General features: G+C 52.2%; 17 protein-coding genes across 25 annotated transcripts; 8 read left to right on the forward strand and 9 right to left on the reverse strand.

The window, feature by feature from the left end:
• Positions 1–24,769: 24,769 nt before the first annotated feature.
• On the forward strand, positions 24,770–56,689 carry CDON (cell adhesion associated, oncogene regulated; the record flags this gene model as incomplete). Its single annotated transcript, XM_080631559.1, has 18 exons — positions 24,770–24,845; positions 27,520–27,792; positions 29,128–29,274; positions 29,428–29,571; positions 29,958–30,245; positions 31,059–31,328; positions 35,155–35,438; positions 37,128–37,302; positions 38,472–38,600; positions 40,189–40,395; positions 41,095–41,276; positions 43,477–43,582; positions 46,134–46,256; positions 47,648–47,872; positions 49,278–49,552; positions 51,774–51,853; positions 55,715–55,971; positions 56,523–56,689. The coding sequence occupies 18 exons, from the start codon at positions 24,770–24,772 to the stop codon at positions 56,687–56,689; spliced, it is 3,408 nt and encodes a 1,135-aa protein (XP_080487685.1).
• Positions 56,690–59,365: 2,676 nt separating this feature from the next.
• On the reverse strand, positions 59,366–63,636 carry VSIG10L2 (V-set and immunoglobulin domain containing 10 like 2; the record flags this gene model as incomplete). The annotated part of the gene is given in 12 exon segments (XM_080631640.1): positions 59,366–59,445; positions 59,533–59,630; positions 59,711–59,735; positions 59,804–59,926; positions 60,127–60,429; positions 60,504–60,873; positions 60,875–61,146; positions 61,370–61,648; positions 61,777–62,052; positions 62,391–62,675; positions 63,132–63,485; positions 63,570–63,636. Coding segments are annotated over 12 exon segments (2,532 nt in total).
• Positions 63,637–65,439: 1,803 nt separating this feature from the next.
• Positions 65,440–70,193, reverse strand: DDX25 (DEAD-box helicase 25; the record flags this gene model as incomplete). The annotated part of the gene is made up of 11 exons (XM_080631619.1): positions 65,440–65,636; positions 66,669–66,857; positions 66,946–67,108; positions 67,374–67,611; positions 67,937–68,114; positions 68,219–68,333; positions 68,995–69,097; positions 69,183–69,275; positions 69,372–69,507; positions 69,897–69,941; positions 70,019–70,193. The coding sequence occupies 11 exons, from the start codon at positions 70,191–70,193 to the stop codon at positions 65,575–65,577; spliced, it is 1,497 nt and encodes a 498-aa protein (XP_080487745.1). The 3' UTR covers positions 65,440–65,574.
• PUS3 (pseudouridine synthase 3) lies at positions 70,007–76,921 on the forward strand. Of its 2 annotated transcripts, none has more exons than XM_080631617.1 (5): positions 70,007–70,311; positions 73,179–73,606; positions 74,602–75,161; positions 75,518–75,708; positions 76,567–76,921. In XM_080631617.1, exons 2-5 carry the CDS (start codon positions 73,220–73,222, stop codon positions 76,863–76,865), a joined length of 1,437 nt encoding a protein of 478 aa, XP_080487743.1. In that variant the 5' UTR covers positions 70,007–70,311; positions 73,179–73,219; the 3' UTR covers positions 76,866–76,921. The 2 variants fall into 2 exon arrangements, with proteins under 2 accessions (XP_080487743.1, XP_080487742.1); XM_080631616.1 differs by lacking the exon at positions 70,007–70,311 and adding an exon at positions 72,367–72,617.
• Positions 71,222–77,686, reverse strand: HYLS1 (HYLS1 centriolar and ciliogenesis associated). Its single transcript, XM_080631618.1, has 2 exons — positions 77,574–77,686; positions 71,222–72,406 (listed from the first exon to the last, which is right to left on the reverse strand). The coding sequence occupies exon 2, from the start codon at positions 72,380–72,382 to the stop codon at positions 71,585–71,587; it is 798 nt and encodes a 265-aa protein (XP_080487744.1). The 5' UTR covers positions 72,383–72,406; positions 77,574–77,686; the 3' UTR covers positions 71,222–71,584.
• Positions 77,687–77,825: 139 nt separating this feature from the next.
• PANX3 (pannexin 3) lies at positions 77,826–84,754 on the forward strand. Of its 3 annotated transcripts, XR_013958203.1 has the most exons (8): positions 77,826–78,005; positions 78,142–78,307; positions 78,954–79,155; positions 79,351–79,444; positions 79,534–79,684; positions 80,149–80,246; positions 80,397–80,750; positions 81,637–81,851. XR_013958203.1 is itself a non-coding variant. In XM_080631680.1 (6 exons), the coding sequence occupies exons 1-6, from the start codon at positions 80,606–80,608 to the stop codon at positions 84,673–84,675; spliced, it is 1,353 nt and encodes a 450-aa protein (XP_080487806.1). In that variant the 5' UTR covers positions 80,334–80,605; the 3' UTR covers positions 84,676–84,754. The 3 variants fall into 3 exon arrangements, 2 of the variants coding, with proteins under 2 accessions (XP_080487806.1, XP_080487807.1); XM_080631680.1 differs by lacking the exons at positions 77,826–78,005; positions 78,142–78,307; positions 78,954–79,155; ... (2 more) ...; positions 80,149–80,246; positions 81,637–81,851 and adding exons at positions 81,904–82,029; positions 82,782–82,924; positions 83,017–83,231; positions 83,366–84,027; positions 84,614–84,754 and having other exon boundaries at positions 80,334–80,750; XM_080631681.1 differs by lacking the exons at positions 77,826–78,005; positions 78,142–78,307; positions 78,954–79,155; ... (1 more) ...; positions 79,534–79,684; positions 80,149–80,246 and adding exons at positions 82,782–82,924; positions 83,017–83,231; positions 83,366–84,027; positions 84,614–84,754 and having other exon boundaries at positions 80,613–80,750; positions 81,637–82,029.
• A 773-nt stretch (positions 84,755–85,527) lies between these two features.
• SIAE (sialic acid acetylesterase) lies at positions 85,528–89,273 on the reverse strand (the record flags this gene model as incomplete). The annotated part of the gene is made up of 9 exons (XM_080631641.1): positions 89,109–89,273; positions 88,250–88,413; positions 88,025–88,163; positions 87,756–87,939; positions 87,125–87,252; positions 86,906–87,039; positions 86,571–86,725; positions 85,892–86,087; positions 85,528–85,815 (listed from the first exon to the last, which is right to left on the reverse strand). Exons 1-9 carry the CDS (start codon positions 89,233–89,235, stop codon positions 85,528–85,530), a joined length of 1,515 nt encoding a protein of 504 aa, XP_080487767.1. The 5' UTR covers positions 89,236–89,273.
• Positions 89,274–91,316: 2,043 nt separating this feature from the next.
• Positions 91,317–94,182, forward strand: SPA17 (sperm autoantigenic protein 17; the record flags this gene model as incomplete). The annotated part of the gene is made up of 4 exons (XM_080631643.1): positions 91,317–91,470; positions 91,730–91,797; positions 91,886–91,948; positions 94,162–94,182. 4 exons carry the CDS (start codon positions 91,317–91,319, stop codon positions 94,180–94,182), a joined length of 306 nt encoding a protein of 101 aa, XP_080487769.1.
• A 298-nt stretch (positions 94,183–94,480) lies between these two features.
• On the forward strand, positions 94,481–97,704 carry NRGN (neurogranin; the record flags this gene model as incomplete). Its single annotated transcript, XM_080631644.1, is given in 4 exon segments — positions 94,481–94,580; positions 94,978–95,063; positions 95,065–95,091; positions 97,498–97,704. Coding segments are annotated over 4 exon segments (420 nt in total).
• A 2,592-nt stretch (positions 97,705–100,296) lies between these two features.
• On the reverse strand, positions 100,297–107,650 carry LOC308228424 (endothelial cell-selective adhesion molecule-like; the record flags this gene model as incomplete). Its single annotated transcript, XM_080631740.1, has 7 exons — positions 100,297–100,651; positions 101,137–101,275; positions 101,376–101,498; positions 101,785–101,940; positions 102,020–102,233; positions 102,585–102,742; positions 107,605–107,650. 7 exons carry the CDS (start codon positions 107,648–107,650, stop codon positions 100,297–100,299), a joined length of 1,191 nt encoding a protein of 396 aa, XP_080487866.1.
• Positions 107,651–108,418: 768 nt separating this feature from the next.
• On the reverse strand, positions 108,419–123,879 carry MSANTD2 (Myb/SANT DNA binding domain containing 2; the record flags this gene model as incomplete). 6 transcript variants are annotated; one of them, XR_013958209.1, is made up of 5 exons in its annotated part: positions 110,324–110,450; positions 112,148–112,429; positions 114,751–114,811; positions 116,258–116,516; positions 123,418–123,879. XR_013958209.1 is itself a non-coding variant. In XM_080631782.1 (4 exons), the coding sequence occupies 4 exons, from the start codon at positions 123,877–123,879 to the stop codon at positions 108,453–108,455; spliced, it is 843 nt and encodes a 280-aa protein (XP_080487908.1). In that variant the 3' UTR covers positions 108,419–108,452. The 6 variants fall into 6 exon arrangements, 4 of the variants coding, with proteins under 4 accessions (XP_080487908.1, XP_080487907.1, XP_080487910.1 ...); XR_013958210.1 differs by having other exon boundaries at positions 112,148–112,432; XM_080631782.1 differs by lacking the exons at positions 110,324–110,450; positions 112,148–112,429 and adding an exon at positions 108,419–108,513.
• A 6,919-nt stretch (positions 123,880–130,798) lies between these two features.
• On the forward strand, positions 130,799–141,327 carry ROBO3 (roundabout guidance receptor 3; the record flags this gene model as incomplete). The annotated part of the gene is made up of 26 exons (XM_080631645.1): positions 130,799–130,946; positions 132,858–133,184; positions 134,230–134,387; positions 134,486–134,606; positions 134,686–134,824; positions 134,982–135,109; positions 135,189–135,313; positions 135,402–135,573; positions 135,672–135,868; positions 136,349–136,430; positions 136,510–136,678; positions 136,762–136,928; positions 137,375–137,496; positions 137,575–137,794; positions 137,871–137,983; positions 138,135–138,306; positions 138,391–138,576; positions 138,656–138,764; positions 138,835–138,926; positions 139,128–139,310; positions 139,401–139,554; positions 139,626–139,784; positions 140,628–140,734; positions 140,812–140,889; positions 140,966–141,061; positions 141,143–141,327. The coding sequence occupies 26 exons, from the start codon at positions 130,799–130,801 to the stop codon at positions 141,325–141,327; spliced, it is 3,909 nt and encodes a 1,302-aa protein (XP_080487771.1).
• Positions 141,328–142,522: 1,195 nt separating this feature from the next.
• ROBO4 (roundabout guidance receptor 4) lies at positions 142,523–148,261 on the reverse strand (the record flags this gene model as incomplete). Its single annotated transcript, XM_080631646.1, is given in 19 exon segments — positions 142,523–142,653; positions 142,749–142,886; positions 142,971–143,290; positions 143,467–143,680; positions 143,683–144,029; positions 144,119–144,343; positions 144,428–144,704; positions 144,787–144,963; positions 145,308–145,450; positions 145,529–145,679; positions 145,781–145,952; positions 146,273–146,394; positions 146,469–146,688; positions 146,769–146,881; positions 147,290–147,417; positions 147,492–147,630; positions 147,711–147,989; positions 148,074–148,118; positions 148,198–148,261. Coding segments are annotated over 19 exon segments (3,405 nt in total).
• A 1,779-nt stretch (positions 148,262–150,040) lies between these two features.
• Positions 150,041–154,436, reverse strand: HEPACAM (hepatic and glial cell adhesion molecule; the record flags this gene model as incomplete). The annotated part of the gene is made up of 7 exons (XM_080631560.1): positions 154,099–154,436; positions 152,081–152,422; positions 151,332–151,613; positions 151,148–151,241; positions 150,565–150,638; positions 150,407–150,477; positions 150,041–150,328 (listed from the first exon to the last, which is right to left on the reverse strand). The coding sequence occupies exons 1-7, from the start codon at positions 154,169–154,171 to the stop codon at positions 150,041–150,043; spliced, it is 1,224 nt and encodes a 407-aa protein (XP_080487686.1). The 5' UTR covers positions 154,172–154,436.
• Positions 154,437–155,145: 709 nt separating this feature from the next.
• CCDC15 (coiled-coil domain containing 15) lies at positions 155,146–169,159 on the forward strand. Its single transcript, XM_080631647.1, has 11 exons — positions 155,146–155,159; positions 155,412–155,554; positions 157,127–157,276; positions 158,256–158,420; positions 159,301–159,405; positions 162,663–162,818; positions 163,945–164,064; positions 165,661–165,764; positions 167,677–167,856; positions 167,929–168,077; positions 168,906–169,159. Exons 2-11 carry the CDS (start codon positions 155,432–155,434, stop codon positions 169,025–169,027), a joined length of 1,374 nt encoding a protein of 457 aa, XP_080487773.1. The 5' UTR covers positions 155,146–155,159; positions 155,412–155,431; the 3' UTR covers positions 169,028–169,159.
• A 1,427-nt stretch (positions 169,160–170,586) lies between these two features.
• Positions 170,587–178,449, forward strand: SLC37A2 (solute carrier family 37 member 2; the record flags this gene model as incomplete). The annotated part of the gene is made up of 18 exons (XM_080631604.1): positions 170,587–170,645; positions 171,648–171,729; positions 171,816–171,903; positions 172,186–172,264; positions 172,449–172,584; positions 172,984–173,060; positions 173,154–173,320; positions 173,905–173,942; positions 174,172–174,354; positions 174,486–174,576; positions 174,654–174,716; positions 175,184–175,269; positions 176,051–176,099; positions 176,310–176,383; positions 176,857–176,935; positions 177,012–177,109; positions 178,104–178,168; positions 178,407–178,449. The coding sequence occupies 18 exons, from the start codon at positions 170,587–170,589 to the stop codon at positions 178,447–178,449; spliced, it is 1,557 nt and encodes a 518-aa protein (XP_080487730.1).
• Positions 178,450–183,949: 5,500 nt separating this feature from the next.
• On the reverse strand, positions 183,950–185,767 carry TMEM218 (transmembrane protein 218; the record flags this gene model as incomplete). The annotated part of the gene is made up of 3 exons (XM_080631600.1): positions 183,950–184,084; positions 185,483–185,585; positions 185,658–185,767. 3 exons carry the CDS (start codon positions 185,765–185,767, stop codon positions 183,950–183,952), a joined length of 348 nt encoding a protein of 115 aa, XP_080487726.1.
• Between the last annotated feature and the right edge of the window lie 52,164 nt (positions 185,768–237,931).

Below are 237,931 nucleotides of genomic sequence, written 5' to 3' on the forward strand. Positions count from 1 at the left end.
CTGATTTAGCGTCGTCTCACAGGGCTCAGCATCCACCAACACAACACTCCCCCTTGGGCAAAGGGACTAGGGTGCAAGGACCATAGAAAATAGATTGAAAAGGAGGGGAAAGCTAAATGGATTTTATCTGCTGTGCTCTGCTTGGAGGGATGAGCAGCTCAGGGGACTTTTGGTGCCTGGGTGCAAGCCCTCGGCTTCCCAGTGAAGTTGTTCCAGCTTTTCCAGCCTTTTAGCACATGAGGAGGGCTCTGGTTTGGCCGTGTTTATTTTGCTTAAACCTCACAAACCCATAACAGAGCTTAGGGGGAGGAGAGATGCACTGAGAGGTTATTAGAAATGGAAAAGCAGGGAAAAGGAATAACAACACAGCAGCTGAAGAGGGAAAATGAGTTTGGGACTGAAGCAGGGGCTGCAGCTGCAGAGCAGCTGTGGGCAGGGATGCAGCGGGTACCAGAGCTGCTGTGGGTAGCAGAGGTGCAGCGGGTAACAGGGCTGCTGTGGGTACCAGGGATGCAGTGGGAAGCAGGGATGCAGCAGGTACCAGGGCTGCTGTGGGTAGCAGGGATGCAGCATGAAGCAGTGATGCTGCACGTAGTAGAGATGCAGTGAGTACCAGGGATGCTGTGGAAAGCAGGGATGCTGCACTTTGTTGTGGATGTGCACCCCACTGAAATAAAGGTGGAAGAAGATACCACAGGAAGATTGGAGGATATAAAGAAGCCTCTGGATGGGTTCTGATACCCTACTGTGAGGGAGGCAGTGAGGAGATGCTCTGCCTGGGGTAGGGGGTTTCTCCTCTGCGTTTGCACATCCCTCCCATCAGCATATTTACATGACGGTATCAGGAGAATTACCAGAAATCCCAGGTGAACTGGGCCACCTCCCACCAGTTATTACCCTGGTACCATGGGCTTCATCCTTGTTTTTCCTCCCTGATCCCCTCATTTGGGTCCTATCCACACTCTACAGTTGTTGCTATTGGGCAAGTCCAGAGGAGGCCACAGAGATGCTCTAAGGGCTGGAGCAGCTCTGCTCTGGAGCCAGGCTGAGAGAGCTGGGCTGGGTCAGCCTGGAGAAGAGAAGGCTCCTGAAGGGGAGACCTTGGAGCAGCTCCAATGCCTAAAGGGGCTGCAGGAAACCTGGAGAGGGGCTTTGGACAAGGGCCTGCAGGGACAGGCCAAGGGGAATGGCTTTAACCTGCCCGAGGGGAGACTGAGATGAGCTCTTAGGCAGAAGCTCTTCCCTGTGAGGGTGCTGAGGCGCTGGCACAGGGTGCCCAGAGAAGCTGTGGCTGCCCCATCCCTGGCAGTGTTCAAGGCCAGGTTGGACACAGGGGCTTGGAGCAAGCTGCTCCAGTGGAAGGTGTCCCTGCCCGTGGCATGGGTTGGAGCTGGGTGAGCTTTAAGGTCCCTTCCAACCCAAACCAGACTGTGATGATTCTCTGAATCTTTCCCATGAACAAGTCCTGCTCAGGATCCTCCAGCCCAGCTCTCTCAGCCTGGCTCCAGAGCAGAGCTGCTCCAGCCCTCGCAGCATCTCCGTGTCCTCCTCTGGACTCACTCCAGCAGCTCCACGTCCCTGCAGAGCACGAGATCCCATCATTTGCTGGGGGAACCTGGCTGCTCCACAGCAGCTTGGCCGGTGTCTGCATTCAGTGCTTGGAAGGTGGCCAGGGGAGGCTGGGGCCGCTGCTCGCCAGATGTGATAAGGAAAAGGTTCGGCTGAGGCTGGAGAAAGAAAGGGAAAAGACAAGGGAGGGGGAAGAAAAGCCAAAGCAAAGCAAATTCCTTGGCAAATCAAAGTGAAATGTGCTTGGCCTTGGAGCCATCCATCTTGATAAAGGATCCGGGGAGGAGGAGAGATGATGTCCAGGACCTGCCAGTGATTGTGCTTCACTGCAGCAATTCCCCTAGAGGAGACGTGGAGCTGCTGTGCCTCAGTTTCCCCACCCTTTGCACACACTGGGGCAGGGAAAGGGGTTGAACTGCCCTGGAGGGGTTAAAGGAGGCGATTTTCTGCCAGGTTTTATCCAAAACACATGTTTTCACCACTATTCCAGTTATCTGGAATATTTCCTGCATGTTTGCTCCTATGGCAACCCACCTAGCATGAAAGACCCATTTACTGGGCCCAGGGATAAGAAGCAACCATATGGTGTCAATTTTGAAGGTGTTCCATCCCCTCTGCCCGGCTCTGGTTTTCCCTCCACCTTGAGGTCTTGGCCTCTTGAGGGGCGTCCACCGTGCTCCAGGTACAGCCAGGGTTGTGATGGGCACTGTTGGCAAGGTTATGTGGTGGGTTGGGGAGCTCAGAGAAGGTGGTGATGGGCTGTAGCAGTGGACTGAGGTCCTTCAGGAGGATGGGGATGGAGAGAAGGTACCTGCAGCATCAGTCTGAGATCCTTCAGAGAGGTAGGGTTGAAGAAAAGATATGGACAACATTGATCTGAAGTCTATCAGGGATGTAAGGATGTAGAGAAGGTACCTGCAGCATCAGCCTGAGGTCCATTAGGGAGCTAGGGATGGAGACAAGGTGCCTTCAGCATTGGCCTGAGGTCCTTCAGGGAGATAAAGATGGAGACAAGGAACCTACAACGTGGGCTTGAGGTCTAGCCAAGACACTGAGCAGGAGATGGGGCTGGGGACAGGTCTGGGGTGCAACCAGGAGATAAGGCTGGAAGCAGGGCTGGAGACAACCTGAAATACAGGTTGAGGGTCCATCCAGAAGACAGGGCTATAGACAGGGCTGGAGACGAGCAACCTGTAGTGTTGACCTGAGGTCCACACAGGAGATGGGACTGGAAACAGCAGGGAGAAGCTATCTGCGGTGGTGAATCTCATGTCCACCCTCAAGATAAGGCTTGGAATAGGAATAGATACAAGCTATGTGCAACACCCATCAGAGGTTCATCCAGATTAAGAAACTGGAGACATGACCCATAGGGACAAGCTATCTACAGCATCACCCTGCAGTCCATCCCTTCATCCAGGAGACACGGCTGGAGACAAGCTACCTGCAACATCAACCCAAGGTCCACCCAGGAGACAGGGTTGGAGACAACCTACAGTGAGGCTCAGATGAGGGTCCAGGGGGATAAATGACCAAAACAGAGGAAAATCAGGCAAAAAGGTAAAAGACTTAAGGAATGAGTGTTTTCTACTAGTTCTGGTTTTGTTGTGGTCGTCACTGGGTGTTTGCTGCAGGGAGGGGTGATAAAGCCAGGCAGGACCAGGCACGGAGCGGGACAGGGGATTTTGGGAATGATTCACTCCCAAAGCTGCCCTCAGAGGTATTTCGCATGTCAAAAAGCCAAAATAGCTTATTTGTAAGGGAAAACAGAGGTCTGCAGAAATGCCCCTTCCCCCAGCCCTGGGACTTGGCTTCTGAAGGGAAGAAAAAGGCTCTGGGCCAAAGGAACCCTTTGCTCTGAAAAACGTGTGTTTGGGTCAAAAAGCCACTTTTCACCCGGGGGAAACAAACTCACAAAAACCCATCCAAGGCCTGAAGTGGTGGCTTGGCAGAGCTCACCAGAGATGTGTCTTCCCTGGAGCCAGCTCTCCTCCTCCTCTCCTCCTCCTTCTCCTCCTTCTTCTCCTTCTCCTTCTACTCCTCTCCTCCCACTCTGCTTCTCCCTCTCCTTCTTCTCCTCCTCCACTCCTTGATCTTCTTTTTCTTGTCCTCTTTCTCCTTGTCTTCCCCCTCCTTCTTCTCTTCCTCTCCTTATCCTCCTCTTTTCCTCTCCTCCATTGTCTCATTTTTTCTCTCCATCTTCTCTCTTTTCATCATCTTCACCTTCTTATCTTGCCTCTTTCCATCTCTTCACCTTCTCTTCATCTTCTCAGGTGATGTTCAAGTCTCCAACCTATCACCCCTCTAACCTCTGCACCCACGCCATTTGCCACCTTTTCTCCGTGTGTTCCTGTTCTATGATGGGGTTGGGTTGGGATGATGGAGATGAAGACAATATACCTGCTGGGGATAGAGTGATGGAGATTGTGATGAAGAATCTTCTGGGGATGGGATGAGAGGATCCAGGGCAACATAATTGCTGGGGATGGGGAGATGGGAACTGGGGCAAGGTATCTTCTTGGTACAGAGCAATGGAATGAGAACAGGGATCCCACCAGAGCCCAGTGTGGGGTGACATAGTGATAGAGAACATCTCCCATCCTCAGCCACCCCACAGCAGAGGAGAACAGGGCCGGGCTCCCTGTCTCGCTCATCCCCAAGGACAGTGCCGGACGGCTCCCGCGGTGTTGGGAATGCCGAGGGCCGGAGAGCCGGGAGGGACCGGGGCCTCGCTCCCACGAGCGGATGAAAGGCTCCCTGTCCAAGCGGCATTAGACGCGCTGCGAAGGCTCATTCCCGATCGGTCACGCTCCGAGGCGCAGCTGCAAACCCCCCTCTGGGAGCCCGGGATGCTCCAGGAGCTTTGTTCGGAGCAGCCCTGCTTCCAGGGGAACCGTGACAGGACGATGGGATTACGGGGAAGGAGAAATGAATTAAATATATATATATATATATATATATATATATATATATATATATATATAAAAATCACCCTCACTGTGGCTGGGTGGGAAAACAAAAGGGGATGCTGGAATCCCAGTGTTCCCACTTGGAGAATGATGGCTTTGTTTGCTGCAGAGATGCACCGGCCTGGAGGTGTCCGGGGAGGTGTTTGGGAAGGAGGAAAGAGAAGTGATGTTTGCCCTCCTATTTCTGCTTCCAAATTCAGGAGGGAAAACCTTAAAGGAGGAAAACTGTGACAGAAGAAAACCTGGAAGGAAAAAAATCCTTGAAGGAGGAAAAACCTGGAAAGAGGCAAATCCTGGAAGGAGGAAAAACCTTGGAAGGAAGGAAACCTCACAAGGAGGAAACCCCACCATCACTGTGCCCAAATGTAAGAGGTGGATGCGACAAGGCCTGTCATTGAGCACACCGAAGTGAGCAGCTGGAAGTGAGCGTGTTCCATGCCTGCCCTTTGGGAGCAGACGGGATTCCTCCCGGCAGGAAGCCCGGAGCTATCCCAAAAATCCCACGTGGTGGTTTTGCTTGGCAGAGGTTAATGGGGTTAGCGCCCGGGTAAAGGGCGTCTCTTGTCTGGGCGCCTGCTCCCTAATGAGCATCTCATTTGAATCTATGCAAAATAGCAGACATGCTAATTAAAGGGATTGCTGTTCTCTAATTAAGCAGCAATTCCCCTCCCCAAGAGGGGATTCTCATGCAAATAGGGCCTGAGGAAGGGGAAAAAACACCCGGAATGTTGTAGGCAGCATCACACAGTGAAGGACTGTTGAATCCTGATCTGGATTGTTTTGATCCCAAAATTCCAGGCCTGGCATCTCATTGAGGGCAACCCTCAAGTCCTCAGCTCTTCTGGCAGCTCCCACAAATCCCATGATTGAAGTCATCTGTTTAGTTTTGGGGTGTTTTCTTTGGATTATGGGATTTTTAATCCGCTGAGGATTTTGCTACTCTTCCTTTTCTATTTGTGTTTTTCCCTTTTTACTTGTGGAAATAATGACATCCTGCAGGAAACTCCTGAGGGATAAAATTAGGGCTGGTAAACACAGGGTTGGTCCTGCAGGTTTGCCCCAAAACCAAGAAACTTTGTTCCAAGTTATGTTTTTATATCAAAAAGCTGATTTCTCTTTAATTTTAAACATAGAGGACGTGCTTCTTGCTGTCTGAAGCTTTTCCATGCAAAACCTTCCTGGGGATAAATCCCTTTCCAGCTCAGCCCCCATCCACTGCACGCAATGAGACCAAGAGTTAGAGTATTCCCACCAAAAGAAGAGGCATTTTGGGTGTGTTTTGGAAAAGACCATGGGATTGGGTGCAGGAGGAGGCCCGGTTCTTCAAGTGTAATCCTGTGGATCAGGTCTAATGCAAGCTGTTAATATTAAATTACGCTGCAAATGATGGGAGCTTCCCGGGCGCTTACCGGGATCTCGCTGCGGTTGTGGCTGGATTCAAGCCAAGCCTCCATGAACCCAGGGTTTGGTGGTTCCCAGCCCGGTTTTGCTGGTGTTGAGGTGACACAGGGGAATGTTTCCAGTCACTCCCAACTGCACAACCGGCTGCAGGAGGGCCGGGAGCCCCTCGGAGTGAGTGAACAGGGTTTACAACAGGTGACCTTTGCACAGGTGTGTGAGAAGCGCATGGAGCATGATGCATGGTCCTCGGGAGCGTGTGCCCCACTGCAAGCAAGCAGCATGCACATGGGTACATGTTTGCATGCAACACGGTCGCAACGGTGCACAGCTCCACGTGTGCATTGGTGAAAGAGTGCACAGGTACGTGGACACATGGGTACATGTGTGCATGGATGCATGGGTACATCGCTTTCAGTTACACACGTACATGGGTACATGCGTAAAGGGTTGCATGGCTGCACGTGTGCGTGGGTGAAAGAGTGCACAGTTACACATGTGCATGAGTACACGGTTGCACGTTAACACGGATACACATTACACGGGCACATGTTGCGCGGACACACAGGTACACGGTTACATGGGTACACATTACAGGCATACACGTTACACGGTTACGTTGCCCGGTGGGTGCCAGCGCCATCCCTTGCGGTGCGGAGCCCGCCCGCTCCCCTCCAGCCCCGGGGTGATGCCGAGCCTGGCCGCGTTCCCTTTCCCCTCCCTCCGCCGCCGCTGCCCCGGTGCCGTCCCCGGTGCTCCCCTCCGCCCTCCGTTGGTACGTTCCGCGGAGGCGGGACTGCGAGGGGAGAGGCGTGGAGGAGGCGCGGCCGCTACCACCGCCCGCTGCGGCGCGGGGAGCCGGCGGGAGCGGGGCGGGGGGGGGGATAGAGATAAGCGGCGCGGCCGGGCGGCGCTGGATGGAGGTTCCCGTCCGCCGGGTCGCCTGCTCCAGCCTGGAATGTCCTGGGGAGCCGCCGCCGAGAGGGACCGGCACCGAGACCCGCATCGGGGAGGGGGCGCGGCGGCTGCACGGAGGTAACGCGACTGCTTCCCGCCCGGCGGGCGCCGTAAGGGGGCTCGGTGGGAACGCTGCGGGGGGATCGGCGGCTCCTTTCAGCCCTGGAGCTGGCTGCCCCGGGCGGGATGGAGCGGTAGAACCGGCACCTGAGGGGTCTCTACCCCTTGTGTCCCTTGCCCGGGGAGCCGAAGGGGTTTATCTGGCTGCGTTTGAAGCCGGGGCTCAGGCGCGGGGTTTATTCAAACCATCTGACGTTATTATTCTTATTTTATTGTGTGTGTGCTCGGTCTGTGGGGCTGAGCGGAGGAAAGACTTAAAGCGAGCTGATGTGTAGAGAGCGCTTTGGTGAGCTGGGTTAAAATCACGCTCAGAGCGCAATTTCGCCGCTCTGCCTCAGCCTGTTACTGATTTACGGTCTTACTTCGCAGTGAAAGTTGCTGAGGGGCTGGATTTGCCATTAAAACGCTGTTCTGAAGTGGTCGCAGCAGGGGATGGACGCGGGGTTGGTCTCGCTTCTTGCCCGTCTTAAAATCCATAATCCCAGCTCTTGTTTTTAATCCATAAAGTCACTTCTGCAGTGATTTGAGCAGTCGAAAGTCAGCCCCTAAAGCTGAGGTTGTGTGATGCCCGGGGACTGCGGCTGCACAGCGCGGTGACACCTTATCTCTATTATTACCACTTTATTCCTATTAATCATCTCCATCCTTAAAGCCATCCGATTCCCAAACTTGAAATGCCTTTTGCTTGCGTTGTCTCTCTGCCAGAAAACCAGCAATAATTACACAGTCACCGACTTTATAATGAAAGAACTTTCCAGTCGGCTGTTGCCTGTTTTCAGTGTTGGCGTTTTTAAGCCAAAAGGTGCCACACAGCTCAAGGGGTGATGTTTATTTTGCCCCTGCCTCGTAACTTTTTAAAGGACTGGTAAATGGGATGGCTTTATGTAGCTGCTTATGTTTAATTATTTAGTATGGTTTACTGCTTTTCCCCACATGATTTGCTGCCTCTCTGCACAGGGAGGTTTCGGGGCAGGAGTAGCTGCGCCAAGCCTGCGGCTGTAAAGCTGTCAGCTCTGAAGGGGTGTTTACTCAGTGAGTTGTATCTTTCACACATGCCCCAGAAATACAATTTACTAACCCAAACACCCGGGTTGTCACTCCGCAGCCGCTGGTCACTGGGGTTACCGGCTGCACATAAACTCTTATTCTCTGGGGGGGTTTTGTCGCTCCTGGCCCGGTTTTCTTTGACCAAAGCAGGTAAATCCTCTTGTGCCAGTGCTTAAATCCAAGCTGCGTGGAGCCCCTTGGCTTTTCTGCTCATCTCCCACCACCCTGGTGTTTTGACAGTTGCGATTTATGGGATGTACTGCCCGCCCGTACTTCTTGAAGGGGAAAAAGTGCTTTTGTACGAGCGGTTGCCGAGGGCAACGGCTGCTCCTTCGTGTCGCTCTATCCCAAAAATTCCCGGCTCGGGGAGCAGGGAACGTGATTTCTCAACGCTGTGCTGTTAAACTTGATGTTACAACCAGTGTGCTTTTGTTCCCTCAAACTGAACCAGGAGGGGAGCGCGATTCAAACGCCTCAAAACCAAACCCTACTTTTAAAGCAGTTACAAGCCCATCCTATGGGGAGGGCTTGATAATGGAGCGCTGCTCTGGTAAAAAGGAATAAACATTCATTTTCCCCCCTGTAATCCCTTCTCCAAGCCAAGAGGCAAGCCTCTGACTGGCTCTGCATCCCAGAAAATTCCACAGGCTTGTGAAGCACCCTTAGGAACCCATCACTGTTGCTCAAAACTGTTTGGTTATTGAACGCTGGGCTCGCAGATAGAAATACCGAGACGGGATCCACTGGGTTACCTGCCAGCTCTGTGCTAAAAGGTAGGGTTTTTACTTCCCCTGAGTTAAGATGGGAGCAGCTCGAGTGGCGAGGGATTAGTAATTCACCCAAGGAGGAGCTCAGCAGCTTTGTCACTTGGATTAATGCGATTTACACCCTTAAGCTGCCCCAAGCACTTGTAAACAGCCGTGTCCCAGCAAGGTGAAGTGCACAGGAGCCCCAATACCCCGTGGAAAACAGCTCGAGGGGATTTTTTTTGCCATCCCTTATGGAATTTTGGTGATTTTCCCTCCTTTTGCAGGCACTTGGTGGGACACCAGCTCTGCCTGGTGCTCTTGGTTCTCTGCCTACCAGTCCTTTGGGGTATTTGGGCTGGGTCCCCTGTGCGCTCTCTCTGCTGGGCAGCCTGGCTGGGCTCCGCTGGTGCTAAACTTTGTGTTTCTTACCCCAAAATCAAGGAGGAAAAAGAAAAACCACACATAAGGAGAGGCTGGCGGGGGGCAGATCCCACCATCGCTTTCATTATCTCAAGGTGTGCCGCAAGCCCATAAACCGAGGCTTGTGCTTACTTTGGCTGGCTGGCGTGGCAAAGGAATAAGGCAGCTGTGCTCTGACTTCAGGTGATGTCACTGGAGGATTTTAACTGTCAGGGCTTAAAAATACACTGGCTCTGTTTAAAGGCTGCTTCTGCAGATGTGGAAATTGTGAGGCAGCGCCATCGACTCACTTGTGCGGCCGTGCTGGAGCTCAGCATCTCGTAAATCCTCCTCGGCTGTCCCCCAGCAGCTCCTTTTTGCCGTGGTCAGACCAAGAACACACAATTAATCTGGTGGTTGCTTCAGATGAGACCAAGTGCCAAAAAAGATGGGCAGGGAAGCATGGGCTGGTGAAATGATTTGGGGGATGAAGGTGGCTTCTGAAGTGGTGCTTGGTGCAAATGTGGATTGCAGGGTGCAGCTGAGCATCACCTTCTGCTGCTCCTCCTCACATGAAAGAACCTTCTACTCCACATCTTCCCTCCTGCACTGGGCACTGGTGAGGCTGCACCTCAAATCCTGAGCTCAGTTCTGGGCCCCTCACTACAAGAGAGACATTGAGGAGCTGGAGCGGGGCCAGAGAAGGGCAAAGGAGCTGGTGCAGGGCCTGGAGCCCAAGGGTGATGGGGAACGGCTGAGGGACCTGGGGGGTTCAGTCTGGAGAAGAGAAGGCTCAGGGGGGACCTGATCGCTCCTTACAACTGCCTGACAGGAGGATGGAGCCAGGAGGGGCTGGGCTCTGCTCCCAAGGAACAAGGGATGGGACAAGAGGAAACGGATTAAAACCATTTGTAAATGTAAAACCCCATGCAAAGGTGGTGAATCTGGTGGGGAACGTGGCTCCAGTGAGGCTCGGAAACCTTTGGTTTGGTACCAGAAGCCCTGAGACCCACAGACCTATTGAGATGTGGTATTCCAGGTAATGTTTGATATGGAATCGCTCTACTGGGCTGCTAGGAAACCTGCCCAACACCTTCTGTTAGGCAGTGCCTCGTTTGTGTGAATTAACTGATACTGTAAACCTGACCTCTGTGTGTAGAGTCAGGGTTTCTCTGCTGCCTTGCTTACGCTCTGTGGCTCCCTCAGCTGAGTCACGCTGCTTTCCACGTCTGCAGTGGCTTTCCCCTCTGTTTTCTGGTTTTCCTCAGTGTTTCAGGGGGCTGGGAAGCTGCTGAGCTGATTCCTGCCTGGAATGGGGGTGAGACTGATCCAAAACACTGGCCTATGGAGCTTAAAGTCTTGTTAAGGGCTTTAAATGTTATATCAAATGGAATTGGTCAAACTTCCCCTGCAAAAGGGAATTTCCAGCTTGTCTCGCAATCCTGATTCCTAAAGCTGGCACATGGAGACCAAATTGTGTGCTCTGTCCATGTTTTTTGCTGGCTTTATGCAGTTTATTAGCAGATGAGCTGATGCTAGGCCTGTTCCCCAAGCATATTCCCTTTCCTACCAGCGTAACCACTCTCCTGGTGGCGAGCCCTGGTGTTGTGTGTCCCTTTTTCCCACGTCATTAGCCCTGGGACAGTGTTTGTCCTTGGCAAATACAGCATAAACCTCTTTGCTCTGTTCCTTTAGCTGCCCTGTCCCAGGAATTTTGAGACTGGATCATTTCCTCTATGTGCATGCATGTATCTCCTTTGCAGTTAACTATTCATCCAGTAAGTGCCTTGGTACATTGGCTCAATACAACTTCCAGGGCTGAGCGCGTTGTAGTTTTCCACTTCTTGCTTCTCCCTCCCCGCTGTGGATGAGGATTCTCCAGTGACAGTTATCACTGTAGGGTAAACCACTGGTTCAGCCCTACTCGGGATTGAGCCCTGTGCATCCAGACCACCTGCCTTTCCCATTAAGGCCCTGCTCGAAGCGAGAAATACCGTCTGCCTTTCAACAGGAGGGAAAATAATCACACAAGGTGGGTTGTTCTCCCGTTTCCCATGCCTAGGAGATGTCTCGGAGCTCTTCCAGCCAGGTGGGACTCGATGTTTCCCCTCCTCTCCCCCCTCCGCAGCTCCTTGGGCACAGTTTCACGTTACAGCTCCGTTGGAGGACTCGCTGCTGCAGGAGGTGGCAGGTACATTCCTGCCTCTTCCCCGCTCTGGGAATCCAGCGAGCCCCACACTTTGGGCTGGATCTTGCCCTGCAGTCCCAGAGCTGCTAAATCTTCCATTCTGACGAGTGGGGAGGCCTCGGGGGGCTGGAGGGGTGCAGGGGGGATGTGGGGCCAGCCCCTTTGGGCAGCAGCCAGCTCTTAAATTGGCTTTGCAGCCTCCTAAAGCCGCGCTCTGGATGCTGCCGCTGAGCCAAGAGCTGCTTGCCTTGGGGAGACGGGGGGCTGGCTGGGCCCCCTTCATCCCCAAAATGCCCGATGCAACCAGTGCAGCTCACTCGAGCAGTGCGGGGGGGTGGGAATAATCCCATGACGGAGGGGCCGGCTGGGTTTGGGATACTTTTGGAGCTGGGGGAAGGAGCCCATCGCTCTGTGGCTTTGCTGTAAGGTGAAACCGCGCCCTCGGCCTCACCTGTCTGCCTGATCCTGCCTTTGATTTATACCCTGCCTTTTGCTGTTTAGTTTTCCCCGCAGACTTTCAACCATTGTATCTGATAATGAACCGAGTGGTTGAGCCTTATTTGTTTAATTCAAAGCCGGGTTTACTATTTCCGACCTCGCAGTCGTGCGGAGCCTGCTGCCTGGCAGCCCACGGTATTCCTTGCAGTGAACCTGTATAACACCAAAGAACACAAGGCAGGGGGGGAAAGGGTTGTGCCACGAGCAGCCCCTCGTTGGGAAAGGAGCTGGGCACCCCTGGTGTGTGTTTCGGGGGTGTTTTGCTGTGGGTTGCGTAGAGACCTCGTGTGTGCTCCAGCAAAGGGAATGTACCACAGGGCTCCTTTCCTGGTCCTCCCTGAGTAAAACAAACCATTTATCTGAGGCTATAAGGCCTCACTCTAAAGAAGCTTAAGAGAAATTCTGTTGTTTTCACATGGCAGACCCCCCCAGTGCCTGTTCCTCTCCTGCCTGGAAGAATGGAGGATGGGTAACGTGGCCCCCTCTGGAGCAAACCAAGGATGATTCTTCCTGGTTGACACCCCCCGCTTGTTTCCAGGTTGATCCAGTCTCAGCGTTCCCAAGCCAAATCACTGCACCCAGGGGGTATTTTTCCAGTTTTTGATTTCCCTTTTTTTGCCCCTTGTTTGTGAATTGCTGATAGATCAGCCCAAATAAGGGTATGAGAGAGGCCGGAGATTTCCAGGAGGATCCGCGGAGAGTCGGTGCACAACTTGCTGCCTTTATCTCTGAGATCAGGAGATTCCTTTGCAGTGATGGATTAATCCACTCTTGAGTGAATAATATAACCAAGAACAAGTAGGAGCCAGGGCTCCAAGCGGATGATTTGTTTAATACGTGGATGCCTCTCCTGAAAGCGTCTGTCTTCACCGTTTCATTCAGCCCGCATCCGCGCCAGCCCCCCTTACCGCAGCAGGGATGCGGATGGGGCTGTGCCAGAGGCTCTGCTCCCAGGATGAGCAGATGAACCGCAGCCCCCGCAACCCGGGGGGAGGTTTGGCTTGGAGAGAACGTGTCTATGGGCTCTGGACATGACATCACTGTCTGCATGTACTCCTTACCCTAGCTATAGAAGTGTTGGCCCTGCCGAGGGGGTGAGATTGCGCTGCTCTGGTCCTTAGTGGTGATGACTGTCCCCCAACACAAGGCAGCGTGCTCTGGGTCCAGGGAAAAAGTCTGTGGAAGCTTGGAAATGGAAGATGCGGGAATGAAGTTGTTTGGGACAAGGAGATGGCAGTGGGCAGTTCAGGAGTAGAAACAGGGTGTTTAAGGAGATGGTTCTTCAGTTGCGCTGGGGCAGATCTGCCCATTTGCCTGTCCAGTACCCATCCTTGGCACTGTTCACGGCCAAGGTGGACGGGGTTTGAAGCAACCTGCTCTAGTAGGTGTCCCTGCCTGTGGCACGGGGTTGGGACTGGCTGAGCTTTAAGGTCCCTTCCAACCCGAACTGTTCTATGGATGGATCCACAACCTTTTGAGCTGGTTGGGGCTGTTCTGGATCCACACAGCAAAGATCTTTCCCACCAACATGTAGGTAGTCCTCGATAGTGCACATCCAACAGGGTGTGAGGCTGGGGAGGGAGTTGCGCAACTTTAGCAATGGAATTCAAGGAGCTAAATCTATTATCATCCCTATGGATATGCTGGAATAACTCTTTGGCAGCTCTTAAGCATTTCGCATAGCTTTAGCATCTTGGAACCCGTCAAGGGTAGGTCCTGTTGACAGGCTCAAGGAGGCTGTGAGCTGCGATGGCGTTGGCTGTCTGGGTGGCTCTTCCCTCTGCTTAGGACCCTGATCCTGTTGCAGCCTCACTGGGAAAAGCTCTGATAGCTCAAGGTCAAGTTGCTGAAGCCAATCAGCTTTGGCTTTCCTTGTTTTGTGAGAACTGGTGTCCTCACCCTGATCCGATGCTCTTGGGATGGGGTTTGGAAGTGCGAGGGACAGCTTTCAGCTGCGTTGGAGAACTCCCGTGCGGTGTGGGGCAACGATAGGGCATTCCTAACAGCGTTTCCCTCTTTAGGAATGGGTTTTACTGGTACTGCCTGTGTGTAACTTCCGGTAGCTGAAGAGTTTTGCTGCGTAATGTTCCAGCTCCATGTAGATGAAGCGTATTGTGGAGTCAAACTCAACAATAGCATGTGGTTTTCCTTTGTTCCCCCATTCCCCACGGTAAGAGTTCACAGCCGTTCCCGAATTACGGCTCCGCTCCAGCGTAGGCTTGGATTTTCATAAAGCTTGCTGAGGGCTGTGACTTCTGAGGAGCTGTTTCACGTCCACAATAGCTTCAGGAAGTATCTTTGTTTCTCAAGAGCCCTTTCAGAAGGTGCCTTTTGGTGTTGCCTAAACACTCTGCAGTGACAGTGTATCAGAGCTTGATGGGGAGCTGAGTCTCCCCTAATAAAACACAAGCTAAGGAGGAAAACCCCGAGGGGGTTTGGAACAGGAGATGTTTTCTGTTCCTGCCACTAATCTTGGTTGCAGAATGAAATAGGAATGTACACTTTAAATCTTTGTCAGGGTGTAGAAGGAAGCTGGCAACGGATGTAATCAAAAATGTTGTTATCAAAACTCCCTAAAATATGTTGAAATATCAAGTTTAATTGAGAGTGTTTTAATCCAGCTATCCAGAGTGAGGCGTTCCATGGGTGCAGATTGCTGTGTGAAGTCGGGATCAACCAGAGGGGAGGCTCAGCCGGGTCGTGGATCCTGAAGTTAGTGCAGTTTGTGTGGCTTGAGTCTCTTAAGCCCTGTGAATCGTTGTCGGAGCAGATCCCAGACGGGGTGCCGCATTAAATCAAGGGCTTAAAAATGGGTCTGGTTTTCAAGTCAGTGCATTTGCCATTGGTGATGTGTATCCCGATGTGTTATGGCCACATATATCCAAGCCAGCTCTTATTGGTTATGGTAAAACACACTGTGGCAACACCAGATCCAGTGGGCTTTAGTGAAGATCTTAATCCACCTACCCAGTGTGATGGGAGCCTGGAAGTTTCCAGCTTTAGCCTTTAGGTTGGAATAAGGGAACTGCAAGTAACCTTCACCCTCCCGACCCCTCTTCCTCGAGCCGAGAGGCTGCAGTATGAGGATTAAGAGAAGCTGAGGTCCTTCTCCGAGCCAAAGGTGTGAAGCTGTTTATTTTCCCCTTGGAAGTGTGCATGTTGTGGGAGGCAGATGCTGGCCTGCTCAGCCCCAGCATTCCCAACTTATCTGGAGCCTGGCAAGCGGACAAGTGTTGTCCCTTCTGATCCCCTGATATTAAAAAGTCCAGGCACCTTTCTCTGGCTAAGTCTGGGATTGCTTTAAAAAACACAAAGAGAAGCCAGCAAAGAAAAGAAACATGTGCTTTCTTTGCCAAGTTTAAATGAAGACTAATGCCGTGGTGCTGCTTCATCTTGTTTTTCTTCCTATCTGATGGATGCTAACGTGGGATGGAATCAATCCCGGTTATCTTTGCAGGGCCCCTGCATGTTGCTGAGCTCGGCATTAACGTCTTGCAGGGGAGCTGATGTGAGTGCAAGGAGTCTCGAAGCTTCTTCCTGCAGCCTGAAGCCACAGCAGCGGTGTCCCTGTTCCCTTTGGGAAGGGGATTCCTGGCATCACCAGTCTGCTGTTGGCCGTCGGAGCAGCGATCCCATTCAGCAGAGCGGGATGTGTCTGTGCGAGTGAGAGCAGGTCGCGGGCAGGTTATCCTGGTGGAAAAGCCTCCCCGGTGCCCGTAATGAAACTTGACTGCTTTCCTATCAGTCACTCGTGTTTGAACTGGTTCTGCTGGTAGCAGCTGCCATTCCCCCCATTCCCAGCAGGAGATTTAGGGCTCTGACTCACAAACTCCTGCTGTTTGACATTGCCGGTCCTGGTACAGCCCATCCGCTCCGGGCTGGGGTCCCTGCAGCAGGCAGAGCTGGAGAACACAAACCCTCCGGCGACAGCTCCACCATCACTGCTGCCTCCTTCCCCTGGATCCATGCTCCGCTGGCACGAGGAAGGAGGTGGGATAGGGCTTGACTGTGCAGCACCACTGAGCAAACCCAACCCAAGCTCCTTTCTCCTCGCATGGGAGCCGGGTCGGGTTGTTGGAGCAAACCTGGCCTGACCAACACATTATTTGTTGATAAAAGCTGCATTGCGGCAGCTTTATCTGGGCCTGAGGCTAAGGCCGGGGGGGGTCCTGGAGGAATATTCCCCTCTGTGTCAGGATTCCTTTCCTCAAGGTCTACCCTGGAGACCGGGTTCAGCAGCAGTGTGTTGGCATTGTGTGTTGCAGCTCACAGGCTGCTGTAAAAGGAAGGGGGAGCAGCAATCCCAAGTGGAGGACAGCACTTTTATTTAGGATCCAGAGTCAAAATGGAGCTGTTGCTCGGTTTTGTGCAGGTTTCAGCCTTCCACAGGCACGGAGAATTCCAAAGGGTGACTAACAACGGTGCTGTAACACACAGGCTCTGCTCTCCCGTTCCAGCGCGCCTCCCATATCCTGCAGCCATGAGTTCACAGGCTCCTAATTGCCCATGATGTAAGACAGCAGTAGATGAGGTTGCTATAAATTCTGGCTGCAGGTGTGGATTTAATAGTTGTGCTTCCCTTTAAGGAATCGCAGGCAGCATGGATCCTGCAAGTTGCAACAGACTGAGTTGGACTCGGGGGGGAGGCAGCTCGGAGAACCCATTTCCCTGCATTTTTTAGGGCTGTTGCTTGCTGGAGGCTCCCAAGGGACGAGGTGTCAGTGTTCATCTGGAATCACCTCGGGGATGAGCCCGCTGTCCTCTCGCAGAGCCCAGCCATGCTTTCTGTTCTTGTCATCAACCGTCTCTCACCTCAAAACCTAGCAGGCATGCTAGGCTGGCTCCAGCCCTTGCAGCATCTCCATGGCCTCCTCTGGACCCGCTCCAACAGCTCCACATCCTTCCTAATGGTCCTTTCTATACTCGTGCTCAATTCAGGCTGTAGGACCCATAGGAGGGTTGCACTCACAGGTTATAATCACAGGAGATCATCCTTGACGTGCAGAATGCAAACTTGTTGGAGGGGAAAAGACACCCCTGAGGCATTCCTGAAGCTTGCCATGGCCTGTGCACCTGCAGCACCATTAGTGAGCACAGCGTGTCCCCCTCTCCCTGGAGACAGGAGCACGTCTCACCTGAGCCTGGGCTTTGCCTGGTTTTAACTCATTTCTGCCCTTGCTCTTGCAATCCAGGGTTTATTCACAACACTGGGGTGATGCTCCATAGGTTGACCTGATGCCTCGTGCCGTTAGGGCGCAGTGTTCCTTTGCATGGATGTCCATTCCTCGCTCCTCCTTTGGGCTTGCTCTCCGAGACTGCGCTGCTCCCTCATCCAGGTGAAAACTCAACCTCATTTTTCCTTGGCTGTGCTTCCAGTGGGATCTGCCAGCAGATCTGACTCACTCGGTGGCTGCAGGATCTTCGGTGCAGATAGGAGGATGCAAGCCAGGTCCTGAAGGAAGGTGTTGCTGCCCTCGTTGGCAGCAGCCTGTCTTCAAATTGCCTTGAACTGGTTGTGAAACCTCAGTTCTTGGTAGGAATCACTCGGTTGGAAAGCAGAACCCAACGGCCCCACGCTGAGGATCAGCCAGCCCTGCAGGAAGGAGCTGAAAGGGGGTGTTTGCACCCTTGGAGACGTGGTTGAAGGTGAGCAGAGCTGTCACTGGTGCGTGTGTTGAGCTCAAGATGAGGGCAAGAATGGGAATATTAAGGCAAAGTAGGGACTTGCAGGAGGGGGTGAGGGCTTGGGGGGAGGCTGGAAGAGCCCAGGCTGGTGATTTCTGCTGTATTTGGTCTGTAGTTGCTGTGATGGAACTGATGGGCTAATGATACCTTCAGCTCCCTTGGGGTCTAAAAGCCCTCATTTTGGTATTTAAGCATAATTGCAGCCCAGCAGAAGTGTGTCTTAGGCGAAATGCTCTGTTCTTGTTCTTCCCCCGAGGCTAGAGGAGTCAGAAAGCAAACCCTCTTCATTAGCCTGGCAGCAGGGGGACTGTCTCAGCTTTTTTTTTCCCCAAGTTAATAATAAAATTAACCTAATTGTGCTGCCTGTTTGTGGGTGAGAAAGTGGCTTCTGGGATGATTTATTTTCTCCCTGGTGCCTGTCTCTGGTAGAGCAGGATGGAAACCCCAGGTCTCTGGGACTTGGGAATGTTTTCAGCTGCGTGCTGCAGAGGCGCAGTGCACAAACTGTTAAATCCCCTTCCCTCAGCTCACAAATCCAGTTTTCCTTGCCAAAGCATACGCTCCTCTATCAAGACCATATGTACGCCAGGACCGAGGTTTTAAAGTCAAGGTATTTGTGAAATATTGGAGTGCAAATGAAGTATCTGAGTAATCTTAACTGTCTCCTGAAAAAAAGAATTCCCTGTCAGCCTCACTTATAACTCAAAGGATTAATGGAAAGCTAAACTTTGATCAGAGGCCAACAGCTGATACCAGCCATGAGGCTTTCCAGGCCTGACAGCAAGGGAGAAAGATCCAGGGACCGGCTCAGCACCAGATCTGCTGCTCCATCCTGAGGCAGGCCAACTTCTGCTCATGTCTTTAGGCCAGTACTTCTCTTTTTCCCCTCAGTTGCTTAATGTTGTCTTGTGTCACCTTACTTCTGTGAGCCTGGGCCTTACCTGTGAGGGAGTTGGAATAAATACTGATGTTATTTAGGATGCTTCATGGCTTTGGAAAAAGATGTGTGATATTTTTACAGAAGGCATCAGGACTTAAGGTCCCTCATCCTTGGAGGGACTCGGTCAATGTCTCATTTGGTTTTCCTGCCATCTGCCATCCCAACTAAGTAGTCTGTGTTTTGGCAGCAATACTGTGCCATTCCAAACCACTGTGCCATTCCAAACCACTGTGCCATTCCAAACCACTGTGCCATCAATAAGGTGGTTTAGCCTCCCAAAATCACTCTTGGGATTCATCACTGATTCATGGGCTGGAGGAAGCAGAGAGCTTGATGGATGCTTGTGCAAGGCTGCTTCTAAAAATGCATGTTACCTAAAAAGGGTAAAAATACCCATTGAATCAAGTGGGAATATCCATAGGAAACACTTGGATGCTGGCTTGGCACTGAGGGATTTGGGGGACAGGCGTGGGACTGGCAGGGGCTTGGAGGTGTTAATGAAATTCCAGTTACGCAGCTGATTTCTGTCCTTCCAGTTGTTAGGATAAGGATCTAGAGAGTGTCCTTTCATTTGCAATGCAATAAATAAATAGGAACATAACATCAAAGGTGCCTTTTCTTGGAAAGGCATTTAACAACTACATTTGGGGTGTTTCTGTGGATGCCTTTAAGAAGGTTTCACTGCACCCTAACCTGTTTATGTCTTTCACACTTGGTTTATAGGGTCACTGTCAGCACACTGGGTTTTGTGGGGTTTTCCCTTTTGGATTATTTTAGGATAGAGAAAATAAGTCTTGCAGGCCTGTTCTCCAAAAGCACCCACAAAATCCCTTTGAAGTACATAACTTTATTACTTGCACTCACACAACCCTGCCTTTTGTGATGCCATAACTCCAATCCAAGTGCTTCATGATGGTATTTAATAGAAAGAAAAGGCAACAAGCCCAAAACTCCTTATCTCCATCGCTGGCTTCCTGTCATTTAGTAACACAGTGACTGCAGTCCCGGAGCTCGGGAAGAGTAAACCAGGAGCACTTGAATGCTTTTCCCCTTTCCTTTGCCCAAGCTGTGGTTGCAGCCGGGCTTTTCTCGTGCTCCAGCCCTCTCTTGGCAGCGTAATTAGGAACACATTGATTCTTATTGCAGCTGGCAGCTGCTCGCTATTGCCTTTTCCAGCTTCTGACCCCCATAGTCCCGCTGACCTTTCCTGGGGTTAGTCGTAGGCCCTTTTCATTGTGATGGGCTAGAAGTGGCTCATGTGGAGTTGATTATTTCCTTGCTTGTCTGGCCTTTTTGGTGCCATAACTCCAAGTCACTTCCATTTTCTTCCCCTGCTTTTGGCTGACCACAGTGAAAGGAAATGCTTTTGCTGGCGACAGGATCGGTTTGCATGCTTGACTGGCTCGATTGAGCCCCTGAAAAGAGGGGAGGGGGAGGGTAATGAACACTGTAGGTGCTGCATTTGCTTCTTAAAGCTTGATGTTAATGATTGAGTGGTCATTAGGCATTCATAAAAATGAGCCTTCGGCAGCCCCGTTGCCTTTTGCCATCTCAGACCTGCTGCTGGCACTCAGGCTCCATCCTTGGTGTATTTCAGCACATCTTGAGGAGCGGTAGGTACAAGTTCGGTGTGGTTCTGTTTGGTTTTCATTGCTCAGGATGGCTTCAGGGCTTTCCCAGCTCCCAGAAAAGCCAGGAATAACCCTGGGAGGCTGTCGGCGCAGCAAGCTAATGAAGTCTATATGCCAGCTGTTACACTCATTTTGCCAGACCCCAGGAGGACAGCATGAAGACAGTCAGTGATCAAAGGCTTCGGAGATCACTGAGGAGCCGAGCTGCAGGAATGTCTGATTGCTTTCTCTTGGAATGCCACAGGCTTCAATACCTTTTTTTTTCTGAAGGTGTCTCGGTGTGAGATTTAATGATCTAACTCTGCTTGCTCCCACTGAGGGGGTTCGTTAATTCTGGGGGGGTTTGCTCCGGGTTTGGAAATCAGGGATTTTTGTTGTCCTGACAGAAACGCTCGTGGGGAGCAAGTTAAAATGAGATTTTTCTTGGGGATTCTGTAATAAATGACCCAACTTGTTGTGCTTTGGGTGTTAAATCACATACAGGGTTATAAAACGAGGTTGGATTCATTGATTCGGAGTTGCTGCCATTGAGGGAAACTGATACCTTCAGTGTCCAGAGTGGTTTTACTCCAAGGGAGAACTGCAGCTGGTGAGCAGTGCTACCGCCCCTGAAGCCACAGCGCTCTCCCTCTTTCCTAGGGCTTCTTGGAGAAGGCTGTCAGCTCCTGGAGGTGGAGTGGGCAACCTGAATAACTCCCTCTGTTCCCAAGCAGGCCGTTTCCTTCCTCCTCCTCCTCCTCCACTTGCTCCGGCATTTATAGGACCTGGTGCATTTGAAACCCTTCCCTCCTTTAGCTGCAGCTTGCTGGAGGGCAGATGCGGTTTGGAGAGGGGTGATGGAGCAGGGGTTAGGTTGAGATGGGGTAGTGGTTGAATAGCTCTGGTGGTTGCTCTCACATTGTCCTGCTGCTGGTCTGAGATGGCAGGAGGATGATTCATGGAGCTAAAGCAGAGGGAACAGAAAGTACCAGGAAAAGGAGGAAAACCAACCAAAACCCAGGGTATGAGATAATGTTCTTTTTAGTTCTGACTCTGCCCTCAAGGGTGGAGATGAGAAGTTCATGGTCTGGTAAATAAGCAGGGCAGGGACTAACTAAACCGTACCCTTCCCGTGTGGAGTTAGCGCTGTGGTTTATTTGGGATGGCATCCCAAAGGTTACAGAGCTGAAATTGTGACCTAATGGCCATGTCCTTATGGCTGTTTGGGACCCTTTTAAAAAGGGCCTGTGACAAATGAGGTGCACAACCAGAATCGTGTCATCCTCAGAAGTACTCCATCTTCCCAGTGATCTCCAGAAGTACCAGGTACATGTTTCTGGAGTGCTTCCAAGGGGTGGACATCCATTGGAATGGTTGGGATGACTCTGGACACAAGTCAGTTATCTTCCTCATTTCCCTTGATCCATGAGCAGCAAGTGGCTTTAGAGCTGACAATGAGGTCAAATACTGGGTAAAATGAATGGAAAATGACTTTAGGTGAAGATGTCCTGGTGGAAATAGGAGAAATACGGCCTCTGCTGTGCCTGTGGCACTGTGGTCTGAAGACTCTTTCCTTGAACCATAAAACCTGTGTCAACCTCTGTTCAACCTTGAATATTATTCATATGTATATGAATAACTCCTGGTACTACTGGTTTGTTTTAAAAGGCTCAGAAATAGCCCCTTTCTTCAGTGACACCTCAAAACAGCTTTGCCTATTTGACCCACCAGTGATGGAGATCCATGCTCTCAAGAGAGGAAGAGTGGGCAGAGCTCTTCCTGGGCGAGCTCATCTTGGAGACTGAGACACTTCACGGAGCCACAACTAGTCAAAGTGCTCCTCTTTCCATTCCCAGTAGGTCCCCAGTGGCTGGGACTTGGTGTCAACATGGGGGATTTCATAGAATCTCAGACTTGCTTGAGTTGGAAGGGACTTTAAAGCTCATCTAGTTCTAATCCCCTGCCATGGGGTTATTGAGATGATGGGCAAGGGGAAAGTCTTGGTTTTCCATCTTTGAGACCTTTTAACACTTGGATGTGTGTTAACATACTATTAAAGAGGCAAAGTTTCTCCACTGGGTTTCTGAAGACCCCAAAACCTTGAGCTCGTGTTATCTATCAAGGGGGTTGTAATGACACCATCTGCAGAAGACGGCGACAGCATCAAATACCTTTGGCTTGTGTCACGTGTTGGATCTCATCTTCCCCTGTGTTCCTGTGTCTACCAGTGATGATACAGTGATTCTGTGGTCCTTTCGCAAGCGGGTGTTGGAGCAACTTTCTTTGGCTGCCTGATTGGTGTCGCTGAACAGTGTGACTCCAATCCAGGGGAATATCTTCCCTTCCTTTCCCTCCAGTCAAAGAACTTTGCTCTCTGGGGCTTGCTTTGTGTGCTCGCTGCTCTCCAGCTGATCTTCCCGCCTCACAGGCCGGCAAAAGCCAAGCTGGTAGGTCAAAAGAGGAGTAGCTGTTGACACTGGCAGCCAGGAACATGTAAAGAGAAGGATAAACAGGGGGAAATCAGAGACTGGATAAAGGAGATCTCCAAAGATAAAGTTTAGTTAAAGATAATGAGCTGGCCTTGTTTAAAAGACAGCTGCAAAGGAACCCAGTAGCTCCATGTGCCGGGGTTAAAGTTGACCCCGAATATACGTTTCATTGCTTTTCATAAATAAATAGTGGAGGGAAGATTTGGCAAAAAGCAACATTGCCCCCGCCCCTCTTGAGCAAAGTGTTTGATGTTAACAGCTTCTCCTGGTGTTTACTCTGTCCCCCGCGCTCGCCGGTGGAGCGGCTCCGCTGGCCTTGAACCGAGCGAGAACTCAAATAAACCAAAGCCTGTTCTGCACAGCTGAGCCCTTCTGCCATCTGCCTCTGACCACAAGACAGCTCGGCAGTGGCTCCTGCAGCCTCCTCGAGCTGTCCTTGTGAGCAGGGAGAAGCAGCAGAGAGCAAATAACCCTCTGAAAGCTGGAGTGATGGGGATGTGGCTGCCCCATCCCTGGCAGTGTTCAAGGCCAGGTTGGATGGGACTTGGAGCAAGCTGCTCCAGTGGAAGGTGTCCCTGCCCGTGGCAGGGGTTGGAACTGGATGAGCTTTCAGGTCCCTTCCGACTGAAACCATCCCTTCATTCCTTGATTCTTACTGGAGTCTTTTCCCAATGCTTATATTGTGTATTTTACAGTGATGTCCTGATGATAAAGTACTGTGATTTTTAAATAAACCTTAGGAATAACTTTGCTGTTGGCATCCTCTGGATCCAGCTTCTTGGAAAGCAAATGGCTCTGCCATTCCCATAAACCAGGAACTGTTTCTCTCAAGCATGTGTGCTGTTGCACTTGTTTCTGCACGCTGCCAGTGAACTCCATAGGTCTTGTATGTGCGTTGGATCCGTGTTTATGTACGTGTCTGATAGATGAGATGTTTAGAATACATGTTGAGTGTTATCAGCAGTGGAATTGCGTGGCTGGAATGATAAATGAAGTAACTGTGCTAAATGGACCCAAATCTTATCCATCACCGCGTTGCGCAAGGAAATAGAAAATCTCAGTGAACAACAGGCCCAGATTAATTGTTTTTCTTGGAGGAGAGAGCGTTTGATGGAGACTCTGAGTGTCAGAGACACGCTTTGAGACTCACTCTGCGCAAGTTAGGGGGCTGGTTTCAGGATTTACTTTGTATTTTCATGACTCATAGAATCATAGAATCATTGAATCAAACTCATTGAATGGTTTGTGTTGGAAAGGACCTTAAAGCTCATCCAGTCCCAACACCCTGCCCATGGGCAGGGGCACTTTCCACTAGAACAGATTGCTTCAAGCCCCTGTGTCCAACCTGGCCTTGAACGCTGCCAGGGATGGGGCAGCCACAGCTTCTTGGGTTTCATGATTTAGTTTGTCCTTTTTAATGATGAAAGTGAGATCTTATGTTTGGAGTGTGCTATGGCCAAGGGAAAGACTGTCCGCTTGTCTGGGCAGCCATGGAGATGCCCAGCAGGACTGCTTGGGGATGTAACTGTGGATGGCAGGGGATTGGAACTGGATGATCTGGTCCTTTCCTACCCTAATCATTCTGTGATTCTATGGTTGCTGATCTTTGTGGCTGATGTTGGCCACAGTGTGACTGTCAAGCACCCTGGCAGCAGCAGGCAGGTGACCTGTCTCAGGAGGCAGGTTTAGAGCTGTTAGGAGTCAATTCATAAGCCCTTGCAAACCAGACCCAAACTGGTGATAGATGACCCCAGGGGTATTGTTTGCAAACAATATTATCTGCAATAGATAAGCTGTTTACTTTGGGCTTCAGCTCCTCTGCGTGGAAAGTAGTGTTAATTTATCAAGGCACTATGCTTGGAGTGGATGCCTCATACCCAGCTGTAGAAAAACCCCTTTATATTAAGAATAGCACTTGGAAACCTCGTGAAGTTCAACTCCTGGCTCATTTTTACAGATGGTTTCTATATTGCAAAGAATATTGGCTGTTTCCTGGTTGGGCTTTTTTTTGAAACCCCAAACACTTTGTTGTAAGAAAGTTAAAAGACTCAACTCCTGCAACTTACAGTAGACATCTGTTTGTTTTGTAGCTGTTTCAGTGCCTCGTCTTAGTCTGGAGCTTCCTGCTTTCAACTCCTGTAATCTGGCGCTATGCATCCGGATCCTGGGCTCTTCCTGGCACTGCTCTTCGTCACTGCCATGGGCATCGTCTCTGCAGCGAGCTCAGGTAAGGCCTCCTCACCCCAGCTTGGGGGTTTTGGAGGTTGAGCCCGTACTTTTGGATGAGCAACAACTTGGATTGTGATTCAATGTGGCCAACTTCCATGTGTGTTATTGATAATCTGCTTTTAAGAAGCATAGAATGGGTTAGAAGGGACCTTAAAGCTCATCCAGGGACACCTTCCACTAGAGCAGGTTGCTCCAAGCCCCATTCAGCCTGGCCTTGAGCACTGCCGGGGATGGGGCAGTCACAGTGTCTTTGGGCAACCAAAGAAGTTTAAGCACTTAAACACAGTGTGAGGCTCAATGTATGAGCTTGCTTTTGAAAACTTGGCTCCAGACAAGTGTGGGAGACTCCCAGTTACGTAGGTTTGTTCTTTGGGATCTCCACGGACTTAGCTGGACACCGATTCTGCTGCGTACAGCACATCTCGTGGTCCCGTGGGGCTGGGAGAGGCTGGAAATGTGCAGGGGGAAAGGGGGAATGAGATCTCTGAAACGGGAACGCTGATGCGTGGCTGCAGTTGGAACAGCTCGTGGGTTAAAAAAAGAAGAGGAATGGTTTTAATTGACACATCTGCTCTGTGTAGTCAGCTTGTCTTAACCTAACCACACAAAAAAGAAGCTTTTACTACTTTTAGCACTTCATAGCCAATCGTTAGGAGCAAATGGGATAAATTTGAGTTTTCAAGCGGTCGGGGCAGACAACTTCCAGCTGCAGGGTCACTGCTACCAGCTTTGACACTGAGCACAAAGTGTTGCTGTCACAAGTAAGGACAGGGCCGGAGGTGAAGGTAGCACTGAAGTTTCATAGCAGTTGCACACTGCAAAGGTCACTGCCTTCCTCATCCCTGGAAATTCCAACTGAACTGAGAGGAAAGCCAGTTTTCTAATTACAAGCTAAAAATGGACATCTGGAGGCCCGTGAATGGCTTGGATGCCATTTGCGTGGATTTCATCTTTTCTGTTAAGTGAAGCCACACTTCCATTTCCAGTTTTACTTCATGGCTATGCAGATAGTTTATGGCTCTGTTAAAAATGCAGTTTCTCATCTGAAACTCATAACCAGAGCTGGGGTGGACTGACTTGAGAGGAAAAGCATGAGCTGAGGGCCCCACCTAGGAGAGGACTGTTTCTTCCTTGGATGTCAGTTAATATCCTCTTGACCTGTACTACCTGAAATTCCACAGCTCCTTTACAAACCAGGAATCCTTTTCCTCCTGTGTTTCTACCCAACTAGGAGTTACTGGTGTTAATCCCCTTTAGCTCCCTTCATACCAAATCTGTAGCTGAGAATTCCATTGAAAACAAATGGAAATGATTCCCAGTGTGTCGCTGGCCAGGAGAGGGAAAAAATTTCCTCCAACAAGCAGGAATTTTCTTCTGGCAAATGAATGGGTTCTCAGAACCAAGTTTTGTGGGACTGAACCTTTTATTTATTAGCAACTTTTTCCTGTTTCTGTTCATCTTTACTCGGTAAAGATAATGCTGCCCAATTCATCATTGTCCTGCTGATGAAGTCCATGTATCTGGAATTAACAAGAGCCTTTGCTGCTCATCCAGCTTTTTTTTTTTGCATCCTGCTATTTTTAATTGGTTCTGCAGACCGGGAGACGGGGCTGCAGAAATACCTGGCAGGCTGCTGCCATTCCTGGGATCAGACGAGTCACGTCCAGGCCCGCTTCATATGGGACCAATCAGCTCCAGCTGTGTGTCCCTGTGCATCGCTTCAGGTGTTGGGTGCTGTGTCACTCCATATAAATCCCATGGGATTGTGGGTTGTGCCCTAGCAAGAGTGATGCCTTTGCCTTGTGCGTACCTGGGGGGTGTATCACCCTTCTTGTACACCAAACCTATCTTCTTTTAATCAAATGGGTGCATTCCCAGCAGCTCAGGGAGGGGATCCTGCCCCTCTGCTGCGCTCTAGGGAGACCCCCCCTGCAGCCCTGATCCAGCTCTGGAGCAGCAGCACAAGAGGGACGTGGAGCTGCTGGAGCGAGGCCAGAGGAGGCCACGGAGATGCTGCGAGGGCTGGAGCAGCTCTGCTCCGGAGCCAGGCTGAGAGAGCTGGGCTGGGGCAGCCTGGAGAAGAGAAGGCTCCTGAAGGGGAGACCTGAGAGCAGCTCCAGTGCCTAAAGGGGCTGCAGGAAACCTGGAGAGGGGCTTGGGACAAGGGCCTGTAGGGACAGGCCAAGGGGAATGGCTTGAACCTGCCCGAGGGGAGACTGAGATGAGCTCTTAGGCAGAAGCTCTTCCCTGTGAGGGTGCTGAGGCGCTGGCCCAGGGTGCCCAGAGAAGCTGTGGCTGCCCCATCCCTGGCAGTGTTCAAGGCCAGGTTGGACACAGGGGCTTGGAGCAAGCTGCTCTAGTGGAAGGAGTGCCTGCCTGTGGCAGGGGTTGGAGCTGGATGAGCTTTAAGGTCCCTTCCAACCCAAACCATTCCATGGTTCTGTTTCTGAGTGTTATCCTTTCATGGGGTTTAACTCTTGAAGCTTTCCCTGGTGTTTGAGGGAGAGCAGGAATCTGTTATGAGTTCCTTTTGAAGCGGAAAAGGCGACACTTGGCGTTGCTGTAATGCGCATCATGGTCTTTCCTACCAGTAAACACATCACTAATGTTATGTCCATGCAAAATGCTCTTCACTAGCTGAATTTTTCTATATGTATTTTGTTCCCATTTAGATTTAACTCCACGTTTCATTTCTGAGCCCTCATCCACTGTCCAGAAGTTCGGTGTCCAAGTCCAGCTCCGCTGCTCTGCCGAGCCCTCCTCGGCTCTCCTTTCTTGGCTCTTCAATGGGGAGCCTCTGGACAGCGAGGGGGGAGAAGTGGAAATCCAGTCGGGATCTTTGACAATCATCTCCCTCAGCCTGGCAACGTCTGGTCTCTATCAGTGCGTTGCCAGCAGCAGCGTGGGTGCTGTTGTGAGCCGCCCTGCCACGGTATCCATGGCCAGTAAGTTCATTTTCCTTTGCATTCCTCACTCCTTGTTGATTAGACAGACCTCAGCTGGTTTCTATGGTTTGATTTTCCAATGGAGGCTTCCAAATGGAGTACAAGGTTCCCAAAAGCACCTTGAAAGAGCAGCTGAGCTCCCAGGCAGTGTGTGAGAGGTTGGGAGAGAGGAGTGGGAATTGTTGCTTGGGAAATAGGTGGGAGCTGCAAGTTGTCCTGTTCCCTTGTAGCATTTTATTTGGTCAAAACTCTCTGGATGTCCCTCAGGAGAGGACAGCCTTGTGTCCTTCTAGGGACAGCTTCCCTTCCCTCCGTTCCACTGGTTCTTCTAACCAGTCTTTGGTGCTTGATCTGTAAATGACTTGATCTTAAAGGACTTCAGAAGAGGAAGGGCACAGTTCTCCACATGGAAAAGAGGATGTGGTGCTGAGAATGGGGATGTAATGATCTCTTTGCTCGGGATAACGGGGCTGCTGAATCAGGCCTTTGTCGAGCAGGATTTGAGTGATTTCTCTGTGGGGGTACCTCATCTATGGAGCATGTCCAGAATCCCCTGGGGAGGAAGATTTCTTATAAGTGAGAGAAGAGAGTGTTTTGGTAAAGTGCTGACCCATAGCAAGACGCTCTCGAGAGAGCTGTAAGGGTGGCTAGCATAGAATAACTTCACAACCTGGAAGATGCTTTGAACTTGAAGGGAGTGGAAGAGCAGCTTTCACGCTGTTCTCCTCCTTTAGAGGTGTTGGCAGCAAATGAGAAGGTGCTGTTAGGTGCTGAGGCTTCCTGCTGGCCTCACGGCTCATGGCCGTGAGCAGGAGGCACTGCTGGACTCAGGGTTGTGTTAATTATAAGCACAGAAAGACAACTCCATGCTTCTTACATGCTTCCTCCTCTTAACCTGTGCGCTTGGAGCCCAGGAGTAACGCTGCAGGCTTTCCGATATCCCTGCTTGCTTTTCCTGGAGCAGTTGAGGGACCTTAGGAACTATCTTTTCCCCTCACTATTCCCATGCAAGAGCTGGCCCTCTCTGTAGTAAGCAAGCCTGTTTCCAGCCCCTGCTGCACTCCCGGATTGGGTTTACCCAGGAGGACGTCCTTCCACTTGTCCTTGTTGAATTCCATAGGGTCCTTCTCAGCCCACTCTTCCAGCTTATCCAGGTCTTCCTGCAGGGTGGCTCTCCCTTCCAAAGTGTCCGCTGCTCCTCTCCATGTGGGATCATTGGCTCCATCAGAGATGATCAGCTTGAAACCAACTGTATTTTACACGCGAACCCCAGCTCACTGCCCTTCCCCTTCCCAAGCCATGGCTGCTCTCAACCTTCTACCAATTCCCTCCTAGGTTTAGGTGACTTTGATGGGTCGGTGAAGCCCGTTGTGGTGGCAGAGGAAGGAGGCACAGCTTTCATCGGGTGCAAGCTCCCAGAAAGCCACCCTAAAGCCCAGGTTCGCTTTCAAGTGCGAGGGAAATGGCTGGAGCAATCCAGAGGTGAGATGCTTTGTGCCAAGAGAATCGTGCCTGGATTTCTGTGTGATCCTACATTTGATGTATCTGTCAAGTCATTTAAAAGATAAAGAAATAAAAGGCTTTTGGGGCACTAATTTAAATGTAATCTTCTTCTTCCCCTCCCCGCTTGTTTAGACAACTACCTAATCCTTCCGTCTGGAAACCTGCAGATTCTGAATGTATCTTTAGAAGACAAAGGATCCTATAAATGTGCAGTGTACAACCCAGTTACTCATGAGCTCAGAACAGAACTCACTGGACGTAAGCTCATAGTCACCCGTGAGTATTCAGTTCAGCTTTCAGGGTTGATGCATCTCCAACTGGATAAATCCCATCCCTAAGGTTTTTGGTGTGGATCTGTCAGCCTAAATACCCACTGGTCTCAGCCACCATGCCATGTAAAATCTGTGCTGTGTTATTTGCGTGTTCAGTTCTTACTGTGAGGGAATGGCAGGACTGCTTTTCCAATCCCAAGGAGCACTTAGCCCTTGTAAAGGGGATGTTGCTACTGCTTCAGTTACCAAATTGATTTTGGAGCAAGACGTTGGAAGAGAGCGTTATGGCATCGTGCTGAGCCACAAGGAGAAGCAGCCACGTGGGAAGAATGTGGCAAAGTGGAGGATGGGGTAGAGAGTGGGTGCTAAGCCTCATCTCCTTTCTTCCAGGCTCTTCCTCAGGTGGCTTCCACATACTTCACCCCCTGGTACCCCAGAGCCTGGCAGTGCCCCAGCACAGCGCTCTGACTCTGGAATGTGTCGTCAGTGGATCCCCTCCAGCCTCCATCCGCTGGGTTAAAGAGGGCCGGGATGTGCTGGGAAAAGGCACGTGGAAGCTGCTGCACTCACATCTGGTGACAGACAGGCTGGAGGCATCCGACTCTGGAAATTACTCCTGCGTGGTGGGAAATGAATTTGGAGCAGTGAAATACGTGAACTACTCGCTTACTATACTTGGTAAGAACTAAAGTACCATTCGTGTCCAGGCAGTGGACGTTTTGTCTCCTTGCTGGCTTTGGCACCTGGTTGCAAACAGCCCAAAGTCCTTTGTCAACCTAAGCACATCAAAATAAAGAGTAAGGAGAGGTTCACAATGACCAGATCTCACCATGTCTCCCAAGCTAAGATCCGTAACTATTTATCTCTTGGAATCCTTCACAGTCTGAAATACTTAACAGCGAGGGATAACAAACTCTGCTGCTTGATTTATTTTCCTGCAGAGTGCCAAGTGTAGATGGGATTCATTGTCCATAACGTGCCAGAGATCAGCTGTTTCTCTTTTGAGCTGGTGTGTAAGCAAGAAGCTGGCGAGGTGATAGGTTTGGATGAGGACAAAAACAAAAAGGAAAGAAATCCATTTGGCTGCAAGTCATTTGTGATCTCCCCTCTCCTTTGTACCAAGTTTTCCTGTTGTTTTAGGGCTTTGCATCCATGACTGTAAATACTCATTTTTGAAGTGTATAAACTCAACAAACAGGTTGTTGACACACAAAAAGCCTTTTGTTAGGGGGATGTCATGAAAGAATTGCTTTGAAGATACAGGTGGTTTATTTGCAGTATTAAGCCAAACATGACTGCTTGGGACAGAAGGGAGAGACCATTAAAGGAAGCAAGTATATGGGGAAAACCAGCTTTAGGCTGGGTACAACTAGAAGCACATGGGGCTTGCTTGGCCTTTGTGTGTGCTTTGTACAAAAGCAGGACTCTTTTGTCAGGACTTAGGCTAAGATCAACATGTGGTGGTTTATGTGAAACTATTTCCCTTTCTAGAACCTGCTTCCATCTCCAAGGGACTGCAAGAGGAAACGGTGGCTGCTGGAGCCACTGTGCACTTCTGGTGTGATGTTGACGGGAGCCCTGCTCCAACCCTCACCTGGTTCCACAATGCAGCTCCCATCCATCCCTCTCCACGACATCTGCCGATGGGAAGCAGCCTGCGGATCCGTGGTGTCACCCAGGAGGACTCTGGCTTGTACCAGTGTGTAGCAGACAACGAGGTTGGATTTGCACAGTCCACCGGCAGGCTCCATGTCCAGCCAGGTAGGAGCACTTGCAGCTTTTGAGAACTCACACTGAGCATTTGTGCTTCAAGATTTGTTCTCTTTTATTCCCGTTCCCCTGCTAGATTCTGTATTGATTTGTTCCTGACCACTGTTAATAGCAGATCTTACAAAGAAAGTGCTTTCGGTTGGGTTTTAAGAGATGTGGGTATTCCTGGGGTGAAGCTCCTCCAGCTCCAACCCCTGCCACGGGCAGGGACACCTTCCACTGGAGCAGCTTGCTCCAAGCCCCTGTGTCCAACCTGGCCTTGAACACTGCCAGGGATGGGGCAGCCACAGCTTCTCAGACATGGAGAGGTTTAGTGAAGAACTGGTGCCAGGTAACGCTTCTGAAGCACCTGAGTGACCTAAGCAGTGCAGTTCTTTTAGTGGTAGGATCAAGTGGAGCAGCTCAGCCTCACAGCTTGTTCCCTGCTGCAAGCACAGAGTCAGAGAGTTTATTTGGCTGAAAAGATGTCTCTTTTTTTCCCCTTTCCTGCTGGATCTATTCCACAACATGATTCACTGCACACTCCTCAAAGCGGGCAGGGCAACTTCAGCTGCCATCATAGTGAGAAACCACCAAAATGCAAGATGATAGCCTAAGGATCCTCTACCCACAGCCCTTATTTTAAGTCTTTTTTAGACAGCTGGGGTGGCTGCATCCATGGCGATAGCTGCGTTCGGAGAACCAAGGAAAGCAGCTCCTGGGAATGGGATCTGTTTGCACAATGCAGACGAAAGACAACATGAACCTGGGGCGTGCCGGTGGGTTGAAAGCTGCTGGTGTGTTTGCACCCAGTGTCAAGAAGCGTGTAGAAGAACAGGCAGAGGGGCTGTAAAATTGGCAGATGGGGTTATAGGGCTGGAAGTAGTTTCTGCAGGAGGAGAGTCTGGAAAGGTGAGGGCTCAAAATGAGGGAAAGACACGATAGTGAGCTGTGAAATATTGCGTGTTACAGAGAAGGCGAGGAAGAGTGACGTGGGGGTAGGACAAGGGGTTTTAACCTGCCAGAGGGGAGACTGAGATGAGCTCTTAGGCAGAAGCTCTTCCCTGTGAGGGTGCTGAGGCGCTGGCACAGGGTGCCCAGAGAAGCTGTGGCTGCCCCATCCCTGGCAGTGTTCAAGGCCAGGTTGGACACAGGGGCTTGGAGCAAGCTGCTCCAGTGGAAGGGGTCCCTGCCCGTGGCAGGGGTTGGAACTGGATGAGCTTTAAGGTCCCTTCCAACCCAAACCAGGCTGGGACTCTGTGAAAAGCTATGAATGCTATCAATACATTCTTTTAATATCTAAATTTGGGGCATTCAGTCCTCTTGTTGCAGCTGGAGGCAGGACTTTGGGTGCCTTTGGCCTGAGCCAACATGGTACTGCTCATGTTCCACAGTGGGGCTGAGAAGGAAGAGTCCCAGTGGCGAAGGGGAAAGGGACGACACAAAAAGCCACTAAAGGCCAAAAAAAGTTGCATAATGACAAAGCAGCAAGAGGAGCCTCATGTGCTGGCTTCTGTGGGCAGCAATTATGCCAGAGCTCAGCATCCGCGTTGCTCCATGGCAATTGTTACCCAGGGCTTGTTTTCTAAAGCAAAGCGAGGAGACTCCCCCCCTGGCAGCAATAAACACAGCCCTGACTGCAGGTCTCCTGTCACCAGCTGAAACCACAACTCATTCTCCACGCTCAAGAGCCCGTTTCCCCCGCGCTGGCGGGTGTCAAACCACACTGTGCCCACCCTCAAACCCTCCGGGTCCACCACAGCCCTTCTGCCTCCGGGACTGGCTTCGGCATTTGGTTCCAATATTAACGCCCTTTCCCACTGCTTCGCTGACAGTCGTGGATACCCTTTCCCTGAGAGCTGGTGCTGGGGGTGTCTGATGGTCTTAAGCAAACTCCGCCTGGCTTTAGGGATGTCCTCCCTGCCGTTGCTCCCTCCTTCCTGGCTCTGCCTTTGGTGGCGTTGCTGGATAAATGGGAAGGAACAAACAAGGAATGCTCGCTGCGAGCGTGGCTTCAATTTGAAAAGAGAGTTTTCCTCCCCAGCTTTCTTCTAAAGTGGCCAAAAATAGCAGCCACACTTGCTGCTGGTATTTTAATGGAGGCCGGGAGGAATCCGAGTCAGGCAGGCGAACGCTGCCGCCGAGGCTTTACATTACCAAGGAATCTGTTTGTTTTGTAAACCAAGTTCCCTTCATTCCCTTCCCCTTCCAGACCCCGGCACGTAACATAAACCTACACAAATCTGAAAGGCCGGGAAGGGAGCAGAACATCTGGCAGGCCCGGAGCTGCACCACTTCCCAGCCCCTTCTGCTTTAAACACTGACATTTACTCGTCCTGGATAATCTCAGATGTCCAACCTGCCACCCCTTTCCTGCCTGGAATGCTGACAAGCCATGCATTGGCGCAATGGTGCTTTTGGACTCACAAACCCATCGTGTTTTTTATATATATATATATATAAAAAAGTATTTTTTCATACCAGGAAAAGTAAATAGGATGGAGGAGGCAGGAGCAGGATTTCTAGGAATGCCATGGTATTAAATTCCAGGTTAGATCTGCCTGTAAACTGAGTTTAGTCCCAAACGAAGCAGGCGAGTCGTGCAGCTTTCAAAGCTGATGGAAATTACAGCTGAAACCTCAGAAACGGAGGCAGGAGAATGTCCTCTTGTGTGCACGCCAGCTCAGGCCATGAAGAGTTCCTTGTACAACTGCAGGCATTTAAAATTACTCCGTTTGTGTCACGAGTTTAGGTGTATATTTATTATTTCTTGGCTCTTAACATGCATTGCCCCTCATTGCTCAGAGATAGGAGTCAGGCCAGGCCTGCGGAGGTTGTGTTTCAGGATTTGTCTCTCTGGTCCTCTGAAAACCAAACCCAAACCAAAAAGTGAACTGAAAACCACTGTTCTGCCCTGAAAACACAGCCTGGTGGGGTCAGGGCTGCGCAGGCACCTCCTGGAGTGGCTCTTTGCAGCAGCACTTGTTTGGAAATGACACACTTGGAATCATATAATCATAGAACAGTCAGGGTTGGAAAGGACCTTAAGATCATCCAGTTCCAACCCCCCTGCCATGGGCAGGGACACCCCACACTAAACCATGGCACCCAAGGCCTCATCCAAACTGGCCTTGAACACCGCCAGGGATGGAGCATTCACAACCTCCCTGGGCAACCCATTCCAGTGCCTCACCACCCTCTCAGTAAAGAATTTCTTCCTTAGATCCAATCTAAACTTCCCCTGTTTCAGTTTGAACCCGTTACCCCTTGTCCTGTCACTACAGTCCCTGATGAAGAGTCCATGCCCAGCATCCTTGTAGCCCCCTTCAGATACTGGAAGGCTGCTCTGAGGTCTCCACGCAGCCTTCTCTTCTCCAGGCTGAACAGCCCCAACTTTCTCAGCCTGTCTTCATACAGGAGCTGCTCCAGCCCCTGATCATCCTCGTGGCCTCCTCTGGACTTGTTCCAACAGTTCCATGTCCTTTCTATGTTGAGGACACCAGAACTGCACACAATACTGCAAGTGAATTGCTTTGTGTTGGAAGGGACCTTAAAGCTCCTCCAGCTCCAACCCCTGCCACGGGCAGGGACCCCTTCCACTGGAGCAGCTTGCTCCAAGCCCCTGTGTCCAACCTGGCCTTGAACACTGTCAGGGATGGGGCAGCCACAGCTTCTCTGGGCACCCTGTGCCAGCGCCTCAGCACCCTCACAGGGAAGAGCTTCTTCCTTATATCTAACCTAAATCCCCCCTGTTTAAGTGTGAAATGATTTAGCGTCCCCTCGCTGTGGGCTGAACATACAGCACCATGAGGATGTAACCGGGCTCCTCCCCTTGCAGCTCCTTCAGAAGCTGCCACGGAAGCAGAAGAACCATCTCCTGTGGACATTGCCTGGCGCGATGGTGACCTTGGTGCAGCAACGGCATTCCCGAGCTCGCCTCCAACCAGACTCCCTTTGGATGCAGCTGCCACGGACAAAGGCTGGAGCGGGGCCGCTGCCCCCGAGGCCCCCATCATCCTCAGCCCCCCGCAGACACCGAAGCCGGACACCTACACCCTGGTGTGGCGTGCAGGGCGCGATGGGGGCCTGCCCATCAATGCCTACTTTGTCAAGTACCGCAAGGTAACACCTCCCCACCGTGGTGTCCTCATGGGTGTAGGGTGCTCAAGAGCCAGTTGTTGCTGCAGTGTTGGAGTTAAGAGTGTAAGGGACACGGGGTATGGTTGAAGCACATAGATGGCCGCCCAGGCAGCTCCTGTTGGGGTGACTGAAGCCACAGGGACACTGTTCTAACGGTTGTAAGTGAGGTTTATACAGCAGAGCCCTGGGTTTCAGCCTCTTTACGTATGATTATGGTCTATAGGGAATGGGGCTGTGGGGTGAGGTTCAAAATGCATTTGTGTGAGGGAGCAAGCTTGAATCTTTCCAGGGAGGTTGAGGTGGGAAGGGAAGCTGTTAGTCTGACGTGTCACAGAGTTTGCAGTTCTACCTCCTGAACTCTATTAGAACTTACATATCTGAAGGTGAACTAACACCTCAGAAGCAGGTACCCATCATGTCCTTATATTGCCAGTAGCATCAGTAGCAAGCAATGCCTGTGCCCCTTCTCCCAGGCAAACAGCTCCCTGCGTGGCAAAGCTGTTTGGTTTATTTTTCATAAGCTTTTTAATCCTCCACATCCTGATCTTGCCTTAGCCTGGAGGGAACGCTCAGCTTTTTGTCCTGTTAGTTCCTGAAACCCCAGTGCCAAAGGGTGTTGCTACAATTTCTCATTCAGAAGTGCTTGGTGCACATGAGCACTGAAAGCTTAGAATGCTTCTTTGACCTTTTTGATGCTTACCCTTCACTCATACCGATCCTTTCCACACTAAATGTGCTCACTCATGCGATGCTCAGTAGGGAGTTTGCTGTGGGCTCTCTAGGGTGGTGTTTTCTTTGTGCCATCAAATTGTTTTATGGATTTCCCTCTTTTATATAGCAAAAATAAGGGAAAAAAAGCCTTAAGAGTTGTTGCTTCAGAAGAAAATGCTTGAACAAAGACCTCTGCCATAACCTTTGATAATCCCCAGCGTTCAGATCTGCCTTCGATGTTTTATTAAGGTCTTATATTGTTTAGGAGTTTATTTTTGGTAGAATCTTTGCCTTTTCCATTGGGATTTGGGGTAATGTTCTCCTGCAAAGGTCAAGCATTAAGAGACTACCCCGAATCTCTCGTCTTTCTTCAGTGGAGCTGGTGATTTCACTGGTAAATGAAAAAGTGGGGGTTTACTGAAAAGAAAAGGGAAACATGCATTAATAGAACCCAAATCTTGGTCTCCTGGGTGGCTTCCTCTTTTCCGGCCTCCAGAACTAACAGAGACACACTTTTCATTGCCCATTTTAGCCAATAAATGCCTCAGTGCAGGAAAAGCTGGGATAATTCAGGGAACATCTCCTTCTCATTAGAGTGCTGGGTCCGGCCCTTGGATATCACACACACAGCTGAAGGCTCTTGGAGTCTTTAAACATCACTTGGTCTCTTGCTGGCTTTTAGCCGGGAGTGAAAATGATCATTTTTTCCCCTCAAAACAAGTGCGTGAGTATGTGCCGAGAGGGAAAATCAATGGAGTTTAGTGAAGGCACATGAGGAAAGTGGTTGCAAAAGCGCAGATTTGTGGCAAGAAACACTTGGAGACCAACTCAGTAGAGGAAAACGTGAGCAGTTTTGCCAAGGGGCTCCGGGTGTGTGAAAGCTTTGAGGGATTGGAGCATTCCATTGGGATCCGCGCCCTTCCCGGCTGATGCTGAGCTTTCTCTCCCTGTCCCATGCAGCTGGATGACAGCGCTGGCGTGGTGGGCAGCTGGCACACGGTGCGGGTCCCGGGCAGCGAGAACGAGCTGCGGCTCACGGAGCTGGAGCCCTCCAGCCTCTACGAGGTGCTGATGGTGGCGAGGAGCGCGGCGGGTGAGGGCCAGCCGGCCATGCTGACCTTTCGCACCAGCAAAGGTGGGTGCAGCACCGCGTCCCTGGGTCCTGGGCCTCCCAGGAGCCATTCATTCCGATTACATCAGCTGTGTGTTGTCTGCTGAGCCATGGGCAAACTGTTCTGCGGTTTAACTGCTAAAGAACAGCTAATGTAGCTGTATGGCAAGCTTACAGCACGACCAGTGCTGTTGGTAAATAGAAGGTATTAAAAGCTCGATAATACTATTTTGGGGATGGTTATTGAGATTTCTCCACCTCTTGCTTCAAGGAGCTCGGTCAGGGAGCAGCCAGCCCTTGTTCTGCTTTATTCAGAGTATCACAAAAGACACTCTGGGCAGCATCCAGTTTTCACAGTGCAACAAACCTCTTCTGGTCTGCTTTGCAGACACTGCAGTGAAATCTCTCTGCAGAGCAGGGCCCAGCTGGTTTGATAGTTGCGTGCAGACAGCATCAAGTAGAAGAGCCTTTCTAATCAAAGCAGCCTTTTTCCTTTCCAGCGTGGATGCTGGTGGCTGTACTCTGAAGCATGCAGACAGAATTATTGGATACCAGTGTACAAGAACAGGATAGCTTAACATTTTTATTAAGAATGTTATGTATCGGGGAATTCATGACACTGCTACGGGCCAAAAGTCCATCTGCCCAGTGTCCTGGGCAAAGCTGTGGCCAAACGCAGCCTCCATCATGTTTTATTGAGCCTCTTTCTCTAGATGTGGGTTGCAGTTTGCAGTTTTGGAATCATGGAATGGTTTGTGCTGGAAGGGACCTTAAAGCTCCTCCAGTCCCAACCCCCTGCCACAATCAGAGACACCTTCCACTAGAGCAGGTTGCTCCAAGCCCATCCTTCTTTTCTCCAAGCTGAATAATCCCAGCTCTCAGCCTGCCTGGTTTCACCCTGCTGTGGATTCCTGATGAGAATGGGCTTTGAAACCTGGGCAGGAGCTGGTGGCATCACCACAAAGTGCAGTATTGCAGATGAGCGGTCACTTACCCACAGCACAAGAGGCCCTGGACTGATAGAGAAAGTCTCCTTTTGCTCCCTTGACTGTTTAGCTTGCGATTTGGATCCAGGGCTTTAGTCCTGCGAGTGGTGTCATGGAATGAGCATATTGTGAGAGGCCGCGTTTTCTGATGCAGTCCCTAAGCTGGCACACTCTATACCACATCTTTCTATATCAAATCTTCCTTAGAAAGAACATCGTCCTCAAAAAACACCCAGGCTCCATCCCCTCCTGTGGGCATTCCCAAACATCCCCTTGTTCCTGAGGGCACAAACACTTTTGGTGTCATCCTGCCAGACCTCTCTCGACACAGTGGAGGTAAGTGAATGGATGGTTTGCAATCCGTGTGCTAGAAGGTGTGTTAATTACAGCTCTAGGTGCTCGTATGTCCTCTTCTAGCTCCTGTTTATTCCATAAGGCTCCTTTGTTACAGGTATGTTTCCTGTCTGGCCTTCTAGGAGAGAGGTCACATACCTGCTAGGTTTTGTGGTGGTCTGTGTGTCTCCAGAGTAAAATGGGACTAAGTAAAAGTTGCCTGGTTCCAGGCAGCATTCCAAGTACCTGCCTTGATACCTCAGGTTTCCACAGCAACATGAAGGCACCAAGAAGTAGCACATTTCTTGCAGCCTCCAGTGTCTGTGGTGGGGTATTTGAAGCTGTGAGTTCAGCAAATGCATGCCCTTACCTAGAAAGCATCCTTGGAAATATTATATGTTGTTACCCATGTGTTTGGCTCTCAAAAACCAAGAGTTTCATGGATAACCCATGTTCTTGCTGCTCACGGACATTGCTTTCTGCTAAATACCCTGGTTTCCTCTTCCACTGTGAAAGAAGGAGGGAGAGGGGAAATGGAGAATGGCTGTGTCAGGCTTTTAAGTTCTCAGAGTGATTATATCTGCTCTGAATGTTTTTCTGGAGCTTCCCAGGGATGGGCTTGTTTCTGATGGCAGGAAGATAGAACTGCTTGTGATCTTTAGCCTGGTTTCCAGTAAAAACAGCATGTTTATCGTCCTTTTTCTCACACCCCAGCCTTTGAACTCACTGAGCTGATTCAGGCAGATCTACTCAGGAGCTGAGATCTCAGAGGTGACTTAGTACCTAAGGGTAAACCCAAAGGTGAATGGAGAGGTTCAAGGAGCTGAGCATCACGTGCTTGGGACAGTGCTGAACAGCAGCGGAGCCACACAAGGGGACACCTTTCATGTGCCTGGCTGCCAGTGCTCAGCCTGTTCCCAAAGCTCTGCTTGCTGTTCCTTGCTCCTTTCCTCCTCTCATCAGTGACCTGCTCCCTAGTGATGAATACAAGCTGCTTTAGTAAAGCCTGATGGCTTTCATCGATCGTCAGAGGGGTTGTAAGCAGATGTACTAACACCACCTCTCTCCCTTCTCTCTGTTTCACTGCTGTCTGTAACTTCAAGTGAGTTCAGTAAGTATATGGCTCATCGCATGCTTTCTTTGCTTTCCCGTCTCATTTCCCCCCCATACAGCTCTTCTTAGTGTGGATGGGTCGAAGCCACGTTGGGGCTGGGGGAGTTCTGGTGTTTTGATAGGGATAACCATGTTTTTCATCTTCACTTAGTCTTACGTTTCCACTTCCATGTAGAGATGGGTTGGGCGAGCACAACACCGTAGAATGGTTTGGGTTGGAAGGGACTTTAAAGATGTCTAGTTCTAACCATCTCTTTTTTGATGATTATATGGATAAGCTGGTGCATGCTTTCTGCTCTTCAGCCATCTCTTCCAGAAAGAGCAAGGGCAGTAGTTGCTACAGGAGGATTTATATATTATACATATTATTATTTGTTATATTATACCTTAACCATTAGCAATGAGCTTAAATGGTGGCTACAGATAATGAAGGTGGAGGTGACTCCGATCCTCTGGTAACTTGAGTTTCTCCTTTCAGTTCCAGAAGCTCCTGACAGACCCACGATCTCCACAGCATCAGAGTCATCCGTCTATGTGACCTGGATCCCGCGAGCAAACGGGGGCTCCCCCATTACTGCCTTCAAGGTGGAGTACAAGCGCCTGGGCCGGAGCAGCGACTGGCTCGTGGCAGCTGACAACATTTCTCCTTCCAAGCTCTCTGTGGAAGTTCGGAACTTGGAGCCAGGTCTTGCAAATGATCCTTCCTTCACCTCAGCTGATGTTGCTGTTGTCTTTGTTCGGGTGGCTGCAACTGTTTGGTCGCTTCCTTTTAACTTCTGCTCGGATTATCCTGTCTCTGGTAGTTAGCTGTGGGGTTTTTAATGTGGAATAGGACCTCATTGCATGAATTCAAGTTGATTTCTGGCTTTTCAAGTGGAAAAAACCCACCAGGATAATTTAATACTTGTTCATGTGGAGAAGAGGGTTGTGTATTTTTGCTATTTTTAGCTTAATTGTCCTTCTAGTAAATACTCAGAATGCAGAGAGAGAAATGCACTAGTGGAAAAACATCTGTCCTGACTTCTGGTGTCCAGCCCCGAGAGAGAGCCTAGGAAGAGGATGCAGGAATAGAGGGAATAGATGATGATGATGGGTATCCTTTGAAGCCTCTGCTTGGTGCCCACCAATTTTTCAGTTTAAGGCTGATGGATGCATCATTATCCAAAAAGCCTTTGGATTTTTCTGGAGTGACTTTCCCTCATTGCTTTTAGAGGCTGTTTATCTTTCTGATGACCACATTAGTGTGTGGCAACAAGTCCAATGTTCTTTTGTAACTGGCCGTTGTGCAGAAAGACTTCCTAATCTGTTTAGTCTCTCCTTGAAGCCTCTTTCTAGTGCTTGTTTTGCTACTACATCATCTTTCTTCCACTTTTGCCCTTAAAAGGAGAGATGTACAGGTTCCGTGTGATTGCAGTGAACAACTATGGGGAGAGCCCACGCAGCGCAGCATCCCGCCCCTACCAAGTAGCTGGGTTTACCAGCCGCTTCTCCAACCGGCCCATCACGGGACCTCACATTGCTTATACCGAAGCCATCAGTGACACTCAGATCATGCTGAAGTGGACGGTAGGTATCACTGCCTCCTGTTCTTCTCACAGTTGTAGGCCAGTTTTTACTGCTGTGGATCTTAAGATTCAAGGACTGGAGCTGATTGCAGAGCAGCAAGGGGTGGTTTTCCTCCCTGAGACTCCTAGAAGGGGCTAAGGCACTTTATCCTTGTGTGGTGGGATTGAATTACAGAATCCCAGACTGCTTTGTGTTAAAGGGACCTTAAAGCTCATCAGCTCCAATGCCGTGCCACAGGCAGGGACCCCTTCCACTAGAGCAGGTTGCTCCAAGCCCCTGTGTCCAACCTGGCCTTGAACACTGCCAGGGATGGGGCAGCCACAGCTTCTCTGGGCACCCTGTGCCAGCGCCTCAGCACCCTCACAGGGAAGAGCTTCTGCCTAAGAGCTCATCTCAGTCTCCCCTCGGGCAGGTTAAAGCCATTCCCCTTGGCCTGTCCCTGCAGGCCCTTGTCCCAAGCCCCTCTCCAGGTTTCCTGCAGCCCCTTTAGGCACTGGAGCTGCTCTGAGGTCTCCCCTTCAGGAGCCTTCTCTTCTCCAGGCTGCCCCAGCCCACCGCAGCAGAGGGGCAGGATCCCCTCCCTGAGCTGCTGCTCACGCTCTGGGGGTGCAGCCCAGCACACAGGGGGGTTCTGGCTCAAGCAAACACTGAAGCTGGGTCATGGAGAGCTGCTCCTCTCCCAGCACCCCCAAGTCCCTCTCCTCATGGCTGCTCTCAATGAATTGGATAACCAAATGGGCAATATCCCTCCGCAGCTCCTTGGCCCCGTTTATGACCCTTTAGAGCCAGCCTGTTGGTTGATCACTGCCCTTTGTGCTGTCTCCCAGCTTTCCCCCTCGCCTTCCCCTTCCAGCTCCCCAGGGATGCTGCAGGCACCTCCTCCAGTTACACCAGATGTGAGCCCAACTGCAGCTCCAGTGAGAGCCTGCAGCCGCCTCAGTCCACCTGCTTTGGCACAGACATACCAAGAGGCACCAGTGGGCTTAACTCTGTCCAAAGCCCTGCTCATGCCAGAGTTGTTCACAAAGTGGCTTCGTTTCCTGCCGTTCCTGCTGCTTTTGTCAATCCAGGCGGTGGTGGAAGCGGGAGTTGAGCTGAAAGCCTGCACCCAATAGAGGTTTCGTGTGAGAGAAGCGTTTGCCTTTCCCTTCTTACCTCGTCTTCTGTAAACAAGTACTTTAAAGTCCTTATTGAAACCCACAGAAATCCTTTGCTCTTGTTTTGAAATCTAACCCCCAGTATACTTTGGAGGATTTAATGTGTCGAGTTCCCAGTGTTAGTTTGCTCTGCTCGCTCAGCCTGAAGAGATGTTAAGGATAATAAACTTCAAATAACCTCTCGTTCCTCAGGAGGCTGCAGGGCTTGAAGTGAAATATTCTCAAGCTGAATTGGAGAGTGACCTTCACTCTTGCTGAAGTAAAAACAGTCTTAACTTTTCCATTCCCATTAATCACACAGATTTGCAGGCCCTTCATGGTCAAACCCTAATGGAGGGTTTGGACAGGGCTGTGGGAGGAAAGTGTCAGCCCCAGTTCAGCCTCTTGTCCCCTCCTTTTTCAGCTGATTCAAGGAGCTCGGTGGCAGAGCACCCTCTGGCAGCCCAATGCCATTGGGCCCAGCTGATCTGTGCAGTGGATATTCCTCTTTCCCATTGTAGCATCTGCACAAACCTCCCCCTGCACAACCCTGCTCAAAACCCCACATATTTCAAGGTGATGAGATACTCAGAGATGACAACTCAACAGGACTTGATTGTTTCCTATGGAGCCAGGCAGTGAGAGCTGGGCTGGGTCAGCCTGGAGAAGAGAAGGCTCCTGAAAGGGAGACCTTGGAGCAGCTCCAGTGCCTAAAGGGGCTGCAGGAAACCTGGAGAGGGGCTTGGGACAAGGGCCTGTAGGGACAGGCCAAGGGGAATGGCTTGAACCTGCCAGAGGGGAGACTGAGATGAGCTCTTAGGCAGAAGCTCTTCCCTGTGAGGGTGCTGAGGCGCTGGCCCAGGGTGCCCAGAGAAGCTGTGGTTGCCCCATCCCTGGCAGTGCTCAAGGCCAGGTTGGACACAGGGGCTTGGAGCAAGCTGCTCCAGTGGAAGGGGTCCCTGCCCATGGCAGGGGTTGGAACTGGGTGAGCTTTAAGGTCCCTTCCAAACTATTCTGTACGTCTGTTTCTCTTCTCTAACCCAGTCTCTATAACTCTCTTCCAGTACATAACGTCAAGCAACAACAACACACCCATCCAAGGCTTTTATATCTACTATCGCCCTACGGACAGCGACAACGACAGTGACTACAAGAGGGATGTTGTGGAAGGTACTGTGCGATGCACGCATGCTGCAGAACACCACTCCATGGGGAAGAGCATCCTGTAGCCATGTTGGCTGTGTTTATATGAAATCTAAACTGCTTTTCCCAAATGAAATCGTTACAGTATATTTCACCCAAGTAGCTGTTTCAACTCCATCACATTGAGTTCTGCCCACACATGAGCTTGTTTCTTCCTTCTGAAGCCTCTTCTGCATGGAAGCTTGAGCCCTAAATACTGAGCTTCGGTTTATCTTGCCATGCTGCGGCAAATCCTCACTGCAGGTCTACTTAAACTGGTTTAGCGTCAGGTAGTTGAGTAGAGAGAAAGCAGCATGCATGAGATTTAACCCAGGATAAGACTGTCCTAATAACTGCCTGGCTCTTAAAATGATTTACCCCAGCACAGATTTCCTACACTGGGTAGTAGCATTGTGTGTAATTGCCCGCTCCTTACCTTGCTTAATTGCTTATCCTGCTATCAGGGAGTTGCTTTTCACCTCCAGTGCAGTAGTAGCTGCAAGCACAGGTATGTTTGTGCTTCATTTTGCCTTTTAATCAGGTTATTTTTTCCCCTTGTGCACATGAGATCATCATTTTCCTGGAAGAACTTATTAGATAATGTCTCTGTTAGCCCAGAAATGGAAAACCCTGTTAAAAATACTTTACTTCACGTCCTTACTGCCTGGGCTGAGTAAACTCAGTGATCTCATTCTGTCCCTGTGACGTTCATTATTTTCCCCCCTCATTTATTTCAGTTACAAGAGGAATGAGCCTCGATTTTGCCCATTTCCCCCTGCTAGACAATGCCCCGCATAGTCCTTTGATGCATGACAGAACTTTTTGCACACTATAAAGCCATTCAAGAGCCGGAGTCTCAGCGTTAAAGCAGCTCCTGCAGCCTGCACCTTCATCTGCAAATGTATTTGAGCCCGTGCTCCACAGAGCTTGTGTGTTTATAAATGTGCTGCGCTGAGCAGTGAGTTGTTTAAGTGGGCTCCGCTGTGCTGTGAAATGAGCTTGTTTCTGCTGGCTTTTTTTCTTTCTCCAAGAGCATGTGCCTGTATTGAACTCTTTGTGGCAGTCTGAAACCATTAGCAGCTGCCAGAGCCTGCAACAGAAACTCAGCCGTGGAAATATTTCAACTCATTTCGTTACTCTGCTCCCCTAAATTAACTGTTCGGGGAGGGGGGAAAAAAAGAGCTATTTTCAATTAAAGCGTGTTTGGAAGCATTTGATGTTGAAATATGTGGAGAAACACATGACTGCAGGTATTTTTGCCATAAATCACTTGTTCTGAGTATTCCCCCCCCCTTCCCCTGTTACCTTTGAATCAATCTGGCTGGTTTTTGACAGGGAATTTTATCTTGAAATGACTGTGTGAGTTGTGGAAAAAGTGTTGTGATGCCTGTATGAGCTAAGTGCTTGCCTCAGGCTTTCCTCACTGTTTCCTGTTAAGTCTTGTCTTTCGAGACATTCAAAACTCCGCACAAACCCTTTTCTCTCCCCCTTATAAATGCTGCTACAGGCAAAAAGCATCTTGGGCTTAAAGAAAAACCCGAGCAAAAAGCTCGACTCGGATGCCTCTTTAGGTGGCTTTAGGCAGGATCAGCCCCGTCCTGCACTGATGGCCTGAATTCGGAGGGTGCTGGATATTGAATTTTGAATGGAAATGCAGTCTGATGTCAGTTGTTGAAATGTTTTTCCTTGCTAATGGTGCACGGAGAGGACAGTTAAAGTGCCTGTCCTGATTCCAGCTCCACTAATGGCTTCAAGCGGAAACCTAAAACCTGGTGCAGTAATTACCGAAAGGAATGCTTGGGGGTGGGGGCGACGGGAAAACCAGGAGGAACCTTGGGAAAACGGGGGATTTAGGGAAAGGCCGGTTCCAGCTTCAGCCAGGGCTTGTCCATCTGCACTTGGGGCGCCTGGCACGGAGCTTGGACCCTCCTCAAACCCCCAGACTGAGTTGGGGTCCTCCCGGGCACCCTTTTTGTCTGTGGCTGGGCTCATAGAATCATGGAATGGTTTGGGTTGGAAGGATCGTCCAAGCTACTGATAGTTCTTAATATTAAAGCCCTAAAGCCAGGTTGAGAGTCGGGCTTGTCAGGCTGGGGAGGCGCAGCCTGCAGAGGAGAAGGATCCAGGGGGACCTTAGAGTAGCTCCAGTGCCTGAAGGGGCTCCAGGAAACCTGGAGAGGGGCTTGGGACAAGGGGAATGGCTTTAACCTGCCTGAGGGGAGACTGAGATGAGCTCTTAGGCAGAAGCTCTTCCCTGTGAGGGTGCTGAGGCGCTGGCACAGGGTGCCCAGAGAAGCTGTGGCTGCCCCATCCCTGGCAGTGTTCAAGGCCAGGTTGGACACAGGGGCTTGGAGCAAGCTGCTCCAGTGGAAGGGGTCCCTGCCCATGGCAAAGGGTTGGGACTGGATGAGCTTTAAGGTCCCTTCCAACCCAAACCATTCCATGATGCTGTGCCCCGTTTTCCAGAGAAGGACGCTGCCTTGTTCTGGCTCCTGCCTGTGAATAAATGCAGTTGCATTATTTTTCTCTCCCCGCCTAGGTACAAAGCAATGGCACTTGATAAATCACCTGCAGCCAGAAACATCCTACGACATCAAGATGCAGTGCTACAACGAGGGCGGCGAGAGCGAGTACAGCAACGTGATGATCTGTGAAACCAAAGGTGAGCACCCAGGTAGCAGCAGTGGCTGTTTGTGGCATGCTGTGCTCGGGGGGGGGGGGGGGTTTATTGCAGTGCAGAAGTCAGCTGCGAGGAGGACTGGAATGTTTTGGAGGATTGTTTTGTCTTCCTAGGCTGGGATTGTTTGGAGCATATGGAAACTGATACGCTGTGCTCCCAAGAGAGGCTCTCAGCGGAGCTCTGCAGCTTTCCCTGGCCTCAGAGATAGCCTTGTTGTTCTGGGCCGTGGGTTTTTCCCTTCTGCTGTGCTGATAGCCTCTTCTTAGGAGACAACCATGCTCTTGAAGATGACAGAATTGATTTGTATGTCTGCTTTATGTCTTGGGGGCTCTGTGACACGTTGTATAAGTGCGGACCGCAGCAGTTGATGGCTCTGTTGGCTGCCTCCATCGCTAATCCTGCGTGCCTCTGGCACAGAGTGTGTACTGTTCTCTGGAAGTGTCAGATATGGCAGTCACATTTATTTTGCAAAGAATTCCTGTCTCCTTTAATCTCTAACCCCAAGTAAGGCTGTAAAGGGAAAATGCAGACAGTAAACTTCAAATGCAGGGCTATGAAAAAGGGTTTGAAAAAGGCAGCAAAAAGCCCTCCAGGAGCGGAAGCATCAACACCGAGTGAAGCTTGCAGGGAAGCCTTTGAAAGGAGGGCTGGAGCTGCAGGGCTGAGGCTGTGTGCACCGTCGGTCTTCCTTCTGCAAGGAGCAGCACTTTCTCCCTTCATTTTAAAACCAAGAAGGTGAAATCTGTTGGTTTTACTGAGTCTTCCTTAAAATGCATCTCCCGCAGGCTTGTGGGGGTGATCCAGCTTGTCTGCATGGGGCTGCCTTTGACCAGCTTCACTCCCAAGCCAGGCACCTCCTTTAGGAGTCCGGTGTCAGTTGAACTGAATCAGAGCTGCGGTGTGCTGAGAATGAACCTACATTTAATTCCTGGGTTAAACTCGGGTCTTGGGTTGGTGCTTTTCTGCTCAGCTCTTGGTCCCTTCCATGGGACAGGGTTGAAAATGGGGCTGGCAGGGTTCAGCTCAGATAAAGGCAGGTCGCCTGGCAGCAGTTAGGTGATAGAAATGCATGTTGTGGTTTTTCCTGACCTCAGAAATGGAAAGATTTGCTCTCCTTCGAGCTGGGAGCAGCTCTAGCCCTGCGCAGGTCGAGTTGCTCATTAAAGTTCCGAGTGACCTCAATGCGAGCTGGATAACAACCGTATTCCAAAGCAAATAGTTATTACCCAATAGTAGTTGGCCTTCTCCTCACGGGTTTTAATATTGACTTGGAAGCTTGCTTTTGCAGCGTTAGGATTCAAACTCTGCAGTAATGAATTTCATGCTTAAAAACCACATTCAGTGAACGTACCCGTGTCTCTTCCTTCACCCAGTGAAACGCACCCCGGGAGCATCCGAATATCCCATGAAAGACCTGAGCACGCCACCAAATCCCCCTGACAGGGTTGGAAGTGGGGCAGGACCTTCCAACGGCCCTGTTCGGAGCAGTGACATGCTCTACTTGATCGTGGGCTGTGTCCTGGGGGTGATGGTCCTTATCCTCATCGTTTTCATTGCCATGTGCCTGTGGAAGAACCGCCAGCAGAACGCCATGCAGAGTGAGTGCTTCTTGCTTTCCTTTCATGAGGAACGTATTATCAGTGTTAAATGAGTAACTTCCATGTTTTATGAATGGAAAGCATTTTCCTGTTAGAAGCCAACTGGCATTTCTTTAGAGACTTGTACTTTCTAGGTGTGCCTTAGGTGAAGATGTGGGTTTTAAGAGCAGCAGTGTCTCTGTTTCTTTGCCCTGCAGCATCGCTGTATGATTGTGCTGCAGCTTCACCCAGAGAGCGGTGTGTGAAATGCCTGGGCAAAGTTTCTTCAGCTTATCATAAAATCCCAGCATGGTTTATGTTGAAGGGACCTTAAAGCTCATCCAGTCCCACCCCTGCCAGGGGCAGGGACCCCTTCCACTGGAGCAGCTTGCTCCAAGCCCCTGTGTCCAACCTGGCCTTGAACACTGCCAGGGATGGGGCAGCCACAGCTTCTCTGGGCACCCTGGGCCAGCGCCTCAGCACCCTCACAGGGAAGAGCTTCTGCCTGAGAGCTCATCTCAGTCTCCCCTCTGGCAGGTTCAAGCCATTCCCCTTGGCCTGTCCCTACAGGCCCTTGTCCCAAGCCCCTCTCCAGGTTTCCTGTAGCCCCTTCAGGCACTGGAGCTGCTCCAAGGTCTCCCCAGAGCCTTCTCTTCAATCAGCCTATCCCCATAGCAGAGGTGCTCCAGTCCTTCAAGCACCTGCATGGGTCCCTGCTGACTGCAGTGGCAGAACTTGTGTTTAATCATAAAATGTGGAGTTTAAAACTCCAGATCTCTCCCTCTCTCCTGTATATCTGGAAAGAAAAGAACTTGCAGCACTTGGAGGATGAGTCCCTTGTTACCTCTTAGTCCCTTGGCAGTAAAATGGAGTTCAATGTCCGGGTCTTTTGGAGAGGTGTTAATAAGGAAAACCTGTCTGTTGGCAAGTGGAAGCCTGGAGCAGATGTGCTGGAGCTTTGTGAGGTGCTCAGTACCCTCCAAGCCATCCCGTGCTAGCACAACCTCTTCACCAGTCTTCTCTGTAGCATGTAACTCAGCCCCACTCTGTCCACAGCCTGTGGTTATTTTCACTCTCTGACCGACCAAGCGAAGTGAAACAAAGCTGCTTGCACGATAAGACAGTGTCTTCAGTGGGCCCAGAGGTATTTTCTGCAAGTCAAAAGGTACCAGAGACTCGGTTATATAGATCTGTCTGAGGATGCTCCTCATAGCGACTGACATCAGCCGAGTCCTTTCAGACCAGCATTCCCGGTCTGTTCTCCGGGATGTGGCTGTTTTCCATTTCCACATTTGGATGCTAAGCACTTGGCTATTAGAGCTAATTTGCAAAAGCTGTAGAAAATCAGTTTCTTTTGTTTCTTAGAAGCACTTGTCTAAGCTCTCATTTGACAATCAACATGCTTTGGTGATGATGTCTCCTGCAGAGTATGACCCTCCTGGCTATCTCTATCAAGGGGCAGATATCAACGGGCAGATGATTGAGTACACAACTTTACCTGGGACAAGCAGAGTCAACGGCAGCATCCATGGAAACTTCATCAGCAATGGTAGCCTCAGTAATGGCTGCCCTCATGTCCACCATAAAGTCACTAATGGAGTTAATGGGATCATGAATGGAGGAGCTGGACTGTACCCAGGGCACAGCAACTCCCTGTCCAGGACGCACATGGACTATGAGCATCCCCACCAGCTCGTGAACGTAAGCTCTTACACCAGGTGGAAAGCTTGGCATTTACTCAGAGCTTGTAGGAGCAGGCTTAATTCGGGTGGGGGAAGTACTCATCCATTGACAACAGCCAGTTCCACTAAATGACTTATCCCAGAGGAAGCAACTGGGCTGATATTCCTGATACAAACATCATGGTTTTCATTTGAGAATATCAGATGACAGCAAGAATTCCACTTACTCTGGGAAATCTGCCTCTGCCCTCCTCCTAACAGCATGTAAGCTCTGAGAATGCCTCGGTCCTGGGCTGGGCTGAGATACTTTGCTTGTACATATGGTATTTCTCAAGCTTCAAGTTAAATAGATTTAATTAGAGCTGCTCATTCTGCAGCTTTATGGCTCACCCGTGCTTTTCCCCCACCTGTTTCAGATCTGTAACTCTCAGCCATGCTATTAATTATGGCAAAGCACGAATGGAGCAGGAGGCTTCAGCAAATCAAATGCCCCATCCATCTTGAAATGCCTTTAATTCCCCCCCTTTCAGTCCCTTGTTTGTGCCTGGGACAGGCTCAGTTTTGGGGTTTGAAATTCAAACTAAAATTCAAACCTAATTTAAGCCTCTGATCCAGCCCTTTGTATGCTGTGGAAAAATACTTCATTTGCTGAAATGCGTCCCGTTTCCAAGAGAGAATAATGATTTCATTATTGTCTATGGAAACAGATGGCTTGCATTCAAGCTTACTAAACTGACTCAAAACTGTGAACATTGCCCAGGAAAACTGAAAGAAAAAGTTCAAAAGTCTGAATAACCCATGCTGTTTCTGGAGGGGAAAAGAAATGGGGCTATTGTTTGTGTTAGTAATTGAACACAAGCACTTCATTTTATTGAACAACAAATTAGCACTTGCACAGTAGTTGCCACTTCAGTTAACTCCAGCTTCCAGTCCAGACCAGTTGGTTCTTCACCTGATCCTGGCTTTGCTCTGCTGGTGCAGCAAAAAGGGCTGCTTTTTGGTTGCTTTCAACACCAAACTAGAGCTTTTTGGACCTGTCCAAGAAGACTCCCGAAGTCCGCAACGCCCCGAGCCCTCAGGAAGGGAGGAAAGCTCTCCCGTGAGAACGCTCCGGGGCTTGCGCTGCTGTTTTGTCCCTCCTATTCTGTGTTTTGTGGAGGGGAAGGAAGGAAACAGGCATGTGGTAACACAGGTCTCGGTGCCACGAGATGGGACACGCAAGGTCTCGTTGATGATTTCTTTCCCCTCCTCCACGTTGTACGGAGTCGGAGTCACGCAGTCTCTTCCCACGTAGAAGGACCCGGCCTGGCACACGGGGTGAGGCAGCACAGGAACAGGATGTTCTCATCCTCATTAGGACTCTCTTTATTGTTCCATTGATTGGGCTAAATGAGGAAGAGAGAATCGGGCCAGGATGGCAATCAAGGCTGATTAGCCATTTCCTCAGTGCTCCCTATTGCCCTCAGCGGCCCCAAACCTGAAGGAATAGCCCTGGTTTTGCAGGAATAGGGATTCTTAGGAGTTACCTTCCACTTGAAGCCTCCAAAGCCAGGTGAGCTCTCCCAGCCCAGCTCCTCTCCCAAAACACAGCCAGTATCCCGGCTCCGCAGCGTCCTTAACAATGAGGTATGTGTTAATCTGGGCATTTCGACTCGCTTGTAATGGCCCCTTCAGCCAAAACCAACACCACAAAATCCCTCTCACCCCGAGTCATTGCTGGCGAAGGCATTACCCCATCTGTGCAAATATTCCGTGTTTCAAGAAACTCCGTGTCGCGGAGGCAACTGATCTAATTGGAGTAATTGCAGGCAAGTGGGATGGGTTCGGGGTGTGACATCAGCCCTGCACATTTCATCCCCTGTCTCCCCACATGAGCCCGGCTTGCTAACGAACAGCAAGTTGCTTTCATGTCTGTCATCAGTGGTAAAAATGAACATATTTACAGTGGGTTGATTCAATCAAACCTGAGTGCATTAAGCTGAAAACAGACCAGGGAAATTACCACATACTTGTCCAAGCTGCAGTTATTTACTTTCCCCTGACACACAGGCTGGCAAACCCCCTTCCACTTGGCTTGGCACAATAGCTCAGTGTTGCTGTGCCACCGTTACCAGCCCCACATCAGAAGATTGATAAGGTGATAAGGGTTTGGAACCCCAAGCTCGCTCGAGCTGAACTGCCTCGTGTGCGAGCACGCAGAGATTGATTTCTGGTTCTTCTTCCTCGCTGCCTCCCTGCAGGGTGGTGGGATGTACACAGCAGTGCCGCAGGCCGACCCCTCCGAGTGCATCAGCTGCAGAAACTGTCGGAACAATAACAGGTAACGTAAAACTGCCCCCAAAAGCAGGCTCTCCGCAGACAGAAGTCCTTGTGTTAAAGCCAGGGCAGAGAGCTCCGGTCCTGGCTAAGGGGATGGAGGAGCTCAGTGTCACCGTGTCACTTGGAGAGCTGCTGGTGACTGTGGAATGGACTAAAGCAGGTTATTAAACCCGCAGAGCTCATTTTGCTGGCTGGGATGCAAGGCAGGTTGGGCTGAGACCCTATTTCCTGTGTCGTCTTCAGTTTTGAGATAACAAAATCATTCCATATGGAGTTTGTCAGACAGGATTTAATTGGGCTTTGGTATTTTACGTTTCCTGCTGTTCTCTTCAACACCAACCAACAAAACAGAGTTGCAGCTTCGCTTTCACAAGGCTCATCTTGGTAAAACATGGGATCTGAGGTCCTTCATGCCTTGAGGAGCGGTTTGTCCGGGTGGGATACACTTCTTGCGTGAGGAGAAACGGATTCTTGTAGAGAATAAAGGAAAATCCCGTTTTACGTTGAGGCTGGAGCCTGGGGTTTTATTGGGTTTTTCACTCTTGAAAGTTTTACAGAATATCCTTCCAGGCTTCTGACTAAACCTCTGGTTCTTTTAATGGCTAAAAATAGGCCTGAAATCAGATGTGCTGGGCTGCTCTGGTTGGTAAAGCATGGCTCGGTTTTCAATCCTACTTGGAATTTTCTGTCTCACTCAAGTCATCAGCTGCCTCTAGGTGTCCGTCGGGAGAAGCTGACTTGAAGCTGTTGCTGAAGGCGGAAACCACGGTTGCTTTATTTTTATGGGTCTCTTTTAAACAGAACTTACAATAGGCTTTAAATTCTTCCTCCTTCCATAAGTATAGGAGTGATGGTGAGATGGAGACGGGCTGCTCCTTGCAGGTAGAGCTGGGCGAAGCAAGCTGCTATTCCTTTACAAGCCAACTGTTTTCAAGGCAGGCTATGGACCAGAAGTCAGCAAGATACATCATGGCCATCATTTGGAACGCGCTGTGTGTGTTAAGAGCTTACTTTCCACTTTGAAACCTATTTAAACCTTTAATTGCCCTTTCTTTCCCTTCAGAAAGCAGGGATGGTGCGTTCCATCCCCTGCAAACCGCGCTGCTCCTCCCAGGCGGGTCATCAGCAGGGGCTGAACTTTGAGTTTTCACTTCCCTGTTCTATATTTGACTGCTGGATAGGGAAACAAGTTGTCCTTTACAGCTGTCTTGCCCCAGAGGGGACCATTAACCTCCCTTTGGCAGCCAGGACCGCTCCGTTCCCTTCCCCGTGCTGGGGGAATGGAAGGAGGACATGGGAGAGGGGAATGGGGAGGACCAGAAACGTGCCTCAGCTTTACACCAGGGAGCGGGATGCACGGCCAGGAGGAGGAGGAGAAAGGCCTAGTGGGTTAGTGCAGTCAAGTCAGTCAGTGGGAATTTGGGGCTGGAATCTTTCCCCTGTCTTTGTTCGGGTAAGGGCTGTCCCCTCTATCCAGCTGCTGTGCAGAGAGGACAGTCCCCCTTGGTGCTGCTCCTTCCTCAATGGGCCTGTTTCCACTGAAGTCATGGCTGGTTTGGGTTGAATTTAGCAGGCGTTTGAATAGTGACCACGTGCAAATGAATCCTGAAGGCTTGGAGTATTTGATACCTGCCTGTTTTCAGCGGTAGCCATCTCCCAGCAGCAGGTTTTGTTATTGCAGTGGTGAAATCCCTCGGTCTTCGCTTTGAGTTAGCACTTTATGCTCTTGGAACTGCTGGTGGAGGCTTGCCAGGGGGAGAAGTTGCTGAAATGTGGATACCTGCTTTGATGTTGTGGACCGAGCTAGTGAGAAGGGGTGCGAGTGTGGTTTTCACTTGTTGCATTCAGATTGAGAACTGATTCTTTCATTTCTCTGGTGCTTTTGTGCTCACACTTCCTGGATACCCGATGGCTGCAGAGGGATTTGTGCTTTTGCAGGTGTCTCCATGGACATTTGCTGTGTTTGAGCAGAGAGCTGAAATGCACGTTGCAAATGTAGCAGAATCAGCCTGGTTTAAACCCGAAGTACACTGGGGTGGGGGTTTAAGCTCTACTTTGGTAGGATTTCAGCACTGAGAATTGGTAGAAAGCGTGTTTTCTGCAGCAGGGATTTTTATCACTGCTCATGTGTGCTCTGCTCTGCATATATAGTGATGGCTGGTTTCCATCCAGATGTGGTTCTTGTCGCTTCAAAAGCCAAACTGCTGTCTCGAAACATCATTCCAGCCTGTGCAGTCGTACAAAGAGCTGCCCCAACCTCTGTGTCTTTAAAAAGAAACCCCCATAAACACACAAACCCAAACACTGAAAGTGGGGGTTTTTCCCTTTAAATAATAAGTGAGCGCAGTCAAAACCTCTGCGGAAAGAAATGCAAACTAATAAATGGATTTGTTTGAAGACCAGATGTGTTTCATGTGGATTCGGCAGTGGCTTCTGTGGTATTTTGGTACTTGGAATAATGATTTTGGAGGGGGATATGGGAGTGGAAGGACAAAATAGGAGAGTGAAGGTTGAAAACGAAGCTTTGGTGCTGCAGCATTTAGGAGGGAAGCAGCTGCCGGTGGCTCTCCCCCTTGTCTCGTGTTTTGGCTTTGCCTCTACCAGAGGGGAAACTCGCTCCGGTTCCTCCTCTAGGAAGCTGGTTTGTGGATGTTTTGTTGCTCTTTCGGCTCTGGCAATGCTGGTTATGGTTTTCAGGTGAAAGGATAAACTGAGGCTTGTAGGACAGTCCCTCGAGCGTGATGGTTTTATGGATTGCTGTGGCTCTAATGGGATAAAAGTGGTTTCTGGAGCTGGGGCAGGACCTTACTGTGATTGCCAAGTTTAATATCTCCTGGTTTTAAATCCATCTGGGCTCAGTGCTTGGTGCTGAGTTGTATCCATAGCAGCATATCAAGCACTCGAATCCCATTTGGCCTTTGCAGGAGCATTTCAGAGGAGCAGTGGGTTTGAGCACTCTCCCTCTGCGTTTATCCATGAATCCATCTCTGTTCTGCAGAGCATTCTGGGGGTGGATTCCCAAAGCTCATGGTCAAATGAACCTTTTGCTTCTGTGATGATGATGGGTCAGTATAAAACCACACTGATGTGTGATTCTGGGGGTCTCTCTCATGTGGGAATTGCTGATACAAATGTTTGCTGAGGCCACATTGCTCACGAGGCTCTGAGCACTGGAGGCAGAGGAAAGCCCTGCTTGGCACAGTGGAATGTGTGTGTCTCAAGGTCCACCTCCTTTTTGTTTAAAGGTTAAATAGTTTGGCTCTAACAATTGATTTAACAGTTCAACTCCAATTTCACAGCTTTATGCACCTATTACAGGGCCAAAAGCTCAGTTACATGCCGGGGGGGTTATATTTATAATACCACATCTATTTTTCTAACGTGCATTCACTCTGATAACACTTGGTATTTATTTTCCAAGGTACTTCAGTTTGCTGGTTGGGTTTCAACCTGAGCTCTTTTTCTTGGCAGTGAAACCCTGTTTTATGGGGCTGCCTAAAGGGGCTGCAGGAAACCTGGAGAGGGGCTTTGGACAAGGGCCTGTAGGGACAGGCCAAGGGGAATGGCTTGAACCTGCCAGAGGGGAGACTGAGATGAGCTCTTAGGCAGAAGCTCTTCCCTGTGAGGGTGCTGAGGCGCTGGCACAGGGTGCCCAGAGAAGCTGTGGCTGCCCCATCCCTGGCAGTGTTCAAGGCCAGGTTGGACACAGGGGCTTGGAGCAAGCTGCTCCAGTGGAAGGGGTCCCTGCCCGTGGCAGGGGTTGGAGCTGGAGGAGCTTTAAGGTCCCTTCCAACCCAAACCATTATGATTCTATGCAAGCAGCAGCACTGATAACCCTGGTTTTCTTCTGCCCCATCTGCAGGTGCTTCACCAAAGCCAACGGCACTTTCAGCACCAGCGCGCTCCCCGTCGTACCCATCGTAGCACCTTACCAGCAGGACGGTTTGGAGATGAAACCTTTCAATCACCACGTCATGGTGGCCATGTGCTTGGCCTCTACCCTCCCCGAGTGCAGTGCCCGGCTGGAGGAGGACAGCAAGGAGAGGGCAGAGCAGCTCTCCCCTCAGCATCCCTGCTGCAGAGACAGCAGCAGCTGCCGCTCCGTGGATTGCACGGATGGTGAGGCATTCCCAGGGGGATAGCGCCAGGCTTTGAAGTGGGAATTTGCTGTAGGACAGCTATAGGGAGCCTAATTTAGGGCAGAGGAGCTGGCAATTAAGCTCTTTTGGAGAAAGATTAAGTGTTCCACCTTTCCCATCACGGAAAATGGGAGCGGTGATGCTCAGGTGCCTGTGGCTGGGGTTGATGCCTCTAAATGGAGCTGACATGCTCTGGATAATGAGGCTGTGACTGATTGATGGGAGGATTGAGATGAGCTCTTAGGCAGAAGCTCTTCCCTGTGAGGGTGCTGAGGCGCTGGCACAGGGTGCCCAGAGAAGCTGTGGCTGCCCCATCCCTGGCAGTGTTCAAGGCCAGGTTGGACACAGGGGCTTGGAGCAACCTGCTCTAGCGGAAGGTGTCCTTGCCCGTGGCAGGGGTTGGAGCTGGATGAGCTTTAAGGTCCCTTCCAACCCAAACCATTCCGTGCTTTTATAATGGAGTTTTCCCCAGTGAGCAGACATCTGTGACAGCCCAGAGCCACCCCAACCCGCCCTCCTCTTGCTTTGCAGGTGACAACTGCGTGCACTCGGAAACATCGAACCACGTTCTGAGCTGGAGTCCCCTTATCCTGCAGCCTCTTTCCAAGGACTGTAAGGAAAAGCCAGGATGGAGTTCATCTGGAGTCACCTTGAACGGTTCTGGGGACCTCCGGCAGCTCCAGCTGCAGGAAACCTGAGGAAGTGACCACCGCTGTCCCCATTAAGGCCAGGAACTGCAGAGCAGCGTCGCTGAAAGGGAGTGATGGGGGATGCTAATTATAACAGAGAGAGTCACTATTTATTTTTTGTAGTAGTGCCATATGAATGTATCTTGGTTTTACAAAATGGGTGCCTTTTGATCTTATTTATGGCTTGAAATCCCAGTTTCCAGGGGGATTTTTGACACTAGCCTGGGTCTGTGTATAAAGAAAGGAATTGTAATAATATAAGGAACAACGATGGGAAATCCAGAGTGTGGCTTCCAGGGGGTGTTCCCAGCATGAGAAGTGATCCCAAGGAGGCTGACACAGGGATGTAGCCAAGTGGGTCTAAGGCTTCCTCCCTGTACTCAAACCCTCCTTTCCATGAACTCCTCATGTGCTTGTTTGGGAAGAATCCAGTGGATCAGGAAGAAGATAAATAGGAAAAGTGACCCTTGGCTGCGTCCGTGGAGGCAGAGCTCACTCTGGTGACTGCTTGTGCCTTTTGGAGCTCGGTAACCCTGCTGTTTGCAGGCGTGTGGATGAAACCCAGCCCGTCTCACCTTCCCGCTTGCAGAAGACAAAATCCAGCTCGGCTGCACCTTTTAACTCCTTGGATTGAGGGAACAGCGACGGCTTGAACAGGCTCTGCCCATGAACGGAGTCGTGTCGGAGCAGCTCCCACCGCACTGCGAGAGCCCTGCCCGCCCCTCGGATCCAGCATGAGGTAGGTGTTGACACGTTAACTGCAGGGCTTGGGCTGGGTTCTCTTTCCCTTCCCCAATTGAATCAGGGTAAATAAACCAAAGCGCAGAGCCCTGGGATGAGGGGCATAAATCACGGTTACAGCCGCCCCGAGGCGACGCGTGCAGCCGCCTGTTCCCCACGAGTATTCCCAGCCCGGGCTGGGAAGGGAGGAAGTGATGCTGGGCTGGCCGGAGCTGCAGAGCCCTCAGGGAGCCGAGGTACAGGTGCAGAGAGTGGGGTTTGAGGAGCAATTCCTGCTCCAGGAGGACACCTCTCCGGTCTCTCTGTGGGATTTGGGAGTGTTGACCTGGGGGTTGTTTTCCTGTTGTTGTAGTATTGTTCTAATTAGTGGGATAATGTGGAATGTGATGGCACCGGAGCTGGTGCAGGGCCTGGAGCACAGTGTGATGGGGAAGGGCTGAGGGACCTGGGGGGTTCAGTGTGGAGAAGAGAAGGCTCAGGGGGGACCTTATCCCTCCCTACAACTGCCTGAGAGGAGGATGGAGCCAGGTCTGCTCCCAAGGAACAAGGGATGGGACAAGAGGAACCGGCCTCAAGCTGCACCGGGGGAGGTTTAGATGGAGCTGAGGAACAATTCCTGCCCCAGAGGGTGCTCAGGCATTGGAACAGGCTGCCCAGGGCAGGGCTGGAGGCGTTTAGAGGATGCGTAGATGCAGCACTCGTGGACATGCTTTAGTGGTGGCCTTGGCAGAGCTGGGCTAACGTTGGACTTGATCTTGAACGTCGTTCCCAACCTAAACAGTTCCATGACTCTATTTATAAGTGTATTAATCTTCTTGCCTTTAGGGTTGTGCATCCATCCTGATTCCTGCAGGGATGTGGTCCTGTGCCAGCATCCTCAACCTCACACCACAAACCCACAGCCTTTGACTGCCACCTACGCCGGAGCCACCGCGAATCCCTGCTTCTCCCACCTCGTTCATCATCTCCTCTCCTCATCCCAGCCTTCTCCATGTGCTCCTCGCTGGATTTCTCCCTTCACAAGATGCTGCTGCGAGGCTTTTCCCTGGCTCCCGACAGAGACTGGCAGGCGAATGGTTGGGATTTAACTCGGGCCACTTTGTTGTCCCCAAACAGTGAGATTTAACCACATTTAAACGACCTCTCTTCAGTCAGACCCTGCACGTGCTCCCCTTTATCACGGTTACGTCGCATAAAGACACTATATTTTCCCAAGAAGCTGTAATTTGAACTGGAAATGAGATGTGTTTTGGAATGATGTCGGTTTTGCAGGAGTTTGGGGTAGGATTTTAAGGTTTTTTGGGGTGGTTTGATAAAGGAAGTGGTGCTGCTTTATGGCCAGAGTGGGGATTGATACCCCACAGGCACTGAAGCGAGGTTGGTTCCCATCACTTGATACTTCCCAGTGGGTTATTAACCAAATACAGGAGAAATGGCTGGAGATGCTCTGGTTCCTCACACCCACCACAGGAAGAAGGGCAAGGAAAGCTGGGGACCACTCAACCCTTTCCTTGGACCCTGCACCAACACGAGGCACAACCATCATCACTCGCCATCACTCTGTGGTTTGGCCTGAAAAGGGGGAATTTGGGATGAAACAAGGACCCTTCCCCACCCCACCAAAGCTTTGTGGGTGTCTTTGCACCCCATGACTTCAGCCTGGTCCCAAACCAAGCCCTTGGGGTTTTTCCTCTCCAATGGGTAAGAAAGGATTTATTTTAGCTCCAGAAGGATGGAGACTGAGTGGAGGGGCTTGTGCCCCGTTCTCCCACTTCCAGTCCCACTGCATCCAGGGAACCATCATCCATGTCCCCGAGCACCTTTTAAATACTCTAAAGCAGCAAAGCCCCTTTGCCAACACCCCCAAATGTTTGGCAGTGTCACAGGAGCTGAGGCTTGGGACGCGCGTCCACCCTTCCGGGGATGGAACAGGGCAGGGAATGCTCATGGAGTCGCCGTGACGGTGACGTTAACCGGGGCATCATCGCTGGCATCCGCTGGTGTTGAGACTGGCTCTCGAGGTGCTGGGAGAGCCCCCAGTGCCACCAAGTGGGTGCTGGGTCACCAGAGCGGGTGGCTCAGCCCTTGGCTCACCCCATGGGTGCTGTTACCTGCTGCTGCACCCGGGGCTGCCGGTGCTGCTCCGTCCTCCGTGGCTGTTTCAGCATCCTCCGGTGTGCCCGCGGGCTCCTGGTCACTGGGCCCGGCCCTGGAGCAGAGGACAAGTGGAGGTCTCACAGCGCTGGGTGCAGGAGCAATGGGGCAGCGCCATGGGGTTTGGGCACTCACGTGCGGAAGAGCAGGTTGTGCAGCCCTGGGGACAGACAGACATGAGGTGTGTGCGCCATGGTCCCCATGATCCCCCCAGCACCCAGCACTCACATGGGAGGGTGTCCCGGTGGCGGGCGATGCAGCGCACGGCCAGGAGCGATGCTGCAGTGGCCACCAGCATCCCCACCACTGCTGCCCCTGTCACTGCTGGGTAGGCCTCAAAGGGGGGCTCAGCTGGAAGAGAGCAGAGGGAGGGGGGGGGGAGTGTGGCAGGAGCAGCCCGGGAAGGCCGAGGGATGCGGTCGCCTGAGCCTGTTCACTCTGAAACCTACTGCCGGCCGCTTGCGCTTTGCTCCTCAGCTCCACCAGGCTGCAACCATCGCCCATCTCCAACCCTGCTCTGCCCCACGGAGCAGCGCCCCAGCCCCCTTCACCTGGCGTCTGCACCTCGGAGGGGTGCCCGGCCGTGCGGTGGTTGACGGCCAGGATGCGGAAGGCATAGACCACGGCCGGGTCCAGCCCCCCGAGGCGCCGGTCGCGCGAGTGGGGCTCGATGTCACCAGCGGCCGTTTCCCAGGGCCCGGCCGCCCGCCGGGGGGGTCTCTTGGTTTGACGCCGCTGCACCACGAAGCCGGTGAGGTTCCCGCTGCCCTGCGTCCGCCACTCCAGCCGCACCTCCGTGCGCGCCCGCGTGTACCGCAGCCTGCTGATGGTGACGTTGGGGGGGGCCGGGTACCCTGCGGGGACACAGCACCCCATAGAACGGGGTTGACCCCCCTGCCGAACCCACCCGCTGTGTCCCAGGGCTCACGTTCCACACGGAGGTGCACGGGGAGGCTGGCGGTGCCCACGGCGTTGGCTGCGGTGCAGTGGTAGATCCCATTGTCCCCCGGCCACTCCACATCATGGATGGTGAGGTTGAGCCACGCTTCTCCCTGCTCCAAGTGGTACTTGGCCAACCCCGCTGTCACCTCCTGCTCCTTCGGGTCGTACCAAGCCGTGCTGGCACCCAGGTTGGTGCTGGTGCCGCCTTGCCGGCATGCCAACCGTGCCGCACCGCCCTCCAGCACCACCACCTCGCTCCTCGCCACCTCCAGCTCAGGGACCTCTGCTCGGTGATAAGATGGGATGGCACCAGCAGGGATGCAGCACCCAGGCATGGACGGGGCCACCCAGGGATGGCTCTGGCTTACCCAGGCGCAGGCGGCACTCGGTGCCAGTGGCCTGGAGCGGGTGTGTGGCCACGCAGATGTAATCCTGCCCCCCCAGCCGGCTGCCGGTGCTCAGCACCACGACGGTGGTGGAGGGTGAAGGGTCACCCAGCGCCTGTCCCGCGCCATCCCACCAGCGCAGGCTGACAGGGGGTGTCCCCCCCTCCCACCGGCACCGCAGCATCACGAACTCGTCCCCCTTGGTGGCTGCTGCCGCGCAGGAGGGGCCGCCAGCCGGGATCCCTGCAAGAGGAAGAGGTGTTGGGATGGGGACTGTGATCTGTGCCCCCCAAAAGAGACACACCCCACCCCCCCCCCCAAAGCATGGGGAGCTGTGGGCTGTGGGACCCCCATTGTGGAGCAGGAGGTCCCAGCATAGCCTTGGGGTGCCACGTCCCATCATCGCAGGGCTCACCATGGCTTTGTGACGCCCGAGGGGACAGGAAGGGTCTGTGGGGGCACTCACACAGGGTGGTCCCGCAGGCAGCCCCCTGCGGCAGCGCGGGGTGCGAGGCCAGGCAGGAGAAGGCGCTGCCGTTCCTGGTGGCCGACCCCGGTTGGATGCTGGTGGCCATGGAAAAACTGCTCCCCATCACCCCCTGCTCTTCCTCCTCCTCCTCCTCCTCGGGGCCCACCCAGCGCAGCCGTGCCGGGGGGAACCCCCCGAGCCAGCGGCACCGCAGCGCCACGTCCTGCACGTCCCCGGTGGCCACTGCAGAGCAGCTTGGGCTCCCGGCTGGGGGATCTGCGGGAGACCACCAGTGCTGGGGGGGGGGCCGCATCATGGCCCCCCTGCCCTAAATCACCCCTTGCACCCACATCCTCACCAGGGAAGCCGCGTTGGTCCGTCTCGCCCCTCCGGGGGTTACTTACAGTAGACGGTGAGGACGATGGTGGCCTGGGTGCGGGTTTGGAGATGGGTGTTCTCAGCCAGGCAGGTGTAGGTGCCGGCCTGGGTGCGGGTGATGGCAGCGAGGACGTAGGTCTGGCCAACGTGGACCTGGGAGCCATTGTGGAGCCAGACGTAGCGGCTGGGCGGGTTGGACGGAGCCAGGCAGCTCAGCACCACGTCCTCGCGCTCGCCTGCGGAGAAGCCGCCCTGCTCCGGGCTGAAGGGCTCCACGCTGATGGCCGGCTCGTCGGGGCCGTCTGCGGGGACACGGGTGCTTGAGCCACCGGGATGTCCCACACAGGGTCACAGCCCGCCCCGGGGCACCAGTGGGACATCCTGAGAGAGGGTGAGCACACCGCAGTGTGTGGTGGCCGTGGGGCACTCTGCGGGCATAGGACGCTGCTGGTGTGGTGGCCAGGGAGGTACCATGGTAGCAAGGTGCATGGTGGCCATGGATGCATCATGGTGGCAACATGTTTGTTGGCCATGGCCGTATCGCAGTGGCCACAGAGGCATCCCAGTGGCAGGGTGCTTATGGCCATGGACATGGCGTGGGTGCGCCATGGTCGTGCCCATGCCGCACCGCACCACTCACAGACGATGTCCAGGTAGACAGGCTCGCTGGTGCGGTTGTTGACCTCGTTGCGTGCGGTGCAGACGTACCACCCGGCATGGCTGCGGTTGGCGGGCACCAGGCTCAGCTCCGCCCCGGAGCCCCCCAGCCCCACAGGGGACACAGGGGGCCCCCCCCGTGGCTGCCGGTGCTGCCAGGAGAAGCTGAGCGGCTCCGTCCCCTCCCGCACGGCGCACGTCAGGGCCACCGGCGTCCCCTCTGCCGCCGCCGCCGCCGTCGGCCGTACGAAGGGCTTGGACACAGGCACTGCGGGCACCGAGCGGTGAGCGGCCCCCCTGCACCCCCGCATCCCCCCTGTCCCACCCAGAGGTGAAGCCTCGCAGGCGGTGAGTTGGCTGGTGAGGTGCGGTAGTGGCTAATGGGGCGGCTGGTGACAGCATCCATGGGCTACTGAGATGCGGTGAGCATGGGCATGGCCAGGTGTCCATGTGTGCGCTAATGAGGGCACTTATGGGTTGGACCAATGATGGGTTGGCCAGGGCAAGGAGACGGGGGTGGCTAGTGGGGTGCTACATTGGCTAGTTGGGTACTTAGTTGGCTAGTGGGATGCTGTGCTGGCTAGTGGGACTCTAGATTGGCTAGTGGGGCTCTATGCTGGCAGTGGCAGACCCCACTAACCCATGTGCTCCATCACCCCGAGCACCGTGCTCGTGCTCCATCACCCCAGCCATGCCCCGCGGTGCCCGCAGCCCCGTGCCTTACCCAGGACGCGCAGCAGGACGGCGCCGTAGCCCACGCGGAGCCGGCCGCGCTCCGGGAACAGCCCCTGGCACAGGAAGCGGCCGCGGGCGCCCGCTCGCAGCTCCCGCAGCTCTAGGGTCCCATTGCGCAGCGACACCCGGCCCAGCGCGCCCGTGCCAGGGGCCAGCACCACGTCCTGGCCCGAGCCCACGGCCACGGCCCGCGGCGGCCCCGTGCCCCCCGCCACGAAGCTCCAGAAGACCACGGCCGGTGGGGCCCGTGCTGGGGGCCCGCAGCTCAGCTCCACCGCCCGGCCCCGCACCCCCGTCACCATCTGCTCCTCGTAGGCCGCCTCGCCCGCAGACAGCGGCTGCCCTGGGGTGCACTCAGTTAGAGTCAGCCTGGCTCTGCCCCGCATGGATTTGGGGTGGGATTGGGGGGGGTCTTTTGGCTACTCACCCCCTGCCAGCGCCGGCAGCAGGCACAGGATCCAGGGGCTCATCCGTGGTGCATGGTGGCGCTCCATGGCGCCATGTCCGATGCCGAAGCAGGGCTGCGCTCTACACCCCGACCTCCTCTCCGGTTACTCGAGGGTAATTAGGCCCAGCCCTGATTAACTCTTAATTATTGATAACCAGCTTGGGCTCGGGGTGGGACCCACCGCTGCAATCTCAGGCTGAGGACGGGAGTGCTTGCTGCAGGAATGGCAGCAAAGCCCCCTTTCCCTGCAGGGAAAACTTATCCCTACCCCACCTCCCTAATGTGTTATTGGATAAAGGAGGAGGAAACCCGCTTTTCCCCCCTTCTTGATCAAAACCACGGGGTTTGGAGCCGAGGAAAGCCGGCGCCAGGCAGTGAGCACGGTTTGATATTACATCTCCTGCTGTCCAGCGCGCCCCAGCCCATCAAACATTCATCGCTGTAACGCAATGCCCGGGGGCTGGAGCATCCCACGGGAGGATTTTGGGGGACACAGGAGCCCGCTACGCCCCATCCCTAACGCTGGTATCCATGTATATATATTCTGGTGGTGGTGTGGGATGAGGCCTGGGAATTAGATTTAATGGGGATGGTGGCGGCAGATTCCTGCTGCCATCTAGGGGCAAGTGATGGGTTTTAAGGAATTTCTTCTAGGCTGGTTCACAGCATCATCAAATCGTTCAGGTTGGAACTGGCCCCAGCTGAGCCCTGGAGACCACCATCAGTGACTGGTCACCAACTAAAATGAACTCCGTTCATCACCATGCTTTGGGGCCGGCCATTCAGCAAAGAGAATCATGGAATGGTTTGTGCTGGAAGGGACCTTAAAGCTCATCCAGTTCTAAGCCCCTGACAAAGGCAGGGACACCTTCTAGTAGAACAGATTGCTTCAAGCTCCTGTGTCCAACCTGGCCTTGAACACTGCCAGGGATGGGGCAGCCACAGCTTCTCTGGGCACCCTGTGCCAGCGCCTCAGCACCCTCACAGGGAAGAGCTTCTGCCTAAGAGCTCAGCTCAGTCTCCCCTCTGGCAGGTTAAAGCCATTCCCCTTGGCCTGTCCCTACAGGCCCTTGTCCCAAGCCCCTCTCCAGGTTTCCTGCAGCCCCTTTAGGCACTGGAGCTGCTCTCAGGTCTCCCCTTCAGGAGCCTTCTCTTGTCCAGGCTGACCCAGCCCAGCTCTCTCAGCCTGGCTCCAGAGCAGAGCTGCTCCAGCCCTCGCAGCATCTCCATGGCCTCCTCTGCACTCGCTCCAACAGCTCCACGTCCCTCTTGTGCTGCTGCCCCAGAGCTGGATCAGGGCTGCAGTGGGTATCTCCCCAGAGTGCAACAGAGGGGCAGGATCCCCTCCCTGAGCTGCTGCTCACGCTCTGGGGGTGCACCCAGCACATGGGGGGGTTCTGGGCTCAAGCAAACACTGAAGCTGGGTCATGGGGAGCTTCTCCTCACCCAACACTCCGAAGTCCTTCTCCTCAGGCTGCTCAATCCAGTCTCCTTTCACCTGTGTGTGTGCTGGGGATTACCCTGTCACAGGGACAGGACCTTGCACTTGGCCTTGCTGAACATCATCAGGTTCACACCTTCCCACCCCTCTAGCCTGTCCAGGTCCCTCTGGATCCCATCCCTTCCCTCCAGTGTGTCAACCGCACCACCCACCTTGGTGGAACCGCCCTGCTCCAATGCAGAACGCAGCTTCCAGTGGAAAACTGGAGTTTGCCACTTCCCTGCCCTCTAGACCCGGTTTTGAGGAGCATCATCCAGTGCTGAGCCCCTCAGGGGATCAAATCCACCAAGTCCCAGCTGTGAGAACCTCAGAGCTACACCAAGGAACAAAACCAAGGACAACACTGGCTATAACTGCACTGTTTTCTCAAGCATCAAAACAAAACCAAACAGCTTCAGGGAGTTCCAAAAGAACTGGGGAACTGTTTTCCCAGCAATTTTGCCTTGTTCGGAACCAAAATCAGGATCTGGCGAGTTTTCTCACTCAGTTTTCAAGCTTCTCAAGCTCATCCATGTCGCCCGGGTCCAGCTGCTTGATCTTGGTCTCTGTAGGAAGGGAAAACAGAAACAAAACGTGTCAGAGCTTGGGAAAACGGGGCCCAGCAAGGGCAGGAGCTGGCGTTCGCACTGCCTGCATGCACCGCGGGCTGGGAAGCTCCCGCCGCTGGGAATTCCATGGTGCAGATCAAGGGTGGCTGCTGCAGAAGCAAGAGGCAGCCCAAGCAAGAGGCAGCAGCTCGGGTGAGGTTTGAGGCTCTGCTCCCACCTCCGAGGCGATGCCAGATGGGAAGAGGGTCGTTGTCCTCGTTGGGCAGCCCCAGCCTCAAGTCACGATGTCAAAAAAGCAGACAGGAGCTCATCCACTTGGATTTCCATCCCATGCTGGGCTCCCCTGGCCAATTCCATGGTTGGACTCGGCCTCCTTGGTATGCCAGCTGCAATTATCCAGTGCTTCTGCTGCTTGGAAAAGCTTTTGCTGGAGTATCTGGCTCATGTGTGCCCTGCCAGGCTCTGCCACGGGCTCCTTTGGGGTTTGGACTTAAAGCACAAGCTGCCAGGACAGTTGGGCAGCACTGAGGAAGGGATGCGGTTTTCCACACACCGAAAGGTTTTGGTATCTTGCTTTTCCCTAAAAATCACAGGGAAAACACACCAGGATTTGAAAAGCCACCAGTGCAGCCACAGCATTTTGCACATTCCATGAAAAATCCCCTTGATATTCCCAAGTGGAATCTATTTCCACTCAGGAAAGACTCAGGCACCATTTCAGCTGCCAGCTTCAAGACTGCAGCATGGACACCACATCCCTGGGATGCGGTTTTGCCAGGTAAGGGCAGATAAAATGCCTGAAGGAGAAAAAGAGGTGATGCTGAGACATCCTGGGTAGGTGTAACATCCCTCTCAAGTCACACACAACCTCCTCGGCTGGTTGTCTGGAAATACCACTGTGAGGGAGGAAGAATCCCAACCCTAGAAGGGCGATGGGCAGCAAGGTCCATGGGATCTGGGAAACAGGCTGGATGCGAGATCCCAATCCCCAAACCACTCCAGGAGAGGTGGATATGGGCGGATACTCACGGAAATGCTCCTCTATCATCTCCACAAGCGCCACGTCCCGGCTCTCCACCATGCTGAAGGCGATGCCGTTCTTCCCAAAGCGCCCCGTGCGCCCGATGCGGTGGAGGTAGGTCTCGAAGTCAGGCTCTCCCTGCTGGTTGGTGGGGAGGCTGAAGTTGACCACAATGGTGACCTGCTGCACATCGATCCCTGGAAGAGGGAGACAGAGGGAAGGATCACTTCACCCTGTGGGATGAAGAACCGGAGGTGATGTGAGGGGTCCTGGGATTTGGAGTACCTCTGGCACAGACATTGGTGGCGATGAGGACCTTCTCCTTCCCGCTGCGGAAGCGCTGGATGATGTTGGCACGATGGGCAACCGTCAGCTCTGCTGTCAGGATGGCAACCTGGTGTCCATCCTGGCTCATGGCCACTGCCAGCCAGTCGGCGCTCCTCCGTGTCTGGGAGAGGCAGGATGACGTGGGATGAGGTGCCGCTGTGGTTTTGCCAGCATCCCATCACTCCCAGAACACACTCCACTGATATTCCCCTATCCCAAGTCCCCTGCTCCTTCCAGGGAGCTCCTGGTGCTTCCCAGCACCTCAAACAAGGCAAAATATGATGTGGACAAGCTCAAAGCCTCTGTCAGGACATGCTTTGAGGGCAGGGACACACAGTGTGTTTCCATGTCACACATGGACCTCCCCATGCTCCAAGGTGCTTTACCTGGCAGAAGATCATGGCCTGTCCAATGGTGATGCTGCCGTAGATGTTGCAGAGAGCTTCGTACTTCTCCTCTCTGCTCCTGCACACAAAGTAGTACTGCCGGATGTTGCTGAGGGTGAGCTCGTCCTCCCGCAGCATTATCATGATGGGGTTGGAGATGATTTTCATAGCAAACTCCCGCACGGTTGACTTGAAGGTGGCCGAGAACAACAGCATCTGGCAGCTCTTGGGGAGAGCCCTGGGGAGGAGAAGGACTTGTCAGGCTGGCACCTGGATGGACTCATTAGGAGGAGTGGAAAAGGTAATTTAAGGTGATTTTGTGTCGCTGTAAAGGCTCAAAGGAAAGGGAATTGCGACCAAAGTCTTGCTGACTGTCCAATGGACACAAATTTATGGAGCCACATCCCTGGACTAAGCAAAGCACATGCACAAACACCAATCCCATAGCAGCAAACCCCTCCGCTTCACAGGGATGCTCTTCCGTTTGCTGCTTCAGCTCATCTTGGGAGATGAATTCTCCCTCACTTCCCTCAAAGAGGGTTAAATCCATCAGGAACACCCACCTCTGGATACGGATGCTCTGACTGGAGAGGCCCTGCGTGTCGATCATGATGTCAGCTTCATCCAGCACAAAGAGGGTGATCTTCTTCAGGTCCACAACCTTCTGCTTGAAACACCAATCCAGCATAGTTCCCGGCGTCCCGATGATGATCTGCTCCTTTACCACAGTGCCCTGCAGGACTGCCAGAGAGGAAATGACACCATGTCTCGCCCTCAGCTATCTCGGGGCTCCAGGAGGGGGTCCCAATGCTCCCGTGGTGCCGGTGGCTCCAGGCAGGACTCACCTCGGTTCCCTCGGATCGCATACGTCACCCTGATGTCGGCACAAAACTGCCCGATGCCCTCGATCACGCACCCGATCTGCAGCGCCAGCTCATAGGTGGGAGCCAAGCAGAGGCACTTGGGGGGAAATAAAGAGCTCTCAGACCAGAAATGCTCTGTTTAAAAGACAAGGATACTCCCAGGATGGGGTACACCAGGCAGACACAAGGGGCAAACAGGACAACAGGCAACATTTGAAAGTGCAGGCGGATTGGCGGTTGATCAGATCTGAGGTCAGGGAGCTGGGAACATGGCCTAGCTGCAGGGGCACAGGCAGAAAGGAATCACTGTAACTGGGTTGGGGGGGATACTGGTCTCCTGAAAGGCGGTGCAGCTCATTTCCATGCCCAGCTTTAAAGCAACAGTTTAAATCACCTTGTACACTGGAGATGAGCAGTCCCAAATGGCAACAACCTGCTGGCACAGCAGATTCTTCACGCAGGGAGGTGACCAGGGATCATGGGGGTGTTCAAACCACCAGAAACTTCTCCATTTGCTTTTCCAAGTTTAAATTCCAGGCTATCTAATGTCTGGCTTAAGCTAGCAAGAAGTGCCTCCTTTCAGCAGGCAACACACCTTCTGTCCTACCTGCTGCTGCAATGCTAGCTGTGGGTTCACATCCCCCTCCAGCAGATAAAATCACATGGAAGCAGGGACAAACCCCTGAGATCTGCCCCCAGGCAGCATTTCAGGGCTTCGGCAAACCCTCCTGCATCAGCTTTTCCTTTCCCTATATTACCTGCGGGTATTTCTCGGTGGCATTAACTCTGCTCAGCATGGCCAAGACAAAAGCTGCTGTTTTCCCTGTCCCTGACTGGCTCTGGGCAATCAGATTTTGGGGCCTGCAAGGCAAAGATGGCTTAGAGGAGCACAAGGGTTGGGGTGCCTTGAGGGAGATGGGGTTCACCACGGCGCATTGCTACTCACGGGTACGCCAGCATCATCGGCAGAGCTGTCTCCTGGATTTTAGATGGTCTGTTGAAGCCCATCATGTAAATACCCTGCAAAAGCTCCTTTTTCCTGTGAAAACACCAGAAAACCCACCAGAAATGGTCAGTCTGGGGAGTGCTGGTGACTCTTTGCCGGGGGGGGGACACAGACGGGATGGACACTCACAGGGGCAGCTCCTCGAAGGTTCTGATGGAGTAGAGTGGAGAGCTGGGGTCCCGCTGCAGGATCTCTACAGCGTGGCAGGAGTCCACCAGGGATGTGCGGATCAGCTTGTTCAGCAGCGAGGTTTCAGCTGGCACCACTGGAAAAGGCAGGAATTCATTAAAAGGGCCAGTGTTGTTTAGTGTCATCATTGACGGATGAGGGGATGGAGAGCACCCTCAGTGCATTTGCAGATGACACCAAGTCAGGTGGGAGTGTTGATCTGCTGGAGGGCAGGAGGCTCTGCAGAGGGACCCAGGCAGGCTGGATCGACTGTCTGTGATCAATGGGATGAGGTTTCACAAGGCAAAGTGCCAGGTCCTGCATTTGGGCCACAACCACCCCACGCAACGTTCCAGGATCCCAAATCACGACTTTTAACAACGAGCTTGTCCCCTTCCCTGCCACACAGGGCTCGGGCTGTCCCCCCTCTTGGGGACCCCGACACCGCTGAGACGGAGGTCTCTGCCCCCCGCTGCAGACACTTACCTTTCTCCTCCTCCTCTTCATCTTCCTCCTCGTCGCCTCTTCCAGCTGTGGGAGGAGAAGCGGGGTTGAGGCGGGCGTGCCGCCCGGGCCCTCCCCGAGGCGGGGCCGGGGCCAGCGCTCACCGCGGCGGCGCACGAAGGGGTCCCGGCAGCGCTGCGGGGTGCAGGGCGCGGGCAGGTGCCGCGGGGTGGCGGTGGATCCCGACGGGAAGACGCAGGGAAGCGGCAGCAGCTCCGCGGGAGCGGCGCGGCCCGGCCCGGCCTCACCGCCGCCGCCGCGGTCCCCAGCCTCCGCCATGGCGCCCGCCCGGCACCGCTCCTGAGGCGCCGACGCGGGGAGACGCGCCCCCTGGCGGGCGGGAGGACCGCGGGGGGAACCGGACGGGGCGGGCGCTTCCGGGGCACCGACGCCGCAGGTAGGAGCGGGGACGTGGGCCCTGGGGCGGATGGGGCTCGGAGCGAGAGGAGAAGGGGCCTGCTAGGGTTTCAGGAGGTCCCTGGGATGATGGGGGGCACAGACTGACCCATGGAGGGGGTGGAAATGGGGCGCTGGGGACAGGGATCCCATAAAGTGATGGCACTGTTCCCCACAAGGTGTTGGGGGGTCCCCGAGGTGCTGGGGACAAGGACCCTATAAGGGTACAGGACAGGGACCCCATAGGGTGCCAGCACTGCTCCCACAGGGGTTTTCTGGGGATCCCTGGGGTGCTGGAGGAGCAGGGACAATGTAGGGTGGTGGCACTGTCCCCCACAGGATGCTGGGGGGGATTCCCTAGGGTGCTGAAGGAGCAGGGACCCCATAGGGTGGGGGACAGGGACCACATGGGGTGCCAGCACTGCTCCCTACAGGGTTTGGGGGGGTTCCTAGGGTGCTGGAGGAGCAGGGGCTTTGTGGAGTGGTGTTGCTGTTCCTCATAAGGTTTTGGGTGCGTCCCTGGGGTGCCAAAGGAGCAGGGACCCTGTGGGGTGGTGGCAGTGTCCCCCATAGGGCTTTAGGGGATCCCTGGGTGCTGGGCACAGGCACCCCTCCATCAGGGGGGTCCGCAGGGCACTGGAGCACAAGGTGCCAGAACTCCCCCGTGTGGGGTGACAGCAGGGTGTCCCTCATCCCCCACCCCAGAGGAGGTTTTAGGGACCTGACATGGGGCTCCCATTATCACCTGCTTCCCATCTTCCCGTGCCCTGTTCCAGCCGTTCCCCTGAGGTTTTGGGGACCTCTACTGCACAAATCACCAAACTTCTGGAAATATGGGGGGGGTGGAACCAGGAAAATCATGAGGATAATGTTGGGTTTAATTCCCCCTAAAATGTGTTTTAAAAACAAGGTAAAGTGGGGCCAGGTGAGACACAAAGACGAGCCTGGAGTAACAGGTACTGGAAATGCCTCTAATTAACTCACAGGACAATAAGGAATCTTTCCACACACTTTATTAGAGACATTGCCATAAATAAAACTTCACGTGAGAATCCAGGAGCACTCAAACCCCAAAGATCTTTACGTCCTGATTCATAACGCCCCAAACCTGAACTCGGGAGGAAGCTTTTCCCTCTGTGCCAGGTGAAGTTTTAGTACCAGGATTTAACCCTCTAGAAATGCATAAAAAAAGGGAGATTTCACAAATTATCAAGGATTTTGAGGGGGAAAAATGCACTCGGTGTGTGGTTCGGAGGTATCCGTACGGAGCAGGCCTAGGTAGAGGTGGCTTTCCTGGGAATGAGGCCGTTGGCCAGGTCCCAGCGCACTTCCCAGCGCAGGGCAGCTCTCTTCTTCTCAGTGGGCACCGTGTAGGTGTTGGGGACATAAAGGTGTTGTGGTGGCTTCCCGGGAAGTTCGGCCTTGCAGAGCATCTGCTCCCGGATGCTCCAGCGCAGTTCCTGCCGCTGATCCTCTCCCGGGATCCGGAACTTCTCCCATTCTCGTTTATACTCAAAGTATTTGGCCACTCGGTCGGTTTTCCCCCTGTTCCGTCCCAGCAGCTCGAGCCGTGGTGGGATGAAGGATTTGGGTTGTCCTGCTGTGTACTGAGAAGCAGGAGAGCTCCTGCTCCCAAAATCCCCGAGGAGAAATGGGGAGCTGTCCAGAGGGAGCCACTGGCACAGAGATTCATCATGGGAGCTGCTGCTGGTCTCAATCTCCCCCTCAGAGATGCTGTCATCTGGCTCAGACAATTCCTGCCTGGGGCTCCAAACCTCGGGATCGCTCTCGGGCTCACTGGGCACCGACTCGTCAGACACCTCCACTCCCCCATCAGGTCTGTGCCTCAGCACCTTCCTTTTCATGACCAGCCTCCTGGCTCCTCTCTGCTCCTTGGGACATCGAGGAAAACCTGGCTGTGTTCCCAAAGTGAGGGAGGCATTGACATAGGGATCATGGTGGGGGTGTGCCCGCTGCTCGCTGCCTCCACGCTGGGGGTACTGCGCTGCAGCCGGCGTCTGCTCGGCATCCTGAGTGGTCCATTCATACCTGTCTGCTCCCATTGTATCCATTATTTTCACCAGACTGGGTGGATTCTGCAAAGAAACAGTAAACCAGAGTTAATTCCTTGCAGCACTTGGAGCTGAAGACATAAAGTGGGCTCTGGCACTCAGCTGCTGAATCTCCTGCTGCCAGCAGAAGGCTCTTCACCTACAGCAGTGCAGATATAAACCCCCCCACATCCACAAGGAAACCCCCAAATTCCAGCTTGGAAACAGCACTGAAATTAATTCAGTGATATATAAGGTACTAACAGGATGATGGACAAGCACAGGGTGGATTCAGTTTGCTGTGTAATAGATTTTCCCCTTGTACCTGCTCTTAAAAACATGGGATTGAATCATAATTTAATCCGGGGATGGCCAAGAGGATTTTACTCCCACAGAAGAAAAGGCTCATTGCAGCCCAAAGGCTGAGTGTGATTACGGTATTCCTCAGGAGCTGTGCTGAAGAGGGATCTGGAGACAGATTCCAGTCGTGACACAGGTTTAGGATGACTGGTTTGGAAAAGAGAGAAGGAAAACTCCAGTTTGAAGCGTGCTGTTATGAAATGCTGGAGCAGATGGTGTGGTGAGATGAGTGGAAGGTGTTAGCGTGCTGTCTGGTGTGGTGGTGCTGGCTCAGCGTACTGGGGAATGGAAGAGGCTCCACCACAGTGTGGATAGCACAAAGCCAGCTGGGAATGCCGGATCCCATAGAACACTGAGAGGTTAAACCAGTAAAATATTCCATGGGTAATGATTATTTCAGAGAGCAAAGTTACAGATGTGATAAAGCCACATAAAAATGTGATTTCCTTCTTTGCAGAACCCGAGGAGCCCCCAGCAGCTACCGAAGGCTTCAGGACTATGGCCGAGGGGAGCATGGCTGCTGATCAGGAGCAACTCTTGAGAAGGGTGCAGGAGCTGGAAGAGGAGGTGAGGAGGCTGCGGGAGAAGCTGCGAGAGGATGAGGAGGGCGCTGGGAAACACGAGGCTCCATCAGCCCCTGGGAAGAGCAAGAAACGCCAACAACGGCCGTTTGATTTCGGAGCCTACGGCCGCAGACACGTGGCACTGAAGATCTCCTACCTGGGCTGGGGCTACCAGGGCTTTGCCAGCCAGGAGAACACCACCAACACCATCGAGGAGAAGCTCTTTGAAGCCTTGAAGAAGACACGGCTGGTAGATGACAGACAGACATCCAACTACCACCGCTGCGGGCGGACGGACAAAGGAGTCAGTGCGTTTGGACAGGTCAGGATCCCTCGCGTGCTGGGGCTTTTCCTGGGTTTCTAGGCTACTGTGGGATTAATGTCCCTGTGATGAGCCAAGACATGAGTTGGATTTATTTTTCTTTAAAGCCAGAAGCTTTAAAATCTAAAAGTGAGCCTGGTGCTGGCTTCCTGCACATAGGATGGTGATTTTTGACCCTCAGAGTGTTTATTAGCATTATTTTTTTCCAGGGGGCTGTTTTAAGAGGATGAAACATGGTTTTCCGGCTGCAGCTTCCCAACAGCCAAGAAAGGGAAGATGCCCCTTCCTTGCAGAGCCCTGGCAGCTGATTTAACTGGCTCACCCTAACAAAAAATGAAATCGAGTCCAAGAATTGGATCTCTTCCTGTGGAGTCAGGCAGCCCAATTCCTGCGCAGAAGGGTCTGGGGGTAGCTGGAGCGGAAGGGAGCGTGGGAGCGGGAGGGAGTGAAGCGATGGCTTCGCCGCCAGGCCAGTCCCTCCTTCCCTCCTGGCTTGGGAATTGGAGCCAGCTCAGCTTTTGCTTCAGATGGGCTGTCTGCTCTCCTTCATGGGATGAGCCACATGGAATAGGGCAGGGGCCGGCTTTCCTTGTGCTGTTTGAAGCATGCGAGCACCTGCAGTGTTCATTAACTTGCCCCCACAGCAGGTTTCCCAGGCAGCCAGGCTGTTAGTGCCTTAAACCATCACCTCCAGACAAAAAAAATAGGTGAAATAATAAAAAAGCATATTATATCCAAAAACCAGGGCCTAAAGTTGAAGCAGTTTTGAGCTACGTAGGCAGCCTGCAAGTTTCTGTGTTATTAAAGGAATCTGTAGCATCTGCTGGGAACCTGAGCAGAGGCAGCTCTTCCCGCAGGAAGGAGTGGGGAGATGGCCCCATTTGAGACACCTTCCTCTGGAGGAGATCCTGAATTTATTTCACAGTGGTGTAGGAAGACTTGGCTCCCAGAATACACCCATCTGCCATTTCATCCTGGCATTCCTTGTTTTGCAGGTGATCTCCCTCGATCTCCGCTCCAACCTGCTGGAGGGGCAGAAGCTCAATGGCCACAGGGGTGCCTCGGAAGGGAAAAGCGAGGAGGAGCTCCGCTACACCCATATTCTGAACAGGGTGCTCCCACCTGACATCAGGGTGCTGGCCTGGGCCCCCGTGGAGCCTGAATTCAGCGCCAGGTTCAGCTGTCTCAAGAGGACCTACCGGTACTTCTTCCCCTGCGCCAACCTGGACGTGGGGCTCATGCACACCGCAGCCCAGAGGTATGTGGGGACGCATGACTTCCGTAACCTCTGCAAAATGGACGTTGCCAACGGGGTGGTGAACTTCCAGAGGACGATCCTGAGTGCTGGAGTGACATGGGTTGAAGGAGGCGGAGGAACAGGCCCGCAGGATCCCTTCCATCTGTGCCAGTTTGAGGTGACAGGCCAAGCATTCCTCTATCACCAAGTGCGCTGCATGATGGCCGTCCTCTTCCTCATCGGCCAGGGGATGGAGAGCCCAGACGTCATCGATGAGCTGCTGGATGTGGAGAAGAACCCTCAAAAGCCACAGTACAGGTATGGGAAGCTTGGGAAAACTTGCTGGGCTGCTTCTCGAGGCGATGGCTGTGTGTGAAGTGCCGCTGGCAAGGCAGTTCTCTGCCAGCCTGTGAAGCAGTCTCTCACAATATGGAAGCAAGCTGCCAGCGGCCTCTCCGGGAGGTATCCATAAGGATCTCAGTTTTGTTGCTCTCAGACAAACTTTATGGCTTTAGTCCATGGTATTTGGTAAAAGCTAATTCAGTTTTTAAAGGCAAAGGGAGTTCTGTAAAAGACAGGGCTGCTTTTGGCAGGGGGCAGGGATGTTGTGTGAGCCTCTTCTGTCACAGATCCCTCCAGACAGTGACAGCTAACACTTCCCTCCTCTTCCCCAGCATGGCAGTAGAGTTCCCTCTCGTCCTGTATGACTGTGAGTTTGAGAACATTCAGTGGCTCTACGACCAGGAGGTACAGGAGTTCAATGTCACACACCTGCAGCAGCTCTGGGCCAGCCATGCCATCAAAACCCAAGTGCTGCGCAGCATGTTGCAGGGGTTAGATGCTGCTCCTGTGGCTGCAGGCAAAGGTAAGGGATGGGGCTGTGGCAATATCTGGGTCAGGGCAATTGCAGGCACAGTTTTGGTGGACAAGTGGTTCAGAGCAGTCCCGAGAAGGACTTTGGAGTGTTGGTGGATGAGAAGCTCCCCATGACCTGGCTTCAGTGTGCACTTGAGCCCAGAACCCCCTATCTGGTGGACTGCAGCCCCGGAGTGTGAGCAGCAGCTCAGGGAGGGAATTCTCCTCCTCTGCTGCGCTCTGGAGAGACTCCCCCTGCAGCCCTGATCCAGCTCTGGAGCAGCAGCACAAGAGGGACGTGGAGCTGCTGGAGCAAGGCCAGAGAAGGCCACGGAGATGCTGCGAGGGCTGGAGCAGCTCTGCTCTGGAGCCAGGCTGAGAGAGCTGGGCTGGGTCAGCCTGGACAAGAGAAGGCTCCTGAAGGGGAGACCTTAGAGCAGCTCCAGTGCCTAAAGGGGCTGCAGGAAACCTGGAGAGGGGCTTGGGACAAGGGCCTGTAGGGACAGGCCAAGGGGAATGGCTTGAACCTGCCAGAGGGGAGACTGAGATGAGCTCTTAGGCAGAAGCTCTTCCCTGTGAGGGTGCTGAGGCGCTGGCACAGGGTGCCCAGAGAAGCTGTGGCTGCCCCATCCCTGGCAGTGTTCAAGGCCAGGTTGGACACAGGAGCTTGGAGCAAGCTGCTCTAGTGGAAGGGGTCCCTGCCCGTGGCAGGAGTTGGAACTGGATGAGCTTTAAGGTCCCTTCCAACACAAACCATTCCACGATTCTATGAATATCACGGAATTACAGAGGGATGGGTTTTGAAGGACAGGAAGAGGGAATTAAGTAGATTGTTCAAACCATGGGTGTTATTTTCATTGTATCACAGGTGAGGAGAGCAGCAGCAGCACTATCCTCTGGGCAGCCCGGCAGCCTCCTCTCTGCCGCCAGGCCAGTGGCTTTGTGGAAGGTGTCCGAGCCCGCACGTACAAGCCTTTGCTGTCCCGCCCCAAGTGTGAGGGGCTGGAGGCCCGTATCCAGCACTTCGTGCAGAGGGGCCGCATCCAGTCCCCCCTCGGGCTGGAGCTGGAGGGGGACAGGGACCAGCATCCCCCCGAGAGCAAGAGGAGCCACGGCAAGGATGTCCAAGAGCAGCCTCCCAAGCGGGTCTGCGTGGATATGGAGTGATGGTGATGGGTCACCTCAGCAAGAGGGCATTTCAACCCTTTGCCTTTTCATACAATTGGTAAAAATATGCCCTTTTCTAGTGCTATTTTTATAAATATCAAGTAAAGCCACATCTGTGTCTGTCTGGTTCTGGGCTCCTCAGTGCAAGAAAGACAAGGAGCTGCTGGAGAGGGTCCAGCAGAGGCCACAGGGATGCTCAGGGGTCTGGAGCATCTCTGATGAGGAGAGGTTGCAGGAGCTCCTGGGGAAGAGCAGCCTGAGAGGGGATCTTATCAATGCAGATCAATAGCTCCAAGGTGGGTGCCAGCAGAATGGTGCCAGACTGTTTCCAGTGGTGCCCAGTGAAAGGACGAGGAGCAACGGCCATAAACTAAAACAAACCAAGTTTCACCTCAACATGAGGAAGAACTTCTTCCCATTGAGGGTGTCAGAGCACTGAACAGACTGCCCAGGGTGGGTGTGAAGTCTCCCTCTATAGAGACATCCCAAACCCACCAAGGACACGTTCTTGTGTGACCTGCTCTGGGTGGCCTTGGACTGGGTGATCTCCAGAGTGCTCTTCCAAGCCCAATGGTTCTGTGGAATGCCACGGAATGTGGCTGTGTCCTCCTCTGGGGGGAACGGAGGTGCCTCAGACCCCTCACAACACCTCACACCACCGAGGCGACCCTGGCCTGTGCCAGCCCGACCCCCGCCTCCCCGAGGTACCTGTGAGGGCCCGGCCGCTGCCGTCCTCCCTTCGCGACCGTTACCGGCAGCAGTCGCCGCCGCGCTTCAAACCGCCGGAGCTGAGGCGGAGCCGTCCGCTGAGGCCGCCCTGCGCAGCGACGCCATTGGGCAGCACAGCTCTCGCTCAGCTCGATGGCCCCTTCCGATTGGGCGAGCGGGCTGAAGGACCGCCCCCGCGCCACCGCCATTGGCAGGTAAAAAGGCGAGGGGAAGGAAGAAGGAGGAGGGAAGATGGCGGCGGCCAGCGGTGGGAAGCTACGGCGGAGCGCGGCGGGCCTGGCCCGGGCGGTGCGCACATTTTGCGGTGGCGGCAGCAGGCGGGCGGCGGCGGAGGAGAAGAAGGGGCCGGTGCGAGCCGAGCATCTGGCGGAGCGGCTGCGAGAGCAGAAGAGGGAGGAAAAGCAGCAAGAGGTGAGCGGGGCGGGGCCCTGAGGAGAGGGACTATAACTCCTAGTGTGCACCGCGGTCACACGTGTGGTGCAGGCAGGCGCTGTGGGAGGCCGGAGCTCCTTTATCCCTCAGCGCTCTCGGTTCCTTGTCTCCTCAGGTCCCTACAGACCCCGCGCAGAGGCGGGTGCGGAAGCTGGCCATGCTGAGCGCGGGGCTGCAGCACGTCCACCCCAACGTCCTGGCCAAAATGCTGAAGCAGGCAACAGTGTACCAAAACGAGGAGATCGTGGTGATCAACAAGCCCTACGGGCTGCCTGTGCACGGTGAGGGGCAGCTGGCCACGTCTGCAACGATGCCGTGGGGTGGCAGTGGCCTCCATGGCACTGACAGGGGAGCCTCTGTTTCAATCATAGAATCCCAGATTGGTTCGGGTTGGAAGGGACCTTAAATCTTATCCAGTTCCAACCCCTGCCACAGGCAGGGACTCCTTCTACTAGAGCAGCTTGCTCCAAGCCCCTGTGTCCAACCTGGCCTTGAACACTGCCAGGGATGGGGCAGCCACAGCTTCTCTGGGCACCCTGTGCCAGCGCCTCAGCACCCTCACAGGGAAGAGGTTCTGCCTGAGAGCTCATCTCAGTCTCCCCTGTTTCAGTTTGAACCCATCACCCCTTGTCCTATTGCTACAGTCCCAGCATCCTTGTAGCCCCCTTCAGACACTGAAAGCTGCTCTGAGGTCTCCATCCAGCCTTCTCTTCTCCAAACTGAGCAGCCCCAACTTTCTCAGCCTGGCTCCAGAGCAGAGTTGTTCCAGCCCCCTTAGCATCCCCATGGCTTCCCTGGACTGAGGTTTTCCTTCCCCGAGAGGGATGTCACCTTTAGATCCCAGCCTCCATCTCACACTCTGGAGGTAACTTAGGATACATGGGAGGTGAACATTCGCCCTGACTGCTTTGCCCATGGGTTGTGCAGGTGGCCCTGGGATCAAGAATTGTATCACTGATGTGCTGCCAATTTTGGCCAAGATGTTGGAGAACATGAAAGCTGAACCCCTCCACCTCTGCCACCGGCTGGACAAGGAGACCACGGGTGTGATGGTGCTGGCACGGAGCAAAGAGGCAGCAGACAGGATCCGGCTTCTCTTCAAGACTCGTCAGGTGGAGAAGATCTACTGGTAGGAAAAGTCTGGGTGGACAAGCGGCTCTGAAGGGCCTGTAGGGTTTGAAGAAGAGGTGAAAGGACTGTCCCCAGGGTGTGCTGTGGAAGTGGTGGCTTGTCTTCTTTACCCACCTATTTATGGGGCTGGGATGAGGGGAGGGATCCCTTCATGCTGGAGCAACACCCACAGACCTCTGCTTTCCCTCCTCAGGGCAATCAGCTTGGGGGAGCCAGACCCCACTGAGGGCATTGTGGACATCCCCATCGTGGAGAAGGAGGTGCAGAGCCACCAGTCGCACTACAAGGTGAGCCACGTGTCCTGTCAGCCTCACACTCCCTGTCCCCAGCTCCTTCCTTTGCCTTCCTATGGGCTCACCCTGTTGTCACCGCTCAGAGGACGCTGGCCCCCAGCTACCGCCTGTCTCTGGAGGATGGGAAGGTGGTGAGAACCCGGAGGAACCGGAGCGCCGAGAGCGCAGTGACACGGTACCGGCTCCTGGCCAGCTCTGCTGCCTGCTCGTTGCTGGAGCTCCAGCCCATCACCGGTGAGACCTGGACGGGTGGCCCCGCATCGTGTGAGCTGCTTTCTGTGTGGCTGTGCAGCCAAGAGCAGTGCTGGAAGTGAGAACTCATTGTTAGAAACAATGGGAATCCTGTCTGGGGCAAGGATCTGGGAATAATCACGTGAGCAGCAGTCAAGGGAGGGGATTCTCCTCTGCTGCGCTCTGGGGAGGCCCCCCCGCAGTCCTGATCCAGCTCTGGGGCAACAGTGTTCAAGGCCAGGCTGGACGGGGCTTGGAGCAACCTGTTTTACTAGAAGGCGTCCCTGCCTGTGGCAGGGGGTTGAAACTGGGTGAGCTTTAAGGTCCCTTCAACACAAACCATTACATGACTCTGGTAAACCATCCCTGGGCATTAGTTTGCTGCTGGGCCACTCTGGGTGGTGGATGGGAGCTGAGGCCTGGTGCAGCTGTTTGTCATGTTTTTCCTCTCTCCCTTTCCTCCTCAGGGGTGAAGCACCAGATCCGGGTTCACCTGGCCTATGGCTTGGGCTGCCCTATTCTGGGGGATCACAAATATTCCCACTGGAGCAAGTTGGCACCTCAGGTAAGGCAGGCCCAGTGTTGGGTGAGCAGCCAGAGCCAGATCCACTTCCAGCAGCCCCTGTATGTTTCCCAGCTCCCCATGGGCTGAGGTTTCCAAGTGCTGTCTGAGAAGCTGGGGTTGTAGAAAGGACCTTTTCTGTCCTCACCACAGAAGCTTCCTAAAATCACCTTGAAGAGGCTGAAGCTGGAGCAGAGCAAGGCTCGCCACCTCCCGCTCCACCTGCATGCCCACCGGCTCTCCCTGCCCCTGGGCGAGCGGCTGGACCTTGTCTGCAAACCACCCCCCTTTTTCCACAAGACTCTGAGAAACCTGGAGCTGGACTTTGCCAAAGATTAACAGGGCAGGAAGGGAGAGGTGGTATGGATCTCCACATCCCTGGCATGTGGCAGTGCTGCGTCCTGTTGCTTGGCAGCGGTGTCCACCTTGGAGGCAGCGGTGAGATGAAGTCGACAGTGCCTGCTGCTTGCCAGACACCTCCTCTATTGGTACTGGGCTCCAAACAAGGTACCTGTGGATGCTTCTTGCCCCAGTTTGGTGCAGAAAAGCAGCTGGGCACACTGAAAAGACACTAGTTTGGTCAAATGAGGCTGTGTAGAAACTGGGCTTTGCCCAGTCGTGGTTGGAACTTGTCTCTGAGCAATAAATGGTCCTGTTGGTGCCGAGATGAAGGGCTTTGTGTCTCTGTGCTTGGTCCCGGGCAGGTTTGATTGGTGCAGTCCCATTTGAGGGCTGTGACTCAGCCTTCCAGAGCCAATTAGAGTCTCTCCCTCCTATCCTGGCACTCTGCTCCAATTTGGAGAGTCCCTTCCTTGGAAAATCCATGGAAAATGCAATTTGGCAGCAGCTGCGCTGGGAAATCCTCTGCTTGGCTCGGCTGCACAGCTCCTGAAATCCGTTTGCAGTGTCAGTGCTGGTTTTGGGGCACAGAATATGCTGCTGGGAGAGACTTCCCTGTCCCTCTGCCCCTTCCAATTCCCCTGTTGATTCTAGATCCCATTATCAGCATCCTTCTCGCTCGGGAGCTGCCTCGGAGCCAGATTCCTTCCCCTGTGCCCCAAGATTGAAAAGCTGAGGAATGGCAGCACCAGCATTTGGTGTCTTTTGGCCTGTCCCCAAAGCACAAGTTGGTTTAGGTGCTGGAAAAGGCTCTTTGTCGCCTGTGGGGCTTCCACATACCTTGTTGGGGTGTCTCAGTAGGGTAACACCCTGTGCCCTGCCACCCTGTGCCTCAAGCGGGTGAAAATAGCTGAGGACCCCCCACTCTCCTCAAAAGCACCCAGAAATACATCTGCTTATGAGAGAGGGATGCAAAACCACACGGAGCCGGGCTGGAATTCCGCCTTCCCAGCCTGCTGCCACGGCTGCCTGAGGGTTTTGTTTTCTATTTCAGGACGTGCTGTTTGGGAAAAGGCTTCCCCCTGTAATTACCAGTGGATTCAAGGCGGTGTCTGAGCTCTCATCCCAGCTGCCTGGTAGAGATGGCTTGGCAAGAGATGCCTCCAGCCCTACAAAGCCACTCCTTGAGCTGGGCACATCTCAGACAACACCAGAGCCCCCAGGCAGCAGCAGCAGCACCATCGTCTCCTCTTCCTCCATACAAAGATGTCCCTCTCGCACACAGCCGCTGAGTACATGCTCTCCGATGCTCTCCTCCCAGATCCCGGTGGATCCAGAGCCAAGGGCCTGCGGCTGGAGTTGCCCAGTGATCGCCTCCTGAAGTTCATCACTGTGGGGCTGCCCCTCTTCCTCGTCTCCCTGGCTTTCGCCCGGGAGTTCTCTGCTGGTGAGTCCTGGCTTTTGAATGGGAATCTTCGGGATACAGTTTGGTTGTCGCTGGGAAACACTTGTGGTCTCACTGGTGTGGCTGTGGTCCGAGGTGGGGCAGCCTGGAAATGCTGGTTTAGGGATCATTCTGCCTCAGGGATGTTTATTGATTAGTTTTAATGCATTATTGGTTGCTGGGGAAGCTGGGAACAGCCATGCTAAACCCTAGCACCAGTGGTGGATCAATGCCCCACCTCAGCTGCTTGCCCCCAGCACCTTTCGGTGTTGCTGGTGAGGAGGAGGAGGAGGGTGCTGGCAGGGCAGCTTAGGCAATACATCCCACAGGAACCATAGGATGAATCACAGACTGGTTTGGGTTGCAAGGGACCTTAAAGCTCATCCACAGGCAGGGACACCTTCCACTAGACCAGGCTGCTCCAAGCCCTGTCCAACCTGGCTTTGAACACTGAAGGACAGCACAGAAGGTTGCATTGATGAAGTGTTGTGACCTCAGGCTAAATCTGGCCTTGGCCAATGTCCTGCTGCTGCCTGTGAGGGTTTGGTTTGACTTTGGTTTCTGGCTGGTCTCTGACTGCCCCACAGTGCTCAAAGGGTCTGTGTTTGGGAAGTGATGGAAAATGCAGCAGTGGGGAAGGGCAGCTACAAAATGACTGGGGAAAAAGGGGGGTTTTGTAATTCCAATTGATGCCTGAGATGTAATAACCCTCCCTGGACCCCCATGGCTGAGGTTCACCCTTTTCCTCACCCCAGGCTCACAGATCAGCTGCTTCTCCCCCACCAACTTCACTGGGAAGCAGTCAGCCTATGTCGACACGGCTTGCTGGGACTCCCTTGTCCACCATGGCTTGGATACCGAGGGACATGCTGTCACCAAGTCCCTGTGGGCTCTCAAGGTACATGTCCAGCTCACATCTGGGTACCCTCAGGTCCCACCTGGGTGTGCAGCAGAGCTGAAGCAACCCCTCTGCTTGTCTCCTTCCCCCAGGTCTTCCCCTACTCACTGCTGGTGGTGGCGGTGCTCATGTACCTGCCGTACCTGCTGTGGCGTTACGCAGCTGCCCCTGCCCTCCATTCTGACCTCCTCTTCATCATCGATGAGCTGGACAAGTCCTACAACCGCTCCGTGCGCCTGGTGCAGCACATGAGGAAGGTGCAGCAGGCCAGCGCCGAGCCCGAGCGCTTCTGGGAGGAGTATGAGAGGTGAGGCCCTTGGGAAGCCTCCGCATCCCCGTGATGTTTCTCCACGTGGTGTTGTGGCTGTGGCCACATTCAGGATGGGCTTTGGTGAGGGGTTTTGGTTGGCGGGTGGCTCTAACTCCCCTCTGTGTCCCCAGGGCCCGCCAGGAGAGGTATTTTGAGTTCCCGTTGCTGGAGCGCTACCTGACCTGCAAGCAGCGCGCTCACTCCCTGGTGTTCATCTACATCCTGAGGAACCTGCTGCTGCTTGTGTTCTTGGCTGCCACCTGCCTCTACCTGGTCTTCCTCCACCTCAACATCTTCTTCCAGGACGAGTTCAACTGCTCCATCAAAACAGGATTGCTCCAGGCAGAGCCCCACATCCCACCACTCATCCCCTGCAAGCTGGTCTTCTTCTCCGTCTTCCAGCTCACCAGCCTCTCGGTTGGTGGTGTCTATGTCCTCCTCATACCCGTGGTCATCTACAACGGCCTGCAACTCTGCCAGTGGGACAAGGGGCTGCTCTCTGTCTATGAGATGCTGCCAGCCTTCGACCTGCTCAGCCGCAAGATGCTCACCTGCCCCGTCAACGACCTCAACGTCATCCTCCTCTTCCTCCGCGCCAACATCTCCAAGCTGACATCCTTCAGCCGCCTCAACGCTGTCAGCGCCCTGAGGGAAGCCACCACCAACAAGGAGGACATCGACACTGTCATCGACTTCATGACACTGCTGGCAGGGCTGGAGACCACCAAGCCCAAACACCACCACGCTTGTGCTCCTGATGGCAGCATGCCCCAGCCCAACGGCAGGGCCCCAGGTAGGATTTGGTGGTAGAGATGACTTCTTCACTCTCCTCTTGGCTCCCACATGCAAGATCCTGCCCTGGGGGTGAGGCTGGATCCATCCACCACTAAGGCCCTAAACCCTTTGGCCAAGACCGTCAGGTTTTGGGAGGGAATTTGTGGGGCTGAGGGCTCCGTTTCCAGCCAGGAATGGGCTCTGGCAGCCGGGATGTGATGCTACTGCAAGCCCACGCATGGGCAGGAGTTGCCATAGGAACAGAAAGCGGAGAGTTTGGCACTTCAATCCAAGCTCCTGGCAAAACCCGACCCTCCCCCCCCCCCCCCAGCAGTGGTTTCTAGGCTCTGGGAGACAGCTCATCCTGTCTCATCCCAGCAGGATGGGAGCCAGGAGGCCTGGGCTTCTTTTCCTGGCCCTGGGGGCTTTGGTTTCCAAAGAGAAAACCACCAAAAGCCCCCAGATTGCCGTATTTAGCATCCTCGTTGGCGTGGCAACCACGGGACTAGCACAGCTGGCTCTCAGGCTAGTGGCAAACTGGTGGTGGAAGCCCAAGACCCCAGTTTGTGATCACCCCAATAACTAACTTCCTCCTCTTTGTCTAGAAACGAAGCCTGGAGTGGAAGCAATGGGAAAAGCCTCCCGGGACTCACTCGGCTCTGCCTGACCCCAAGAGCAGGCTGCAGGCAGAGCAGCTGGGATCCTGGGATCCAGCTGGATTCAGTTCCTTATTGCCAGCATTCCTCGAGCACATTAAACTCTGGTTTGGAGACAGCCTAGTGAGGTGATGTCTGTAACGTGACAGCAGCGGCAGGGCTGAGCTCCCCCGTGTTATCCCTGTGTTTGGGATCCCCCTTCTTACGGTTTTCCAGCAAAAAAGGGTTAAGGGAAGATTTAGATGAGCTACTGGGAGGAAGTTCTTCCCTGCGAGGGTGCAGAGCCACTCTCAGATGTCTTATTCCAAGTGCTGGGTGCCACATTTTCCTGGTAATGCAGCAGGAGGGTGGGAATGGAGCACTTAAAGGATGCTCCTCTGAAGGAAAAGAAGGATCCAGGAATAACTCGAGCTGGTTTATTAACTCTTTATTAACAGCAAGAGGTGGAAGGCACCTCTGCAGCTTCATGTCCCAGCCCCAGTCTGACCCTTTGGTTGTGGTCCCACCACAGGCTCATCCTGGACCCTGTGAGCACCCTGCCATGGGGGTCAGCACCCCATGTCCCTGGGGGGGACCAGGACCAGCTCCATGGCAGGGAGGGGTTCAGCTCCTATCCTGCTGCTTGTCTTGACATAATTCTTCATTAATTTCCTTTTAAATTGCCTACTTTTTCCCCCTGCAGCCTTGACTTCAGGCCAAAGAGGAGCTGGAGATGTTTAATTAGGGAGGCTGTAATCAAGCCAGCTGCCTCCCTGAATCAGGAAGGCACTGTGCCAGCAGCCTGGAGCCACTCGGAGAGGCCTGAGCTCCCTCCACCAGGCCCTAAATCCTTCGGGAGAGCTCTAAATCCCTCGGGAGAGCCCCTAAATCCCCCAGGACAGCAAGGAGCTTGGGTGAAGGAGCAGCAGCTCCATCTCTCCCGCTCTGCTGGAGCTTCTCAGGGTCTCCAGGAGGAAGGGTGGTGCAGGCAGGCCCTGGGTGTTGTAGAGGGCACAGGACTGGTACTCACAGGGCCACTCAGCCCAGGCATAGCGCAGGGCCAGCACCAGTGTCCCGCAGCCACCCAGAGTCAGTGTCACCATGTGGGACCCCACTGCCACCATGGGAGCTGGCAGCCACCTGCACAGGGACACAGGGCTGGAGCAGCACACCTAGAGAGGGGAGAAACCTCCCTGAGCATGGGCTTCACCTTGCAGCCATAGGGAGAAGCTTCTCCTCTCTCCTCACCTCAAATGCTGGTGTGTCCCTCCGGCGCCAGACCAGCCGCTGGCTGTAGGTGACGTTCAGCAGAGCCCTGGTGACCTCCAGGACAGCCCGGGTCGGGAATGGCCCCTGGAAAACCAGGTTTTTCTCCCCGTACGCCACAGCCCTAGCGCCCAGCTGCAGGCGATGCGCCACGTTCTGCTTGTCCCGGGGGTGGATGCTGCCAAGGAAAAGGAGGGAGGTGGGGTTGGTGTCCTACAGCTTCATCTCAGCCTGACAGGCTGAGAGCTGGGCTGGGTCAGCCTGGAGAAGAGAAGGCTCCTGAAGGGGAGACCTTAGAGCAGCTCCAGTGCCTAAAGGGGCTGCAGGAAACCTGGAGAGGGGCTTGGGACAAGGGCCCGTAGGGACAGGCCAAGGGGAATGGCTTTAACCTGCCCGAGGGGAGACTGAGATGAGCTCTTAGGCAGAAGCTCTTCCCTGTGAGGGTGCTGAGGCGCTGGCACAGGGTGCCCAGAGAAGCTGTGGCTGCCCCATCCCTGGCAGTGTTCAAGGCCAGGTAGGACACAGGGGCTTGGAGCAACCTGCTCCAGTGGAAGGTGTCCCTGCCCCGGGCAAGGGGTTGGAGCTGATGAGCTTCAAGGTCCCTTCCAACACAAACCATTCCATGGTTCTATCCCTTCACCCTCATCCCCCCAGCACTCACCTGCCATAGGGTGAGTGCTCATCGCAGAGATCCATGGCCACAGCCATGAAGGTTCTGGGCATCCTGGTGTTGGGAACGACCCCCACGTCGGCTGTCTGGTGCCAGCGGAGCAGGGCGAAGCTGTCCTGGGGGCTCTGCCGTCGGTAGGTGGACAACTGCAAGGCAGAGCAGGGTATGGAGCTCGAGAAGTGTCTCTTCCATCGCTCCCAACACCATCCACTGGGATGAGCACCGCCGGCAGGACCTCTTCATGTGTTTACAGCATCCTCTTGCACCTTGGAAGCGGCTCCAGGATGCTAAAGGATGGGTAAGCCCCCTCCTCACCCCCTCTTCACCTGCACGAAGCCAAAGGGGAGGAGTGGCTCTGTTTGCCCAGCTGATCCCACATGGAATGCCCGGCGCCAGTCAGCAATGAGCGTAGGGAAGGTGCAGTTGTACTGGTCTGTGTGCAGGAAGGCGTTGGCCTCACCTGTATCCAACAGAGAGGGGCTGGAGTGATCCCAGTGGGACAGTGGAGGCTGCTCCACTCCATGGTGAGGATAACGGGGGCTCACCCTGGTACCAGGCGATCCCCCGCAGTGTGATGTTGAGCAGTGGGTGGATCATAGCATTCCAGAGCACGGAGGGTGTTTGAGGGCCAGAGAAGTGCTGGTGTGGGGAGATGCTGGGAGACAAAGCTGGGCTAAAGGGGCAGAAAACAGGAGGCCAGACCTGAATCCCTTTAACCCTGACTGGTTAAAGCAAACACTATGCAAAAGGGGAGCCCTAGGGTCCCCCTCTTTTCCCACCGAGATGTGCCCTACACTCTCAGCACGGGAAAGGGTTTATCCAGAGGGAGGAAAATGATGCATGGAGAGGAAAGACCATTCTCAGATTCTATGATTCTACTTGGACATCCCCCTCCTTAGTGGCAGGGGGTGTCCTTCAGCTTCACATTAGTGTTCAAGGCCAGGTTGAACACAGGGGCTTGGAGCAGCCTGCTCTAGCAGAAGGTGTCCCTGCCCGTGGCAAAGGAACTGGATGAGCTTTAAGATCCTTTCCAACCCAAACCAGTTGGTGTGATTCTGGGTGACAGGAGCGCTCTGGGCATGCTTTAGGAGAAGAGGTGGGATGGGAATGGATGGAGGATCTCCCCCAAAGCATCGTGGTGTGGGGCAGGAGCTGTTTTACTGCATCTTCTCTCACCTCCTCATGTCCTCCAGGAGCCCACATGCCTGCAGAGCCCTTGGGGAGGACCAGGCCTCGATGGGGGTCCCCCCCCAGGCAGCCTCCACCAGCCCCACAGGGTACCTCAGAGCATCATAGAGGTAACGTCCCAGCAGCCAGCAGACGGCCGAGAAGTAGGTGAAATTCCCATGGCCCAGGCTCTCTGTCCAGGAAACATCAGGCTGCAACAGGAAAAAGTGGGGAAAAACCCACTTCCAGGCTTTCTGGGGAAGGAATGGTGTCCTCACCAGCTGTTGGGATGGACCAGGGCAAGTCAATGCGCTCCAGGTCCTCCAGCTCCACATCAGAGCGGGACGGAGATGCAGCGAAGACACGGACGTAGGGATAGCGAGCGGCGGCGGCAAGCTCCTGGCTGGCATTGGTGATCTAAGGAAGGGTTGGGAGCATGTGGGGTGCTTCCCTGCCTGCTCCCTGCCTGCGCTGGCAGGGTCATGCCATGCTATGGGTCTTACCTGCAGGACTGTCATGGCCATGTTGCTCTGCCCACTGCAAAGCCACACGTCCCCAAAGTAGATGTCCCTCAGCGTCACGTTCTCCAAGCCCTGCTTGGCTGTCAGCGTGTAGGGACCACCCTGATCCATAGGGTCCAGGATGGTCATCCACGTCCCAGAAGGTTCTGGAAGAAGAGGATGGTACTTATCTTTCCTGATCCCTATGAAGACACCGAGACCTTCACAAAGAGGTTGGATGGGCAGCCAACAACCCATGGGGATGGACAGGCAACAAGGGAAAGCTGCCCCACTGCAGGGCCGGGTGGGGAAGTGGGGTTTGGATGCTCTCCACCATCAGAGGGTCCTTCCCCCTGCAGGAACGGAGGGGTTAACCACAAAAATCTCTAAGACAAATGTGTGTCAGAGCAGAAGCTGCTGGGAGGAACCGGGATTACAGGAGCAGCTTGGTGTGTGTGACACTGAGATGTCTCCAGCTAATTTTAGAGGCGCCGAATTGAGGCGTAAAGATATTCTGCTGGAGCTTAGCGTGGATTTTCTGGCCTGATTCAGGCTGGATCCTGCAGATCTCCGGTAGCAGCCGATCGCTGCTCTATCATAAGACACCTCCAGGCTCCCCAGCTTGTGGAAGAGCCACTGAGGCAGTGATTTCACCCCCTCCAAAAGGCGAGGAGCAGCCCCCCAACTCACTGTGCAGGGAAGGAAACCACCAAGACCTGAGATGCTTCTGAGCCCTCACAGCCTTGAGGAAGGCTCACCCAAAGGTGATGAAGCCCCACCAGCAGCTCCAATGTGGGCTTCAATGTGCTTCTCGGCTCCAAACTCACCATCCCCAGTTGCCCAGTGAGGGTCCAGCACTGACCTTTAACTCGTGCCATCTTCTTCATGAGGACAAGGCCACCATCGCCGGAGAGAGCCACGGTCACCGCAGCCCCTGGCTCCCCATAGCCCCACACCACGGCCCCCGCTGGCTCCTTCTGCAGCACCATGTGGTCACCATAGTAGGATGCAAAGCTGAGGATTGCCCCTGGAACCAATGGACAGCATCAACCATCAGCTCCAGGAGGGAAAAGCAAAGGGGAAAATCCTCTGCATGGCCTCCGAGTCCTTCTGAAATACAGATTGTTTGAGATCCAGCTTAATTTAGAGCTTCCTTTGGTTCTGGTCAATCTTAAGGTGGTTGAAATCACCAAGGAGATGAGGAAGTGGCTGAGTTTGAGTCCCCAGGAGAGCCCAAGTCACGTCCCAAAGCCCGGGAGCTTGTGTTATACATAGCCTGGGTAATGCAGTAAGAACTCTTCTAATAACAGCATTTCTGCCAGCCCAGCCTTGCTAATAACTATGTTCTGACATACTTTCCCCTCGCTAAAGAAGGCTTGGCACATGGTGGGGTGGGAAGCACCAGGAATGCGGCACCGGCAAAAGCAGGGAGGGAACAGAGGTCTCAGCCCTGGCATCTCCAAAAGCCCCGTTTTGAGGGTGCGAACAGAAACCCACACTCGAACTGGGTCAGGGCAGCGCGCGCAGGGCTTGGACGCGATGTCCTCAGCGTCTCTGGAAGCAGCCGGTCCCAAAGGCCCTTCCCGAGGCTCCGGGAAGGACGAGTTACATAAAGCCATGAGTTGGAGGAGGGAGAGAAGTACAAAGTGAGGCGCCAGGGAAGAGGCTGGAGCTATAAAAAGCGGCTGGGAGGAGGGAAGGGAGCAGAGCCCACGGGACGCGCCGAGGAGCCGCATGCAGCTCCCGCCTTACGTAAAGCCATCGTCCCACGGGGCAGCGGCGTGCCAAGGGCGGCGGAGCGGGGTTTAGGGGCATGCCAAGGGCCCCAAAATGGGCTCAAAGAGGGGCTGAGGGGTTCCAAGGGCATCGAAGTAGGGGGGAGGGTGGTACCGAAAGCATCAAAGTGAGGTTTAGAGGAGGGCAAGAGACGTGAAGTGAGGCTCTGGGTGAGCATCAAACAGGGCTTTGAGGGTGCAAAGGGTCCCGAAATGGGGCTGGAGGGATGCCGAGGACACCAAAGTGGGGCTTGATGTGGTGCCAAAGGCATTTAAGTGGGTCTACGGGGGTACCAAGAGTGTCGGAGCAGGGTTTAGGGGATGCCAAGAGCCCTGAAGTGGGGCTTTGGTTGTGCCAAGGGCATTAAAGCAGGGCTACGGGTGGTGCCAAAGGCAGTGAAGCGGGTCAGGGCGGCTGCAAAGGGCACTGAAGCAGGATTTAGGGGATGCAGAGCCTCAGAGTGGGCCTCTGGGGGTGCCAAGGGCATCGACATGGGGCTTAGGGTGCAAAGGGTATTTAAGCAGGGTTGAGGGGCACGCAAAGGGCTCCAAAATGGGGCTGAGGGGATGCCAAGGACCTCAAGGTGGGGCTAAGGGTGGTGCTAAAGGCATTGAAGCAGGTCTGGGGCGGACCAAGGGCATCGAATTGAGGTTTAGGCCACGCCAAGGGCTCCCAAACGGGGTTTTGGGGTGCCAAGGGCCCGAAGCGGGGCCCGGTCGGGCTGCGGAGGGTGCCCGGGCGTCCGGACCGGCCCCCCCCGCCCTTTACCTGCCGCCACCGGAGCCAGCGCCAGCAGCGCCCACGCCGCCATCCCGGGGGAGGAGGGGGATTGAGGAGCACGGCGCGGGTGGGCACTAGGACCCGGGGCCAGCCCCGACGCCGACCACGCCCCTTTGGGGCGTGGCCAGAGCGGTTGCCAAGTAACGGCGTCCTCACCGCTGCCTGTGGCGCTGGTGCGGCCTGGCCCGGTCGGAGGGGAGGGCCCCGGGGAAAGGGACGGGGCCGGGTTGGGGGTGCAGGAGCGGAGTGCGGGGAACCGGGAGAACCGGGGGGGAACCGGAGGAACCCGGGTCCGGTGGTCCGGGACCTTCCGCGACCACAGGCCGCGCAGGCGCGGTCAGAGGCAGCAGTGCACAGGCGCGGCGGGTGCCCCCTAACGGCGTCACTGCCCCTCCACCCTCCCGTGTTCCCTGGGCCGCGGGTTCGAGTCCCAGCGCTGCCAGGTCGAGATGGCGGGGATGCGGGTGGTGACTGACCTCGGTTGTGCCGCTGCAGGGGACTGGGAGAGATGAAGATGTCGACCCCGTTCTCCAGCACCATCCTGAGGCTGCCCCCCGGCTTCCGGAACCTGCTGGAGGGGCTGGTAATGGAAGTGCTGCGGATGCAGCCCCCCGACATAGTGGGTTTTGCTGCTCAGCACTTCCAAACGCTGCTGGAGCAGAGAGAGGGTGAGTGGCACAGCCCAGCAGTACCTCTGCTCGCACCTCCAGCCTCTGCTGCCTGCCCACCCTGCGTGGCATCAGGCCTGCCCTTGTGCCTATTGCCTAGGGTGTTGGGGCTGCTCATGTGCTGATCACCCACGGCATCGTGCCTGCCCTGGGTGCCCACTGCCCATGGCCTTGAACCTTCCCCGTAGCGCCCATCACCCAGGGTGTCAGGCCTGTCCATGTGCCCATCCACGTGGCATCAGGCTTTCTCCATCCGCAGCCACCTCAGCTGACCCGGTGGTGTGGGGAGCCCAGCTGGAGGAGCTTCAATCCCAGCCCTCTTCCCAGGTAGGCTGCCCTCCCTTGTCCCTTAATCCCTGGAGAATTTGGGGTCCCCCTTGCTCCTGAGCTTTAGGTTTTCCTGCTTTTCCTCCAGGAGCCAGAGAAGGACAAGGACAAGGAGAAGGGCAAGGAGGAGGCTGGTGGATCTGCACCCACGGTAAGTGACACAGCGCCGCACCCAAACCAGCACTATTCGAACCCAAAACAGCAATGAGAAGTAGCTCAAGTACTCAGCAGCACCCACACACTGGGATTCATCCCAAAACCCCTCACTGGGATGCAGCCCTCGGCTGGAGGGGAGCGTGTCCCCTCTTTAAAAGGGGCACCTCCCCGAGGCCACCACATAAAACTGTCCCCAAAACCCTCTTTTTTCCCACTGGGAATAGCTCCCATCCCAGCGCTGTGGCGCTTCCTTAATGAGGGTTTCTCCTAATGAGGTCCCGCTGTAATTAGTGGCTCCCACCTGGGATTTTTCCCAGTTCTAGGATCTGGGCTGAGCTCTGGATGATATTTTAAGCCTCTATATTTAGGCCCCTGCATCCCTGGAGGTTGTCAGACATCTAATAGCAGCCCCACATGAAGACGGGAGGTGACATTGCTCCTCTTCCAACCCCCATTCCAAGAGCTCAGATGCCTCCATGGCATTTTGGGGAGCAAAACTCCATGTTTTCCCACCTGGAAAGGTTCCAGAACCTCATCCCACAAAAGGTGATGGTGTTTGTGTCAAAGCTGGGTCCTGGTTTTAAGGGGGATGAACTCTCTGCCCATTCGCACCCCATTTTTCCCCCCTTTTCCCTGTTTTTCCCTGCCATATGCGGTGTGGGCATGGCACAGGGCACAGCGTCACTGGGAAAAACAGGAAGGAGGGATGGGGAATAAAAAGAGCTGGAGATGCCAACCAGCTACTGTTCCAGCTGCCCGCCCAGGGCACCTTTCCAGCATCAAATTCCCAATTTATTGATTCCTTAAGGGATATTTGAACACCTCAGTCCCACTACCTCAAACCACGATGGTGGGATGCTTCCAGCGGGATGTGCCCCTTTCCAAAACACAAGTTATTTTCTCTGGATTCAGATTTAATCAGTGCTGGAGCACCTGGAAAAGCATCATCCCAATATTCCCCCCCCGCCTCACTCCATGTTGCGCCCTGGGGTGGGTTGTTTTCTTGGATGAAGGGAAAACGCAGGAGCCTGGAACAGGCTCAAAATCCACCGTTAATGATTAGAAATGTTCTGGCATTTCGCATCCCTCCTCCGCAGCCGCAGCCGGGAGACGCCGGCGCCTTTGCCAGGACCGGCCGGAGCACACTTGGGAGATGGGGGGGGCTGCATCCCGCAGGAAAACCTGGGGTGACTTCCACTGTCACATTGCAAGTGCTCCTGAACCCTCTGGGTTTGTGCTTTTGGGGCTTTACTTGTACCAGGGTGATCCTCCAGCATTTGGAATCCTAGTTTTAGGGATGGTTTTCCCAGCTTTTTGATGAGCGAATCATCCCAAACGCATTTCCACTCTGCTCCCCCCAAACCACCTTACATTCCCTCGCCGGAGCAGGATGAGATGGATCTGGAGGGTCTGTAAAGAGGGAAGGGGGTCATTTTTCCATCTATGTATTCTGGTGGAGGAGCCAACGCTTCTCCTGGAAGCTGGAGCAGAGCTATTCCCACCCCCCGCTGCGCTGGTGGGAAGAGATGGTGGTGGAAAAGTGTCTCCAGTGGGAAGAGGCGGGAGCCGATGGCTGGCATGGGAATTGAGGGATGCTCCGGGAGCATCCATCACCCTGGGAGTGGGGTTTGGGTGCCAGGGTGCTGCTGGGGGGGGGGGTTAGGGACAGAAATGGAGGTGGGGATGGGAACAGGGATGGTGATAGAGACAGGGATGAGGGTGATGATCGGAATGGTGACAGGAATGGTGATAGTGACAGGGATGATAGTGACAGGGACACAAGTGATAATGAGGATGGTGACAGGGGTAGGACAAAGAGAATGATGAAGTTGGGGATAAAGACAGGGAACGGGTTAGGGATAGGGATGGGGATAACAACGGGAAAGGGGATATTGATAGGTACAGGACCATGGTGGGGACAGGACAGGGATTGTGGTGGTGAAGTGATTGGTATGAGGGCAGGGATGGTGCCAGTGCCAGTGCCAGGGATGGGATGGTGATGTCAGCGGGGCAGGGATGCTGATGGTGACAGTGATGCTGGTGATGGCAGAGAGGAAGGTCGGTGCCACCGAGCCCCGAGCTGGGCTGGGGAGAGTTGCTGTGGCCTGGCTGTGCTGGGGGTGCTGGTGCCACCCTGGGGTCCACGTTGCATCCCCGGGAGCTGGGAGCTGGCCAGAGCCGGCATCGGCAACTTCTGTGGTTGCTTAGCAACTCCCAAACCCGGATTAGCGGCACGGGGCGGGAGATGCGGGGGGATGCGGGATACAGCCCCCTACACCCTCCAGGCATCCCTTTGCCTTCCTGGGGTCCCCCTGTTGTGTCCCAGCACCTTGGCATGGTCCAGGGCAAAAGTGGGGTCTGTGGACAGCACCAAGGGTGGAAAAATGGTTGGAATTGCAGGTGTTGCTGGAAAACACCCCAAATTTGGGGGGTAGGATGCTCCTGCGAGCAGGGAAGAGACCCCCAATTCCCAAAAGGTCTGTGTTTGGGCACAGCACCCCTTGAGCTTCAGTGGACACTTGGTGGGATGTGGTGTCCTGCCATTCGCACCCTTCCTTGCCATCCTCACCCTCTCTTCCTCACCCTCACCCTCACCATCCTCACCCTCCTTCAGAGCCAAGCCCTAAGTAGGTTGGGAATGTTTTGCTCCCCATGGAAACACACCCGGGGGGCAGCCCCCCAACTCCAGCATCCCTGCAGGCCAAGCATCCCCTTTCCCACCCCAAACTAACCCATCACCCCCATTCGCCGTGGCAAACACCTCCCCACATCCCTCCGGACTCCATCCCTGTTAACCCTGCTACGCATCCTCCGCGTGTCATCTTTCCATGACACGAAGCTCCGGGGCGAGCTGCCGGCTCCTTTAAGGCAGTCGGAGGCTGCGGAATCAAATTGGAGGAGGCTCTAAAAAAAAGAGGAGAAAGAGGAAAAAAAATAGGAAGAAACACACACCCCCCCCTCGCTCCTAAAACCTGGAAGGGTGTAGGGCTGATAGGCTCGCCCGGAGGGAAGCTCATTACGTAGGCAAGCGGCTCCGCTCAACTTGCCACCGGGATTGCTGCTGGGAAGCGAGACGTTGCCGGAGCCCCTCGCCCATCGCTGGCCACCCACCCCTGCTTCACCATGGACTGCTGCAATGTAGGTTCATCCCGATCCTTCCCTTTCCCCATCCCCATCTCCCCATCCTAACATCTCGCCTTTCTGCGTTTCCTTTAGGATTAGGGTTATCGTTGCTCCTGTGCTGGGGGGCGGCGGAGGGGATCTGGGGGGCTGCTGGAGGTGTTATGGGGGGGAATTTGGGAGGGATGGTGGGATTTTGGGGGGGAATTTTGGAGTGTTATGGGGTGCTGCAACCAACTTGGCGTGGACCCCCCCCCCAGGCCCTTATGCCACCCCACTCCCCAAAATTCCATACCCTCCTTTCATACCAGTTCAGGATCCATGCTGCATCCCGCTTCTGCTCAGGGAAGTGCCCCCCATCCCCGAATCCCACAGCCAAACCAGGGGTTCTGCTTTTATCCAGCTTTTTATTCCCCCACAAACGACTCTCCAGGCGGGACTGGGCATTCCTTATGGATAAACGGATAAACTAGGGAGAGCAGGGGGTTGCACCCCTCCATCCTCACCTGGGGTGAGCATCCCCTCTCTGCCCGGTCACCAGCCAGCTCAGGGAGTTGATCCGGCAAAAATCCACCTAATTTTTCCCTCTTTCTCTGCTTCCCTCCCTGCTTTTCCCCTTTTTTTCCCTCTTTTTTTTCCCCTTTTTCCCCCTTTTTCCCCCTTTTTCCCCCTTTTTCCCCTCCTGCTCAACCAGCAACACAGAGAGAAACCCCCATCTCCCCTCCTGGATACCTCCAGAGAGGCAAAGCCCACCCTGGATATAAGATCTATCCCCCCTGGATACAGGATTTCTCCCCTGCATTTAACATTCCCTCCCCCCCATATAGGATTTCTCCCTCTCAATATAGGATTTTTCCCTGGATACAGGTTTTCCCTCTCTGTATGTAGGATTTCTTCTCCTGCATATAGGATTTATCCCCCAGGACAGAGGATTTCTCCTTTAGATGTAAGATTTCTCCCCTGGATATAGGATTATACCCCTCCGTATACAGGATTTCTCCCCTGGATATAGGATTTCCCTCTTGGATATAGGATTTTGCCCCTGGATATACGATTATACCCCTCTGGATATAGGATTTCTCCCCTGCATATAGGTTTTCTTCCTGAAATATAGGATTTTGCCCCTGGATGTAGGTTTCCACCACCTGTATATAGGATTTCTCCCCCTGGATGTAGGATTTCTGCCCTTGATATAGGATTATACCCCTCCATATATGGGCTTTCTCCCCAGAATATAGAATTTTGCCTCTGGATATAGGATTATACCCCTCCATATATAGGCTTTCTGCCAGGAATATAGGATTTTGCCCCTGGATATAGGATTATACCCCTCCGTATATAGGTTTTCTCGCTGGAATATAGGATTTTGCCCCCAGATATAAGTTTCCCCCACCTGTATATAGGATTTCTCCCCTGAATATTGGATTTCTCCCCTGGATATAGGATTTCCTGTCCCTGGATATAGGATTTCTCCCCTAGATATAGGATTTCCTGCCCCTGGATATTGGATTTCTCCCCTGGATATAGGTGTGTCCCTCCTATATAGGATTTCTCCCCTGGCTATAGGATTTCAGGCCCCTGGCTATAACATTTCCACCCGGACATATCATTTCCACCTCGGACCCATCACTTAAGCCACTACCGCTCTTTCGTTCCCCTCACCTTTCACAATAGTAAACCAACCTGACCAACTTTCCAGAGCCATGGAATGCTCTGAAGGGAATTGTATCCCCCCAAAAAAAACACCACAGCTTCCAAATAACCCCCCCCCAATATTCCCTTAACTCCTTTAAAGCGCTTCCAGGGTGATGCAAAGGATGCGTACGGACACCGGAGCATGCAACATTGGCTCGCTCTCATCTCATCTGTTTTTCCTCCCCTCCGGCATCGCTCCCTTCCCAATTTTCCCAGTGCTTTCAGCCAAAGCCCTGAGGAGGGAAGCAGGAGCATGCAACAGGCTGCATGGGGAAGGGGAAACTGAGGCACGAGCAGCTCAGCTTGTGCAGCATGAGCCCCCCTGTGCCAGACCTTCCCAAACCCACCCTCTGCTCCCATGGATGCTTCTTAATCTGGATCACAACCCTTGGGAAGCTGGGTCCACCAGCGGGTGGTCCAAGGTGGATTTAGGGATGAGTAGGGGGTGAAGCATCTTCCCCTGCTGCATCTTTGGTTGCAAACCCCCCGAGACACCTCAGGATGTACATCTGGGATGTAACTGGGCTGTAAGTGACCCTGGTTTTTAACAAAGGTCCTTAATTTTTAGCAGAAGACCCTTATTTTGAGTGAAAAAACCTGATTTTTATCCAAGAATTTTAGCACTGGGGCTAATTAAGGACCTTATTTAATGGATTCAATTGGGGTGGGGGGGGAATGATGCTGGTTTTGGGACCACACCACCCATAACCCTCCTGTTGCCGCCACCAGGAGGGAGCCTGCACGAAGCTGGACGAGGACATCCTGGATATCCCCTTGGACGATCCCGACGCCAACGCGGCGGCCGCCAAGATCCAGGCCAGTTTCCGTGGCCATATGACCCGTAAGAAGATCAAAGGGGGCGAGATCGATCGGAAAACCAAGGACGCCGAGTGCGCCAACAGCACCCGCGGCGGCGACCTCCGCAACGGCGACTAGGTACATCCCGAACTTCCCTATTCCCTCTGATCGGGCTGGTTTCACACAGGAGCATCCTTCCCGGCGCTGATCCGGGATGGAGAACGGGGTTTGCTTCCCAGGAGGTGCCGGCACGCCGCAGGCAGCCCCTGCCTGCCCTAATTTTGGGAGCGTGCCGTAGTAGTTAGGATGGGAATGCGAAGGCCTGGATTGGAATTGGATTTCTCCCTTAGCAACACCGCCCCGGCCGCCTCGCCTCAGCACATGCTATTTTTAAAAGCCTGTGTCACAGTCTCCTGGCAGGAAAAGGTAAATTTAAAGAGCGCCCACAGTGCTGAGGCCGCGTGGCATCGGAGCCCGGGAATGCTGGAGCCCCTGTGGGGAGCAGGGAATGGTCCCCGGCTCCTGGGAATGATGGTTTGGAGTGAGCGTCAAGGAGGTCTCAGTGCTGGCTCGGCCACGTGTGTGTGGCGGGGCTGGTGTGGAGGCAAGCGGGATGCAACTGGGATGTGGTGGGAATGGAGTGGGGAGGAATTGAGGATGCAGTGGGGATGCAGTAGGGGTGCAGTGGAGTTTCAGCAGGAATGCAATGGGAATGAGGTGGGAATGTAGAGGGGATTCGTGGGAATGAACTGAGGATGCAATGGGGATGCAGAGAGGATAAGTGGGAAGGAACTGGAGATGCAGTGCGGATGAGCTGGTGAAGCAATGTGGATTCAACGAGGATGCAGTGGAGATGCAGTGGGGATTCAGCGGGTATGCAATGGGACCAAACTGGGGATTCAGTGAGAATGCAGCAGGAATGAACTGCGGATGTAGTGGGGATGCAGAGGGGATTCAGTGGGAATGAACTAGGGATGCAGTGGGAACACAATGGATATGAACCAAAGGTACAGTGGGGATGCAGTGGGAATGAGCTGTGGATGCAGTGGGGAAGCATTGGGATTTCAAAGAGAATGCAGTGGGGGTGCAGTGAGAAGACAATGGGAATGAACTGGGAATTCACTGGGGATGCAATGGGAATGAACTGAGCATGCAGTGGGGACACAGTGGGGATTCAGAGGGAGTGCAGTGTCAGTAAACTGAAGATGCAGTGGGGATTCAGTGCGAATGCAGTGGGAATGAACTGAGGATGCAGCAGAGATACAGTGGAGATTCAGCAAGGATGCAACAGGGATGCAATGGGGATGCACTGAGGATGCAACTGGGATACAATGGGGATGCAGCAAGGGTGCTGTGGGGCTGCTGTGGGGAAGCAGCTCAGGCCCACAAAGTCCATTAGGCTGCCTCGCTAGGCGCAGGCAGGGCAGGGGGTGGGTGAGCTGCAAGTAGGGCAGGGGAAGGGTGCGAGCAGCAGGAGCAGAGCGTGGGCAGGGTGCAAAGAGAGCAGGGGCAGGGAGGGGACAGGGCATGGAGAGGGTGCGGGCTGCGGCAGCAGCGTGCGGGCAGGGTGCAAGGAGGGCAGAGGCTGCAGGAGCCGGGCACGGGGTGCAGGGTGCAGGGCGCCGGGCTCCGGCCGTTCTCTGACCCGTGGCTCTCTTCCAGGCTCCTCCCGCCGCCCCCGGACCCCCTCGTTCTCCGTCGCCGCCGCCCGCCGAGGCCCCGGAGCCGCTTCTCGCCCCGTCCCCCGCATGCGCCCGCCGGGGCCCCCCCGCAGCCCGGCCCCGCCCCCCCGGAGCCCCCGACCCCAATAAAGGTTCCTGCGGAGCGCGCTGTCCCTGCGCCTTATGACGTCACCAGCCCAGCGGTGAGGTCACAGCGCGGAGCTGGGGGGGGGTGTGTGTGATGCCCAGCTGTGATGTCATACGTGCCGCTGTGACGTCGCACGGGCACGTGTGACATCACACAAGCGCACACGGCTCACGTGACGCTCAGGGCAGCGTGATGTTGCAGCTGTGATGTCAGACGTGGGTGTGATGTCAGGCAGGCGGTGATGCCACAGGTGACGTCATAGAGGCGTGTTGCCGTATGTGCCTGTGACGCCATACGGGTGTGTCACATGCGGCTGTGATGTCACACAGTTGAGTGTCGCACGTGGTGTGACGTCACACAGGCCTGTGCCACGTCACCGTGACGTCACACGGTCACGCACGGTACCACCGAAGCCGTGACATCATAGAGGCCACATCACCCTGTCTGATGCACGGTGTGATGTCACGGAGACGGACAGGCCACCCTTCTGACGTCACCCAGCCCCTGTGACGTCACCCAGGTCCCCGAGGCCGCACAGAGTCACCCCCACAGCAGGCGCCCGGCAGCGTTTAATCACAAAACCCCTACAAAAGGCACGTCCCTCCCTTCACCCCCCCCATTCCCTCCCCCCCTTTAATCCTCTTATGCAAAATCCCCAATTTTAACCAATCTAAGGATATATATATAAAAAATGAGGCCTCCCCCCCCCCCAAAGAGGGTATTTTGGGGTGTTTTAGGTATGGGGAGCCCCAGCCCCCTAAACCCCCCGGAGCCTCCCGCACCCATTAACCCCCCCCACAGCCAGTCCAGCTGCTCAAGGTGTCTTAAAAAGAGAAAAAAGACTCCAGAAAGGGAGAAAACACCCCAAAAAATGGGGGTGGGGGTGCTGGCTGGACACCCCATTTTATGGGGTGGGGGGGGTCAGACCAAGGAGCCGGCTCGGCTCTGTGCCGGCACCATGACAGGCACAGCGCCCGCCCGTGTCAAGCTGGAAGTGGGCAGCGATCCCGAGGGAATGGGAGTGGGATCCTGGCGGCGCTGGGGGGCCCCGTTCAGGGTGGGGGGTGAAAGGCCCGGGGGGCGCCCCCCTGCCCGCGCAGGGGGGCCCCGGTAGCTGCCGGTGGTGGTGAGGATGGAGGTGGTGTCCGAAGGGGGGTTCGCTCCATAGGGTCTGTCCCGGCGCCCAGCGATGGAGGACAAGGTGCTGGCTTTGGAGAGGGTGTCTGGCACCGGCCTCCGCACCCATGATGGGGTCTTGGGGGCCACCGCGTCTTCCCTGTTGAGAGAGGACAGGGTTGGAGGGAGCAGCGCCAGGAAATGCTGATATTCCCATCTCTGGCACCCCCCCAATGAAGTTTTTGGACCCCAAAACAGGGGAACAAGAGGGAAAGGGGAGAAACTGAGGTGGGAAATGTCCCGGTTAACTCTGAAACCTACTGAGGGCTGTGGAGAGATTGAAACCTCCTCTCAGCCTCCTGTTAACTCTGAAACCTAATGGTGACTGGGCAGAGGTGGACACCTTCCTCTCCACACCCCCACACGGGACAGCTAGACATGGAAACCTCCTCCCACTTCCTATTAATGCCGAAACCTAATGATGAATAGCCTGAGGTTGGAACACACACACCCCCCCACACCCCCCCACCCCAGTGTTAACTCTGAACCCTAATGACGACTGCAGAGATGGAAACCTGCCCCTCCCCGTTAACTCTGGAACCTAGCGCTGACATCTGAACCTCCTCCACGGGAGGGCCGCCTCACTTGATCTCGTTGGCTGCCTCCTCCTGCCCATCCCGTTTTTTCCTGCGGTATCCCACGACCCGCTGGGCGAAGAAGACAACGGTGGCGAGCGCACCCAGGGAGCCCAGCACGGAGCCGGCGATGACGGCCTTGGTGCTAGCTGGGAGACAGAGCGGCACAGGGAGGGTTTGCTTCCCTCCTCATTCCCATGGGGACTCCACAGGGACAATATCCCCCCGGCCCTGCGGACACGTACTCACTTGAGTGCACCTCCAGGACGATGTGGCACTCAGCCGAACCCGCTTGGTTTTCGGCCGCGCAGACGTAGAGCCCCGACATGTCCAGGGAGAGGTTGGTCAGCTTGAGGGTGCCCCTGTGCCAGTCTAAGGGTGAAGAAATACGGGTGCTGCCCTTGGCCGTGCCCCTGGCCCCCATCCTGTTAACTCTGAAACCTAATGAGGACTGGCCTGAGGTTGAAACCTTCTCCCCACTGTTAACTGCCTGCAGAGAATGGGCAGAGGGGAGGGAACATTCCCCTAGTGTAGGGAATGGGCAGGGTTAAGGGGATGCTCCCCTCCCTGCTCCCACAGCAAGACCAGGCATCACACGGACAAAGCTGAAGCTTCCTGGGATTTTCCAGCTCTCGGTTCCCCCCCAGTTTCCCCTTACCCTGTGCTGGGGGGAAGAAGACCTGCAGGGTGGGTGCCGTGCGCTGCCACTGGTACATGGGAGAGGGCTTCCCCTTCCTGGAGCTGCAGCTCAGCGTCACGTTGGCTCCCACCGTGGGCTCCCCGTGCAGTTGGCAGGACGGGGTGGCCGGCGGCACTGTGGACACGGACATGAATCCCAAGGGATACCATGGCAGAGGACAAAGGGAGCTGGGGATGGACCAGCAGGGCCTTACCCAGCACGGTGAGGTTGATGACGCCGATGTTCTTGCCCATGCTGGAGGCCTCATCCACCACGTTGACCGTGCACATGTACTGGCCCGAGTCGTGCTCCTGGGTGGCGTTGATGAACACCGAGATGTTGTGGCTGAGGACGGGGTACAGGAACCCCACGCGGGGCTTCAGCTCCGTCTCCTCCACCTTCACCACCCCGTCCAGGTAGGTCAGGATCTGTGAGGGGGATAACACACACTCGGTCTCCTCCAGACGGGGTTGTAGGAGAGGAACTCCCCCAAATCCCAACTTTTGTGAGTAGATCAGCCCCCTCCACCCTCACCTGCCCTGAGCAGACACAGCATGAGAAACATGGGCATCTCCCCACTGCGGATGCCATGAGCATCCCTCCGTTGTGGGCATCTCCCCACCACGGGCACCACAAGTACACCCTGTCTTGGGCATCATGATCCTGCCCCCATCATGGGAACTACCTCATCATAGACACCATAGGCTTCGCCCCACCACGGTGACCTCCCCTTCATGGACACCATGAGCCTCTCGCAACCACCTCCCCTCCCGTCTCACCTGGAAGGGGTCAGCATGTTCCTTATCCAGCAGCCAGGTGACATAGGGCTTCCTCTGGGAATGGCTGGTGTACCAGGCGGGCAGCACTACCTGCTGCCCTTCCACGGAGAACACCGAGCCTGTTCCCACGTGCACCTCCAGCACAGCCGAGGAGACACCTGGGAGGGGAAGAACATGGGATGTGACTCATCCCAGCTGCTCTTTTCCCATAGAGACCTCCCCGTTCCAAAGGGAAAACCCAACAATCCCTGGCACCGCCGGGGAGCTGAGCCAGGAGGACATTTTTTCTCCTTCCCTGCCACAGGAAGGGCTTTCCAGCTGCTCTGGAGGATGCAGGACAATGCCATTCCCTCCCATCCCCATTTCCTGCCCGCCCGGGATGGGAAAACCTCTGGCTGAAGATCTCCCTTTCCATGGGAATGCTGCTGCTCCCAAGGGGCTGCGGTGGCCAGACATCCCCTTTAGATCAGTATTGGGGTACTCTCAACCTCCCCTATGATGCTGCACCAGATTCTCCATCCCATTGGATTTATTTGGGGGGACACATCCATGTGCATCTCTCAAGCTCTTCCAGCATCCCCTCTTTTGGCTGCCAGCACTAAACTGGGATTATTCATGGTTGGTTTTCCTTGATCCCCCAATCCCTTCTCATCCCAAACACCCCATCCCTGTATCCCCTGCATCCCCTGCATCCCAGCATCCCCAAAACCCACGGGGAAGAAGCAATGGGATACAAGAGAGTACCACGAGCTGGAGAAGGATGCTCGGCTCCCGCAGGAAGATTATTCCCTGGCTTTGCCCGTAAAGCTCAGCTGGAAAATTAATCGGCTCAAGCAGGTTTGTGCTGTGGTTTAGTTAGGTTTATATTCCCAGGGGAATGCCACCGAGGACCTGCATCCTGGTGGCTCCATCCCTGCATTCCATTGATCCGTGTCCCCGACTGGCCCAGCTCCTGCCAAAGCCCCAGGGATGCTCTGGATCAGGATGCAGGGGAAAGGATGATGCTACCCCATGATCCCAAATCCTCGCTGCCACCTGGGATTTGGGGGAAAATCCCTGGTTCTGGAGGATTTAGGGAGCTTCCCTATGGACTCCGAGGGTTTAATGGGATTTTTCCAGAGGAAAACAAGGCGCAGGGGGGGGGGGGGGGGGCAATATTTTTAGCCTCCTCCCTGCATCCGTTCGTCCCCCTCCTGACAAAGCATCGGAGCGGTTTCCGGACAGAGCCTTCCAGCTCCAGGCAGGAAACTCTGCTCCGGCCGATAAAGTCTTCCCAGGAATTGAGAAAAAATGAATTAATTAAATCAAATTTCCCTTCTCCGGAGGAAAAGCGGGAGGAGGAAGATGCTTAAAAATAGAACCAAGAACATAAACCCTTAAATCCTGGCAAGGGAAATGCTGCCGGGTGATGGAGACGGCATCAGGGAGCAGAAATCATGGATATTAATCTTAATATCATTCGGTTTATGAAACTACGGGATAGAAGGAAATATGTGATATGGGAAAACAACAGCAATTCCATTGGAATTAGTTACCCTGAGGAAGATATTTGTATTAAGTGAGGGTTATTGGGTAAGAAAAGATGGGATTTCTAATAACTCTCTTGTGTTTTAATATTGAACAAGACCATTGATAATAGGAATTCTCTAATAATAATAAATAGAGGTATGTTTTGATAAGAATATTAAAGAATATATATATATTTATATATATATAAAAGAATATTCCAAGAATAGTGATAATAGTGAGGATGGGAGAGTGCTAATAGTGGTCATGATAAGGATAGTGATAATAACAGTGATAACAATGCTAATAACGATATTGATAATAATGCTAATAGTTATAGTATCGATACCAATAATGCTAATAATTAGGATAGTAATAGTAATAATGTTAATTAATAATGCAATGGCATCATTTAGTGATGCTGCAACTCCTAAACATTCCCAGCAGCTGGGAAAATCCAGGTTTTTAAGCTTTCATCCTTACAAATATACGGAAGTAAATGTAGGTAATCAAGAGGAAAATATGTGATAATTAATGATTATCTTGTGATTTCTAGAATAAAAGAGATCATTTGTAATAGATATTGTATAATGACTGTGGATATAATTATGTTTTATAAGAATTATAATACTAGTTATAAGGATAATATAATAATATGGATAATTCAATAGTATGGATAATCTAATAATAGAGTAATACTACTACTACTATTAATAATAATAATGGCTCATTAATGATGCAAATGCTATCATTAAATGACGCCACAGCTCCTAAACAGCCACACATCCCCAAAAGCTGGGAAAATCCAGGTTTTCATCCCATCTCCTCCATCACCACCACTTCTGGGGCACAAAAAAGAGCCAGAGGCCAAATGGTACTTCAGGTCCCTTGGAAAATCCAGGCTCCAGAGCAGGAAAAGCAGCTCCGGCACTGGTGGGATGTTCCTGGTTCTATCCCAAGTTCCATGTATCCCAAAGCCCCCAGCATCGGTACTGGCGGGGTTCCCCGTGCTCTCACCAGGATGTTAACTCTGAAACCTAATGACGACTGTTACTACTGCTCTGAGGCAGCATCCTTAAATCCCAGCGATCAGAGACCACAGCTCCATTATTCCCACTCCTGCACATCGGGAAGAGGAAGATGGCTCCGCACCTCACTCCCCAGATCCCCTTTTTCTGTCAGAATTCCACCTAAATTCCTCCTCCAGGACAAATGTCACCCTAAAACAGGCCGGGAGAGCCCGTGCTGGTGCTGCAGGAGTGGATCCCTTTGGCATCAGCTCCAGCTTTGGCCACCTCGACGTTCCAAATCCTCTAATGCTTTAACCAGATAGAAAAATTAAGCCGCTCCCGGCGCTCAGATGCGGAGCAGGGGGGGAAAAGGGGGAATCTCGGGACCTCCCGCCTGCTCTTTGGGCTGAAAAACCGGGATTTGCATCCAGCAGCCCTGAGCTAAGCACCTGCCCCAGTGGTTTCCCTCCGCTCCAGCCCATCTGCTGGGAGTTTGTTTTCCACATGGAAAAAACCCCACCTTTAAATTTACCTTTCAAAATCCCATTAAATATTTTTTTCCCTATGGAATAAGTATCTTGAAATGCACCTTTCAAAACACCTTTAATTTTTTCCATATGGAAAAGAAACCTTTTACATTTACCTTTGAACTTCTGTCCCTAAGGAAACATCCACCTTTATATCCCTGCTCACCTACAGCAACCTCAATATACCTCTATTAAACACCCCAATCCTCATCTAAAATCATGGAATCACCCCCCCAAAAGCTCCTTCCCACCCCAAACCCCAGCATTCCCAAAAAACTCCCCCCCACCCCACCCTATAAGCTATTGGGAATTAAAGCCTGGAGGCGCTTGGGGTTTGATGACCCCGTTCGATAGGATTAAGGCTCTGGAGTCATGTGAAACTGGGACCCAAATTAAATCCCAAGAGCCCAAGCTTTGGGATTTAAAATCCACAGCGGGAATAGGGCCGGGAAAATGACTCCCAGAAAAAAAGGTCAGGGAGCAGCTCGGCACCCAGCTCCTCCTGTTCCATCCCTCCTTTTTGGGGGGGGGGGGTTTATGCATCTTCCTTTAACTCCGACTATTTATAACTGGGAGATAGGAGATGCCGGGCTGCGGAGCAGCGTCCGTTGGGAAAATCCATGGTGGCTTTTCTCACGACCCCGGAGGCGGAATGTTGGGGGGGGGGGGGGGCCCAGGAATGGCCATATCCTCCGGAGAGGCCAAATTTGGGGAAAATAAATAATTAACTAAAATAATACCAACACTAATACGTGACTTTGCCATAGATAGAAATGGGCTTTAACCTCTGCTGGGGATGGGATGGGAAGAGATGGGATGGGATTGGGGAATGGACTGGGGACAGAGATAGTGACGGGATTCAGGACAGGATTGGGGATAGGGACAGGGAGGGGGAACAGATGGGATTGGGATGAGATTGGGGATGGGGACAGGGACAAGGATGGGATGGGTAGGGGATTGGGGATGGCGACAGAGATGGGATGAGGTTGAGATTGGGGAACAGATTGGGGATAGGATTGAGGATGGAGAAGGGGACAGGCATGGGTGGGTATGGGACTGGGAACAGACATGGGACGGGGACAGGTTTGGGGATGGCAACAGAGATCCACCAAGACCCCATGCAAATCAACACCGTCGGGATGCAGTGAAGGAGCATCCTGGTGGGATCTAAGGACCAAGTGACCCCTGTGCCTCTTCCTTCCATTAACTCTTATCATAGAAAACAACCTTCAAGGAGGGAAAAGAGCTCCAGGAGCAAGGACCCCCACCCTGTGTCCCGCCGGGAGGAAACGCCACTGCCATTGTTTTTGGGGCCGTTTCCTTTCCCCAAAGGCCTCTCCTTCGCTGGGAACGCCGAGGGATGTTTCCCTTTGGAGTTTCAAAAAACCTCTAAAAAGGTTGGGAATTAAGGGGGGAAAGATGGGAAAACCTGGTGGACGGAAAGCGGTTGAGACCTGTCACCCCAAAACCAACTGGGGTGGATTTGAGCGCCAATAAACAAGGGAAGCAGCGGGATTTTATCATGGGAGAAAGGAAAACCACGGATTTTTTTCCCCTGCCCCATGCTGTGCAGAGGGTGAATTATCGCCTGCGACACATCGGGGTCCCCCTTGGGTGGGATTTGGTCCGGGGGTGCTGGAAGGCACCACTCGGCAGCTCCAAGGAACAAAGCGCCTTTTCCCAAGAGACCCAGAGATTTCCCCTCTCAGGGCACCCCTAGGCCGGGACGGGCTGGATGGGACCCCCAGCACCCACCTGCCTGCTGGAGCGGGGACACGGAGAGGGGCCAGCGGGTGAGACCCCCTCCCGGTACCCCCGCGTCCTGCCCGCTGCCCTCAGAACCTGTCCGGCGGCTCCTCTGCATCCGCGCATCCCGCCCGGTGCCGCTGCATCTCTCCCGTGTCCCGCCCGGTGCGCTCCGGTCCCCCCCTCGCTCCCCACCGTGTCCCGCCCGGTGCCCCCCCCCCCGGGTCTCACCGAGCAGCGCCGCCAGCGCCAGCGCGGACCGCGGGAGCGCGCCCATGGCCGGAGCCGCCGCCGCAGCAGGTGCCGGGGCCGCGCCTGGGGGGGGGGGGAGGAACCGGGATGGGGGGGGGGGGGGGGAACCTCCGAGGGGGCGGGGCATAACAAAGGGGCGGGGCCTCTTCTAGCCCCACCCCCAGGCAGTGCTCCCCCCCCACTCTGCGATGATTAATTCATTATTTGGGTTATTATTAATGATGGATTAAGGTTATCATGTGTCACACACAGCGGGGGGGGGCACAGGGACTCCTAAGGCATCCCCAGCCACATCCCATCCCATTCCCAGTGGAGCATCCCAGTGTGGCCGGGAGCCTTTGGATAAACATGTTAATCCCTAAGAACAAATGAAGAAATACCCCAAAACCGAGGTTTTTTTGACTCTCTGGATCAAGCTCCTGCATTTTAGGGAGCTCCGGGATGAATCTGGCTTGGCTGAGGTTATCCCGGTCCTTGATCCAAGCAGGGTCAGACCTCGAAGATGAGCGGGATTAGATGCTGGAGGAGGAGGGGGGAGGAATTAATCCCTCCTCGCCCTCATCTCCCCCTGTAAATCCAGTCTGGCTGCCGGGATCGCAGGATCCAGCCTCAGGGAGTGACGCTGAAGGATCAACCGGGCAGCTCCCACCAGGATCCCACCTGTGCCCAGCAGCAATCTCACCTCCTGGTCCATCAGATGCATTCCTCGGCTCCAGGCACAGGTTCTTTGGGAAAACTCACCCTGTTTTGGGGGGATTTGTCCTATTTTGAGCACTGGGAGCAGGCTGGGTGACATCCTCCTCTTCCTCCCTCCACCATCCTGGGCCTCATCCGCATCCAACCTCCAGCGTCCAAGACATTAGCATCTCCATGGGGAAGGAAATGAGCCTCATAAAAGAAATCAATCAAACATCTCCCGCATTAACAACCTCTGGAATGAAGCCGCAGTGGAAAAGTCCCAGAAGAACCTCCCTATCCCTCCATAATTCCCTCGCTTTGAGGAGGAGAAAGACATTTTCCGAAGCCCATCCATGTTTGCTTGATTTTATTACGATTGCCACATTCATCATGTCACAAGGTCACTGATTGATGAGCTTTAGAATGGGAAGCGCCAGCGTCAGCCGGCGGTGATAGGGCTTCGATAGGAACATGTGTCCTTCCCTCCTTATCCCTCCCATCCCTCCCTATCCCAATCCCCGATTCTCACAGCTTTGATTGTATCCATAAAACATGGTTTGACAGAAAAACAATGTGGTTTTCCCAGCTGCCAGGTTTCTTCTCCCCCAAGAAGTTGAGAACTCAAAACCCAACCCCAAAATCAAACCCAGTGCTCCAAAAGGAAAATAAAAAAGGCCAGGAATTCTTTTAATGGTATAAAATAAGAGTGGATATGGCAACGCTACGAGGAAAAGTGGGATACATCACGGAAACCAAAGTCTTTTTGCAGGCAACACTGTTTGGAGAGAGGAGAACACTTGATGGTGACAAAAGTGAAGTTCTAAATTATATACAACAGGATCTAAGGGTGGATTTGAGGAACAGTCTCCATGGAGGTGAGTCAAGGTTCAACTTGCCCTTGTCTATTGCTTCGTTATCCAGATCCATAATAACACTTAATAAGGAGACGGATGTGTAAAAATGGGACACGTGGAATAAAGAACACCCCCCCCCCCCCCAACTCAGTTTTCCATATGAAAACGCCACGTCTACGTGCTTGTCCCATGTGGAATGTACCTACAGTCGTTTCACAGGCCGGTGGCTTCTCCTCCGGGAGGAAAAGCATCCGGAGAGCCGGGATACGCTTGCTTGCTGGGGGTGAGCTGATGGGAAGCACCCTCCCCCCCGCAAGCCTCTGGTCATCCCAAAACTCGTTTCCAGGCGGAAAAGTCCCTATTTGCCCGGGAGCTGGAAGCGTCTGGTAGTGGGATGGAAAACAGGGGCAGAAAGCCCGAATCCTTATGAAGGATGAGAGTCAGTTGTTAAATTTTAAGGGATATCCGATGGCTTTTTCCAGGCACTCTACCAACGAGCCGGCGGAAAGAAAATCCCTCTCCACTTCCACAAACTTGATGTAGATGGATTTGGGGGAGACGCCGGGCTCGACGAGGCAGTTCTGAGATAAAAAGGCGTTGATCCCGACCCAATCTTTGCTGAAGGTTTTGGTGTTTGCCTGGAAGTGTAAAAACAGGCACTGCTGGAGAGTCCGGACCTCGGCGATGCCGAGATAACAGTAGATAATCCGGGCGGATTCCATGTCCACCCGGAGCGAGGCTTGTGGAGAAGGAACCTCCAGCTCACCTTGAGTCTCAGTGCCGGGATCAGGCGCCCTGTGCTCGGTGGGAGAGGAGGGGGGTTTCTCATGGCACTCTTCATATCCAATAGCGTACAATCCAGGGCTTTTGGGAATTCCTCCTGGTAATAAATACTGGACGACGTTCCCTCCGGTGGGTTTGGAGTGAGCGATGGGGATCCAGTCGATCTCCATGTGGAGCTCCAGGCACCTGGCTTCGCTGATGGTGATCTCCAGGAATTTGTAATAGACGTTTTTCCAGTTCATTTTCTGCACTCTGGTCATGATCACTCGACCCTCCGGTTTTTCCGAGTTGAAGTATTCCCGGAGCCGCTTCCCAAGGGGTACCTGGGAGCTGATCTCCGCATAGTGGTAGCGGATGTCCTCCTTCCAGCGGGTGTTGTACCCAATGCCAAAAATGGCCAGTTTGTTGGAAAGGTGGAGCCTGGAGAAGTCTGTCCAGCTCTGAAACAGCTCCCACTTCAACTGGACCGACTCCAAGATTTGCATAATGTTCTGCATGACGTCGCGCTTCCTGGGAATTACAAAACATGGAGAGAAGGAGAAAGGCATCAGTAAACCGGAGCAGCAAAACCATCCTGGCCAACACACCAACCTTGGGGAATGTTAATCACTTTTGCAGGGCCACGATGGATGGGGCTTGGGACAACCTGGTCTAAGTTGGCTTGGAAGAGACAATTCAACTTTGGAATGAAGACTTCAGGATCTTTCCTAGAATCCCAGCCTGGTTTGGGTTAGAAGGGACCTTAAAGCTCATCCAGCTCCAACCCCTGCCACGTGCAGGGACACCTTCCACTGGAGCAGCTTGCTCCAAGCTCCTGTGTCCAACCTGGCCTTGAGCACTGCCAGGGATGGGGCAGCCACAGCTTCTCTTCGTTCTGCAGGTTTGGGGTCAGTTGACAGCGACAGCAGCATCACACGTGTGCGTGTGATCAGGAAAAGAAGAGCCAAGATAAATTCCAGCACCCAGAGCACTCAGTGATGTGTTTCCTACAGCAGACACCTTAGTGATGCTCTCCCATCCTCTCTGCTAGGAAAAGAACCTGGTGCACATCAGCAGCTGTGGATTTCTGCCTTTGCAAGCACAAGTTCACCTTCTGAGGGAGAAGACAGACAAGGGGACAAGGCAGAGAAGGGAACAGGTAGTGCACGGTGTGTGCTTCGCTGCTGTTCTACACTCGCCTGACTCAAGACAGACAGCTGAACTGAACTGAAAGCAAGCATCCCATCCAAAGCCAGCGACAGGAGAAAGCAGCGTGGGTAGATTTTCAGTCAACAGCGGAGGAACGGAGCTAAAAACCCAAAAGAAAAGCTCCCACCTTTATTAATGACACCAGAAATACCCTGGCTAAGTTTAGCGCAGCACAAAATAGAGCTGCTGGGGGAATAAAAATGATTAGTCACTCATCCAAGTGCTGAGAAGAGGAAGGATTTCACTAGAGGTGATCTCCAGCAGCACGGTGCAGGAGGAAAGGGCTTTCCACAGAGGGAATTATCACTTGGAGTACAGAGGAATAGAGAAAAGACATCTGAAAACACTCTGCTTTTTGGGTTTGGAGTGTTCTCTTCCCACTCACACCAGGACTCCGCTTCTTGGCTGCCCTGCTGCGCAGGAGATCTACCTCCACGCCGTGGCCAAGCAGAGGTATTGGAAGCATTAACAGTCAAGTCCTTGCCATTATTCATTTTTCAGTAGGAAACTGCCCTGGAGCTGGATTTCCATCATCAACCCTCGACCTCCCTTGCTGGCCACTGGCCATCTGCATGGCTTTCTCCTCGGAAGCATTTGGAATTCAAATGTGGGAAGGAAGACACCAGAGACAAGATATGGTGTAAATTTGTTCTAAAGGCTGTTTCCAAACAAAAGCAGACATCAAAGCAGCTGGAACAGCTGGTTTCAGTGAAGGACCCAGCTCCTCATGCTTCTAGTTCATCTTCACAAAGCCCACAGTGAATAAAAAGCCTCTTCAAATCAATCTGAAATAGCAGACCAGAGCTGGAAGCAGCATTTCACTTTGCAGCTTATTTGGAGGCAGCAGCGTGCCAAAAAGAGGCAACAACAGAGCTGCTGTGGGGAATGAACACCCTGCTGATGGAGCACGGGACCTGGACACAGCTTTCCTATTGCTATTTGCTTCCTACACTGCTGAAAATCAGGGAACTCAAGAAATATGGGAAGTTTTATAAGTCTGGAGGCCAGTTATTTACTACCTGAAGCTAAGAGAAGTAGTGCTGTCCTTGGAGATCGACTGCATTAGGTTTGTAGGTGCAGGATCAGGTCCTCGTGCTCGCCAAGCTGGGGGGAGCAGCTGAACCCCAGGAGAAAAGGGAGTTCCCTCTGGTTCTGCAGGTTTGGGGTCAGTTGACAGCAACAGCAGCATCACACGTGTGTGTTTGATCGGGAAAAGAAGAGCCAGGATAAATTCCAGCACCCAGAGGGCTCAGTGATGTGTTTCCTATGGCAAACACCTTGGTGATGCTCTCCCATCCTCTCTGCTAGGAAAAGAATGTGGTGCACATCAGCAGCTGTGGATTTCTGCAGGCTGCTTAGCTCCAAAAGCTTCCAACCCCCTTCCAAAAGCCCACGGGAAGAGAAAGAAGGAAGCAAGCCAAGATCTACAACTGCCTGACAGGAGGATGGAGCCAGGAGGGGTTGGTCTCTTCTCCCAAGGAACAAGGGATGGGACAAGAGGAAACGGCCTCAAGCTGCACCAGGACAGGTTTAGATGGAGCTGAGGAACAATTCCTGCCCCAAAGGGTGCTCAGGCATTGGAACAGGCTGCCCAGGGCAGGGCTGGAGTCACCGTTCCTGCAAGGGTTCACATACAGCGTAGATGAGGCCTTCAGTGCCATGGGTTAGTGGTGGCCTTGGCAGTGCTGGGGCAATGGTTGGACTCCATGAGCTTAAAGGGCTTTTCCAACATGATTAACTCCATGAATTTGTGATTTTGGCAAAACACATGCTTGAGGTTGAGCATCACCATGTCAGAAAGGTTCAGCAGGGAACCTGAACTCACCTCCATTCTCTCCACTGAAAACCTGACCTTGACCAAGAGTGCAGATGAAATTGTACCTCCTTTGAAATCAGTTTTATGTATTTTAAACCACCAGCCAAAGAGGTGAAGAACTCTGAGACCTATTTATCTCTTGTGGCTTTTAAGCGCTGATGCAACTCTTCTTGAAGATAACGAATAAATATCCTGCTTATCTTCCTATCAGCCCCACTGCCCCTGACTGCCTTCAATCTACTAAATCAGGGTTAAAAAGTTCCTTGGCCTCACAGAAGGGGGAAAAGAAGTTTTGAGTAAATCTGTGTTGGAAGATGCTCTGCGCTTTCAGTGAGCACAAACGATGGGCTTATTACCTGCAGGCTTCACGGGACACCCAAGAGTTCAGACATTCCTGTGCATTTTAGAGGGAACTTGGAGTGGGAAATGACCAGAGAACTCTGAAAGGTCTCATCTACCAAACCTGATCCAGCCAGCATCTCCACATCAATCCCTGGAGGAGAAGGTTCACACATCTGAGCTTCCCCCTCTGAAAATTCAGGATTATTGCCTCTGCGGCTCCCTAAAGCATGCTTTGAAAGGCAAAATTATCTCTGGATAATCCCAAGGAACGGTTCAAAGAGGCAATAATAATGTTTAGGATGAAAAAAGTTACTCTCCTCCAGGTCACCGAGTTGCTCAACTGAATTTGCTCCATGTTGAGCTAAAGAAGTCACCTTTGAGTACTGTGAAAACCCATCTGACGTGAGGAGTTTGGAGGCCACTGCAGTGAATGCTTCTTTTCTATTATTATTTTAACTTTTTTTTTTTTTTAGGTTTTAGAGGATTTTTTTCATTTAATTACAACAAAAAGCCTCTGTTCTGTTACCACTCGGCGACACGGTGTTAATGCCCCCAGTGCTGACGACTTCCCACCCTACAGAAGCTCCTCTTCCAGCACAGGAAACACCACATTGATTTCAGATGACACTACAAACTGCTCATGGGATGCTCAGAACCCACCCAGGAGAGTCTGCAAGCCAGTTTGTGATGGTTGCAGATGCATCTACCACCACCTCGGGGGTTTTACAACCCTGAAGGTCAGAGGAAAGTAAAGCCTGAGTAAATACAGCCCAATTCCTTTCATTTTTGAAAGGCTCTGCGTTATTGTTGGCGAGGCGAGGGAGATTCGCGTGCTCCAAGCATTCCAAATGCTCCAGATTAAACTGATCCAACAAGGTTAAAAGTCAGCTCTGGAAAATTATAAAAATAAATTAAAAGTATATATATAAACCCCAAGTTTTGGCATGCCTTCCCACTGAGGGGAAGCAGGAACTCTTCTCACAAGCATTACTCACACCAAGCCATCAGCACACAACTGCAGGGGTGCTGTGTCCCTGTTCTCTCTCTTCCTTTATTTTGTCCTATGTCCAAAGGGGCAAACTTAAGGAAAATCGGGAAAAGAACCAACCCCAAACACCAAGATTACAAATTGATCTGAGAATGAAGCCTTGTGTCATGCTATAAGCCTGCCCACACACATCTCTAATGAATCTGACATGGATTTAATGCCCATTTTAAGCCCTCTGCATTCATGTAGTAAGTCTTGATTCAGCCACTGAGTGACCAAGCCAAGAAGAAAGAAGAGCCATGAAGCTTTTCAGATGTTCTGAGGTAACTGGCATCATGCAGCAAGCAGCTTCGTCTGTATGAACAGTCTTGCACAATGGATTTATAATTATAATCAGAAGGCTCCAATCTCCTCCCCTTCTGCACAACATCCCCACGGAAGCACATTCCAGGGTAAAACATTCAGAAGTTACTTACTGTGCGTCTTCAGAAGATTCCTGCTTTATCTTTAATGTTCTTTTGGTGGTAGGGATTTCATCTGAAAGGTAAAATCCCAACACATAATTATGGTTTAGATCATTTTCCTAAAGCTTTTCTAAAGAAAGGAGGTTGAAATGAAGTAATAAGTAATAAATAAATCCAGAGCTGCTTCCCGAGCCCAGCAGTCCGCTAGAGCTCTGCATGAGACAACTCCAGCTCCTAAATCCTCCAAATCAATGGGATTTTTTATTTCCATTGGAATGGATGTGGTCAATTAAAATCTGAAGCTATCCCCACAAGTGCAAAACCTCTCAAGGACAAGACTACAATTCCTACTATTAAATCAACTGAATTGCAAACCCCATTGTTAAAAAGGAGGGGGGAAAAAGAGAAAAAGGCTGTTCTGCTTCCCAAATGCATCTGTATTCCATTTAGATGTTGTGTGCTATGTGCTTTTCTCACAACTGCTCTGAACATTCCTTCAAAGCTTCCCAATCCAGCACTGCCCTCACCATGGATGGGTCCAGATATGTGACTGCACCTCCTCTCCCTGTTTCATCCTACAAATCACCAGGGGAAGAAACCAAGCAATTCATGGCACCATCAGTTTTTATCCAACTCATCTTCTAACTGCTGCTTTGTTTGGATCCCCACTGAATTTACTGAGTTAAAGTTTCTGCCATGAAAATAACTCCTGTTAAAATAGCCCCGTAAGATCAGTGGGTCAAGAGATAGAAACAGACTTAAGGAAAGCCACTTCTTCACCAAACTGCTCAGATCAGTGTGTTCTGTATCAACAACGTGGTACCTCGCTCTGTTTAACCATGTTCAATATACAACAAGCAATGAGCAAATCCCCAAATTCATCAATATATTGATTCTTATGCAGAAACAGCAAGAATTCAGGCAAGGAAAGCACGTGGAGGGGTTCAAATCCTGCAGTTTGAGCTTGCTTGCTTCCTTTTTAATGCAAAAAAAAGCCTTACATCTGGATATAGGCACATTTACATGTTTAAAACATCACATACACCCTAGTTAGGGTATATAAGAAAAAGGAGCAACACGTTTTTATAAGCAGTTTGAAGTCCTGTTCTTAATGTAAGTGAAGAGTGTTTGAAGGTAACACACAGGTTCAGCTGGATATCAATGAAAGGGAAAATATCTCCCTATATCCCACGAGGGGGAGCAAAACCAGGCAGGGGAAGGAGAGAGGGAATGTATCGCCTCGTCCTACACCATTTCTGGCCACATAGCCCTCCCTTCCCTCTGCTAGGCTTTTTAAACTCAAGTCCCAGTCATAAAATATTTCAGGAATCACAGTTTGCTTTTCACTGGGGTATTTCTTTTCCTTTTCTCCCCAAGGAGATCATGTGTTTCACATCTTCAGTGTGTGATGTCCAAAACATGGAAGCTGGCAGTGAGACAAGTAAGTGAGAGATCAGCATGAGCACAGAGCACAAGTAAAACCTAGAGGATGGAGATGCACCAGGATGGGATTTCTTACCCAATTCCTGTTCACCAGTCTGGTAACAATGAAGATCCTGACTGTGATTTCCCCAGTCCTCCTGTGAAAACTCTTCCATCGTGCTGCTGTCCGACTCCAGCTCCTGGTACAAGCCGCTGCTGTTGATGAGGACAGGCTGGCAGGGCTGGGAATCCCATCCTCCTTGCCCAAAGACCTGCTCCAGCTGTTCAAACGTGTAGCTGCTTTTCCTCTTCCCGACACCATGCTCCTTCACGCGGCTGTAGCACCTACGCAGGGTCTAAGATGGAAGAGGGCAGGTTAATCACACAGCAATGGGCTGGGAAAGCACACTTACAGACAGCTGAACAGCTGCTATAGGCAGAGATTTGGGTTGGTTTGGGGGATTTCTGTTACTTCTGTTGATCAGTATTTGCCCTAAATGCAATGCTCCCAAATTAATCTACACCCATCGCATGTATCCGACATTCCCACTGCAGCGATTTAGCATTAACATCTATGGCACAGGACAAAGTTGCATAGCAGCTACAGGCTCATCAGATTTAACTCGTGTAATTTAACCTCTTCCCCGCTTCAAAAACAAAGAAAAGAATTCCCAGATCTGCCATGAAACATAGGGAAAACACTACAAATACCAAGAGACCCCCAGTCAGAGACACCAACCAGCCAGGAAAACATACACCTACTATGAGGAGGAGAAAGCAGAGCTGGTGTCCTGCCCCCAGCATGGAGAAGGTGCAGCAGGGAGAAAAGAGGAAGGGCAAGAGAAAGAAGAGTCCCCCAAAGCAAAGATGGTACAACCTTCCTCACTCTGGTAAGAAGACACGAGGTACGAAATGTATATGCCTAAGCTATTCAGCTAGGAAAATGTTTTATTACTTACATATTCTGCATTCCTTACTAACTCACTCTGCCTCTTGTGAAGCTGCTGAAATTTAAAAGAGGTCAAATCAATAATGCTTCACATGGCCAGACTTTGATAGCAAGCATTAAGCATGAAACAATGCTAACGTGGCTCTAAGAAGACTTTAAAACCAGCACTGAGGCCAAAACCTCCCACAGGGACCGATGCAAAATCATCTACTTTTGGTGTTCCCTTCAGCATTCCAACGGCTGGACCAGTGTTTGAGTGCCAGCAAGGCAAAGCTCTAGAACTCTACCACATTTACCCCTTAATCCAGAGCAACACACAACTATTTGGGGATTAAAAGAAGATAAAATCATCTTAATGGGCATCCCTCACAGTGGTTTTGATTCTACCACCACTGTACGTTTGAAAGGTCATGATGTGTCCCAGGTCTGCTGGATCTTGATGGTCTTTGGATTGGTGGAGTGCTAGAAAACCTATTTTTTTAACATAGAATTTGGGGCTTGGAGCAAGCTGCTCTAGTGGAAGATGTCTCCGCCTGTGGCACGGGGTTGGAACTAGATGAGCTTTAAGGTCCCTTCCCACCCAAACCAGTCTGTGATTCCACAATGGTAGATTGCTCAGGTTCTAGCTTGAATGGCAAAGCCACCTCTGGAGTTGAAGAGAGACACTAACTTGAGAAGAGCTATTCCTGTCTGCTTGTGTTCTGGAAGAACACTGTAACAGACTATCAAGCACATGTCACTGCAAAAACCACTTGGGTTTTCCCCCCCAAAAGGAACCTTTACATCACCAGAAAGCTCAAACCTACCTAATGCTCCTCATACACTGGTTTAACAGCATCAGCAGCAAAGGAAGACATTCCTAACCAGTTTCCTGGTGATATTCAGAGCCCTGGAAGCAGAAGCAAAACTACTGAAGCAGCAAGTCAGTTTTACCCTGCTGGTGAACATCTAAGTGATGTTCACCCAAAACTCACATGGGTCAGCCCCGTTTCATCGATGCACCACAGGGGTGAGGTGGATCAGATCCCTCTGCAGCTACCTCCACCTCCCATTATTTTCTTCAGAGACCCTGATAAGACCTAAATAACTGCCTGGACCTCAGGAAATCACCATTGGGGCACTTCCCAGCACTCAGTGCTTCAGACACCTTTCTCCCAGCAGCTTATTCTGATCACCAAGATTTAAGATCTAGGATTCAGTTATGCACCTCCTCTATTCCTCCTGGTGTCCAGCTCAGCTCCTGCTCTGTGGTTCCTGAAGTGTACAACCATATATCGGTACAGATAGACAAGAAACCAGTAAATTTAGGAGAAGTAATGGAAAACAGACCTGATAACTGCCCAGTGACTGCTCAGACTGGAAGAGACCGAGGCTTTTGCTTACTGCTCTGCCACACTGCCTGCAATACGAAGACAGATTAGCCCCACTTAATTTCTATTACAAAACCCAAAGGAGAGGACAGTCAAAAAGCTCAGTGTGGGTTTTCTCACTCAGGAGCCCTCGTCTCCTCTCCAAGTGAAGCCACAGGAGAACTGATTACTCTACAGGAACTGCAGCAGAACCACCAGAAACACTGGTCAGAAAAGCTTGAGGAAGGGACCTTGAGGAAGGCTGTGGGCCTGAGATAATAAATGCAAGACAAAGATATAACTCATTTAATAGGAATAGAAGGCAAAGCTAATCTGAAGGTGGGCAGTTGGCTGGCTGCTGTGGAATGTACCCCACTGGTCCAGCATTTGACCCCTTTCAAATTGAAAGGCAGCTCCTTCCCAATGTAAGAAGGATACAGAGCTGCTGAAGCAAGTCCAGAGGAGGCCATGAGGATGATCAGGGGCTGGAGCACCTCCATATGGAGACAGGCTGAGAACATTGGGGCTGTTCAGCCTGGAGAAGCCGCGTGGAGACCTCATAGCAGCTGTCAGTGTCTGAAGGGGGCTACAAGGATGCTGGAGAGGGACTCTTCATCAGGGACAGCAGTGATAGGACAAGGGGTAACGGGTTCAAACTGAAAAGGGGGAGAATTAGGTTGGATCTTAGGCAGAAGTTCTGCCCCATCCCTGGCAGTGCTCAAGGCCAGGTTGGACACAGGGGCTTGGAGCACCTGCTCTAGTGCAAGGTGTCCCTGCCCGCGACAGGGGCTGGAGCTGGATGAGCTTTAAGGTCCTTTCTAACCCAAACCAGTCTGGGATTCTATGATTCTACGCTCTGCTCCACGTTATTGGACCCAATGATGAAATTCAGGGTGAAATCCAACCTGCCTCATCACAGAGAAGATCAAACCAGATGACAGCAACATCAAGTTTAAGAAGAGATTATTTACATCATAAAGCTGCTAAAACTACAGCCCCATTACAAAGAAGCCCATCACTGGAAGCAACAACACACCAAGGGCTGACATTCCTTCCCCTCTCATGTGGGTTCCTGGCATTCCCTTCTCCCCTTTGCACTTTAAGAGTGCTTAACCAGCATCCTCACGGGATTTCTTTTTCCTCTAAAACAGGAATTACACACTCAGCAGGCAACCCCAACCCAGCGGAACCCCCGGTTCCCATCCAGGGTGAGGAGGAAGAATCCAGCTCCAAGGGAGTGGGTCTGTGTTGGGCAGTGAGACCCAAAACCCTCAAACAACTGGAGCACATTATTCCTTTATACTAACGGAATAATTCCATCACTCCTTTGAACTAAACCAAGACTTTTTTTGCCTGAAAATTCCTCCTGATTCACACAGCTCTGCACGGTCAGTGGCAACAGTAAAAGCTCACCTACACTGCCCCAGAGCATCCACCACAGCCACGCATGAAAAGGGAAGAAGTGAAAATCAGTGTAAAAGACCAAGGAATACACATTGGATACACTGGCTTTGGGATTTCAGGATGGCAACATCACAGCATGAGGCCACAAGTTGTTTTCCTGCAGATAAGAGCAGCTCAAGAGCTCCCCTCCCATTGTCCAGTTGTGAAGGGTATGGAACCAGCACATAAGTCTGGAAAGGGTTTGGCCAAATATTCCATTCCCTGCCTTGAAACACCAGGAAAAATAAGACTTAAAGGCTTCCCATGCACTGCTGCAGGGAGGGAATGAGTTTCTGGATGCACCAACCAGGCTTTGCCACGAAGACGCTTAGGAAATAGGAGGAGGGCTGGATGAGAAGCATGTGTGCTGTAGTAAATGACTGGGGATACATCACTAAACAAGCAAGGATTAAGGATAAGACTTGATGCACCCGGATAAGGAAGCCACAGAGCACAGGACAGCTTTTCTGGGAAGCCACCAGGCAAGAAGTGAGATGTTCCAATCCTCAGTTCCCGATTGCTGAACTCGCCAATCACTGTCCTCAGAGCCACAGAATCAGATTCAAGGTCCCTTTCCAAGGGAAGAAACCCGGAAAAGCTGCTGGGATGGTTATGTGTGAATCCCTAAATTTGAAACAGACACTTCCAGAGTGGCTCAAACCCAAGCAGGGTCTTATTCCCAGCTTGCAGGCCAGCAGTGCAGCAAAGCACATGCAGATGTTGAAAGACAGAGGAAAAGCTGGGACCTTCCTTTGCATCCTGTTTGAATTAGGAGGGAATGCAGCTATGCCATACAAGTGGAAAACTTTCTCCTTTGGAGTTGACTTTTTCCTTTCCACGTCATTTTAAAATCACTTCTCAAGACTTGGCAGATTCCAGGGAAGGCAAGGGGCCTGAAGACAAAATAAGTGGAATCTGATGTGATTTTAAGCACGATTTACTTCTATAATACATCAGCAAATCCTCACACTACAGGCCCTTGAGGGAAATACGGGACATGATGGATAATACATGGAATGATGCAGCCATGTGCTCCTTCCTCACCACCTCCCCAGCTCCATTTTCAGCTCAGAGAGCCAACAGTGGACAGGGCCAACAGCGTGTTCAGGTCACTCTCCTCTGTCTCCGAGACGATCTAGGCATTGAGCCCTCCACCTTGAAGTGATTTTCATCCTTGGTTGAGCTTCAAGAGTCAAACAGCTGATTCTGCCTGGAATCCCACAAAAACTGGGATTTTAGGGATGGCAGCAGCTATCACAACTATCTCAATAATCCCTATAACAAGGTCAACTCTTGGCTCTTGTGAGAACCCCCAGCTCTCCATGACTGTCCATTTCACAACATTCCAGCCAAAAAGCTACTGCAAGCCCCAAGCCTTTGGGAAAGCCATTTGTTTTGTGTGCCTGCAGATGACTGCACTGAGGAAGGTCCTCATAGTGGGGATCTGGGATGTGTAACAGCAGGATGGGCACAGGGTGCTGGACACAACTGATATCCAGTGGTTGTTCTTCACCCAGCAAGGTCAACCTGTGAATGACTACAGGCACAGGATAGTGCATGGGTGGCAAGAGGATAACTCCCTTCCAGCAGGACACTACAGCACTGTTGGCAGATCCATGCCGACATATAGTGTGTTGATATAGAAACACCTACCCGATCTGTCAAGAGCTGCTCTTCGAGGTGATAAAGACAAGCCCTGTGCTCTGTTATTGCCTCCAGGCTGGCTGGTTGGTGCCTGATGTGTGGTTTCTTTCAAGTGTGACCTTTTTATAGGCAAAGATGTGGTCAAGAATCACTCCTTAAAGGAAAGGGGGAGAATCCTCTGTGAGAAGCTCACAAACCACTGGGAGCATAGGATCTTCCAGCAGTCACCAAAACACTTGTTCTGGACCCAAAGCAGCTACAACTTGTGACCAGCATCATCCAAAGCCAAACAGCCAATTCTGGGCTCATTTAATGTGAGACTTCTCCCAGCCTGCTCAGCATCACCTGAAGCATCAATAGTTGCGGAGCCTGTGGCCAGAATTGGGGTAAGGGTCCTCTACAGTTGCTGCATAAGCTCCTACCACAACCCAAACCCATCAAGGTCTTGTGGCCAAAACCAAACCACCTCAAGTAACGTTTCCACCAGGCATCAGCCTCTGGCAAAGCCCAAAGCTCTGCAGAAGAACCAGTTTAAGCAACGAGCACCTTGAAAGCTGCTGAGAAAACAAGGGACTCAAAGAGGCTTCAGGCTGCAGCTCAAAAACTCTTTGGATGCGCTCAAGGGAAATGAATCCCTGAGCAGCAAATACTTGGAATCAACAGGATGACAAGAGGAAAACTCACTGAGAGACCAGAACTTGTAAAGCTGGAGGGAGCTGGGAATGTTGAATCTATCCTTCCAAGCTTCATTCCAGCCCAACCTACTCTAAGAGACACCACAGTGATTCCCACAACAGTCCCGCCAAACAGCTCTTTGTAGAAATGGGATGCTCACAAGCTGGACACCACACCCAGCCTTTCTCTCTTCCCCATGGAATGATGCAACTGGAACGATCCCTCTTTAAAACCTGCCACCACAGGACACGCATCCCTGGGGCTGTTGGAGGACAGGTTTCATTATTAAAGAGGTTTCAGAGCCTGCAGCACACTCTGGTATGGGCCAGTAGAAGATGTTATATCCTGTAAGGCAACTCCAAAGCTAAGGAAGGAACCACAAGAACAAAAGGGCAATCAGAGTCCAAACCAGCCCTCATTACTGGGAAAACTGGGAGTCCCCTTTACCACTGGGAGGCAACTGCCACCCTCCATGAACCCGAGACACTCAGGACAACCATGGTGATGCGATGCCCCAAAATCCCAGGGGAAAGGATGCTGCTGGGGGCTGTCCAAGGGGATAGAAACGGCTGGGACACCATTCTCTTCCCAACTCAGGATCAAAGGATGCTGCCACAGCCAATCCATGTGGGAAAAAACCCAAAGGATGCAGCATCCGGGTCCAAAAGATGCTGCTGAGTGCAAGGGCTGAACCCCCAGGACATGGCTCCAGGCCAGGAAACACCAACTGGTTACTGCAGAGAGCCAGTGAGCTGATCCCAGGGGACACAGTGCCTCCATCCCATGGCCAGAGGCTGGACTGAGCCCATGGGATGCTCACAACCAGGCTCACAGGATGCTCTGGAAAACTGCCTGAATGAGGAGACTCTGATGGGGTGATCCCAAGGGATGGGGTGATCCCCACCCAGGGATGCTCAGGAAAGCTGCCAGCACAGACAGCACAAAAGGCTGATCCCAGGAGACATCGTGTCCCCATTCCTGGTCCACAGGGTGGTCCGAACCCCCAACCAGGACCACAGGATGCTTCGGCATCGATTCCGAAGCGATTGAGCCTTGGGAACACAGCTTCTCAAAGGAAGCCCAAACCGGCTCACATGGGGGACCACGAGGGGACACCCCAGAGGTAAAAGCCACCGCGGGACATCGGGACATAACCTCCCTTCCCTCCCTCCGTGCTCCCTTCCCCGGCCGCGGTACCTTGATGCGCTCCCGGCACTGGGACGGGGTGCGCTCGTATCCCAGCTCGGCCAGGGCGCGGGAGACGCGCTCGTACATGGCGGGCCCGGGGGCCTTGCTGCCGAACACGGTCCCGGCGCCCTCCAACTGCTGGTACCGCGCCTCTACCAGCCGCTCGTTACCCCAGACGGCGATCAGCGCGTTGGTCTCCGCCGGCGTCCAGGACATCCCTCGGCAAGCGGCGGCGGCGGCGGCGGCAGCGCCCGGCGAGAAGGAGACGGAGGGCGAGGCCCCGCCGCGGCCGGCCCCGCCAGCCGGCGGCCCGGTGCCGAGCGGGGAGGCGCCACTGGGAGTAGAGGGGTCGGAGAGACTGGGGTTGCCGTCGCTCAGGGCGCTGGGAGAGCCCGGCGACAGCACCTCCATCTTGGGCACCTTCAGCGGCGGCTCGGCCGGGAACTGCGAGGAGCCGCAGGGCGCCGCCATCTTGGAGGTGCCGCACCGAGCGGGCGGAACTGACGTGAGGCTTCCGCCGCCGGCGGGAGGTGTGGGGGCGTGGCCTTTGGTGAAGGGGGCGTGGCCATGCCGGATAGGGGCGGGGCCTGTAGACTGGGCAACGATGAATGGGCGTGGCTAACTCATTGGTGGGCGTGGTTTATGTGGGAGGGGGCGTGGCCATTGCTAAGGGCACGGGGGGCGCGGTTTGTCGCAGGGTAAGGCCATGGGCAGAGGGCGTGGTTACGTGGTGGGCGTGGCTTTGGGCGTGGCTTTGGCGGTGGGTGTGGCTTGAGGACCCCCGCGACCAGCGCGCCCATAGCCCCCACGGGCAAGCGAACCTCGTGTGTGGGGCAGAGACACCCAAACACACTGGAACCCTCCGAGCACCCACCACTGGGGCTGAGCACTATTGGGGTTGATTATGCCAAACCTTGGGGCTGAGCATCCCCAAACCTTGGGGCTAAACCAACCCAAATCTGGGCTAAGCATCCTTCTTCCTGGGACTGAGCACCCCTCAAACTGGTGTTGAGCACCCTCGATTGAGGCCGAGCACCCCAAGCTGCGGGCTGGAACCACGGGGAGGCCTTGATCGATGACCTCGGGGGGCAGATAACGGGGGTCCCCCGCTGCACCCCAAACTCTTTGTTAAGCCAAGACTAATGAGCTCTGACCCGGCCGGACTCCCCGAGCTCCCCAGTCCGAGTGGGGTGGTACAGGAGGAGTCCTATGGGTTAATTAATCGCTTTAATTAGGGCTGTGTTGGTTAAACAAATGGGAGGGGGGCCAAAAAGGCCCGGATTGGAGGTATTGGGGGGGCTGCAGCACATCTGGCAGGAGAGTGGCCGGGAGCAATCAGGAGCCGTAATTATCCCCCCCTAATTAGGGGGATTAGGGGCTGCGAGGCGGCAGGGGGAGGGTCTGGGGACACATTAACTCTCCCCTCACCGGGAATGGCAGAGTCTTTGTCACCGACTGCCCGTCCCCAGAGAGATATCCCCACTGCTAGCTCTGCAGTGTGTCCCCCAAAATGATGTCCCCAAAGGGATGCATCCACTGCCACCCCTGTGACATGTCCCCAAAGGGCCCAGTGCTGGTCTGTCCCCAAAGGGGTGTCCCTGCTGCCAGTCCTGCAGTGTGTTCACAAAGGGATGTCCCTGCTGCCGTCACATGCCCAAAGGGATGCTCCCAATGCCAGCCCTACAGAGTGTCCCCAAAGGGATGCACCCACTGCCACCTCTGTGGCATGTCCCCAGAGAGGTTACTGCTAGTGTGTCCCCAAAGAGGTGTTCCTGCTGCCATCACGTCCCCAAAGGGAAGTCCCTGTTGCCAGCCCTGTGGTGTGTCCCCAGGGAGATGCACCCACTGCTGGTGTGTCCCCTAAGAGATGCCCGTGCTGCCAGCCCTGCATTGTGTCTGTCCCCAAATGGATGTCCCTGCTGCATCCCCAAAGGATGTCAGCCCCACGCCGTGTCCCCAGTGGACTGCACCCGCCGCCAGCCTTACAATGTGTCCCCAAAACAGGGTCCCCAGTTGATACCCCATAGCTGGCTCACTCCCAAAAGAACATGTCCCCGTTGTCAGCCCCGCCAGCGTGTCACCACGGCTGGATACCGCGTCCCCAAGCCATGGCGGGGCCCCCTGGGCTGCGCTGTGTGGAGACCCCCGGGCCGGAGCTAATCAGGCGCCAATCACCATAAAGGGGTGGGATGCAAATGAGGTTAACGGTTAATTAGGGATTGAAAGATTCATTATTCCTCCAGAGCAGCTGATTGCGATGCAGCCCCGCGTCCCCATTAGGGCCATTTGACCGCTGGCTAATGACACAGCGGGGAGAGGAGGGGGGGGTTGTGGGTGCCCCCCCGGTCCCCAACCCACCGAACACCTCCAAGAGTCATTCCTGTAGAGAGCTGTGCCCGAACTCAGGCTCCCCACAGCAAGTTGTGCCCGTCCTCAGCCTCCCTGCTGTGAGTTGTGGCTGTTCTCAGTGGGGCTCATCCCTGCAATGAGTTCTACTTGTCCTCAGCCTCCCTGCAGCGGGTTGTGGCTGTTCTCAGTGGGGCTTATCCCTGCAATGAGTTGTGGTCATCCTCAGCTCCCCAGGGACGTGGAAATGCCGGGACAAGCAGCTTAATGCAGCTATGTGAACCTCTTCCCCTGCTCCCTACTGCTCCCCACTGCTCCCCCCTGCTCCCCCATCTCCTCCTTCAAGCCAACCTTCCAACTCAATAAAGATAATTAACAATTAGTCCAAAAGCCAAGCGGGAATGTCGTTGGATATAGAGAGTTTTCTGCAACTTCCTGACCTGGCCATAATTAACTTCCCATCGCCAAAAACACAGCCAAAAAGCAGTATAAGCTTATTAACTGCGACAGTGGCTCATTAAAGCCAAAGCTCTGATTATCCCGCGATGTGGCTGCGGGCAGGAAACCACGGTGAGGGCTGGAAGGTGCTGGATGCGATGTCTGGGGAGATATTGAGTGGATATTGAGGGCTGGTCCCCATCAGCATCCTCGGGGGCTGCATCCCGTATCCAGCTGCCCCTGGAGCGCACAAAAGGGACTCAGGCGGGTGAATTGGAGCATCACGCCCCTGTCTTTGTCTCTCTTTCAAAGGCAATATTCCGGCCGCAGATGGGTTAATACATAATGCAGACAAGCAAGTAATTGCTTGCCTTTGTAGGGCCGTCAGCGCTGGGTCCCCGGCCCTCTGATCCCCCATTAGCGGCCATGCAAACAAGCCTTCCACCCAATTAAGCCCAGCTTTGATAGAGCTCTTCCCAATGATGTGCCGGTCCCAAACTAGCGATTCGCACATGAGCCACTACCTGTTAAACCGGGAATCGGCTTCCTTCGGGAACGAGCATCCCTCGCCTCTCGCTGTGCCCCAGCTGCCGAGCTCTGCCCGGCTTCTCCCGGCCCTGGAGGGAGCCCCGGCTGATAAATGATCTCCACAAACTCTATATTAAAGAGGTGGGAATGGGATGTTAATATACCCCCAGTCGCTCGTCTCCAGAACACATGGGCTCCGGCTTTCCCGAAGTAATGAGGCGGGCTGAGACCCCAACCCACCGGCCTCCTGCGCCTGCCAGGCGTGCAGGAAGGACAGACTGACACCCGTCCTCTGGGGCAGCCCACACCGAGCGGCCCCGGGTCATCCCTTGCAGCAGCTCCAGATGCTCACCTAAAGCATCTCGGCGTCATTCCTGAAAGCATACCAGTGCGTGCCCTGAAACATCCCAGCATCGGCCCTTGGTGTCCTGGCATCGTCCCCTAAAGTATCCCAGCACCAGCCCCTAAAGCACCTCGGCATCATCTCATAAAGCATCCCAACACCATCCCCTAAAACATCCCAGCATCATCCTAGGGGATGCTTTAGGAAGCATTCCAGCATTTTCTCCTAAAGCATCTCAGCATTGTCCCCTAAATCATCTCAGCATCATCCCCTACAGCCTCTCAGTATGCTCCCCTAAAGCTTCCCAGTGTAATCCCCTAATACATCCAAGCACCATCCCCTAAAGAGACCCAGTATCATGACCTAAAGTATCCCACTGTTATCATCTGAATATCCCATCTCACCTAAAACACCCCAGTGTCCTCCCCTGAAGTGTCTCACTATTCCTAATACATCCTGGCACCCTTCCATGCATCCCAGCATCATCCCTTAAAGTGTTCTGGCATAACTATCCTAAGGCATCCCAATGACATCCACTAAAGCATTCCAGTTTGCTTTCCTACAGCACCCCAGCATCATCTCCTAAAGCATCCCCATAAGCTTCCCTAAAATATCCCAGAATCTTTCCTTAAAGCATCCTGCTGGCATCCCCTAAAGCCTCCCTGAATGCTCCATGAAAACATCCAGCATCATTCCTTAGGGCATGCCAGCATCATCCCCTTAAGCATTCCTCCATCATTCCTCAAAGCATCCCAGTTTCATCCACTACAGCATCCCAATGGGCTCCCCTAAAACATCCCAGCATTTTCCCTTAGTGCATCCTGGCATTATCCCATAAAGGATCCCAGCCATCTTCTACTTAAACATTTCAATGTCACCCCCTATAGCATACCAGTGTCATCCACTACAGCATCCCAGCACCACTCCCTACAACATCCCAGCATCATTCCCTACAGCCTCCCAGCATCATTCCTTAAAACATCCCAGCGTTATCCCTAAAGGATCCCAGTGTCACTCCCTAAAGCCTCCCACCGTCATTCCCTCCAGCATCCCAGTATGTTTCACTACAACATCCCAGTATGTTTCACTATAACATCCTAGTATGTTCCCCTATACCATCACAGTACATTCCCCTACAGCATCCCAGTGTCATCCCCTCCATCATCCCAGTATAATCCCCAACAGCATCTCAGGATGTTCCCCTACAGCATCACTGTATGTTCCCCTATATCATCCCAGTATCATCCCCTCCAGCACCCCAGTATCATTCCCTATATCATCACAGTACATTCCCCTATTTCCCCCTAGTGCCATCCCCTACATCATTCAACCCTCACCATCACCCAGCCCCACTCCTCTCCCCACCACCCCCCAGCTGCTCCTCTACCTCCCTGTCCACCCCTTTCCCCCCTATCCCCCGCCGTATACGTCGTCCGTCGTCCCCCCCCCCCCCCCCCCCAACCTCCATAAATGTTCCCAAAGCCTCATTTTCCAGCAAACCGGGTTGGGGGGCCCCGGGAGGGATGTTAATAACGGGGCTGTGAAGGATTTAAACACACACACAGCCCCCCCCCAGCGCCTCATTTGCCCGGACAAATCCCTTGTCACTCGTCATTACTGTGCCTCAGTTTCTCTATCCCGATAATGCCCTGTGGAGCTGTGGGAAAAAGGAGGAGGAGGAAGGATGCAATGAAAATAAGGAGGAATAACGAGGATAACAGGGAAACAACCTCCCGTTTTCCCAATTCCAAATCAACTTTGGGGTGATTTGGGACTGGTTTGGGCAAAGCCTGAGCAAACAGCCGCTAATCGTGGAATAAAAGCACAATTAAACGCGCTCATAAATCTGCTAACGAGGAGGCGCTGCCCCGGCGGCCGCTGTTTGCCCAGCTGATTAACAGGGATGAAGCCAAGAGAGAGGATAATCCATCGGGATGAGGCGGCTCCTTTGTCTCCATTCCCCATCCCAAACCCATCTCGGAGGTGATGGATGTGTGCATGTCACCCCGGGGAGCCCATCGCTGCAGCCTCGGGCCTCATAGCGGGATTAATACACTTTAACCCCTGGGGCTTCCCCAAAAAACTCCAGGATTCCCATTAAAGTCTCCCTCTCTCTTCAAAGAACTCTGTGAAAAGAGGCACAAAATCTCAAAGCAGGATTAACATCCCCTTTCTAGCCGCTATTTCCAGCCAGAGGTATTCCATCCCCATGGCTCATCTTTTTGGGAACACTCAAAAAGAGATGGGGATGGGGAATACCACGGCATTTAATATTCCAGCATCACCTTCAACTCCCATCCCGGAGAATTATTTGGATAATAGTTGGTTAAACCTGTTATTCTATGGATAATTTATTTCTCATCTTTTGATCCTACCGGGAAATCCTTGGGCTGCTGCATTCCCAGCAGGAGGAGCGGAAAAGCTTTGTGGTCCTATGAAATTAATATTTACTTTCTCCACGCCTGGGCTGCGGGAGGGAGGGATGAATAATGCATCGCCCCTGAGACACCGGGATGGGAGTCTCACAGTGCAGGGATAGGGCGGATTTGATGGGATACGTACGAAGAGCCCGGTGGGTGCTGGTGAGGCTGAAAGGTCCCAAACGTGCATAGGGATCCAGATGTGGCCCCAGCACAGCTCTAGGTTGAAGAGGAAGTGTGCTGGTGCGAGCTCTCCAAATGTGTGCTCACCTTCCTCCTACTTGCACCTCCAGATGTGCACGGCTGCAAACCACCCCGTTCTCCAGATGTGCACAGGCATCCCTGTGCCTTCCTTCAGCTGTGTGCCCAGATGTTTACCCGAAGCACCCAACCCTCGGAACATCTCAGAGCCCCTCGGTGCCCCAGATGTGTCTCAAGAGCTTTCCAGATGTGAAACCCCTTTGGGACACGTTCACACCTCCTCCCCATATGTGCTGCCCGGGTTCACCTGCCGCTCTGCATCCAGATGTGAGGTCCCTTCTGCTACTGTCCCTGTCAGATGTGCACACAGATGTGTTCCTCCCTTGCCCCCCATTCTCCCATTCCTCCCCAACCTCCTCCATGCTCCCCACACTCCCAACTCCCCTTTTTCCCCCATCTCATCATCCCTTCTCCTCTTTTCCCTGTTCCAAGGAGATCGTCAGTGCCACCGTAACGACCCCCCTATAATGACCTCCCATGTTCGGGGGCTCCCTGGAAGAGCCGCATTGCTTCACATATCACATTAATTAAGGGGCTAATTGCTAATTACCAATTCAACAGCACCGTTCGCACACGCTTGTGGGTAGCCCCCCCTCCCAAGTTCAAGGCTCTCGGTGGTCCCAGCACCCCCCGCACCCTCTGGCCGCGCCCCCATCCCCGCCGGACACGGGAGGCGGTGCTGCGGGGTGAGCCGAGCCGAGCTGGGCTGGGCTGAACTGAGTTGAATTGAGCTGAGCAGGGATGAGCTGAACTGGGATGAGCTGAGTTGGGCTGAACCGGGCTGGGCTGAGCTGGGTTGAACTGAACTGAGCCTGGCTGAGCCGGGCTGGGCAGACCTGAGCCAAGCCGGGCTGAGCTAAGAGCTGAGCTGCGCTGACCCAAGCTGTGCTCATCCCAGCCGGGCTGTGCTGAGCTGAGCCCGGCTGGGCTAAGCCAAGCTCAGCAGCTCCGGGTCGGACCGTGCTGAGCCGAGTCGAGCTCAGCCGCGCCGAACCGTCCTGAGTCGTGCAGAGCCGAACTAAGCCGAGCCGGGTCGGACCTTGCCGAGCCGAGGATGCTGCGGTACCTGCTGAAGACGCTGCTGCAGATGAACCTGTTCGCGGACTCGCTGGGAGTCGAGGGCTCCAACTCCTCAGAGCTCCTGCTCGGCATCAACCGCACCATCGCCGCGCTGCACCTCCCCGGGTTCGACCCCGGCAACGGTATGTGGCCCTGTGTCCGCTGTCCCCGTGTCCCGCTGTCCCCGGTCCGGATTCGCACCCCCCAGCCCCAGACAGGTCCCCACTGGGACTTGCCGCGTGTCCCCAGACCGGGACTGACCCGAAGTGTCCAAACTGTGCCCATGCCTCCACGCCGGGACCGGCTTCGTGTTCCCCGACCAACCGGGAGCGATGCCGTGTCCCCAGGTAGTCCCCGGGACCCCGAACTGGTACCAGCGTGGTGTCCCCAGATCGGGAGCGATCCCAAATCGGCCCCGTGTCCCTACACCCGACCCCCCAATCGTGAACTGGGACGGATCTGGTGCTCCCAAGTTGTCCCGGTGTCCCCAGAGCAACCCAGTGTTCCCGAACCAGGAGCGACCTAATGTCCCCAGACTGCCTCTGTGTCCCCACATCAAGCCTCAGACTTCGAATCGGGAGTCCCTGTGTCCCCAGTCCAATACCTGGACCCTGAGCTGGGAGAGCCCCCTTGTCCCTAAACCAGCCCCAGTGCCCCCAAAACGAGCCCTGTGTCTCCAAACAGTCTCCATGATCCCAAACCTGGAGAGACCCTGTGTCTCCAACCTATGCCTGTGTCCCAGACCAGCCCTGTGTCCCTGAATCCAGGACGAAGTGGGGGAGGATGTGTGGGAATGGGCTGTCCATCTGAATTTCAAGCCACTTTTGAGCTTCCCCCCTTTTTCAGCCTGATCTTCCCCTGCGGTTGGCTCTGGGTGTCCCCAAACCACCCGGAGTCCTCCCCTAAGCACAGGAGGGCTCTTTCCTGACCCCCTGCTTGCCCCAATTAGCCACTGGGCCCAGCTGCTTCCCCCTGGCCCCCGCTGCTGCCCCCCAGGGTACCAGTACCTGCAGCATCCTGCGTCCCCATGGCAACGCATCCCAGCCTCATGGCAACACCCCCCCCAGGCGCCCCAAATCACCCCCCCCGTGACGCCATGGTGCTCACGTGTGTGCACACATGTGCAAACAGGGAGGACATGTGTGTGTGCATGCATTTGTGGATGTGCTTGAGTGTGCACATGCGTATACATGTGCAAACATGTATCCTCCTCTTTTGCACACGTGAGTGTCACTTGGGTGTGCATACACAGCCCTGTGTGAATACACATGTGTGTAAGTGCATGTGTGCATACCTGTGGTTGAATACATGTGTGCTCTGTGTGTGTGAGTGCGTGCACACCCCTGCTTCTATGCACACGTATGATGCATCTCTGTAAATGCATGTATGAATGCACGCATGTGCAAGTGTGTCTGTAAGTGCACACACGTGTGCTGACATGTGCTGATGCATGCCTGTGGGCCTGTGCATGGCTGCATGCATGTCCTGGCATGAGCATGCACACAAGCTGCATGTGTGCACATGCACATGTATTGTGTGCATTGTGGGCAGCAGGACACTGAGTGAGCACAGCCTGAAGTGCAGCACCAGTGGGGCATTAATTAATCAGCATTAATTATCCCAGCATTAATTATCCCGGCATTAATGAGTGCACCATCATTCCCATGTCCTAACAGTGGGAATTGGCCTGGCACAGCCCCACAGACCCAATATGGGCATTTTGAGACTTAAACCGAAGCATCCAGGAGTTCCCAGCTCCACTCTGGGAAATCAGCACTTGCAGTTGATGAAGAAACCCCGTTTTGGGGGAATTTAGCTTCAGATCCATTTTCCCTGGGATGCCCTGTTGGAATCTGGGTGGAAAAGGGGGATTACTGTGAGCGGAGCTGCTTTGTCCCCCGTCCTCATCCCTCCCCATATGTCTGAGGTCTGACACCAGTCCGGTCCTGCTGCCACCCCACCAGCACTCCCCATGGGCTGGGCTGGGGCGGAATACAACAGGCTGCGACCTGGCCACACTTCATCTCACCTCCTGGTCCCCGTGTCCCGCACAGGGTCGCACCCGCAGCTGGAGGACGCGGCTCCTCGCATCGTGGAGCACCCCACGGACGTGCTGGTGTCGCGGGGGGACCCGGCCACGCTGAGCTGCAAGGCCGAGGGCCGCCCGCCGCCCGCCGTGGAGTGGTACAAGGACGGGGAGCGTGTGGAGACGGACCGGGAGGAGCCGCGCTCTCACCGCTCGCTGCTGCCGGGGGGGTCCCTGTTCTTCCTGCGCGTCCTGCACGGCCGGCGCGGGAGGCAGGATGAGGGCGTCTACGTGTGCGTGGCCAGGAACCGCCTGGGGCAGGCCACCAGCAGGAACGCCTCGCTGCATGTGGCCGGTCAGTGCCCGCAGCGCTGCCCCGTGCGGCGGGGGCAGCCGTGGGATGGGATTGGGATGGGATGAGATCAGAGCAAGCCGTGGGGATGGGATGGGGTCAGGTCAGGGACAGGCACGCGATGGGATTGGGGCAGAGGGATGGGCTAGGATTGAGAGGGACAGGAATGGGGTGGATTTAGGGGTCTGGGGAGATTCGGGATCATCACTGAGCCCAGGTTGTGGGGCCGAAGGGGCTGCAGAAGCACGGACTTTGCTGAGGAAAGAGGTGAGAAGGAGTAAAAATTGGGAAAAATAAGGGGGGGGGGAAAATGAAGAGAAAATAATGGAAAGTTAGCGAAAATAAGTAAAACCAATTGGAAATAAGTGAAAGTGGGTGCAAAGAGGTGAAAAGAAGTGGGGAAAAAAAGTGACAATAATTGGAAATAAATGTAAAGAAGAAAAAATAACTGGAAATAATTTGAAATAGGTAAAAAAAGTGAAAATAAATGAAAATGAGTGAAAAGAAATGAAAGCAAAGTAGTTAAAGGAAAGGAAAAGAAGTGAAAACAATGGGAAATAAAATAAAGTGAAAATAATTGGAAAGAAGTGAGAACAATAAATGAGGATAAGTAAAAATCAATGGAAATAATTGGAAAGTGAAAAGTAAATGGAAATGAGAGAAAATAAGTGAAAAATATATGAAACTAAGTAAAAAAATCAATGCAAATAGGTGAAAATACATGAAAAAGCACTGAAAACAAGTGGAAAACCATGGGAAGAATTGAAAGTCGGGAAAAGGGGAGAAAAAAGTGATTGGGAATGGCAATGAGTGAAGGGAAAGGAAAATAATGGAAAAGAAATGACAAGAAAAAGGTGAAAACAACTGAAAATTGCCAAGAACCAACTGCAAAGGAATGAAAATCTCTGACACCCACTGACCACGGTCCCTGGTGGCACCTCAGTGTAGCTCAGTCCCCAGGACTTGTGGGGCCGGGGCTCAATGTGGGGGTCCTGCCCCATGCAATGCCCCATGCAGTGGGGAAACTGAGGCAGGGCTGATCCCGCAGTGCTGCGGGACGAGTTCCGGCAGCACCCTGGGGACGTGGTGGTGGCAGCGGGAGAACCGGCCGTGCTGGAGTGTGTCCCACCCCGCGGGCACCCGGAGCCCAGCGTCTCCTGGAAGAAGAACGGAGCCCGGCTGAGCGCCACGGATGAGCGCCTGACGGTGAGGGACAAGGGAGGTTGATCCCATCCAACCCCATCCCATCCCACCCCATCCTCAACCCATCCCAACCCACCCCGGTTGGGTTGGGCTGCCCATAGCTCCGCGGTGGGAAGCTGATGTTGGCCAACACCCGCAAGAGCGACGCTGGCGTCTATGTCTGTGTGGCCACCAATGTGGTGGGGGAGAAGGACAGCGAGCCGGCCGAGCTGGTGGTCTTCGGTGCGTGGGGACAGGGGGTGGTGGCTCCGGGGTGTCCCCGGGGGGGTGGCATCCCATGGAGCTGATGATGGCCCTGCAGAGCGCCCGGCGTTCGGCCGGAGACCCCTGAACCAGGCGGTGCTGGTGGAGGGGACGGTGGAGTTCCCCTGCGAGGCAGTGGGGGACCCGCAGCCCTCGGCGCGGTGGCGCAAGGAGGAGGGCGAGATGCCACCAGGGAGGTGAGTGTCACCATCCCAATGGCATCAACCATCCCCATCGCATCACATGTCCCTGTGGTGTCCTCCATCATCAACGCATCCTGCATCCCTATCGCATCTCACATTCCCATTGCACCCCACATCCCTGCAGCACCCCACACCCTCACAACGCTTCCAGGTGGGAAGTGCTTCCCGACAACACCCTGCGGATCGTGCGGCTGCGCCCGGAGGATGAGGGCACCTACACCTGCGTGGCTGACAACAGCGTGGGGCGCTCCGAGGCCTCAGGCACCCTCATGGTTCATGGTAAGGGGGGTCCCTCCGGAAGCACCCATGGGTGCTGGCTGAGCAGTGCCCAAGCCCTTGTGTGTCCTCACACCCACAGTGCCCCCCCAGCTTGTCACCGGGCCCCGCAACCAGATTGTCCCCCTCGGCCACAGCGTCACCTTCCAGTGCCAGAGCCAGGGCAACCCACCGCCCGCTGTGTTCTGGCAGAAGGAGGGCAGCCAGGTCTGTCCCTGTCCTCGTCCCTGTCCCCAGGGTGCAATGGGGATGTGGGCTGAGACAGAGATCCCAGCTCAGCATCCTCCATCCCCAGACCCTGCTGTTCCCTGGCCAGTCCCCGCATCCCAGCGGCCGCTTTGCAGTGAGTCCCGGTGGTTCCATGACGATCTCGGAAGTGCAGCGTTCCGACTCCGGGAATTACCTGTGCCAGGCCATCAGCGTGGCTGGCAGCGTCCTGGCCAAGGCGCGCTTGGAAGTGGAAGAAGGTGAGTCCCACTGCAGCAGACAATGGGGACATCCACCATCCACCACCACAACACCAAGCACCGTGCCATTCCCGGCATTCCCGGCCTTTCCCCTGCAGCACCGGTGATCCAATGGGGTCCCACAAACCACACAGTGCTGCCAGCGGGGGCCACGGCGCGGTTGCCGTGCCCGGTGTGGGGTGGTGGCGACCCAGTGGCCAATGTGGGGTGGCTGAAGGATGGGAATGTCCTGGTGGGTGCTGAGCCCCGCGCCAGCCTGCAGGAGAACGGCTCCCTGCGGATCACCAGCCTCCGGGTGAGCCGGTGCAGTAGCCACAGGGTGGGATGGGGCAAAGGGTGTTCAGGGAGATGGGTACAGGGGTCAGTGGGTGTGCAGGGTGGTGGGTGCTCAGGGGTAGATGCAAGGGGTTGTGGCTGCAAGGGATAATGGGTGCTCAGGGTGGTGAGTGCCAAGGGCAATGGGTGCTCAGGGTGTTGGGTGCAAATCGAAACGGGTGCTCAGGGTTGGTGGGGCTCAGATCAGTGGGTTCCAAGGGTTGGTGGGGGCAAAGGGTGATGGGTACAAAAGGAGATGGGTGCTCAAGTTGGTGGGTGCAATGTGTGGTGGATGCTCAGGACTGGTGGGTGCAAAGGGAAATGAGTGCTTAGGGTGCTGGTTGCAAGGGGTGGTAGGTGCAAAGGGTGGTAGATGCTGCAGTGGGCAATGGGTGCTCAGGGTGCTGGGTGCCAGGCGATGGGTGCTCAGGGTGGTGGGGCAGGAGCTCTCCCCTCGCAGGTGATGGACTCGGGGCACTATGAGTGCGTGGCCACCAGCCCGGCAGGTGACACACGCTGGGGCATCACGCTGGAGGTGCACGGTGGGTCATGGGGACATCACCGGGGACACTGTGGCACTGGAGATGAAGCCACCCCACATCTCCATGCACCTCCCCGCAGGTGCCAGGCCCGACCTGTCCCCACCTTCCCCCGTGCCCGGGGTCCTCCCTGGGCCACCCTCCACCCCTGTGGTCACCAACGTCACCAAGAGCAGCGTCACCCTGAGCTGGAGAGGGAACGAGGACAGCGTTGCCACCGGTGTCACCTCCTACATAGTGGAGGCTTTCAGGTACCGCACGAGCATCCCCTTTGGGTGCATGGAGATGTGGTGGCCCAGAGCCACCCCAGCACGGTTCCCTTTGTCCGTGGTAGCCAGGAGGAGGGTGGCCCATGGCGGACGGTGGCAGCTGAGGTGGCTGGTGAGACCCACACCGTGAGTGGCCTCGTCCCCAACACCATTTACATCTTCCTGGTGCGGGCAGTCAATGCCCATGGGATCAGTGACCCCAGCGGCGCCTCGGAGCCAGTGCGCACCCAAGGTGAGACCTGGTGGTGAGGCTGGTGATGCCCATGGCCCCAGCACCCTTGAGTGCATGTCCACTTGGGGATGCTGATGGAAGCAACCACTGTCTTCGGGTGCATCCTTAGTCGGTGATGCTGATGGAGGTGGCATGAGTCCACCACTGTTCAATGCATCTCCACTTGGTTATAACAATGAAGGTGCCCATGAACCCGTCACCCTTGGGTTCATCTCTGCTTGATGATGTTGATAGAGGTGCCCATGCACCCAGCACCCTTGGGCGCATCCTTTGTTAGTGATACAAATGGAGGTACCCACACACCCAAAACCTTTGTGTGCATCCCCACTCAATGCCACCAACAGAGTTTCCTGACCCACCATGGGAACACGGTATCACCACAGCACCCACGCTTGGTGCCACCAGCGAGGTGCCCATGCCCACTCTTGCTGTCATGTTTTGGGCAGACCCCAGCACCCTGCAGCCAGGGCTGGACCCCGAGAAGGTGCAGCAGGACCTGGCACGAGTGGCCGTGCACCTCCAGGAGCCTGAGGTGCTTCCCCCGGGTGCCGTCCGCCTCTCCTGGACAGTGAGTGCTGCCGCACACGACCAGTGCAGAGCTCCCAGTGCCAGCACCCAGCACCCATCCGCTCCCATTGCTCCGCAGGTGCAGCACCAGGCACCCTTCCTGCAGGGGTACCGGGTGCTGCTGCGGCGCCGCGGCGGGCGCTGGGAGGACGCACGGGTGCTGCTGGCACCAGGGGACCGCGGGGTCCTGCTCACTGACCTGCGCCGTGGGCAGCACTACGAGGTCAAGGTCCAACCCTTCTTCCACCACCTCCATGGGCCAGACAGTGCGGTGCGAACTCTGAGCACCCCTGAGGCAGGTGAGAGCGGATGGATGGGGTGGTGGGACCCATAGGGACACCCTGGGGGTGACACCCCACGTGTGACTCCCCACAGCACCCAGTGCCCCGCCGCAAGGTGTCACTGTGACCGGTAACGGCACCAGCGTCCGCATCTCGTGGCAGCCGCCGCCGCTGGCAGAGCAGAACGGGGTCATCCGGGACTACAGGGTAAGGGGTGGTGGAGGGGGGTGTGATGGGGATGTGGGATGTGATTGTGGGGTGAGATGTGAAGGGTGATGGGGTGCAACAGGTCCCCTCTATCCCCTCCTGGCACCACCCCACCACATCCCTATGGCTCCTCCCAACCTTCTCCCCCCAGATCTGGTGCTTGGCCAATGAGAGCCGCTTCCACATCAACCAGAGCGTGGAGGGTTCGGTGCTGGTGGCTGTGCTGCAGGGCCTGGTCCCCGGTGTCCTGTACCATGCTGAGGTCGCTGCCACCACGAGCGCCGGGGTGGGCGCCCGCAGTGTCCCTATCCCCATCCGCGTCGGTGAGTTCCTCGCTGCACCCATGGGTTCTGGATGGCCGCGGTCCCTCCTCAGCGCTCCCACCGCTGTGTCCCATGTTTCTGCAGCGTTTCCGGTGCAGCGGGACATGGGAATGGCAGGCGGGAGCAGCGTGGCCAGGCGCTTGGCCGCGATGGCCCGGCAGCCGGTGTTCATAGCCAGTGTTGGTGGCACGTGTTGGCTCATCCTGGCCGCCGTCGCTGCGTGGCTCTACAGCCGCCGCCGGAGGAAGAAGGAGCTCAGCCACTTCACGGGTACAATGGGGTGTCACCCTTGGGAACCCCACCTCACCATTTACCACCCCAACAGCATCATTCGCCTCTCTCCCTGCAGCATCCTTTGCCTACGCACCCAATGGGAAGCCCATGGGGACTCGGCGTGGTCCCCAGCCATCCTCATCCCAACCTCTTCCCGCAGTCGCCTTCCCGGCTCCGGCACACAGGTAACCGCCCTCGTATTCCCACCCTGTTCCTGGGATTCCCAGTGCATCCCTTCATCCCATCTCCTTGCAGGGCAGCCACAGGTGGTGGTTATCCATGGCTGGCAGACACATGGAGTGGTGGTGGCAGCAGCTGCTTGAGGACCAACGAGAGATACTACAACGGTGAGAGGTCACCATGGGGATGGGTGGCTTGGGTTGGGAAGGTCATGGTTAACCATGATCATAGAATCGTGGAGTGGTTTGGGTTGGAAAGGACCGTCTAGTTGGAAAGATCATCCAGCACAATCCAAGGTTGGAAAGATCACCTAGTTCCTACCCCCTGCCATGGGCAGGGATGCTGATGGTGCTGGCTGTCCTCCACAGATGCTGGTATCACCCGTTACATCACCCAGACGGAGCAATTTGGGGTTGGGCCTACCGAGGGGCCAGTCTACAGCACCATTGAGGCTGGTGGCGAGGAGCTTCACACCTTCCCTCGTCCCTTCTCCCACCATGGGACCTCCTACCCCCAATTGATGGATGTCCCGGCCCCGCAGGAGCCCCGCAGTAGGGTGGTGGGATGGGTGGCGGGACACATGGGTGCTGGTGGCATCGCTCCCTCCCCACAGCCCCCCCCAGCATCCTTCCTCCCCACAGGGACCAAAAGGAAGAAGCTGGGGCAAGCAGTGAAGCCACCGGCCATAAGCTGGACGGAGCTGCTGCCACCACCCCCCTCTGCCAGCGAGCTCAGCCGCTGTGCCCAGGAGGAGCAGGATGAGGAGGAGGAGGAGGATGAGGAAGCATCTGGAAGGTCAGTGTGGGGACCTACATGGGGATAGGACATGCTGGCCCCTGCACCCATCGTGCATCCCCACTCCACAGGTTGGGGATGGAGGCGTGGTACGGTGCTGAGGATGTCGCCTGTGCCACTGCCGCGTCCTCACCCACTGCGTCCTCCGGCTGCCGGTCCACTGCCACCCTGACACCATCGCCCAGGGCCACCGAGGACATCCCCCGCCTCCGAGACATCCACAGCCCCGGGTAGGAGGCTCACTTAGTCCAGGTCTTCCATCACGGTCTGGATGTCCCGCTATGCTCTGGGTGTCCCATCACAATCCAGGCATGTTGTCACCATCCGGCCCTGCTGTGCCACCATGACCTGACCGTGTCATTGAGGTCCAGATGTCTCACAGGGGCACAGAAGTCCCACTAGGGTCCAGATATCCTACCATGGCCGAAATGTCCTGTCATAATCCAGCCACATTGTCACTATATGGCCGTGCATGCCTCTGGGTTCCAGATGTTCCATTGGGGTCTGGATGTCCCACCACAATCCAGATGTACCTTCGTGATCCATCCATGTTGTCACCATCCATCCATGCTGTCCAGTTGTGCTCTGACCATGCTGCCATCATCCACCCATGATGCTGTGGGATGGCTGTGGTCTAGCAATCCAGATGTGCAGCTGTGATGGGCACCATCATGAGCAAGCTGGGACATTGCCATCCAGCTGTGCTGTCATGGCCAAGCTCTGCCATGGTCCAGTGGTGCCATTCCAACCCAGGTGTGGCGTTGCAATCCAGCTGTGTAACCGCTACCTGGCTATGTGGTTGCAACCCAGATGTGTGGTTGCAATCCAGCTGTGCTCCGGATGTGTCATTGTGAGCCAGCCCTACCATTGCAACCCTTGTGAAGCTGAGATCCAGCTGTGGCCCTGCCATCAGCTGTGGTGCTTCAGGCCCACCCATGCCATTGCCATCCATTTTTTCCACCACCACATGGGTTCCTTGGCGCCGGCACACCACAGCACCGGGTTGGTTGCACCAGCACCATGGTGGCCACCAAGCTCCTTGCGCTGGCTTCACCTCACACCCTCTTTGCCAGGAGACCCCCCCATGGCACCGGCACCCCACCACCAACACTCAGCCCTCTGCCGAGTCCAGACATGGATGACATCCCCCTACCCCGTGCCCGCTGCCCCCCCAGCACTGGTGAGCCCTTGGGTGGACATGATGGGTGGGTTTGGACCCCACCAGCTGTGGTGGGGCTGAACTTGTGTCACCCCCAGGGAGAACCCGCGGGGATGCCCCAAAACGTCACCTGAAGCCTAAATGCAGCCGCTACTGCCGGGAAAAGCCGCAGGGAGGTGAGAGGAAGGGGAAAACTGGGATGCTCCAAGGGGAAAAGCGGGGGATCAGCCCTCTCCTTGCTCTCCGCCACAGAGCTGCCACCACCACCGGTGCCACCACCGGGTGAGACCCCGAGACCTTCAGCAGAGCGGGAGCTGAGCGGGGCTGAGCGCAAGGTCACCCATCGTGGTAAGCCGGAGCCACCAACCATGTCCCCAAGAGGTTACGGGGTGCCACTACCAAACCCCAGCCTTGTCCCCTCCCTTGCAGATGAGGTTGTCCCCTACAGCAAACCCTCCTGCTCCACCACTGGCAGTGTCTCATCCCGTGGCTCCACCAGCTCCCGTGGCCATGGCTCAGGGCGCAGCAGGACACCAAGGGAACGTGGGGAAGGGACTGGCCACTGCCGCCGGCCAGGTCCCCCCTTTCCCTGCCCAGCACCAGAGAAGAGATGAAGTGGAGGACGAGGGCTGGGGACACAGGGCTGGGGACATCGGGGGGGGGGGGATGGTCTTTAATTTGGGTGGCACCATGTAAATAGGGCTGCACAGAGGCAGCGGCTCGTGGGTGGCAGCGTAAGGTGGGGACAAGGACACTTGGGTGGGACAAGGACAGTCAGCATGGACAGGGATGCTAGGAAGGGATGACGAGGATCTTCAGGTAGGGATGAGGACCTTGGGAACAAAGGCAAGTGGGAAGGATGAGGATGCATGGGAGGGATGAGGCTGCTTGAGGAAGGATGAGGATGCCTGGGGAGGCCAAGGGCATCACTAGGGATGAGGACCCATGGAAGGGATGAGGATGCTGGGGAGGAATGAGGAAGGTGCTCATGGAGGGATGAGAGACCTTGAGGAGAGACAAGGATGGTTGGAGGGATAAGGATGGTGGGATGGGAAGAGGGATGAGCATGCTTGGAGGTACAAGGACACTGCAGAGGGATGAGGGTGCTTGGGAGTGACTAACAAGGTTGGGGACAAGCATGCTGGTGGGGATAAGGACACTGGGGAAGGACAAAGGTGCCCAGGGCTTGAGGATCTCTGGAGAAAAGAGGACACTTGGGACAGACAAGGTTGCTTGGGAGGGACAAGGACATGAGGGAGAGATAAGGAGGATGGTCACAGGGGGACAAGGATGGTGGGAGGAATGAAGAGGCTTGTGGGGAGGGTGAGGATGGTTGGGGAAGGATGAGGATGCTCTGGAGGGATAAGAAGCCTGACGATGAGTATACTTGAAAGGGGCACCAGGTCATTCTGGAAGGACAAGGTGGCCTGGGAGGGATGAGGACACTTGGGAGGGGCAAGGATGGTTGAGGAGGGACAAGGATGATGAGGAAGGGTGAGGAGAGTCAGAAGGAATGAGAACAGTCAGTGTGGATAAGGATGGTTGAAGGGACAGTGACCCTGGGGAAGGACAAGGGCATTTGGGATGGACAAGGATGGCTGGGGAAACGAGGATGCTGAGGATGACACTGAGGAGAGGTGAGGACATTTAGAGAGGGTGAGGACGCTGGGGAGGGATGAGGATGCTGGAGAGGGATGGGGACACTGGGGAAAGACAAGGATGCTGGAGAAGGAGGGTCACCCCCCACCTTAGTGCCACCCCCCTCTGTGGGTGGCTTTTGCTGCAAGGAGCCCCTTTTTGGGGCACCAGTTAATAAAGCTGGATTTTGGCTGAGCCGAGGCGACTCCTGCACCCTGGGGACCTCCACGCTCCTGTCCCTCCTGTCCCCATCTCACCGCCCGCTCTGGACCAGGGGCTGCCACTGCCCGACCCGTGGTCACCTGCAAAGCAAAAGGGGACATAGTCCAGCACCCTGCAATGGGCGACACCAGCACCACCACTAGTGCCCATCACCAGGCATTAGGGCAGCGCTCACCACACTGCAGGGTGCCCGCAGCTGCCTCCATCCCTATTCTCCGCGAGATTCCCAGTGCTGTTCCCCAATCCCAGGGCGGGATGGGGACCCCGGGTGTGAAGATCCTCTCCAAGGGTGACGGTGGCGGTGAGGGACCTGCTATGGAGATGACATCACTGTGGTGTCATGATGGGGACATCTTCCTGAAGGGGTCAGAGTGGGGGTCTGGGGACCCTTCCTCACCTCTGTAGGTCCCATCGGTGTCCTCAAGGCCAAAGCAGAGGCCATCGACAGCCACAGCCAGCGCCCGGGCAAAGCTGGCATCCAGGAGGAAGGAGCCATCGCAGGAGCTCACCAAGCTGCAGCGGGCGCTGGTGAAGTTGTCCTCTGAGACAGACCCCCACCCGTTCAGCAGTGACCCCACTGGGGAGCCCCTCTCCGCTGGTTGCTCTTCATCCTCCTCCTCGTCCTCCTCCTCACCCAGCTCAGAGGCCGGTGGCCCATAGATGTAGCCGTAGGTGTGCAACGGAGAGATGGACAGCGGTGCGGTGGGTGCTGCAGGGCTGCAGGGGACACAGTGAGGACCATGGGTGCTGCCACCACGGTGGTGTCCCAGGGTCATTTCCATGGATGGGGACATGTCCAGGGCCACTGGTGAGCAGTGGGGTGCAGTGCACTTGCTGCAGCTCTTTACAGGGGACGTGGGGACACACAGAGCATCCCAGGGGATGGGAGGTACCTGGGGCAGTTGGTGTCCTGGTCCATCTCCAGGTCCTTGGCCACTTGTTGCTGTGTGAAGAGCCCATTGCTGAATGCTGGTGACAAGTGACTGGTGACTGGGGACATGTCCTTTGGGTGCTTGGTGACTGGGGATGTGTCCTTGGGGTACCTGGTGGCCAGGAACACATCCCTTGGGTGCCTGGTCACCAGTGAGGGGTCCCTGGAGTGGGTGGGGACATGTCCTTGGGGTACCTGGTGCCCAAGAACTTGTCCCTCTGGTGACCAGGGACTGGAGACCTCTCCTCAGGGTGCCTGGTGGTTGGTGATGTGTCCCTTGGGTTCCTCTTGGCTGGAGGTGTGTCCTTGGGATGTTTCATGGCTGGTGCCATGTTCTTTGGGTATCTGCTGTCTGGAGATGTGTCCTTGGGGTGCCTGGTCACCAGTGATGGGTCCACGGGGTGCCTGGTGGCTGGGGACATGTCCTTGGGGTACCTGGTGGGACGGGATGTGTCCTTTGTGTTCCCGGAGGCTGGAGTTGCGTCCTTGGGATGCCTCACCGCTGGTGGCGTGTCCTCAGGGTACCTGGGTATCAGGAACATGTGTCTTGGGTGCCTGCTCACCAGTGATGGTTCCCTGGGTGCCTGGTGCCCAGAAACATGTCCCTGGGGTACCTGGTGGCCAGGAACTTGTCCCTGCAGTGCCCAGTGGCCGCAGACTTCTCTTTGGGGAGCCTTGAAGCTGGGGATGCGTCTCTTGGGTGCCCAGTGGCTCGTGACGCGTCCTCAGGGTGTCTGGAGGCTGATGGTGGGTCCTTGGGGTGCCTGGTGGCTGGTGACGCATCCCTGGGGCTCCCAGTGACCGGGGACACGTCCCTGGGGTACGCGGTCACTGGGGACCTGCACGTACAAAGGACGTGGTGGCTTTTGCAGCAGGGGCCTGGGGTGCATGTAGTGGCCCACGGTGGGGACAGTGGCACTCACCGTGTCACCGGCGGCTGCCAGCCGTGGGGTGGTGGCACTGGGGCCCTCGTGCCACCAGAGGCCAAGGAGCCGCTGCCCCGACGTGGTTTTGGAGTGCTGAAGACCGGGAGCTGCTGCCAGTTCCCTCCGGCCACCGCCGCACCGGTGTCACCATCGTGTCCTCTTCGCTGGGGCCACTCCAGACCCAGATCCGGCCGCCACTCGCCTCTGCTTCCATGGATGGGGCCATGCCCAGGGCCACCGGTGGGCAGCGGGGTGCTGTGCACCTGCTGCAGCTCTTCATGGGGACATGGGAACACACAGAGCCATGAGCCTCCTCCTGCTGTCCCTCGCACCCCTCCGGGTCCCCCAGCACCCACCTCTCTTGCGGAGCCGCTCCGAGGGCGCTGGGTTCGGGGTGCTGGGTGATGTGCGCACCCCAGGGTGTCCCCCCCTGCAGCACCCCGTGTCCCCAAGGGGTGGAGGGTGCCCCCCACAGGCACTGCTGTGGTTGGAGGGTGTGGGGGGGCCGAGGCTTGATGGCTCCAAGGACAGGGCTGGGGAATGAGAGAGGGCAGGGCACCCATGGGTGCTGAGTCAGGTGTCCCCTGGCCCCTTCCTCCTTGACTCTGTCTGTCCCCAGGGCCCTGCTGCATGCAAAGGGGCAACTGGAAGCACCCAGAGGGGTGTTGGGCACCCTGTGAGGGCCGGGCACTGAATGGTGGGGTTCCCATGGCACTGGGTTGGTGGGGATCCCATGGAACTGGGTGGGGGTCCCAGGTGGGTTCCCATAGCATCATATGAAGGCCACACTGGAATGGGTGGGGGTCCCATGGCACTGGGTTGGGGTCCTTGCACCCATATGGCTCACTGAAGGGGTCCCTGCACCCATGGGGCTCACTGGAGGGGTCCCTGCACCCATGGGTCTCACTGGAGGGGTCCCTGCCATCGCTGCCCAGGAGGCTGCTGCTGCTGCTGCGGTTCTGTGGGGCACAGCCAGGTTTCCAGGGGCCACCAAGCCACGGCGTGTCTGCAGCCACCAGCCTGCAGGGAGAGGGGTGTCGCAGGATGTCATCGCCCCCCCAAGGAGCCCCCCATGTCCCTCATCCCACGGTGGGTCACCTGCGGCGCATGGCAGCGTCCCGGCTGGCGCGGCGCTGGCACAGGAGCAGGAGGAGGACGAGCAAAGCCAACCAGAGCAGCGAGCCGGTGGCAGCGATGACAACGGGCTGCCGCAGCACCCGAGCCAGCCCAGTGCTCCCTGCTGCCACCCCTGCAATGTGCCAACAGTGTCACCGTTGTGCTGCCACCTTCATCCCCACCTTCACCCCATCGTGATCCCCATCTGCACCCATCGTGGTCCCCGTCTCCTACCCATGGCGCTGCAGGTGGCATTGCTGGGGACCCCCAGCCCTGCACCATTGAAAGCTGCTACCCGGACACAGAGCTGGGCCCCAGGGCTTGGGATGAGGGTTTCCAGGCGGTAGGTGCCTCCATCCACGGTCCTGTTGGTGGGGCGCTGCCAGCCCTCGGCCATCGACCACACCTGCAGGCACCAAGAGGATGAGTCCCCTTAGGTGAAGCTTCTTGATGGACCCTCTTGGATGGACCCTTAGATGGGTCCCCTTAGATGAATCCCCTTGATGGATGGACCTTCATCTTGATCTGCCCCTTTGGATGAACCCCCTTGTCAAGGCTCCGCTTGGATGAATCTCTTGCCTGGATCCCTCCTTGGACAGCCACTCCTTGGAGGACCACGCTTGGAAAGACCTTTGATAGGCTCCCTTCTTGGATGGATCCCCCTTAGGCAAACCCCTTGGATGGACTCTCCTTGGCCAGAAGCCCCCCAGCCCCATCACTCCAAACCTTGTAGCCGCGGATGATGCCATTGTGGGCCTCAGGAGGAGGTGGCTCCCAGCTCACAACCACAGTGCTGTTGCCCATCTCAGCTTGGCCCACGGTGACATGCCGGGGAGCCGCGCTTGGCACTACAAGACAGGAGTGCTGACACCAACCAACCCCACCGTCCTCCACCCAGCATCCCTGGGGACACCCAGCCCACCTTCCTCAGGTATCCAGAGGTATCTGCTGTTGCTGTCCAAGCCCTGGGTCCCTCCAGTGTAGGGTCGGACCTTGAACTCGTACTTGTAGCCCCTGCGGAGCGCAGGGATGATGGTGCTGAGCTCCTTGCCCGCATCGTGTTGGACCCAGGAGGTGGTGACCGGGACCAGGCAGCGGTACAGCACCATGTAGCTCACCAGCACCGGTGTCCTCATCAGCATCTGGAGGGGTTGGATGGGCATGAGCCACAGCGGGACATCATCGCTGCGTCCCATCCCAGCCATCCCAAAGGGACACGCACCCGCCATCGGAGCCGCACGGCCGCGGTGGGCAGCACGGTGCCGTTGTCCAAGTGCAGTCTCATGGCCAGCAGGTCCCGAGGAGCAGCATCGCGCCGGCCCGTCGGCAGCCGCTCTGCGGGCAGAGGGAGCTCACAGCAGCGCCAGGCAGGAGCAAGGTCCCCCAGGAACCCATCTTAGATACCCATCCCTGGAGAGCCTGGTGGCTCCCTGGGTGGACCTACTCAAATGGACACCATGGAAGGACACCTCTTGGATGGACACCACTTGCATGGACCCCCTTGATGGACCCCATGATATACATCTATTGATGTGTCTCCCTTAGATGGACCCTTTGGATGGATATGTCTTCTTTAATCCCCCTTTAAATTCCCTTCAACCTGTCACCTTGGACAGACCCCCTTAAATGGATCCCCTTGGAGAAACCCGCTTGGATGGATCCCCTTTAGATGAGCTTTCTTGAATGGATACCCTTGCATGGCCCCCCAGGTGACCCTGGTTCCCCATGGAAGCCACCACTGACCCTCTACGCGGAGCAGCGCGGTGGCCGCGGCGGTGCCCAGCTGGCTCTGCGCTGTACACACATAGGTGCCGGCGTCGGCGAGCGTCACGGCGTAGAGGCGCAAGGTGTGCTCCTGGTCCACCTCATGCCTGTGGGTCACCAGCCTTCCATCAGCCCCATCGTCACCCCAAGGATGTGACACCTCCACCCTGCCACCACCTACCTGCCCCAGGGCAGGTCCCCACGCTCCTTGTGCCACTGCACCCGTGGCATTGGGTCACCTTGAGCGCTGCAGTTCAGCTCCACGGTGCTGCCGGCCACCGCCACGGTGTCACTCGGGTGCCGCACGATGGTCGGCTTCTCTGCGATGGGGACACAGAGGACGTGGCCCCAGAGCTGGCCGTGATGCGGCCACCACCCCCATGGGCCATCCTTGGCTTACCCAGGACAGAGACACGGGCGCCGCGGCTCTCCCTCCTGCCCGCCGCGTTGGCTGCCACGCAGACGTAGAGCCCAGAGTCGCTCCGTTCCGCCGGTGCCACCCGCAGCTTCCCGTTGGTGACCACGTACCTGTCACCCGCTGAGTCCAAGGCCACCCCGTCCTTCTTCCAGGTGACGTGGGGCTCGGGGTGCCCCGAAGGGGGGACACAATCCAGCTCCAGCACTTGTCCCACCGTGGCCACCAAATCGCTTGGCTGCAGGCGGAAATTGTCCCGCAGCACTGGGACAAAGGGGACACCCTGGGTGAGGGGGGGGACACGACAGGAGGTTTTGGGGTGCCCCCCCACTCATAGGGTGTCCTTACCAGCTGCAGTTTGGGGTGCCATGGCTGTGCCAGGGTTGTGGCAGCCTGTGGGGTGACAAGGAAGAGGTGGCAATGGCAGTGTATCTCAGCCCTGGTATTGAGGGGGGGGGCACCCCACACTCACCTCCCTGCTGCAGCGCGCTGAGGCAAAGCCCCAAGCCCAGGGCCAGCACCCAGCTGCCCGCCATGCTGGCCCCGGGCCGCATTCCTGAATTCCCGGTTCCCCCCCCCCGCCAGCACCGGGGCAGGATCCGGCTCCGGATGGGGGGGGACAATAGCCGGACGCAGAGGCCGGGAAGTGCCGGGGGGGAGGTTGGACACAAACATCTCTGCCAATCCATGGCGGTGGGAGGAAGAAGAATGAAGAAGAAAGGAGCTCTCAAGTAGGGACCAGAATGAACAGTCCCAAGCTTAGCTTTGGGTGCGTTGAGCTCTTCCGCTCTCAAGCTGTCACCCAGCTCTGATGCTCACCCCAGGGTGCACCCTGTCTCACAAAGACACCCCAGGGTGCCACCGTGGGCCAGGTACTATGTTTAGTTTATTGGTTAGTAGCACCGCAAGCACCCCAGGGTGCTCCAGCACCCACCCGGGCGCCCCAGGGCCGGCTGCTGCGTGATTTCCATCCTAAACCTATATCCCGGGAGCGCCTGGGAGGGGGAGATGCGATGGGAGTGGAGGGATCCCCCCCCATTTAGGCTGCCTGTGTGTGTGTGCTTGGGCGAGCTTCGTGTCACTGTGTCCCCGCTGCGTGCACGGGCTGCGTGCTGTGGGTGCACACGTGTGCTCCTGCACAGGCCGGGTACACGTGTGCTCGCTCGGCGCGCTGTGTGCATGCTCCTCGTGTGCTTGTGTGTGCTCGGTACACGCTTCGCGCAAGCTCTTTCACACGCTCTGTGCGTGCCCTCTGCACGCTTGCTACGTGCTCTGTGTGCCCCCCAAGTGATGCTGCACGCGTGATCTCCTCTTATACTCCATGTGTGTCTCCTTCATGTATGTTGTCTTGTCACGGTCCCCGCACGCTGTGTGTGCTCCCTGTGAGCATGGCATGCTCGCTGTCCCCACATGTTCTCTCCATGTGCTCTGTGCACACTCATGCTCTCTGCACGCTCCATGCACACTCCGTGCGTGCTTCATGCACCCTTTCTCCATGTTCTTCACACACATACTCTCCACATGGTCCGTGCAGTCTTGGCTGCAAGCTCTGTGCGTGTTCTCCCTGTGTGCTCCTCATGCTCTCTCTTGCATGTTTAGCTCATGCTTACTGCATACGTGCTCTCTCTGCACGCCTCCGGCACCCTTTGTACTCTCTCTGCATGCTCTGCGCAAGGTCTGTCCCCATGCCCTGTGCATGTTCTTACATGCTTATTGCATGTTTTGTCTGCACACTCCATGCATGCTCTCTCCACACACCTCGTGCACGCTTGGTGCACAGCACCACTGCCCACACTTTGCACACTCTCCCTGTTGTGCAAATGCTTTCTTTCATGCTCCATGCATGCTCTCTCTGTGCCCTGTGTGCATAGCATCTCTGCATGCTCCATACATGTTCCATGCATGCTCTTTCTGCACACTCTTGGGCATGCTCTATGCGTGCCCTTGTTCATGCTCCATACATGTTCTCTGTGCACATTCTGTGTACGCCCTTGGTCATGCTCCATGCATGCTCTCTTGGCACGCCCCACGCTCACCCTTTCAGTGCCGTGTGCGCACACTGTTCTCCGTGCGTGCTCCATACATGCCCTCTTGCATGTTCTCTCCGTGCACAGCACACACGCTCCCTCCCGCACGCTCTCCACGCGCTCATCCAGCGGGAAAGCCATGAAAGCGGCGCCCCAGGAAGAGAGGGGACGGAAGAGGGGAGCTCCGGGTGGGATCAATAGCAAATTAGTGACTTTACGCCGAGCCGGCCGGTGCCCGGTGTCCCCGCTCGCCCGGTGCCACCGCAGGCACACACGTGTCCCCCCTGCTCAGGCACTGATCTCCACGGCGTTGGCCTCCTCCTGCTCGCGGATGACGTGGACGCCGGCGGTGCGCAGGAGCCGCGGGGCGCCGCGGGACCGTGCGGGTGACCCCGGCGGGGAGCGGTGCGTGCGCGTCGAGGCGGGCGAGCGCGCCGGGGAGCGATGGTAGCGCCGCGTCGAGCGACCCACGGGGCCCGGCGAGCGGCCGGCTGCCGGCACCGGAGAGCTGGGGTAACCCGCTTCCACCGCGCCGCGGGGCTCCGGCGCCGCGTCCTCCTCTGCCTCCGGAGAGTCCTGACAAGAGACAACGGTAGGCAAGCGTGTGAAGCATGCCAGGCCCATCACGCTACGGGCACGCCATCAGCCACTCACCTTGTCCTTGAGGATGTACAAGGCCACTGGATTCTTGCGCTCGTGCTCAGTGCTCCGTGGGATGGTCTCAGCTGTTGGAGGCATGGTGTTGGTTATCACGGTGTTGATTATCATGGTGTTGTGTTGGTTAGCCAGTGTTGGGTACCACCAGCACTCACCCTCATGCTTCAGGCGCTCCTCGTCCTGCTCTGTGTATTCGGAAGCTGGTTGTGTCTCTGCTTGTCGCTTGTCCCTAGGAAAGGGGAAGGAATGGTCAGCGCTGGCACTGCAGTGAGGCAGAGGTGGGGCTGCTGATGAAGGGGCCAGTGGTGCCATAAGGGAGAGATGGGATGGACAAGTTGGGATTGGATGGGATGGGATGAGATGGGATTGGGATTGGGATTGGATGGGATGGGATGAGATGGGATTAGGATTGCATGGGATGGGACTAATGGGATGAGATGAGACCTGGCAAAATGAGATGGGATGGAATGTGACAGGAGAGGACAAATGGGTCAGTGCAGGATGGGGTGGGATGAGATGAAACTATATAGGATGTAGCAAGATGGGACAAGATAAGATGGGATGGGGTAGGTCAAGTCAGGATGGGACAGGATGGGATGTGATGGGATGAGATGTGATGTCATATGATGAGACAGGTCAAGATGGGATAGGAAGAGATGAGACAGGGTGGGATGGGGTAAGACAGGCTGGGGCAGGAGAAGAGGACCCCCTTTGGCTCCCATGTCCTCCCAGCCATACTTCTTGGAGGGTTTCCAGCAGGCACACACAGTCACCAGGGTGACGAGGAGGAAGATGCCGCCCGTGGAGAGGATGATGTAGAGGGAGCTCCGGCCTGGGGAGAGCAATGGGGGGACAACCCCCCTGGGTTTTAGCTGAGGGCATCTCCAAGAGATGTCGGTCCCCAGGGGTGCAGGTGGCTTACGGTAGACAGTGATCTTCACGGGGATGCTGCGACCATGGCTGATGGGGTTCTCCACCAGGCAGCTGTAGACATCGTCATCGGCCATGAGGACGCGGGTGATGGTGAGGATCTTCTGGTCAGGGGAGAGGAGCAGGCGGGAGTCGTTGCTCAGCGGCCGCCCATCCTTCAGCCAGGTGTAGGTGGGCTTCGTGCCGTTCTCATGGGAGCAGTTGAGGGTGAAGAACTCACTGAGCTCCAGCACCGTTGAGGAGGCCACCAGCACTTGAGGCTTCGAGATCGGGACTGTGGGCGAGCAGGGGAACCATGGTGATGGGTCCAATACCATCATGTCTCAGGCGGTGCATGGGCACAGGGGATGGGAAGGGGGACATCAAAATGCCACTGAGGATATAACTTGGCTACACAGTGTGGTTGAACCCCTAAAGCCACTCCCCAGTTGGAGATGGGGTGATTGAACCTCCTAGTTGGGTAAAGCCCTCCCCAAAAGCGGTTGGGGTGTGTGTGAGCAGGGAAATCATGGTGACACCATGTCTCAGGAGACACATGGGCCCATGGGATGGGGAGGAGGACATCAAAACACCACCGGGAGTGTAGCTTGGCTGCACAGTGTGGTTGAACTGCAAAAGCCACCTCTCAGCTTCAGATGGAGTGATTGAGCCTCCCAGTTGGAGAAAGCCCTCCCCAAAAGCGGTCAGGGAAGACATCCCATGGAGAACCCAACCTCCACTGGACATCCTTCTTGCTCTTACTGTCCACAGTGAGGTTGATGGTCTTCTCGCCAGTGAAGGTGTCGTCGGTGATGGACACCTCCACCTCGTAAGCCCCTTCATCGGAGAGCTGCAAGGGGCTGATGAGGAGGGAGCCGTTCTCCAGCACCCGGATGCGATCCCGGTAGTCGGGCCGTAGGTTGCCGATGATCTCGGTGCCGATGGACTGGACGACGGTGACGGGTTTGTCGCGCTTCAGCTGCCACTTGACCACGGGCTTGTCAGCACTGGCGCTGGCGTAGCGCACCGACAGCAGCGCTGCTTTGCCCGCAGTGCCGCGCACCAGCGCCGCGGGGCTGGTGATGTTCACCCCTGCCAGCAGACCTTGGGGAGGGGAGAGACAATGGGGTGCCCAATCTGGGTCCTCCAAGCCCATGGGGAAATAAGGAATCCCATCCCAAAGATGTGCTCAGTGCCCTCAAGGTGCATCAGCATGGGTGGGATGTTCAACCACACCTTGAGAAGATGCAGGATGGGTGGTAGGAGACCTCTTGTGCTCAGGTTAATGGAATGCTTTGGAAATCATCCCAAAAATTGAAAGGGGGGGAGTGGAGGTGGGGAATTTTTATCCCATCCCTGCTCCATTGAATGCTCTGGCGCAGCCAGATCCACCCCAAAGATGTCAAATTGCATCATGGAGCCGGTTTCAATGGAAAAAAGGTAGGGAAGAAGTGAGAAAACCTGATCATTTTGGAGGAAAAGTCCCTAAAACAGCCCTTTTCCCTGAAAATCCATCCCCCCAGTTCCCATCCCAGGGGTCCCATCCGCGACTCTCATCCACATGCTGTCATGCGATGGTGAACAAACTCCATATTGAAGAGGGAAGGAGAGAAAAGAATGGGAAAACCAGCTGGGAAGAGCGAAGCCAGAGCAAGAAAGGCTTTAAACAAGCCTGGAAAGTCATGGGATCTATTGGTATGCAGCGTTCGTTCATCCATTATTCTCAGCTCTGCCCCGAAAACATGCCCCAACCCGAAAAAATAGGGAACATCCATAGGGCAAACCCGGGCCTGGGATGGGATGTAGCCTTTAATGCATCCTTGCATCCCGAAATTGCTGCTTTTTACCCATTTCTCCCCCTTTTTAAAGCCAATTGCTATTTTTGCCCTGCTCCTGGTAATGAATTTGAGAGTTAATTAATAAATCAGACAATATTCCCATTTCCTGCAGCATTCCTGGCTTAGAGATGGAGATCTCTCACCTTTTCTGGCTTAAAAACCCACCAAACCTCCTCATTTTCCCACTATTTTCTCAAACTAATCCCTATTTCTTGCAGAAAAAGCCAGTTGTGGAGGGTCCTGATGGTTTTTTTGGGTGTCAATCCAAGCTGACAAAATGCAAAAGTGGTTTTGGAAAACTCCCTTGGCTCATCCGCAGGGAAACGGGGCTTGTCCCTGGCTGATTTTGGGTCCAAACTACAGTAAAATGGTGCAGAATTGTTGTGCGTGATATTCTGCATTTCCAGATGCGAGATGGGGCAGTCTGGGACTCACTGAACCCCAAAGGTGGGTTTTTAGGGAATAAAAGATGGAGGTTTCAGCGGGATGGGGAGCAGAGCTGGAAATGGGATGAGAAATGGGCTTTTTGGGAAATCTGGGGGATGGGTAAGAAAATAGAATTGGGAGTGCTGAAAAAAACAAGGGGAAAAGGTGGCTTGGGGGAAGATGAAAAACTGGGAAGAAGCTTGGGGAGGGGGGTGGTGGTGGATCCATCCCCCTGCAGGACCTGTTTGGCTCTGGAAAAGTGTTTTTCCCAGTTTTTATTCCCTAAAAACATTCCCCCTTCTTTTTGCCCTTTCCCAAGCAGAAGAGGTGCTCAACAGCTCATCAATCCCTCCCAACCCCCCTTCATCGGGTACCACCACCTTCATCACCCCCCCGCCAGCATCCTCTATCCGGATACCCCCCAAACCCAAGGAAAAATGGGGAAAACCGTGTTAAAACGGGTAAAAACCATGGGAAAATGGGGAAAACACATGGGAAAATGGGAAAAGCCCCTACCTGTGTGCAGAGCCAGGAGCAGCAAGCAGGGGGGACCGGGGTGGCCCCGCGGGGCGGCCGGCGCTCCCCACATTTCGCCCCCCGAATCCCTCCGCTTCCCAACTCCGGGCACGTCCCGCGGAGCTCCCGGCTTGGCGTTCCGCCCGGGTAAATTCTTTTTTTTCCCTTCTTTTTTTGTTGTTGTTCTTGCCCTTCTCAATAGAGCCCTGTGTCCTGGTGGATTTCGCCTCCCCGGCAGCCTCGAGCTGACATTTATTTGGGGGGAAAACTCTCAGATTCGCAGTTTTCCCCCCCTAATTCCATGTTTTCCCACTCCCAGGAAGATTCTCAATGTCGGGGGCATCACCCCGTTGAGCCCGGTTAAGGTTTGCCATCTCTGCTGTGGATAATCCCGTGGGATTTAAGGCTCTGAGCATTGGGGATTATATTTGGGGGGTCATTCCACAAAGCTGGATGAGCACCCCTCTCCCAGTGGGGTTCCTCCTTCCCTATTTTCCCCTTCCCTATTTTCCTCTTCCCAGGCTTTAAAGTGAAGCTGTGGTTGCATCCAGGCTTCATTCCAGCTCCGGTGCCAATTAGTGCCGTTCCCCGGGCATCACTGAATAGGGCAGCCGGGATACAGGGCAAGATGCCCAGAGCTGCTTCCCACCCCCCCTGAGACCTGCCAAGCTCATCACCCCAGTGACGAGGGATCAGCCTCCATCTCCCCGAGGAGAATAAAGGGATATCTTGGAGGAGGTCCTGGGGATGCTCTGATGGGGTTCGGGGATGCTCAGGGAGAGGTTCAGGGATGCTCAGAGGAAAATATAGGGATATTTTGGGAGGGTGAGGGGAATTCTAGGGGGGGTTCAGGAATGCTCACGGGGTTGTTTTTGGGGTGCTGTGATAGGTACACCGGTCATAGCCACCCACCCTCCGCCCGCCTTGCGTGTCCGCGGCGGGACGCGAACCCGCGACCTCAGCATCTTGTTGGGGCGGGAGCTGTGGGCGGGGCTGTGGGCGGGGCCTGGGGGGCGGAAGTGGCGCCTGCATTCAAAGTGACGGCTGGGGCGGAAGTGGCGGTTGGTAACGGGGAGGTGTGGGGGGAATTTGGGGTGAGGGGAGCGGTATGGGGGGGGTGCCCGGAGGCTGTGGAGGGGGGTTATGGGGTGCTGTGTGTGGGGGGGGTGATAGTGGTGGGGAATGGGGGTGCAAAGGTTAGGCTATGGGGTGCTATGGGGGGAGCGGTAGGGGTGGGGAATGGGGGTGCAGGGGCTGTGCAGGGAGTTGGGAGGCTATGGGGGACACACAGTGATCCATAGCCCCTTTCCCAGTCTCCAGACAGGATCCCAGGATGCCGCCGTCTCCCTGGAAGGATCGGAGCTGCCGGGTGCTGGCCCAGAGGAATCCCCGCGTGGCCCCTGTGGGTGTCTGGGTGGAGAGTGCCCCGGTGGGCCCGGAGCAGAGCTTGGCCTTTGTGAGTGCTGCTGGGGGTCCTGTGGGTCCTCACCCCCCTGCTTGTGCCACTAAACCCCATGGGGCCCATTGGAGCTGCCAGTGAGCTTTTCCTCCCTCTGAAGGCAGCCAGAGCGCTGCTCCTAGGAGGAATTAATAGGTTTTAATGACTTTCAGGAGGGTCAGAAGTCACCACGGTGTCTGTCCATATGGCTTGGTGTCCCGTTCCCACAAGCCCTCAGCATCTCACTGAGCTGATTCCCCTCGAATGAACTGGGTTGAGGTGCCTGTGCCACTCCTGACCTCGCCCTGTATCCATTCTCTTTGCTGTCGTGTTCATCCATAAAGGATGTTGGTGAATGAGATTTTATCCCATGTTGCTGGTTTAAAAGTAAAACTAAGTTGGGACTGGAGCCAGCCTCTGCTATGCAGTGTTAGAAACACTCCAGAACATCTTTAGTGATGCTGATCTCAGGGATTCCTGCTTTGAGGGTTATCATAAGAGGACTAAAAGCGCATTAAATCCAGGCTGATGAGTTCAGTCCCCTGTAATTAATGTCTAAACGTTCCACAAGCTACTGCCCTTCGGAGATGATTTATTTCTACGTTGTCATTTAAATGCTGAAAGGTTGAGGTAATAAATGGAAATGAATCATCTCCACACAACTTCCATCTCACACTAATGGGGGAGCCCAACCCTGCCTGCTCGGGGGGCTCTGGAACTCCAGGTCCTCCCCTGGTGTTGGGGTTTCTGTGAGGTGCACAGGCTCAGTGGAGCTTATTGAAGATCCTTCTGTAAGCCAGCAGATCGTATTAAAAACATACCTCTTAATGCCTCCTGCATCAGAATTGCCACTGAGATTGTCAAAAGGAAGCAGGGCGAGGTGGGGATGGGGTTTAGGTAGTGGTTTCCTCACCAACAGCACAGATTTCTCCCAGTCTTGGTGCTCTCTTTTAATTGTTCTGACCTTGCTGTGGTGCTGGTCACGTTCCTGGCAGGCAGTGGGATGTGGGGACCATCCAACCTCCAGCTGATTTCAGATCCCCCCTTTTTCTCCCTTCAGACTCTGGTTTTCCTGCAGTGACAGCTAGAAGAGCGATGCCGGTTTTCCTTAAGCCGTGGCGGTATCAGCAGAATTCCTTGGCATAGCTTCAAGTGAGAACCTGGGAAAATAACACAACTATTGATTTATTTCATTTAGGTCATTGCTTTTAATCTGTTACTTCAGAGCCTTTGCTCTGCAAGCTCCTTCCTTGACATGCTTCCAGCATTAATGGGATCAGAGGCTGGCCTGCTCCTTTTGGATCTGGGCTTTGGGTATCTGAGCATCCTTTCACTGGAGCTGGGACCTGCTGGATGAGGCCATCACCTTCTTTCTCTGTGTGTTGCAGTTGAAGCAGGAGGTGTACACACTCTGCCCAGCTAGGTTCAGTCCAAGCTCATCATAATCCAATAGATGTTCTCCAAGCTGTTGCACAGATTTTGAAGGAAAGCATTGGCGTTTGCTCCGAGTGCTGCTTATGGCTGCAGGTGCAGGAAGGGAAGATGGAATAGGAGCAAAAATCATGGGAAATCTGCTTTCACCTCTTACAGGCTTCAGCCTTTCAGGTGGAGGAGGAACTGAAGCAGCAGCAGCAGCAGAAGGCGGCCAGGCTGAGGCGATTCCAGGGCGAGGTGAAGCAGAGGGTGAACCAGCAGGTCAGGATGAGAAGGAAGCTGCAGCTGCAGAGGTCCTGTGAAGCAGTAAGTAGATCTCCATCCCTGCCTTGCCAGGGGCCTTCAGGAAAAACTCTGAAATCGGGGGGGGTGGGGGGGGTAGAAAACACCCCATCAGACCTCAGGTCAATGTGTTCATAAGGATAAATGGGAAACTGGTGGTCACAGCAGACCCCGTGGCCACAAGCAGTGTCCCCTTGAGTGAGGTCAGTGTGACACTGGCAAGCTCTGGTGCTCAGGGAGCTTTAAGCCCTTTGCCTCCCTGCAGAAAGGTCGCTGCTTCTCCTAGGATCAGCAGAGCAGAGTTCTGGTGCCCTGGGCATGGAGTTAAACTATAGCCAGAGCTGTGAAGGATGTGGACGTCTCTTTGTTGCACTTGAAGCAGCTTATTCCTGCTATTCCCTTTTTCAAGGCAGACATAATTCACAAGCAGCACTTCCATGCTGTCTCCACATTCCCATTTTCCCCCATGGGCTTGTTTTCGAAGATGCTGTGAATATATTTAATCCTTTCTACGCTTAAACAACTGCCAGTGAGACTTGCAAGAAACTGACTGTGGAGCAAGAGGGGAATGCACTGGAACGTCAGTGGTTTGGGCCGACCCTGGGGTGTTCGGGCTTTTTCCATGGCTTGGGAGCATGGTTGAGTGAGGATGTCCTCACGTCACTCCTCTTGCACTCCTCCAAACTAAAACCCTCCAGAGCGTGATGGCTCTTTGTGTCCATCCCAAGAAATGCCACCAAACTGAGCCAGCAGCTCCCATGCAGCATGTGTTAATCATGGAAAGTTGGGGTTGGAAGGGACCTTAAAGCTTACTCAGTTCCAACCCTGCCACAGGCAGGGACACCTGCCACTAGAGCAGGTTGCTCTACAGGCCCTTGTCCAAAGCCCCTTTTTAGCTTTCTTGTAGCCGTTTAGGAAGCTGCTCCAAGGTCTCCCTGGAGCCAGGACCTCACCACCCTCATGGTGGAGGTTATGTCCCATTATCCATAGCTGTGTCCCGCAGGCAGAGCGGGAGAACTGTGTGGCTGTGCAGTACTCAGGCTCCGCGCTGCACTGGACCAGGATGAACACGTGCCTGTTTCGGAGCCATCCCACGCCCACCGTCGGCATTCCCAGTGCTCCACGGCAAGGGGAGCAGGATGAGCCATTCCAGCAGCACGCTGCCGAGGTGAGTGGTTCCTCTCCTGGGTTTTCCAGCGTTGCTTCCTCAGGCTGGATGCTAGTGGTTTGAAAGGAGGACAGGCAATGTTTCGTTTTCCAGCACATTCCTAATTCACTCTGTTGCCACAGGTTGCCCAGGGAGGTGGCAGAAGCACCATCCCTGGAGACATCCGAGGCTGTGGATGTGGTTCTGGGCAACCTGGCCTAGTTGAGGATGTCCCTTCTCATTGCAGGGGGTTGGACTAGACCTTTGAAGGTCCTTTCTAACCCAAACCATTCCATGATTCTATGGATACACTGAATTTTCCCTCCCCATGCAGGGGCTTGTTGCTGTGTTGTGTCGCATAGGTGGCACTAGGTGGTGCCACATCATTGCATCTGATCTCCTGCGCACCAGGAATGTGGGATCTTGGAAAACCTGCCTTTGGGACTGTTTAAAGCTTTCTAATAGTGATGCTTATGCTGCATCTGACATTTCATAAAGTTTGTTCACCGAGAAGCTGGAGTTGTTCCAGTTGAAGCACCACTTGGAGTGGAGAATCACTTTTGGCTGGACGCTGGGTGGGACAACTGGGAATCTGGGGCTTCTGGCATCACAGCAAAGTGGTTTGAGAGCAGATGATCTGTAACCAAGCCCTTTACCTTGGCTGGACTGGGATTTCAGTGCATTGGGACCACTTTGGAAATCACCTCGGGTTGTAGGTTCCCTGATGCCTGTTTGTGAAGCTCATTGTGTGTTGAGCTTTTATCCCTTGATAAAGCACTTGGTCAGAGGAGGGCACATTGGGAGATCTCTTCATTGCAGCTGAACTTCTTGGTGCTGCCTGCACAGAAAGCAGGTGGTGACAACTTCTTGGTTCTTGTCTTCACCTTCCCTCCTAACACAGCTGAGCAAAACCATGAAGCACGTTCGGCACAGGCTGGCATCCTGCAGGACTGTGCCTCAAGGAGCAGGTCCCCCTGAACTCCCTGGTGGTGTCTGGAGGCAGGAGGTGAGTGAGAGATGCCTGGGGTGGGTAAGAGGAAGGAGCTTGCGAAGCCTTGGCTTTAATTAGCAAATCCAGGGCATAGTTGAGTGAGTTTCTTCAGCAGAAATGAAACAAACTGGGCTTTTGTGACCCACCTGATGCTTAGCGCATGGATTTCGGTGGCCTGAGGGCTGTGTCCCCACTGTTCTTGCTGAGAAGGCAGCAGCATGATGTGGGTGAAAATGTCTCTGTTTGCAGAGATGTAAGAAGAGAAGCTAGAAAACAAGAATTCAAAGAAGACTTTTTAAAGGCTGAGATTGTGATCTGGGTGTCTGGGAGGAATGTGCTGATCAGCCCTCCCCTGAGGTGCCTTTATTCCTTCAGCAAACCTCAACAACTCCTTCCCTTGCATCAATCCCTTGTTTCATGTGGGTGGCAAAGATCGGGAGGTTTTCCTCACCCAGGACTGGCTTCTGGTAGAGGATTGTTGGCAAGCATCTCCTTTCCTCGAAGCAGTGCAGAGGAGCCACGTGAGGAGGTCAGTCCCGGGGGCCTCACCTTTTATTCCATTGAATTTCATCCTGCTTTTGTCACTCCAGCTCTCAGGAGCAGCTTTATGTGGCAGCTATTGTCCTGCTTTCTGTGTCAAGACCTTTCTTAAACTGATGTACTTTGTCCATCCTGCAGAACACCAGCAGTGACCCAACCTAGTATTTTGTCTCGCTGCCTCCTCCCGAGCCAGTTTCCTGCCTGTCTTGCAATTCTTCATTCCCATCTCTCTCTTGGGTTCATCAAAGGTGAAGTACATCTTGGCTGGCTGTTATCTTGAAAATACCTTTTATGTAAGGGCTCGTCTGGCTCTTCCTTCTCTGTGTACTGTTGGATTTGTGTTCAAGGAAGTTAGCTTTGCCATCAGGAGTTACAGAAACAGCCTAATTATGGGCTCAAAACCTTTGTTAGCTCTTTCTGACACTACAGGTACCTTCTCTTTGAGTCCTGAGTGCATTCAGCAAGGTGGAGTGATTCATTGCTACACTGTTAGCAGCACTAAAGCCTCACATAAATAATTCAGCTGCCCATGCAGGCCAGAGGATTACAGAAGCAAGAGAGTAGAGAAGAAAAAGCTCTGCTACTAACCTGAGTCTTTTGAAGGTTCTCAAGGAGGGACAGCAGCTTGTTCCCTTCTCTTCACATGCAAAAGGCTGCCCTGGACTTAACCACCCTGTAACTGCTGCTGGAGTGCACTGCCTTGCCCTTTGCTTTTGTTCTTCTTGGATTTCCTGGTGCTGTATATTCCAGCTGATTTCCTTCGTTTCAGCCCAAGCATGTTTAGCATGGCTTGGTGGGGTCAGTAAATGAAGTCAAGATGCCGGGCCAGTAATGAAGTATCAAGCTGAGCCCACCTTGTTCTTACTCTGTTTTTGTGCAGTGAACTCCTGAGCCTGAATCAGGGGAGTGTTTTTAATTAGTATTGCCCCTTCCATAGAAGAGTGTTATCTAATGGGTATCTCCTCGCACAAGTTTAAATTAGACCATGCCAAAAGCTGAGTTAAAACCAGGCTACCTCCTGCTGCACCTTGCCTGGGGCCTCTCTCTTCTGTTGCAGGAGAAAGTCAAACCAGCTAGACGTGACTTGCTCTTGACAGATTTATGCTGGTTGCTGCGTATCTTGTTTTCTAGCTGCTTACGGCCTGTTTGCAGAGTGATTTCCTCTTGTTTTTCCATGAGACAGGCTAAAATCTTCTCTTTAACATCTCCTTTTCCCCTCCTTTATTTAAAGGTAGACTCTTACTGCGCCCTTTTCTGATAATCTGGACCTCCACAGATTTTGGGGTGGTGGAAGCTGTTGGCAGCTTGTCTGCCTTTCCTGGCAGTAGCCTATGGCAGCTTCTGCCTGCTTCAAATCTCAGCAAGGAAGAATCTGACTTTCTTCACAGTAATAGTCCAAGCTTTTCCTTGCTGCTGCCCGTATCCCAGAGCAAGCCCTGGGCTGAGCACTGGTGCCCAGAAGCATAAACCACTGTTGGTGGTATCCACTGATAACTGTCCTTCCCGAGTAGCCTGTCCTTTAGTCTCTCTTCCTAAAGCCTGACCTTCATCCCTCCTATTTCACTGAGAGCTCCGGCCTTGCTGGCACTCCTTTTGGTTTTCTGTCCCCACGTGCTTGTGTTGTCTCCTGTGTGATTACTTCTCTGACCCGTGCTCCACTTCCTCCCTGCTCACATGGATCATGGGCACAGAAAGAACTTGGGGCTTTGCCAGGGTTGTCTACACTGCTGTTTGTCTTCCCAGGTACGTTGCATTTGCTCACTTTAAAGGGAATGTTACTTCTCCTTCACTCCTGTTTTCTGCATTTTCCTTCTTTTTCCCTTCTTCCCTCTGAAGAATTGCATTCCCCATGATGAGTAATCCACATTCACAAAATCATTACTCTTCCTGTCTCCCAGAGATGTTTTTCTTAGATCAAAAACATCCAAAGAGTTTCTTGCCTGCTTTCCCAAGCAGATACCTAGATGGTAATCACAGGGAAATGACCTGTCCAGGAAGGGTTTCAGATGATCCTGTTCACCAAGTCTTTGCCTTTAGGTTTTGGTAGATGGTTGTAGGTCCCCAGCATGACAGCACCCAAATTCTTTTTCACTGCTGATCATTCCCTAAAGTTGGTGGTTTTGCCACAGTTTCCTTTCCTTGTACCTTTGGGGCTTCAGAGCATCCTTAGAAAACGATAATGTTCCTCTCCATTCCCTTGTCCTCACCAAAGCAGCTCTTCTATGTTGTGTTTCTGTCACAACTGCTGAAGGGACAGCAAAGCAGGGGAAGAAAAACTGCATTCCTGGCTCCAGGCTTGCTTCTGGCATTTGAATTTCTTAGTTTGTAGGAAACAATCTGCTGCCTCTCAAAATATTGCTAATTGTCACCAGGGAGCCAGCCCACTTACCATCTGAAGGAGTGTGCTGAGTGTCACTCCAGAGATCCCACCATCCCCCAGCGCCTTGTGGTTGTGGAACAGCGCCTGGAGAGGTCTTTTCCTTGTCTCTCCTTCACCCCACACGTCTGTCCCTCTGGTTCTGCAGTTGGTAGGAATGTTGGCACCTGCCAAATTCAGATCTTTTGCCTCTTGTGCCCTGTGGGGATGCTGGAGCATGTTGGGCCAGATCTCAACTGATTCTACAGAACAAGCACCCTCAGGTTGGAGCTGCTCCTTATCCAAGGGTGTTGAATTTGCCCTTAGCACCACAGCAGCCACATTTTAATTCCATGTTTACACCCTTCTTCTCCAGAAACCAGACTCTTGCAAGGTGCCTGCAGAGGATGAGAGTGAGGAGCTGCTGCTGGCAGGACAACACGATCTTCCAGCTGAACTGCAAGGCCAGGAGACAGCCTCTCCTCAGGCTGAGCAAGACGACAACTTCTACATCAAAATTGAGTTCAACAAGGTGAGACTCATATGGGGCTGGGCCAGTTGGTCTGAAGGACTGGAAGGGAAGGAGCTGGCAAGGACAATTCCTGTACCTCGAGCTGCTGAGACACCTGCCTTAGAGGTGGTGTGAATCTGTCTGCTTTGGAGGACTGAGCTAATCGTAGTGGTAACCAGGGTGGAAAAGACCTTTAAGATCAAGTCCAACCGTTCCCCAGCACTGCCAAGGCCATCACTAACCCATGTCCCCGAGTGCCACATCTACACTGTATGTGAACACTTCCAGGGACGGTGACTCCAGCCCTGCCCTGAGCAGCCTGCTCCAATGCCTGAGCACCTTTTGGGGAAGGAATTGTTCCTCAGCTCCATCTAAACCTCCCCTGGTGCAGCCTGAGTCCATTTTCTCTTGTCCTGTCACTTGTTCCCTGGGAGGAGAGACCAGCCCCTTCCTGGCTCCATCCTCTTGTCAGGCAGTTGTAGAGAGCAGTAAGGTCCCCCCAAGCCTTCTCTTCTCCATACTGAACCCTGCAGGGCCCTCAGCCATTCCCCATCACACTTGTGCTCCAGTCCCTGCACCAGCTCCATTGTCCTTCTCTGGATCATGTTTTGTTTTCAGGCCAACTTCCCTTAAGTATCTGAGTGTAGGAGTGTTTGACTCTGATTACCTGGAGTAGTTAACAAACACTAGGTGGTGATTAGTCCAACTAGGAGCAGAAATACTGGCTTGACAAATCCTGAGTGGAGGTGGGGGTTCATGCTGAGGTTTTGGCTGTTGAATTCTCCTGGCACTTTTGGTATTTTTATTATCACTCTTTATGTTATTGTTTTCTTGCACTTCACATAGCTCATAATGAAGTTTGGAATGAGGAGGTGTGAATCCATGTTTCGGCTACACCAGATACCTCCTCCAGGGATATCTTCAGAGGTGTTTAGACAAAGCTTTGGTGCTCAGCCTCTTGCATGGAGATGTCATGTGTGTATTCTGTCTGCAGCCACCCAAAAAAAGCACAGCTCCTGGGTGGGTTACCCCACTGAGGACTGTAGGAACCATCTGTAGATGACTCACTTCCAGTGAGAAGTGTACTGCTGAGTGAAGGAACTTGACTCTAAAAATGCTGACGCTGCTCTCTTACATCATCTTCCAGTTCTGTGATGGACCAGTGAAGGAGTCGAGCTTGCCTGAACCACCCCAGGGGTTTCACACTGATCACCGTGTTCCCCTAGTCCTCTGGCCTGGGGTAGACCAAGAGGAAACCAAAAAGCAGGTTTGTCCACTGGAGCCAAGTCCTTATTGCTTCATCTTCATTTCAGGACTCAGAGGTGTTGAGCCCAGGGGATGCTGCCAGCTCAAGAGCAGCCTTAATGTCTGGAGCATCTTTCTGTGTTTAAGTTTGTCAGTGTTGTTGGTGTATCAAGTCTTGGGCAAACCTACCAGGTTCTTTCTAAGGTCCATCATGACCACAAGTGCAACTGTTACATCCTCCTCCTGCAAAATCTGGGGTTTGAATGACACTGGAGGGCTGGAGGAGAAACTTTTTGCCTGGCAAAACAGAGGTGTTGCTTTCTGTGGCTGCAGGATTGGTGAGAAGCTGCCAAAAATGCCCAGAAAAAACAAACCCCACTTTATCTTGGTTGGAAATAGTGCTGGGAATATGAAGCTTTCTCCCATCTCAGCACCTAACAGGCCTGATGCTGGGTGCCTACATGTGGCCAGCGTGGCTCATGCTCATCCAGGCGGTGCAGAGAGATGATGTTTATCTTGGATGCCTAAAGGAAGTGATTGTCTTTTCCTGCTTCCCTCTTGACGTGAGGAGGAACACTCCCCTCTTCTTCTGTGGGCTTTCTTGCAGCTTTACAGCACAAAATTCAAAAGGACTTTGGGCAAATTGCACTTTATTTTTGTTCTTTATGTGCATTCTCCAACAAGCTGACCCAAAACCTGCCTTCTAGATGGTGTGGTGACAGCTGGGGCTCCTCAGGCTGCTCCTTCCCCCAGCAGTTCCCTCTGCCCTTTGCTTTTTATCTCTCTGGCTCTGATCCACCCTGAGATAACTGGTTTTGCAGCACTCTCTCTTGTGTGTTTTATTTCCATCCAGCTTTCTTCACTCGCAGCCTGGTGATCTCTCCTGCTCCTTTATCTCCGGCTGCCTGGGGCTCTCACTGCTGAAATGGACAAACCCAGTCTCAAACTTTTGGTGTTGATGAGGAAAACTTAGACTGTGTGGCATCATGGAGCTCAGACTAGCTGTATACTGACTGCAGGTGGGAGGCTTTGGTGTGAGCTTTAGGCAGGAGTTAAGCCAAAGCCCAGACATTGAACCTCTTCGTGTGCTCAGTATGGGAGTTGTTTCCTGCAGGGCTTTGGATTTGTCTTAGCAGTGACTTTGCCACCTCTGTGGTTCTGCTGCAGGCAGTGGGTCCTGCTTGGTGCTGTGTGTCCCTGTTTATTTGGAGATAAAGGCTTCCAGTGAACCACAGAGAAACAGCAGACCCCAGTGGACCGAAACTCTTGGACTATAGCTTGTAGTGCTCTGGTGAAGTGGGTTGAAATGGGAACCCTGTGTTTTACCCCCAGGAATGTGGGAATTCAGGACGTTGTCAGGTGGCAGAGCTTCCATCCGAAGGCAGATTCAGCTAAGGGATGCTAGTACAAAGCTCTCTGATGCTCCAAGATATCTTGGTCCTCCTCTCCCACCATCTTTCCAGCTTCTAAGTCCTGGTGCATCTCCACCAGGAGGTGTTTGAAAACTCTCTTGGGGAAGGAGCAAGGTTTCTGTCTGCTCCAGAACCAAGCTGAGAGCTGGTATCACTCGGTATCAACCTTGGATGTCCTTCTCAAAGGTGCCTTTTCTTCCTTGTAGCGGCAGGACGAGTACCTGCGGTACAGGCGCCTCTTCATGAACATTGAGCGTGAGCAAGTGAAGGAACAGCAGAGGCAGAAAGAGAGACAGAAGAGAATCACCAGGTGAGTACATGCGGATGAGCTCCAGCACTTTGGTATGCCTTCCCTCATCCCAGGGCCCTTCCTAAGACTGGAAAGGTCTCCTGTGTTTGTCTGACTTACCCCTGGGTGTATTGTGCCCAATCTGTTAACCCTGGGGTAGGATCCACTTGACCAACCCCTCCAAGAGAGACCTTTGGGCCTCTTTTGTGCTGAGCTTGTGCTGTGAGCTTGTGGACCTCTCTTGTGCTGTGCGTCAGTCCTTCAGAGATCCTCAGCACTTCTCCATTCACTTTCTGAGTCCCAGTGCAGGAGTAGGGAGCCAAAGCATCAGGCTGGGAGTGTTGCAGCTCACCAAACCATGGCTCCTTGGAACAGATCCCAAAAGCCTGTGCTGCAGTCCAGGTTTAGAACTTTGGAGTGAGGTCACGTTGTTAAACTGATCTTATCTATGTGAGGTTTAATATCAGACCCTTCACCCTCACAGCTGTAAATGTGTGCAGTGTAATAAAAGGATTTACTAGCACTTGTTCCTGAGTTGAAAGCTTGGTGTGAAAGTTTCAGCGCTTGGTTTGGTGGTTTAATCATCTTCTCCCTTACCAGGAGTTTGTTAAGGAGGAGCTTTGCAAACTCAAAACAGGAATGAGACTTGGAATGTTTTCCCTCTGTTTGCTCTAAAACAAACTGAAGTAGGTCTGACTGTGTCTATCCTCAGCTCTGCAGTGGGCAGGTTTTGTGGGAGCACTGAGGGCAGGATTACCATGGTCACTTTGCACAGAGGAATTGCCAGGCTGAAGAATACAGCTCCTCCAGCCACATTCCTAACATTTAACTTGGAGATTCAGAGGCCTTTTCCTGCCCTGGGAGTGCTGGTGAGACACCAGGGACTTCCTAGTCAGGGTGATAGCCTTTTATGTTCTGTCTCTTCCCCAGTTGCAGGGGAGCTGCAGGCTGCAGAGGTGGCTTTGTACTTCGTGTAAAGCCTTAAGTTGGCCTCGGCCTTCATTTCTGTAGCAGCAGATTTATGGTGCTGTGGCTCAGGCTCTTAATATAAAAGACATTTTTGAGTTTAGAACTTGTCTGGAGCAGTTTGGCTTTGGTGTTTTCCTTCTGGATGGAAGGATTTGACCTCCCCATTGCAGCAACATCCAAAGTGTCTCATCTGATCACACTTTTGGCTCCCACCCAGCCTGGATCTTTTATTTTTAAGTCCTTTTGGCAGGGATCAGCCTGTGACATGTTATTGCATTTGCAGGAATGAAATGGCAGATGCTTCTGTTTAAAGTCTTTGTGCTTCATAATTGGCGCTTATCAAGGGAATGTGCTTTGTGCTTGATGTGTGACTTCCACAACCCAAATTCCACTGGAAGGGCTGTGTAGGTGCAAGGGAGACAGAAACAGAGGAAGATTTGGTTAAAAATGCCTGTTTTGGAATAGATGTGTGATCCTTGGAGCGTCTCTGATGTACCCAGTGCTCTTCTGTAGCCCTGGAATATGCAAGGACAGGTTGTGGTAGGACCCAAGCTGCCCATGATGAAAGTCAAAAGTGGGGAAGTGGAGCTGTTGGTCCTTTCTGGTGGCTGTTGGAGCCCAGGCACTGCTCTTGGTTTCAGAAGGACAGAAGAGCAGCTGTTTTGGGGAACTGCAGGTGGCACTTCCAACAGGAGCACATGGGAACAGGATGCAGGAGGGAGCTGGAAGGAGAAGTCCATGGCGAGGAGAAAACCAGCAGGCAGGAGGAGGTCAAGGGCAGGAGAGCATTCCCAGGCTGGTGTTTCTATGGTGGGGACGAAAGGAGACCCCCCTGCAGTCCTGTGTTCAGCTCTGGGGCAACAACACAAGAGGGACATGGAGCTGCCCAGAGAACAACTGACAGGGAATGGAGGCTGGGATGGGGAAGCTCCTTCTCTAAGCATGTGTGTGCTTAATCCTGCAGGATTAAGAGCAAGAAGGAGAACCAGCGCCGGGCAGCAGAGCGGAGGATGCAGGAGGTGGCTGAGCAGCAGGAACCCTCCTCAGGTGGGGTAGCCTCTGAGAGCCTGGCCCAGCTTGAACTGGAGCAGAGGAGAGTGAGGAAGGTGAAGGAGAAACAGCAGCGAGATAAGGAGTCCATGAGGTATGGCCAGGTCCCCTCTCCCTGCCGTGAGCTGGGTGTTACTTCCAAATGTGAGTGTTTCACCCCTTGCAGGTACATGGAAGCTCTCAGAGCCCAGATGAGGGAGAAGATCAAACTCTCCAACATCGACTTGCCCCCACTGTGCTCCTGTGGGTCTGATTTCTGGGATTCCCACCCAGATACCTGTGCCAACAACTGTGTCTTCTACAGAAACCACCAAGGTAGGAGCTCTTGCCTCTGAAGGGAAGGTGCTTAGACCTAGATCCCTTATTATACAGGGAAAAATCAGACCTTGTTAGATGTTTCCATGGTCCTGGGCCAATGGGTAGAGATGCTCCTGCAAATGTAGTCTGGAGGGTGCAAGGCGGGTCCACCCTTTATCCCTTCAGGGAGGTTGGTAGCACCCTCAGCCTCTGTCGTGTGTTGCTGCTGCAATTGATCCATGTGTTGGTAGAGAGGGAGCGTTGGTAGAGAGGGAGCCGTATGGAAAACACTGGAAAACAGGCTTGTTGGGGGCACAGGAAATCTCTTTGGCTTAAACCTCTGGTGGGAGGTTGCCCGAAGGTGGTGGAAATTGTCTTTGTTTAGCAATAGTGCTTAGATCTGGAGCACAGCTTGGAAAAACACCTGCAGAACAACTGGGAGTTGTTTTCTGGTGGGGGTAATAGAAAAATTGGGACTTTGTATAAATTCTTTGACTTTCATAGAATCATGGAATGGTTTGGGTTGGATGGGACCTTAAAGCTCATCCAGTTCCAACCCCCTGCCACAGGCAGGCACGCCTTCCACTAAAGCAGGTTGCTCCAAGTGGGATTTCATCAGAGTAGAGGGGCAGAATCCCCTCCCTTGAGCTGCTGCTCACCCTTTCATAGTGCTTCCTACTTGAGAACATCCAGACAAGCCTGTGTAAAACTACAGGCACATGGAATTACCGTAACACCAGTTCTTCTCTCTGAGCTTTGCAGTAAAGGGCTGAAGCTGAGCCCAGTTTAGGGCCACAAGCAGTGCTCTCATCTCCTAATGCTGGTTCTGTGCCTCTCCCCTCTCAGCCTACAGCCGTGCTCTGCGGTCCCTCATCTCATCTTGTGATCCCCTGGATGGGAGCTCCTCAACCACGCTCCCGCTCCGAGGCCTGGCCACGCTCTGTGCTCGCTCAAGGAGGCATCTGTGATGGAAGAGCTCCATGTGTGTGTCCCCTCCATGGATACAGCCCCATGTGTGTCCTCCTCCATGTATCTCGGTGACTGTTACAAGTAGGGAGCGGGCCTGTGCCCTCTCCTGCCTGCTCCTGCCTGTCCTTCTGGCCTGTGTCTTCCTACTTGTGGTGAGGTTTTTGGCTCCATGCATGTGGGGACAATGGCTGGAGCAAAGGAGCCTGGTTTAGGGGCTGGCACTGGAATTGTAGCTAGGGAATAAACTGGTTTTAAGGTTTGTCTCCTTTGGAGTGTGAAATAAGGAGAAAGGAGACACTTGGGATCAGTGGGGTTATTCCTTCCCATTCCATTCACCTGTGGCTTCATGCTCCAGAGCTAAGTATTTGTTGTTCCTTTCCTTTTTTCCACATGAGGACCTCATCTACCAGCTTCTATTTTACTCCAGAAAGGGCCTTTTTCGTAGGAACAATCTGTAACTTCCAGGTGAGTACTCTTTGCCAGGACCAAGATCCTTTTGGACCAGAGATATCAGCACTTTGGGTAACATGTTCCTGGTTGCACCATAACCCATCATTAATACTTTCTGCTTGCTGCCACCTCTCCAATATTAACCACGGCAGGAAGGGTAGGCAGCCGAGCATGTCGCGGGCTTCCTTCTCCCCATTCATCCCTCTGGGATCCCATTCCTGAGGGATCAGGAGGCACCGTGCCAGCGGATGCTCCTGTTCCCCCCTGGACAATCATTCATGACTGTTCCATGGTGGCTGATGCTGTTTATTAACTGCCTTTTGCGTCAGGAGAAGACCCCGTGGAGCTAATGGAGGGTACTGAGGGACCTGGGCAGGATCTGGCCTGGGAGGTTTCCATGTGTCCTAGCATCAGGGAAGTGAAAGGCTGAAGCTGCAGCCGTGGGTTTTAACTGATTTCAGGGCAGGGCCTTGTGCTGGGGCAGCCAAGGACAAGTGTTGCCTTGGCAGGGCCCCAGATGCTTGCTCGCACCCTGGGCACCCCTGTTCCCACCACTCCAGAGGGGCTCCCAAAGGAATTTTGGCTGCTTTAGTGCTTAGCTCAGAGGAATGGTGGTTGAGTAAAGCCCTTGCTGCTCCTCAGCCTCACAATCAGCCCCTTGCTCTGCTCCATTCTCGTGGATCCCTTGGTGGAGGGGGGATTTCTCCTGGTGTGAAACCCATGAGAAGGGAGAGCAGGACCCTTAAATCTCTACAGTTCAATCCCAAGGCAAGGTGCAATCGGGGCACGGAAGGTGATGGGGCAGCGAGTGGAAAGGTTAAACCCGGCCTTTTCCACGGGCAGAAACAGCACCTGGAGGGAGTCCCGGCTCCCTGGGGAGGGGACCGGCCGCTTGATTCGGAGTCCTCCCGCCTCGCTCCCGGGTTTCGCTGTTCCCATCTTGGAGCCGGGTTTTCGCCTCGGCCGGAGCCGGCGGCCGAGGGTGGAAGCTGCGGAGAGGCCGCGGCTGGAGGCGAGGCCGGGGCGGGCCCGGGGCCGGGGCGGGGAGCGACGGCCCCGTCGGGCGGTGAAAAGCAGCCGCGGGGGCACCGGCCGCTCCGCTGCCGCCATGAGGGCAGCGCTGGCCCCCGGCATCCGCCTGCTGCGCGCCCTGCCCCGGGACAGCCGGTGAGCGCCGCGCGGGGACGGGACCGGCATCCCGGTTACTGCCCTGGAGACCGGGACCGGCACGGGGATGGGGACCAGCCCCGGACCGGGGATCACGCTCCTGGAGGCTGAGACCGGCTCTGGACCGGCACCGGAATAGGGACTGGAACCGCGATAGGGACCGGCCCTGGAACCGGGGCACTGGTACCGGGGTGGGAACTAGCCCTGGACCCCGCGTCGCTCTTCCGGGGACAGGCACCGGGCCGGGACCTGGGGTCACTGGGAGAGGGACCGGCACCGGGACAGCGACGAGTCCTGGATACCGAGTCACTGTCTTGGGGACAGGGACCGGTCATGGACAGGGGATCGTTCTCCTGAGGAGAGGCACCGGGACTGGGACCGGAACCGGGACGGGAGCCAGCCCTGGACCCCGGGTCACTCTTCCGGGGACCGGCCCCGGTGTGGGCACAGACACTGAGACAGGGACCGACCCTGGTCCGGGGACCAGCACAGGGGTAGTGACTAAGCAGGATCGGAAACAGTGATCCAGTCTCCGGATCACTCTCCTGGGGACTGGGACCGATGCTGGCCCGGGAAACTGGCCCTGGGATGGGGACCGAAACCAGGACAGGGACTGGCCCTAGGCTCTTTTGTGAAGTGAAACTGCACAGAAGAGCAGGATGGGCTAAAACCACAAAGAAAAGGCTTTTGGTTGGTTTTGTTCTCAACTTGGAGCAATCCCGTGACTTCTGGGTGCTGCAGCTGCCTCTGACCTCCTGCCTCCTCTGCTCTACCCTGAGTGCAGGATGAAGCCCCTTGGCGATGCTCATCCCACTGCAAAGTGTGTTGGATCCTTTTTGGGATTCTCCAGGCTTTATCCACCAGCTTTGCTGGGAGCAGCAGCCCCATCCTCAAGCCCCATTTTCCCTCTAATTTCCCTCATTTTCCTGCATTTAATTCAAACATCGCTGTCCCCATCCCTGTGTCCCCATTCCTGACCTCTCTGCTCCCTCTATCCTGTAGGTACCGTGGCCTGACGCTGGTGCTGACCTTTCTCTGCTATACCAGCTACCACCTCTCCCGAAAGCCCATCAGCATCGTCAAGGTTGGCTCCAACCTCACCCCAGCTGTAGGGAGAAGGGATGTGGGTGCCCCCAAGCATCCCAAGTCCCGCTTTTTCTCTCCCCACAGAGCCAGCTGCACCCCAATTGCTCTGCTTTGGACTCAAACCCCCACAACGACTCCAACAGCAGCACCTGGTGCAGTTGGGCACCCTTTGGTAAGGCTGAGCCCCCCCAGTCACCACCAAACCTACCCCATGGCAGCCAGAATGGGGTCCCCTGTGCCCTAAGCTGGGTGGTGGCTGGAGGCTCAGGCTCCTCCTTAGGCACCAGGAGGGAATGAAGCCAGTAACAAAATCAAGGCTGGGAAGGGACCTGGTCATGCTCCAAGAACCGCCTGGGAGGAGGGTTTTAGGAATGGGGATGCGGATGAGCCAGTGGCCATGGGAAGGGAAAACACAAAGGACCACGTTAATGTGGCCCTAACGTTTCTATTCCAGATGGGGACAACTACAAGGAGCTTTTTGGGGCGCTGGATAACGCCTTCCTGGTGGCCTACGCCATCGGGATGTTTATCAGGTACCCAGGTGCTTTGCACCCTTTTCCTTCCACACACCAGTCTGCCAGGAAACTGGTTTCTATTGGGATGGGGAAAGCAGCACCCAGCGGCGTGCTGGGATCCGCTTGGGATTCAGACACCAGCTTGGTGTGATAACGCATCCCCTGTGACAGCTCCTGTCCGTGCTCTTCCCTGTCTCCACAGTGGGATTTTCGGGGAGCGCCTCCCCCTCCGCTACTACCTGTCAGGAGGGATGATGCTGAGCGGGCTCTTCACTGCGCTCTTCGGCCTCGGCTACTTCTGGGACATCCACGTCCTCTGGTACTTCATTGTCATGCAGGTACACCGGCACTGGAGGACCTGGATTTTACCCTCACGGCCTCATCCTGCCTTTTTTGTGGCTGCTGGGCATCGAGGTGCCCCAATTTCCAACAGGGAATGCCGGGCATTTCTGCTCCCATCAAACCTGCTCACACGTGGCGTGGGAGCCGAAACCACCGGGTGTGCCAGTCCCGCTGAGCAGGGCGGGCGCCCAGTTTGGCAACACCAGCCGCTCCCAACGGAGCCACAGGAGCGATGCAAACGGCTCCGGGGTTGCTCCAGTGGGAAGAGAACCCCTAAACCAAGTGTTTTCTCGACAGCTTTGGGGCGGGGGTAGCTATTTTTGAGCCCAAATTGGGATCCGTGGATCAAGGCAAGTGTCTGACCGTGCTGTGTGGTGCTGCCTCTCTTTTCCCAGGTCTGCAATGGGCTGGTGCAGACGACAGGCTGGCCTTCTGTCGTGGCATGTGTTGGGAATTGGTTTGGGAAGGGAAAGTGAGTGTTCATGTAGTGTGTCCCACCCCAGTCCTGGTCCCCGTTGGCCTCAGCAGCCGTCCCGGTGATCCCAACCCAGCTCTGTCCCCGCAGGAGAGGTTTGATCATGGGCATCTGGAACTCGCACACCTCCGTCGGGAACATCTTGGGGTCGCTCATCGCTGGTGTCTGGGTTTCCTCCGCCTGGGGCTTATCCTTCATCGTGCCCGGCATCATTATCGCTGCCGTGGGCATCATCTGCTTCTTCTTCCTTGTGGAATGTGAGTGGCCTGATTCAGGGCGCAGCAGAGGACCAGTGTAACACCAAAACCAGCAGGACCACAGTGATTCACCTTCATAGAATCATATTATAGCATGGTTTGTGTTGGAAGGGACCTTAAAGCTCATCCATCCGCATGCAGGGACACCTTCTGCCAGAGCAGGCTGCTCCAAGCCCTGTCCAGCCTGGCCTTGAACACTGCCAGGGATGGGGAATGTACCACTTCCTTGGGTAACCTGTTCCAATGCCTCACCAACCTTAGCCACCACCTCACCATCACCTTGCCCATCTCCAAGTGTTTTTTGGCAACCCCAAATCCTTATTTCCAGCCTGTGGCAAGCAAGGATGTGGACCTGACCACCATGGGGATGCTCAACATCCTTTGGGATTATCCAGGCAGGCTCATCCCCTGTGCTGGTCGCTCCTCTCAGCCTTTCTATAAAACATTTGGGAAGCACTTTGGTTTTTACCAGGGTTTTTGCTGCTGGGAGATGCAGCTCAGCCCTGGGGGTTCCCAGCTCCATGTTTCTCCCTGCAGCCTGGGGGCTGGTCCAGGCTCACATGGGATCTCCTTTCTCCCTGCAGATCCCGAGGACGTTGGCTGCAGTCCACCTCTGCATCATGTGAGTTGAACTGGTTCCCAAGGGGCTTGTTCTGGGCTGGGTGGTCGCTCAGTTTATGGTGAATCCTAGCCAGGAATCAGGTCGTAACTCCAGAAATTAGAGCAATGTTTGGTTATCACGGAAGATGCTCACTGCTATTCCAGTGTGAGCATCCTCGGGGGCACGAATCTGATGTTTCAGCCTCTTCCAGCAATGAAAGCCACATCTCCTGCTAATGTCTTGTTTCTAGATGGCCTCTGATGAGGAGGATGCTGGAGGAGTGACCACCAATGGGAAGGATCCTGGAGCGATCACCTCCAATGAGGGGCCACTGAGCACCTCAGGCCAGAGCAGCACAGATCGCCCCGACAGCCCCAAGGAGGCAGCTGAGGAGCCCGAAGCCATCAGCTTCCTTGGGGCGCTCCGGATACCCGTGAGCTGTGGGATACCCCTTAGATCCTGATGGGGATGGAGGGAAAGCCAGGGCAGGGAAACCTGATTCCATCTGGAGGAGGTTGGGAGAAGGAGGCTGTTGTGATGTCTTCTCATCTCCTCCCCTCCCAGGGTGTGGTGGAGTTCTCCCTTTGCCTGCTCTTTGCCAAGCTGGTGAGCTACACCTTCCTCTACTGGCTGCCCCTCTATATTGTGAACGTCGGTGAGTTTTGGGGGTGGTGAGGTGGCACTGAGCCTGGCAAATGGAGCATTTCCTCATCCCTTTCCTGTTCCCTGCAGCTCATTTCGGTGCCAAGGAAGCTGGGGACCTGTCAACCCTCTTTGATGTCGGGGGCATTTTAGGTTTGTCAAGTACCTGGGTGGAGGGGGTGGATCAGGGATGGTTTGGGGACAACCATGGTTTTGACTGGAAGCCCCCTCCACAGGTAACACCATCCTTGGAGCACTGCAGTGAGGTTTATTCAGCATTCATAGAACCCAGCAGGCACCAACCCCCGCGTGCTTTAATTTTGCCATCCAGGTGCCCATCACAACATCTTTCCTTGGGTCTTGCTTGCTCAGACTCAAATTCTTCTTAGATAAAGAGCACATTTAGCAAGCGTGGAGGAGACCAGAGCCTGGTGTGGGTATAGGAAAGCCATCTGCAGGGGGAAAGCCACAGGGATAAATCAAAGCTCTTCACTCTGATATTATTCTGTGTAACCCTGGGGACATGAAGAAGCTGGGGGATGAAGGAGCATCCTGTTGCAGCATCCCGATGGATTTGCTGCTGGGGTGCTGTGGCTGACACATGTGATTCCTCCTCGCAGGGGGCATCTTTGCCGGCCTCATCTCCGACTACACGGGCGGCAGAGCCACCACGTGCTGCGTGATGCTGATCCTCGCCGCTCCCGTGGTGCGTTGTCACGCGGGGTTAAAACCCAGTCACGAGGGTCTCCTCCGCTCCGGCTCCTTTGAGTCACAGCCCGTTCCTCTTGTGATCCTCTTCCCAAGCCCGGGATAAGCTGGTCACGCGCTCGGCTGAGTTAAGAGCTGGGTTATACCCGCATGCCCAGATGTTCCACAACTGAGGGCTGGGAGCCCTTGACAGCTAAAACAACCCCTTTGGGGTTCCTTTTTTCCTCCACCCTGCCACAACCCTGCTCTGGTTTAAAGGCTTCAGGGGGTCCCACTCAGTCTGTCCAGCTTTTGCCTCTCTGCTTTGCACCCCAAAAGCGCCCATGCTGCCAGCCTCAAGCTTGGATGTCCTTCCCAAGCACCTGCATGGAATTCGTTTGGCTTTGCTGCCACAAACCCGAGGCTAATTAGCTGTAATCCAAGCCTGGCTGGCTCTGGGTTCTGACCCTCTCCCTGCTGAAAAGCCGAGAGGCCGCATCCCGTCCACATCCCCACTAACTCACTGCCTGGCTTCAGCCAGCACGGACGTGCACGAGCCTCTTTGGGCCATAAATCGTGGCAGCACCTCCGTTTGCCAGCGGCCAGGAATTCCATCTGGCAGGCAGACAGCGGGATACGGAGCCAAGGGCGCACTCGGCTCCCTAATCCTGGCTGGGGTCTGTAAAGCTTGTCACCAGTGACAATTCAGGTCCCTACCTTCTCTGTCCTGTCCCTGGGTGCTGCTGCATGGAAGACAGCTGGAATAGCTATAACTGGTTCATCTTGTGGCTCTTTTCCAGCTGTTCCTGTATAACCATGTTGGCCAGAACGGCATTGGCACATCCATAGGTAAGGAGCTCCTTGGCACATCCCACAAAGGGATGGGAGATGCTGTGGAATCACCTCCCTTCATTTCTCTTCTTGACCTGGGCTTCTGGTCCAGGATCTGTGGAGGATGGTGCTGCAAGGGAACACAGAGATATGCAGGATGGATGCACGGGGCCCAGCGTCCTGCTGCTTCCTGCACTGCCAGGTCTGATCTCTTCCTGTTCCTCGCAGCGATGCTGATTGTCTGCGGTGCCCTGGTTAACGGGCCCTACGCGCTCATCACCACGGCCGTGTCAGCAGACTTGGTAAGAGGCACATCTCAGACCCCCCAGAAGCTGCTCCCTCTTTCCCAGAGGGATGTTGGCTGGGATTTCTGCATTCCAGCTTCGTTGTGCAAAGCTAAGCGCAGTGGAGGAGGGCAGGGCTGTCACACCTCGCACTCTGCTCCCTGCCTTCCCTGAAACACGGCTGTTTTCCTACGCTCTTTCACCTTGGCTGTGTGACTCTGCTTCAGCCCTGCTGCATCTTCCTCTACATCTCCCACTGTCAGTGGGCAAACGCGCTGTGAAACCACCTGGGATTGCTGCCAGCTGTTGGGGATCCAGGTTTTGCCATGGTTTGGCTGCAGGCAGTGTCTTAAGTTTGATCTCTCATCCATGGCTGGGTCTGACACATGGAGATGGCTGCCTGGGGTGTGAACAACCTCACGCTAGGACCCGCTGACTGCAGACCCTGAAGCTGCTTTTTCTCCTGATGTTTTACTTCTCCATCCCAACAGGGAACCCACGAGTCCCTCAAAGGCAACGCCAAAGCGCTTTCTACTGTCACAGCTATCATTGATGGCACAGGATCCATAGGTGTGTATGGCCGGTGGGTGCTGTGGTCCCCTCTCCCATGCACAGGACACCTAACGTGGCTCGTGTGCCCTCACAGGTGCTGCACTAGGGCCACTGCTCGCAGGGCTCATCTCCCCCACGGGCTGGAATAACGTGTTCTACATGTTGATAGCAGCGGATGTCTTGGCTTGCCTGGTAGGTCCCTCGGCAGGAGCCAGTTTGCTACCCTGGGTGTTTGAGGCCTCCCCTTTAGCCACCGTGCTTGCTGGTGGAGGGCAGGGATGGTCCTTGAGACAGCCAGGCCCAGGGCAACCTGCGTCAGAGAGTGATTTGGAGCAGTGCTGAGGAGAAGGACTTGGGGGTGCTGGGTGAGGAGAAGCTCCCCATGACCCAGCTTCAGTGTTTGCTTGAGCCCAGAACCCCCCCATGTGCTGGGTGCACCCCCAGAGCGTGAGCAGCAGCTCAGGGAGGGGATCCTGCCCCTCTGCTGTGCTCTGGGGAGACCCCCCCTGCAGTCCTGATCCAGCTCTGGGGCAGCAGCACAAGAGGGACGTGGAGCTGTTGGAGCGAGTGCAGAGGAGGCCATGGAGATGCTGCGAGGGCTGGAGCAGCTCTGCTCTGGAGCCAGGCTGAGAGAGCTGGGCTGGGTCAGCCTGGACAAGAGAAGGCTCCTGAAGGGGAGACCTGAGAGCAGCTCCAGTGCCTAAAGGGGCTGCAGGAAACCTGGAGAGGGGCTTGGGACAAGGGCCTGTAGGGACAGGCCAAGGGGAATGGCTTTAACCTGCCAGAGGGGAGACTGAGATGAGCTCTTAGGCAGAAGCTCTTCCCTGTGAGGGTGCTGAGGCGCTGGCCCAGGGTGCCCAGAGAAGCTGTGGCTGCCCCATCCCTGGCAGTGTTCAAGGCCAGGTTGGACACAGGGGCTTGGAGCAAGCTGCTCCAGTGGAAGGGGTCCCTGCCTATGGCAAAGGGTTGGGACTGGATGAGCTTTAAGGTCCCTTCCAACCCAAACCAGTCTGGAATTCTATGACTCCAAACCTTTGCTTCTGTTCACGTGGCTTTTCCCAACGCCCTCCTCCGCACAGGGTGTCAGTTCATGAGCTCTTCCCTTGGAAGACCTTCAAATTTCTCTCGTGGTGATGGGAACCCTCGCCCCCCATGGTGACCTGACCCTGCACCTTTCCTCCTGCAGCTCCTCACTCGCGTGGTGGTCAAAGAAGTCCGTGGGTGGTGTGGCTACATGGCGAGGAAGAGAGGGTACGTACGTGCCACCCCGGGGCGGCCTCTGCTCCTGCAATCCCAAAACAGGGCACCGGTACTGCTCCGAAAAGACATTTGCCATCCCTTGCTGTCCCTGCTGCACCTTCACGTGGGCATTGCGAGGTCACCTGCCCATGTTGGGCACAGAGAGACATTTTCACCTTGATCCAGGGCAGCTCCCAGGGGGTTTTAACCATCTCCTGGTGCTAAACACGCCGTCCTTGTGTCTTTGTAGCTCTAGTGTGCAGCTGACAGAGTCAGTGCCGGATGGGAAGTAGCTCGGTGTGAGTATTTCTGCTCAAGCCCCGAGGATTAAATGCAAACTCAAGCCCGATTCACCCTGCTTTCGAGTTCTGCTTGGCAGGCTCAGCCTCCAACAGCCGCTCTGCTCATAATCAAAGGGCTGAGATGAGGATTTGGGAATCAAATGGTGATGGCCAGCGAAGAGAGCATGGATGGGTGGGTGGGCAGCTTGTCCTTGTCTGCGGCTGACAAGATGTTAGCCGCGGTGCCTGATTGATTGGCATTGATTAAACACACTTGAAACAGCCAAATCTATAGGCTGCCTTGCCCACCCAAGCTAATGAGCTTGATTACACACAGCCTGGGCTCGCTAATCAAAGCCATGGCCAAATCACTGCAGCAAGGGTATAAATACCTCCAAATCAGCACTGCCCTGCCTCTGATTGCCGCTGGAGCACCAAGCACTTCTAGTCCTGGCAGTGGGGCACCAGACCCTGCACTCCCCATGAACCTTCGGTCCTTATGTCTTGTGTTTGCAGGTGAAAGACCATTAGTCTGGGTCTTGCGCTGCGGTAAGTGCAGCCCATATCTCCTCCTCAGGGCTGTTGGCTCCACTTTCTTGTGCCAGGGCTGGCTGGGGCAAGGACTGTCCTGGCTGCACCAAAACTGGGGCGTTGCGAGCTGTGGGAAGCAGCTGGCTTGGTTGTGGAATACTTCAACACCCTCAAGGGCTTTGGGAGCAGCTTGTGGAGAGGAGGTGCAGGCGCTGGGAGGTGTTCTGTGGCCAGCTTGGGTCAGAGCTGGAGCGGTGGCTGCATCTCCTCCTGGAGCCTGTTCCTCCTGCGGGCTTGCAGACGGGCTGGCGTTCACTTTGCATCCCTCCAGCAGCACGGTCCCAGCGCCTGCCGGGGGGCTCCCACCACGCTCAGCCCCTCGCTTCTCTCCATGCAGGTTTAAGGAGTTCTGATGGATCCCTGTGAGCTGCCCGGAGGGAGCGGAGAGGCTGGAGCACGCCAGGAGCGTGTTCCTCTCGGCAGAGCCGAGGCATAGCCCCATGGGCTCCTGCTGCCACCCTGGGCTGGCTTCGGAGAGAGGAGCAGTCCCTGGGCCTTGGCACAGCAGCTTTTTGGGCTGAATCTTCACTTTTGGCCATTTTATTAATAAAAATGCGCAAAGCCTGTGTTGCCGTGTCCCGGCGGGGCTCGGCCAGGTCTGTGTCAACTTGGGGGTGGTGGTTGTGCCCCTCTTCATGCTTTTCGCCTCCCGTTTGGAAGCCTGCCTCATCCCTCTGCTTGGTATTTCAGGTTATTGGATCAGGAGGATGGCTCCAAAGCACTTAAGGCACTGCCTTGACTCAAAGTGCTGCTTATTCAACATAGAGAGCATCCCCAAGCTTTTCATGGAGCCCAAATTAAGCTGTTTTTACTCCTTGTCTCATCCCACCACTTGGACCAAGAGGGCAAGATGGGGACAAGAGAGCCCCATCCTCACTCAATAAGGGCCAGAGCCAGCCGTGTGCTCATGGGGGGGAGCCAGCTTTGGTGTGTGAGGAGTTGGGGTGTTCACAAGCCATGAGGTGGGTTTCTCAGCCTCGTCACCATTAAGGGAATGTGCCAGGCTCCCGCTCCCCACCCAGGGGAGAGCTGGCTGGTATAAATCTGAGCTCTAATTGACTTCACCTCCTTGGATCTTAAAACATCTGGGCCTGATGTGATTTTATGAAGTGCTGATTTCATCGGCAAAGGGGACAGGCAGCTTGGAGAGTGCCAGCCACACATTCGAGGTGGCTGGATGGTGATACCGGGCCTTTGGTCCCCCCCATGCTGACCAGAGATGCTTGATGGGGCTGGTTGCCTGCAGGTCTCTATGGAGAAAGCACCATTTGGTCAGGACAGGCATTCCCCAATGACCTTTTTTTCCCAGGAAAATAGCACCCCTCCTGAGGCAAACCCTGATGGAGCCATAGGGAGCGGTGTCACGACAGGGTCTGTCCTCAGCAGATGATCCCGTGGAGACACACATGGCCTCTGATGGCACAAGGACCAGCAGCGATACTGGGCTGAGAACGGCTGGTTCAGTGCACGTGTGGCTGAGCTCTCAGTTACCTTCGCCTCATGGAGGAGGACGGGGAGGGGGGGCTGGAATGTATTTTGAAGCAACAAATCCCCGCAGCCCTGACACACACAGCAAAAAGCAGCTTGGTCGGGGTTTGTTTTCCCTTTCTTCCTCCCCCCCCCCCAACTCCTCTCTGTTCTTTCAGTTTTTCCGGGATAAATTTAGGCCTGGGCCGCGTCCCACTCGTGCTTGGAAAGTGTGAGCAGCCCTTGGCTGGGAGCGAGGAGAAAGGGCAGACAGCCCACAGCGGCTTTCAGCTTCCAACCTGCACCAAATGCCAAAGAAAACCCCGGATCTCGCTGAGATTTGAGAGACCGAGGGGTGGGCAGGAAGGCAGAGGGGGGGATCCCCCGGGTTTGCTCCAGCCAAAGGGCTGCTTAAACCCAGCCAAGCTCCTTTGGGAGGTGTCTGCAAGACTCACCTCGTCTCATTCCTCTGCTGGAGAAGGGGCCACTGCTTCCTCCCCCGAAGCCTCTTGACACAGCATCATGTGTGTGAACCGGGAGAGCGCCGTCACGCTGCTGCCCCGTGGACGGCAACAAGAATCACACCTAAAATGGGCTCATTATGAGCCTGTTTGGTAAAACCAGAGCCTGGGCGACACCACGGCCCCCAGCCCTGGGAAGGGGCTGCACGCATCCTGAAGGAATGCCGCTGTTCCGCCGGGATGCTGTGAAGGTGAAGAGGTGGCTGGAGCACATAATGACCTATGCAAGGAGCAGCCGGCTGACGCTGAAGGGCTTTTTAATTAGCAGCCAAAGGCAAAGCGGGATTCAGCAGCGGGAAGCTGAAGTCAGCAAAGTCAAGGTGGAAATAAGAGGCCAGCTTTTACCAGAGAGGGTAATTAAGCGCCGGCAGAGCGCAGCGTGAGGAATTGCCGTCATTCAAGGATTCAATTCCTTAATTCAAGGAGTTTCCCCTGCAGACGCTTGTGCTCCCTCCATCCCGCTCTGGCACTGGCCAGCAGCTGCCCTGAGGTCCCCAGGTACCAGTACCCTGGTGTGGGAGCATCCCGGCTCGTGTCTGAGGAGCCAGGCAGGGAATTTAGGGGGAGAAAGGGCTGTTTCCCCAGCTGAGATGGCTCGGCCGCCCTCCTCCCCGTGCAGTGTCTTGGGCAAACACTCCTTTTGGCATCCCATTCTCCCACTGGGATTTAGCATGGCTTTTCACCTGCACAATGGGATACTCGGAACAAAAGGAAAGCTGGGTTCATTTGCTCATAGTTTTGGGAGAAAGCTCGGGCGGGGGGGAGCAGGGCTCCTTGGCTATGGCACCTCCTGAGCTCCCAATGAGGAGGTTGGGATTTAAGCCAAATCCACCCTCCTGCTGCACATTAACTGGACAAAATAAGGATCAGGATGCTCAACAGAGGCGGGAGGTTATCCTCCGGGAGCTGAGGGTTGGGGTGAGGGGATGGCAGCAAAACATCACCATTTGGGGCTGCCTGGAAAACAGCTCATACCGATTCCTTGACGCGGTCTTTCCTTTCCCAAAAATAAACAGGAACTGTCTGGAAAGCCCCTGCCCCGAGAGGTTGCAGAAGTGCCCAGAACAAATAAATAGAGGGAGAAAGCCCAGACTGAGTTCATCCAGCCGGTCCCTGCTGCCAGGGGTGGCGGAGGATGAGGACAGAGCTTGGAATGGCTTTGGGGAGGTAAAGGGGAGAGAGCATGGGGCTCTTTCCCTAAGGAATGGGATTTCTGGGATGGTCTCCTCATGTAGGAGCCACCACGTTCCTCCCGCAGTGCAGCATTCCGCTCTTCCCAAAATCCCCCCTGCCCTGCACCATGAGCCTTTTGACTGATTTCAGTTACAAATGGGTTTAGGGGAGGCGGGTAAGCAAATCTTGGGTTTATTTATGGCACCAAACCGGGAGTAACTTCCCATTCCTGCTTCTAGGGTTGGGAGGTTTTGTGCCCCAGCTCCTTTTGCCACAGTTTCCCTGTTCATCCGACTCAAAGCCTCTCCAAATCATCCTCACAAGCACGGGGAATAAGGACACAGCAGGCTTGGAGCCAGAGCCAGGCTTCGTGTTCACAAATGTTATTAAGATGATGAATTAAATATGAATTTGGTTTCAGGCACAACATCCAAATCACCAAGAGACCTGACACACTGCGTTGCATAAATGCTCAGCATGTTCCTTAACATGATAGTTCCACTCCCTTGGATACAGGCTCCGGGATAGACTGGGATTGAGAGTTTACTCTGCTTGGGAACCAGAGATGCTTCTCCTCTGCCTTTTCCCGACAGGTGATTCCATGTTTTTTGCTGGCTGTGTGAGTGCTGGGACACTTACATCTTATATATATAAGTATATATATATTATATATATAAGTATGTATTATATTATCTGCAGGTGAAACATCACCCCCGAGCTCATTGGCTCTGCCTGATTCCTCTTTCATGCCCTGACAGTGGGAGTTTGCGATCGAGAGCAGTCAGGACAGGGCTGGGAGAAGCTTCAATTCACTGCTCACCATCTTCAGTTCAAAGCGACTAAAAGGCCAAAAAAGGCTCTCTATAAATGGGGAAATAACTAAAAAGCAGTGTGAGAGCTGAGTCTTGCTATATGAGTGACTACATCACCCCTGAGCTCAGCGCAGGGCTGCAGCAACAGGGTCCCTTCATGGGCTGGCAGGGTTGTTGAGGCCAGATCTGGCTTTCCTGCGCATCCTTGACCAGGGGAGACTTTAATTTGCCTTTTTAAGCATCATTTGGGGTGTTGTTCCCCCCCATGCCAAAGCATGGTCAAAGGGACAGGCCCCAACAATCCAGAGCCACAGGCTGACCTTCCAAAATCCCCACATCTGGATGGGAAAAGCTGGTTTCAGAGACATAGGGTGGCGAAAGGTGATGTTCCTGGAGGATAAACACAGAGCCAGGGATTTCTCAGAAAGCTTTATTAAGGGTGAAAAAGGAACAGTAACAAACCAGCTCTTGTGGGCCATGCTAACAAACCACTTTGGTTCAGTACATTGGATCAAGTGTGGCACAAAGTGCACGGATCTCAACTCTCCTGGAAAAGAGAAGAGAGAAGTTAAAGCACCTCTGGGACCTGTAAGAGGCTTAAACCCCCTTGGAGAGGAAGGTGCTCATGCCCAGTCATAGAATCATGGAATGGTTTAGGTTGGAAGGGACCTTCAAAGCTCATCCAGTTCCAACCCCCTGCAATGAGCAGGGACGTCTTCAGCTAGACCAGGTTGCCCAGAACCACATTCAGCCTGGCGAAACCTTGCTTTTAGAGACAAAAGACACAGTTCTGGGTGCAGCAAAACACTTCAGTTGCTTTGTTGGCTCCTTCTGAGCCTGGAAAAACCAATGGGTTCACCTCCAGAACAGCTTCCTGGTCTCCCTTCCTGGTTTATTGCCATGATCCTGGGATCTCCTCTTGGCAGGGACTGCTGCCTCCAGCTGCTGCTAGCTGCTGGGGAGCGGTTTGGCATAGACTGGCTCCATGAGGTGGTAGATCAGGAACAGGAACAGGCACCCAAGTAAGACCAGGGACATGACAGCCAGGAGGACAAAGCGGCCGATCAAGAAGGTGTCCACGATCTGCAGTGGGAAGGAAGGAAAAGGAAAGACCACAACACATTACAGGAGCCTGGAGGGAGCATGCCATGTCCTGCAGGAGAGTACTGTCAGAGAAGAACGCTCCAAGAGGAAAACCTGTGGGGTTCCCCCAGATTTCTGCCCTCACTTTTCACTCCTGACACTGGTGTTCTCTGTGGGAAGTGGGAATGACTGGAAGAAGAATCCCTTTCCTCTGAACAAAGGAAGTGTGGAGGAAAGCAGCAGCACAGGGAAGAAACACAAGACAGCAGCTCTCCCTGGCCAAAAGCATCCTTTTAGAAGGGAAGTGGTGAGGAAAAGAGAAGACTGAAAACGAGGACCCAGCAGCAGTGCAAGACACCACGAGGAGCCAGGTTACAGAATCATCCTCTCAGCTCCTGAGACCACAGCAGAGCTTCACTCGGCCCAGCTCAGCCTTACAAAGCCCATCAGCACACGCTCAGCCCTGGTGCTGCTGCGGGAAGAGTCTCCTGTGAGCGAAAGCGTTGGCTCTTCCTGCATGTTTCTCTCTTTAATGAGGCAGTTAGCAGGGTTGCGGTGCAGAAAGCCCAGGTCATGCATTATTGATAGGGCAGGGCCAGTCCAATTGAAGGTATAAGCTTTCCACTTCTGCTGCCCTCCTGGGCACACACATGCAGTCAGCTGCCCTTCATCTCGCTTCCAACCTTTACAAGAGCGAGGCAGAGAAAAGACAAAACACTTCCCAGTGTCTTTAGTCGGGATTGACACCGACTCAGCATCTAGAAGAGCAATAGTTAATGTGCATTAATAACTGAACAGAGGACATGGCACCTAAAACATCACTAAACTTTGTGTATTCACAGCCTGAAGAGCCCTGGGGAAGCTCAGACAGGCTGATGCGACCCAAAATTGAGGGGAGAGATCCCTGTGCCTGACAACACAGACCAGGGGCTCCCCACATACACAGATGGCTCCATGCTTGAGCACGGGAATAACCTGTAAGAGAGCTGATGAGGGGTTATCAGGCTTTAGAATGCAAAACCAGAGCTGGGGACAGTGAACAGCTGCGGAATTAGAGGGGGAAATATCCAGGGTGTGCTGGGCGATGGAGGCAGGAGGGAGCGTGAAAACACATGTCCCAAGCTGGAAAAGGGATGGCAGAGGGGGAGCAGAAGCTGCTGGAGCTCAGGGCTGAACCGGGAAGGACAAGAGCATGATGCAAAGGCTCAACCCTGGGACCATCCTGATGTAAGGGCTCATCCCCAGGGCCCATACCAAGGTAAAGGCTCAATCCCATGGACCATCCCGACGTAAAAGCCCACCCCCGAGGCCTCGGGTCTCCCCTTGCGGCACCGCCCCCCCCCCCCCCCCCCCCGAGGCACCGCCCCGCACACCCGCACCTCTTGTCCGCGGTCTCACCTCATAGACGGCCGCGGGGCTCGGCCGCTCCTCCTCCCGCGGGAACAGCAGCAGCGCGGCGCTGAGGACGGCGGCTCCCAGCGCCACCAGCACCACGGTGAACCTGGAAGGGAGGGGAAAGCAGCCTCAGCCCCCGGCCCGGTCCCGGCCTCCCATCCCGCCCCGCGGTGCTCACCGTGCGCGGCCGGCGGCTCGGGACAGCACCAGGCAGAGCACCAGCGCCAGCGCCCACAGCACCTGCAGCACCAGCACGCCGGGGCCCAGCCCCAGCGCCGCGCCCGCCATGCTGCCCGCCGCTTCCCCCTAGCAACCGCGGGGCTCAGCGCCGGGAGAGCCATTCAGCGCCGCCCGCCGCTCGCCCGCCGCTTCCTATTGGCTGGGGGAAGCGGGGACGTGATTTTTTTCCCACGCTGCCACACGCGGGGGCGCGCCGTTGAGGTCCGTTCTTGGTGTTGCCGTTCCCATTCGCGTTCCCGTTCCCATTCGCGTTCCCGTTCCCATTCGCGTTCCCGTTCCCATTCGCGTTCCCGTTCCCATTCCCGTTCCGGCTGTCCTGGCTACAGGGAGCTCATAGAATCATAGAACAGTCAGGGTTGGAAAGGACCTTAAGATCATCCAGTTCCAACCCCCCTGCCATGGGCAGGGACACCCCACACTAAACCATGGCACCCAAGGCCTCATCCAAACTGGCCTTGAACACCACCAAGGATGGAGCATTCACAACCTCCCTGGGCAACCCATTCCAGTGCCTCACCACCCTCTCAGTAAAGAATTTCTTCCTTAGATCCAATCTAAACTTCCCCTGTTTCAGTTTGAACCCATTACCCTGTCACTGCAGTCCCTGATGAAATAGTCCATCCCAGCATCCTTGTAGGCCCCCTTCAGACACGAAGGCTGCTATGAGGTCCCCACGCAGCCTTCTCTTCTCCAGGCTGAACAGCCCCAACTTTCTCAGCCTGTCTCCATACGGGAGGTGCTCCAGTCCCCTGATCATCCTCGTGGCCTCCTCTGGACTTGTTCCAACAGTTCCATGTCCTTTCTATGTTGAGGACACCAGAACTGCACACAATGCTCCAAGTGAGGTCTCACGAGAGCAGAGTAGAGGGGCAGGATCACCTCCTTCGACCTGCTGGTCATGCTCCTTTTGATGCAGCCCAGGATACAAGACCTTTCTCTGTGAGAAAGGATGCTCAGGCGTTGGAACATGTTGCCCAGGAGTCACTGTCCATGGAAGTGTTCACACACCGTGTAAACGAGGCCCTCAGTGCCATGGGTTAGTGGTGGCCTTGGTAGGTAAAGGTATGGACTTGGTGATCTTAAAGGTCTTATCCAACCTGGTTGATTCCGTGATTCCCCCACCCCTTATCCAGTTGTATATGGATCAGTGCTTAATTAACCCAGCATTGCTCATTGCACAGGCTGCTGCCCACCCTGCTGCAGGGAGCACCACTATCTGAACAAGGTTTCTGTTCCCCAAGTCCTACAAATCCAGCTGCCTGCACCCTCAGGTTATTTAGGGCTAAAATCGGGCAGGTTTAGTTAATGCAGACTGATGGCAGCAGGGTTTGTGTGGCTGTGGGACAGCCATACTGGGGGTCGGGGGCCACCAAGCCAAGCAAAGGAGGTTTGTTAATGCACTGAGTACCTTTTAACACCCAGACATGAGGGATTTCAATTTAAAACCCATTTCTCTGCCTGTTTTCAAACCCTCTTTCTTCCTCATTGCATCTTGACCATCACTCTGTGGCTGGAGTGGTTTGATGGTGACTTTATGCTGATTCTCAGGCCCCATCTACCTGTTAACCTGGAAAAAAAAGCATAAAATGATATATTCAGTTTTTCCTCTCAACTCCTTGAAGCCTGATGACACCTTGACTGCATAAAATGGGGTAAAAACCTGCTGTTTTCTTTCTGTCATTCCTTTCAATGGGAGGAATAAACTGGTGGTTAATTATGCTGCGTGGCATCGACCTGCCTTTTCCTGCGATGAAATCAAAGTCACCAGCGTGACATCCACCAGTTGAACAAGCAGAGCACAGACTGTCTCCAGCACCTGCCTTCACTTGGCATCGAGTAGGAACCTGCTGCCAACACATTAAAAGTGTATGTTTGATAGCAAACTCTTTCCTGCACTGTCTCGTGTCATTAATCCCACCACAGAGGGGTCTTTTTCTCTGCAAACCCCATCTTGGCAATGTCCATCTTCACCTTCTTAACCCTTCTCTGTTATTCCCATGCTCCCTGCTCCTGTTGGCAATCAGAAATCATAAATGAATCCTAAAATCAACCAGGTTGGAAAAGACCTTTAAGATCATCAAGTCCAACTTTTACCCCAGCACTTCCAAGGCCACCACTAACCGACATCACTAAGGCCCTCATCAGATTTGCTCCTGTTGTTTGAGAATCTCCCTTTGCTTTTCCCTGTTTTCCCCTTTCTTTTGCATTTTTGGGCCCCAGTGGTTCATAAACCCCCAAATTTCTTCTGCATAGCCCTGTTTTCAAAGGGACCCTTCTGCCATTCCTCTTCCATCCTGTGGCTTTCCATCTAAAAGCGATAATCTTTGTGCATCAGCCAACAAGGCTTTCCCTTTACTGAATTTTCCCTTCTACCTTTTATCCACAGAATTTACAATGGCATCTTTAACCTGTTCCCGTATCAGTTGGCTCTTTTCACTTTTTGTTATCTCCTTCATCTCCTCTTGTTGTTACCTGGTAGTTTCTTGATGCCACAATGACAATGTCAAGCAAGTTCAAGTGGTTGTAGCACAGAGCTGGAATCATCCAGCTATTGAACCTGCTGCTGAACCACACCACATCCCAGATACTTGACCAGAAGTCAAGGAATAAATCTGATCTATGCCCAGCAATCACATCAAGTGAGCAGGTTTGAGCCATGTTGCTTGTTGGTTTTAATCCCATCGGTTGTATCCAGCACAGTTGGGCTGATGGTAGCTCAAGCACTAAGATTTGGAGTTGAAATGATTCCCAGCAGCCCAACATATCCCTATAATATTTATTTATATGGCACGTATGGTATTTCAGCAGGGCCATGGGTTTCTCCGAGCTCAAGCTGAAAATCCACAGCTAAGGAATTGGGAGACGGTGGCCAGGAAAACCAACCTCATCAGTGTGATATTTGCACGCATGAGCTTCCTGAGAAATTTCTTCAACCCAGCTGCAACCAAACACATCATCCTAAACACCCTCTTCTTTATCTCAGCCTCCCCTGGCATCAGATGAGAAATTATTTGAAGGATGCTTCATCACCACGGATGGTTTTTCCTAAGGATAAGATCAGGGAATTGTGGCGTTTCTTGGCAAAGGCGTGGAAAAAACATCCTGATGTTGGAAGTGGACAAAATGAGCTTGGCAGAGAGATGCAATTAGTGCTGAGACTAATTAAATGCTTAGCCCAGGAGGACGAAGAGGTCACCTTCCTTCAAGGGCTGCAAGGCAGGATCACATGGATCAAAGCTCCTTTGTAAGATGCCACTCAAGGAGCAGGCCCTAGGTTCGAGATGGCCTTTTTTGGGTTAAAAACCTGCAAATCCCCCATGCCCAGCTCATCCTGCTGACCACAATGACCAATAACGTCTGATATCAAGTGATATGAAACGATCAGCCCCTCAGTGGCAAGGTTGGAAGCAGTGGGGGAATTGATTTAGAACTCTTTGCACAGTCGTAAAACTTGCAGGTTTATGGCTGGAGCTCCCTGACGCTCAGATATTAGAATGAGAAAGAAACAGGCGTTGAGGCAAGCACAAAAATATTCTGCTCCTGATTTAAAGACCAGCGAATTGCTAAATATTTTTATTAGCAGCAAATTTGCAGCTTGCTGGAACTAATTTCACGCCCGGTAGATATGGAGCTTAAGCTGGGGATGGCGTTAAATTACTCCCTTGTAAAGGTATTTCAGCCTGATGATGGAGGTGCCATCGGTCGGATGGTGGGGACTTGGCTGGGGACCTCCTTCTTGGGGTGGCTTCTTGTGGGCTGGGATGGTGGCTGGGGTAAGCTGAGGTCTTGAAGCGTTGATACAAACTCATTATTTCCCACTTAATTACAATAGGAACCACCAACCCTCATTTGCATAAATTTGCTTATGGATTTGCTGTAAAGTAGTGCAGGAATGGGACAGGCGCAAGACCCAGCCTGGAAAGATGATATTTCTATTTTAGAGGTGGTTTTGGTGTCTTTTGGAGATTATTTCATCTGTTCAGGGTTTAGTTGATTTAATTAATGTTGATATTTATTTAATAGATTAAAAAAATATTTAAAATGATTTAATTGGTTTTAATTGATTTCTTTTTTAATTTGGGATATTACAGGTTTAGTTGATTTAGGAAGTAGGTGCAGGCATTCACAGCTGGATCCCTGAGCACCGCTCACCCTCCGTGCCCATTCTTTCCATGTGTTCCTTGTCAGCTGGAGGCTTTACACCTTGGAGATGATTTTCCAGCCTGAATCCCACCCTCTTCCTCCTGCAGGGAAGCACCAGGAATCACCCAGCTGAATGCATTTGGGAAAGAACACCCCATCCCGTTTTGGCTTGCTTGGATACAAACCGGGACAGGTGCAGGGCTGGGGCCGGAGGATGCGGAGCCGAAGAAAGCCAAGTGAAGGCGTCAGGAGGATCCGATTACCCCTCTAAAAATACCTCTGGGTGAGTGGTGGTGGTAAACAAGAGCTATTTAAATCCCCATGTCCGCTTTCTGCTGTGGAAATAGAGGAGGTTGAAAGAGTTTCCCCCTTTTTCTCGGAGCACACATATGGCCGAGAAGTGCTAAGTTGCCCTTTTCCAAAGAGAAATCCCACAGAAAAGAAAGTTAAAATAATAGGAGAGGGTTTGTAATGGCTCCGTGGGGATTCAGCTCTCTCCCTCAGGAGCCCACTTCAGATTATCTTTCTCTTGCTGATGGCGGAAATCAATTTTAATCGTCCTGACGGGAAATGAGGATGTAAGACTTCAAAGAGAACAAACCCTGCAACGTTCAGAAAGTAATAAAATGGGATATGAAGTCACTTTTCAAAGGGGAAAAACCCATCCCACCAAGAGGAGATGTCTCTAAAAGCCCTGAAAGGTTTTGGTTGGTGAGAGGTGGAGGAGCAAAAGCGTTTCCCATGGTGGGATGAGTCTGACCCCAACCAAGAAGCACTTGGAAGAGGTGGATAGAGGAGGACGGTTTGTCTCTGTCGTCACCTGTTCAAAGTGCTGCCAAGTGGGAGGAAGTTGGTTGTTTTTTGAGGGTTTTGGTGGCATTTTGTATTAAATGCAATCTTAATTCAGTCCAGTACATTTTTACCTCAGTGCAAGTAAAGGCTTTTTGATACTTGGTTCTCCAAAGTTAAAGCTGAGGGATTTCCTTACAAATAAAGGTCCTATAGTCATTTTCTGGTGATCCTTAAATGTCATCATGCCCACATGGAGTGGCATTTTCCCATGGGGTCAACACCTTGAGTGATATTGCAACAAAATCTGATCCAGCCAAGGAGGGGAAGGAGGTGAGAAACCACCAGAGAGACTTAAATTGGGTCGGAAAGCCCTCCCTGTAAGCGATGGAGCAGAGGCAAAGCTAAAAGAAGGAGGCAAAGCTAAAAGAAGGAGACAAAGAACTGATGGAAACTGGATATCAGAAGGTCGAGGGGAGAAATAAAGGCAAGAACAGGTCTGGGGAGATGCTGAGAATTAAAATTTGCTCTTATGACGGCATTCCCAATGGTGAGTTGTTTTTACAAGAAACTTCTGTTTTCCCACATATTTCTCCAGGAAATGCTATTTCCGATCAATCTTATCCTTAAATGAGTTTCAACATGGGACCTTCTTGTGTTGTCGCTTTTGGAAACCTTTTGCTTTACCTTTGTCAGATTCTTCCTCCTTCCAACTCAAGAGTTTTTAGGCAAGAAACCAAGGAGTCATCGATAATAAACCCTTGACACTTCACTTTAAGTGGCTCATCATCATTAGTTCTTCTGGTATTCCTCATAATGACATTAATCACCAGCCACTCATTAGACTTTAATGTGCCCGTAATAAGTTCATCTGTAGTAATTCAATCGTAATCGAGCGGTCAGTAACGTCTCCTGATTGGAAAGGGTTGGGCAATGGCAGCACCCATCCATGGTGGGATGCTGCGTGACCGTGAGCTACCAGCATCTACTGAAATGGTCCCCAAGACGTTCAGGCAGGGTTTGGCTTTGGAAGCCAAGCCTGTTTGGTGTTTGAATCATCCTTTTCTCCTTGGCTCCTTGCTCCCACCCTTTTTCATTTACCGTGGATCGATTTTTCCCTCCTGTTCCCCAGGCAGCAGCTCGGAAATGATTCTGCTCTTGTTGGGTTTTGTTCTTTTAGATTTAATTTCCTTCCTTATTTGTGTGTGGCAGCGGGGAAATTAGCTGGGAACTGGTTGAACCTGAGTATGCAAGGACAAAGCGACGCCTGGCTCCTGGGAGCTTCACTCCAAAGTCATGGTGTTGCCCTTAAGATCTCCTCTCCTGGATTTCGGAGCACGTGGGATGTGGATCTTATACCCCACAACTGAAGTCTGGATTTTCACACACCTCAGGGTCAGTGGTAAAAAGGATGTTCTTGTGTATCCAGATGAGTCCTTTCTGCTGTGTTGTGACTTCATGGTCCTTCCAAAACCATTCACTGGCTGCCTGATGTTCTCCAAGGGCACCATTTTAGCTCAGCCATGGGGTTTTGGTCTTGGATCTAGAGAGCTTTGCATCCCGAAAGATGCACAGCACTTTACTTCCCCTTACCTGCAGAGGGGATGTCATGTAGTGCTTTGGTTTTTTCAGGTCCATTAGCAAGTCTCTGAGATACCTCCAACAGCCAAGGCTATGAATCATTTAGACGGGATTTAAGATCCTTTTGGGTAACCTGTGCAAAAAATACATTCAAAGGCAGCTAATCAAATGGCTTTGAGGGCTGTAAAAAAGCAGAATTCAATCCCTGCAAACTTCCCTAGATGTAATTTCAGGAGAGATCAAAGATGACACTAACCTAAGGAAGTAAAGCTTCTCAAAATTCAAAGTTTATAGTCCATCTGTCTCCTTGCTTCAGGGAGCCAGTATTAAATTTATGGCTAAATAAAACAAATAAGCCTAGGAAAAGTCAGCATTAAAATCTGCATCTCGTAAGAGAATTAACAGAGCTCCTTGTTATGATGGTTGCTTCTCAATTTGCATCTTTAAGGAGTTGTGACCATCTCCCTGCTTCTCCCTTCGACGGCTCCTCCAAAGCTGCGCCGGTGCTGGCTTGTGTTGCTTGGTAAGGAGATGCTGAGGGTGGAGGTTGAACTCCCAGAATGGACTGATCCGGAACGGGGATGGGGAAGGGATGCTGAAGCCCAGCCAAGGTGCAGAAATATCTCAGGTGAAGAAACATCTCAGGTGGAGCTAAAATTTAAAAGGGCAGGATTCAGCAACACCACATCGCTTTTGCTGGCTGCCTGATACCCAAGTACTGCAGATATCCAAGTGAAATAAGTTGGGAGGGGAGTGTTCTTGCTTTCCTTGGCTTATCCTGTTAGTTAATCCCAATTTTTTTCCTACAGTATTTGGACAAGTTGTAGTTTTATGATTATTTAGATGTTTTATTCATCCTGGTGTGTATCCCTCCAGCCCATCCCTATCTCAACTGGCTGATATTGCCTTCAGAAAGCAGACTCCAAAGCTTGCTCAAGTGCTGGAGGTAAGTTACTTTAAACATCCAGATCCTCCTTTTTTTTTTTCCCTTTATCCCTGGAAATGCTTGGGAAAGGATCAAGCAGTCGGATGCTCGCAGTAACTTTGCATGGCAGAGCCTGAAGGAGCAGTAGGAACCAGCCGTGGACTTTTTATGCCTTGAAATGAAACGTTTAGAAGGAGGAAGTTGGCAGCGGGGATTTTCTAATCAAAATCTATATAACCTGCCATCTATCCAGCATTTTTCCTTCTGGAAGGACCCCAAAGTGCTTTCCCGGCTCAACGAGCCATCATTAACCCCTGCTCAGCCAGCATGAGAGAAATCCCATTTCTTCCCAGTCAATCCTGGCTGCTTGGCAGGGGTAACAGGGAAAAATCCTTTCTTTTGGCTTTAGCTTTATTATCGATCCATCAATCCCACACAAGAAATAAGCTTTAATCTTATTTAATCTCACATGGAAAAACCTCTGGGAATATCGAGCTATCCTGGCATCGACCACTTGTTCTTAATACATCCTCCTTGTCCCTATGGATTATCGATAGAGCCTTTCATGATATTCTCCTGTTTATTTATCTGTCAGTAGTTGTATAGTCGGTGTAGCATCACGGTGTGCCCGAGACTATTTAATATGCACGATGCCATCTCCTCAGTGCCATAAATCTTGGGTTTACTCTCTTATTATTCCCAGGAAAATCATGTGCAGAGGTAAAACCAAACATATTGAAGAAGAGGAATTGGCCTGTGTGTATGGGAAGTAACCACAAGCAGAGGGAAATCAGCTTGAACAGGGATCCTCCAGGAGCTGAATAGTTAAAAACTGGGAAATCCCTTCATTTCAGCCTGGGTTTGGTACAAACATCGTTGGGTTTGGACACAGCTGTTGGTGTGTCCAGTGCCAGGTTAATTATGTTGGTTTTGAGGCTGATTTTAAGGCTGATTTGATTCCTCTCTTCTTGAAACTTGTAACTGGAGAGGGGTTTGAAATGTGTGGGGAAACATCTGTATCCTCAATGTCCTGTAAAAATCCAGCATGATTTTTGGATTCATTGGATTAAGCATCCTCCGCTAATCACAGCGCGATGCCTGAGCCGGAGGGATGAAGTTCTGGTGGGTACCACCATCCTCTGAGCTATTTGGAGCAGCATCTGATCCAAAACAAGTCCTATTTTTTCCCGTTTTAGCATCCTTTAACTCTCAAGGCGGGTCAGACATCCTTCCAGTGAGCGACTTGCTTTGGACGGGATATCCTCCCCTTCCAACCTTGAGCTCTGTTTAAGCCAGGCTCAGAGCAAAGCTCAGCTTTGGCTGCGCCCTAAAACCTTCTTGTTTTCAACATCTATTGTTGAATAATTTACTTGGCTTCACTCATGTATTTTTCCAGAGTATCCCATCACAGTTTTCTTAGAGGAATCCGACATGAGCAATAAGGCAGTTTTGGAAAGGGAACTGAATTATTTATGGAGGAGCAGCCCAACGACAGCAACTAAACCACTGTAGTTGATGTCATTTGTCTTCTCCTGAAGCCTGTTATGTAAAAATGTGAATTTTGCCCCTTCTGGATGTTCCTGCTCTTGCCAAATGTTTAATATTTGAGCAAACTTGCTCCAGGAACTTGTCACTTTGGAGAAGGAGCATCCATGGACTCAGGAATAAGCATGGATTAGTTCACAGTAAGGATCTATTTACAACATGGGCTTTGAGTGCGCCAGGAAGCTATCCCTCTGAGATGTCGTCACCCCAGCTCTGTGGCAGGTAAAAGGCACAACCCCCAAATGTGGGAGACTCACAGGCGAAGGGGGTGGAATTTCAGGGAAGGTTTTCAGCAGGCCATGCTCTGGCTTGGAATAGGGATGTGAAGTTAGGTGTTTGATGAAAGGTTGTGGGGGTACCACCTGCAGCCCTGGGCTGTGGTCACTGGAGGGTGGTCTAAGGGCAGGGAGAGTGGGTTGGTGTCCATCAGATGCCTTGTTGGAGCTGGCTCTGCATCCCGGCAGGAATGCTGACGAGCATCCCTGGTCCTGCAGATGTGGGGACTGACGGATGGCAGGATGAGATCAAACCAAAGCAAGCTCATCCAGGGGTGACCTGTTACAGCAGAAAGATGCTCAAGGAGTGAACTTGGGATGCTAGAGACTGCTGGCACTGGAGGAAACAGCCCTGCCTTCTTTCCATCTCTGTTTTCCAAGATGAGATGCTGAGTGGGGATGATCCCGTGGTCCTTCGACACCAAGATGATGGGTTCCCATCCTTTCCCTTAGCTTTCAGATTCAAATTCTCCAGCTCCTATAAATCCTGAACTATTTTTTCCTGGCATTCCCAGCTGGCTGAAACAAGCAGTGACAGCTTTATGGCTCCTTGTCTTTGCTTGCTTCCGTGGAATAGGAATGAGGAAGAGACCGAGGAGATCCATTCCGTCAACTGATTTACAAGGCAAGAAATTCCCATAAATCATTGCTCCGACATCTCCAAAGGATCAGGGGAATGCTCAGAGTTCCTCTGGTTGTCCCAGCAACACGATTCCAATGACCAGCCCAGAGGAAGTCAATGTCTTTCAGAGATTCCATTCAAGTAAGAGGCACAAATGTTGCTGTTATCTGGAGGTGTTTTCTGGATGGGATTTGTTTTGAGGAGGATGAGCTGGAAGGAGGGATTTAGAAATGTGGGAACCTTAAGAGGGAAAATTAAGTTGGTTTGAGTTCCTGGCCTTAAATTTAAGCTTGTTTTTCCACCTCTTCCATCACATCCCTGACCTTACAGCCATCCCTTATATTATATATAAATATCCCCATTTATACGTCCTGCTGTAACTCTTTGGAGCTGATTTTTACCATCCCAAAAGAATTCCAGGGATATTTTGAGTGATTCCTTCTCCCATCTGATATTCCTTAGGAAATGGCCAGATATTCTGCTTTTCTTACAAATCCCACTGTTGATGGCAGTTTTCGTTGGGGAAGGGGATGAAGAATCAGGAGAAATGAAACTGTGGCTGGGGTGAACTGGAGATATCCATCCCTGTGGCCTTTGAGATAAGATGTGAGAAGATCTAGCTAAAGGACCCAGTGCCCCAGTGCTTCTCAGGGCTCCGGTGCTTCCCAGTGCCCCACTGCTTCCTACTGTTCCCAGTGGAAGCGACTCCAGTATTTGGGGGGGGGGAAATCTGTTTGGAGGGGGCAAATGTGTTTGGGGGGGAGATGCTGCTGGGGGGGCGAATATGTTGTCGGAGGGAAATGTGTTTGGGGGGCGTTTGAGTGGTGCCCTGCGGAGCTCCCGAGATGCCGGGGGGGGGGGGCGAAGGATGCCCGGTGTTGGTTAATGGTTATTTCTGGGGACAAAGGTGTTTATGGGGGGGATGTTTGGGGGTGTCCGAGCGATGCCCAGCGGAGGTGCTCAGGGGAGCCGGCCAGCAGGGGGAGCCAGCGGCGTGTCCGGAGGAGGGGGCGTGGCTTCGGGGGGCGTGTCCATGCGGGGGGGGGCGTGTCCATGCGGGGCGGGGGGGGGGGCGGTGCGGGGCGTGCCGGCGGCGGCGCGGCGGGGCCGGCGGGCGGGCGGCGATCGCGGCCGCGCTGTCAGGCCGGTGCCGGTGTGATGAAGATTGGCGGGCAGGTAGGGCTGCCTGGCTGTCACTCACCGCCGGGCCGCCGCGCGGGGGGGGGGCGGAGCCGAGCCGAGCCGCGCGGACAAAGCGGACCGGGCGGCGGGGCACGTGCGGCGGCGGGGACACCCCCCCCCCCCTTTTCCCCTTTTTCCTTTCCCCCTTTTCCTTTCCTCTTCCCCCCCCCCCCCCCCCCGTTTCCCTTTCCATCCGCTCCGCTGCGGGAAGTAACTTGCCGTTCCGCGCTGCCTCCCCTCCCGGTGCGGTAGCGCGGGCCTCGGTTGCAGCGTGTGCGTGTCCCCGGTGTCCGGTTCCCCCCTCTCCCCCCCGGCCCCGGGCTGACCTCCAGCCCGCTGCGGTTTGCGGTGCGCTCCGGTGATCACTTCCCTCCCCCCCCCCTCCCCACCGCGGCCGGTTGCGATGGTTTCGGGGGGCTGCGGCGATCCCGCTCCCCGCTCCAACCGGTTGCGGTGGCCCCAGGGGGCTGCAGCGATCCCGGGGGTTCAGCACCCCCAAGCCGGTTGCGATGCTCTCGGACTGGCCGTAACCCCGCAGCCGGTTGCAGTTCCCCCCACCCTGGCCGGTTACGGCACCCTCTGCAGACCTCCGACCGGTTGTAATCCCCTCCGACCGGTTGTAATCCCCCCCCGAGGGATCGCAGCCCCCCAGGCCAGTTGCAGACTTGCTGCAGATCCCTGACCGGTTGCAGTACCCCCCCTCTCCGGGCGGTTGTCACCCCTCCAACCGGTTACAAACCCTCTGCAGATCCCCTGACCGGTTGTAATGCCCACCGAAGGGGTCTCATCCCCCCCCCCCCCCAACCTATAGCAATGCCCCCCAGGGGTTGTAAACCCCCCAACCGGTTGCAGTTCCACCCGCCCGGGGGTGTTTCAACCCCCTCGGGCTCATTTCATACTGCAGCTGGAAAGTTGCCCCCCCTTCCCCGTGCCAATGGAGCTGGGGCAGGAGGTGCTGCTTTGTCCACAGCTCCCCAGCTTTGCACTCCTTTACCTTGGGGTGCCCCCCACCAGCACCCACAGGGCACCCGTCGGGGTGGGGGGGCTCTCAGGGCTCCATGTGGGCTTGATGCCAGCACTGGAATGTGGCCCTCGCCAGCGTGTCAAAGGCTAGCACTGCTCGTGAGGATCACCCCATTCCACTGGTGCACCCCATTCCCTTGGGACAGCTCCATGGGACCCCTCTGACGCATCCCTCCTGTGCACACAGGGATGGACAGTCACTAAACCTCCCCTTAGCAGTTGGCAGTGATATCGGGGGGGTCCTTACCCACCTTTATGAATCAGAATTCCCATTTTTCATCCATTTCTGAATTATTTTAGCACATTGACACTCGCAGGAGGGTGGCTCCGCCGGCGGCATCGCGCAGCTCGGGAAGTTTCGCCATGGGATTCGTGTCCCCCCCCCCCTTCCCTCTTCATCCCGGTCCTTGCCTGGGCGTCGAAGCGCAGTTTGGGCTCCGGCTCTTTGTTTGGGCTCTTCCCGGTTTTTCTCGCTCCTAAGGATCTTTTTTCCCCACTATCTCGGTAACGGGAAACCCTAAACCCAGCAGGATATTTTCAAACTCCCAGCCGGGGAGATTAGATTAAGGGAAAAGGGGGGGGGATGGATTATTTTTGGCCGGGATGCGGGGGCAGCTGGCTGTCGAGGAGAGGCAGAAAATAGGGAAACGGCTTCATTTCACTTAATTTTCCTTTTTTAGACTTATTTTACCTCAAAGGTTTTGGGGGGGCAAAAGCTGGCTCCAGTGGAACTTCTCTGGTGTTGTGCCTCGAAAAGTGCTGACTCGGTGGATTTGGCATCTTCCCATCGTGGGGAAAAGGGGGTGTAATAAAACCATCCCCAAACTTTTAGGGTGTGATGTGTTGGGGGCTGTCTTCAGAGAGAGCGGTTTGGGTGGGTTTACTGGATTTTGGGTTAAAAAAGAACACTTATTTCTGGGTTTTAAGCCATCCAGAGAGATGATGGGATCGGGATTCCCTCCTATTTCCTTTTTCCCCTCCCTCCTCTTTTATGGAGCTCTCTGTGCTGAGATTCCTTCATTAGGGGCAAAAGTTAATTGCTCGCGGCTAATTATGGGAGAGGTTAATAGGGGTGCTGGTGGCAGCAGGAAGGGGATGTTATGCTCCCAGCACCCCCAAATCCTCCTCTTTAAGGCAGTTTATAGCCCTGGCACCCCCAAACCAGCATCAGGGGGACCATAACCCCCTTGATTTTAATGTTGTATATATAAAACATTCTGTGTCTATAATATAGATAATACATAACATGGAACACCCTTTGATAGCGTGGGGTGGGGGAAAGAGGGGAGGAAAGTGATACTCAACTTGCAGGAACATTTTTCCTTTTCATTCCATCATTTTGGGAAGGGAAATTCCTCTGTTTTTTTGGAGGAAATCTCATTTTTTGAAGGAAATCTCACCCTTTTTTAAGAATTTTTCTTTTTTTGTAGGAAATATCTTTTTTTTTAAGGAAACTTCATTTTTATTAAGGGATTTTTTTTTTTTTAAGGAAATCTCTCCTTTTATAAGGAATTTCTTTTTTTTTAAGGAAATAATATTCTCTAACAGAAATTTTACTTTAAAGGAAATTCATTTTTTAAGTAAATCTTTCTCTTAAGAATGGTTTTTTTTTCAAGAAATTTCTCTTTTTTTAAGGAAACCGCTTTTTTAAAAAGGAAATTACCTTTTTCTTAGGAAAATGTTTTCTTTTTTAAGGAAAACTCTGCTTTTATTTCAAGGAAATCACCTTTTTTTTAAGGAAAGATCTTTTTTCTGAAGGAAATTCTTACATTTCTTAAAGGAAATCTCCTGTTTTTAAAGTAAGCACAGAAAGTTGTGTTGGAAGGAGAGGATTTTATCCCACTGGAGCATCAGGGAATAACCTTTTTTCCCAACTCAGGCATAAAACACCTCCCTGAAATGGGGCAGCTCTGGATTTTGAGAGATTTTGGCTTTTCCAGTGAACTTTGGAATTACTTCGTGGTTATTTTCAAGTTGACTGACAGCATCCGTATGTCTCCAAGTGATCACAGGGATGTTTTCCTCCCAGGAGACTTAAATAGTTGTGTGGTCCCACCAGGAAGAGCATCCGTCACCCATCCATCCTCATCCCTAGGGATGCAGGGGCTGGACCATGACTCCAGGTACCATCCGCATCCCAGTTCTGCTGTGCTGTTGGGTTTGAGGTGTGATGGATACCCAGGAATATTTCCTGAGGACATAGAGAAAAATAACCTGGGATGCTGGGCAGAAATCCCAAATTTGGACAGCAAGAGGAAACTTTTGATGCAATTAGGGATAAATTAGGAGAGATCTGACATTCCTGACCCTGGTGGGAAAGCCGGACTGAGCATCAGTACCTTCTTTATTTTAGGGCATCCCGGATACATCTCAGCATCCGATCCCCGTTTATCCTTCATCCTTATTGTGGAAAGCTGCTTTATTGGTGTGTTAGAAGGATAACTTGCTGGATCCAGACAATTCTCAGTGGAATTTCATCTCCCCCACACTGTCAGATTACTTGATTCCCAAATAATTTTTGCCATCACCAAAGAGGGATGTTAACAAATGCCTCAAATTAGGAATAAAATGAATGATTTCCTGGTGTTTTTAGTTGGATCATTATGATGTCGGCTCAAAACAATGATCCAGAGGGATGGGAATTAATCCTTGATTAAATTTAGCCCCAGTTTTGTCCCCACCTCCAGCTTTCCAAGGGCTGATGGGATGCTCCAGGTAATCCCTATGGGAAAACCAACCCCTCTGGAAAGGGATGGAGCCATGATCCAGGCGGGATGAGGTCGCCTGTGCCCAGCTGTGATTTGCAGCTGTATAAATAAGATGAGAATTTGGCCTCGGCTCTTCTCCCCTCCCCAGTTTGATCTTATTTCTTTGGTATTCCCTATTCCAAAAGGGGAAACAACCCCTTGTTATTCCATACCTCGATTTAAGTTAGTGTTTGTTAAGTATTTGTGAGCTTCTGGTGCCTGATTTTGGGTTTTCCTTCTTGCTTAAGAGGCCAAGAGAGTTTTTTTGGTCAGTTGGTGCTGCTTGAGCGGGATGCTCCGTGCGGATAATGAGATGCAGATGTTCTGAGGGACCGATGCTGGAGGAGCAAGGGGTCGAATGGGGAAGGAGGGCTTGGGAAGAGGATGAGGCTTATCCATAACTCCAGTTTAGGGGCTGTTTCAACTAGAAATAATATCCCATGACCCTCAAAGTTTAATTTATTTAATTTTTAATTAATTTTTAAATTTATTATTAATTTTAGCCTTTATTTTCCATTCATTTTATTTTAATATAATTTTAATTTAATTTTTACTTTGATTCTATTTTTTTATTCTGTTTTGTATGATTTTAAAACCTCTTTTTAATTTTATTGTCATTATACCAAGCTTTGCTTTTCCTTTCCATCCATCATCCAGCATCCCATCCCACACCAGGCATAATCCAGGTAGGAGAATCCCAACCCCACCAAAAGGCCATCAAAATTCAAGTTTAGGGATGCAGAATCCCAAAACTACAGATTATTTTGGTGCAGGTGGAGGAGAGTTTTGCAAACTGCCATGAAATCCTACTGGATAGATGAGGAAAACCAAGCTCCAATAATGTTCTCCATGGTGCTTTCAACTTTAATAAGGTGTTGGAAAAACGATGGAATACGTTCTAACCAAAACCACATTTTTTGGGCTGGCTTCTCCCTCTCCCTGGCTGTGCCGGCTGGATTTCTCCCATCAATAAATCCCATAAAGCCAGTTAAAAATAATCCTAATTTTGGACTGCTTTGAGAGGTTCCTATTTAATTTCACCTGGATGGTTGGTTTTGTCAAGGATGTGGTTGCAAATGGGATTTGGAGCCTGAAAATCCCATTGTCCCCCTGTCAGGAAGCCGGGCAGTGCCAGTGGCGGTGGGACATGGGAAGTGCTCAGCTTGGGCTTTGGACTTGCTTTAGAGCTTGAATCCCCTCCTGGAATTTTCTTTTGATAGGAAAAGCTGTATTTTTTTTTTTCCCCTTTTCCCACCATTTCCCCCCCCTTCCCCTTTTTTCTCCTGTTTTCCCACCTTTTTTCCTTTCTCCCTTTTCTCCCTTTCCCTTTTTGCCCCCCTTTTTCCACTGTTTCCTTTTTTCCCTGTTTTCCTTTTTCCCTTTCTCCCATTTATTCGCATTTTATCCTTTTCCCTCTTTTCCTTTCTTTCTTTCTCTCTCCCTTTTTCGCGTTTTCTATTTTTTCCTTTTCTTTTTACCTTTTTTCCTTTTCTTTCCCCCTTTCTCTTTTTCTCTCTTCCTCTTCCTCCTGTTCCTCCTCCTCTTCCTTTCCCTTTTCCTCTTTTTCCCCTTCGCTCTTTCATCCTTCCTCCTCCTTTTTCACTTTCCCATTCCTCTTTACTTCCCCCCTTCCCTTTTTCCCCCTTTCCCCTTCCTTTCTCCCTTCCTTTCCCTCTCCCTTTCTCTCTTCCTTCTCCTCCCTTTCCTTTATTTTGTTTTTAGTTTTCTTTTTCCCTTTTGCTCTTTTTCTCTTTTCCCCTTTTTTCCCTCTTTTCCCTCTTTCTGGCAGCCAGCTCTGGCAGCACAGCCGACACATCCCCAGAGGTGGCTGCTCCATGTCACTGGCGGCATCACCGATGCTCCCCCTCTCCCATGGTGCCCAAATCCCACCGCAAGTGAGCAGCAAGCCCAAGCTTTTCCAAATAATTCAGAGAAAAAGGGGAATATTTAATTCCAGTGGCTTCATTTCCCACTATCTGATCAGCAGCGTTATTCCTTGGATTATTTGGCAGGGGCAGGATGAGTCTTTCCCAGATGGATCACTCCTAGGTATGTGGGAAGCGCTTTACGGCTTTATAAAGCCCTTCCAATGTTTTCTTAAACACTACTTGAAGCTTCCAAGGCAAGTTTTAGAGCAGCAATTCCAAGCTCCCTCATCCCTGAGCAAATTCCCACCGTGATGGTGGATGTAAACTGCTTCAGACATCCATAATGCTCTGGAGCAATAAATTTAAAAGGGAATTCATTGTTCCAAGCTCATTTCTCCATCCGAATCCTGCTGCCTGTTGCCAGTGGTGATGCTGAGAACAGCTGGAATGCACTTTGGAGATCTTGGTGCCTATCCCAGATAAAAAGCCTTTTCCCTGCTTCATTTTCAGGTATTTTGCCCTGTTTTCCCTAGTTTTACCTTATTTTCCACCATCTTTCCGCTGCCTCTTTCCGAGGAGAAGATGCCTGGTGAATGGGGTTGATGAGTTGAGCTCTCTCTGGATCATATGTTTTATTAGCCCCTTGATCAGTTAATAATAATAATAAATTATTAATAATAATTATAATTAAATAACCATTTAATAATTATTTATTATTATAGTTAAATAAGCATTTAGAAGAGATGGCAGGTGGGGGTCTCCCTTCCAGAGGCATTCTGCATCCCACGCTCTCCATCCCATCCTCCCTGACCTTGCTCCTCCTAATGAATCACCCAATTGAGATAAAATCACTAAAACCCACCCCAAAATCCATATTCTGAGTTCCTCAACTTCACTGAAGGAGTTAAAAAAGACTAAAAAATTAAGTTTTTATGATTATTTATTAGCTCAAGCCGAAGAAAATCCCATTTATGGGATCCCATTTATGCCCGGAAAGGTCTTTTAATGCCTTTACGTGCAGGGATTGGTTTCGTTATATCTCAGTGCCAGATCTAACAGCTCTTATCTCTTGGCAATTAATTAATTGCCATTAAAACAATGAAATGGGGCATTTTGTCAGCAAATTGGGTGCTGTGTCAGTGTAATGGCAAAGAAGAACCTTAATAATAATTAATAATTAAATGGCAAATAATTATTAATATCTAAATAAAATAACAATACAAAAGGAATAATAAATGACATTGATGGTTTATTAACCTGTATGGATCCAGCACATAATAAGATGGGGAAAATAAACTAGAGTCTTCCTTGAATTTAAGCAGGCTCAGAGTTTAGTCCCGACTTAATTTCCAGGATCAGGCTGGAGCATGTCCCTCCCTGGGTTTAAGTAGCCAGGATGGGTTTTAAAGCTGATGGTGAATATCAGGGTGAAGAACCTGCTTTATTTGCACAATTAAAGGCAAATGCTTTTTATTTCAATATTCCAGGAGCTGCCTGACTTCCCTCATCATCCATTGCTTTTCCTGGGATAGGGGCTAGGGAATTCTTGGATCTTCTCCCCTTCGTTAGTGAGGCCCTGCTCGCTCCCTGGGGGATGCTTGGCTGAATGAAGCTTCATCTGAGAAGTGCCATGCCCCTAATGATAATTAAACCCCCTCTCTTCCCACTTTTCCACCTTGTCCCAGGGATCCTGGCACAGTTTTAGGGATGCTTATGCAGTTTGGGGGTTGGTGGTGTAATTTTTAGGGATGCTGGTGCAATTTTAAGGATGCTGGTTCAACTTTAGTGGTGCTCATCCCATTTGAGGGATGCTGAGGCAGTTTTAGGGATGCTCATCCTTTTTTAGGGATGCTTCTCCAGCTTTTGGATGTGACTCACCCCAAACCAGTCCCCATCATGGGTGTGTTCCCCATTCCCACTATTTTCCCCCATACAAACCTGATCCCCTCCATCCCGCTGTTGCACAGGTCACTTTTACTGACTCTCTTTGAGCATTTCCATGTTTTCATCCTGGGAGCCACCTCTTTCTGTCGGGAAGCTTTTCCCTCTATTTAACATAACCTTTTCCATTTAATCCCACCCTACACCACACTAAATCATTACCCCTTACCTAGCATCCTTAATAGCAGAGCATCTGGAAAGTGGCCAAGGTTATCTCAAGGTACAGACATCAGATAGGGTTATTTTCCCTGGCAACTATTTATGTTGGGATTTGGCTCAACGGGGGGAAGGCAGAGACATTCCCAGTGCTGTTATCCCTGTGGGGTCTTTTTCACCCTGAATTAATTGTGCTCAGAGAGGGGTTCAGTGCCTAAGTGCTGGTGCACTCCTGTGATGAGTTGAGGAAGGTTTAGGGGTTCAGTTCCCTCCCACCCCCCTCTTCTTCAGCTCATGATGGAGCTGCACCAAAAGTAGCTGAAATGGGCCCAAATTGGCATCCTGGCCTCCAGTTTGGGCACACTGAGCCTAAATCTGGGAATGATGGGGCTGGGAATACCCCCCTAGGTGGGCTTGGCCAAAACCCTTAGCAACATCCCCTTTAGCAAACTCCCCTTAGCAAAACCCTCTTAGTGAAAGCCCTTTAGCAAAGCCCCTTTAGCAAAACCCCTTTAGCAAAACCCTCTTAATAAAACCCCTTTAGGAACCCCCTCCTTAGCAAAACCTCTTTAGCAAAACCCCTTTAGCAAAACCCTATTACCCAACCTGACCAGCCCAGTTCTTGGCTCACCCTATCCACCCCACATCCCCCTATGGCTAAAATAAGCCCCCTAGGGCTCTTTTCCCACCCGATGTCTTCGCTGCCATGCTGTGTGTGTGTATGGAGCACCACTGGCCCTGCTCCAGCACCCGGCCGGGACATACAGCACCCTTCAGCCAACCAGACAGAATCCAACCCTTTGTTTCCTGTTCGCCGGCTCGAATTCGGGAGGCTGGAGCCCTCAACAAGCTCCTCTTTGTGCTAATTTAATTAATTGCTGGGGCTGAGGGCAGTGGGGATGAGACACGCTGGCTATAAATACCTGCTTTTGTGGGGGGTGCGCGCATGGTGTCGGTTAGCCCGGTGGTGATTGAACCTAAATCTAATTCGGTCCAATTTAATTTGAATCGCCGTATCATAAAAAGAACTCTATTGATGGATTGATTTCGAATAGAAAACTGTGGGTTGATTGATTTATAATAGGAAAGTATCGATTGATTTATAATAGGACATTATCAAGCGTTATCAAGGAGAGCACTGCAAGTGAGGGCGTGCGTTGGCTTCCCCGTCGTGGGAGGAAAATCACCCTCTGCACACTGATGATACTCAACTAATGCAAATAACTTTTCCAGTGTGAGTTAAGCATCCCAGCGTGCCTTATGGCATTGATTTCCAGGGAAAACCAGCGCTTGGAACCACGTGCATGCTGCCAGCACGCTTCCCGACAGCGTTCTAGTGCACGAGCCTCGCGGGTGCTCTGATTCCTGGATAACTCCTTGCCCTGGTGCTGGTTTTTTGGGTTACAACATGAATCCCAAACTTTGCATCCCATTTTGCAAGTGAGGAAAAGTAAAGAACGCAGAGGTGAGTTCCCTAAAGATACAGGAATAGGGTCAAAAATAATGTTGCGACTTGCTGCGAATGTGTTTTAGCTGCACAAAGTGATGTTTGTCTTCTCTGAGAGATGGAAGTGATTTTTCCAGCTGATAAATGATAGCTTTCAGTTGAGAGATTGGGCTATATTAGGAAAATTCTTTGAATTTTTAATGTTATATCTGTAACATGAATTTATTTCAATTTATTTATGTAGCAGTAATAAGCTGCAAGGGGAAATAATCCTAAATCAGAGAATTTCAGCGCAAAAAGCAAAAATCTGTGTTGGGCTCATTGCAGGTGGTAATAAGGGAAAAAAATCATTGAAGAATAATTTTCCCCACATTTTGTTCTGTTTTGGCACATGAAGCATCACATCTTCACCACCACTTTGAGTAAGAAAACTCCAAGCGTGTGGCCAGTGGGGACCAATCCTGCCCCATCCCTGGCAGTGTTCAAGGCCAGGTTGGATGGGGCTTGGAGCAACCTGCTCTAGTGGAAGATGTCCCTGCCCGTGGCAGGGGGCTGGAACTGGATGAGCTTTAAGGTCCCTTCCAACCCAAACCATTCTGTGATCCATACAGCACGTGGTCCCTGCCTCCTGGAACTTGTAACCGAAGTTAATATCAATGATTTGGGTGCCTGTGTTATTATATTTAACATCCATATTTGTATTCCCTTTAAGACCCGGAGCAGTTGCCTGTTTATTTTAGAGATGCTGGGTCGATGTCACATGAAACCAAGGGAACTGGTTGGTGACATGATATCCCCATCCTAAAATAGCTGTTTATTTAGGTGAACGGCCACTCACTCCTTGTTTTGCTTTGGAAGGGGGATGAAAGCAGCTTGTGCCCGTGATCCCAGCTGAGTTTTCCATATGGATAGCCTGAATTCTTGCAGGGAAAATCTTGGAATTGAGTATGTCATGCTTGGTGCTTATTTTCCCTGCTGTGCACATGGACCTGAATCATCCTGAGCATCCTTGGTCCAGCTTGGGATGTTCCATCATTTCCATCCTCCAGCTCTGAGTGGCTCCTCAGCAGGGGCATTTTTAAAAAGCTATCCCCCCACTTGGCATTTTTAAGGGAAAAAAAGGGATTTTCCCATAGGAAAAAGCTCTATAGCCTCCATGGAGGGTGGGTTTGGGAGCTGACGTCATTGGAGGGGAGACATCCTGTAGCCAGAGATGGGGATCGCAGCCTGGTTTTGGGATGCTGTCAGAGAGGAGTTCTTGCATTACCGCTGTGATTTGGGGCATTAATAAACCCCACTGGGTCTCTACTGTTTTTTGGCTCTGGGGTGGTGTAGCTTGGTTGGAAAACGTGTATTTTTCCCATCACATCCCATTGCGGATGCACCTCCTCTTCATCCCTCTGTATTCATACACTTGGCCTTTTATCCCAGGGTGAGTGAAAATCCTGACATTCCACTTTTTTCTGGCATAAAGCAGGGTTGAATGGGAGATGCTGAAGATAGGAATAGGGAATGCTGTGTGGTGTGGTTGTGGTCCGGCATGCTGGGGATGGTGTGTTAGGGCTTAGGGTGGGATTTTCCGCCCTCATTTGGTGTAGGGGAATTGTTTCCTTTTTTAAAGGGGGAAAAGAAAGGGGTAAAAATAAAATGAGAGAGAGAAAAAAGAGCATTAAAAAAGGGAAAACTGGGAAAGAAAGGAAAAGGAATAAGAAAAATAATTTAAATAAAGGAAAATAAAAAGAGAATTCTCCCCAGCTTCAGGCATAGCCACAGCGAGGTGTTTTCCAGCAGCGTTCCCCTCCAGCCATCTCCAAGCTGCGCTTCCAGGGGCTGGACCAGCAGAAATGCGCCCAGCTCCTGCAGGAGCTTCTCCCTCCTCCTGCTTCCCTCCCACATTCCTGGGTGGTGGCAGGGGGCTCCTGCTCTCTCTGCTCACCTCCTGGAGTATTCCTGCTCCGGAGGGCAGCATGGGCTCTGTGCCCCTCTATAGAGCAAACCCCCCTTGGTATTCCATTATTCTATTAGAGTTCCAAAGCTGGTATTAAGTGGACATGATTTCTTCCCATGGACCATTAAGTTTGGTTTATTGCTGGCCTGATGGCCATTACCCTTTCCCCCCCCCCTCCAGCTCCTTCCCCCATTAGCTTTGTACAATTAACGAAAAACGAGCTGCTAACACGGCACGGGAGCTGCCAGTGGGATGGGGATGCTCCCATGCCAGCCAGGGGTTCCGGGAGCTGCCTTGGGTACTCCCCCAAGGATGAGTAGTGCATGGTCCTTGCAGGACCTGCTGCTCGTGACCCAGGTTAGCAAGGATTCTTTTGGCCAGTTTGGGTCAGGTGTCCTGTCTCTGCTTCCTCCCTGCTTCCCCTCCTCCCTGGCAGAGCATGAGGCTCACAAAGGCCTTGATCAGGGTAAACATCACTGAGCACCAACTAAAACCATCGGTGTTACCAGCGCTGTTCCCAGGCTGAAAGTCAAAACCACAGCCCTGCACCAGGTACTAAGAAGGAGAAAAATGACTGCTACTGCTGAACTCAGGACAGTATCCACCCCTAATTAGGTGGGGCACCCTAATTAGCAAAGATCCATGCAGGACACCCTAATGACGGACCTCATCAGGGCACTCAAATGAGCAAAGACCGTGGGGTGGTACCCAGTTAGCAAAGACCCTTGCAGGGCACGCAAAATAAAGACCCCAGCAAGGCACCCAAAGCAGCAGAGGTCATTGCAGGGTCCCCAGATAACGAAAGGCCTTTGCAGGGCACCCTAATTAGCAACACCCCAAATGTGGCACCTGAATTGGTCAAGATCAGGAGGTGATACCCAATGATGCTCACGGTCAGCAAAGCTCCTTGCAGGGCACCCAAATGAGCAGCCATCCCCGTGGGACACCCAAATTCCAGACCCCAGCAGCTGCAATCTCATTTTTTAGCATGAGAATTCCCGGAAGTCATCCAAAAGGCTCCTCTGCGAGTGTAAAACATGCTGAGCTGGCTCATCCAAAAAGGAATTTCTTGGTGTATTTGATGCCCAAGGTCCATAATTCCCATCCGTGCCTGGTGCCTGTCACTGTTTTTCATTCAAATCAGGTATTTTCCTGCAAAATCTTTTTTTCTAATGAGATTTTAACTAAATCTCCATTTTTATACATATATATAAGATAATATGTAATATTGGGGAATATAGTAGGGGAATATATTGGGCAATAATATATATTGCCATAGATATATAATATTGTATAATATTATTTTGCCCATATATATGGGTATGTGCAATATAATATAAATGTATTTATATAGATATAATATTAGGGAATGTATTGAGGGGATGTATTGACGAATAGAATATACTGGAGAATAATATAATATCCTATAATGCTCACCAATATATAAAATTCCCCATATATATATAGTGTGTGTATATATATTTTATATATATATGGGATTATAATGTTTTATCTATATGTCTATAGATATTGGAGACTGTATTGGGAATATATGTTTGGGAATATAATATATTGAGGGATATTGCGTACATATATTGGGGGATACTGGGGAAAAGAGAAAGATATATCAGGGAATATATGTTCTCTGATAAATATGGGAATATTCTATGTATGTGTGTATATGTATGGCAATATTATATATGTATTCCCCGTATGTAATGGGGAATTTGTTCTGCACTCCGGGGCTCAGCCGTTCCCTATAATTTACCTATTTGGCAATATTTTATTCCAACCTTAGGTGCAAAAAGGGAACTGGCTGGGATTTTCAGGAGGTAAAATCCTCCAGTCCTAAAGTGTGTGTGGGTGAACTGCATGGGTTTTTTCCCCAGAAATACAATGTAGGGGGGGAAAAATCCCACCCACTTTGCCCATGGGAAAACAGGATTCTTCCTTCTTTTAAGTCTGGACTGGGAAAAGTCATCAGCAGCGGTTTATGGAGGAGCTGATGTGTGCCACCCCATGCAAGGGCTTGCCGGGATTTTGGCTAAAACAGGCTCAAATACACTCAGAATTAGAGGGTGCTGTGGATGAGGGTGTTTGCAAATCTTCTCCTGCACTCTAATTAATAGGGATTTAATTGGGATTTTTAAGTACCGGCTGCCCCAGCCGGCATCAGGTGGGTCGTTCCTTCAGCATCCATTGTCACCCTGCTCCATCCTCTCGCTCCCTCTGGTAGCTGACGCATCTCTGGGTTGTTTTTATGTGAGCTTCTCTTCACACCTCCCCTAAAACCCCCAAATTCACCTTTTTGTTTTTTTGGCAATATTCTGTCTTTCCTCCAGATGTTGCTTAGGAAGTGATGGAGGGGAAAAAGCATTATTTTAGGGATGCTAAGAATTAGGGATGGAGGATGCTGCTGGGGCAACAAGACATATATATATATGTAACCCCCCTCAGTGTTCACTGGGTACCTATCTGATGAGGTCTTTGCCTTTTCCCTCCCATTTTTAAGGCATCCTAGAGCACTTCCTGGAAAAAGGAAAGCTTCTCTTGCCCTGAATTGATGCTTTTTATAGGTGGCTCCATAATATACTAATAAAGCGAAAGGTTAAGAGAACAGTGGGTTTCTCTTCTCTCCTCCAGCCGATTGTTGTATCCTCTGATTTTAAATCATAGGGAATTATGAAGTACAGCAGCTTGTGCTATCAGCTCTTTTAGCTTTCCCTATCGTGCCGTGCTGTCTAAAGGAATGTCGTTAGCGTTACAACAGAGGAATGCCACCGCGCTCCCAGGCATCATTAGGGACCAGTGTGAACATGCCTGCAGCCTTAGGGTAAAAAAGACTTGAGTAAGAGCTGGAAATAATGCTAAAATATCTTAAAATGACTTAAAAAATAGCATTTGCATCATGTAGTGCTCTCGGCACGATGCAGCCACGCTCTCCCGCAGCTACCAGTCTGATCCCCCACCTAAATTTGGGGGTTGTGGCATCCGTGTCTCCAAAATATGGGGTTTTCTCCCTGTTTTTGAGAGGTGATGGAAGTTTGCTGGCTTGCAATTTGCATGCTGCAATCAAGGTGTGCTGATGAGATGCTCAAGGGCTTCTCAGGGAGCACGGAGGGGTCTTGCCATTAACACCACCCCCTCCCAAATTAATACCCTGCCATCCTCTAGCCATGACGACTGCCGGAGAGGCTTTCCCAATTAATGGCTTTGTTTAATCATACCCCCTGTCCAGAGGAATATTGTCTTTGGATAATGTCGTTTGCCTAACGAGATTTTCCCTAATTAAATCTCCTTTCGGTCCGTGTGGTTCTCCCTGCAGGATAGAGGGGGGAATGTTTGTGAGGCCATCGCTGCTGTCGGCTAAATAAACCTTCCCAACTTGGCTCCCAAAAAACCCCCACAGGGATTGTGGGATGCAAACATCCCCTTGGCAAATTAATTAGGTTTTGCAACCCTAAAAAGGCTTTCTCGTTTCCTCCCCCCACCTGCCCAAAATACAGGGGTGTGCTTCCTGCATCCCATTTTTGCTCTGGAATGGTTGCGCATCGGGATGCTCATACGTCGAATAAAGGGGAATGTATTTCTCATTGGTGAAGTTCCAAATTCAGGATTTGGGCTTATCTTGGATTGATGGATTGGGAAAAAATCAGAGTGGGATTTTGAGGCTCGAAAGTAGCCCCAAATTTATCATCAGGATCTCTGGGATGTGGCAGCAAAAGGTGAATTTATTTAAGAATCAAGTGGATTATCCTCCAAAGAACAGCAGCTGCAGGATAGCAAAATCCTGCAAAATGAGGGAATTCAGGAGAAGTGAATTCAGGAAATTCAGGAAGTCCTGCTCGATCTGAAGTTGTGTGTTTCTACATGGTGGTGCTAATTTTTTCTCCTAAAAATCCCTGTTTTCTCCAGTCCCCATGGGAATGTGCAAGCAAATACCCTTGGGATTAGAAAGTGGAATAGATCCCTATAAATGAGATACTCTCTAATACCTCACATATTATTATTTCTCAATATATCTCAGTTGATATATGGAATTGAGCTGTATCTCAGGTATCTCAAATATCTCAAATATCATTATTCCATATTTCTATCAAATGGGATATGATCCCTATAAAGAGTTCACATGCCAGATGCTGATCCTGAAAATAAACCTCAGCCCTATCATAAAATGAGTCTAAATAATGCAAGTTTCGATGGGGAAGAGAGATGTGCCATTGGCTTGTGGATGTTGTGGTGTGGATGGCAAAGATTTGGGGTATTTTTAAGCTTTTTGGGTGTCTTTGGGGGCTGAACTGAGCAGTTTGACTTCAAATATATCTATTTTCTATAAAACAGAGGCTGAAGCACAGGTTTTGCATATAAAATACACGTATTTATATAAAATAAGGGCTGACCCATGGGTTTTCACATGAAATACGTGGTATATGTAATATAGAATATAGACTACAAAATATACAATATAAAACATACAATATACAGTAAGTAATTGCAGGTAGGGGGATTGAAACTAGGCAATCTTTAAGGTCCCTTTCAACCCAAACCATTCTATGATTAATATATAATACGTAAGATGTCATATACAATATGATGTATACATGAAATACAATGTAAAATAGATGATAATATAGCTAACAGATGATATAGTTTATAGATATAGATGCAGTATAGATAGTAGATAGTGGATAATAGATAATAATATATAACTGCACTTATGCCCACATATATATTTTAATATATATTTGCACTGTGTATCTGTGTATATACAAATACATAATATATATACAATGCATAAAATATATAATACATATATAATCTAATTATACAGATTATCTAATTGCTTATCTAATTGTAGAGTATAAATATAACTTATAGTTTTCCTCCTCCCTATCGAAAGTGGCTTTTGATTTTGTCCCTCCCCAGAAGGAAAAAAAGGAAAATTTCCCTGAAAATTAACTTTCTGCACCTTTCCCACAGGTTTTCCTTTTGGTGTCGTTGCTGGCTGCAGTTACATGCTTGGAGTGTCTGCCTTGTGTGCTTCATGTGTGCTCCCTGTACGCCGTGCTCACTCCTGTGCACGGTGTCACGCACTCTCCCATCTCCCATGCGTGCTCCATGGATGCTCCTTCTGTGCTCCCAGGCATGTTCTTTGGCATATCCTTGCGTGCCCTCCATCCACACTTACAGTTCCCATTTGCACTCCTATGCGTGCACACTCCTTTTCCTGCTCCCTTACCTATTTCCAGCTCCCATCCACACTTGCACACCTTGGCCTCCCGTTCATCCTGCTATGCACATCCCCATGCACCCTCCCTTGCACATTCCTCTCACCCTCCCATCAAGCACCACTACTGCTTCCGTCTTCTTTCCTCCTCCTGAAAAGCTCCAAAATAGCCCATTTTTCCCCCAATTTGCTTGAGCTTTGCCCAAAATCTTCCCAGCAGGACTCTGCCCACTGGTATCCCAGCTTGCTAGCGGAGGCATTTTGCAGCTCCTGAGTATTTGTGCATGCAGCTTTGCAGGATATAATAGTATTGAATACAATTTAATGCTATTTAAGGTGATTTAGTATTATTTAATACTATTTAGAAATTCACATCGTGGCGTGAGCATCACCTGCAGCTTGCAGAAGGCAGTAAGGCTAAAAAAGTTTCGGGGGGAATTGTGATAACCCCTTTGAGAAGGAAATAATTGGTGACTGAGGAAAACTATGGAATATTAAGATAAAAAACATATATAAATGACAGAAAATGGATATATTAACGAAACATTAACTCTCCACATGGGTTGACTTCCATGGGAGCTGGGGGGGGGGGGGAGGGGGTAGGCAGTGCTAAAAAATCCCATCATAAGGAAAAGAGAATAAAAATGCTTTATTCCCAATCCCATTCTGTGATAATGATCTTAACAGAGCTCGGAAGCGGCACAGAAAAAACATGTGTGTGGTTTTTAAACGAAAGTTGCCTTCTCTCCAGAGGACTGGGGCTGAGATTTGGTGTATTTAATAATTTTGGGGGTATTTTGTTATTTATGTGTGGTATTATATTATTTTGGGGAGTATTTTGTTATTATTTACTGTGTTTTATTGGTTTGGGGGCATATCTTGTTATTTATTTTGAGTATTTTATTATTTTGGGGGGTATTTTATGATCTATGTGGGGTATTTTTTAATTTGGGGAGTATTTGGCTATTGGGGGGGAATTTTATTATTTATTGGGGGGGATTTTATTCTTTTGAGGGGTTTTTACTCTTTATTTAGGGTATTTTATTATTTGAGGGGTGTATTTTAATATTTGGGGGGCATATTTTATATTAGGAACGTCCCAGTCAGGGCTTGGGATGCTTCCAGCGTCGTTGGCTTATCCCACTGTGTGGGATTACACAGACTCCAAGTAGGAAAGAAATGATAAGAAATATAATCCTCTACATGGTATTTCTCCTATATTTGGGAAAACGCTGTCACTGGGATGGGACAGGGATTTAACCCAGCCCTTGGAAATGCTGAGATCAGCTGCAACAGCAGCGTTTTGAAGCATATACTCCACTTTTGGAGAATGGGAACAGAGAGGGAAGGAGCTGTGGAGGCTTTTTGGGTACAAAAAACTTTTGAAGGGCTTTTTTTGCCACAAACCTCCTCTTTAAAGGACTTTTTTAGGTGAAGCCCCCACTTGAAGGACTTCTTTTGCTGAAAACCCGCATTTAACATGCTTTTGTGGGTGCAAAAACGCTGTTTGAAAGGCTTTTTTGGTGCAAACCTCTGTTTTACGGCTTTTTTTTGGTGCAAACCTCAGCTTAAAGTGCTATTTTTGGTGCAAACCCTGTTTTGAATGACTTCAAAAGGGGGTACAAACCCCCTTTTTAAAGGTCTTTGAATGCAAATCCCTGTTTTAAGGACTTTTTTGCTTGCAAGCTTCCATTTTAAGGACTTCTTCGGGTGCAAAGCCCTTCTTAATGTGCCTTTCTTGCTGCAACCCCCTGCCTAAATGGCTTTTTTGGGTGCAAACCCCTAACGTAAAGGCCTTTTATTTTGACTGCAAACTGCTTTGGAGCAGCTGCTAAAGCAACATCCAGGCACGATGAGGATGGGGACAGAGCCTGGGTGCTTGCACAGGATACAGGGCTTATTCTGGGTGGGAGGGAGGTGTGTGTGTGAAAGCCAGCATTCTAGGACCAAGGAGCTGCCCGTGTGGGGTTCTGAACAGGATTTAACCCTTTTTCCTTCCTTCACCAAGCACACTACCCCCAAATCCCCATCTGGAATGCTTTTTTATTCGTAAGGTTAAATAAAGCAAAATTAATTGCATTTTGCATCTAAACCCCCTCCCTGTGTTGCAGAGAAACTCATGTTACCCCGTGATGCTTTTTGCTTGCTTTAACTTCAGCCAGGAGCAGGTGCTGGAGAAGCATCCCCATGGGCAGCATCCCCGTTTCCACCCATTTCTGTGCTCCTGACAGCTTCGTACAGGTGGGAAAAGGGTTTTTCCTGCTCTTTGGGGGTGAGAAAGGAAGTTTTCTCCACTTTCCTCCCTCTTGTCGGTGCCGAGCGCTTGCCACCCCGCTGTCTGTTTTTCCTCGCCGAGGTTCAGTTCTAATTATGTTGATTTTCTCCAGCCCACCCCCCTCCTGGCAAGCTTATTAGGGGGAATATTTTTATTTATTATCATTTCGCCCAACTCCCGCCAGCATTTCCAATTACTCTCGCCGCTTCCTTGTAATTGTCTTTCCGTAATGGCTGCGAAACAATTGCGCTAAATGAGGTGGCTCCGGCAAGATGAGGGTTTCACTTCATTAAAGGCTAATGGATTCCCAGCTCCAGCTCTGTGGGCAAAAAAGAAAAGGGGGAAAAAAGAGAGAGATTTAAACAACTTCTTTTTATTTTATCGGGATAACTTTCCCTGGGATAAAAGGGTTGGGTTTTGGTGGGGGGGGGGGGGGGTTGGTGACCGCAGTTTTCCCATATCCAGGCTTGAAGCTTTTTGGGTTTTGAGGGATTTGATAAATGAGTGCTCTCGAAGTTCCTGCTGACTTGCAAAAGCTGGCTTTCCCTATAGTGATATACTGTATTTCTTCCTGTAAATGTATTTATTTATAGAAATCTTATGTAGAAATATATGTATTTTATATATATGAAATATATCATCATAGATGAAATGTATGATCTTAGATGATGTATTATAGAAATCTGTGATACATAGCAGTATGACAACATTGCTATATAGCATCTAACAATTACTATAATACATGCATATATTTTGAAGTTAGAGAAATACATAATTCTGGATACTAGAAATACATATTTCTTGATATAAGCAATATATTGATAGATAATGATATATTGCTAAAAAGGATTATATTGCTGTATACTATATAGCATAGATTATAATAGCAATGATTATATTGCTATATATATAGCTATAAATAGCTATATCTTAATATATATCTCTCAATATGATTATATTTCTATATATCCTATGGCATAGATTATTAAAGCAGTGATCTTAATGCTATATATAGAGCTCTATATATTGCTATCTATATCTCAATAGTTATCTGTCAATGCTATATATTACATAGATTATTTATAATAGCAATGATCATATTAGTATGTAGACAGCTACATGTATATTTCTCTCTCTCTTTCTCCATATCTTAAAATAATCTATTTATTGCTATAAAAATGCCCATTTCTGGTACAAAATGTGTTGGCCTGGCAGCCAGGGGTAGAGACAAAGCATTTTGGTGTTTTGCAGCATGCCTGCTATATCTGCAAAAAGTAGCTATTTTTGGAAGCCAGGGGCACCCCAAAATGAAGGGGAAAATGCTTTAAGCTGGGTATTGCTTAGCATAGAAAAATGTGAATTCTCACCATCACGGTGGAGGGGAAAAAGCCCCAACCTTGAGAAAAATTGTTGGGGTCTTTTTTTTTGAGAAAAGTGGAGAAGTTTGATAAAGGAGATGGAAACCTGCAGTGGAAAGGGTTAATGCTTATGGAAGGTGCAATATAAATATTAGATATATATTGGATGTATTATCTATATTACAATATATCATACATTGATCTATTATATTTAATGGATGTATGGGATATATATATATATGGATATACATTGGATATATTGTATGTATCACATTATATCCATCCACTGGATGTATTACATCCATTCAACTGGATGTATTATAACTATATAATATTATTTCCATACTATTATATCCCTATGATACGTTCAGGTGTCCCTGCCCATGGCAGGGGCAAGGAACTAGACGATGTTTAAAAGATCCCTTCCAACCCAACCCAAACCATTCCATGATTCTATGATTGGATATATAGAGAATATAATACATCCAATATATTAATCCAATATATATTATATATATTTTTTTATATCTATATCCTCTCCCCCCTCAAATATCCTCTTTCTTCTTATATAGGACAGTTATATATAGACATTATGTATGTGTCTTCATCCACATTATCCATCTATATCAATATATATATGCAATATATATACACAATAATATATATAAATAATATCAATTTGATTGGATAATGTGGATGAACGCTAACATATATATAATATATATGTTATATATCTCATATTATGGTCCAGTAATATACATATTGGATGGATATAATTGGATAATGCAGTTGAAGAAATACATAAAAAGTGGAAACTATCTGTGCCCTGTTAAAAGAAAGTAAAACAACAATTTTCTCCTTGTGAATACCTCTATCTTTCCACATAATAATGGAAATATTGCACTGGGAAGCTTTCAGGGAGCTGGGAAAAATTCCCACATGCTATCCCCAGCCTGGGGCCGCTCACCCATGTTCCCTCTTAGAGAATAAAGGAGATAAAATGCATTAAAAAACCTCTACAAAATCCATTTTTTTTAGGGCACTGCCTGCCCTTCAAGCCTTACCTTACAGCAAGGTGCGTGCACTGGAGGTTTTCCTGGAAAAATGGCATTTTTAGGCATGCAGCCTTTGGAAAATGCTTTTCTAGGCATCACCCAGCTTTGCAGAATGGGGGTGACTCACGATAGCGGAAACCTCAGTGTCTTTAACTGGCCAGAGCTGCAATTTTAGTGTTAGAAAGCAGAAAAGCACCTGAAACTGGGCAGGCAGGATTCCAGGCAGTGGCAGGGGTGGCATTTTGCACCAGATGATGCTGGAGCAGCCAACACATGGTGGAAATTCAGCTTTTCCCTGTGCAAAAAGCCATTCCTTAAATAGATTTTGCAGGATTTGGGGCATCCAGGAGGGGTAAAAGCGACAACCAACAACCGGCCCTGATGACATGCAACGAGCTGCATCCAAAAGCGTGGTTTAGCATCCAGAAGTGTGGTTTAGCATCCAATTTGGTGCAAAATCCTGCATTTTCTGGCCAGGGCTGCTGCCAGCTGCTGCTGCAGAGCTCCATTAACCCAGCACCGGGATGACACCAGGCCTGCAGTTCGTTAAGCTGATGGCTAATTTTCTCTTGCTAATTTAAGCCCTGTCCTTTCGGGGCTTCCAAAAGGATCAGCTGCATGCTGCTGCCTTCATCCTTAGTTTGCAAGCATCCTCACCCACCTCCTATTTGGGGTTTGAGGGTTGCACCTCTCCAAGCTTTCAGCCTTCTTTATTTCCAAGGAATTTAAGATCATCCGTGGTTTTCCACATGCTTTCCCTTCCCTGGGAACGTGGACGCCAGCTCGACCAGCAGGATAATTCAGGGTATGATTTGGGATGGGTCTGGCTCAGAGCAAAAAGCAGCCGTGATGGTGCAAGGACTTGATGCAGGGTCTCGTAGTGAAGCCAACTCACCCCAACCTTAATTAGGCAGCCCTCATTAAGCACAGAGCTCACATAACCACACATCCAAACCTCCCAAGTCTGGGATTGTGATGTTACGGCACGCATGGAAGAAAGGTTGGTGTGGTTGCAGAGCATCACATCTCACCATGCTGGAGCCATTTCCTTATGACAATGATTATAAAACCTATTTGTAATTAGTATTTTTAAAGGATGCCACATGGAATGTGGCTTTAGTGACAGCCGGGGCTTAATCTGTCTTCATCCCAGGGCAGAATGTCGTCAAGTGGTTTTGTAGGCTTCAAAGCTCAGTAGAGCGATGATTTTTGTCCTGTTTGGAAGCTGGGTGTCATTTGGGTGTGTGATTTGGGACTGTTTTTTCCCTTCAGCTGTTGCATCGCTGTCAGATTTGCAGGAAAAACACCATTTTTGCAGGTTTCTCTGTCCTGGAGTTACTTCTGTGGATTGAATCTAACTCAGGTGTGATGAAAAATCAGGTGTTTCTGGAAAGGGGAGGTTCAGACAAGATACAAAGAAGCTCTTCCCTATGAGAGGGCTGAGGCGCTGGCACAGGGTGCCCAGAGAAGCTGTGGCTGCCCCATCCCTGGCAGTGTTCAAGGCCAGGTTGGACACAGGGGCTTGGAGCAACCTGCTCTAGTGGAAGGTGTCCCTGCCTGTGGCAGGGAGATTGGAGCTGGGTGAGCTTTAAGGTCCCTTCTACCCCAAACCATTCCTTTACTCTATGAAAAATCACCTTTTTTATTTTTAAAAATATAGAAGAAAAAAAAAAGGGCAGTTGATTGACTTTCAACGCATGAGGATTATTTTTATGGAAAGTGAGTAAAGATCATGGCTGGATTGAATTACTCTGCGCTTGGGACAACTGATTTACTAATGCAAACAGGAGTCAAAAAAACCTCGAACCCCAAATCTTGATGTTTTGATATGTCCTCAGGAATTAAATAGAGATTTCTGGGGGGGATTTAGTGGATTTGGGGTTGCTGGAAGCCTTTGATAAAAGCTGAATATGCCTTGAAAAGCTGAATCGCCACTCACCAGTGAAGTTGTGCGCTTGGTGCAGAAATTATTAGCAATGTGTTCCGCAAGAAATTTGGGATGAAAAGCCAACTTCCAGGCATGTCTGTACCACACAGACAGGGAGATGCAGACAGCCTCAGGCTGCCCTTAGCTCCAGAGCTAGAAGCAGGATGGACCATTCGGGATCCAAACCATGCCAGAAAGTGTCTTTTTTCCACCGCTAGTTCAGTTGGGTTAATAAAAACCCTATCTCTGCCTCGCGGGGCTGCGGCAGCCGCGGGAGAGGTGAAGCATCAGCATGTTTCAGAAAGCTGGATCAGAAAAGAGCGTTGCTGAGCTCTGCTTTTAGCCAGTGCCTTTGTTTTGGTCCTCTGATAGAATCCCAGACTGGTTTGTCTTGGAAGGGACCTTAAAGCTCATCCAGCTCCAACGCCTGCCACGGGCAGGGACCCCTTCCACTAGAGCAGCTTGCTCCAAGCCCCTGTGTCCAACCTGGCCTTGAACACTGCCAGGGATGGGGCAGCCACAGCTTCTCTGGGCACCCTGGGCCAGCGCCTCAGCACCCTCACAGGGAAGAGCTTCTGCCTAAGAGCTCATCTCAGTCTCCCCTCTGGCAGGTTAAAGCCATTCCCCTTGGCCTGTCCCTACAGGCCCTTGTCCCAAGCCCCTCTCCAGGTTTCCTGCAGCCCCTTTAGGCACTGGAGCTGCTCTAAGGTCTCCCATTAAGGAGCCTTCTCTTCTCCAGGCTGACCCAGCCCAGCTCTCACTGCTAGTTTTGGGAGGTATGGTCTCAGACAGGCACAGCAGAGACCTCCCAGAGAAAGAAGAGGAGAGACAAGCTCCAGAAGCTAACCTGGCATCCTTGGTTTGTTTTTAGCCAGCATCCCTGGTTTAATCCTAGCCATCCCCATGCTTTGATTTTAAACCTTGCTTTGCTCTAGCCAGCATCCCTGCCAGCATCCTCAATTTAAAGTAACACAATTTCCAGCCTGTATATGTACATATATAAATGTAAATATATAAAAATATATATAAATACAAATATGTTTCCAACTGCTGCGGCAGGGCTGGTGCATCCTGGAATCCTCTGAGCAGCTCTTGCATCAACCAAACTCTCCTTCCCATGGTATATTCCTGCTTTTGATCTAGTTTTGGCTGAATATCTTAGCTTGAGCTGATGGAAAAATGAAGCGAAGGGGTTTGTGCTTCCTAAGAAGCTCAGTTTTATGTGGAGCTTGTAGAACATGGGGTGAAGAGCTGAATTTGGGTATTTTTACTCCGAAATCCCAGGTTTTCTTCAGCTTTTTTCCATGGTAGATCATCCCAGTGAGTGATGGGTGGCAAATCTTAAAACTCAAGCAAAACTCCACTAAAACAAAGTGGTTTTCCCACTGTTTTGGGGATGCTCCGTCTGCAGTGGGGCACTGCACACACCTCCCTGCTCCTGCATCCCTTGAAAGCTGCTGCAGCCGGTTGCGTTCTCTGGTTGTAAAGATAATTAAGTTGCATTTCTGCACGTTGTTTACTGTTCCTCTGAACCAACTGTTCCCCAGAGACTTCAGCTCGGGCTTGGGTTTGGTTTTCTTTTTGCAAACCTCCTTCATTACGCTTCGGTAACAATTCTCATTTTACTATTATTAAACCATCCCAGACACTGCCTTATTATGTGCCTCGGAGCTGAAATTCCTGCATTGGGGAGGGGGGGGGGGAGCAGGGAGAGAAGGACTCACATCTGGGCTTGTTCTGCAGATGTTTGCTCTGCCTTATAAAGGAGCAGACATTAAAGCCCGACGTCAAAATGATTTTGCCCCGGGATGGGTTTGCACAGGTCGGCGTGGGATGGGAATGGCCTTGGCACAAAGAGGAGCCCCGAAATTTAGCGCAGCCTCTGCAGGAGCTGGTTGCAAAAAGACCTCTCAGCTTGGCTTGCTTATATGAAAATACATTAATTTTCAGGCTGGAAAAAGAATAATTAAAAATAAATTAATAGGAAGGCTCAGCACCAGCAATCTGACGAGCCAAAAAAGCCCTGAATTTTGGTGCTGCTCCGTGACCAAACCCTATTGTGCACATTTCTTCTCCTGGCACAGGAGCAGAATAAACACCCCAGGCATCTGGGAGCATCACTGGAGGGATGTGGCAAGCTTGGCGTGTAAAAGCCATGCACATTTTGGTGCGAGGTCTCCTGTGCGTGTGCGTTTTCGTGTTCACATGTGCATTTGTACACGTCCCTGTTGGCGTGTGTGTTCATGTACACACGGCCCTACTTGTGCATGGGCTGTGACCTCGGAGCGTGAGCTCCAGGTCGAGGGTGGGGGGAGACCCCTGTGGCAGGGGTTGGAACTGGATGAGCTTTAAAGTCCCTTCCAACCCAAACCATTCCATGATTCTATCAGAGGACCAGAACAAAGGCACTGGCTAAAAGAAAAGCAGGTATGTATATGTGTATATGTATGTGTGTATATATATATATGTATATTATACATATGCAGATGTAGTTGTGTGCACAAGCATCCTCATAGCAGAACATACGTGTTTTTTGCATGGCAAGACTCATGCAGGAGCAGGGCTGTGTGCTCCCAGCAGGCAGCACATGTGGCTTGAGCCCCCCATCTGCAGCTCTCCTGATTTACACACCCTCAATAACTTTCCTTTCTTCCCATTATCTCTAACCCATATACTCCAGGAAGTTTAATTTCTTCTCGCTAGTAATCACCATTAAATAGAAATTGTCTTTTTCTGTGTAAACACGTCATTAGTGAAGCTGGTTTCTGCAGGGTCCAGATTTCATTTTTATTAAAATGAAACATTTCTTCGGCTCCTCACTGTGTCCAGAGATGAAGAGGATAATTTTAACCCATTGGGTTGGCCACACGTAATTGCTCCGGCGTTTGATTGGGGCGATTAGGGAAATATCCTCTTTTCATGCAGAAGAATTTGCATTTTTCCCCCTTACTTCTCTTACTGCTTTCCTCCGCAGCCAGTTTTAATGAGTGTTATCAATCCTAATGGATATTATTCATCTTCACTTTATTGGCGTGGTTTTTATTTGGGAAGGGCTGAAAAACAGGTCCAGGTAAAAACTCTGTGTGGGAAAAGGCACCAAATTCCATTTCCTTCTCATATGCGTGGTGGTCAATGAGGGAAATCTTTTGGGGATATTTAGCCATTGGGAGCATCTGAATCATTTTGGAGCACTGAAAGCATCCCTGGAATGATGCAATGGAGGATTTTGGGGGAAAAAGAGGCAGCTTTGGTGGCAGGGGTTGCAAACAGCTGTATTATTCCCATTATATTATAAATATTTCTATATATGGAAATAATAGGTATTATTTATTGTTTCTATATATCATATCATATTTATCATATATCATATCTCTTATCATATATCCTATCCTACCAATCATAATCATACATATCCTATCATATATCAAACCATATATATAAAATATATATCTCATATAATGCAATAATATATATTGGAATAATAAATATTAAATATTATTCCAATTATATATATTACTATATATTGGAATAATAGAGAATAATTGATTTTTCCCATATATGTTATATGGCATAGCATAACAAATAGATGATATATGGGGTTAATGTAGAATATATTAATAGAATAATAACTGATTTACGTTATTCCCCTATGTTGTGACATGTAACGGAGCACGCAACAGGTAAGTTATAAATCATGGCATATATAACATATATCATAAACTTCATCATAAATAGAAACACATATAATTTATAACGTATAATAGATATTCGATAATAGGTAATGGAATTAAGTGACCTTGTGTCTCCTCCCCTCTCTCTGCCATAACCAGACCTGGAAATTTCTGGCCCCATTACTAAAAAGAAGACAAATTCTGGATATGCCCTGTGTTATATACAGGCCATTCCCAGCGCTTGCTTTGGCTTCAAAAATAGAGTTTCCCTTTCCCGTGCTAGCCAGAAAATAGGATTTTTAGACACTGGGGAGCAACAGATCCCCCCAAATCCGCCTCCCAGCATCCCCAAAACGCAGATTCCCGGCTGGTTCAGGGGTCCGGGTGCAGCCTCTCCCCCTGCCCCTCGCCTGCAGCAGCTTTAACTTATTTATTTAGAGTCCCAGCTCAGAGGAGCGTGGCCGGAGCGCGGCCGCTCACATCTGTTTGCACAAGCTCACTGGGGGACAGCGAGGGATTATGGGGCGACGGGAAAGCGGCTCCACGAAGCTGATTTCAACCTTTTTTCTCCCAAACTGTGCCAATATGCTTGGTTTTCACTTGCCTTTTTTTGTTTTTTTGCTTTATTGCCTTTTTTTTTTCTTTCTCTCCTTTCTTTTTGCCTGCCTTTTTGCTTTTTCCTTCCTCTTTTTTTTGCTTTTCCTTCCCTGTTCTTTTTCTTACTCCCTTTTTTTTCTTCTTGATTTTCTTTTGCTTTTCCTTCCTTGCTTTTTCTTTTCCTTCCCTATTTTTGCTTGATTTTCTTTTGTTTTTCCTCGCTGTTTTTACTTTCGGTGCTTTTGCAGAGGCATGCAAGCAGCCAGGCCTACTCTCCCAGCAAGGAATTTGGGGTGAATTTACCCTTTTTGGGCACAGAGGCTCTTTTCTCCCCACATCCTGGTTTTTTTTGGGGGAAAAATGGGCAGTGGGAATAGTTATTTATAGAAGCAACAGGGTGCCATGTTGTCTCTGTCACCTGGACTCTTATCCCCTGGGATTGGGGGTGGTTTCAAAACCAATGGCCTGAACGTTCAAACATGCAGAGTTCCTCAGGTGCTGATGTAGAGTTACTGTGTGTCACCAACAAATTAGTTCCAGTGAGTCAGTGTCCTTTGGATGTGAGGAATTCCCTCTTCTGTTTTGCTTTTGGAGACTCAAGTTTGACGATGGGAATACACCTTTGCACAGAGGATTACCCATACTTCTTTTAATTCATAATCCTGTTATTTAGCTCATCGTAGGTGACCTGCTGCCCATCCCCTCACTTGCAATCCCAATTTTGTTGCTTATTATCAAGTGAAAAATGATTTCTTTTCCTTTGAGGGTGGTTTTTCCCTGCTTGGGCTGAGCAGTTTTGAAGATACCAACTCCAAAAGTTGCTTTAAGCTTGTTGGAAGCTATTGATGCTGCCAGGAAAGGGGATGCTCTGGCTGAGCATCGTTAGTGCTGGGGCTTTATTCTTACAATTTAATATTTGTTAAGTGATCATGGTGTATTATGAGCCAATAGTATTAAGTCTTATGAGTAGTTTTCCTGGATAATAGGCCAAAATCTGCATAGGATCTCTTCGCCCTGTATGCATCCATGGAGCTGATGCAGAGCAATGGCTCCAAGGCCGGAGGGTGAGCAGCGATTCCACAAGCTGGGATTAATCCTTATTTTTAGTAAAAAAAAAAAAAAAATAAAATAACTGAAATTAACTTATTCCTGGTTTTGGGATGCATCCAGCTGTGGGAAAACATCTGTAAGGCTGTTAAACCTTGGTTGGGTGCTTGAAATCCACGTTTTTGCTCCCAAACCTTCAACCCACCCAAAACATGGATACAAACGGGGTTTAAGGACCAAAATTAGAGCAAAGTTTCATTCTGGTGTTTTCAAACTGTGGAGTTTATGTTCCCATGGCAACCACTATTTTTATCCTCTTAGTTTGGCGCCTTGTGAGATGGAGCCGTCGGGAAATATCCTCCCTCCCAAGACTTGTGAAGGTGTTGGGGTCGGGTCAGCAGAAAAAACCAAAAGTACATCCCTGCCTGCCAATAAAACCCCCCAAAATCAAGAATCTGGATGATGTCCCTCTCACAATGAGCAAAAAAAAGGCATTTTGGGGGATGTTGTAACCCAGCGGGCCACGAGTCCTTGTGCCACTCTCTAAAACACACCCGAACAACCCAGAAACAAGTGAAAACAGAGCATTGGTGCTGGAAAAATCTCATTTTCCCTTCTCTGTTTCATTCTTAAATGTTCCAGTTTGGGATGTGGCTTTATGGGTTGAGTTGGAACTCAAGGAACTCAAGAAAGTAAGGAAAACTCTCGCAAAGTCTCATCATCCAGACCCAAACCAGCTTTTTATCCAAGTTCAGGTCTGCTGTCTACTGTAATTTAATTTTTCTCCATTGGTGACAAGCTCCTTGCTATAATTTGCTAAAAATCAGTGAAAATGGAAAAAAATGGAGATGTTCAGTGTTACATATCCGGATTTTTCAGTAGGAACCGATGCTTCTGGGTGTCATTTTCAGGACGAGATGGAAATGCACATTTTAAGGTGAAAATAACTTTAAGAGACTATGATTTTACTCCTAGGCCCCAAAATGAGGGGAATTTCACCCCAAAACAATACCAGGAATTTAGGCAAAATCTAAATCGCTTCAAGCCTACCATGTTTTCCGCCTAATACTCAGCCCTTACAAATATTAATTATTTTTTAATATGTTTTTTTTCCTGTTTCAAGCACCAACCAGCTCCTGGCAATTGGTGACAACACCGAATTAAACCAAAATTGAAGATTATTGTGCCATATTTTCGCTCTTGCCCGACTCAAACAATGCTGTTGGCATAGAAACAGCCTTCTGCGGAAAGGTCACCTGCAAGGAGGGTGGTTTAGGTGTAATTCAAGGAGATTACAGGGGATTAGAGTACCTTTCATATATATATATTTTACAGGGAGAGGGTGCATGTGGATCTTAGTGTACATATGTATGCATATATGTGTGCAGACCTACCCATATATATATATATCTCTATATATATTTTAAAGGAAAAGTGATAAAGGAGCAATATCCATGAAGATCTGATGCATTAAAAAGTCTACAATTAAGATTTTATGCTTTTCCTATTTGTTTTTCCCTGTTTTTGCCCCCCTCCCCATCACATGCAGTGGGATGATATGGGAACAGAGCGCTTCTCCTCTGTGTTTTTCTGCTTGGCTTTAATTAAACCTCAGGCAGGGCTGGAAAAATGTGGCGAGACAAGATAATTGTGCTTATTCCCCATGCGGGGCTGTAGCCTGGGCATAGGGAAAAGAAGAGAAAAGGAGAAATTTGGGGGAGATGCAAAGGTGATGGAGGGCTTCGGGATGAAAAACTTGCTTTACAGCCCAGCGATGGCTCCAAATCCGGTGTTTTTGATCCCATTTTGCACCGCTGCCTTTTTTCACCCTGCTCCTGGAACCAGGAAAATCAATGCATGGCCAAGGCAGGAATTATAAAGGTGAGATCACTGGAAAATTGTGTTTATATTGGATAAACCCCACCGCCCCACTGTGTATGTGCTGCTTGCAGCCACAGGAGCAAAAACTCCCAGTGCTGCTTGCCCCCAAAATTCCCCAAAGTGATGAAGGAGGAGGTGTCATTAATGGAAAATACCGTGAAAATCCACCACAAATCACTTGTTGCCTCTCCTAAAGGAGCAGTGTTTAAGGCCAGGCTGGACAGGGCTTGGAGCAGCCTGGTCTAGGGGAAGGTGTCCCTGCCCATGGCAGGAGGTTGGAACTGGGTGATCTCAAGGTCCTTTCCAACTCAAACCATTCCGTGATTCTATAAAACACCTTTTTTCCAAGCTTTTCCCCACTGGTGAGGCAAATCAGCGCACATGAAATGTTTCTGATGGTGGAACGGGTATTGTGCACCCTGATTTTTATCCTCTTGGATAGAAGAAGGGAGAAAACGGTGGAAATATGGAAATACCTGGGGGGAAAATAGGGTTCAGAGTGCCTACAATAACAAAATTCTCTGTTTCTCTTCTTGTTGCTATAACAGACCTGGTAGCAAACAGTTGGTTCAGATTACTTTTTGATGATTACAGCTTGTCAGAAAATATTGTTTGCATCCTGTAGGAAATATTATGGTTTAACTCTGTTTTCATTCCAAGAAGTCAAAATATTGAATATAGATATTTAATTTATTTATTTTTTTCTACAGTAAAGTTCCAAAAGCGGTTTCTGTTTGGACACATGGAAGCAAAAAAAACCCTATCAGTTCTGTCTGCAGCCGTGAAATGTTTTGACATTTTTAAATGTTAGTTTCCAATTGACATTTCAACATAAAATAGCATTAAAATGGCACCGAGTGAAGCTGTTGATTCAAACCAAAAATCAAATTTCATTGAGGCATTTCAAAACTTCATCTTTTTGTCTGTTCTGGATTAGTGCTTTGGAAAAAGGAGCATTTATCAGTGAGGAAATCAAATATCCCTCCCCCTCTCACCCCCAGTTTTGGAATAGAGAGTTGTGACTCGTTTTAGCATGGGACGGTGGTAACCACGCTGGACCCCCTCCAGCTGCCTACTGGAGACAATGAAGAAACTGGTTTGTCTCTTCTCCCAAGTAGCAAGAATAAGAGGAAACAGCCTCAAGCTGTGCCAGGGGAGGTTTAGACTGGATATTAGGGAAAATTCCTTCCCCAAAGGATGCTCAGGCGTTGGAACAGGCTGCCCAGGGTAGAATCACCATACCTGGAAGTGTTCACAAACTGTGTGGACAAGGCCCTTTGTGGCACGGTTTAGTGGTGGCCTTGTTGGGACTTAATGATCTTAAAGGTCTTTTCCAATCTAGTTGATTCTAAGATTCTATGATTGGATAAAGCACCTTTTATTCCTCACCCCCAGAATATAAAAATCCCCCCAAAAGTCACATCAACTGAAAAATAAAACCCGAAACTTGCATTTATTCCCATGCTGGTTGATGGCCAACTGTGCTGGAGGTGGGATGCATCTATTCAGCAGGGAGCAGCTGTGTAGGAGATCAGCCAATAATATCTCAATGGAGAGCTGAAAAGCTGCAGCGACCCTCAAAATCGCTTTTACTCTTATTTATCCCATTCCTGGCAGCTCCCATTCCATGGTAAATAAAATGGGGACCAACATTAAGTGATAAATCGGCAGTATCAGGCACAGGAGGCCACGTGGCAAGTTGATTGTGCAGTGTGTTGACTTGAATTGGTTCCAAAATCATTAATTGTTTCCATTTCTCATTTGATTTTGGTTATTTTTTTTGGTAGGTCGTGATTTTGGGCAGGTTTTGGGCAACTTGGAGGTTCCTTGAGGGAAAGCAGCCATCCGGAGGGGGAAAGGCAGGGAGGGATTTGCACATTGCAGGGATTTGGATGTTTTCTCTGGTGCTGATGGGAGGGTTGAAGCAAGGCACTCCCTTTTCACTCGTTATGGTTGGAGGTTGGTGAGGAAGGGCCTTCTTGTGAGTTGCCGTGGTTTTGGTTGGAGAAACGGCATTTGTCAATGACCAAAAGGTGATGAGCACCTACAGCCAGAGAAGTTGGAAGAAGCTTTTGCTTCTTCTCATGATTAAGCTTCCATCATCCCAATAAAGAAAGACAAGAAAACTCCTTTTTTAGGGTTTGGTTTTGGGTCCTCCAGTGGTGCCAGTCAGCATCTCTTGAGTGGAAATCCTTTTTTTTTCGTTTCCCTGGAAAGGCTCATTTCTACCTTCTGATTTCTCATAGATGGCTCCTCGTGGAATAGGCCTCAAGGCCTCTTTCCACAAGTTAGAACTAAGAAATATTTAATGAAGAGGTGATTTAAGCTTTGAGAAAATTTCTGCTTGAAAAATTGCCATTTTCACTGGGTCACTCAATGACCCTTTAGAAAGATCTTCTCAAGTTCGACCAGAACTGATGGCAAGGCTACAATTACAGAGTGCTGTTTCCAGCCCGAATTGCCAAATGAGGTTATAAATAGGTCTCTTTCTGGGGATTTCTTGCACTATCTGAAGTCACTTTATAGCAACATTTGATTTTTATGGCAGTCTTCAGGCAGTTGGCTTGAGTCCTGCTTCTGCATAGGGTAGTCATCAACACTAAGGTGGCTCTTCTCTGAAGGGTCAACACATTACTCATTGCCATTGTAGTAATCAGCGCAGGGCTGGCTCTTCTTTGGAGGGTCAACATATTACTTGTTGTCTATTGGAGTCATGAAAGCAGGGCTGGGTTTTCTTTAAAGGGTCAAGGTGTTTCTCATTGATTTTGTCATCAGTGCAAGGTTGGCTCTTCTCTGAATGGTCAATGCATTACTCATTGCTGGTTTTTAATAGCTGCTCAAATAAATCTGTGTCAGTAAATGCTTCATAACCACAGTTTGTTGGGGAAGCAGGACATCTATTTTCAAGATGTTCCAAACCCCCCATGGCATAGATGATCTTAAGGTCTTTTCTAACCATTCTATGATTGTAAGATCTTTCCAGAATTTGCCTTTTTCTTGCTTGGAATTTGTCTAAAAATAGGGAAATTCTCAACTACCAAAAGATTTGGGAACAAGCTAATGGTGAGTTTCTGGACTTGAACTTTATGGTTTCCATTCATTTTCTTTGCATATTAATCAACATGAATGAATGGGTTGACAGTGCAGGTTACCAGCACTCCACAGGATAAATGCCACTGCCACACTTAATCTCGAATGACCAGATTTCATTTTGATGGAAAAAAGGAATCCTGAGAACACTCATCTTTCCCCAGGAAACATCAGATTTCCTGGAACTGCATTTTTTATGGAAGACCTCTGTGATTTTTCTCGTGAGCGCAGACATCAGTAATAGCACCTTGTACCGAGGAGCACCGATCACATGCAGCTCAGATCTATCACAGCCTTACTGCAGGCTATTAATACTTTATTAACTCCATTTAAACTCAGCCTAAATGCTCCTGGTGTGCCAAGTGTCTCTGCATAGAAATTATAGAGAAAGGAGGTTTGCAATGGAATTACGGAGCGGTGCTGGGGCACGTTTGCAGCCCACATCAGGCTCTGCACAGCCACATTACTGCAAGCATTCATGATATAGTAGTGGTGAATTTTGAGGGGGATGATTCCCACTTTGCGCAAGGTGTGAAGCATCAAATGCTTCTCAGGAGGTCATTTCCAGCCTCATTTCTTGCTGAGTCAACCCAAAAGCTGGGTTTTGGCATGAGCAGCCCAAAGTTGACTGAAGTTTGCAGGGATGAATATTTGAAGCCAGTTGTCACGGAGTAATGAGGTAAGGGGCAAGCCCCAAATTCTGGAAATCTATTCCCATGAGAAGGAAAGAACAGTTTTGCCAGCCTGCTCCTTCCTATGGAGAAACTCAAATTTTGGGAAGGGCTTATGGATGGTGAAAAATGTTCTGTTACTGGAAGAGTCTGTGCCTGAGATGGGAATTTAGAGTTTATATTCACTTTTATTGCTGATACACACCAAGGGGGGACCGCATCATTTAATCTCAAGCACTCCCTTCTTGCCAAGCACAGGAAAATACTTCAAAAATTCATTTTCTGCCCCTCTTTTCACTTTGCTGTGATGTTTCTTTGTCTCTCGTCGGGTATCTGAGAGTCAAGCCGGGACATTAATATTGATGTGGACCTCGGTTATTAGGAGTTGCATTTCCGAGTGTGCCAGCAGCATATAAATACTATTATCGGGTAATTAGTGAGCATCAAGCTGAGTTTGGAATGAGCAGGCACTTGGTGTCCTACTTTTTGGGGGGAATTGTGGTTTATTTTTGGTTGGTTGTTGGGGTTTTTTTGCACTGGGTTGTTGGGGTTTTGCCCCAGTGAGGAGCCAGAGGAATGGAAATCCCAGCTTGGAAGCATCTGGGTGCTCAGTGCAACAGCAAGAAGCAAAACAGCGAACAGAAACTGGAAGAAAAAAGGTCTTCCAGGGTCTTTCCTTACTGAAAACCTCTTGTATTTGAAATGCAAAATCACGTCTGAGTTTCTTATTAATTTTTTACCTTTTTGGTTCTTTCTATCCCTTCCTGCCGCAGTGGGGTTTCTTGGTTTGCCATGTATCTTCCCGTGCTCCACTTTCATTTTGCTCCTCTGGCCCTGCAAAAGTTTTGGAAAGCTTCACTATTGCCACAGGGCAAATGCAACTGGGTTGCTCGGGTTGGGTGCACCTGAAGAGCGGATGCTCCTTGTATTTCCTTGCTCTCTAGCCCTTTTTCCATAGGGGAAATCTTTTTATTTTATCCTCTTGCCCATCCCCTTCTCCCCAGTAAATACAGGAAGGGGTTTTCTGTCAAACAGCGATGAAGAGACATCCCAGGTTCATGGCTCTATCTCCATATCCTTCTCTGTATCCCATAACAGGGCTTTGATTGGAATGCTGTGTGAATAATTTAGGGGTGTTTTGCATCTTTTATACCTCTGAACTCCCACTTAAAGGGGGTTTGAGATGCTGCTACCTGCAAAATAGTGTCTGAAGGTGATAAAAAAGCCCTCAATTTTTCATGAGCTAAGAGGGATGTAGGTGGGGAGCAGGGAAGCCTCTGAATACAGGGAGGTTTAACACATTGATTTCATGTATTAACATCTGAGAAAGGGCATCTGCAATGAGCGCAGCATGGTCCTGGTGTTTCCCTACCTGGAAGGATTAGAAAAGCAGGGATGCTGAGGGTTTGTCATCCCTTGTAGGGAGCCATCAGGTAAATCACTGCATCTCACTGCACCCATGGGGAAATCACTGTGTCTCACTGCACTCAGGGTGCAACCCCAACTTCTTCCTCTGCTCTGACCCATCCCCATATTACTGTCCCGCTGTTTTTGTTTCTCTAATTGCAGCTCAGTCACTGCCTTTCCCTCACCATGGTGGTGTTTGGGGTCAAATCTTCCCATTTTCACACTTCTTCATTGCTTTCGGATGCTCCGGGAGGACTTTTCCTAGCGGGGGCCAGCTGCATCCCAGGGCTGTGCGAGCAGCAACATGTGGTCTTTGGCAGGGTGTCAGCGTCAAGCTGCTGGAAAAGATTTTAAATTCCCGACTAATTTCTTTGCTGTGAAACAAATGAATCTTCAGAAGGGCCTTTCCTCGCAGCTGCTAAGCCATCTAATTTATCTGAGTCATTTACAATTTGTGATGGGACTGTTAAGAGCCTGATGTGGGGATCAACATCACTTAGACGTGGGGGTTGGTTTCTTTCTTTATTTAATAATTTCTTTTCTTGGCCTTTTGGGTTGGAATTTCTCACTGGATTTGCCCCCAGAGGCACAAAACTGTGTTTGGAAAACGTCAGCTCCGTCTCTCCAGCCCCTTTGTCATGGTGGGGCAGCTCGGGCTGAAAGCACAAACCACAGCCCACCCATGGGGACGTGCTGCCCTGCTACTACTTAACTGCTTCAAAGTACCTGTCTGTGATATGAAACATGCCATAAAATTAATATATTCCAGATGTCCCTGCAAATTCCCTTCAGCTTCGCCGTCCACCTGAAAGCAGCTGATGCAGCGAGGCTCCTTGGTCCCTGCTGCTTCAGAACAGGATGGTGGCTCATTTAGAGTTGCAATTTGGAGGTTGGGGGGCATCACCAGACCAGGGTGATGACCCCAGGTCCTGCCTGGTGCAGTGTGGGGTGAGGAATCCAGCTACCAAGGTCCCAGGGGGTGATTGCCCTCCTTGGGATTGGGGAAGGTGGGGTCTCCGTCTTTAGTTTCTCGGGAAATCTTTGTCCTTATGGCTGGAGGGGATCTCTTTCTCCTTGGAAGGTCTTTATGCTTGGTTTAGGAGATCTCCATCCTTGGAGTGTGGGGAATCTCCACCCTTAGGGTTGTGAGGGTCCTTGGGTTTTGGGGATCTACATCCTCAGGGTTGAGGGGATCCTTGTACTTGCAGGTAAGAGGTTCTCCAGGGATCTCAATCTTTGGGGATGAGGGTTCTCCATCCTTGAGGGTTCTCCATCCTTGAGGGTTCTCCATCCTTGGAGGTTCTCCATCCTTGGGGCTGGGGATCTCCAACCCTGGATCAGTAGAAGAAGGACCTCTGTCCTCCATCTCGGATGAAGCTAGGACCCACATCCCCCTCCATACCACAACACCAACCTTGTATAAGAACCGTGGCTTGTCTAGCCAGGCTCATACTTGGACATCTGCAGTTTTGGGATGATGGGGATGAGCTACCTTCCAGTCAGCTCAGCAAATACAACCTTAATTTATCTGACAGCTCCACACAAAACACATGGGGGTGTGTGTTTGTTGTTGAATGGGGTATTTCCAGGAGACACAGGCAACAATTTTTCTGGTATGCTCCGCATTAGGTCCTTGTTGTCTGGCAGAACCATAGAAAAGCTGTAGTAACGATGGTGTAGAAGTACATGCAAAGCTAAAATTACTATTCATCACTAATACGTTCATGGCACTAATTAATTTTTAAACAGCCTCACTGGGGACCTCATTGCTAAAACATGATGTTTCCTCCTCCGGCACCATAACTGTTAATTCAAAACAAAGCAGAAGAAAGCCGGAAAGGATGAGAAACCGCAGTGTCCATCAGACAGCATCCGAGCCTTCAGCTTGGAGGGGATTTCTCTGATGGCCAAATCCTGCTGCTGTGCCTGGAGGGAATGCTCTGTTACACCCATCCGAGCAGATCTTTTGGGGGGTGGGGAGTCCAATCCAGCTTCCCTGGAGTGCAGTAATGTCACCCGAGTTGTGAGCACACTCAGGGCAAAGGGAAAAGCTATTTTCTCCACCACCACCTTGAGTCCAGCTACTCCAAAAGAAAGGGAATTGAGCAAGCTTCTGCAAAGCGATTTATATTAAAAAAGTCAAGTCCGGTGGTTTCATTTCTACTCCTCGCTTATCTTTTAATATTGAAATTAGGGAATTTAGTGGCTTGGGGCAAATCTTCTCTGCTGTTCTCTAGGGCTAGTGGTACCAGGTTCTGGCCTGAATCAGGCTGAGTGTAAAAATGCGTAAAAGATGACAGTTGCGCCCTTGAAATATGTTGGTTTGCTATTGGGAAGAGGCTTTACCACATGCCAGTAGCAGCCCTGGGGTCATGGAGGGCTGTGGCCACGGGGAACACATGCACGCCCCGAGATGGGGCGATTTCTGTTTCCATATGGAAAAGGGATGTGGCATCTGGTTTCACTCCCAGCAGCTGGCAGCTTGAAGCCTGTGTTTTGCGTGGTGCAGAGTAAAGAGAAAATAAAGTGTCGAATTGTTTGGCATTATCAAGGATTTCTGCTCCCCAGGACTCCTGCATAAAGAGATGGAAATTTTAGCTGCTGGAGCCAAGAAACACACAGAAGTATATGAATTTATTACATTTTATCTCATTCCCCTGCAAACAGCACTGGAAATGTCAAAAGATCATCTATTGTTTCGTCGTTTAGAAAGAGTTTTTGTTTTCTAGTTGTAATTTCTTTGATGCCTGGCTGTGGGGAAGGAAGAGGAATTGGAGCAAGAGCTGGCAGGTTGAACGTGCAGGTTTGTCTGGCCGCGGAGCGCCGTGCATTTAAATGTCTGCCATGCCGGGTTTTTAATTTAACAAATGTAATTAAGGCTGGGGTAGGTGCTCGGATTATTCATTTACTCCAGATGGAAGAGAAAAAATTAAATTGAATGCAAATTCTGCAATCAGACATGAAGTTGAGGGTGTCGGACGTGACGGGGAAGTGTCAGCACATTAATCGGACCGCTTTCCCTAAACAGCACCCAAATCTGAGAGCCAGGGATTATTTGAATAATTGAGGTGGCATTTGATAAGATATCTGATTGCTGATATCTCCTTAAAACCGAGCCCTAATTGTAATTCTACATCAAGAAGGATTAATCTGCGTAACAGGATGCGCTGGGAATTGTGTGGTGTCAGGCTGCATCCCTTGAATCTTGGTCTTTATTGAGGGCTGCCATGCCCAGGGAGGGTACCAAAGTGATTTATAGCTTCTCCTTTTACTTTATACATGTGTCAGGAGGTAGTCAGGTTGTGAGGCTTGGCCATGGGGATCCAGAGCTGCCCATGGCTTCCAGTGTGGGACCTGTATTTTGGAGGTGCCTCCCATCATAGAAGGATGCATCACTGCATTTTGATGTCCCTTCTTAATGTCTTCAGGGCACAATTAAACCCTATTCCTCTGTAAAATGGAGATGAACTATCCTGACTTCAGCAGAAGACCTTGCTGGAGGACCATGACTCTATCTACAACACTGGTCATCCGATGGAACCCAGCCTTGATGCCTTTGGAAAGCTGTTGGGGGTCAATGGACAGTGGGTCCCAACTCAGCCTTGACTGGGGTGGCAAGAGGAGTTTCCAGTTCATCTGCAGCAGGCAATTGATTGTAATTGTAGAAAGCTTTACTTGCATTTCCAAAGCATTTATGCGTTCCTGTAGGAGAAATAGCATTTCTGTAGAGTCCTTTTCACAGGAACTGTTGGTTCCTGTTGAAACCAGGCATGTAAGAGTAGGGAGATAGGGGTGGGAGTTCCTTCTTGAATCCCACACCTTGGGTGATATTAGAAAGGAATTAAAGTGGTGAAAATGCCAATTTAGAAACCAAATCTATTCACCTTGAAAATTTGGAGGGTGTGATTTTAGCCAAGCTTTGAGGGGTGTGTTCCCAGCCAGACAGGGGAGATTTCCCCTCACAGCAAACCCGGCTTAAATCACTTGAGATAAGTTGGGCGTTATCTTAAGGTTGCAAATTGCTTGTTTGCTCCTCCAGCAGGAGCTGTTAATTCAGAACAATTAATGCGCTGTTGATGAAGCATATGGAAGGCGTTCCCAGGGAAAAGAGCCTGTTGGGGATGGAGAGCCCCAGTGTTTGCAAAATCCAATGGATAACTCCAGTTTGTCTTTCTTTTGAGATCCCGGCAGGCCAAGGAGTTATCCCCCAAATCCCTGTTGAACGGAGCTGAGCGATGCTCAAACCAGCTGAGTCTTTAGACCTAACTAGAAATAAAGTGCTGATGTTCATTGCTGGGATGAATTCACCGTTGAGGGAGTGTTGCACCACCCTGTCCATCCTTAAAGTATTTCTTCTTGATGAAGAGATAACGAATCCTCAAGTGAATGCTAAAATAATGCCGTGTCTTTTTGAGAACTCCTTTGCAGTGCCATGAAATGCCGCTCTGGCTCCATCCTCTCAGCTTTTTTGCAGCATCATGTTGGATACCTGCCAATATGAAGATTTGGATACCTGCAGGTGAAGAACAAAAGCCTCAATCTAGAAATAAACCCTCAAATACACCAGCAGTTTGTGAACTCAGCCTGCTTCAAAAATTCCTGGGGAAAGGAGCAATGAAGTGAGCTCCTTGCTTTTGTACAAGGGCATAAAACACTCTATTGGACTTTTATGGGATGCTGTGTGAAATACTGCAGCAGTGGAAGATGTTGAAATTTTGCAGCCCAGTGGTGGCTTGTGGGATGGTCCATCCTCCCTTCCGTCCTTTCATCCATGCATCCATGCAGCTGTTCATCCGTGCATCTTTGCCTCCATGTATTTGTTCATCATTGCATCTGTGCATCCTTGCCACCATTCATCCATGCATTTGTCATTTTTGGTCATGTACCTCTGACCATAATTGCAAGCAAATTTCATTAGAAGCACCCAAGAATTTGTTTTTCACATGGAAAAACCCCACAAATCCAACTATTTTCCCCTTAGCGTGGCCCCACACTCAGCAGCTTTCCACATCTCCCCCCAGAATGATGGGAAAATGTGCTTCTCCTCCGCAAATGATTTCAGTTTTGGGGACCACTGCAGCATAAGCTCCCTGAAACTGAGCTGTGAAAGCCAAGCAGGTCGTCTTTAAAAGCTTCTTCTGCAAACCCTTTCCCGTTATTCCCCCATCTGAGGATGGATGGAGGCAGCATCGGCAAATCTGAATAACTAATCAGAGTCCTCATTAACCCCCCGCCGAGATGCTCAAACATTCACTTTGCTGTTTGTGAAGCAGAAAAAAAAAGAAAAAGAAAGAAAAAACCCCCCATAACCCACCCTGCATTAAAATTGATGTGTTATTAATCCCACTGTTCCAGACCTCATGGGTACCAAATCTGCCGTGGCCTTGCCTGAGGCTGAGCAGTGTGGTGCTGCTTCCATGGGGCACTTTGACTTTCCATTATTTATCGGTGCAGCATAGCGAAGCTGCTTTTGTTCCCTGGGTCCAGATGTGTTCACAAGTGTGCAGCCAGGGAAGGGGGGGAGTGTCCGATCTTTCAATACGTGCTCCTTTTGGATAATGCAAATTGCCTGTAGCACGGCTCCACCGTCTCTCCTGGACCATGTTTTGCAGCAAAACTGCTTTGCTTTTCCAGGAATACAGACATATTTTGTGCGTATGGGAATGTCTTCAATGTTTTCATAGAATTATAGAATCACAGATTCGTTTGGGTTGAAAGGACCTGAAGACCATCCAGTTCCAATGCCCCTGCCACAGGCAGGGATGCCTCATACTAAACCATGTCACCCAAGGCTCTGTCTAACCTGGCCTTGAA

Source organism: Psittacula echo (genome assembly GCF_963264785.1).
Source record: "Psittacula echo genome assembly, chromosome: 18".
Lineage (NCBI taxonomy): Eukaryota > Metazoa > Chordata > Aves > Psittaciformes > Psittacidae > Psittacula > Psittacula echo.

What these genes read in the sequence shown, in the direction of transcription:
- HYLS1 (XM_080631618.1), bottom strand. Translation starts at nt 72,382, where the DNA reads ATGGATACAATGGGAGCAGACAGGTATGAATGGACCACTCAGGATGCC.
- PUS3 (XM_080631617.1), top strand. Translation starts at nt 73,220, where the DNA reads ATGGCCGAGGGGAGCATGGCTGCTGATCAGGAGCAACTCTTGAGAAGG. An exon ending in CCTCAAAAGCCACAGTACAG is followed by an intron (nt 75,162 to 75,517) that starts GTATGGGAAGCT and finishes CCTCTTCCCCAG; the next exon opens with CATGGCAGTAGAGTTCCCTC. An exon ending in TCCTGTGGCTGCAGGCAAAG is followed by an intron (nt 75,709 to 76,566) that starts GTAAGGGATGGG and finishes ATTGTATCACAG; the next exon opens with GTGAGGAGAGCAGCAGCAGC.
- PANX3 (XM_080631680.1), top strand. Translation starts at nt 80,606, where the DNA reads ATGGATCTCCACATCCCTGGCATGTGGCAGTGCTGCGTCCTGTTGCTT. An exon ending in GGTACTGGGCTCCAAACAAG is followed by an intron (nt 80,751 to 81,903) that starts GTACCTGTGGAT and finishes CTCTCCTCCCAG; the next exon opens with ATCCCGGTGGATCCAGAGCC. An exon ending in GCCCAACGGCAGGGCCCCAG is followed by an intron (nt 84,028 to 84,613) that starts GTAGGATTTGGT and finishes CTCTTTGTCTAG; the next exon opens with AAACGAAGCCTGGAGTGGAA.
- CCDC15 (XM_080631647.1), top strand. Translation starts at nt 155,432, where the DNA reads ATGCCGCCGTCTCCCTGGAAGGATCGGAGCTGCCGGGTGCTGGCCCAG. An exon ending in GTGGTGTCTGGAGGCAGGAG is followed by an intron (nt 159,406 to 162,662) that starts GTGAGTGAGAGA and finishes CTTCTTCTCCAG; the next exon opens with AAACCAGACTCTTGCAAGGT. An exon ending in AAGAGGAAACCAAAAAGCAG is followed by an intron (nt 164,065 to 165,660) that starts GTTTGTCCACTG and finishes TCTTCCTTGTAG; the next exon opens with CGGCAGGACGAGTACCTGCG.